The sequence below is a fragment of the Ambystoma mexicanum genome, chromosome 1p (genome assembly GCF_040938575.1).
Source record: "Ambystoma mexicanum isolate Mex_15411 chromosome 1p, UKY_AmexF1_1, whole genome shotgun sequence".
Classification (NCBI taxonomy): Eukaryota; Metazoa; Chordata; class Amphibia; order Caudata; family Ambystomatidae; genus Ambystoma; species Ambystoma mexicanum.
Genome location: NC_090921.1, coordinates 1,349,833,654 through 1,350,122,011, shown reverse-complemented (window position 1 = coordinate 1,350,122,011; position 288,358 = coordinate 1,349,833,654).

The window sequence follows — 288,358 nt, the reverse complement described above, 5'->3', positions numbered from 1 at the left end:
CTCATCCACCTGTATTGTACTGCATGTGTCTTATTGCGCATAAATGGAGCTATAGATGTTTTTAAACCCTATATTTATTTCTGAACTAGTCTAATTTAGTTGCCCTCAAGAGGGTTTGAACGTAAGGAATGTTAAAGCCTGCCCTATCTTGTCGAACCAAGCATGCCAGGGTTCTGCCAGGTCTCTCTCCTTCTCCATAACCTCGAGCCATCACATGGGTTCCTAAAAATGTACGCCCCCGATCTGCATTTACACAAAATGTATAATAATGCCTCACTAATGAGTCAATGTTTGGCAGATGTGGGAATAATAGACTAGTCCCTTTCAAGTCTCTGGAGATCTATTTCACTGTCATGTATGTCCTTTCGTAAACTTTCAGGACTCTGAATTCTCCTGTTGTGGCAGAATATCAAAATGTTATCTTAGGCATGCACTAGGCCCATCCTGTGTAGCCATGTATAATTATCTCTACCTGTTGCATGCAAAATACGCTCCAATCCAGGGCTGGCAGATTTCTGCTACAAGCCCAGCAACCCAACGTCACACCTGCTGTACTTCCCTTTTTCTATATCATTACCATATTTGGTATAAAGTGTGCTGTTATGTTATTTTCCATAGAAGTTATATACTAGCTGACCCTATATTATGACAGGGTACAAAGAAACCCCAAGGCTTACTGAGGCCCCGAGTCCAGCTGGTGCAAGAATCTGTTACTGTTATACAAACTTGTCTAGGTAGCGCCCACCTGGCGTCAGCTGCCATTTGTGAACCTGTTTACCATGTGCATAATAAGAACTTGTTTATCTATCAGCCTGGGTCATCGTGTGTTATTGTGTACCTGTTTTTCATGCACTTCCATCATTCTTTAGGACCACAACAGTTGGTGCTGCATTCTATTGGACATCCCACCTGTATACCGCCATATAGCGACCATTAGGGTCCACCAAGGATTACATTTCCATAAACGTAAGTATCCGGTGTATCAGAATCAGCACCCCCCTCACCTGAGTCGAAGAGAGTATGACGTGTAGTATTTGTTCCCTCCCAAGGAGCAGGCGAATTGAGATATGATCCTGTCTATAGCATGTGTTTCTTGTAGAACAATCACTGCATCTTTACTGGTTTGTCATGCCCTGAATTTTCCAACTCATACATATCACGTCACCTGTCATACCAGGGCAGTTCTGGTAAATCTCAGCTATACATAAAACATATTTCATCTATATACACTGAGCGTAACTTTTGCCCAATTCTAAGTAACCCCCACCCTCTCACCCTCACCACACCATACAACCATGCAGTGTAAACTCCCAAGTCAGAATGTTTACTTCAGTGGAGCCCGATTCCTCCTTTGAGGGTTAGGGATGTTATGTTCGATAAAGGTAGATGCTTCGTTTGGCAGTGTGAAGACGTACGATTTGTTTTGCAAAGTAAACCTCAGCTTCGCCGGATACAGCACTGAGTACGAGATGGACCTATCTCGTGAAGTTTTCTTCACCCCCAGGAGCGTTTTTCTTTCTTGTTGAACCGCAGTAGTGAAGTCCGAATAAAGATCCTATTGGATCCAAGATGCAGCTCGCCTTTCTCTCGAGCTGCTCACAGGTTAGTGTCCCTGTCTCTATAGTTGAGTATCCAAGCTATTATCTGCCTTGGACGGGCTCCCTGTCCAGGGGGGTGCCAAGGAACTGTTGGCACTTTCGACCAGGCAATAGAGGAGGCTGATCCAGTATTTTCTGCAGAGTTGCCTCAACAAATTGACCTATGTTGCTTCCAATGGAGCCTTCCAAAAACTCCCAGAATTTGACGTCGTTCCTTCGCAAACATGATTCCAGTTCGCCACACTTCCTCTGCTTTGTCTGAACTGCAGAGGTGAGGGTATCAACTGCAGTTTTTATGGTGGCCACATCATCTTCAATCAGACCTAACTTTGTTTCAGCTTCAGTAACGCGGTCCTGAGCCTTCTCCAAATGGGTGCTCAATGCAGAGATATTAATGGTTATGTCATCCAGCTTGGAGTTGACAGTGGAGAAGCCAGTCGCCATATTGGAAAAGATTTTTTGTAACTCAGATGGTTCATTCGTGGCCATGTGAGCATCAGCGTCCCCAGCGGGACTCAGACTGGGGGTCCCTCACTGTGGTTTTTGCTTAGCTATCCATGCTTCCCTGTTGTTTGTGATCCCTTATTCATCTTTCCACTCCAGACATGAAGCTTTGTACTGCAATATACTTACTAGCATGCACTCCGATTTCAACCAGCGTATGGGGCGGTAGTGTTGTGGTGGTGCACTGTCCACTGTGACTCCAGTAGAGTAAGCCAAGTAATACTGCAGGTGTCAAATTCAGATTGCTCACTGTGCACAAGTATAGGGCATGCTAATGTCCAGCAAAGGCTTAAAGCCAGGGCACAGGAGGCTTAGCGCATCCAATACGATATTCCTAGTGCAGTACAATATTACTTGCACTCAGGGCAAGAGCCCAAAGCACAACAAGGTGGCTCACCCCCCTCATTGTCGTGTTGTATCGTAACAGAGACCGTCAGGCCAAGCTGAGGAGGGGAATTCAGAAGGGAGCAGCATGCCATTCGGGCAGGATTCTGAGCAGGGAAACTCTGCACATCAGCGTTTCTCTGTGACTCTGTCGCCAATATTATTATTATCATTATTATTATTATTATTATCTTCCTCCTCACCACTTTCTTTCTGTTTATTGTTAGGTCTCAGGTCCAGATGGGCGCGAGTCGGATAGAGGGACTACGGCTACAGGGAGGTACCTTGGCTTCATCAGGGTTGCTCAGTGTTGCAAGTAGTCTGGGCAATCAGCGCACAGGCTTCTCCCCTGCACCGCCTTCGCATGAGGGTCGGCAGTCTGCTGCAGTCCGCCCCACCGGGGATCGGCCACTGATGTCCTCCCGGGATTCAATGGGGGTGCTTCAGTGCCTTCAGTGTCTATAGCCCATAAGCTCACCATCTTCTTCCATGTGCCGCCCCCGTAGGACCGCCAGTCAGCCGCGGCTCGCTCCACCAGGGTCGACCCAGTGATGCATCTCCCTGGCAGCGGCCAAATGGAATGCACCGCTGCAAACCCCGCTGGTTCCGGGCCAGCAGAGTAAGGCCTAGGGGTAATAGAAATTAGGGATTGCGGGTTCAATTGTAATCCAGGTGACAAAATGTTGAGAGCCTCAAAAAACAACATCCATCTTTCATGCTGTGCAACAGCACCCCCTTCTTTGGCTCTTCTAAAAGCTTTGATAATTTTTGTTCGAATCTCACCTATGTGTCTCAACCACATATCTCTCGGGTCTTCTCCTCCGTTTGTTTTGATTCACACCCACTTCTCGGGTATAGTCTTTTGTCTCCCCCCTTGGGATATTTCTCTTGTGCTCTGCTTTCTAGGGTTCCCTTTAATTTTAATGGATATTGGTTCCCCTTGCTCGGGTCTTCTCCTCTGCTCTGTTTATAACTTAAATGCACTTCTTTGGTATACCCTTCTGACTCCCCCCCCTGTGGTATTTCTCTGTTTTTCAGTTTTATAGGGGCCTTTTAGTCTTGAGGGATATTGCTTCCTCTTCTTTAGGTCTAAAGCAGGCGTCTTCACAGGGCCTATCAGGCCTCTAAATTATGGGATTGCAAAATTCCGATGGCTCACAGCATAGCTCAACCACCTTCCTCCCTCTCTGGCTCACACACAGAGCACCTGCTGTTCCGTGGTCTTCTCTGCCAGGAGAGGCGGTCGCTCCATCAGTGTCGTTCACCTCCTCAGGATGCTAGTTACCTGCTTCCACTGACAGGTGCCTGTTCTCAAGCACGCCGGCCTTCCACCTTGTCGCTAGTGGAATGGCACTTGCATAGAGAGCAAAGAGTCTTGCTACTCTGGGGCTCTAGGACTCGGCAGAAGGGGTCACTGCCTGTTGTCCTGCCTCCAGGTAGCGTGAGCTCTGAGCAGCAGGAGTGGTGCCTACTCTGAGCGTCTTTTCTCCAGCTGATTCCTCCAGCCAGCTCTTCTCTCTTTACAGCTAAGGGTATTAATCCTTACAGTTCTTATGGTGAGAGACAGTCCCATTGGTCCTGGGATTTCAGCTTCCAGGAGTTGTCAGAAGCTGAATCAAACATGTGTAAAGGCCCCATAGTATAAACATTATCATCTGTTCTCATATAGGTTGACAACATTTGGGACATTGCGGTTAAGGGGGATGTCACAACCTTTTTCAAATTGGATTCCTTGTCTCCCAAGGGGAAGTCACTCCAAATGACATCCCGCTTGCCTAAATCCCTAGGGAGGGTTTTGCGTAGCAGGCTCAGCTCCGTAGTTTCACAAGGGGCACCTGCCACTTGGGGGGAAGGGATGATTAGCATGGATTTATCTCCTACCCCCACTGTAAAATGGGAGCTCCCCTAGTTTTGGGCTGGTGGTTGTGGTAAAAGTCCCTTTCTCCCGTACTACTGACGGGTCATTGTCTCCTTCTGGGGATTTCTTCCAGACTGTTAGCAGGGAGTATATTTCACTGGTTTCACATGGGATGTCCTAGTTCACAACATGAGTAGGATTTTGGTCTTATCGTGGAAGAAATAGAGAGCCACAGTTTTACGGAACCTTACAAGACTTCCCAATCGGGTGTATAGCTAGTGAACTCTCCTTTGGGTCTATCTCATCCAACTTCTTGAGTGTATCGCACCCCTCTAAGAAAATTGTTACATTCTCTGGGTTAAGTTGTTCTTCCTATCCCCTCAACTTTAATAGACAAACTATTTATTCAGGAAAATAAAAAGGGTTCTGCTTTAGGACTTTCGTATTCTTCTCCTTGTACTGAAGGGGGTCCTTAACCGGCCCTTAAGAGGTCAGAGGGTCCTAGAGTGCCCAGACAGGTGGTAGGTCTCATTTTAATTTCACTCTGGTTAGAGCCTTGTTCAATCTCCAACCCCGGGGAAGTTGGAACAAAATTTCCAGATGTTATCATCTTCATCTTCTGGACTCCCTTCATCTTTCTCTCTCTCTGGTCTCCCTTTTCAAAGGGCTTTTGAGGAGAACCTCATGTATTAAACATCCCACCAAGTATTTACACTGGAGATTGATAGGCTGGGGCAAAAAAAGTAAGAGGCTATATATAAATTCTTCCAGACAGGGCAACATAGGTAACATCATCAAACCATTCTTCTGCCAAGGTTTTGTAGGCAGAGTCACATATATTATGGAGCAAGTGGGATATCTACCTGTATTCTAGGTTAATATTAGCCTCATCTCTCCAGGTATGCTGTAGTTCCAGGGACTGAAGAGGTGATCATTATTCTCCTTCTACCTTTTTTTCAGAAAGGGTAGGATGACTAATGTCAAGGGATGGAATGCGAGACCCAGACAACTTTTGTTTCTCCTTGGTTGACCACTGGGCTCTGGAATAGTGGTGACCTGAAGCCGAAGTCTAATGGGGAGTGGCCAGACTCTATATTGGGTCTCACAGATCCCACTTCTGACATCCCTTGTGGTGTGGCAAGGTAGGACTGGAATCACTGGACATGTTTAACAGACAAGTTGTATTAACAAAATAAAGAAAGTCCCTCAACTAGCCCTATTGCTACTCTGGGGTTCCCTATCTGAGAAAGTAAATGCCAATGGTGCTCATCAGGATGTCTCACATACGACAATACTGTCCTCTGTCCAAACCTAAACTGGCTAACTGGCCCTACCAGAAATAACAAAAGAAGTACAGCTAATTTTCTGACTTAACTGGGTGGTACTTGACACCCTCTCACTAAATTCATTTCTAAATGTCCTTCTCAGGTTCATAGGATTTTGCCTCTGATCACAGTTCCACCAAAAATCAAAACAATCTTATATAGAAGCAAAATGATTCCTACTGTCCGATTTCTCTTCAGTGTTTAAAATCGACTGAACAGTGACTGAAATCTTCCTTTTAGACTGTCGTAGACCATAGTCATGACAGTTCTGAAAAGTTGTTTAATTCGCATAGACAGAGCAGATTCCATACACTCTTGACAACCTTTACAGGTATACTGGCCCCTTTTTTAATAAGGGTTTTGTAGCATTGAAGGGAATTTCTGTAGCCCTTTTGGCTCTCCCCTTCAGACTAGTTCACCTTCTTGTCTGTGATCATTTCTGGTGGACTCTTTTGAACTTATAGATTGTGGTTCCCAGGGTTGATTAACATTCTTTGGCTTTTCTAAATAGATCTGTTTATTTGGTCAACTCAGACCTCTGGGCCTCGACCCCATATCTCTTTGTGGTTGAACTAGCCCTTTTGCCTAGACCCCTCCTATCAGGTCTTCTGCGCTGTTCGGTTTGACTCAAACTCACTTCTGGGGTATACCCTTCTGACTCCCCTCCTTGGGATATTTCTCTTGTGCTCTAATTTCTAGTGGTCCCTTTAGTCATAAGCGATACTGGCTCCCCTTCCTTGGATCTTTTCCTTTGTTCGGTTTGACTCGCAGCCACTTTTTAAGTAAACTGATTTATTCAATAAGTAGATATTGAAAGAATTCAAACCAATTTATTGGTGCTATATTTATTGCGAGAAGTCAGCTGAGACGTGTTTCGACACTCATGGGACTTTCTCAAGGCGGTGATTCATATAGTGACATAGTACCATGTGTATGTGCATAGATTCAAAATTAGTAATTCCCAGATTGTTGTGAAAATGAGAGGTGCATCATGTGCGGTGACAAGTGAGCACGGTATACAATTGACATAAAGATATTCATTAGTGGTAGATAGGCTTGGATACATGCAAGTGATGTACATACATAGGTGTTCAAATATCAGAACACATTTTATTCAAGATGTTAATAATACATACATAAACAATATTGGTTATGAGAGACAGAATGGGCAAGGGTAGGAAAAGGGAAGAAAAAGCTGTTTAGTTAGTTGCACAGAGTTAGGTCTGTTTGTTGTGTTTTTAGCAATAGCTGGTAAAATCATTGTCTTAACGAGTGGTTTGATGGTGCAGTCCTTTCTGGGGGGTGGAGGATTGAGGTCCGGGGTGCATTCTCATGTTCCTGCCCTGGTGTAGTCTGGGTACCAAATTTGTCCTGGTTCGGATGGTTGGACCAATGACCAAGCTTTCGCCCAAGAAGGCGTGCTAGTCGATTCATTGGGAGTTAGCAGTTGCTAGGGAGAAGGAGATTTAGTTGGCAGGCATCATTAGCCGGTAGTACCTCAGGCTGAATTTTAGCTGCCACTATATGAATCACAGCCTTGCAAAAGACCCATGAGGGTCGAAACATGGGTCAACTTACTTCTCGCAACAAATATAGCACCAATAAATTGGGTTGAATCCTTTCATTTCATCATTATCTACTTATTGAATAAATCATTAACCCAGTGCTGAGGTGAACAGGGGTCAATCTCTTTGTCACAAGATAGCACATGGAGAAACAAGGGCACTTTCTCATTGGAACCCCATCACCAGCAGCAGGGTATTTTATCTAGGTCGAAGATCAAGCATAGTGATCTACCAATTCTAGTGCCCCTTACCTACTTCACTTCTTAAGTATATCCTTCTGGCACTCCCCGTGGGGTATTTCTCTTGAGCCATGATCTCTCGGGGGCTCTTTAGTCTTCAGGGATTTGCTTCCCCTTCTTTATGTCTCAGGGAGGCATCTTCGCTGGGCCCATGGGTCCTCTAAATTATGGGATTCTGAATTTCATATGGCTCACTGCGAGCTCAACCACCATCCTCCCTCTCCGGCTCACACACCACATACCTGCTGTTCCACAGTCTTCTCCCCTGGGTGGTGATGTTGCTATATCAGCTGCAGCCTCCTCCTTTTCTGTACACTGGTCCTGTGCTTCCACAAGAGGGGGCCTTTTCTCGGGTACAATAGCCTTCCACCTTGTCAGCGGTAGAATGGATCTACGATAGAGAGCTGGGGGCCTTGCTCCTCCGGTGCTCATGGGCTCAACAATTTATGAGAACTCTCTGCCCACCACGTATAGGCTGTGGTCTCCGCCTCCAGGTACCATCGGCTCCACACAGCAGCTGCGGCATCTGCTCAGCGCGTCTTTCCTCCAACTGACTGATTTCATGTCAACTCTTCACTCACTAGTGGTAAGGGTATGATTCCTTAAATATGATGTCTTAAGGTGAGTGCCAAAGCCCCATTGGTTCTATGATTTCAGCTTCCAGGAGGGGTCAGCAGCAGAATCAAACATGTGTAGTATCAAGAGCATCATCTGTTCCCATATATGTTGAAAACATATGGGATACTGGGATTGAGGGAGATGTCACAACCTTGTCTCCCAAGGGGGAGTCATTCCCAGTGAAATACTGCTTGCCTAAACCCCAAGGGAGGGTTTTGCATAGTGGGCTCACCTTCCTAGTCACAGGTGGCTGTCTCCCCTTGAGGAGAACGTACGAATACCACAGATATGTCACAGCACATACAGTATTGTAGCGCTAAAGGTTTAGGTCTGCAACTCTCTGGATGTTTTGGACTACAACTGCAATGACCCCCTCACTGTTCACCTTGTTAGGCTAGGATCAATGGCAGCAGTAGCCAAAAACATCTGGAGAGTCAATGTTTGCAGAATCATGATTAATTTAGTGGTAACAAAACACCTCTTTCTAATGCCAGGCTTTGTAATTGATGATTTTACTATTCCAGTCGTTGAATGTTGTGGCCTCTCACCCCATCCACCACCCCATGATTGTCCCATATAGGCTGGGGAAATCATCTGCGAAGGTCTAGCCCCATTGCAGAATCTACAAGCGCAGTTTCACTCCTGTGTGCTGCTCAACCTTGAGCCTTTTTTTATTTCTTTTTCTTTATTTTCATTTAGTTTATACAAACTTTTGAAAAAAGATTATTAATACTTAATACTTTACTACCTACAAAATCATTAACTTCTAAAACTTCTCACAGTTCCTTGGTTACCCCTACGTGTCACCAGGATTTACTCTAGATCAAACAGCAAATCACTTTTTATAATTTCGCTGGGTTCATGTCATTCCCTTTTGCCTCCAGACGACTACACCTGCGTTTCTTGGTCTTTTTTGGCCATCATACTTTCCAACTGTTGTAGAAACAAGGCAAGTGCCAGTGATCATTTTTTGTGGGCACTACAATGCAAGCGCACCCACCAGTCTTCAGCGCTGTATGTTGGAACCAGGTTTCTTTCTTGGATCAAATATTGAGTTCGTAAGTCTTTGAGCCCAGTGCAGTACAGTACCAAGTGCTTCAGTGTTTCGTTATCGTCTTGACAGAAACGACATTTCACTTCTTTGCTCGCCAATTTCCTTCTGTGGCTGTTAACTTCTCTTGTTTCGTACATGTTCAGTCTGAATCTCAGATAGTATTGTCTTAGAATTTTGCACTGAAACATTTCCATATATTGAAATGAATGGTTCACACCCTTAGCTTCTACTGGGCTGTTTGCCATGCATTTATGGGAACTTCTTTTCTCTACTGTCCTGATCCAATCTTGTTCGAGGAGTTTCTTTTTTACAGCGTTCGGGTTGGTTATTAACAACTTAACATCTGTCCCTCCATCCTGCAGGACTTTTCTGCAATTCGATCTCCATTGTTGAAGTATCGGCTGGGTCCGCGATGCTGTAACGCTCACCTGATTCCCACGGAGGCGCTGGTCTTGGCAGGAAGGTGTCCGTAACACGAAACGTGATGTGCAGGATTCGGTTGGCTTCTGGGGTCGAACCTCTCCGCACTGTGTGTCGAACTCGAAGGGTGAGGTTTCTGCAGGTGAAATAATATGGGGATTAAAGGTCTGGGTTGTTGAATGTCCCTATCTCTCTCCTCCCAGCTTGTCTGTTGAACCCCCCTCCCAGGTCAACTTGCTCACCTTAGATAGGTGAATGCTGGGCTCTCCATCTGCGTCTAGTGCAGGGTGCCGTTGCCAGTTCCTTCACTGGTGAAACGTTAGCCTCTTGACTTCAGAGGATGAGTACAGTCGTTGTCTGCACGACCGGTAAGTTTCTGGACACCTTTAGTCTGTAAGTATGGCAAGCGCTCTTACTGTCTCTTTCTTTGTCTTTGCAGGCGACGATGCAGAAAGAAGAAATCCGGAAATCGCCACGTGCCGGTGAGTGTAACACTGCTGTTGTCTATGCAGGTGAAGATGCAGCGTGAAGAATCCGAAATGCACAGCGTGCCGGTAAGTTGAATAATGCTGTTTATCTTTGTGCTGATGCAGCGTGAAGAATCTGGAATGCACGGCGTGCCGGTAAGTAAAATAATGCTGTTTGTCTTTGTGCAGATGCAGCGGGAAGAATCCGGAATGCACGGCGTGCCGGTAAGTAAAGTAATGCTGTTTGTCTTTGTGCAGATGCAGCGTGAAGAATCCGGAATGCACAGCGTGCCGGTAAGTAAAGTAATGCTGTTTGTCTTTGCAGGCGAAGGTGCAGCGTGAGACACGGCCGCTGCCGATGGATCAGGTAAGCAAACACTGCGTGTGAAAGTTCGTTCTGCTAACCTGTTGTTTCTGATCTTTTGCAGGTGCTGATGTTGCTCGGGTACCGGAATGGTGAGTATAATTCTTGCAGGTTCAGGATCCAAAGAAGAAAAGCTGGAGCAGACTCGGTGAGCGTTCTGCTGCAGATGCAGAATAACGCGAAGCACGTTTCATCAATCGGGTGTGGTTTAAATAGCCTGGGAGTGATGAGGCGTCTCCTTCCACGGCCCCGCCTTGGTAAGAAAAGAGTTCCTGCTTCCAGAAGAGTTCCAGTGGAGTGGAGCTGCCCCACCCAGGTAAGAAAAGTAGTCCCAGTTCACCGAGGACTTTTAAGAGTCTGGCAAGTCAGCAGCATGGTCTGCCGCAGGTAAGTCCACCCAAGCATCTTCACACCTATGATGAGCCCGGCGCTTCCAGTGCCGGGACCAAGGCTTCTGATGAGCCTGGTGCCACCGGCGCCAGGACAAGGTCCAAAAGGTCCCTGTGGGGACCGGCTGGTGCCTAGGATCAGGGTTAGGGGCCTGCTTCCAAGGACGTTGGACTGATCCTGGCTCCTTGGAAGCAGTGATCATGACAGATGCTTCTTGTTCTGCCAGTATCTCAAATTGAGGTATGAAGTTTCCATTGTCTTGCAGTATAATGAAAGCATGTTCCATGTGATTCTGCCGTTCAAGGTCACCACACCTACTTCGTACAAGACACAAGCCATTGGGTAAGTTGCTGGTATTCGCAGAATCTTTTTCCAGAACATGCCCTCACAACGAGAGCAATTTTTCCCATGAGCAGCCGAACATGCTTTCCGCTCCGAAGATTAGTGCTAGAACTACTTTGCTTTTGTAAAAATTATTCACTGGGCTGTATGAGAATTTCCCATATTTGTTATGAACAACCAGCGCTTGTGCTGTTAGTTGCTTGCATTTACTTAGTGTTTAAAGTGCCATTGGTTCGTCACATAAACTTGAGTTGATGTAAACTCCTAAGTATCTGCTGCTCTTCACTTTTATCAGTTGTTCCTTACCCAGCATCCAGTGACATTTTTGTTTTTTCGGGGAAGCTCCTTTTAGATTTTCAAGGATCAGGATCTCTGATTTAGCCGTATTTACTTCTAAGCCCATCTTCTCAGTATAGGCTTTCAGGGCTGTTAGTTTCCATTGCAGACCTATCGGTGTGAGATCTAATAACACAATATCATCTGCATATAGGAACCAGCTAATTTGAGTTCCATTCAATGTGGGGGTGTACTTCTTATGCCATCAAATGCTTTCCCACTTCAGAAATGTAAAAATTAAACAGCGTTGCACCCAAATGGCACCCTTGTTTTATTCCTCGGGCAGTTGGTGTTACCTTTGAATGGTGGCCTGGGTTGTCTAGCCGGATCTTCACTGTGGTTTGTGAGTACAGCTCTCTTATCCCAAGTATGAAACTAATGGCAGATCCCCGCTTTTTCAAATTCAGCCAGAGGATTTCACGATCCATTCCATCAAAAGCGTGTGCAAGATCAATTAATGCTAGATATACCTTCTAGCATGAGCAGATCACCTCCATTTTTAATAGGTTGAGCAGGAGGAGATTCAGGCTGCACCCTACTCCCTTTACAAAGCCCGTTTGTCTAATATCAATCGCTTTGCTTGCTTTCAGCCACACAGATAGCTTCTGTAACAGCAGAGTGGCAAAGATTTTCCCCACCACATCTAGCAGGGCTATCGGCCGGTAATTAGTTGGCTCCATTCGACATCCTTTTTTAAAAATGGGTACGATTATGCCCTCTTTCCAGGTCAGTGGTATTCGGGCTTCCTGTGTGATATTTTCGAATAGCGTCTCACAGAACTCGGTCCATTCATCTATGTTTTCTTTTAGCATCTGATTTGATAGGCCGTCTGGACCCGCGGCATGTGAGGCACTACATTTTTTAATGCACTCCTTTATATCATCATGTTCGAAAGTCAGGTCCCAGGGTTGTATTTTAGGGAACTCTGGAGAGTTGGTCGAAATTTTTTTTTCAAACAAGTAACTGTAGTGGGCTTCCCACTGGATTTCTGTTACCATGTTTTTGATCACCGCCTTTTGCGGATTACCCGCTTCACTCATCAGCGACCAAAAACCTCTGGAGTTTCTTTGCACCAGCGTCTTCAACATCATTTCAGCGTCTTTTTGCTCCAGCATTGCTCTGTGGATTTTCACCCAATTCCTGTATTTGTTCTTCAATGTTCTTATTCTTAGCGACTGATCTGCCTGATTTCCACTCCTGATTTTACGGCAGTTTTTCCTTAGGTCTCTTTTTCTTTCAGCGATTTGTTCATCAAATGTATGTTTCTTGTATTGAGGCCTCCCCGGGCATTTAGATACCAGTCTGTAAATTTCCATGAATTCCCTGTACTCAATCAGATGTTTATTTGGCGAACTAGATTGAGGTTTTATCACATCGGCCAGTGTTTGTATATCTTTGGCTATCGTTCTCAGACGATTCTGTCCTGGCTCCAATTCAAAAGCTTGGTTTAGCTGTGGGTTTTTCAGGGCAATTGTTTGCTTCCAAGTAAGGGTTACTAAATTGTGATCGCTTTGACATTCAGCAATATAATTTCGGCTCCCATTACTTCCGTTAAAAAGAAATAGTCTAAAATTGACTTTTAAGGTCCTCTATAACACGTTTCAACTGGTAGGATAGCTCCCTTTATGTTCCCATTCATCATGTTCAGCTCACAGTTATTTGCCATCACACTGTCCACAGCGTCCAGAAGTTCGTCCATTAAATTTTCTTGTTTTGGATCTTGGTGGTTCCAATAGATATTGAAAATATGGACTGTTTTTTTCTGTGCTTCCATCCAGGGGTTCGACTCCAATTTTGCATATTGTATATTAGGTGACACATTTCTCGTGGATTGTATACCAAATCCACAATTGCGGTTGACTAATATGAGTTGATCTGATTTAGGGCAACCCTTCTTCTGGACTATAGCGGGATTCATTGCGACCTCAAAGCCTTCAATACATAGGCATTTGGACAGCCAAGTTTCTTGTAAACATAAGATGTCACATGTTCGTAGTACATCTGCGGAACAAACTGCTAAATGTGCAAAACCCCTGGTATTCCTTGTTGCCCATGTAACCTGGTTTCGTTCCTCGTGGCATTAGCTTCTCAGGGGCTCATTCAGGGCCTTCGCTAACCAAGCCCATTTTATTTCCTCTTCAATGCTGGATTAATTTTTTTGCAGGGTTGTAAGCTCCGATAGCCGCTAGTGTATTGGGCACTTTGATTTCAATTTTTGACACTTTCGGTTCGTCTCCCAAGGCCATCTCATCGTCCCTGGTTTGCACTTTCACAGATTCTTTTCTCTGTCTCTCGCCCCTTTCAGGGTGTTGAGTATTAGCGGTGGGGATGTTCTTGGGAGGGATCCTCTTGGTTGATAATGCATTATCGTCTTCGTAGATCTGAAATCCGGCTTCTATTCGCAGTCTTTCGCACATCATCACTTGTTGAGTTATCTTTAGGGACTCAATATGGAACAGTGCACTTGCACGGCCAAATTCGTTTATCAACTTATTTCTGCACTCTTGATTGCCCGTAATGCAGGGATGAAGTGAAAAAATTGTAGCACCAGGTTTATGTTTAATGGCTGGTCAGCCTTTTTTGGCTCAATTCTTTCAATCAGCAATCTGTAGGGCAGATTTGCCTTCTTAGATCTTTCATAATCATGAGTATCTGTCTTTAGCACTCTCTCACCAACCTGCTGGAGCTCAGCTCTTTTTGCAGCGACTGCTATTAGATTTTTATTACACATTTGCTGAGGAACTTCCTTCGTAGATTGCGCTGGTCTTGTATTTTCCTCGATGACCACCTTTTTCATGCTCTTTTCAGCCTCCAGCTTGTTTTTCATCAAGCTTCGTTTCAGTTTTTCTTCTATCGTGTAGAAGGGTTCTGCATTCGGGGAGTCTACTTCACTGCCACTAGGTTGCGCCTCATTATTTTTTTCCGGTGAGGCAATTATACGAATTACTCTTTTGGTTGTTAATTCATCCTTCGGAATCCCAATCTCTGGAGTTTTTGTCTCTGAAGGTTCGGCAAACTCGACGTTTTTTGATGGTATCAGCTCCTCATCGTTTGTCCTCTCTTCATCTTGGTCATCGTGAATACTGTATACTGACATATTCATCAGTTCCTCCCCGTTACTCTCTTGGTCACTGTCCGCAACCGTCCTCTTGTTTTGATCGCACTTCTCAATTGGAGCGGTCATCTCTGGCAAGTCGATTTTCGTTCGAACATCGGCGCCCTTCCTGTTGGCTGCCTCCCTGTTCAACTCTGTGTTATTAATTGTCACGTTCAAGGCCTTAATGTTTCTAAAAAATTTCGATGTACTTTTTGCATTTTTGTTCATCTGCGCCGCCATGTTTTTTGTTTTCTTTTTACATTTACCTTGCTTGATTTCCCATCCTTTTATCTTTTTGGTTTCCATGCCTTGGTTTGAGGTATGCGGTTTTTCAAATATCTCGAACCACTCATGTTCGGTGGACTTATCTTTTTGCAGCGACTGCTTTGACGGGGTTCCCCTTGGGGCACTGTCCCCGTTCACTGGGATTATGTTGGAGATCTCTGGTGTTACACTTGATGGAGGGGTTCGGCCCCTTTGTTGGGATCTCAAACAACTCCTCCTCACTGGAGCAACCCAGGGGCTCCAGCTGCTCGCTTATGTCACCTCTGCATGGGTTGATACCATCTATAACCCGCTGCGCATCCTTTTCCAGCAGGCTAGTCCTTTTTGAATCGCACTCCTTTCTCTCTTTATCAAGGTTTTCGGTGCTTGTGGCAGGCTTTATCCCTCCTTTGTCCAAATGTAAACTCAAATCTCGTATCTCACATGGAGTTGCATTGGAAAGAACTAGCTCATTTGTTTGTTCTGGCTGATTTTGATTCTCATGCACATCGGAGCCTGCTTTTAGCTGTTCGTGGTCTTGAGCTTTGCCTCTCAGTTCTTGTGTATTGGTGAGCACAATTCTTCTGTCTCGCTCTTTATTCAGTATTGTTAAGGCTTGTTTTGCGACCTCTGCTAACAGGCGTTTGTACTCAGCATTACTTTTTAGTGCTTCTTTCAAGGCAGAAGTCGATTGTTCATTTCCGCGACGTGTCATTTTGTTTTGCAAGGCCATTTCGAGCAGGTCGCTTTCCATTTTTATCACTTTAGCATTCAGAAGGGCAATCAAGGTGTTTTGGTCCTTGCATGTGTCATTTAGTTGCTCATATAGTTTTGTCAGTGGTGCTACTGCAATTGTTGTAGCTGACATCAGGATCGGCCGTAGTTCATTCACTACTTTTTCGATTGCTGCCTTAGAAGCCATCAACCCATCCCGTTCTTTTCTGGAGAGCAACTTAAATTTGTTATCCTTCTGCTGAACTTCAGTTGATTTTTCTGAATCGGTCTCCGTAGTTGATGATGCGGATGATTCGACCCTCTGAGTCGGGCCGCTTGTCCTGTTCTGCTGTTTGGTTATACCAGTTTTTGTCATTTTATTCTGCAAACTTAGATTTTTAGACAGTTTCTGAGAATGATGGAATTCACTCTCTGAGCTAGCTTCATTACGGGTCCTTTTTGACTGGCCTTCTTTCCTTGCCTCATTCATGTTCGTCATTTGATGGCTTGAGGCCACCCTGGGTGGAGAGGGTTTGTATCTATGTTCGTGGTTGATTTTGTTCACTTCCACCCCCCCCCCTTGCACTCTACTACTTGATGACAGCGGGATCGGTATCGCCATTTTTGCGTTCAGAAGTGCCAGATCTCTGATCACTTGATCCGCTATTGCAATAGAATTTCGTCGGGGTTGCAGATAAAGATTTGCAGAGGTCTCAAGTTGTGAACTAGATGCAGAGGCTGGGGACCAGAATTCAGCCTCTATTTGTTCATACATGGGTGCTGGGCTTATCTTTTTTTGGAGTCTAGAGTCGCCCCCTTCAAATGGGTTAATCCACTCTTGTTCGTCTGAGGATGATTGCCCTTGTGTATGCATCCACACCCACTTGTTCTATTTTCTTACAGATCTTTGAGCACTCATTTGGGTGGTCTTCCCCACTTTGACTGCATTGGTATCTTCTCTGTGCAGTCTTCGCCTCTGGCCATACTTATTTGGTCACTTGTGGCTGTATGATCAGGCAAACCCATCCTCTGTTTGAGATTCTCAGAGGCACTAAGTGGCAGGTTTTTGTTTTTATCATTTTACCATATACACTCATGGAGTTTTCTTTTTCCATTTCATTTTCATTTCCTTCCTCAACCTTCTTCCACGCCAGTATTTTCAGTGTGTGGATGTTTGGTTTAAGAGGCGCTGGTTGGATGGGGGGATCCGCAGGTTTGTTTCCTTCTTGGCTGCTCATATTGGCTTCCATATCAGCTTCCACTTCAGCGTCACTTTCGCCTGACTCTGGCAACGCGGCGATGTCTCTCTTGTTTTCAGACCCTCTCTGATGGTCCAATGCCAGGCTGGGTCTGCCACAATGTTGCGAGGCGTCTGCTCTGAAGCTTCCAGGGCTTCAAGTGCTTCCATATCGCTAATGGGTTCTGGGGATAAACAGCGAAAGTCTGCCTTCTCATATAAGCTCTTAGAAGGCCGAGGGGCTCCGCACTCCACACCCCCCGCCCTCAGTTCACCCTCATTCACTCTTGTGTATGATTGACTGCAACATTGTTTATTTACACCTGTCACTTCTCCGTGTTGGGGTGCAATGAGGGTCCCAGGCGGGGATAATGGAGGGGTGAGCAAGATTCAAGGGAACTCACTGTGTTTACATGAGGATGATGGTTCCTTCTCCCTGCGGTGATTTCGCCACGCTCCACTCGCCTTAACTGTGCACGGGTCAGCGGGATCCCCATTCTCTTCGACATGTCCACTAGCCGCTCCACCGCCCACGGCTCCCAGGGAACACAGATAACACACTCCTGCCACACTCTGCGACGCTCCGCGTCTGGTCAGGGTTTTTAGCAATACAACACCTCCCACAACAATGGAGCTGGAAAAAACAGTGTAGCTGAGCTGGGTCCACAAGCATCACACTCCTGACAAACTCTGCGACGCTCCGCGTCTGGTCAGGGGTTTTAGCAATTCAACACCTCCCACAGCAATGGAGCTGGAAAAAACACTGTAGCTGAGCTGGGTCCACAGGCAACACACTCCTGCCACACTCCGCCAAACAATGGTTTCAGAGCGGTCACCCTTGGTAAACGGGAGTTCCACCCCAATACTTCTTTAAACTGTAGCCCAAAGTGGAATGCAGAATCCTCAGTATGCTGTAGTCAGTCATGGAGCTAGGTTTCAAGGAAGGATGCCTATGAGTCATTTTTGTGCAGACACATGTGAGACCCTTTGCTTTGGCCCGTGGTTTTTCTATGTATTTCTCTGAATTTCAGTACTTCTGCTTCCATTGATTCTGCTCCCCTGTTCACCATCCTCCTAGTCTTCCCCTTCTTGGCCTCCTGTCTCTTGCCCCGCCCACGGTTCGTAATTGGCCCATGCATCCTTTTAGGACAATCTCCGAGGGCGGCTGCTGCCCAGACAGCCCCTCAGCTAAGGGCCACAAGGCAAAAGGCAGCTCCCGACCAAGCAGCTGCATACCCTGTTTGGCCATGTTCACCTGGGAGGCTTGCTGCAGTAAACCAGCAGTGACAGACAAGGTAAATGGGGTGTGGGTATGGACTACAGCCAGTACTGCACTGCAGTGGTTGCCAGACATTTGGTCGAAAAAAATTGGTCGACCAGACAAATGGTCGAACCAATTTGGTCGAAAACCAAATGGTCGAATTTTTTTTTTTTTTTTTCACTTTTTTTTTTTTTTTTTTGGGGGGGGTCCCCCCCCAACCCCCTTTTTTTTCTAAAAAAACCCTTTTTTTTTTAAAACGAAAACCCGAAAAATAAATATATAATAAAAAAAAAAATTCGTCCATTTGGTTTTTGACCAAATTGCGTCGACCAAATGTCATTCGACCAGTTTTTCCTCGACCAAATGACTGGACACCCACTGCAGTAATACCCCACACTCTTATTACCTAATGCCATATAGCCACAAAAATGTAACCCATTTGTTTAATATAGCCCTATCCTGCTCATAGCCTACCTGGGTTATCCAGCTATATCTCGCAGTTAGCCTATTTTGTGTAAATTAGCCTTATCTTGTATTGCCCCCACCTGCGTTATTCAGCCATATCTTTCAGTTAGCCCATGTGTAAGTAAGCCTTATCTTGTATTTAGCCTATTTGTTTTAGGCGAAACAAAATAGGTGATGGCTGGAAGGTTTAGAATGAATCTTATCATATGGCATTGCTCTGGGCAACCCTCCAGACCATTGTTCTTTGACTGTCAAGCCATTGCAAAAGGGAAAAGACCATATGCAAATCAGGCTTGGTCCCACCCCAATAAGGTAGTCCAGCCCAAACTGCTGTGCCATATCCCTTCTGCACAACACCACCAGCATTGCCAAAATGTTTTGGCCTCGTTGGGCCTCATCAGTGAGGAGTAGCTTGGGTCTCTATGGCCAGCAGGCACTGGACCCACTTCTGGGCATACACATCCCTCTCGCGGTGAATACAGCGAAACAAAAGAGGTGATGTCTGGAAGGTTAAGATTGAATCTTTATCTCTGGCATTGCTCAGGGCAACCCTCCAGACCATCGTTATTCGCCTGACAAGCCATTACAAAAGGGAAAAGACCATATGCAAATCATGCTTGGTGTCACCCCAAAAGTGGCAGTACAGCCCAACCTGCTTGGTCACATTCCTTCTGCACAAAACCACAAGTATTCCCAAACATATTTCGGCCTTGTTTAGCCTCATTAGATAGAAGTAGCTTGGGTCTCTAGGCCTAGCAGGCAAGGACCTACGTCTGGGCATATCCGTCCCACTCAGGGTGACTACAGAAAAACAAAAGAGGTAATGGCTGGGAGGTTTAGAATGAATCTTAACCTCTGGCACCGCTCATTTAGCCTATTTTGTGTAGGTTAGCCTTATCTCACATTTAGCACATCCTCCTCAGTCAGCCATATCTTGCAGTTAGACCTCTTGTGTGAAGTGCCCATACCTTGCTTTTAGCCGACCTGCATTAGTCAACCATATCCTGCATTTAGCCTATTTGTGTAAGTTTGTCTTATCTCGCATTTAGCCCACCTAAGTTAGTCCATCATATCTTGGAGTTAGACGTTTTTTGTAAGGCAGCCTCATCTCGCTTTTAGACTATTTGCTTAAGGTAGACGTGTTGTATTTAGTCTATTGTTGTAAGGTAGACTTACCCTGCTTTTAGCCCATCAGCGTTAGTAAGCCATATTTTACATTGAACTAATCTGTTTTAAAATAGCCCAACATTTATTTTTTCCCCTCAGTGTTAGTCAGACATATCTTGCATTTAAAGTTAACCTTATTTTGCAGTTATCCTATTTGTTTAAGGTAGACACCTACAGCATTTAACCTATCTGTGTAAGGTAGCCTTACTTTGTTTTTTGCACATTAGTGTGTCAGCCATATCTTGCAGTTAGCCTATCTTCTGAAAGTTAGCCTTATCTTGCATTTAGCCCACCAGCGTTAATCAGCCGTATTTTGGAGTTAGCCCTTTGTGTAGCTTAGCCTCATCCTGCATTTATCCCACCTGCGTTAGCCAACCACATCCTGCAGTTAACCCTTAGTAAAAGTTAGTCTTATGTTGCATTTAGCCTATCGGCCCAAGGTACATACTTGTTGTATTTAGCCCATTTGTGTAAGTTAGCCTTATGTTGCATTTAACCCATCTGCATTAGTCTGCCATATCCTGCATTTAGCCCTTTTGTGTAAGTTAGCCTTATCTTGCATTTAGCCTATCTGTTCAAGGTAGATACTTGCTGCATTTAGCCTATTTGTGTAAGGTAGCCTTACCTTGCTTTTAGCACATCAGTGTTAGTTGGCCATATTTTGCAGTTAGTCTATTTTGAATAAATGTACCTTATCTTGCATATATCCCGCTGGTTTAAGGTAGACCCTTTCTGCATTTAGTCTATTTGTGTAATGTACCTTACCTTGCGTGAGCCCACCTGTGTAAGTCAGCCATTTCCTACATTTAGCCTATTTGTGAGAATCAGCTTTATCTTGCATTAGCCAATCTGTTTAAGGTACACACTTGCTGCATTTGGCCTTTTTGTGTAAAGCAGACATATTTTGCACTCCACCTATTCGTTTGAGGTAGCCTAATCTTGCCTTTAGTCCTCATTGTCAGTCAGTCATATCTTCATTTAGCCCATTGGTCCAAAGGAGCCTTTCTCTGCAATATAGCTGTATTTCTGCATGCAGCCCATTTAACCCCGAATCTAGTCACCTCTCCTGCCCCTGACCTAGTCCTCAAACACAGCCATCAATTCCAAGGCCAGAGGAGCCCTTTGGCACATCAGGAAACAGAAGCCCACCTCTCCACCCAATTCTTTGATCCCCCCCACCAGCCCGCCCTCCCAACTCGAAACCTCAGATTGCCCTTCCTCTTCCCATACTGTGAGACCTCCTTCACTCTCCCCCTCCTTCCTTCCTCAGCCCACCCCTCCTTCTCTCAGCACCATCCCAACCCTGCCCATCCCCTCCACTCCCTGGGCATCCCCCCGGCAAACCCCTCACCCCATATGTCCGCCACTGCCACAACCCTCATTTTGCACTACACCCTAACCCCTCCTTTCCTACACCCAACCTTCCCTTCCCTTCCCTCAGTGCTGCACGCGCAGCCTTGGTCAAAGCTTCCCCTTCAGCTACGCCCCCACCCTCACCCACACACCCCTGGCACCCGTCTGCCGGTCCAGAACCACAAGACCTTTCTTCCACAGCTGCCCTCACTGTCCTCCACAATCTTCCCCCTCCCTGCCCCTCGTAACCTTCTTGACCCCTACACCTCTACCCGCAACCCAACCGCGTCCACTCTCTCTCCCTGCCCCAGTTTCACTCCCCACTCTCCTCCCCTGGCCCCTCTCCCACCCTCACCACACACCTTTGGCAGTCCCCCATCGGCCCAGGTGCAGATGTCCTGCTACCCACAGCTTCCAACAAATGCAAACCTCCCCTTCTCTGCCCCTGAAACCTCTTTAGTCCCCTCTCTGCTACACATATACCCCCTGCCCACCTTGTCCAATCCTGTCCATCCTCTCATCCTCTTCCCCTCCTTCTCCTTCCCACATTTCATGCCGCACCCATGCCCTCCAATCCCACCCACAGCATCTCCCTCCTTATCCCTACCCCTGCTTAGGACACGCCCCACTCACCCCTTCTCTTGCATCCTCATCAAAGCCAGATCGGTCACCAGATACAAACACATGTTTTTTTACCTTATCTCAGATGAAAACCCTGACATCCTTTTCATCACTGAAATCTGGATCTCTGATGACTTCCCCTGTGCACATGAGGCCACCCCAATAGGCTACTCACTAATCACCCACAACAAAGCCAGCAGAGCACGGGGTGTAGCCATCCCCCACAAACTTCACCTCACAACCTTACAGGTCACGAAGCAATCCTGCACTGATGACTATGAATCCATGTTAGTAAAATGTGCAACCTCTCCTTCTGTCTTTTTTTAAATTTATTTATTTGACTTATATTCAGGTAAAAACTTGTAATTTTATCAAAAAGTGCATTAGGTTTTCTGCTGAAAAAAAATTCAAGACTTTCATCTCAGGTTTCTCCGGAAAAAAGGCTTCCCACAGATCAAACTGGTTGTCCACAGTGTAAAAGAGAGGCGCAGAAGACACCTATCTGTTTGGGCTACATAACTCACTGCGTTGAGGTAGCATCGGTGAGGGAGGCCTCGTTGATCTGTTTGAAAGCCATTTCGATTAGGTTAGCCATAGCCACCGTCCACCGGGTGGTTTCTCCAGAAATCAGTCTATTCCACACATCTTCTTCCTCGGTTGTCCATGGGTTGGTGATCAGCGGCAAAAGGTAAATAGTTCTATTTTTTTCGGTGATGGGGCAATTGAGAACCAAATGTCTGAGGGTTTCCACCCTCTCTTGTTTTTGCATAATCGACAGATCTGATTTTCCACCACACCTCGAATTGCGAGGATTTCTTTAGTCAGAAGTACATTTAATCTCGCTTTCATGAACAAGCACCTTTTTTTTTCTCTGGAAATTTGCTGACATAATTCATTGGGACTTTTGGTTTGTTGAACGTGGGAGGAAGGTGGCATAAAAGTTTGTTATCTGCAGCTATCTGTATTGTTTTGATCCAGTCCATTTCTTCGAGTTTACGTTTGATTTTATCAGGGTTTTCTTTTAAATCTGTTTCTGTGCACAGTATATCGGACAACCTTTCTTTTCTGATTTTATCCCACTTTTTAAATGCGATGCAGTTTCCGTTTTCCATTTCTTCTTTGATTAATGAGCGGATGGGAAGGGAATCTGCCAAAATAATTTTTCTGAATAGTCTCATTACGCTGAAGTGAACAGTCGTGGCTAACGAGACTAGTCCAAGTTCTCTTCGGATAGCCGCCATTGAGGTCGATTTTGGGAGCCCCAGGACGGCTTTCCAGACCAGACCTTCTATTTTGTTCCATATCGTCTGGGGAATACAGAGTGAGGCCTACATTCCAAAAGCCAGTGTCGGCACAAGTTTCATTTTGTAAAAGTTAATAGCCGGGCTTAGTGAAAATGTGCCGAACTTCCTATCAAGGGTTCTCATTTGCGCTGTCAATCTTCTCGCTTTATCCCAGAGTACTACTTGCATTGCCTGGTCCGTTGATGAGTTGTCTAATTCAAATCCCAAGTATCTGATGTTTTTGACTTTTTCAATTTTGATGTCGTCTAAGTGCCACGACTCCATGTTTGCGGATTTTTTCGGGTTCTCAAATGTCATGATTTTTTTTTTTTTTGGTTTATCTCCAGATGATTTTCTTCAATGTATTTTGCCAAATTTGTTGATTTACGCTGAAGCCCCACTTTGGTTTGGTCGATCAGAATTACATCGTCCGCATATAAGAGACGAGGAATGATGGTTTTTCCTATTTTTGGTGGAACTGTCCTGATATTTTCTTCAGAGTACTGCAAGTCTCCCAGGAATTCAATAAAGAGAGCGGGCGCGAGAGGGCAACCCTGTTTAACTCCACTTTTCACCTGGATCTCGTCTGTTAGATTTCCCTGTTGATTTAGCTTCACTCTTAAGGTTGTGTGTGAGTGACGCGCTATGAGAGGGTCAAGCACGGGTTGGGGACACTCCCAGGATTCAAGTTTTTTCCGTAGCAAATTCCTGTCTATTTTGTCAAACGCTTTCGACAAATCTACAACAGCCAGATAGATCTTTGGTGCCCCTTCTTTTACTTTTGCTTTAAAGATGTTAATTATCAGGATGTTAATTGCTGTTGTGCCATTTTTTTGAAAGCCAGTTTGTAAGATGTCTTTGCACTTGGCCAATTTTTCCCATATTCTCAGATGGTCCAGGATGAGAGAGGAAAAAATCTGTTCTATAATGTCCAACAATGCGATTGGACTGTAATTAACAGGGTCCTCCCGACTGACCTTCTTATAAATCGGGACAATGACAGCTTTCTGCCACGTCTCTGGAATTTGATGGGATCTTTTGCATTCCTCAAAGATCATTCCAATCAATTCTGACCATTCTTTCGGGAACCGCTTAAGGATGATGTTCGATAAGCCGTCCGGTCCCGGGGCTCTAGATGATTTCAGATTTCTGATTTTTGCTTCAATATCTTCAGGGTTCGATATTGTCACCCAAACCGGATTGATGTTTCTTTCAGGCGCACCTACAGATTTCTTAGGTTCTTCAAACTCCCTCGAAAAGTACTCAATCCATTTTTCTTCTGAGACTGCGTTTGTTGGAGCTACGTTTGATGCGGGATTGCTGTTTTTAATTAGTGACCAAAAGTCACTAGATTTGGTGGTTACCAATGTTCTCATCATTTCTTCCGCATCCAGTTGGTATTGCCATGCTCTTCTTTGCTTTCGCCAACATGCATATCTTTTCGCTTCACATTTCCATGCCGACCAGTCTTGTTCATTATTGGATTTCTTTGCCCTTCTTTTTAGTTGTCACCCTAATTTCCTTTGTTCTACCAACTCTTTGTTATAAGCATGGATGGGGTGCAGTCCGTCTGCCTCCTATGGTTTCTGGTAGGGCAAAAGGAGCGGGAGGTAGTTTGGTCTCTCTTTAGCCTTACTTAGGTGATTAGCAGTTGTTTTTTCCTCCCAGGATGATTTAATTTTCAGGAGGTTTGCTTCAGTTAGGCGTAACCGAGTTTGTTGGGCAATTGTTTCAACAGTGGCCATATAGACTGCTTTTCTTGGTCTCCATCCTTGCCACATACATGTGAGTAGGTCGTGGTCACTGTTATCCGTTTTTAGCACTTTAAAACTCACTATGTTTGCTACAAGGGCGGATGAGATAAAAATATAGTCTAAGGTCGCCTTTGAGGCACCCCGTTCCCAGGTTGGAATATTCAGTTGGTTAGGGAAAAGGGAAGCTATATTTTGTAGGTTTCTTGTACTGATTACTTTCACCCATGCTCTTCCGCGTTCCAGAGTTGAGTCCGTCCACGATCCCTGGTTTTCTTTGTTACAGTTTGCATTGAAGTCACCGCATACCATCATCTCAATTTCATCAAACTCTTCATATAGCTGATCAATGGTTGAACTCATTGTTATACAAAAAGCTTTGGAGGTCGTTCGTTGAGGGTTCCAATAGCAATTTATAATTGCCAAAACGTTCCGTCGAGCACCCTTGTTCTTCTGGATTGGTGGGGACCATGTAGTCAAGATCACCAACATTTCATATGATTCCTTCCATTTCCTCAGAGCTTCGAGTCCCAGGCCATTTTTAATGGCTATTAACAGTCCCGACGATGGTCTTCCTAAGGTTCCCCTGGTTGCTGCTGAGATTTCCAAACAGAATCCATCCAATGTGGGTTTCTCTAACAGCCACGTCTCTTGAAGACATAGTATGTCAAATGCACCCAGGTTCACATCTCCCAGCGTTGTTAAATGATTATGACCTCTGGTGTTCAAGGATCCTAGGATATAATGATCCTTGTCAGGCCGTTCCTCGGTGGTCGATGCAATTCCAACATTTTCGAGGCCCAACCCTGTTCGCTGCTATTTAGTAGTTTTCTTCGACCAAGTAGAGGTAAACCAGTCCCACTGGCCTCTCAAAAGTCTGGCATCCGATGTCTTTGCTGAAGTCTTCAAGTCGGAAGCTTTTGAGATGGAAATGCTCCCTGATTGTAGTTTGTCATAATCTTTTCCTCTTGTTCTTTTCGATCTAATTTCATGGGGACTATAGTTGTAATCCGAGTCATACCTTAGTCGTGATTTTTTGCCTGTGTGGTACCTGGCCCCAACAGGGTCGCGTGTTCCGTTTCTTCGGAAGTGCTGGCTCACATCTCGAGCAACTTCTTCATCCCTCGGCCTGTTCCATCGGTTATGAGAATATAGTTCTTCTGTTTTTGAGTAATAATGTGATACATGGTTTCTAGGTTTAGTTGTTTTTGAAACTTGCTCCTCTCGTTGTGGCTTTTTTTATTTCGGTCAGGTAGAATCTCATAGATGCCAATTCCTCAAAAGCTGATTTGTCCATGTGGGTAATACCCGCTGCTTTTACGTGCAGATACGCTTTGGCTATTTTGTACTTGTGGTATGGTTCAACCAACTCGAGATCCTCCGTCTTTACACACCTAAGTGCTTTGGATCTTTTCATAATCTGAAGGATGGTCGGCCGATTAAGAATTAAGTGTTCTTTTTTGAAGTCCTGTTGCTCGAGCTTAAAGAGGCCGGTCTGGCCATTTCTTTTCATTTCCATTTTCCTCTTAACTCTTGAGGGGGACTGGTCTCCTGGGCTACTTCTGCCTCTTGGGCTCGCTCTTGGGAGTGATGGTTTGTTTTCTTTCTGGAGTCCCCTGTTTATCACGTCGAAATCCCCTTTTTTTGAGGCGTTAGCCCTTCGTTTCACGGTTTCCCATTTGACCCTATCCTCACTTGAGGATCTTGTTTCTCCTGTATTGTTTTTTACTTCCATGATTGTTTTAGTGGTGATAGCGGACTTTGGATCATATTCACTGCTGTCCGGTTGCTTTGTTTCCAAATGTTGTGATAAATTCCTAAGTGGCGAGTCTGTCAGGAAATCTTCCACTGATCTTGGAGATCTTTGGGCAATGATCTTTGGGGGAATGTGGTTGTCAAGAATTTGGATCTCATCTGTCTTCACATCTGATTTTTTTAGAATTAACACCGGTTGCCCTGTTGTTGTTTTGGTGTCCAGCAGCAAAGGTTTGCTAGATTCAGTTGCAGCTAAATCTTTTTTTTTTATTTTGAGATGGGATAGCCTGACTCTTCTCCGCAGTGCCCTCCGGGGCTTTGGTAACACTCATCCGCTCCTGTGATTGCACTTCAAATGGCTTAACCACTTTCGCGGCATGTAATGGTAAAGTGTTTCTAGTTTGTCGCTCCATACATTCGATTTTTCTTTCAAGGGCCTTGATTTTGCTTTCCCAGTTTTTTTGCTGGATGCTTTTCTGATCTTCTACAGCCGTTATATAACTTTCTATGTGGGACATTTTTGCACTCATGTTTGTGAGGATTGCTGTATTGTCCTGGATCTCTTCTTTTATTGCTTCGTACAATTTACAGAAGGGCGCTAAAACGATGGACATTGCTGACTGACATGATTGCTATCATGTCTGGCTTCTTGTTGGAGGAGTCTTTATGAATGGCCGTGGCTATGTCACTTAGCCGGCGATTTTTTGGGGAGGATTGAGTTTTCTCAGCTCTTTTAGGGGTACCTGAAATTAATGAGGCCGGGCAATCCATTGAGGAACTTAGGTCCTGTTCCATTGCTGGCTGACCTACCAAAACTCTTCGGGGTGTGCGTTGGAACTCCCCTTTCCTTACGGAAGGTAGAGGGATAGTTTGCGTCCCCGTAATCAAGTCTGGCTTCGTTCATGCAAGTCGCTGTTCTTTGTCCACTCTTGCTTCGATCGACCTTTGAATTTCCTCCAAAGGCTGGCTTGACGTCAGCTGGTCTCTACTAGCCTCTGTCACACCGTCCTTTTTGGTTTCTGGAATAGTTTGCACCTTGTTGTTAGGCACCGAGCTGGCGTCTTCTGGTGCTGAAAGGATAAGGAAACAGGAGTGTTGTGTTTGTCTGATCGCGGGCTAATCATCTCCCCTGTCCTTGGTCTGGTCAATTCCTGGATCGTCTGACTCTTTCTCTGCTGATGTGACTTTTGGGGTTGGGGTTTCATTCGTTTTTCTTAATTTCGACCCTGGCAGAATTTCTTGTGCAACTTCGAGCATCTCTGCGTCTGACACCTCGGAGTCCACTGTTAATTTCCGTTTATATTGTTGGGTAAAAAAAGCTTTTAAGGGACATGATAGTAAAGGCGAAGGTAACTGGCTGGCCGTAGGTCTTTTTCTTTTAATCACCTTTACTTCCTCTCTGCTCCTTTGCTTCGACTCTTTTATGCACCTTTTGTTTGGTTAGATTGAATTTGCCTTCTGGGGATTTTGTCCCTTCTTAGTTTTAACTTTTTTCTTTCTTTGTTGATTTGGTACCACCTTTAATAGCTCACCCTCTTGTTTCCTTGTTTGAGTCCTCCTGGTCACTCACTGTGTTCACTAATAGTAGGGCCCTCTGTGAAAACATCATCAGTCTCTCTTTCTGAGAGCGAGTCACAAGAGCTAATCTCGACGGACACCTTGTTGTCCTTCACCAGGTTTTTATCGACGAATGTAGTTTTTAACCTGTTGGTCTTGTATTTCAAATCTGGGACCTGACTTTTATATGAAGAATGTATCATCGCCTTAATGTTCAGGGTTTTCTGGACGAAATCCGTGTTATTTACGGTTCCCAAAGGCAAAGATGGGGCGTTTTCTTTCATTTCTTCCGGTTTGTTTTGACTATTGTGATTTATCAACTGTGTGGACGTTTCATCTTGACTGATGCACTTTTGGTGCCCTTGTTCCAGGAGGGATGTGCACACTTTCGCAGACTTCCCATTGTCTGCTAAACTAAAGCTATTTACGCCTTGAGGGGCCCCAGATCCTGCCCTCGGGGGATCAATGCCCACAAGAGAAAGATCTGGCTGTGGCGTCGAGTTGAGCTGACCCAACTCGTATCAGGCCCCACCTACATTGCAGGTCACACATTAGCTGCTATCTTCTTCTCAGCCCTGAGTCCTGCGACCCCTTGCCCTCCCCGCCTTCCACCCCCTGCCACCACCCCCAGCATCCAGCTCTGGAAAAGGGTAACCACTTGCCCTGATCTTTCCTCCTCCCTGCCCAATCTCCCCCTCCAAGGAGGAACCCTATCCTCAGACCTTTTCGACCAATGGCTCTCAGATGCCCTGTCCCGCTTAACCACCACAAAACTGCCCTCCAACCATACATGTCCTTTCTCCAGATGGTTCAACCCTCATCTCAAATTCCTCAAAAGCGTCATCCATCAAATGGAACAAAACTGGTGAACCAACCCTTCAACCAAATACAAGCCACTCTGACTAGACAGACAAGAGCCTGCAGATTTGAAATTAGGAAAGCCAAGCATGCTCTCATCCTCCTTGACCTTCCAGCAGCTTCAATATGATTAATCACTCCATCCTCATGAACAGATACTTTGACCTTCGCCCTGAGATAGATCTCCTCTTTCTTCTCCTACCACTCCCAAATCCTCTGCCTTGATCATTTCTCCTCTGCCCCAACCCAGTCCCTCACGGAGTCCCCCATGGGGGCATCCCTCTCCCCCCTCCTTTTTACCTTCTACCTTCCCTCCTCCCCAAGCTCATCCGTTCCTACAATCTCACCTGTTACAACTATGATGAAGACACCCAGATCATCCTCAAGATTGCCAACTCCCCCTCCTCACCCCACCCAGACCTCGTATCCTGCCTCTCAGAGATTCACCTGTGGATAACAAAGAACAATCTGCTCATCAACCCTGGAAAAAAACTAAATCCTTATGTGCAGCAAAACAGCTCTCTGTTCCCAACCTACCCCTTGGCCACATTCATTAGGACCTGGCCCACTGTGCCCCCCTCAGTCACAAACCTAGGATACACTTTTAGCTTAGACCTGACCAATTCCCGTCACATCAATGCAGTCTTCATATCGTGCACTTTCCACCTCTGCATCCTCAAGCGGATCTTTTCCTTTCTCTCCTACCCCAATAGATTTTCTGCAAACATGGCCATCAACCTCTTGCGCCTAGTCTACTCAAACTCACTCTACCTAGACGTGCCCACATACGTACTGCGAAAGCTCCAACTGGTTCAAAACTCTGCAGCAAGAATCCTTGCTCTCTCTCCAAGAGAACAAATCTCTGCCACACTCAGGACACTCCACTGAATGCCGATCAGTTGGCGGGCCTCCTTCAAGGCCATGTGCATTACCCACCGGGCAGTCCACAAGAAAGGCCTGGAATTCCTCCAAAACAAGCTCACCCACTACCGCCCCACCGAAAACCTCAGATCAGGCTCTGCACACCTCCTGGTAGTCCCTCCTTTCACGTTCTCAAGATTAGGAGTTTCCTGCTTCTCTGTCATTGCACTCACATTCTGGAAATCCCTCCCCCTTCCGCTCCTCCTCATAGAGGATCAGCTGGTCTTCAGGAAAGCCCTCAAAACCTAGCTATTCCCCTCAAAATCATGATCCCCTGCCTCCCGGCACCCACTTCCCTCCCATCACACACCCATTTCATCCAGCACCCCCCTCGCAGTCTCTGCTTGCCTGCCCATCTCAGCTAGTAGCCTCTTCTTTCTTTTATACCTCCTTGCTCTACATCCAAACTTCCTTTTGGGATGCCAGGCGCATATGGAGTACTCAGGTAGTCACTCTAGCATTGCTCCAATATGGGCATGGAGGGGGCCAATGCATCACACTTAAAATGTACCTTGTGAAATCATGCTGATCATGCCGTAGGAGGACAACCAGGCACCTCGGACGCCTCGCTCATGATTGGCAGCACAGCAGGTAACTCCAAAGCACAGGATGTTGAGCCAGGCCACCGCATGTCATCATGAAATGGTATCCAAAAAGGATCGGCCCTACGTCTGAAACTCCTCTTGCGCTTCATTCGATTGTTGTCTAGGGTTGTTCAGCTGCGTGGTCACCGGTAGATGGAGGTGCTGTCCACACCTCCTTGTCTGAAGTAGAAAACTGTTTGGTCCCAGAAACCTTGCGCTAGTTAATAAGATAGATGGATATCTACACACAAGTTTTTTCAAAACCCATTGTGGTTTTATTAGTGTTTATAGACAGATAGTCATAAGTGGTCAGCCGACACATGTTTCGACCACAACGGTCCTTTTCAATGCTGTTACATTTCCATACATATGTGAACGTGATATTTGTGACAATGAGGGGTGAATGTGACATAAGTGGATTTCAAACCGATACATTTGTTTCATAGTCATTTTAGTTATATGTATGACATTCACACAGGTAATGAGTACCTCATAGTATATCCACATGATGTCCATATACATTGATCAGTTGTTTTGTTAAAGTTTAAAAACAGTTCCATTAGAGAAAGGGAAGGAAGGAGCAGAGGGAAGGAAGAAAAAAACAATTTTGGGGGGAATTAGTGCCTTCGTGGTCTGGGGTTGGCATGATGCCTATAGTAGTGAATGTGTGTTTTGTTGTATTCTTGGTGTAATCTTACCTAAAAATAGAATTTGTGTTGCCCCATCAATTAAATCCTGGGCTAAAGTTTATCCTGCTGTCCTGTTTAGGCTGGGAGAGAAACCAAATAGTTTGGTGCTTGTATGGATCACAGGTGTCCTGTGGTTGAATAGGCACTATTCCGCGTTGCCTCCTGTTAAAAGTGCATGAAGTGCTTGTGCCTAGTTATCAAACTGTTGGGTGCTTGTGTGGGCCGCAGGTGTCCCGTGACTGGTTTAGCAGTTTGCTGCGTTGCCTCATGTTTAACATTGCATATTATGCTTGTGCTTGCTTAGTTGTGCCTGTACTGGCAGACCGGATTGGGATGGTGCTAAAGGGTGAAGATCCCTCTTGGTCTATGGTGTGGTTATGTGTAACTAACAATAATGCCATGGGGATGGTCCATCTGTTAATGCTTATGAGGGAAGAGAGGAGGAAGTGAGCCCCGACCTGTGAGTCAGTGTATTCTTATGCTCCGTATAGTTTAAGTGCTCAGTGAGGGTGAACAATATGAAAATACACCCGAGCGGCTGATCTATAAGTCTTACCCTTTTTGGCATGGTTGCCGTGGTGTGCAGTTGTCCCTCTGTTGGTTGACAACTGAGGCACACTAGCCCTAATGGTGTATTTATTGCGCATGATCGCGGTCAGGCCATTGGTCCTGGCTGTGCGCATGTGATGTTCTTATTTAAAACAGAGGTTGTGTTGATTAGTCATGCGCTGGGTAACCCTAGTCCATTTGATCCATGTAGAGTGGGCCAAAATCTCTCCTCAGCGCATGCGCTTACCTGTAGATGCACACTAGTGCTGTGTGGCCGTCTGCACGCATCCACTTCTAGTTGAAAGGACCTTGGTGGGCTAGTGCATACTTGAGAGGTGTATATTTCATATAAAATGACTCCGGGGAAATATGCACCTCTCAAATATGCACTAGCCACGAAAGGAGTCCTTGTTTTCGCACTAGAAGGAGCTAGGGATGGCAACATCACTCTCTAGAACCTCTCAGAGGGCAAGCTATGCATTCATCAAGAACTTAGATTTCCTGTAAAACAGAGCAATGCTTCTTGTACATAGATGGAACCCAGGAAATAGTAATTGTTGTTCGTGCAGCTAACCCATTTATCCCCTCCCTCACCGCACCTCCGCAACTTAGTGGAAGGCACAGCTGCACTCCACACACCCTGCACACATATCACACAAACACTATTAAACATCACCTCTGTCATAATAATGAAGTTAATTTTAATTACATATATTTGAACTGTAGCTTCCCACCTAACTCTCTATCACCTTACTTAAACACAATGCCCCCCCCCTTTAGTCCATAGTATTCCCATGCCAGGGGTGTTGCTAGGTCTGGAAAAGACCCGCCTCTACGCTAATGTCGGAACTGTTGGGACTGGGGGCTAGCTAGCCTTTTGGTTGTAGCTCCTGAGATTCTATCCGGGGCGACAAACAAAAGATCAGGGGCTATAGCCCCGTTAGCCCCCCCCCAGCAACGCCTCTGTCCCCTGCTGCACCCATGCGCACTCCATTTAGACAAGGGTGACCTCCAGGGTCTTGGCCATCCACGCATAACTTGAATGGCAGAAATACACACACACACAATAGCACCTCCCAAACGCTCCCAAATGTTTGGACTCCGGTCCCTCCGAGGGCGTTCAACCAAAAGCATGCTTGGAGCATAATTTTGGTGAAAGGCGCTATAACAAATGACAAAACGAAAAAATGAATGAATGACCCCCAACTAGCAGCTATGGACTATGCAGCGAGCATAAAACTGCAATTGGGAACCAATATTGTAATCTTGTCTGTTAAGGGAACAGCTACCGTCTCCCTGAGAGCTCATCTCCCCATTGTCAACTCAGTGGTTTTCAACTTTTAGTTTTGTATTGTTAATTACAGCAAAGTCTTGTGTCAAAATAAAATGCGTTGTTCTTTAATTGTTTAAATGCTGATGTTGTAGTGAATGTTTATGAAAATAGCTTGGCAGCCTTGGGAGAATTCGCCAAATGCACACCATCGAATTGAATGGCAATAACAGCAACTGCAACGCCTTCGAGGGCAGGAGCATTGATAGTGCTGCCAATGATTACTTACATGAAAAACCCAAGTGAGTGTGCCTGAGGAAAGTGGCTAAATGATTGGTGCATGGCCCACTCGTCAGGGTTCCGTTAATATGCCATCCCTAAAGTCGATGGCAGGGGAGCTGCTTAAAGTCGGGAGTGAAGGCACCCCCCTGATTCAAGAGCAATCACAGGTTGGGATGCAAGAGAATTCAAGTATGAGGCTTGGATGGGGCAGAATAGCAAGAGACAAAATGTGTTTTCCCTATCCTCACCGTGGTGTAAGAAAGCCTTATGGTCAAGACTATTGGTGAATGTGTTGACGGTAGAGGAATGTCAGGGTTGTATTTTATACTGTAGGATAGCATAGACTGCTAAAAAGTCAAGGTCACTTTTTAGCTGAGAGGATTGCCAGTTTGTAGCTGATTCCATTGGAAGGTATGGGGATGGGTCCAAGCTCAATTAAACCTGAAGAGACACTAGTTGTGAAGCGGTGAGAACATTCACCTCTAGGGGTAAGGAGCTGGGTTTATTTATTTATTTATTTATTACATTTGTTACACGCCCAGACCCTGAGGTATCACGGCATAGTTGCAGACAGTTTGGTTATTACAATCTATACAGTCAAAACAGTAGGTATTAAGACCAAAAAAGTACAGTACATGGTAATATAAGTACATAAAAGCATGCGGGCGGAGTAGGGGCCCTAATCCTGCTGGATCTATCTGCCGCATTCGACACGGTGGACCATTCCATCCATCTATCACGTCTCGCACAGATTGGGATCTCCGATTCTGTTCTCGCCTGGTTCACTTCCTTTCTTTCTGACCGCACTCAGACCCTCGCCATGCCTCCCTTTCTTTTCGCCCCTTGTGCAATCACCTGTGGTGTTCCCCAGGGATCTCTCTCCGATCCTGTTCAACATTTATATCTGGGCACTGGTCTGCCTTATCCGCTCTTAAGCACTTCATTGTTATTCCTATGCGGATGACACACAGATCCTGATCCGGCTTGATCAGGATCAATCTGTGGTCGCAGCTCGTCTTCATGATTGCCTCAAGTCAGTCGGTATTTGGATGGACCAAAATTGGCTCAAACTGAATGGTGATAAAACGGAAGTAATGCTTGTTGGCTCCCCTCCTAATCCGTTATTATGGACCACCGCTTTCTGGCCCACATCGTTGGGTCCTCTACCCTGTCCTGTAAACAAGGTGAAGAATCTGGGGGTTATCCTTTCTGCCTCCCTTTCTATGTGAAATCAGGTTTCGGCTGTCTGTCAGTCCGCAAACCACCAGATCAGGGTTCTAAAGAAGGTGCTACCTATGATCCCAGAAACCATGCGTCCCCCGGTGGTGGCGGCACTGGTTCTCTCACGGCTGCACTATTGTAATTCCTTGTACTTATCCCAACTGATGGGTCTGCTACAACGCCTCCAACGTATGCAAAATCTGGCTGCCAGACTGGCCACTGGGTCCCCCTATGGCGCCCACATCTCACCGGTACTTCGCCGTCTCCACTGGCTCCAGGTGGCACAGCGTGTTAAGTTTAAGTCATTATGCATTGTCCACCGGGCAGTTCATGGCTTAGGAGCGGAATTCCTTCAAGCTAAATTTTCCCGATATATCCCGGATCGTGACCTTCGCTCCTCTACAACCAACCTTCTTAAGGTCCCCAGGTTCAATCGGGAAAGACATGGCGACAGAGCCTTCTCTAGTACCGCAGCCAAGCTCTGGAACACTCTGCCACTATCACTTAAATCCTCGGCTAATCATCTGGCTTTCCGGAAAGCCCTGAAGACCACCCTGTTCTAACGCGTCTGTCCTTGTTGAGCTCGCAGCTTCCCTACCAGCGCCATGATGCCTCTGGGCGACCGTGCGCTTTACAAATATATATAACATAACATAACATAACATAACATGTATGATGACATAAATGGGTCAGGTTGGGATAGCTGGGTCTGTTAGAATTGGTTGAATAGGCAGGTTTTCAGTGATTTTTTAAATTGCTGGATGGATTCTTCATCCTTGATATTTATCGGGGGAGCATTGCAGTGTTTGGGGGCTAGAACTTTGAAGCTGCTGCCCCCAGCTCTCGAGCTTTTTGTAGCGTGGGATTTCAAGGAGTGAGTTGTTGCTGGGTCGAAGGCCAATGCATTTGTGTGTAATGCATAAGATTTTGAATATGATTCTTGCCTTAATGGGTAACCAGTGGTTATCTCTCTTAATGTTGGAAATGTGATTGGTCTTTTTTACTCCTAGTGCTGCTCGCAGGGCTTTGTTCTGCATAGGTTGGAGTTTGGTCAAGTTAGTGTTGGACATGCCTAGCAGGAGTACATTGCAGTAGTCGAACTTTGAGAGTATTAGTGTTGTCGCTAGGGTGATGCAGTTTTTGGCCGTGAGGAATTTGCGACTTAGGGAGATGAGCTTGGCGGTGCATGAGGTGGCTGAAGAGAGGGCGTTTACTTGTTTTGTCATTGTTAGATTGGTGTCTAAGTAGACATTGAGGGTTTTGACCTGTTTGAGTACTGGGATCGTGGTACCATCAATGATGAATGATGCATAAGCAGGCTGTAGAGAATTGATTCTGGATGGTGACCCGACTATAAGCAGCTCTGTTTTTTCATCATTGAGGCAGAGGCTGTTATGGGCCATCCAGTTCTGGATTAAAGCATAGATTTGATTGATAAGCAGTGTGTCCTGCTCGTGGTTCCCTGATAGGGGAATAAGGATTGGGGTATCATCTGCGAAGTTGGTGTAGATGACACCCATGGCATCTAGGGCTGCAAATAGTAACTTGGTATAGGCATTGTAGAGAGTGGGTGATAGGCAGGATCCTTGAGGAATGCCTATGGGGACTGGAATGGGGTCAGCTGACTCTTTGCCGATAGATACTCTTGATGTGCTGTCTGCTAAAAAGGATTTAACCCATTTGGTGGCATCCTTGGAGAAATTAAAGTTGTTGGATAGAGTGGCACAGAGTTTGTCGTGGTCGACTAAATCGAATGTGTCAGAACGATCTAACAGCATTAGAAGACAGAGTTTGCCTGCTTCCCTGGTGGCATCCATTTGTATTTTCAAGTCGAGAAGTGCCATTTCAGTGCTGTGGTTTGGGCGAAATCCTGATTGTCGGGCACCTATCAATTGGTGTTGTTCTAGATGGTTTTGCATTTGGGTGTATGCTATTTTATCTATTATCTTTAAAGGAATGGGACCGTTGTTATTGGTCGGTAGTTTGTGGGGATGAACAGGTCTAGTGTTGGCTTTTTCCAGAGAGGGGTCACCTATGCTTTTTTAATGCTGGAGGGGACCGTGCTGGAGTTGAAAGAGGCATTGACGAATTTGGTGACGATAGGAGTTAACGTTGGGGAGCAGATTTTTATTAGGTGTGGGGAATTGGTCTTCTTTACAGTTGGATGCTTTTAGTTTGGCTATGGTGTCTAACAGCTTTTTGTAAGACGGGGTGAAGTGGAATGTTTTGCTGAGATGGGCATTTGGTGAATCCTCTTAGATAGTGGGTAGGATGTTGACTGCAAGGATTTGTTTTTTGTTAGCAATTTTCTTTTGCAGAAGACGTATTTTGGATGCAAGAACATCTTGGATTGCGGTACACCACGTTTTACTGGCATTAACAGGTGATGTATCTTGACAAGGATTATCTAGTTCTCTGAGTATGGAGAACAGCTCCTTGGTGTTGGAGGAGGCATTGGTGATGCGCAGATAGAAGGCATCCGCTTTGTGGGTTATTATGGCTGTTTTGTAGATTTTATTGGCATCATTGAAAGCCTTCGCTGAGTCTGGAGTATTGTTTTTTTTGTAGATGTGCTCTAATGATCTTTTGGTGCATCTCGGTGAGACTAGTTCCTCGTTGAACCAGAAACGTGTGTGTTTATCTGCCCTCCGAGTTTTAGTAGTGATAGGGGCTAAGAAGTCAATGGCGGTTGAGAGGCATTTTTGGTAGCACTCTGCCAGGTGAGTAGGATTGTTGCTCTCTGGGGTGGTGGAGGCCAGTGCTTCTCTTAGAGCGGGGGAGAGGTTGTCTGTTGTGAGTTTTTTAATATTTCTGGTTTCAAAGGTATCAGGATTTTTTGTCTGTAGTTCTGTTGTATATGGAAAAGCTGATGATGTGGTGGTCAGACCAATCAATAGGTAGGACAGAGTCAATGGACACTTGTGAGTTGTATATGGAAAAGCTGATGATGTGGTGGTCAGACCAATCAATAGGTAGGACAGAGTCAATGGATACTTGTGAGTTGAGGGTGAGGACCCAGTCAAGTTTTCTACTTTTATCATGGGTCGGGCGTCGACTAATTGCACAAAGCTCATATCTTGCGTGGCTGTATAGAATGCAGTAGCTGCATGATCTTGGGGGTCATTGAAGCCTAGGGTTAAGTCTCTGAGTATGATGCATTTGGTATTTGGTTTGATGTATGGGGGTGAGTAATAGTGGGATATCTAAGTAAGGGTGGGTATCAAAATAATGTTGGCACTAAAACCGTTGTAATAGCCGACATCAGTGATGAAATTGTGCTGCAACCTGATATATATGTGAATGCTGGTTCACATATTGCCAAGAATATAGAACCTGCACCAATATAATCGACAGCTGTGTCTGAGAACACAAAAGGTGCTGATCATTCCGACAGATGTGGTGTACTGTTGGGGGGAAAAAATGATGTATCCAAACCAAATGCATTTTCCATGTTCACCAAAGAAAACACCACAAATGGGGAAACAACTGATTCTCGTGCTTAATCAAAGGGAAAAGCGAAAAGAATGTTGGCGACCCAAAAGAAATCGAAAGAAGGATCAAAGTCTAGATGATTTTTTAAAATTCGAAGCGCATCACACGAAAAGATTAAAGGTGCAATCAACGCAGAATAATTGCAAAAGCGCACCACCAACCATTGTTCCAGGGGAAGTTCCTACCCCTATGGCATACAAACAGCTAGATGATTTGGTTGCTGTCTCAATTCAAACTAGTATACAAGTGGAAACTGCACCACAGTCCACGCTAGTAACGAAGGAAGTGATAAATGCATTTAACGGGACTCCACCAACTCCATCCAATACATCTATAGATGCATTATCTGCTCAGATGCAAGGTGAAATAAACAAAGCAGTACCACGCTACATGGCAGCAGCGTCTGGGGGTCTGAGTGCAAATCCTGCTGTAACGCAGCCATCACCACCTTCTGTAATGCCTGTAGTAAAAGGGTCCAGTGTTGAAACCAATACACATGAAAGAAACATGCAGCTGTTTTCACATGTAAATCAAAGAAATGCATGGGTGACGAACCATGGACAGAAAAAGGAACTTGGTGATAACAAGGAGTCAGCTCTAAATACACAGCAGAACCATGAGTGCCATCACCAATTCATTATTGAATGTCGCCAACACCCCTTTATGAAATTTGACCTGAACAGATCCAGTATCTTAAACATCTGCAAAGAACTTCCACAATTACATAACATTAAGTCAGCCGATGTAGATAGGGTTGAATTCTTGGATGACAATGATCTCTCTAAGTCCCGTCTATATATCCACTCAACAGTGCTGGCTGAAATATTGTGGAGTGGTAAATCTGCCCTTTATGATATTGGATTTAACGTCTTTCGAGAAACTAATATGTTGAGATCAGGTGGAGACCCCAAGGCATCCAAAAAGAGTTTACGCATCTATGGTGCAAGTAGTACAAGTGCAAGCATGGGTGAACAAGGGATTAACTGTGATAGCTCTAGTCGAGCATAACAACCCGCAGGTTCAGAATCAATTTGGCTAGTTTCCTGGAATACTTGTGGATTCCATCATTTTGTCAATTCTAGTGAAAAAACACTTCATGATTTTGATATAATAGTGCTCCAGGAAACATGGCTCCTTGATCCTCCTGTTTGGGATGGCTTTGAGATTTTCCTGTTGCCTGCTATATCTCAAAAGAGAGGATGTCCCATGGCGGGATTAATGACGGCAATCAAGAAATCAAAAAATGTTGTGGCTACTTCATGTACGTCTATGAGTCCTTACATCCAGGTTGTGAAATTGATTTTAAAAAATCACTGTTTTGATGATTGTCAATATATACTGGGGGCAAGTGCATTTAAAGCCAGATTTATCTTTTAATTACATGGATGTGGTACTTGACAATTTGGCTTTGGAAGGCAATATTTATTATTTTCTCATTGTGGGTGATCTAAATCTGCATTTAATACCGGAATCAGGCAGTAGGTGTAACCGGGATGAACAGAAATGGTGTTCATTCATGGATGAACAACACTATTTCATGGCGAATGGTGCAATTGAAGGGAATATCCCGGCCAAATACACATGGGGCTGAGATCAATCACGGGTCATTATTGACTACATTTATACAAACCATGCCTTTTTTAATATAATCAAATGACTGGAGGTTAAACCTAGTGATACAAGTGATCACAGCCAGCTGTGTTTAACCTGGGAGTGGAGTTTATTACATAATTTGCCTCAGAAAGAGAGGTACAAAGGGCATGTAGAAGCAAACAATGCAAGAAATCGACTCAGGTGGCCTGATAGAACACTACCGGAATTAGACAAAGCTTTAACAAATGGGGATGGAAAGTGTTATGTTTCATGCATGCAAAAATGTGTACAAGCGAATTCAGCATCTCGGGGGTACAATTATAAACATCAGCATGTGTTTGATGTGGTAGGCAAGGCAAAGAAAACTGAACTAAGATGGCATATAAGACAAGCAAAACATCTGCCAATATGTGAAAGGGCCCTCAAACTTAAAACAGCCTATAAAAATTGGCAGAGGGGGAGGAAATCGCTTTTTTTCCAACAAGACAGGGAGCAGATGCTTCAGAAAATTGTGGCGAAAATCAACTGCTAATGTATGGGGTCTCCTGAATATAGCCACATATAAAGGACAGGCCTCAGTCCAAATAAATTCCATCTCTGAACGCAAATGGTGCGAATACTATCATAGTATGTATCAGTCCCGCTATCTGGCATGGTCTTCTCTACTAAAAGAGATTGCCCTCATATAGTACAATAGTCACACAAGGACTTGCTATATTACATCACAAAATTAAGTATGTCCCGAGCTATTGGGCCAGATGGCCTGGACAATGAAACATTAAAAGAACATCCGGAAAAATGGGCTGCAAACTTAAATAAAATCTTCACACAAGTAATGAGGCAAGGTGAGATACCACCCTCATGGAAGAAATCCATATTGATTCCATTGTTTAAAAAAGGGAGCAGAACAGACCCGGGTGCATATAGACCAATAGCTCTATTAGATTGTCCCGGGAACATTTTTGCTCGCCTGGTCCTGAGAGACTTCAATGCTTGGCTTTCCGAAAAAAACATAAGAGATCCATTTCAAACTGGGTTCTTGGCAGGTCTTGGTACTAGCATCAATCTAATCACACTAAATGCCATCATAGCTAAACATCAACATCTGAAGAAAGCACTTTACATTTAATTTGTTGATTTCCGCACCGCTTTCGTTGCTGTTTTAAGAGAACTTTTGTTTAGTAAATTTATGACTCAAGATTGCCCATGGCACATCCTAAAATGGTTGATTGAATTCCATACTGAAACATCTATACAAATCCGATTGGATAGAGAGGGCCTGTTGTCAGGTCCAATCAGGACATCAAGAGGGCTGAAGAAGGGATCATATCAGATTTAGGAATGGGTTTTTTGAATTGTATCACCGACTCACCTAAATTGGGCAATCAGGTCATAAGATGGCTGCTTTATGCGGATGACCTCCTCTTAATTTGCAAATCACCCAGGGGCCTGAATAAAATGTTCCAAGCCTTGGGAAAGTATGCCCATGATAACAAAATCACAATTAATGTTAAGAAGACCCAAATAATACAATTTGGAAAAAGGAATCATCACAAATGTACCATGGCTTGGCGGATAGACAACAATAGAGTTGAGGTAGTAAGAAGTTACATCTATCTTGGTGCAAATATTAACAAAGAAAATTGAGATCTCCCTTATGAAATGAGCTTACAAAGGAAAGTAAACACCCTTATTTCTCAAGCTCAAATTATAAATGGAAGATACTGTAAATTTACTATCCAGCCATTGCTGGTCTTCTACAAACAGAAAGTCTCACCTATTTTACTGTATGGTGCTGAGACAAAAATAGTGAGGCCACCCAAATTTTGGAATATGCTGGAAGCTAGGTATTGGTGAACTCTGCTGAAGCTGCCATCTTCTGTGCCATTGTCATTAATTAGACATGAACTTGGTTTGATCTCGTTAAATGCCGGGTGTAAATGGAAAGTTTGTGCCTTGTACAGAAAATGTTTATCAGGAAAAATGCTAGTGGGTTATTGACAATATTGTCTGATTATATGCATTCATCAACTGACACATTTATGGAAAGTTGGAGATCTAAAGCGCAGACATTTTTAAGTGCTGCTGATATAACAGAGGAATTGCTCGTACAGAATCCTGATTGTGCTAAAACTAAACTATGGCAAAATTATTGGATCTCCACCAGAGAATCATGTGGTCCATCCAAAACATTCATAGCAAATCCATTTATGATAGAAACCTCTGGATTAACAGAACAATACCTTCTGAAGTCTCCAAGTCCGCGGCATCACTTAGATCTTTTGCGCCTCAGACTCAATTTATGGAAAACCAGGGAAATCACAACAAGATGGTACCCACAAGATCAAATCACAAATATGTGTAGATTTTGTGGGAAAGCAATAGAAACATTACAACATATCATTAGTGAAAGTGTTAACCTATTATCCCTACGCATCAAGAATTTTAAGAGTTTGTTTCATTCCTCAATGTGTATGGATGCTAAGGATTTATGGCAGCATGTTTATCACATTCATTCAAAATCCACTGGCTATGCAATAGTACATTTTTTATCTGTATTGAATTTAGACACTGATGATCTTGATTAAATAAATTTGCTCAAGTTTAATGTAATTAATGGCCTGGAAGGGAATAGTTTAAATATGTGACTCATGTTTCTGTTTTCTTCTCCATTTTTTTTTTAAATTTTAATATTAATTGTAATGTTTGTAGAAATAAGTTTTAATTGTAAAATGAATTATATTATGTAGTTCTGTTGAAAGGTTGAACATTTCTGCTGAATCAATAAAACATTTATTTTTTTAAAGTAAGGGTGGTTGCTTTTGTTTGGTGATCTGCACACAACCAAGAAGTTGGTGGTGGTTTTAGGGTTGAAGGTGAATTTGGCTAGGAGGAGTTCATACCCCTTTGTTTCTTCAATGGGACAAGCCATGATTTGCAGCTTGGATTTGGACATTAAGACAACTCTGCCACCTAGGGTGTTGGCTCGATTACTCCTAAGGATATTGAATCCTGGAGGATGGCGAGTGCTAGCAGTGGGCCTGAGGCAGGGTGTAACCAGGTTTCTGTGATCACTAGGATGTCTAGTTGTTGATCAATGATGAGGTCGTGAATTTCGATGGCTCCAAGTGAACGTGCGTTGATGAGTGCACCTTTGAGATTGGGAATGGGGTCTAGGCGTGGTGTGTTACCTTGCATAGATATGGGTACTGGGGCTTTGGTGCCTCTAGGTGGTTTGGCTGGAGCTTTGGGTGATCCTTTATGTTGGTAGGTATTGGATATGGTGTCTGTTTTGGTGGGAGTGGTGATAGCTGTGGTAGGAGTGATAGCCAGGTGGAGAGATTTGGTTTGTGACCTAAGTCTGTTGTATGTAGCGTTACCCAGGACAGATGTTCCGTTATTGGTGGTCCCATCAGTGGGGGAGTGATTTGTGGTTATCTGGGTGGTGGTGGGGGTCGGCTCTGGGCTGGTGGTGGCTTTGCTAGAGACATTGGTTCTTTGTTCACGTGGGGGGGGAATGGAGAGGTGGTGGGCAGGAATGGGGTAGGGCAGGGGATGGGGTGATGGTGCTGACAACTAGGTCTGGCTAGACCTTTGTCATGCTTGATGAAGGTTCCTCCTGTGCAGGCCGTGGCATTGTGCATTATACAGAATGGGAACATGATAGTAGACAGGAGGCTTAACATAGTAGGATTGGCTTTGGTTTAAGCAGAGCTGTGGAGGGTGGGCATAAGGTCAGATAGCTATGATACTTAGGCTAAGGGACAATGGGAGTAGGTCTCAGACGATTTTTGTGGCGGGTGACCCCTGAAATCACAACATGGCCATACAGGCACAACATTAAAATAGCTACCGAGCAACCTAAGCTAAAAGGACAGAGGGAGTAGGTCTAATGCAATATTTGTGGCAGGAGACCGCTAAAATCATAACATAGGCATAAAGGCACAATATCACAATAGCTACATAGCAGCTTAAGCTAAAAGGACAGTCGGAACAGGTCTAATGCGATATTTGTGGCGGGAGACCTCTTTGTTAACAGCATGGGCATATACCATGTGTGTGTACTACTATACTCAGGCACTGTGATATATTTGCACTTGTGGTGTGTCCCTGAAAGCTGACCAAAGGGGCTGCCGTGATTGAATTAGGTTGAGACTGAAGGGTCTTCCAACATATGTGAGAAGGCTAATATAGCATGGGAGAGAAGGTTTAACTAAACAGTACGGTAAGCTGTATACAATGTGTAGTGTCACGACTAGCATAAGAGCAAGTGCATTGGAAAGCTTATCGGCAATGAATATTGGTTAAGTGGTACAGTTCATAATGCATGATAATCATAAGCTGCAGGCTAGGTGAGAGGGTTAGATACGAGGGGCATGAGACAATAAACAACGCAATGTGAATAGTCCAACAAGCAACAAGTTGGAAGTGCTGGCAAATGTCTCAATCAGTGTTCCGGGGTGAATGGCTGGGAAGGATTGTGCACAGTTCAAGGCACAGCGGGTAGGTGACACGATGTGCGTTGCGCTAAAGAGCGCTGTCAGTAAGTCGAGGGGTAGGAGCGCGCAGATAAAATTATGGGGTCGGGTTGGAGAGCATTGGTAAAGTACTTACCAGTAAGGCATAGCTCTGGTGAACTTGTAGCAGGATGCATACGCGGATGGGAAGGGGTTCTGGCTCTGGGCACTCTCTGGACAGGCTCAGGACAGGAACGAGCCTTTGCACAAGTGCCATTCGTACAGAGGGCTGGCGTACGCCTGTCGGTGGGGGATTGGAGGACAAAAAGGAACGTGAGGCCAACCCGAGGCCAGAATGGAGGACAACAAGAAAGTTAGGCTGCCGAGTTCATTTTGGTGATCGGAGCGGCCATCTTAACAGATGGTTAGTCTTGTGGTTTGAAATGGAGGCGCTGTACACTCGCATGTGAAATGTAGAAAACTGCTTAAATGCAGGTTATTGCAAGTATGGAATGACTTTAAATAGCTTTGTGGGTAAAGCAGTCATGATCATCCGCGTTACTGCTGGAGGTCGCAGCTGGTATCCGCTGTGGCTGAAGTGAAGCCTCGGGCTTACCTCTCGGTGTTTGAGTGGTCCGGCTGCTGGGGCACTGCTTCTGCAGTGCTGTGGGGAGCTGCTGCTCCTTTAGGGGATCACGCTGCTTCAATCCATGCCTTCGCCAGCACCTTTTGCAATTGGGCTGTTTTAAATGTATTTGGTGCTTTTAGTTTGATGTCTGCAAGCAATTACAATACCCAAAACACATTTAAACAAATCATCTTTTAATTAATATTTATATCAGAATGTACGCTTGGGTTTGTTCCATGGTTTTCAATCCATACCTTTCATACCCATGGGGCGGGCAGGCCTCGATGGCAGTCGCTTCAAACAGAACACCCCAACTATGCATTGCTCACTTCAATTTATGTGCGTGTCCGGGGCCATCCTCTGCATATGATGCCAGCATCCATTCCTGACCAGGAATCACACACTCATGCCAATCTATGCCACTCGTCTCAATGTCCCTACTGGAATAGGTACCGCCTCCACTCGCAGAGGGTGCCCACTGGGCTTGTTGTTTAAGAAAAAGTTGTATTTACTAGATGCCTCTGAAGGTTTAATTACGTCATCCTTGGCCCTTCCACCATTCACACCAGCTATTGCCTATACAATGTCCTAATAAATCATGCTTTCCTGCCCCACCACCGAACATTAACAAGTAACTGCGAAAACCATTGTCTGCCCCTCCCCCAACATTTCGTGTTCTTCAATCGTCCCCAAACTTTAAGTGACAGGCCACGGGGGCCCTTCCTGGCCTGTTAGGCTCTTATTCCTCTACCCCCAACCTTCTGGCCAGTTTTCCACTTTGCTGCCTTTCACTCTACTTGTTTCAGACCATCTGGTCCTCTCTGCCTCCTTATCCACTCATGGCAAGGCTCTCCCTTTTCACCAACTGTCTTCTATTGCTTGTTTGTTTCTTTATTGTGCTTCTATAGTGCTTTTTGCTATAGCAGTTTACAAAATTAATTAATTGGTACAATGATAAGAATGATCGATGTCAATAAAAACACAGGACAGAAAAAGGGAAGAAAACAAGACAAAATTCATTCCATCAAGAGTGAAATTAAATGATTTGTAAAGTTAAACTGTCCATAGTGAAGGTCTAGCAAAATCTAAAAAAAAGTTTTGCAAGAACCAAAATAGGCCATGCCAACTCCTGGGCAAATTTTGAGACGTGGGGGGTATGACCCCAATTTCTGCAACTATAACTAAAACAGTTAGGAGGGAAAGTCCAGAACAGAACATGACCTTATAAGTAATCAAAAAGACTGACTTTTTAAAATGTCTCTAGAGTTTACAAAAGATCGAGCACATGACAGGGCTGTGAAGGAGGCACACTAACAAATCCACAATCCACTATCCGTGTGCAAGTCCGCCATGCTGGGACACCACCTTGGCCGCTGCCAAACAAAGCGCTCCTCCATTGCTCAGGAACCTGCAAGCACACAGCCAAATGACATACCACTTGAATTCTTAAGTCAGGGTCTGCTGCATGATCAAGCCCAAGTCAAAAGCCAAGCACGACCAGAGCAAGGACACAGCCCTGCACTACAAGGACACTGACATAAATCCCACTGTGACAAAAGTTGTTTGGAAGCTGAAGCCACAAATAGAAAGACAATGAGCAGGTCATGTAGCTAAGGCAGCCTCACCCATCAGCCACCACCGTCAACCCGCTCCGGCAATCCCCTTCTTTGATGAGCAAAGCACCATGATCCCACTTCGTCTTCCTCTGCTCCTCCTTCACCTTTATTCCTGTTCTGATGCTCCTGTCGTTCAAAGGTCAGATGAGGTGAAAAATTAGGTTTATCCCCTCTTCTAGGAAAGTTTTGCATCGGATTGTTTTTGCATTTGTTGTTGTGTCTAAAAATTAAGCTTTTCCACTCTTCTAGGAAAGTTGTATCTGTGTGTGTTTTCATTTGAGACTGTGCTTACAAATTAGGCTTTTTCCCCTTTTCTAGGAATGTCGCATCTGTGTGTTTTGCATCTGCTTCTGTGCTTAATAATTAGGCTTTTCCTCTTTTCTAGGAAAGTCCCACTGTGTGTTTTTGCACCTGCTGTTGTGCTTAAAAAGGTGGCTTTTACCCTCTTCTAAGAAAGTTGAATCTGTTTTTCCATTCTCTGTTGTGTTTAAAAATTAGACTTTCACCTCTATCCCCCTATCTAGGATTTTCCTCTTTCCTGATAACTCACTTCTACAACAGACAGCATTTTGGAACCACTTGCAAAGTATTTGGACCAAGTCCTACAGCCACTGGATTCAAACTACCAAAACTTACATACGTGATGCAATACATTTTCTGAGCAAACTTAAAAACATCAATTTTGTGAAAGAGAGAGACATCCTCTTTACGATGGCTGTCACGTCTCTTTACACTAACATTGCCCATGAAGCAGGTTTGGAGGCAATTGAGTGGCTTTTACTACGATCACCAGACTGTCAAGGAGATAGACATTGTGTCATCACCCTCCTTAAACTTGTCCTAATGAATAACTTTTTTAAATTTGAGGACAAGTACTACCTCCAGCTGTCAGGTACAAGTATGGGAGCAGCTATGGCCCCCACTTACGCCAATGCGTACATGTACTTTTTGGAATATGAACATGTTATAAGCTCTCCCAGATGGGCTCACCATCTCCCGCTTTTCGTCCAATATATTGACGATGTCTTTGGAATCTAGTCCGGACCAGAAAGTGAACTCAACAACTTTTTTGAGATGATGAATAATATGCACCCCTGTATTAAATTCATGACCTGTACAAGTAAGACGAACATCCATTTCCTGGATCTAGAGGTATATTATGTGAACAACACCTTGGAGACAAGAATATACACTAAGACCACTCACCGCAACAGCTTACTTCTGGCTACGAGCTTCCACCCAAACGCACCATCGAAAGTGTACCGCTAAGTCAATTCCTTAGATATCGAAGAAGTATTTCAGAAAAAGATAAGTATATAAACAATGTGACAATCTCAGGACGAAATTTCACAAAAGAGGTTACGACTCCACATTGATCTCAACTATTGCATCAAAGGTGGACACCATCGACAGAGATACACTTCTGATGCCTAAACCACCTAAACAAGGAGAGACACTGGTTTACGTTACTACACACTCCACCCAAAGTCGGAAAATCAAGGGGATCATAAAAAAAACCTGGCCTATGCTGCAAATGGACCCCATGTTACAACCTCTCTTTAGAGAACCTCCCATATTTGCATTTTGTTAAAGTAAAGCTCTCCGCAACAGTTTGATAAATTCAGAGATACGCACACATGGAAGCAACAGCAAAACATTCAGAGGGACACAACCGTGTCACAATTGTCAACATTGTGGCAATATAATAACACACTCAGGAAAAGCTATCCTGTTCAAAACAGCTGTATATGTGATTCCAAGAATGTGGTCTACGCACTGAAATATCCTTGCGGATATTACTACGTTGGAATCACCACAAGGAAGGCGAAAATCCGCTGGACTGAGCACAAATCAAACATATGGACAAAAAACCTTAAATCACCAGTAGCAGCACACTTCCTAGATGCACGGCATACGATTGCCCAATTAAAATGTGTTATCTTGGAAAAAGTGACATTGGGGAACCGAGGGGGTGACCTCAATAGACAATTGCTTCAACGTGAGGTACTTTGGATAGACATCTTAGACTGCATCCAACCAAGAGGGATGAATTGTGAGTCTGACCTCATGTGTTTTGTTTAAGTAACTGACCTCTGTTTGTAGATCATCTGTCCACTACCAAGCCAATCTTGGTGACACTTAATCTCAAAAATATTGATCTGACCCCTCCGTAAAGTGTAGCCAAAGTGATTCTCTGTGGACTTTAAGGTTGACATTATACCTGCAATTAGCGACTATGCATTTGGTGTGCCAGGCACGCCCTGGTCACCTGTAGATTCCTGGGTATACACACCTGCAGATGCACATTCTATATTTACCATTCTGTTATGATGTATCTAAGTGAACTCTATTGTATAAACACTACCTGTTTTTGATGCAGGTCTTTACACAAATGCAAGTTGGACAATTTACTACCTGTATCTGTCTATGCTATTGTTTTCTACACAACAAATTGAAAACATTAACACTGTACTTTGGTTGCTCATTGTCTGCATTTAATTGTTTTCTGACATTTCCAGTAATACAACATTCTTTGGGTGCTTGATCTCACTCGATTGGATGCATATAGATGTTTTTTATATGGCAAGCCCTTCTCTTCACCTTTCATACTATAGGAGCTCTGTAAGCCCAATTTAGCATGAGCTCTTTACACTGCCTCTGACAGCCCAATTAAGCACAAGCCCGTTGTACTGCCTTTAATACATGCACCATTTTCACTCTATGACCAATAAACTTGGCCATCAGGAATATAACAGAGAAGGGGCACCCGACCGACTTACGTTCGGATCACTGCCTCTCTCCCTGTCAGCCACGACACTGCAGTTCCAAGGATGACTGTCATCCAGTCACTGAGGGACTCTCTCATTTAGACTCATTTGAGCTCTAATATGCATCCAATCAACCGCCTTTGACATGGGACGTTGCTTAGCAACGCTCCGATACAATGCTGGCCTACATTCTGAACATCCATGCATGTGCAGGAGCGTCCCTACGTTAGATTCCACCTCGCTTGATCACACGACGGAGCGTTTTTTCGCTCTGCGACAGCCGCATGGCTCCCCTACTCCATACTCTTACGAGTCTTTTGGTGCATTTACACCATCCACATTGGGCGTGGGACATTGCTACAGCAACGTTCCCACACCAAGATGGCGACTACAGGAAGCCACTGCGAACGCGCAAGTGTTTCCTAGCAACTGACCATTACACAAAAGGTTTCCTCGGCGGAGTGCCCCATGAGCGTTCTTCTGTCGTCCTACAGCCGCACTCTAATAAGGTAAGATGTGTGTCTCTGGCCAGTATGAAGGCCATTTACCTGATTATATTCGGGTATTAAGGACTCTGCTCACTTTCCGATGTTATGCCGTACCTCCATTTTAAATGCCCAGTTTTCACTTCTTCATTGTTTTACTTGCTTGAAACGCTCTAAGTGCATTAGCCACTCGGCCCGACTCTGACCATCACTGCATGTGTGCACCTTTTTTTTTTTCCATCTACATACTTGATATACCAATCATGATTCTGCTATTTTCCTGTTACACTGCTTTTTAATACTAAGTCACCACTCTTTTTCTGCTGAGTTACACAATATTGACGACCCTCCCAAGAATTATGGATGCACTGTAATTTTGGACATATAATCCATGCTAGACCAGACACGACATTCATACAGCGTTTTATGTTTCCCAGATATTTCGGTATCCTCTTTGCAGGATTCCGGGAATAACACCGAACCGGCTTTCCCCGGCACTTGACTATGTGGTCTGTTGACTACTCTACCCTGTGAAGCGCATTTACCTCCACTTGTGCCCTTGAGGTTAGTTACAATTTGGAGCCCTATCCATACTGTTTTCTTACAACTAAGTACTGATCGCCTGACATTGAGCCTCATATATTATTATTTACAGGTCCTCTCTATGGACCGCTGCATGGACACCCTAACTTTCTTGAAATAATAGGCACCCAAGCCCTGAAGACGGATCCCTGTGAATCCGAAACGCGTCGGCAATCCACACTTTTACATCTAAGGAGCCTATTAGATGTTTATTTAGTCATGTTTTTGACACAACAAGTTTGTTAATGTTGTTATAAATCTTGTCTTGGATTTACAAAGGACTTTGAAGTGTGAAATGTTAACACAACAATTAATATTGTCCTCATTATTTTACATTTGTTTCTACAACTGCATTTGTGAATGACCATGTACATATGTGAAAACATGTACCGGTCTTCTTTTTGTTGATTAAAATTGAACACTCCTTTTCTATAATTCAGTTGTATTAGTCTCATGAATTTGAAAAACATTAATGCACTGGAAGAGCCACGTTGGGCTCACTCAGTAACATTTATTTTTGGTCTATTTATGTTATTTGTTATCAAGAATTATTTGAACCTATTGTCGACATTTACTGCAGAAACTCATAGGGATACTATCCCCACAAGAGTGCATCATTGGGTCACCTGTTAGTGTCTAACAGGTTCAGTTTGGCTTTTAACTTGCGTCTAGGTGTCTTGCTTTCTCTGCTGTATGATGCAACCTAGGCTTTTTTCCCCTCTCCTGGACACTTTGATTCTTGATTGTTGCTCTGTTCGGTGGTCTAGTTCGATGTTGTGCACTGCAGTTTCACCCTCTCTCCCTCGTTCTTCCCTTCCTTGTATTCACGCTCTCCATCAGTGGTGCTCTCTATCGCCCCTATATTCTCTAACTGCTATTCTATCACCTATCCGAGTCCTATGTCAAAGTCTGGAAGGAAGACGTTGAAGAAGGATCTCCTGGTCTCCAATCCAGGCCTGCCCATCGCCAACACCTGTGTCAACACTTCTTCCAGGCAGACTTTCACCTGTCGGTCTCTCATCAGACCTTTGGACTTCTCATATGGTCGCAATGCTCTCTTCTTTTTCTTCCTCCCCATTAATGGTGGCAACCATTGGGAAGTACTCTTGGCATACTTCCTGTCCTCTAGGGCCATCATTAATGTCTACCTAAATAGCAATGTTTTGGTCCAAGGCTCTCAGCCCAACCTCCTCCTTCTTGATAGGCACCTTCTGTCTCTAATCAACTTTCTCCCTTCCCCTGCCACTCTTCCTTCTGCCACCTATCTGCCACCTCTAACGGGTGTACCACACTCATGTACCCCCTCCTTGGAAGACCTCAAAAGTGGCAACACGCTCCACTTAGCTACCCTCAACACTCGCTCTGCTAATAAACAATCCTCTGAGATCTGCTACCTTCTTGATGATGCCGACCTTGATGTCCTCGCTCTTACTGAGACGTGGTTCACTGCCAGCTCTGTCACAAGTTTTGACACTCTCCTCCCTGGGGGTTACAAGATCCTCTGTAAGCCCAGGCCTATCTGGTCCGGGGGCAGAGTGGTCCTAATTGTCCCTGAGTGGGTCCCTGCTACTATCATACCCACCCTGACCTACTCCTCTTTCAAATGCCTCATCTGTAGGCTTGGTGTCCCTCCCGTCATCTCTCTGACTCTAGCCACCCTCTACAGACACCCTGGCCAGGTCTCCGTTTTTGGCCCCAATTGGGCTGACCTCACTTCCTGTCTCCTGGCCTCCACATCCAAGCTTCTCCTCCTCGAGAAACATCAATATTCATCTTGACTCCCATGATAAATCCTCTGGACTCTTCCTCAAACTCTGTGACTCTCTTTCCCACTCCACTCTCCACTCTTCCCTCCGGTCTGACGTACTCAGCCGGACACACCTTGGATGCTCTCATCTCTGCAGATATCCCCATCCACAACCCTCTCATTACTCCTCTCTCCTGGTCTCATCATGCTCTCCTGTCATCCCACCCTGAACTCCTGGGTTCCCCAGCTAAGCCCCCGCCCGCACTGCCAGTCTCCTTCTCTGTCATTCGACCTATGAAGTGAGTGTCAGTTGCTGGTTTTGCCACCACCTTCATTCCCCCTCCTATTCCCGCCACTGACTCTCACTCTGACACAGCCCTTACTAACCTTCAACTCTCTATCTCCAACACTCTGGACATCCTTGCGCCTGTCATGAGGAGCCACATGAAACCTGCATCCAAGTGCAACTCCTGGAATGACTCTGGCCTGGCCACTCTGAAACGCAAGTGCACACAGCAGATGAGTGGAAGTGGCAGCCTACAAGCACATCCTCTGACAAACTGGCCTGCCGCCTGCTCCAAAGGCAATACAGACTTTCCATCCGCTTCAAGAAGAGGGACTATATGCAAGCATAAATCTCTGGGGCCACTAACAACATAGTTGAACTTTTCAAAATCTGCAAGGAACTCGCCTATCCTACTGCAGTCTCAATTTCTGCTCTGCTTTCCTTGCCCCTCTGTGCTTCTCTGGCCTCTCACTTCATCACTAAAACTCAGGACATCCTGTCGCCTCTCTCCTCTATGCCACCCCCTTCTCCCTCTCCTTCTCTCAGACCTCCCTTGGCCCTCCTCCCCTGTTTCCTCCTACTCTCCTCTTTCTCTCCCAAATCACCTGATGAGGTTTTTAGACAAGTATGCTCCATGAAAGCCTCATCCAAACAGCTGCTCCCCTGCTCCTCCAGAACTATCAAGGACAACATCATCTCTCTTGCTCCAGCCTTTGATGATTTCCGCAATGACTGCTTTGCCACTGGATCCTTCCCATCACTGCTCAAGCACTCCCTTGTGCACCCTCTCCTCAAAAAGCCTTCTGCCGTCCCTTCCTGTACGGCTAACTACTGCCCTATCTTGCTGGGCAAACTCTTGGAGAAGCTGTCTATCGCCCAGCTTATCCACCGCACTGAATCTGATGGTCATCTCAACGACCACCAGTCTGGCTTCATAGCTGCCAGAGGCACGGAAACTGCACTTGTGAACACCCATGACAACTTGCTCTCTAATCTCGATTCCAACTCCCCTTCCATTCGCATCCTTCTTGACCTTTCCTCTGCCTTTGATATGGTCAATCATGCCATCCTTATTAATCGTCTCTGTAATATCATTGGCATCACAGAACTGGCTCTGGACTGGCTGACCTCTTTCATCTCTGAACGACCTTCCCAGGTTCAACTGGGCCCTTTTCTCTCCTCCATCTCACTCTCCACATGCGGTGTCCCTCAGGGCTCTATGCTCTCACCTTGGCTTTTCAACATCTACCTTGCCACCCTAGCCCATTTCTCTCCTAACTGCCAGTGTTATGCTGGTGACACACAACTCTTCTTCAAACTTCCGTCCTCTGCTTCCTGATCCTCCTCTCTCATTCCCTACTTTCTGCCTCATATTCAGGCTTGGGGCACTGCTAATAATCTCTGCCTTAATGTCAGTAAGAGTGAGATCCTTCTTATTGGGACTCCAGCTCCCACCTTCCCTCCTTCACTCTGGCGGCCCTCCAGGGGCCCCCTTCCCTCACCCTCCTGTGAGGCAAAAAACCTTGGTGTAATCTTCAACTCCTCTCTCATTCCAGGCACGGAAAACCCAACTTCTTGTACCAATGTCTTATTTTCCTGTCCACTTTCTTTCATGCTCTAGTTTGCGTCTTTGCACCTCTCCATATCATCCTTGGCAACAACAATGAACAAAATATTAAAGCTCCATGTCACCTCCCCTACAACATCTTTAAATCCTTCTTTGCCCTCCAAGCCCATTGCTCTTGACTAGGTAGTTGTCTCCAAAACGCAATGTTAACAAGTCTAGGGTGCCATTCTTACCCTAAAACTCGGGAACCATGAGCATCGACTGAACCCAATGCCTTCCTCAACTCAACAACAAGGTTATCTCACATTGTCCATAGTGTCCTATAATATTGGGTTTCTGAGTGCATGCGAGCCAACTTTAAAACTGAATGGCCGCAGATCCAGATCTTCCTATTTGTTTCTATGCCATAATATTGTGATTCTGTGAGAAAGACAAAAGGCCATTAGTCACCTATGCAATTAAACCCTGAATGTCCCCTCACATCCTCCCCCTATTCCTTTACAGCCTAATATGACCCCTGAAGTGGTTTGATCACCAACTCCCCAATCTACGTAATTTATTACTCAGACAATCCAAGGTGAGATCCCTCTGTTGAGTTAGCCATCGAGGCAGCCATCCCAAAAGAGTGGGTGCCAAATTCTTTTCATGAAAGAAACAGAAGCCCCACATCCTTCCCTAAAACTGCTAGAATCTTCCCATTCTTGAATGTCTTTCCACTCTCATTTTTCAAAACACGTACTTGGGAGTAATCTCATACCCCTTTCCCTGGACACAAAATTCCTTCCTCTGTTTTTTCCCCAATTACTCAGGTCTGCCTTTTGCTGTTTGGTGAGTCTTGTAATGTATGACCTGTACGGTTAGTTCTATTGCCTTAACCACATCTTCCATCTGCAATCCCACCACAGCCCTTTTATCACCAGTTTTAAAAGCAGAAATGGTCCAGTAAATAACAAACAGAAAGCTGCAGCAAAAGGAGTTGCTTGAAACTGAGTAGCAACTGTACGCTAAAAGCACTGCTAAATTCGTCAAAAATTAAAAAGTGATTGATTTCTTACCGGCTTTACTTACTTTCCTCATTCTTGCCAAATCCTCTAACATCCTCTTTCCAATCTCCCCGCCTGATGACTCGTAGCTCCAGAACCACTTTCCATATAATGCCACACTAGCCAACTTGGCATTAACAGATGGGCGGCCTATCCTCTGTCAGTTAGTGTTAATTGTCCAGCCAATCCTCCCCCATTATTCTTCCTGAAATTCTCTTTGCCACTGATCCCTTGAAAACCGCCTCACAGATCTACCAATATGTCCATCTTGTAGATTGTTCCAGTGAATTTTAATTAACTGTAGAGCTCTTAAGCTACCAGCATCCTCAACTCCTCAAACATGCCTATTGGCTCCTGATCTGTTTCCGGAACCTACTCACAGTAACTCGACTAATGTGACTGAGAGAGGGCATCAGCCACACAATTCTCCACCAATAAGCCATGATTAGCCATGAACAATACGTTCCACTGTGGAACGAAACAACCTAAGCAATCTCAAACTCATTCCCCTTTTGCTGACTGCTTGTTCACAATTGCCACCATGCTTTAATTGGCCACACTGAAAGTCACTGGGGCTATTTTTTAAACTTCTCCCCTATAATACAATCGCCACTAAAACCAGGACAAATTGTGGAAAGGTAACACTGGTTCTTGACTTCTCGTTGCTCCATTCCTCCTGCCAATTTGGTGCCCACAATTTGCCTTCCCAAAACACACCAAAAATAGCTGCCCAAGAAATGTATGAAATAACATGCATGAGCCACAGTTCTTGTTCCTTGGGCAACCACACTGAGTCACCATTGTGCCCACTTACGAATTTCTCCATTAATAAAAGATCTAACCTCACTCTGGCCATGATCCTGCGCCAATTATGTGGCCTCACTGCCCCTTTCAATGAAAAAGCCAAGTTGCTTGAAAATGCCCTCACTGAAGCCACCACTTTGCAAGCACAAGCGAAATTGAGTTGTTTTGGAAAAAATGAAACTACATCCACCAAATGCTTACAATAGATCAAATAGTGTCACTCATGCTCATGCTGTATATAGCGGATCCGATTCTATTGCATCATATTAGATGCTATAAAAGTAAGATCATGGCAGCCAATAAAATCATTCCGTAATAAGAGAGGTTTGAAGATCGGACCCAAAAAATGACTTTTTTAAAATTCTGATGGGGCCACAAAGCCACTTTGTAATTAGTAACTAGGTGATGTCTGGTGCCTCTTTCAGGATCTCGGCATACCGTTGAAAGATTTCCAGCCCTACAACGAGCTAAGCTCTCTTTACCAGACCCACCCTATGAGAGGGATCCTAAGTCAGGAACTGTGAGAGGGAGACCTCAACACGCTCCGCACTAATAAGTGAAGATGCAATGTGTGGATGAACTTCTGCAATTTAGATTTAAGACAGCTACCCGTGAGACCCAGTGATTCGACTAAACACCAGAAATGGATGTAAAATTCACAATACTAGGATTCTGTGGAAACCCCGCTAACCCTCACTATAAAGATCTAAGACAATATGATTTTGGAATCAAACGATAATCCTGAATACTATAGTGAAATCTAGGAACTTAGGTATAAAGGATATTTTTGAGCTATTAAAAATGTAAAAAATATTTTTTTTCTGAATATAACACAGGAAATCAGTGATTTATTTCTGAATGGATCATAAAGTACAAATAAGAAAACTATAACAAAAAAAATGTAAAGCCAAACATATCAAACACAGTATTGGCTCAGCGCTGAATTGGGAATACCCGCTTAAACTTTAACTCATTGCATGAAGGACGGGGTACAACTTCAAGGTGTTCCCATCAGCAACGGGCGAATCCTAACATTTCTACTCACCAAGAGCGCAGTGTTAATACTCCATAATAGCCCCATTCTACCACAAATATAGTGAAAACAGTTTCTCAAACTTTGAAATCTAGTTGCTCAAACCAGGATATAGAACTTTGTATGGAAACGTGTATGCATGAAATAGCATGAAAGGAACATTTGTTATACATTGGACGAATGCATTTTGTGTTAGAATTATGAAGAATTAAAATAATTGAATCATACTCATGATATCATACAATTGATATTACTGAAGCTGTGCCTTGAGAATGCCGTGGAAGGGCGCAACAATTGCACATGCCTCCATACGGAGTATGCTGGCACCTTGTAAAGAACTGTAAACAGCAACTTGTAAAGAACTGTAAACTGGCCTCACTTTAGTTTAGAACCAATGACACTTTGTGAAGAACTGTAAAATCACTTTGGTTCAGAACCATTAAAAACATTGCTATATTTAAATTTCATTCATGGGATGTCCTACTTAACAGTCATTGCTGGGTCCTGCTGCCAGGCTAGTCCGTCTAATCACAATGATCAAATACCAAGGGTTAGGCACACTGAATATTATCTACTCCCTTATTTCCCGTTACATCTTTTGTTCAGCTCTCATTCACTAGAACTCTGTGCCATCAACAGTGCAAACAATGAACTTCAAGTTCTTCTTGTACAAAGATATGGAGCCCTGGTTAGTGTGCCCCAGAAATACCCATAAACATAGACTTAAGCATTCTGTGATCAGTCTATCCAGGAACTATGCTAGAAACGCATCTGGTATTCCCATCCCATTTGTCTCACTCAGTGTCGGTGCCTTTGCACCTTCCTCGCTCAGTACAAGATCACCCTCAGAGACTCCTAATATAACCACCACAAAGAGGTCAGATAAACCCTTCCTGTGGTTTTCCTTTTCCTGGAGCACATCTAAGTCTCACTAAATCCTAGCCACAATGGGCCTCATTACGACCCAGGCGGTAAGTTACCGCCTGGGCCGTGACTTTACCACCATGGCGTAAACTACGTTTACGCCATGGTGGTTGGCGGACTTACCGCCCCATTCCGAGTTTGGCGGGGCGGTAAGTCCCCAATCCCCATTTACCCTTCCCCATTCCCATTTTTGCCCCATAGGGCATAATGGGAGTGGGGAAGGCGTTAATTACGCCACCGTAAATTACGGTGGCGTAATTAACTCCATGGTCCCTTAGCGCCATGGATTTTAACACCTGCTAAAAGCAGGTGTTAAATCCGCCATGGCGCTAAGGGACCTCGTACTCAGGCGGTAAGGGTCGGCGCTGTTTACGCCGTCGTAAAACCCCTTACCGCCTGAGTCTTAATGAGGCCCAATGTAGTCTTGTTAGTTTTATATCAGTTCGAGGTTGTTTCGTCTGCACACATCTTATCTAAACTTTACTGAGTTAAGTGCTTATAGAATTCTTATCACACAATAGTATAGAGTGAGGCTGAATCAAGCAACACTCTTATACTTAATCAATTTTTTCAGCCTTTTTCCACAACCGTAATCCCCATCACGGGTTGTACAATCACCTGGGCACATGTCTTTATCCACCTTTACTACCAGATTATGGTCTTCTTTTTAACCTTTTTTTGCCCTTTGCTGGTGCTGGTACAGGTACATTGTGAAAATTCAATTTTTCTCTTCTGACGATTAGTAAGAAGCTCTGGGAATCCCTGGGCACTCTCGCGGCCCTGGACGGCGGGCACTCAAAGGGATTTCAAGCCACGGATCTAGGCAAAATAATCTGTTCTCGAAGGGATTTCAACCCACAGATCTAGGCAAAATAATTTGTTCTCGAAAGGATTTCAACCCACGGATCTAAGCAAAATAATGACTTCAACATTCCGCATTTTTGTTGTAGCACAAATAGTGTTTTCATAAGTGTCATCAGCAATAACTTTTAGCCAAGGCAATGAGTGGCCTACGGTGGAACTCACTCAGTCACAGGGCATCATTACGAGTTTGGAGGTAGCCATGGTGCTGCCTCCAAACTCGGGTCCGGGTTCCTTGAATGAGGAATTACCGGCCATTCCAACCTTGGAGGACCCAGTAATTCCTCATTCAAAATCCCCATCCCCATCCCCATTCGAGCCACCATAGGGCTCAATGGGAATGGGGAGGGAGCTAATAACGGACCCATTTATTAGCTCCCTGGTCCTTTAAAATCAGCTGCCCCTAGCGGGACCCAATAAGGGACCTTGTAATGCGGAGGTAAGGGGTTAAAGGCACCGGCATCCTTACCGGCGCCGTTAACCCCTTACCGCCGCACTCATAATGAGGCCCACAATCTTTTCTGAATGTTCCTATTATTTGGCCTGATCGTTAATTGATTTTGAAGTACCATATTCAAGAATTGTCGGAAATCACATGTCATTGATTAGATACATACTAAACAACAGTCTTGCAAAATGACTGATATAGCCTCATAACCTCTCCACGTGTCCCCATGAAAATATTATTTTCAGCATACAATAGCGCTCTACTTTTGTAACACCTTTTCAAATACAGTGAGCACATTTGTTCCTGTCCGGGTTTTTGTGAAAAGCAAAGCTCTCGCTGTATCGAATGAAGGCTTTGACAAAGAGCTCGTGTAACTCACCCAGCGGAGAACAGGCCTCTATTCACGAAGCTGAACATTCTGTGCCTGCAGTAAATTGCTCCGTTAAGAGCCAAGCTAGCATTGCAGTGTCCTTTGTGAGACCCGCTAGCACAGTTGAAGGCACCTGAACTTTGTGAACAAGGCCACAACACTAATTGCCTATCTGTTATGTTTTAAAGGTAGCCTGGACAGAGGGGACACAGCTCCTCTCCCTCCCTTTGGACTTCTGAACATGTCAGCAGGTGTCTGATGCCTACACGGACTGCTTGGCCAGTGATTAAGAGCTTGAATGGGACGTGGTTACGTCACAAAGGGGAAGCCGTCGCACCTTCTTCAATGAGAAGGGCTGCAGCAGTCATTATTTGTTGTCAATGGCCTGTGCACCCTGTGGGCGATGGAAATAGGATGACCACCTGACACTGATGTAAATCCTGGTCAGTCACTGCAAGAATACTGAACAATGGGTCAAATGTGTGGAGACACATTATTGACGAAGCACACCAGCTAAAAATGCATCTAATCATAAAATGACACAATAAAAGGCGCGCCTACATTTCAGAACTGTACACGGAGACAGCGTATGGTTCAAACAGTCAAGACTTGCAGTGGCAGCTACTGAACCTAACCGGATGGGCGTGGATATTTCACATGAAGGCACGCGCAGCAGAGCATAGCGAAGTTGCTCGAACCAAGGAGGCAGGATTCGGGGAAGTTTCCCCCTGCACACGAGAACATTTTTAAAATCATTGTTTAAAATGATTCATATGGTGCATTTGACAGCAAACCTTATGTGAACAATTGTGTGAAAAGCCACACAGTTTGCAATCAGTTTTGTAGGTTATACAATAATTCATTAAATGCCTTTTTGTCAACAGTGCACAGGAGTATTTTCCAGATGCATTTTCATGATGCCTTTGACCACTATATATAGCAGTATTCTGACAATATAAAACACTTTTATGCTGACTGTGCCCATGCATGTCCATTCTGTCTACACCAATAAATACCAGGATTCCCCCAAAAGGACATGTACATTGCCCATTATGCCAGTAATGATGCTAGAAGAAAATATGTCCTAGCTGAATATGCCAATGTATGCCAGTATCCCAATGTAAGAACATGCTCCTGTTGGCTTCGCCCTTAATGTCAATACAAAATGATATGTCACCGACCGTAAGAATACATGTCCTTGTTGGCTGCTCAGATGGTTTTGCCTTTAGCACCAGCAAACATGCATGCCACGGTAAGAAAACATCCATGTTGCATGCCCCAATGCATTACCCTGCACCCACCTCATCCCATCCTCTATGTAACAACACTCATCAAGTTGGTTGTGCCCAAAAATGCCAGTACTGCCCTCAACAGTGCCCTCCAGCCTTGCACGCACACCCATTCCTACTTGTGCACACAGGCAATAAGACAAACATACAACTACTCTCTCAATCATTCACACACGCAACCCGAATATTCACACTTAATTTTCACATGACAACGACCTGTCTGTCTGTCGCCTATTATGGGCGAGACATCCATGGTTTCAAGTCTTTCAAAATTAGCATTCATGTTTGTGTGAAAGGAGCCAATGGGGACCTTTGCATCTGACAGCCACAATACAGCTCCATTAGGTTATTGAACTATGTTTATTTTCTCAAGAAAATTGAACAGTGTCACACAATGACCCCTTGCCATTCCACAAGTTACTCGTTTGCTACAATATATACTAACAGCCTTCAGGATGCAGAGGGTCAGTTTCTTCGGTCTACCGACAATCCCAAAAAAGCAGAATGTATTGCCTGTAGTAAAGCCCAGGTCTGGGAGCAGCTTAGCTTGGGCGCTGCTTTTTCTGATAATCAATCGGACCAAACTGGTGCTCCTCTGCTCTGTCCCGTGAACTTGTGTCATGGGGTAATCCAGCTACACATTCTTAATAGAGCACACATTTCCCATTTTTTGTCCTTCACTCCCCTCAAAAAATAACTATTTCCAGTGCCATAAAGCAGAAGCAGTGTTCATAAATTCATCACTGGGAACTCATTACTTTTTTGAAAAGCACTGTCAATAGGGTAAAACCTCGGAATGAGCAAATACCGCATTTCCTGTGTCTTCTGTGGCGTGGGACCCGTAGTCCTGTGTTTAAGGGAAAGGGCCATAAAGCAACGACAATAGCAAGCCGGGAAAGCTGGTCAGCAGCTAAATACTGTCTGATTTTCATAATACTGACATAGACGCCTCTCAGTTCATGGCCCTTGCTTATAGAACAAGCTTCCCCCTGAACCTCGCTCGGTGACTTCCTTGTTTAAATTCCGGAAACAATTGAACACGTATCTATTTTGCTAAACTTGCCTTACTGGCCTACAGGGGTGTTGCTGGCTCTGGTAAAGATGAGGGGCTAAGCTAATGTCGGTCTGGCGGGATTCGGGGCTAGCTATAGCCTTTTGGTTGTAGTCCCTGAGCTTCTATCCCATGCTACAACCAAAAGACCAGGGGCTATAGCCCCCTCAGGATCCCCCCCACCCCCAGCAACGCCTCTGCTGGCCTAACTTTGAGCAGTAGATACGTGTTCTTCCTGGTCTATGCTTCCAATTGCGCCCAGATGCTGGTTTCTCTGCTCGCCACCTACTGGTTATATGCTATATAAATGAATAAACATAAACATTATAATTAACCGTAACACTGCATGGTTTTTTGCTTGTATGTGTAAAATAATCTGTAATGATTCTTTCTTTTAAAATTCAGTTTTGAATGATTTTATGATGTCTTATTTTGTATATTCAATGAATATTCAATGCTTAACAGCCAGATGTATATTAATCAAAATAAATAAATAATTACCCGTAACACTGTATCAATTGTTAAGCGTATGAGTAATTTACTGGTCCATACTATGAATCCTTGGCAGGCCGGTGTCCAGAAATACACTCGTGACCCAGTGCATTTCGTTTCAAAATGAATTCTCCCCCGGAGACATCATTCTCAAACGAAGTTTCTGGCAAGTAATACTCTATGGCCCCATCTGAAATAAAGCCACCTCATTGTTTGCTGGATATACATGATATTATTAAACCTACTAACATTAGAACACATGAAACAGCCTGCTGGATTCGAACCTATGAACTAGGCTGCTTTTTCACTAAAGGTTGAAGCTTAGCTCAGAGAGGTCATTTCACCAAAATGCCAGGGGTAGTGGAAGTGACATCACAAGACCCTTGACCTCTTATAACATCAAAGGAAGTGATGTCATTTGACCCCACCCCGAAGTGATTCACCCCATGGCAAAACAGGAAGTGGCATCACAAACCCATGTTTCCGAGTACACTATGAAAAATATGGTTATGATATCACTGTAAAGTGATATACATTTCATACAAGAATGGATCACCATATGTATCGTTAATATCAGTGCGTATAGGCCCATATTACCAAATCACTGTGAATGCAAGCAGATGTCCAAGGCCAAACGAAAATGACGTGTAATTATATAGCACTTACGCTTAAGCGCTTCATATAGAACAAATATACATACAATATCACCCAACCTGAGTTGGTACTCATTTATTAACCTCAGCAGGATGAAAGGCTGAATTGACTTTGCTGGGAGTCGAACCTGCAATCTGCAGATCACACACACATTGCAGCTGTCAGCGCTCAAACCACTCGGCTATTTTACCGGCTATAGCCATCTGAAAACCAGCCCCTCCAGAAACTAAGAGCCACATGCTGCTGGCCACAGTCCAGGAGCCTTAATGTAAAAAAAAAAAAAACATTCTTTTTTTAAAAATATTTATTTTTGGGGTAGCAAAGGAGACCACATAGCAAGGGAGACCCCTGGTGACCCCTAAATGACGTCCAGGGCTCTTCTCATAGAGCTACAAGAAGTGAGTGGGGGGAATGAAGCCATGACAACCATGGTTTGACATATTTGCAGCAAACACGCCGCTATTTACATCATCAGAACTGTGTATTTTACTGCAACATGGCAGGGGTACATATCTCAACCAGTTTAGAATTCACCAAATATTAACAGTTAGAGCCCGAATGTGTCAATTTGTATTTGGACTGTACATAATGGGCAGCCTGGCTCTACATTAGGGTTACCTGGCATGCAGTGCATCAGCTATCAATGAGGCATTACCAGAGCTTTGGCAAATACGTTCTGGAGCTCTGGTAATGGCATATAAAAAATGTCCCATTACAGAAGAAGCACTGAGCAAATGCAGCCACAGATGTATTCCCCCAGCACAGCAAATACTGCCCATTACATTTGCTCCCCTTCTTTAGATCGAACTCTCTCTTTCTCTCTCACCCTCACTCACTCTTGCTTTTTCCATCTCACTATGCGTGTGACAAAAACTAGAGTGCTTTATTAGCCTCACACTACTACTAGCCCAGCACTGATCCCAATCATAAAGGTTAGCAAGGCATAACAAACGGGCGTGGCCAGAAGCTGGAGCATGTAGACGTATGGCGCTGAACTCCCGCGGTGTTGTTATATATATCCTGTTTTTATATCCTGATTCTGCTTGAAAATGGAATAATCGATGCCCTACTGATCTACGCAGCTGGCAGACTTGGTGGGGTGCTGAGGTGAGATAAGAACGGACCCTGGTGACGACAGGTTGCAGAGGCAACAACATGCCAGTGGCCGAGTTGGGCTGCAGAGAGTGTACGCAGTGGTCAGAGTCGGAGCCATGAACACAGACGGATGGTGAGGATTTGGTGTGGCTGGCTCCTCTAATCGAGTCTCCATTGACACTGGGCAGGTCGAGGCCTGCTCGTCGGCAGGACGTGCAGGGCCTCATGCTGACATCTAAAGCGAGGTGGATGCTGCTCCCCGATATTCCCCCCCGTCCACAAACGAACAGAGCCCCATCAGGGTAAAAGTAGGTTTAGTAGCCACAACAGAGTGGGTGAATGGGACACTGTGATGCTGGAAATGCATTGGAGGGACAGGGCCTCCATATCCTTGTTCTTTATTGCTTTATCATGTATGCTCTGTCTTGTTTTCCGCTCGGGAGTTCATGTGGGACTCCTGGTGTTGTGGCTCTTCCTCTTTTTGGTTTGTTGTACAGACCCTTGGGATACCCTTATGTCACCCATGGGTGGGGGTACAACCCTGTACCCCTAGTGTATGTTTTCGGGCACCTGTATGTGGCGCACAGAGCAGGGTATCGGCTGGTGGCAGCTCCAGGCTGAATTTGACAGAGGCTCTGAGTAGCCTCCATTTTGGGATACCCAGGCCCTGCCATTGGAATCAGTTGATTCCTGATAGGAGACAAGATGGCCCCTGGCGGCCTCTTGCTTTCTATTGCCTGTTACCTTGTTACCTTGTATTCCTGAAGTCCCGGGAAGACCTGACTCTGTCTCTTACCCCTGACTGGCTGTTGGGTGGAAATTCCATATATGGTATTGTGGGGAAGTCCAGGCCAGACCGGCTGGAGCCTTCCCAATGACTGTATGTTGTGGGTACGCCCATGGGGTGTGACCTGGGTGAATGGAGTGTGTGACGAATATGCATTTCATGTTATGGGTGTCTAGTATCTGGTGTTTGAACAATGACTGAGACAGCCCTGCCCGAAACTGGGATGAATGCAGTGTGGAATGCTGAATGGCAGAGTGCTTGTCCGAATCCACATTCCGTGTTGTGAGTGTCTGGATGGAGAATAATGGCCTGACTGCACCGTGAGCCTGATTGGCTGCCTGACTGCCTGACTGCCTGAATGCCCTTCTGAATGACTGGTTGCCTGAGTGTGACCCAGCAGAGTGAATGAGAGATCAACAGTATATCTGGGGGCCTCTCACTGATGGAAATTTTTCAGAAGCTGAAGTTGATACTTGATGCTTAACCTTGAAGCCCACTGGAAGAAGAAGAATTGCTGCTGCTGTCCTTCGCTAATCTGAAAGCTGTGTGACTGTCAAGGAAATGATCCAAGAGAGGACCCGGCTAGGAGACCTCTTCCCGAGCTACGAGGGACCACTGTGCACCAGCTGATCTTTGCCAAAGCTCCCTGGACATCAGAACCTCGAAAGTCTGCTGACCAGTGAAGAGGATCACTGCGGAATCACGAAGTGAAGCGCCCAGACATTGAAGTCCATCACCGCTGATGACAGTCGTTGCCGACCAGATCCGCAGTGCTCCTTTGCCTAAGACATTTGATCCAAGGACTCCCTTGCTCATCACCTTCAAGCACTTTCATCCTGCCAGAGAAAGTCAAGGCCGCAGACGACTGAGGAGAATCCGTCGGTGGGTTTCCCACCACCCAAAGACCACGTAGACGCTGGCAACCCAACGCCCTTGATGGACCAAAGTTCTTCATTACCTCCCTCCCACATTAAACGCTCGTAGTCGAGGTGCACTGCACGCCTCAGCTTGCAGGACGTTTATTGACCGATCGCCAACGAGCACAGCAAGAACCGAAGCAGCTGCCACAAAGACAGTGTTCACCCTTTATTTACCGACTCTCGGCGACCCGTGGCTCCTGCCTTAAAGGGAGTGCACTCAAGAAGGACCCATCGACGACTCCCCGAAGAACTGAATGAAACCAGGTACTTTGGGGTCATGGAACCTTCTAGAAGGAATCGAGACTATATTAAGTATAATTGGACTGGGCTTTTCAATATGCTTCATTTACAGGTTGCCGAGGTGGGGGATCCACCCACAGAACTGTGTCTAGTTGGTAGGGACCCAGTATTCTGCCATTGCTTGATTTAGCTTGCTTTCTTTCTTCGTCTATCATTGATTTGTATGCCATTTTGAACTGTTAGCATTTGATGCATTTCAAAGGAATCAATAGTTAAGAGTGGTACCACATAGACCTGTATATTATTGCCATTATAATATTGCCAGAGTACAAAGTGTGTTATTGTGATTGTGTATATAACCTTGAACCTTATTTATATTAAGACTGTGTTTTCACTAACATAGTGTGTGGACATTCCTTTGTGGGTGCTTGGGGACTACACTGTTCTTAAGAATCAGCCCGCCTCACCTCCTGAGAGCTTAAGCCCTGGTTGCTCGACCATGATACCAATATGGTGAACCTTGGCTGGGGTGCTCTGTGTCTCTACTCTGCCATATAGAAAGCATGAGTACAGATAACCCCCCTCCAGTCTTTACAGACACCAGGGAAAAACCCTGTAGTAGAGACTGGGAATTGCCAGGATCTGGTGAGGCCTGGCTGCAATATGGATACCACCTAACTAGAACCGGCTGTGAGAAACAGCCATTTCAGGCTCTGAGCCACAACATGCCAGGGGGGTCGAGCCCAGACAGCCTTAAATAGTCAGGGATCTGGATCATAGGTGCTTGGTAGTGGGGAAAACAACAAAGTGAGCGATGCTAAGAGAATATCTTTCAACGGCCCATCCCCCCACCGTGGACACCCAAAAATACTGCCAGGAGGGGTACCAAGTAACCTGGGAAGGGACTTGGAGATTAACATACAGGAGAACTACACAAGAATACAGTGGGGCGCATATTACCCAAAATGGCAGTTGCTCTTCAAAAGCATCATAACAGTCAGCAGAGCATGCAAAAATTGACAATATATAATCAGTGGCAGGGGGTTATAAGATCTATCCAGTACAAATGCCATAGAAGGCCAAATAACAGAGGTACTAAATGCTGTGCAAGAGTCCAGGTCAGTGCTTGAAAGCAAAATGGGCGAAATGGCTATGGATTTTAATCTACTTAGGGACGACAGTCTTACAATGGTTGAGAAGCAAACCCACAGGAACTCTAAACATCCACTATGGAATGAGTATTGGCTACGGCTACTCTCAAGAAACAGGTGACACATGACCTGGAACTGTGTGTGGAAGATGCATAAAGTAATTCCAGGAGATGCAATCTTCAGATCGTGGTGATACCTGAGGGAACCGAAGAAGAGGCAACAGAGCTTTTCTTAGAAAAATGGCTACAAGGGACATACAGCTCCAAGGGACTTTCCAAATGGTTTGCTATTAAGAGATCCCACAGGTCCCAGGAAAAGCAGCCCCATCTGAAACTAGACCCAGAACGATATTAGCGAAGATTCTTAACTTTAGAGACTGGGATGCGAAATGATGGCAAGTCCCTTTTTACGCACACTCCAGAATGTAGACAACCCACTAGGGAAATATGCCAGGAGATAGCGTTGCAAGGATAACAAGACTTAATAATACAGAATACAAATATCAGCAAAGGACTCTGCTGCTCGAGAGTGCTCTGACCCGTCCTGTTACAAACAAGGACTAAAAAGCCCCAAAAACGTAATTCCATAGAGTACTAATTGGTGCCACTGATTGGAGGCACCCTATACATGGGCCTGCTCCATAGGGGATGCCAGGCTGTAATTGTTTGGTTCTTTCCCGTCGATCAGGATCCACGTGGATCAGCTGGGTTCATCCTCGCGGTGATGGTCAGGGCACAAATTACTACATTGTTTCACTCTAAACTACACATGCTAAACCTGGTTACTATATCATTGTGGCAGGCACCTGGGTGGCAAGGGAAATGGTGCCACGTGGAAGGGAGGATAAAATACAGTCACACTGACCCACACATTTAGGGTTTCGTTGATACCGCAGTTCCCACACTCAAGATATCCACCCAGGGTTTTGATCTTTAATGTATCCCTCCCTGTACCTTGTGTTACAAGAGATGTGTTTTCATGCTTGAAGAAATACGGTTGTGCATGCTTAGATCTTCTGGGGGCACTTGATATGTGTTGGGACATGGGTGTAGCTTACTTATCAGGGAATGCAAAGGTGTGGGGGTCAGGTCAGTGGTGTGGGGCTGGCTCTGGCTCTGGACTCTCGGTTTGAGGGTGAGAGGCCTGCTGGCAGTTTAGTGGAGATGAATGGACACAGCGCAGAGCTTAGTGTTGTCTAACGCTCTTGCAGGGCACATTCCTTTGGCTGATACTAAATATTCGCAACATTGGAGGGACGAGGGGCAAGTGAACTTCTGTGGGAACGGTGCTCTGTGAATTTGTTCTGTTTTCATGAGACTGGGCCTAGAGAACTGGGTTTGTGAACAGTGCGATCATACAAGCCTTTGCTTTTGAACCTAATACAAATTGGAGTTGTGTACTATTTGTTTTCTTAGTGTCGCGCATCTACTGTGGACACTACAGTGCCCCTACATGGTGCCTATTAGGGCAAATTACTCCCCCCTTATACACTACATCACCTCATATGGTGTTCGCCCCACCTGAAAGCGCCCAGGGCGGGTGGGACATGATAATTTCCATCCCAACAGATACTTCAAATGTCAAGACAAAAGGGTCCCTTGCATACCTATGGAAATGCAAAAATGATATTTCCGGATTACACCAAAAAGGTACAACAACAAAGACAAAGCTTGGAAAAGATAAAGCAAACTTTGAGAATGCACAACATGAGGTATATACAAATGTATCTGGCCAAACTGAAAATTATCTAGGCCTCGAGACAAAGTCTTTGTCAGACCCTGCAGAGGCATGGGAATGGTGGGAATCTAAAAGCTCCTGGACAACACCAAATGCAAATAACGGAAAGGGCACATAACTATAAAAGGAAGAGATGGCGAGGCTGAATGCTTACGGTTAACAAAAACGAGTGCATGTTGTTGATGCATCAGGGAAGGAAGTCTCTCAGTTCTTGAGCAGGAGGTGCACGAAGAGCCAGAGGACCAATTTCAAGCGCTGGTAAATCATCCACTGGAAAACAATGACCCAGACTCTATGAACACGGATCCATACTCCAATCAAGAATAAGTAACATTAAGATCATCTGGATACCAGTTATTTAAGACACTGCAAAAGGCAGTGTCATCTAGGAGGAACAGGATAAAGGAACAGAGAATCGCGCACTGGAGCTTGGCCTCTGCCCCTGAGCTGAAACAGACTTCTGATGCCTTCTGATATGTCAGGAAAGGTTGGCCAGGTCTTTGGCAGACATAGATTAAAGGTATCAGGCTTTCACTCTGTGTTTAGGGAGTGGACCGAGTTTCTAGCTGTGTTTGTTATCTTAGTGCAAAAGGTAGTAGAGAAATGTAGGAGGGGAATTGTGAAAATGCAGTTAAGAGTTATACTAATGGTGTATGCTGTTGGTGTAACCAGGAAGGTGCACAGGAGTTTAGCACAGCTGACCTGTCATTTCTCCCCGTCTCGCCCTGTGCCTATAGAAATCCTTATGTGGTGGTTGGAAATAACTAACCAATGGTGGAAGTAAGACTGATAAGTTTGATTGTTAGGGGGTAGGCAAATGGTCTAAGAGAAGGAAAATCAGAGCATTTCCGAAAAAATGGGGCATACATATAGCACTCCTGCAAGAGACCCACCCGGTGCCACCTGTATTGGGTAAATTACGTGCTCAATGGGGCGACAAAATATATGGAACCAGTTACTCTGTATGGCAGGAGAGGTGTTAATATGGGAGTCCTGTTACGGATTTGCGAACAAATCAGGGATACAGCAGGTAGGACGATAGCTCCGGTGAGTTCAGTAGATGGTAAGGCTATTTGTTTGGTCAATTCATATGTGCTGAATGTGGATAACAAAACATATTTTCCTGGGGTGGTGAACCTGACAGAGGAATATAGAGGAAACATGTATATATGGGGGAGATATCAATTGCTTATTGAACCCAGAACTAGATACAACAAGCACCAGATGAACTATAAACACCAGGCTATGTCCTCAATGAATCAGGCTATATCAGACATGGACCTGGTAGAGATAGAGAGAGAAAGCAAAGGCGATTGCCCAAGATTCGCATTTTACTCCCACCCGAATGACTCCCATTCACAAACTGATAACATTTTTAAGAGAAGAGATCCTTTTCACTCATTTACAGATAGAAAATACCTGGGGGAAATAATATAAGATCATGCACCCCACTCAACCACATTGGCATAGACTGTTGATTCTAACATGGAGACTTCGGGCAGAATCACTAAGGGATATTGTCCGCAGGTCCAGGATCAGGGATGCTATTACAACCTTGTTCGACCAAAATGAAGGATCAGTAGATAATGTATGCACCAGTTGGGACACCTTCAAAGTAACTATTCTAGGTACCTGAATTGTAAGTACATTTGCGGTAAGATAAATTCTATCTAAAACAGTAATGTCAATGGAGGACACAACACAAAATATAGACAGATCCCCAGGAGGCAGGACTCATTAGGGAGTTGAAAATACAAAATGAAACAGAAGAAATGTTATGAAAATTCGAATTTAGACAATACACACATCAGATACATGGAGAAGGAGACAAGGTGGGCCGTGTAAGGCCTAGCTACTCAAGCGGGAAAAACCCCCAATTTATCGTCGCACAGATTTATAGAGGACGGATCATTAGCAACCATGCAGAAAGAGTTTAATGAGGTCTTCCACACATATTATAAAAAACTATATTCCAGTAACAATACCTTTACTGAGCAAGACGCCAAAGAGGTCCTGCAACAGGTAGAACTACCCACATTGGATTGGGCAATATAAAAAGGTGCTAAACATACCTAAGGGGTGGAAGACATTTAGAAAGCTATTAAATCACTTAGCGGGGTTAAAACACCAGGGGCAGATGGCCTTCCGACTGAATTTTAAGATTCACAAAGTCTTTATTTCAACATAGAGGTGCCTTAAAAGTTGGTCAACAGATGTACAATAACATATAAGAACATTAATACAGCACTCATTCAGCCATGCAAGCTAAAATGGCTAAAATCTAAAAATTCTTTAGATTTAAAAAGCATACACATGAGAAATAGCAAAAAGAGCTTAACTATGATAAACAATCGAAAAGCAAAGACAAACACACAAAGTGCAAGTGCAGGTGTTTTAGGGATTTTAGGAGTCTATTCTTCAATGACCAAGGTTGCTCCACATATCTTGATACAGCAAATACAACATCCAGGTTATTTGGCTTTTTACATATTTCTTTGGCTGATGTCCAGGTAAGCACCCTATAGTTAACCAGGCATTGTTTAAGGTTTTTAATAAAAAATCAATTGCAGGGAAATTAAAAAGAAAGTACTGAAGAGATTCAATGTTCCCAGGGCAATATAGGCAGAACTATGTACAGTGCGTCGTCAGCTGGATTTAAAAGAAGCAAGAGGGAGTGTCCCCAATCTCATTCTCACAAACAGAGATCTATTAAATGGTTTAATGATGAATGACAGATCATTTTCCTGGATGAAGGCTGCCTTAACAGACAGATAAGACAAACCTGTTGACAAACAGACGCATCTTGACACCTTTGTATTAAATACCCAATCCATGTGGGCATCCAATACAAGCTGTTTACATTCTTTATTTATCGCATGGGGATTAACCCACAACGTCTTGAGCATTTTCAGGGTGTCACTGATGTATCTAAAGCAGGGAATAGAAAGATCTCCTTCGCAGTTCTGGAGGTCCATCACAACTTCTTTATATTTAGTCAGGGCACCACTAGACCATAAAGGTATCCAATACATTAAAGGTTTTTAGAGATGCCTGGTCTTCCACTGCTGAAATGCTGAGCTCTAATCTTAGATTGGCATTTGGTGTAGTTGCAGGTAGCAACAAGAGTCTCTTTAGAAATTGATTTTCGTTGGCTACTAATTTCGCTACAGCGCTAATGCACTATAGATTTGCACGATAAAACGCTGCAGTAATAGCCTGTGCCGTATCCACTTCAAGTGCTGGGGCTGGGGTGTTAGTTCCAAATTTCTTTGAAAAGCAGAGAATTGCATTACATTTCCTATCCAGTGTCAGGTTGGCCTGATCAAAGTGATTTAGCCATTTGTTGTTCTGGCTAAACCAAATGCCCAAGTATTCAAATGTGGGCAACTTATCCACTTTTTCCCCTCCAATTTTTAGAGGAATGCATTTTCTAATTCTGGAAGTTTTCCCACATGACATTGCTTTACTTATTTTGAAATCAATTATCAGGTCATTCTTCTCGCAGTATTTAAAGAAATTGTCACTTAATTTCTTAATGCCCATTGGGATCCGTGAAATTAAAACAACAATCATCTGCAAACATTAATAATACCAATTTCTCGCCACTGGCATTGGGGCATCTGCATTCAGTATTGGATGCTCCTATATAACATCATCAAAAATAAGTTAGAAAGTGTTGGAGCTAAAATACACCCCTGCCTTAACCCCTTTTCAACCTTAAAGGGATTGCTGCTCTCACCTCTAATCACAGCAGAACTCCCATGGTATAGCTCAATGAAAACCTCTCATAAATAGGTATACATCACGTTTGCCTAATGGCAACTTTGACAAATACATTTTTGCTGCACATTTGTGCAGTTTCGTTTTACCACGAACAGGTAGATGGTAAGTTGGGGTAGGGTATATGTTGAGGTGGAGTGGGAGGTAGAACGGGAGGGGGGGTACAGGAGGTCTCCCCCTGTTTGTAGTAAAAAAAACAGCATATTTGGGAAAACTAAATTCGGCGAAGTAGCCATTCGGGAAAAAAACACGGCAAATCTTCATACACCTAAGAAAGATAGGGGACATTTTTATTCTTAAGGGTATTCCTCAATACTTCAAATCCATAGAAAGGAGGTATAGTGCGCAACCCTGGAGAGTTACATATTTATTCATCAGAAACAAGAGTCTGAGCGCCTGATCTATTGTGCTAATATCTTCAGAAACTCCTGCTTGTAGATGTCTACTTGCATTAGTTTGGCCAATCCACGATTCTAGTTTTAGCGAGAGGACGTTCCCATCGACTTTGCTACTAGCATCCAATAAAGATATTGGACTGTGATTTTCGGGATCGTCATGTCCCCCCTTTTTTTTATAGATAAGTACTATTTCTGTGACTTTCTTAGATGCTGGGACCTTACACAGATTTATAACCACATTGAATAGTTGCAAAAGATAGGGTTCATTCTTATAAGTATCAGCTAGGATCCTGTTTACACAACTGGGGCCTTACCGAATTTTTGGTTCAAAATTGGTATGAGACTTCAATGCATTTCAAGTAATTTCTAGGATGTCAGGGATGAGGCTATCATTCAACAAGTCTCGCTGCAAGGCCCAATTGATATTTTGTGGTGCCCTTCCCTCCTTCTATAAAGTTGAGAAATGATTAAAGCATCTGTCTTCATTAATAGCAAATTCAAACAGATTACTGTCACATTCGATACATCCCTTGACAATTTTGCAGAAGGCCTCAGATTTGTTTAGTTTGGAGGCAAACAAAAGTGCCTCCAAGCGTTGTTCCACTTTGTTTGCTTTTTTCTTCTCAATGGTGCATTTATATGCTTTCTCATCCTTTTCACAGTTTCATATTTGTCAGGCACATTTGATTTTAGAGCTTCCACTAGTTTCCTCTTCAACATTTGTTGTCAAACCAGCTCTCTTTCTTGGTTTGTTTCCTAGCTACACTTTTCATAGGTTTAATTAAAACGGGTAATAAGTCTTTAATAATTCTCTGTGGTTCCAAATAGTAGTTGGATCAACAAGGGCAGCACCTAGTATCACTTCAAAAACATGCAATAGATCACCATATACTTTCGGCAGTATAACACCAAGATTGCAGTCCTCCCACTTCAACCAAAGTCTACTTGTCGTGCAATTAAGGGCTTGTCCTCTGGCTACAGAGTCAAGGCACTTTACACTCTCACCAAGGTTGTTGAGATACAGGCATATAGATACAACCTTCCACCTCTTAACTACAAATACTTTTTCCCAACTCTGTGCATTGCTTGTAGGGTAACTAGGATAGAGTTAATGCGGCTAGATCTAGTACCAATGCGGTAGGTTACATCTGAGAGTATATCGTCTGGAATTCTGCCATTGCAGACCTTGACACCTAATTTATGAAACAATTGTACAGTTTGAGGTGCATACTTGTAACTGTGTTTGCACATTTGTGTGGAGTAAGGAGGGATATCCCAAATATTGTCCTCCTCATTCACGAGGTCCATCATTTCCTCAATAGGTTCAAATTGTAGATTTCGATCTCCCATTAGAAGAATAATAGGATTTTGCCACAGGCTCAGAAAACCACAGTTGAATATACTGTCTAATTCATGTAGGGTTTCCATGGCTCTTAGGCCATATGGTCTGTTACATATATTAAATATGTGCATTACAATACCATCTGGGAAATTCTATATGAACCCCCTGTAAATCCAATAAATTAATATTATGGGTGATATCTTTAGATTAAGATTGATACTAATCCAGATGCTAAGGCCCCCACTTGGTCTGCCCCTGCACCTCTTGTTCAATACAACACATTCATCATAATGTGAAAACCTCTTAACTGATGGTGTTGTGCTCATCCATGTTTCTTGCAAACATATTTTATTGAAGCTTCCCATATAATTCAACTAATCTGTATCAAGTACATTTTTCCCCAGTCCACTATGTTCCAAGTACCTAGGCGGATATCAGTGGCAATGGAGTTTCATGTGGTGGTAACTTTGAGCCTTTGACCAGTGGAAGCGTATGGCTAATAACCATGTCACGTCACATTTTACCAATGCAATGCTTATATACTAGCCCCAAAATTGAATCAAGTCTACGATTATGCCCGCCAGGCTGGCATTCTCCCTCTCAAACCTTGAGCAATAATAATACTGTACGTAAAAACCGAACAAAAACTCCAGAAAGTGCAGATCCTACCATCCCAACTCACTTATCACCCAGTGCAACATGCAACCCAGGTTAGTGTTTGAGCCCTGTGGACCCTCCAGCGCCGTGTAATTTTGCATTAAATAATTGTTTGAGCCCCTACGTACAGTCTGCTCTTGCAGGCCCCCTTCGTTGCTCCAATCTCCCTCCCCACCCTTCTCCCACCTCACAGCCCTCCCACCTCCACTGATTGGATAAGTGTACATCCGTGTTTGGTGCACCCCACGGGCACTGCTTGCGTGTGCCCTCCTTCACCCAGGCAACCCAGGTTAGTGTTTGAGTCCTCTGGACCCTCTTGGGCCATGTAATTTTGTGTAAAATAATTGTTTGAGGCCCTGCGTGCAGCCCGGTCCTTGAAGGCCCTCTCTTTGCTCCAATCTCCCTCCTCACCCTTCTCCTGCCTCACAGCCCTCCCACGTCCCTGACTGGCTAAGTGTCTTTCCATGTTTGGTGTACCCCACCGGCCCTGCTTGCGTGTGCCCTCTTTCACCCAGGTTACTGTTTGAGCACTCTGGACCTCCTGGGCCATGTAATTTTGTGTAAAAAATTTAGTTTGAGCCCCCGCGTGCAACCAGCTCTTTGCAGGCCCTCTCAGTTGCTCCAATCTCCCTAACCCTACCCTCCTCCCACCTCCCAACCCTCCCAACAGCCCTGATTGGCTAAGTGTTCTTCTGTGTTTGGTGTACCCCACAGGCACTGCTTGCGTGTGCCCTTTTTCATGCAACCCAGGTTAGTGTTTGAGCTCTCGGAACCCTCCTGGGCAGTGTCATTTTGCGTAAAATAATTGTTTGAGCCCCTGTGTGCAGCCCGCTCCTTGCAGTCCCTCTCTGTTGCTCCAATCTCCCTCCCCACCCCTCCTCCTGCCTCCCAGACCTCCCACCTCCCCTGATTGGCTAAGTATCCTTCGTGTTTGGTTTAACCCACCAGTACTGCCTGCGTGTGCCCTCTTTCACCCAGGCAACCCAGGTTATTGTATGAGTCCTCTGGACCCTCCTGGGCCATGTCATTTTGCGTAAAATAATTGTTTGAGCCCCCGCGTGCAGCCTGATCCTTGCAGGCCCTCTCCATTGCTCCAATCTTCCTACCCCATCCTCTAAGCTCCCAGCCCTACCACCTCCCCTGACTGGTTAATGCACTGGTCATAACTGACCTTCCCAGGGCAGCCCTCTGCCCGTGCTGTCCCTGCAGCTAAGGACCAAGGGCAAAGGGCAGCTCCTACTGAGGCGGTTCCAGATTGTGTCTGCAGGTGTCAGCAGGGGAAGCCAGTCACCAGCCATCAACCTGCAGCTGCAGCCAAGGTAGAAGGTGTTGGGGTGGGGAATAATACTAGTGAGATAGCTTCATCATTTGCTTGTACCACAGTCACTGAAATGTGTTCTTCTTCCATTGGTTCACATCTAGAAAAGGCCCACTGTGACCGATTCTTGATATTGTACATTCTATCCTCCTTCCCATCTAGAAGTACCCTGAGATATTACTGTTTTTGTTCTACTTGTCCGACATACCTAGAAATTATTCTAAAGGGATGATAACACTGTGATTTATTTGTTTCAAACACTTAGAATCGCCCTTGCTACATCGGTTGGCACTTTGAAAGTACCCTCTGTGACTCAGTGTTCCTACTACCTTGATTGGCATTATAGATAGTACTATAAACTATTTGCCTACACTACTCACTTGTAAGTACTGTGACTATCTTGTCTTTGCTACTCCCCTAGAATTTCTCCCTATCTCATTGACTCACATCTAGTAAGTGCCTCCCAAGACAGTAGTGTAATTTATTCTGCCTGTCCCACACACGTGCAGCATTGTTCTTGTTGCACTGTTTTGCATATAGAGGATGCCCACTGAGACTTGTGCTGTACTGTGAATTTACTTTGCATGTCCCCCACAATCTAAAAAAGCACACTGGGATAACACTATGATTTATTGTTGTCACTCACTTGGAAAATTGCTCTTGTTGCACTGTATCACATCTAGAGGGTGCACACTGAGTTTTGTACTGTGATTTCACTTTGCCGGTCCCACACACTCAGAAACAGCATACAGTGATAACACTGTGATTTATTCGACCACACACCTAGATAATTTGTTCCTGTTTCACTGTTTCGCATCTAGAGTGCTTAATGATATCTATAGTCTTTTACCCTCTCCCACTGCCCTGGTGTCCTGAACCTAGACACTGGTTTACACCGAGAGCCTCCACATCTACTACTACTAGTCCATCAATCTCCAGGTACCGCCCTGACCCCCGGAATGGAAACCCCAGCTCACAAGAACCCCCCACCCCAACCCATCCCGAACCCAGCCTCCCCCCACCATCCTCCCACCTCCAACATCGCTCACGCCTCGCAGGGGTTTTATGGTCTTGTCATAAAAAAAAATGCATCAAAAGACAAATGCATCGATGCAAATCCATCGAATGAAAATCCATCGAAATGCTATCTTTTACATGTAAACCTGCATTTCCATCAAAACTTGTCCATCGAATATAGGGACGGACAAGTTTTGATGGATATGTGCTTTTAAATGTAAAAGATAGCATTTCAATGCTTTGATTTCCCACGTTAAAACTTTAATGTTTATTGTATATTGGGGGGCTTACCCTGCCCAACCCCCAAATCCCCATGCCCACCTCCCCTTAACCCTAACCCTAACCCATTCCTAACCTTAACTCTAACCCTAACACTAACACTAACCCTAACCCTAGTCCTAGCCCTAGCCCTAATCCAACCGTAACCCTAATTCTAATCCTTGCCCTAACACTAACCCTATTTCTAACCTTTGCCCTAACCCTAACCCTTGCCCTAACCCCAACCCTAATTCTAACCCATGTCCTAACCCTAACCCTAATTCTAACCCTTGCCCTAACCCCAACCCTAATTCTAACCCGTGCCCTAACCCTAATTCTAACCCTTGCCCTAACCCTAATTCTAAACCCTTGCCCTAACCTTAACACTATTTCTAACCCACGCCCTAACCTTAGCCTTAACCCTAAAATCCATCAAAATCCATTGAATTTTATTCAATCAATATTCAATTTGATGGAAAGTATTTTCGATGAATAATATTCGATAGAAACGACTAAGATTAATTGGATTTTGATGTAAAGTCTAGCTAACCCCTATCCGACTCTTGCAGGAGTGGTCTTGAAACACGAAGGGTTCACCATCTATAACCCTTTGCCAATGCTTGGTTTTGACCTTTGGACACACTGGCTCGTGGTGCTTCACCCCTCTACTCTCATGCTTGACCTCCCCCTGGATCCCACACTCAGGTTGGCCCTGCATGATGCTAAACCAATCAGCACCGTAAATCCTCGCCTACATTCTCTGTTCCATGACAACATTATGTGTTCAACTAACCGCTGCAACTATATACAATCTCCCCTCAGCTTCTCTGCTCCTTCCACTGTTTTGTTTTCTGTTCTCGTCTCCTCTCCCTCCCCCTTTTCTCTCTCTCCTCCTCTCTCCCTTACCTTTTCTCTGCACTTGCTCTATCGGAATTTCCCCTAGTCCTAGTATGTTGATTAAAGTTGTCTGTCTCCTCCCCACCCTTACTGGTTATCTCCCCAGCCGCCCCCCCCAAATCTGGCACTGCCTGAGATCTCATAGTGTGATGGTCACCTGTTTTGTTCCTCTCCCTCCTTTCTCCTCCCCTCTCCCTCACATTGTGTGATTTTCCGGAGATGTCGTCAGGCCTAGTGCCATAATCGCCTGTCTATTCTCGTTTCCCTACTGTCTGTGTCTTGGCACCTGCACTGTCTGGGGTGTCACTAGGCCGAGTGCAATGGCTAATATTTGCATTCTTGTTGTTTGTGGACTGTAGTAAAAATGTTTCCCTTGTTCCCTCCCTTGTGGTGGGGAGCTTTGAAGCGCACTGTGTGTGGGCGCTGCATATATAAACTATCTTATCATATCACTATGCATACTCTCTACTCTACAACATCACATAATTAGAGTTAAGCTACAACCCTTGATCAATTTCGGCCTAGCTGTTCACATACAAACACTATCCCATGAACACCTCATCATTCTAATAAAACGCAGCTATATCCCACGACAAAGCGGCCTAGCTGCACACATAACCGTCCCACAGGCCTAACGCAGCCAGAACCCAGTCTTGGTGTCCAACCGCCAGACTGCACACATTGAACCGATATCAATACCACCACACCTAATGCTAGGATGCAGCTACCATCAGGCAATTACATCAGCTGCACACATAACTGGTGCACCCAAGCACCCTACAACACCCTACTCTCTCAAATTTCCTGGACTACGGTCCCTGAGAGCTTTCAACCTACCAACACTTTGCGGTCATACCAATGATATATAGAGCACTATATAAATGCCAAATAACACATAGCTCTCAACTCACCCGCTTTTGGCGGGTGACACCCGTCTTGAAAGCAGTGGAATCACCCGCCAAGTCCCTCATACGCCCATTCACTTCTATGGGCCTCTCAATGCAGTGATATCCCTTGACTCGATTAAAGCGTTTGATTTGTTGGGATGGCAATGGCTGTTTCAGGTGCTCCAAGCGTATGAACTGTGAAGTTATATAAAAAGTTGCATTTGTCTACTGTATACTACGCATATCATAAGGGCTAAAATGGGAGCAATGTTCTCACCCAGTTGGGGGGGGGGGTTAGTAGAAGTACGAGACAGGAATGCTCATTGTCTCCGGTTCAGTTTGCCCTGGCACTAGAACCCTTCACTGCAGTACTCAGATGATACTTCACAGAAGTGTGATTAATGCCCAATGGGCACCGCCATACAATCTCACTGTATGCCGATGACATAATAGTCTAAATGGGAAACCCAGTCCACAATGTACCATTATTATTGGAAGTACCAGAAACTTCTGTACACTATCAGGATTCAGAATTAATCACTAAAAATCACATATTTTCCCACTAGCAGGTCTTCGAATTAAGCTTAGAGATATCGAAGATAGGTATAACATGGGAATCGGACTCATTTAGAAAGGCATTAAGATGCTATACGAAAAAATCACTGAACTCTTATGGTTGGGAGGTAGGTGGCCTTATCAACACTCAGACAGACACATAGAGAAGGAGGCTTGACCCTCCCAGACAATGAGGCACACTGTGGAGATATCTCCCATCAGACAGATGGCAGGTTACTGACGTGACTCCAGAGAAATAGTGAAGGCTCTGAACTACTATGGGATGATGTGGATGGGGTAGATAATACCTGCATCATGCAAGGTGCATGATGCAGGGGTTAACGGCTCCGGCGCCAGTAAAAGTGCCGGAGCTGTTAACCCCTTACTGCCCTATTAAGAGGGCCGCTTGCGGGATCCGCTCTGGATGTCTGGTTTTACCATGGGGGCTCAAATGGGAATGGGGATGGTCCGGGTCCGGGTTCTCTGAATGGGGAAATACCGGGCCCTCCAAAGTCGGAATGGCCTGGTATTTCCCCATTCAGGGACCACGGACTCGGACCCGAGTTTGGAGGCAGCCACGCCCTTATTAAGTGCATGGCTGCCTCCAAACTCGTAATGAGGCCCATAGTGCCGAGATACCACTCTCAGCGGATGGACACATAAGGTCAATTCTTAAAGGTATGGGTGGTCGACAATTGCGGAAAACAGGATGTGTGAAAATGGGAGACTTATACAGGGATGGAAAACTTTTGAAATTTGAACAGTAAAAGGAGGTATATAACATGTCGAGGGGTCAGTTTTAAACTACACCAGGCTAGTGAAGAGGCTAGGAAGCAAATGGGCAAGCACACCGCATGAACTGGAAATAAACAGAATGTTGTATTAAATACTCTTACAATGCCAAGAGAAAGGATTAATTTCTGCCAGGGGAATTGCTAGGCCTAGAAAAGATCTGGGGCTATGCTAATTTCGGGACTGTTGGGACTCAGGGCTAGCTAGCCTTTTGGTTGTAGCCCCTGAACTTCTATCTGGGACTACAGCCAAAAGATGCAGGGCTATAGCCCGCAACCCCCTTTAGCAATGCCTCTGATTTCCACCCTATACAGCGAGCTTGTCAGTGAGTAGAAAGGGTACAACTAAAAGTTAGGGATAAATGGGAATGAGATTTGGGAAGTTGAGTGGAAGATCAGGAATGGGAAAAATATGCATGCAAGTGCATATTGTCTTGTGGAATGCAAGATTTAAACTGGTACAATTTAACATTAGACACATGGCATATTGTTAAGATGGTCTGCAAACCCCCAGTTTCAGCAGAAATGGGAGGCCAGGAAATCCTGCACTCAATGACGGAAATAGTCAAAGTGAATGGCAAATCTTGCTTTATTAACTATCCAAAATAAAGCAGGGACCGCATACAAGCATTGAATTCTCGTCTCTTTCTCAGAGCTCTCATGCAAACAATGGTTTATGAATCAAAAACACATCACTACTGACGTCATACTACACTCTTGGTTACAAAAACCTACAGATTGTAGGGATTGGTTAGGGGAATTGACTATACATCTATTATATGGTGGTTAGTCTTCTAATTGGATGTTACATATCTGATAGCACCACATGAGACTCCCGTAAAATTGATAATGGTGAATATATGTCATCTCAACAATACGTGATTGTTTAGTGCAACAAGTACTGGGCAGCCTAGCATTGAGGGTTTTCATTGGTTGGCATCTTAATGACCAACCTTGGGCAATTGACAGGTCATCAACACATGAGCCAGAAGGGATACGGGAGAGAGGCCCTTTCAATTGAAAAGATACTATCCCCTACCCCTAGGCCATAAACCAGAGTAATCTCTTTGTAGTTAACCTTGCAAGGAGCCTCATCTCAGAGAATATGTGGGGAGTCGAGGCAGGGGCCTATCTTTGTCTGGGTTAATGAATAGACAGTGGGCCTCATTACAAGTTTGCCAGTCTGGCAACAACGGTACCGGTAAGCTTGCCGGTACCGTTGTTACCGGATTGGCAAACTACGAGTTCTGCTTGTGGGTGCCTTCCTGCCCACCAGGTCTGACCTGGTAGGCACCTGCGAGCAGACACTGCCGGTAGCACCGGTGCCATTCTGAATGGTGCCAGTGCTACCGGCCTCCCCATTCCCATTGAGTCCTATGGGGCTCAAGTGAGAATGGGGAGAAAAAGTTTCCAGCCCTTGGCAATGGGGAAATACAGGGTCTGCCAAGGTTGTAATGACCCTGTATTCCCCATTGCCAGGGGCCGGAAAAATGTGCACGTTTGGTGGCAGCCTGCCGGTTTTACCGGCAAGGCTACTGCAAAACTTGTAATGAGGCCCAGTGTTCTTGAGTTATGAGTCACGTGTGAGAGGACCACATTCTGAATGATGTCACCCTGCATTTATTGAGATTTTAGCTAATATATGTGTGTGTCCTATTACTTTCTCATTGACTAGGGACTTGGTTAATCCGTTCCCTATGAGGGTTTTAGCTTATAATTATTCTGCCCCTGGCGTTTAAAGGCTGGTTGGTCTTCAATTAATCTTAGAAAAATATATCTTGTACCTTGGGAATTATTTTCTTGTGTTCTCTCCGAGCCATCCAAACCCTCCCTAATATTTCAGTTACCTTGGCTGGGTCTGCATAGTTACTGTCATTGCCATGCATGGGACTGTATTTCAGTAGATTCAGCAGTTTGAGTTTTCATACGGCCTCAAGGCCTTTCATTCATTTCAATGCGTGCTGCTGCTTCCATTTTGGAAAAGATGATTGCTCAGCTTTGGTCGCGCTTCTATGTTAGTGAGCTATATATGTGTGTCATTTGTGTTGTAATCAGCTTGTACTTTGCTTATGTTATATTTGTCATGTCTTTATGGTTGCAAGCAATATTCTTTGTATATAAATGCCTATTTAGCCTAGTGTTTCTTCATGGAGAGTACATATTTGCTTTGTATCTATTGCATGCATTTATGTTATCTCACTGTAAACTCGTTCGTTCTCGCCATCTTTAGTTATATTAAGTATATTTCCTGCTGCACCTGACTGGGATAAGGGCCGTACGTTCGCCTTAATGAGTACCATTTCTCACCCGTGCAATACTGGGGTGGGGCAGAGGCAGTAGCTATGAATTACATATTCATCTGCCTGTCAACTTCCCACTCTGGTCAAGTCCTCGACCAAATCCCCTTCAGTACCCTCGCCCAGAAAAGGTACCTTGGGAGTCCATATATTAGTCACTCCTCTCAGGTTGCCTGCATGTCTTATGCATTTTTCCACACTCCAGGCCCCATAGCAGCACTCCCCATAGAAATTGCAGAATACCCATCATCCAATGTAATTGAGAGGGTCCTGGGGATGAATACATTTCATTTTGATCCTGTAGGTGTAATAGGGCTTTCCTTCACCTGAGCACGAAGTAGGTCATCTGTTTAGATATGCTCATGTGCAGGAGCATTCAGGTCTATTACTATTTCCATTCCAACTGCTCCTTTGGTGACCTTTTTGCAACCACATAGTTCTATTCTTAGAATGTAGAAAGCAAGTAGTATCAACTGTATTATTGCTATTAATATTTTGAATGAATTAGCCAGACAGGTGGGTATCAATGAAAAAATGTAGCTGAACCAATCATAATTTTCATGCTCATCTACTACCTCTACCATCCTTGTGTGTAATTCCATCAAGGCGGTTATGACCTCTGTGAGGGTTCCATTCTCTTCAACATGGAAGGGTATGTACTTGCAGCAAGATGGAACAATTTTTGTGCATACACCACCCTACATGGCCATTATATATCGATTATATATACTACATTATTAAATCGAGGACATACCTATTTTGGAGTGTCATACGTCTCAGTGCTCTCAACTCTTCCTTCATGGCAATAAAGACCTTGATAGTTGCATTTCTCACCTGCAACAGCTCCCACCTGGCATCCATTTGGCATTTGTGCTGGTTTCAACCCAGGAACAAAGAGAGACACAAAGAATGTATTTGCTCTATTGAACAATTTGTGTTGATCAGGTACTTCATTAAAGGCCGCTTCTGATTTAATGGAGAAATAGTTCTCTCCTTTGCTGCTTGTAAGGGCAATGGACCTTTTCTTTCTTAGGTGTGTGTCCATTCGGGGGAAGTCGACAAATTGTACTTCGCTCTGGGGTAATACTAGAGCTGGTGTTCCTACTGTTGCTATAATTATAAATTTGTTTATGATGTGCTTAATACCAGCGAGTGGTTTCTGAGTGCAGGGTCGGGAGTCAAACCTATGTTGTGCTGCGTTGGCTTGCTTTCGAGGCAAACAAATTGCCCCTGAGCTATCCTTCCTCCCCCAATGGAACACAGACCTCCCCAATTCAGAGGGAGCTTCATATAGGCCCTTGAACCACAGGCCCAATAGTGTTCCATTAATACCGCTTTGCCTACCTTCATCCCAGCGAAATCATAATCCTTTATTTTCTCCTACTTTATTGCCCCTGTATTTCTTATGCATAGGAAGGCATTAATCAATGGGGTATGTGTAGCGGGCCTTCTTCATTCTCTCCTCATGTTAGCAGTCTAGTGTATTTAGTCCATGTTTGGAGACACTCTTTGTTTACCTTGTTGACAATCACTGATGGTAGCTCTGTAAGTATCTCTTCCTAACAGCCGATTAATCCGCCGGTCCAGGCTTCTGGGGTGAGCATCTGTCCTTCTGTTTGCAACTGGCCCCTTTCCCAACAACCAGCAATTTATTTTCTGTGTTTGTCGGTACAATTCAAAAATGTGTGATCTTCTCTTATCATTTCTTCTCTTCTCAGGCCTGATAACATATAACTTATTAGCTCCTGTTGTGTTTTAGCATTTCTCATCCTTGACACCTCCTTTATAAATATATCTATGCGTGGGAAATCTTCTTCTGTTACCCATTGCACGGAGGCCCTTGAACCCTGAAATTGGCCTATTGCCACTCATGTTACAAGATTTGCCAGGCAGTGCGCCGTGTCTGCGGGTAATCCTGTTGCAATCAATACTGTGGAAGTGCTCATGAAGTAAGGGACAAGGGAGCATACATAACAGCTCTCTTCAGACATCTTCCTCCCCACTCGGCTCATGTGCTGGTACAACAAATTATTAGTGATTTGAGCAGAATTGGTCATATACGAGTTCATGTGTTTGAAGTCATCCATCACACTTCATTTAAGTCTTTTTCTCTGTGTGGGGACTACAGGAAATTCTTTGGTTACCATTTCATCTGTCATGCTGATAGGAGTTATATTGCTGCATATTGGTCTGGATACAGTAGAAAGGACCAACTCTCTTAATGCGATGAGAATAATAAAATAGAGGATGCAAAATGTGAAAAACATTTCTACGAGCATTAATGCCAATGTATCAACTCTTTGCAAATGACCTCATAATTATTACGTCTACCTGCCAAAAGTTATTATCTAACAAAATTGAAAAGTCCCATTTCTCCTCTCCCAGGAAGTCTCTTTATGTTTTTTCAAAACGTCAGTATTCACAGAAAATGGCATCAATAAAGCAAGAAAAATTCTTTCAAAAATAAAATAGGCCTTAAGACTCCAAGAGCAGAATAACTGTTTACTAAATAAGATAAATCCATAAGAAATATAATTGTTACAGGGAGCATTTAGTGGATATATTTTTCTTTTGTTAAAGTGCTACTCCTTGTCTCGTGTAGGTATGGTTGGAAAAAATATCCACCAAGTCTCCTCGGTTGCTGGATATAATCAAAAGGAATACTGACTCTTTATACTTCTGGTTGCTCGTTTGCTCTGGTTACTGATGTCGTCTGTAGTCATCTCATTTCTTCATCTTCAGATTCAAGGCTTTGCAGCAGGGGGGTCTCTCCTTTGTAGGGTTTGACGTTACCAAGGTGCAGCCACGCCATCTCCATTGCACCTTTACAGCTGTTTGTGTCACTTCGTCCACAACAAAAGGTCATTCAACCCTCGGCTTGTGCCAGTTCCCAGTGAAACTCCTGTACATTATTTTATCCACTGGGTATAGAGCAAGCAGTTTCAGAACTGTTGTAGTATCAATTTATTTGTTGTCTTGATCAGTCTTCATCGACATCCCCTGCAATGCCCGAAGTTGTCGAGACATAAATGTAACACACACCATCATAGAAGTCAAATAATCATGCATTTCAGTTCCCAATACATTTGAAACACTATGGGCATCAATTTGCGCTCGAGTGGGGGGAGCAAGAGGTAGATGCATACAGTGTCCTGTCAGCAGCACATGAGGAGTCGGTTGATGGTCTGAACTGGGTTGATTAGCTAATGTAAATCGGGCTAAGCATAGGCACTGGAGCCATCCTTTTATCTGGGTCACTTTTAGTTCGGCAATGCGCTCCTTGAGGAGGCCATTGAGGTGCTTGCAGATACTGTTTGCTTGTGGGTGGAAAGCAGAAGATAATTTATGCTCAACACCCACCAGAATTCTCATATGCTCAAACACCACATTTACAATATGTGGTCCATTGTCAGACCTGAGCACTTCACACACTCCCCATCTTGGAAAGACCTTACATACGAGGAACTTCATAGCACATGTGGTATCAGGATGTGTGCATGGGCCTGCTTCAATCTATCAGGAAAAGGAACATACAATTACAACATATACCTTTAGCTGTTACAAACCTGGTGCATATCTACATAGTCTATATGCAAATACTGAAAAGATTCAGTAGGACAAGGTATTGCTCCACACACTGTTCTCAGCATGTGCCCAGCAGTAAACTGCTGGCAAGTTAGAAAGATCACAATGAATTCAGCAACATTCTCTGCCAGGTTGGATACAAACCAGTCGTCAGAGACCAACACTACAATAGACTCTTGTGCTGTGTGTGCTGGGTAATGTAGTTGGTTTAATGCTACTTTCAGTAATCCCAAGGGCATAAGTGGTTTCCAGTGCTGCCCTGCCACCACATTGCATCTCTGGGGGACCACAAACACGCCCTTCATTTCCATAATTGTTATTCTTTTGGTGGTGGTCTTGCCCGCAACTCAGTAATTTGGTCTATGGGTAGTGTAGTTAAAGCCTTCCTTCATTATCATGTTCCGTGCATGTATGTACTTATTTGGTGCAGTGTCAAATTCAGATATTTGTACCTCTAAATCGGTGGACTGGTTGCTGTGGGAAACTAAATCTGTACCTTTAGTGTGTGCTGCACACTTCACCACAGCGATGGCTGATGGGAGTAGAAGTCTGTCTTTGCGCCTGTCCAATAGTGGGGCAGGCTGCACTGGTGTGCTGTTTGCACATAAGAAGCTACCACTCTTCAAATGTAACAGAACTTCCTGTACTGTTGTTGTCACTTAGGCGGAGTCGGAATACACCTTTATGACCTCGTCATGATGTGTTTCAGGTGCTAAAATGAGCACTACCAATTCTGCAGCTTGCGCCGAGAAATTCAGTGGCAATCTTGCACTTACAACTGCCTCAAAGCTGTCATTCAGTCTTGCTTTTAGCTCTGCAGTCCCAATGTGCCTTTCTCCCATGCTCTGATCAAGTGACGAGGAACCATCAATGAAGAGGACTATCCCCCTTTGAAGGGCATTTTCTTTAATCTGTGGTATCTCATCATGAAATTCAGTGTACTTGGTGCAATCATGCATTGTTTCCTTCTTCTACTAGCACTGCTATGAATCTAGCTGTATTCACTACTCTGCATCTGACAATTTTAATCACTATGTTTGATATGGGCCTCATTACGAGCTTGCAGTAAAATTCCAAAAAATATCAGCATGCCGTAGCCACCGATACCGGCATGCACTGTGTGCGGATACAACGGCTGATTACGAGCATGCAATGCCATAATAATCGGCATGCCGGTAACGGTAGCACCGGCATACCGGTAAAGCTGCAACAAACCCACATAACCGTCAACACCAGAACCGGAAGTAACATCATCACGTCGGAACGGGAAACTCACCAGCGGCCATCTTGAAAAGCACAATCCATTGCAATCCTCCACACACAGGAGTTGGCCAGTGAAGGAGCATTAAGGTACATGTCTGCAGCACGTGGAAACATCTGACAGCGCAAACCAAGGTTCAGTGAGCCTGAACTAAACATGCTCGCTGACACCCTTGTGGAAAATGTGGAGGAAGTCTTTGGAGAGGACATGCGCAGGCCTGCACTACTGCGCAAGTAAGAAATATGGACTGAAGTGGCCAACAAACTCTCAGCAGTGGGAACGACAATGAGGACTGTAAGGGACTGTCGGAAACGATGGGATGAACTGCACCTCAGAGTCTGCAACCTATTATCAGCTGAGCGCAGCCAGGCGCAGGCCACTGGAGGTGGACGATGTTCACCACTTAAACTGCACACATGGGAGGAAAAATGTGCCTCCATCATGAACATGGACAGCATAGAGGGAGTCGGAGATGCAGAGCATGGTGCTACAACATCTGGAGAAGCAGGTGAGTGATCATGGCTAGAATCCCATGTACTTCATTTGTCCCCTCAATACCAATAGTGCTTCATGCATGACTGTCCCCAGACACCTGCCGCCCTGCAAGACACCAACCAGACCCATCAACGGAAACCAATTCCTACCATGAAGAATGCCAACAAGCACCAAAGGCACACACCACATATCCCATGCAATGCAGACAGACACACTGTCAGCATGCGCCAACACATATCACTGAGCCCTACATGTCACCTGTGCATGGTACATTCAACCCCAGTCCAAGATCCATACACCATTGCCACCATCCACAAAGGCCCCCCTTACCCCTTCCCGCTGACAACACACCAATGACCACACCTACACAAGCATACCACTTCCCCCTCACAGGCAGCCCACACACGTCTACAATCCAAGGTAGCATATACATGACATCCGTTGCGGATCCCACCAGCAACCCAACTGACTTGCACATCCCACAATGTGCACACACATCAGGATGTACCAACCCTGTGTGCCCCAGGATAGGGGCCCCACCATGAGCATGAAGATGTACATGACAGAAAATTGTACAAAATGTGATGGCTGTCACATAGATGATGTCACAACAATAATGTACCCCTGCATTGTCGCCCACAGGCACCACATTAGACAGCGAGGGCGAGCTTGCCACTACACCAACCACCACAGCACATCGCAACACTCAGAAGAAGACTCCCAGCATCCAGGAACCTGGACGCAGCAACAGCACACATGGGTCCACGGCCTCCACTTCACATCTCCCCAGCCACCCCCGCACACCTGCCATCCTCAAGAAGAAGGCAACAACACCTGCAGGCAAGTGCCTGCAGCAGCACGGCTAAACATCAGTGGCAGACCTGCCTTGCCGGGCAGTACACCATGCATGAGGCAAGCGCCACAAGAAGCTGAAGCGGCATCACTGCAAATGGACATTGTGGTTCAGCCACAATCACCATCAGTGAGCATGTCCCACAAGCCCCTTTCTCCAATACGTAGCATACCTGAGCTGGAGGAATCGGGTACACCCACATATACTCCAGACATGCGGAATACAGGGTATGCAACAGATGCACGTGGCACTGCAGAGGCCACTGCTTCCATAGATGATGCAAATGACCACCAGGAACCTGACCCTGTATTCACCCCACCTGGCCCCTGCAGCCTACCACCCATGCCCCTTTCCGGAATGCACCACATCTGTGACATTGAGGCCCACCTCACCCGCACCGAGCAGCGCCAGGAGGCGACACATGCCCTACTAGAGCGATACATCACTGTGGCAGAACAAACGAGGCAGACCATGCAGGACAGCACCAGGAACACATCACGGATGCTAGGGCGGGCAACTGAGGCAGTCTATCAACTGGCTAGGAGGGTGCGTCAGGGCAACGAGGCCATGTCCTCCATGGCTGAATCAATAAACCTCCTTGTGACTGCTATCGCAGAACAAAGGCACATCATCCTGCCTCCGGTAGATTCTGCCAGTGCCCCACCTAGCCCATCCACACATGGGAACCCCGTACGGTGCTCAGTTAGGTTGACATGTCAGATGGGGGCCCATCCACCTGCAGAAAAGAGGGGGTGGAAGTAGGCCTTGGTCTACAGTGCCTGGTGGGGGAAATCTGTTGGGGAAGGGATGTTGGGGGAATTTTTGTTTTTGAGTTGGACTTTGGGGTGATGTCTGTGGGGTGGGTGGGTGCAAATGTGTTACACAGGGAAAGGGTGTGTTGGAGAATATTTAGAGGACCTTTTGGTTTTGGTAGTTCACCTGGTCATGATTGGACAGATGTGCATGTTCAACCTGTTTCATAATGTACATAGTTCACTTTACATTAATACACTTGTGTTACAAAAAAAACAGTTGTCTGGCCATTCTTTTCTGGAGTGTTTAAGTATTTAATGTTACACAGTGCACATCACCCAGTGTGACCACCTCCATTCCCATGTGTGATGAATTCATCAGAAATAATTTGCAACCAATGCTTGTCGTGTAGCCTGTCCATCATGGCCATGGTGATGTTGAGGGATCCCAGCATCCTCATCCTCATCATCATCATCATCATCATCATCCTGTGGCATCATGTCCATGTCTAGGGGGCAAGGGTACATTGCGACGGATGCACATGTTGTCCAGCATTGCACAGATCATCACGATATGGCCCACCCTCTCGGGACCATAGATGAGTTCACCCCCAGACCTGCTCAAGGAAACGACTCTTCAGTAGTCCAAATGTCTGTTCTATAGTCACGCGAGTCTTTGCATGGGTTTGATTGTACGCCTCTTCATGTCGATTACGTGGATGCCTGATTGGGGTCAGAGGCCAGCCATTAGTGGATACCCATTATCACCTGCATGTTGGCATGAGAAAGGGTAGCTGTGATGTTTTTCATCTTTTGACCAACATGGTTGTAACAATTGTGTCTTGCCAGGATGCACAGGGTTTCCAATCGTGCAGTGTGCACCTGTACCAAGGATGGTGCAATGATGCGATATGTAGTCATGCCCAACATGCCCACCCAGCAGGCAAGTTCCCAGCACTGGCAACATACCTCCACCCCCAATCATTAGCCCACATGGCCCACCCAGCAGGCAGGTTCCCAGCACTGGCAACATACTGCCCCCAATCATTACCCCATATGGCCCAACCAGCAGGCAGGTTCCCAGCACTGGCAACATACCCCCCAATCATTACCCCACATGGCCCACCCAGCAGGCAGGTTCCCAGCACTGGCAACATACTCCCCCCAATCATTACCCCACATGGCCAACCCAGCAGACAGGTTCCCAGCACTGGCAACATACCCCACTCATCAATGCTTGTGGCACTGTGGTCAGACTCACCCAACAGCCAGGTATGGGGTCAAGCATGTCATTCCATGTAGCTGGGCAGTGTCGGGTTCCGCAGGACCATTGCGTTGTGTGTGGAGCCTGGGTACCTGGCACAGCAGTGTGTTATTATTTGGCTGGCATCACACACCATCTGAATGTTTACCGAATGGTACTGCTTCCTATTGCGGTATACCACCTCAACGGCATGCTGCACAACTAGCTCCACAAGTGTGCAGTCTATCACACCATTACGTTTGACATGCCTGCTATCGCATGGAATGCAACTTTGGTAGCATTTACCTCTGCTGCAGTCCGTGGCATGCTGATGTGGTCATGTACATGTTTGAGGAGTGCCTGAAGTACCTGCATCAGCACACGGGAGAAGCAGGGTTGTGATATCCCGTGCAGTTGGCCCACTGTATGCTGATAGCTTCCTGTCGCCAAAAAGTGGAGCACACCCACTACCTTCAGCAAGGGTGGGATGGCTGTGCGTATGTTGATGACACTCACGAAGTTGTTGTGTATGAGGTCCACTATTGCCATGATGATGTCGCTGTCCAGCCGGTAGAGGATGTGGATTTGTGCTGGGATTAGAGTAATTGGGCTCACATGTTGCCGGGGTATTGTTGGGTGCCTACAGGGCACAGTGGCCTGCACATTGGGCATGTGCTCTGCCCTTCTCGCCATCCTTCTCCTCCTGCGCATTTGTTGCATGACCTACCCCACTGTCTCCTCGTAGAGTAGCTGTTCCTGCATGTACTCCTGCTCCAGCAGTGCTGCTTCTAGTGGTAGCATTTTTCCTTTGGGAGGGGTGTGGTGTGTGGGTGTGCTGCCTTTATGCTGTGCCTGGGTTTCAATGCTGTCCACCTGTGCCAATTTTGCACTCCTGTGGCTAGTTTCTGCTCATCTGATCCCTGTTAACGCCAGTGCCGTGATGCCGGTATTTAAGGCATCATTTATGGCCTTATTACCGGTATGTTCATACCAGTATTTGAATGTCCGTCCACCTCCGAATGTGCACTGCTCTGTGGCATGCCGGTGTCGAGGGCACGGCAGGCGTCTGTCAGGGCCCTGACGGTATCAGGGATGCCGCTCACGTAGGGGCCAGTGCCGGTAACCCCTCCCTAAAGGGTCGTAATTATCCGGTCCGGTAAACAATGCTGGTATTCCCTTATCGGTATCGTTATTATCAGACCGCCAACCTTGTAATGAGGCCTATCTTCATAACGAGAGGCTCTCTGTGTGGTCAATGTGCTCAACATGCTCAACATGTAATGTTACTGCACAGCCCATTATGATGCTAGCAGATTTATCAATTGCAAAGTCTGCTGCTGCCAATGCTTGTTCACATGGATAACGACCTCTCATCACTGGATCTAAAATCCAACTGTAGAATGCTAAGGGTTTGTGTCCCATGGTGTTCTTTTGTGCGAAGACTGCTGCCAATACTAATCGGTTCGAATGAGAGAATAAGAATTCTGCACTGTAATCAGAGATCACTAACACTGGTGCTGTGCTTATTGCCATTTTTAATTCATCAGAGAAATCTATTGTTTCACCTGTCCAGGCTATGTCACTGTTGTCCTTCTGTGCTTCCTTGAGTTCTCTTAAAATTGGTCTGACATACGTACTGGAGACAAAGACCCATGCCCTGCAGTAATTGCTGCAATTCCCTCACCATTTTTGGTCTGGCTGTTTTCATAATCGCTTTTTCTCTCTCAGGGGTCACTTTTGTTCCTTCTTGGGATATTAGCTGACCTATATTTAGTGCTTCTTCCTGACAATATTGCATTTTTTCCTTGTCTATACCGAGTCTCTCCTGCACAGTTCATCTGTCTCGCTGCACACCACAATGTCGTCTACATATTGTGCCACTGTGCTGACAAGGTGTTAGTTTCCTTGGTCCATCTGGAGTACCCGGTTAAAGATTGAGGGGGACTCACAGAGCCCCTGAGGTAAACAAGTATGTTTCAGCTTGGTCTCATGATTGGAAAACAAGGTCAAGTCTTGTGACCCTTCATGAAGGGGGATCGAAAAGAAGGCATTCTTTAAATCACTCACTGTGAAATATTTCGCTTTTTTATTTAATTGTTTTTTTATAGCATGCTTAATACCCCAGTTTGGTTTCTAAGCGTGCATCCGGGATTCAAACCTCTGCTGCACTACATGCTCTTGCTTTCAAGACCAGCAGTATGGACAGAATATTGCACAATATTACACAATAATGTAGCTGGTTCCAGAACCAATGGAAATTCTATTTCAACAATATTGTTCAGGGGGCGTAGGTCCGGAATAAATCTCCACAACCCCTCGCTGTCTTTTTTACTGGGTACACAGCCGTGTTGCATGGGGATTCTTTAACACCCAAAACCTTTGTCACATTAGAGCGACAATGGTGTCCTAAATACCTTCACCTGTTTCTTTTGACATGGGGTACTGTCTTACCCATTGTACAATAGCCACTGTCTTCAATTTATTTTTGACTGCCCCTATTCCTTTTAATAGACCAACATCATATGGACTTCTGGTCCACAATATTCTTGGTACTTGTGTCAAATCTTCTTGGAGAAAACACTATCTTTTTTACCAAAGCCATTCTCTGAAGCACTTCTCTGCTTTCAATTTTTAACTGATAAGTAAGGCTTATGTGAAACATTACTTCATCATCTGAGTCATCATCTGTAAACAAGTCTTTGTCTGTCAAATCAGTCAGTTGCGTTCCTCATCACAAGCTATCAATGTCCTCCAGTTCATTCCCTCATCATCAATTCCATGCAAAATCACTCTGTCTTCCCTCACTATTGCTGCTTCTAGCTCTGTTGTAAACACTTGCCCTTTTTCCTCATCCATGGGTTCTTCTGGTTTGAACAAGAATTTTGTGGGTAATCACACCAGCCTGCCCTTTATTCTTGGAAGCCATGCTAGCAGTATGCATACTCCGTAAAGGAATACTTCCGGCTCTAATGGCACACCCCTTTTTTGGGCTTGCTGTGTTTGCATTGGTGCTTGTTGCATTTGCATTCGCCTTTTGTGCTGTGTAGGTTGTAGGTTGTATTGATGCCGCTTGTGTCTGATACTGCGTGTGATCTTGGGTATAATATTCAGGTGGTTCTAAACTACAGGGTCAGGGATATTCTGTCCCCACTCTTTGAGCTGACCAATTCTGTTGCATTTCTCCCCTGCTTCCACACACCTGGGAAATATGCCCCATGTTTCCACATGTCAAACATTGCTGGATATGTCCTCCAAACCCGGGTTGTCCTCCATTAAATCCTTCTCCCTGTGGAGCCTGAAATCCGAATCCTCTGCCTCTGGGCGCACCCCCTCTTCCTCCTGGGAAATAATTATACTCTCCTACAGATGAGGGTCCAAATCTGACCCTCATGCCGCATGCATGACTCTCGACACGAAGACAGAGAAACAATAGATGTGCCTCACTCTTAGGCCCAACCCCGCTAATATTGATATATCATAGGTGTGAAAAACGATATTCCCTTTAATAATGGTTCAGAACATATTTAATTGATGATTTGGACAACATGGAGTTGACATCGATCGATCAAGCCGACTGACTGGAGAACCAGATGCCAATGACATCATCACTGACATCACGACATAGCCGCGCTTATACATGATGTACATATTCATCCATTCATGTAGCTATACAAACCTGCACTCATTTTTTGCATATAGGCACGAAGCACATGCTTATGACCCACGTAGGCAGAGGTCGAACACACATACATATTTCTATATTCATATCAGTTGCCAAAGCTAAAACTACAAGATGCAGAATAATTTGTATAAATAGCTTGCATATGTTTAAACTGCTACTAACATGGAGAAGCCATAAGTAATACTATAGTGGTTATAGGTATCTGAAATGAACAAGAAAGGAGAGACAGATTCTGACTACACAGACAAGTTTACATCATCGCCACAGCTCGAGGCAAGCAGAAACAGGCACCCAGCAAAGGACGAAGGGGAAGCAGGAAAATTCCAGCTGCCACATAGTGAGCCACCTGCAGAAAATCAGGCTACAATCTTCATAATTGTAGCTGAGAAGGATTCATTTTATAGTCTCAACACACTTCACCCGGACAGAGAAAACCGTACCAGAGAAAAGAAGATACACGTGTTGCCCACTTTTTGTTAACTGACTGCACTCTAACAGGCTTGGGAGATCAGAGATTAGCAATATTAGAGAATGCTGCGCTCCTCCATGTTCTTTCTAATTACCTTGAAGTGGTACATTCAGTCTGAGAACTGTCTGGGCTCACAGGGTTGGGGGGACACAATCTGTATAATATAAATTCATCTTTAGCATGGGGATATCATTTGTTGCAAGTGCCAATGGTCTTTCAATGACCCTGCAACATTGTAGATGGGTGCTCGTAGAGGCAGTCCTAGGAGGGGCCACTGCACATGGCCACCCAATCCCGAAACTAACCTATATATTTTTTATATATATCTTGCCCAAACTGACTAAAACAATTGTCCAATAGGTTTCCAGGAGGGAAACTGTATTTGGGACGTCACACCGGAAATAAAACCGGGTGACACATGCCTAGAAGCTGAGAGCTCTGGATGAACTTTGTTTTCTGGTGTAATCCCTTTTTGTTTGTTTGCCAATGAATGACAGCAACTTTGCTCTATGACTGAGTCCTCCCTTCTTGTGGCTGGGAGTTTCTGATGAGCCCAAGTGTACTCTGCTTTTATCTTGGGTGACTGCTAGGGATGCCTGACCACACTATACACTCCCCTTACTGCCACTATACACTCCCCTTACTGCAGCATTTCTGTTAGCTATTGGCTGTAACTGCTGTGATTCCTGTATAATCACCCCTCTCTCCCTCCACTGAAAACCTTGATCATTTTTTTGAACTAGTTTTGCTTCTTCTCATTTTCTTGCTTCAATTTTCTATCTATGTTTCTCTTGTTTTAGCCGACAGTGGTGGACTATAGTCAACTGAATCACTGGCCATGGCTTTGCTTCTGTTCCCACTATCCTTTTCAATTGTCTCTACACTGCCTCAGGCAGTCCCTGGCACAAAATGTAATAGAAAATAGATATAGTTTTGTCCCACGGCTCTCTTGTTTTGAGCCGCCATTTTTACTGAATCTCCTGAATATAAGTACCGGGTCTTCGTCATCACGCATCTTACATGTCATGATTGTGCTCATTTTCTGACAAATCGGCCTATTGCACCGTAAGTGCTCTCCATACATCAGCCCTAGAATTGTTGAAATGTGCTCCATCATGAGTGGTGTTCTTGGCTGTAACTCCGGAATAGCACGCTTATTTCCAAGTGTCATCTGCCCTCTTGCCTAATATGGCAGCAAGCAAGCTTTTTATGTCATCCATCGCTATGGTCATTCCCGCTGTCATTCTTTAAACAAACAAAAAAAAATGTTTTTTTATTGATATAGTTGAAATTTAACAACTTGTCAATATAAATAAACTAGAATTTACAATTTATAAAAAGGATATGCAGAAATAAGCAGAAAGCAAGACTGTACAAACAAAGAAAGAGAAGTAAAAAACAAAAAAACAACAAAAATAACAACAACACTAAACTCATCACATCTTTCTACTTGCATTAAAGCTTGTAGTTTGTAATTTGCAGTGTCGAACTAATCATTAACCCATAAGGCGATTATTATTGTATAAGTGCTGCTACTTTACTTTAGGTTCATCAAGCTTTAGCTCATATAAAAAAGCTAAGGCCCCTAGCGACACTGCCGTTGAAATACCAGAATAGATAGTTCTCCAGAGCATGTCCGATGTTGTGACTCCAAATGGTTCGGTTAGATGTTTAAAGAATTTAACACGAATATTTAAAAGTGACTCACATTCAGTGAGTAAATGTCTCAGTGATTCAATTGTGTCTTGCTGTTCACAAAATCTGCAGATCGCTTGGTCTTTGTTAATGAACTTACGTCGGGCCATCACCTGCCTTGTTGGCCATAGATTGAATCTTAGCCGCAGAAAATCATTTCGATATTTGGTAGAATGAGATTTAATCAAATAGCGTTCAGGAAGTGAGTGCTTCTTTAATGTGAAAGTTGTTGAATCATAATTACAATAGTTGGCACATTTTATTTGGGTATTATCCCAATCCATTGCGAAAATTCTTGTTTTAATGTGAACTGGATTCTGAAGAAAACTTGAAAGAGAAGCAACAACCAACGCCAACATATCAATGACTTGGTTAGGCAATTTTGTTATAAAGCTGTCTTTGGAATCAAAAATGTAGTTAGCCAAAGTTACCAAGACCGTCGTTGAATTCCGTGCCAGTATGCATTTTCGAAAATAGAGCTATTACTAGCCACATGTATCTGATGTAAAGAGAAATTAGTCCCAACTCGTGTCGTATGATGGCTAATGGGGTTGATGTTGGCAGATGTAAAACGCTACGCCAATACTTTGCTTCCCAGTTGTTCCAGAATTTTTCCGGTATTATGGGTCTTGATTCCGAAGAGTATAGCAGAATAGGTGAAACTTTTTGATTGTAAAACGAAAGAGCCGGAACCAGAGTGAACTTTCCATACTTCCTTAAAATTATTTCAGTTTGTTGTATAAAGGTTGTCACCTTGTCTTGTTGTTGTTGTTTATAGGCCACAATTTGATCTTTTGTAAATATTTGGGCACCCAAGTAGGTATAGTGACTTACTATTTGGAGGTTCTCCCCCTTGATGTTCCAGGTAAACATAGCTCTAGATGTTCTACAGTTGACATTAAAGGTCATGACTTTCGTTTTCTCACGGTTGATGCTTAAATGATTTGCATTTGTATAATTGATGATCACATTCAAAGATTTTTGCAAGCCCTTCGGTGTTTTAGACATGATTACAAGATCATCTGCATACATTAAGAATGGAAATGGCTTGTTGTTTAGTTTTGGTGGATCTGTGAAGATGTATTTAAAGGACTCTCCCACATCAGAGATGAAAAAGTTGAATAGTGCTGATGCAAGAGTACATCCTTGCCTCAACCCTCTGAATGTTTTAATCGGTTGAGATAATTTACCATCATGTGTAAGACTGATTTGTATTGTATTATCTGTATGTAGGTCTTCAATCATATGAATGATATAGTTCGGACACCCTAAACGAGTTAATTTTTTTGGAATGAATAACTCGCGTGAAACAGAGTCGAAGGCAGCCCGCAGGTCTATATAAATGAAGTATAATGGCTGTTTGATTATTTTGTGGTGCTCAATGATCGCTGTAATTGTGAATAGTTTGATGCATGTTCCCATTCCGGGTACGAATCAAGTCTGAAATGGATCTCTAGCGTCTGAATGGAGTGTCCATTTGTTAAAGTCTCTCAGGATAAATTTTGAAAATAGCTTACCCGACGCATCTAGTAAGGAAATGGGTCTGTAGTTCTTTGGTAAAGATTGGTCTCCTTTTTTGAAGATCGGTATAATGATTGCTGATTTCCACGAAGCTGGTATGGTGTTAGTGTTTATTATTTGATTAAATATTAACATCAGAATCTTAGACCATTGAGTCGGAGCTTGTTTAAACATGAAGTTACTCATGCCATCTGGTCCAGGTGCTTGTGAATTTGCGAGTTTATTTATGTAAAGGAGCACATCTTCTTCTTCAATTTCAAGACCTGCATTTTTAGAGTGCTGTCTTGTTTCACTACTTGTGAGCCAAGACTCTTTCTGATACATAATGGTAAAGTATTTAATCCATTGGACTTCACACACTCCATTTAATTGAGCTGCCTTTTGGGTGGCGTTTGTGGTGTTATTGATTAGAGCCCATATTTGTCCCGTGTTTTTGTTGATGCTATTACACAACATAGATTCCCCATCTTTTTGATACATGAGTATTCGGTGGCCTCTCAGTCAGTTTGTATATTGACAGTTAAGTGATTTTAATTTTTGATGTTTGTCAAGGCAACTTGAAAGCAGGATTAATTTTCTGTTTTTCCTTAGAGTTGTTTTTTTTTGTTGCACGAGAGCATCGAATTCATGCCTTGGTTTCAAAAAGTCAAGTTTACGCTCTTTGTAAACTACTTTAAAGAGATGGAGAAATGATGTATAATCAATATGAGGAAGATGATTGTTCATTTCGATTCTTGTACAATACTCCACCAAGTTCTGCCTATTCCATATTGATCTTGAACGAGCATTATTAGTTGACAATATGTGACCAATTTTTTTGTTGTTTTGTTGGAAATCCATTTCCACATTCCATTTTAAGTTCAAAGCGTTATGATCACTATGATTCTGTGGGAGAATTTGAAAGCTGACTGCTTTATTGAAGGTAGATAAATCCAGAAAGACGTAATCAATTATTGAGGTAACTGCTCCTCTGCCCCATGTTGTGTTTGGGTTAATATCACCAGGAATGGATCCGTTACACATGACTAGTTTACGGATTTTCATAAGGCTCTTCCATCTCACACAAGTTAGATTACATTTCTGATTGTGTTTAGGTAAAAGCTGCAAATTTAGGTCTCCAGCTATAATCACTGAAGTAATATCTGGTGAATCTGATATGATGTTCAAGAGGAGTTCCAATTCAAGAAAAAAAGTGTTCGTCCTCAATGCCTTTCGGATTTCTGTAGACGTTCAATATTGCCATTATACTACCTCCAATGTCCACTCTGACCAATTGTAAATATGGATTTGGGGAAGCCCAGGCAGAGAGACTCCAATTTCTATGGTTCTTAATAATAATCATCATCCCTGAAGAGGGCCTTCCAGACAGCCTGCTTATCGCTGGATTTAATAGAATAGTATGATCTTCCCACATTGGGCTCTTAGTTAGCCATGTTTCTTGTAACAATATTATGTCATGAGGCAGTAAAACATCTGGATAGGGCCTAATAGATGGGCATGGCTGCATGTGTTCCAGCCGATTAGAGATAAAGTTTGTAAGTCTCTTCTTAGTTATGATTTTGATTTCACCTCATTTTCTAGTACTTGTGAATTTCTGAATGGAATTATAGTAGTGCTATTATTAGTGTGGCTATAGTCTCCCTGGTCGTGTTCCTCCATGTAGTTATCTTTTCTTTCTATGCATATGTTTCCTTGCGCATCTAAGCACATGGGATCTCTGGCCAACACAAAACCCAGGGCAAATAACTCCATTCGGGCTTGCCATAACGTGTTTCTTGTTAAGTTCGAAGGTAGCCAAAGTCTCACCATGGAATGATCATAATCTTTGATGAATTCGACCTGTGCAATGTCAATTGACATCAGTTGTGCAGCGCGTCAACATCCTCACATATCGCTAAAATGCTTGTTCGATTGAGCACATACTCTCGATATGGAGCAGGGCGACATTTAAGAATTAGCCTATGGCGAGTATTCCACCTCTTTTTATTTTTAGCATAATTTCTTTTCTCAATCATAGGATTATTCTCTTTTTGCTTTACATGTTCCTGGGATTTTTTTAAGTTCTTGGTTCCTAATTAGTGTTTGGTCCTGGTTCACTTCTGTTGTAACTTTGTTTGCCTGATTCAGTTTATTCATATTCATAAGAAAATCATTTTCAATTGCTTTAGCAATTTGGGCATCTATTTCAACAGTTTTAAGTTGTTGTTCTCCTCGGGTGTCATTTTGTTGACTTTCACGCACATTATTGACGTGAGGAATATTATGGGTGGGAATCATCTCTTGTTGGTTAGTAATCTCTTGAGAGGTGATGGCTTTTGGCGATAACTCTAATTTCAGACCTTTGAGTGTGATATTTGTTAGAACCTGAACAACTTGGTTGCAGCTGTTGGACTGCTTGATGATACAAGGCAAGTTGCGTGTGTTGAGGAAATCGTTCTTGAACTGAAGGTTGTATATTTGCTTCCTTGTGAGAACTTGAGACAAGATCTATGGTGCGCGACGGATTCTCTTGTGAGTTCTCAATCTGGGCTCTAATATCAGCTAATATTGAGAAGCCCTCACCATCTTTATTTAAGGTACCAACCTGAGTTTGACCATTCTCAACCTGTGTTTTGTTATTTAAAGTACTGGAATTCATCGCTTGACTTTGTCCTGCTTGATGAATTACTTGAGTTTGGATGTCTACTTGGTGTCTTTCAGGTTGAACCACCATTGAATCGCTAACAATGGGTGCAGGAATATTCAGTTTTTCAGCGGTCGTTTCATTACCTTCTATCGCAGCAATCAATCGGTTCAAGGGCAGATAGTCTTTAATAATGGGTTCTGCAACTTGAGTTGATGAACCAGCATTTTTTTTCACTTTTTTGGCGGTCTTACTGTTGGTCATCTTTGAGTTCCCTTTCAATTTCGGAATTAACCATTTAATTAGATGTTTAATGTTAGCTCTTGAATGTAATGCTAAACCTTCCTGGTTTTTGGTCTTTTTTCTATTGATGCCAGGTTCTTTACTGTTATCTTTCAATTGTTTTGCATTTTGAAACAAATTATACAACATTGGTCCGGGAGTTTCCAGGCACCTCATTTCCTTTGTGACATGTTGTGGCTTAGAATTGCTCTCTTCGATATTTGCATTGGTTGTTAAATCGACCTTTTGAGGTGGTGAAATAAAGATGACATCACAGTTGTTACCTAGTGCTTCTTCTGCCAAATTTTCGATATTATGAACTGATTTGTTTGGCTCATCTTGTGGAAGGACTTCCACTATAACATGATTTATTTCCGGCAGAGTGGAAAAAAACTTTTCTTTGGTCTCTTTATTAGTTGACATCCTTCCAGGACACCCAGTAAGGAGACATGATTTATCTGTCAAACGGTTCATCCAGATTACTAGTTGATCAAGTTGATTTGCTTGTAATGATAATTTGGAATCCAAGGTTTCAAAAAGATTCATTAATGTGACTATTGTCATATGCATTGAGTTGAGCGTAATTTCCAGCAAGTTAGTTTGTAGTTGGTAATCCGGGCCTGGCCCAGCTAATGATGCCTTATTGGCATCGTGGTGGGAGTCAATTTTCCTTCAATCAATATTCCTTCAGTCACTAGACCAGCCAGTGACATATGTAAGGTATTCGCAGTGTTGTCATATAGGCTTGGAGATTTATACAGACTGTTATCCTGGTCCGGGATCATGGACGGTGATGCTATTACTGACAGTTCTTCCAAGTTTAAACTCAAACCTTCTTGTCTGTATTCTAATTCAATATCAGCAGATACTGATGGCATGTTTTTTTCCTCGTCTCGAAGACAATCAGTATCTTTTAGAGATTTCGCGGTAGGTTCGTTGGGTGTATTTGACTTTTTCTTTAGAGCCTCTGATACTACCTGATCTTCATCAAGATTACTGACGATTGTAAAGTATTCAAATTTGGATGAACTTCTGGTGCCGGTGTTTGGGTGTCTTCAGGGATATCAGTCTGAAGGTGGTGATTTCGTGCCGCCACCTGATTTGCTGGCACGGTTTCTATGGATTTGGATAATTGATCAACCACTGACCTTAGTTGCATATCTGTTATGGAGATGTCATGTATGATATTAGATTTCATACTGGTACACTTCGCTAACGAAGTAACATTAGGGGCAATCTCTGACGTCATAGTATCAGCCCTAGCGGTCAGAACATTGCCGCTTATCTTTAGTTGACAAAAGTCGTAAATGTCTCCTTTGCAAGGTTTCTTCACAGCAATGTCCAATGATTGATTCCGTACTTTTCTCTTAAGACTGTTAACTGACGACATCTCATTAGGTGTAGATTTTAAAGTTAATGACGTGCTTGATATTTTCATATTTTTTGCCAGTTTTGATCGCAAAAAATAACCTCCGTGTTGCATCAATCAACCGCTCTTCAGATGAGCCTTTCACCGAAAAGAACCCAACGAACACAGCGTCGCCTCGTATGAATATATTTTCAAATCGTATCACAACCGTTCAAAGGGCCGAGCCCAACAGTCACGGCTGAGTCCCGAGTGAATAGCCGTTGTGTTTGTGACCATGCCGTTCAAAGGGTCTAGCCCCGCAGTACGGCTGGTATGTCAAGACGGTTAATATAATGCACTGGAATTGTTTTACTCAGTTTGAGGCTACAAGCGAATACTCACGCCTGCATAATAGTAAGGGTGTTAAATAATAGCATTTCTGCAGTCCTAAATAGTTCTTACGTACAAGAGGTTGTAGACGGACCCTCGGCAATACCCAAAGCCAGGAGTTAACGGACTGGCCTTGGCCTTGCATCGTCCCGCCGCTCCCCAAGCAACACAAATAACACACTCGCCGCACTCCGCGACGCTCCGCGTGTGTTCGAGGTTTTTATGTTCAGAGGTCCGCCTCCTGAGTAATAGAGAGCGTGGAAAGACTGGTCGCTGCAGCTCCTCAATGGGACAAACACAAATAACACACTCGCCGCACTCCGCCGCCGAAAATTCTTTCTAATTTACAAATCCACTTGCCTGTTCCGGATGTCAGTGTTGGTAGTTTACATACTAAATTGTTCTTGTCCATCTGTGGCTATGGAATATATTGTGGCTGTCCTCTCCCCTTATCCAACAATGGGAACTGTGTCAATTTTGCCCCTTGTCCAAGTGCAGATGCACCCTTCATCTTTATAATGGCATCTGTCATACTAACCTTCTTTCACCTTGGTAAAATTCTCAACCTATTCACATATAGGGTTATCTCTTCAAAACTGCTTGCTCACACTCTTGTACGTCTGGGATATTCTACAGGTTCTGGATTCCTCCATTCTGGGTATTCCAAATCTGACCACGCTGTCTCCTTCCTTGTTCTCTCTCTTGTAGAGGAGGCTCATGCAGCCCTTTCCTCTTTATCATACTCCTCATCTATGAACATTGTATCATCACTTTCACTTCCTTCATTGTTTTCCCTGTCTTCAAAATCTAGTCTCGTAAGGGGACATGTTACACATTGTAACGCTTACCTGGTGTCTTGCAGGGGTGGATGAGGACCCAACTGGTTGCACTGTGGTTATGTCTACACCCCTCCTTGATGCAACTGTGTGTAGTGCTCTGGAGGTGCTCCCATGTGTTTGTGGCAAAAGAGGTAGTATATTTGGTGAGTTGTCGGATGGCACCTTGGGTTGCGGGATGGCTCCTTGGATTGCTGATTGTGGGAGGATATCCTGGGTTGTTCATGATTTATGAAAGTCAGAGTTGCAATTAGAGACTATACCACGAGCGACTAAGCAACCCCCCTCTATGCCACTCCCCAGATACCCATAACTTACTATGTTCCCCAATGTGTGCACACCATGTAAACAGCTGTAATGGTACTTCTGATACTGATTCCTCCAATTACTTCACTGGGGGGGACATAGACCAGCTGTGTTCTTTTATGCTTATACTCACAATCCTTAGTCTCTTCAGAGTGTCTTGTAGTGGGGCCTGCCTGCTGTTAGTCTTGCTGTCTGTTCTAATGTTTGTTTTTCTCCATCTTGCAGGATTGAGCAGGGACTGCTGTTAGACGTGATGGCATCAAATTATCCTCAAAGGTTGCGGTGCTGCTTCAGGTAAGTTATTCTCAGACATGCCACAGAGTTTATTGGGAAGTGAATGTATCTTAAAAGGAAGCCATGTTAGCTTCACAGGCTTTTAATGGTGTGCGCATGTCTTCTGAAAACTGCATTATCCGAGGCTGCATTAGTTGCACGAGTTGCTGCTCTGACGTGTGCTGCTTCTGCCAGAGTGTGCGTTGAATGTTAAGTCTTTGTCTATAACTTTACTGGCGAGTGCTTTACTAACTCTGTTGCATTTCTTCTTTGTTTTTCAGGTTACTGGGAAATCAGGACAGCGGCTGCTATTTCCAAACCAGGATTAGGGTGGTGAGTACTCCTTAGTGGTAATAATTCAGCAAGCGAAAGTGCTCGCAAAGTAACGGGAAGCACAGCACGACCGAGGGTGGAGTTATTTAGCCTGGGTTCCAAAATGAACTGAACTGCTTCCTGCATTCAGGCTATAGTGGCCTCCTCAATGGCCATATTGGTCATATTGGTGGTGTATCATTTCTGAGAGTCATTGACCATTTTGGAATTGTCTGGTTCTGTAAGAATGCATCACGATGGACCACAGGGGAGGCATTTGCGTTGCTTTCTGCTTAGGCTGCTGGTTTGATTTTGAACCCTGATGGGAGAGTGGACTCTGGGAAATTGACCCTGGTTGGATGGTGCACCGGGGCATGATCATGACACATATGTCTTACTCCTTACCTCTTGCAATACATTCCTTCCCTCGCCTTGTGGAAGACCCTCCTCTTGTCTTTCTCTCAATTCCTGTGATTTGTCTCTCTCTTTATGGGGGACTATACGTCCCATGATGATCTTGGCTCTCTTTTCATCTCCTTTCCTTGCTTCTTTCTATTTCTAACTGTCTTTCCCTATCTCTTTCTTCCACTCTTTTCCCTTCCTTTTCCCTTTCCACATCTCTTTGCCTTTCTTTTTCCTTGTTTCTCACCTTTTCTCTGCCTATTCTTTCTTGTCCTTCTCTTCTTCACACCTTCTTTCTCATTATCTTTCTCTCTTCTCCTGTTCTTTGTCCTCTTTTCTCTTCATCATCCTTCTCATGTCATTCTCTAACTTCCCTTTCTCTTTCTTTAAAGTCATCCATATTCTTTCTATGTAATTTAAGAATTATTTGTCCTCCCAACCATTCATTTGGGGCAATTGCCATCTCCTCCCTATTTCCATTCCTGCTTCTGTCTCTGGATCTCCTCCTCAGCCTATGTCAGTTTTGCCTGTAACTCGGAATGTTCATCATATTCATCGCGTGTGGACACTGAATTTTGTTTATTTATTTTTACTCCATTTATAACATCATCACTGCTGTAGACAGGGAGCGCATTTGTGGGGTTAGTGTATCTTGCTACTGCTTTTAATTCTTGTAATGAGTATAGTCCCTGTATTTTGGGAAACAGATCGGTGCTTTGCGGAGAAGGAGCCGAGGGCACCGTGCCCTCCCCCCCCTTCTTGCTGATTAAGCATCCACTGGAAAATCGTGTGTCTAACTTCTTCCTTTTGTGTGCTACATGCAAATATGTTGTCATGTGTTGCAGTACTGATCTCGAAAGAGTCCCCTCCTGTGGCCAAGGCATAACCATCGTGCCTGCAGTGTCTTTCATCCACTGGGCATGGTACTTGACAATTTTGTCCTTGAACCAGGGTAATGCCTTATATAAATAGATAAGGGGAGTATCTCCCATGATGAAACCTCACAATTTAATCTGCCGATACTTACCAAATCTCTATTTTGATTCCCCTTAGTACCTATTCACCCCTCCTTCCCATTCTTTCCCCACCAATATTTCCCTGTACTCCAACACTTCTGCATCTTCCCCCAACACCACACCTTCTATGTAACAAGAACCTACCGTGGCAACACGACAAATGCCACCCACATCCCATAACACACGCTTTGGTCCAAACCACAGCTTCACACCCTCCACAATATACACCAATATAGACAAAACTTCTCTTTTCACAAAGTTAAACCAACCTACATCTGGTGGCAGCAATCACTACACAAATGAATACACCTGAATTACAATAGAGCTGTCTTCTCCATTCCTGGTGAGGTATCCACCTCATCAATATTACCTCAAAACGAAGTGTACTACGCAATCTTCAATGACCTTGTTCCGGGATATCTTATCACCTTTACTACCTCATCACACGGTGTATTGCGTAGTCTTCTGCGACCTTGCCGCAGGCTATCCACCTCCATCAATCCCTTATTTTACCACAATTCCCCCAACATACTGAACCGGTTTACCCAACACTTGGCTCTTTCAGATGAGGTACCAGCACTTTGTACTCAAATATCAATAATCAGACTGACTCAGGAAGTTGGCAAAGTCCGTCTGCTTCAATATCAATTGTCTAAAACAACGAGTATAACAAACATCAACGAACATCCGCTCAATGATCTCACTCAGCGAGTTTCATAAAAAACAGCTTATATAGTAAAAACTCGTCATCATTGATGTCAATCTACGTGGAAAACTACAAAAACCTACTTGGGAAAGTGATAGGCTTAGAGGGAACATCTAGGTATATGCTTCAACTTGTCGGGGAAAGTGATGGGGTTTCTAACATCAGGTGAGCAACTAAGCCCTCCTCTAGTGCAAGTCACTATGAACGTCAAATACACAACGTCCTATTGGTTATAGAAACTATATAGAGTATAGAGCACTCTATTACATGGCCCTCTATAATTGGTTGGCACCCTTGTACCCCTCTGCAATATTTCACACACACTAGCAGCACGCAGGCTGGCACCAAGGTTCTGGTGGGCTGGTCATGACTATAGCGTCCCATCTAATTAGCATACCATCTATCATCACTCGTGTCATCTGCCAGTTAATTAGTCTTTGAACATGGCCTTGGAAATGTTCCTTCATGCCTGAGAATAAAAGGGAGTATAGGCATAATTTGTCTCTTGGTTTCGATGTAGCTCAACTGAGTATCTATTTTCATCCGACCATGCGACTAGAGATCATGTTTCAGAGCTTTTCTGTATTTGAAATACTATTAAGTGATGAACCTCTGACATCTTCGATGTTCTTGTACTTCGCCTCGGACAAGAGTCTGTTCTTTTCACATGTTTTGTAGCTACTGCATGGACATTCGGGCTCACGGTGGCCTTGACACCCTGGTGCTGGGCCAGCCAAGCCTTTCTTGAACTTAACCCCATCATTAAGTTGTTTTTCCAACTGCGCCACACTGAAAAAGCCTTTCTATTCGCTGGGTCCAAACTCTGCTAAAATGCGTTGTTGAACATCCATATTTCATACATTCCTATGCATATACATTGGTGCATTGCTGCAATCTATTCACTACCTAGCCAGCCTTAAGAATTCGTTGACTGCTTGTGTTACTGCATCTGTACAATTGTAAAATGACTTGACATTTTCATCATCATTTCTGTAGCATGAGCATCTTTATCTCAAGCTTGAAATGTTTTTCATTTTAAACACCTCCTCCCTAAATCCTATAGAATGTTTATGGTCTTCAGCCTCTTTTCTGGATGTGTCAGCTCTGTTTCGCATGACGTCGCCAATATTCTCTCTTGCTCATTTTCACACTTCCTCCAGGATTTCATTCAAATGGCCATCATATTGTTGTGAGTGCATATATGGTTTCCTCAATGGGTACCTTACTTCCAGGATTCTTCTCGGTATAGATATTTTCACTGGTACTGCACATGTCTCACACTCTGGCTCCCAACGTTTAGGCAGCATGGGGGCAGAGCTTTGAGTGGGGGTACTTGGCACTCCACCTCTGGCCGATTCATCGACCACTCTCCCATCACTGATTACATCTAGACATCCTCATTTGAAGAAATGCCTCTTAGGCACCCATATCTTTACCCATATCTTTATGACTCCTTTCAGGCATCCTGCTGATTGCACATGCTCATCTTTATTCCAGGACATAAGCTGTAGATCCACTTCCCCACATGTTTATTGTGGTTCTTTGGGTACAGGAACTTTGTTTCTTCAGGTGCATGGATGCTGGCCTTCACGTAGTGTTTGATCTCCTCATCTGTCAGCTCTTTAGTTTTACATGCTAATTCGGCATCAATCATACTGTTCATTCCTACTGCCTTCTTCGCAGTCTTCTTGCATTGTGAGATTATTATCCTGATCACACAAAATCCAAGCAAAACCATCACTATCAGAGATCCAAGGAACTTGAAAATGTCTGCCATCCATTGTGGAACCCATGAGAAGATTGATCCAAACCAACTGTCATCAGCAATGTCTTCCACTTTGTCTATCATCTGGACGTGTAGTTTTGTCTGCAACAATATAGCACCTGTCAAGGAGCCATTCTCATCATCATGAGAAGGTATGAACGTGCAACATGATTCTTCCTAATTTGTCACAAACACCTCCATCTATAGCTGTGATCATGTCCAGGACATATCTATTCGGAAGAGTCTCTCAGCTCGTCCTTGATTGCATTGAATCCCTTTATGGTAGCATTATCGTCTGCAACAATTCCCACCTGGTTATCTGTATCATGAGGTCTGACTAAACAATCTGTTGATATGGAATGGAATCAAAAGCTTCCATTGACTTAGCTGAGAAATAGTTCTCTCTCTTCATTTGATTCAATAGCTCAGCAGATCTCTTCTTCCTTAGGTGAGCATCTGCTTTTGGGAATTCACCAATGTACAATTCACTTTTAGAAATCACCAACGCTGGAACATGGACATTCACTATAGAACACTGTCCTCCTCAATCTCTGGGCAGCTTCATGTAAGCTCTGGATCCACAGGCCAGAAGTGATCCAGTATCAATGCTGTCCCAATGTTCATTGCTGGCATGTCAAAGACTCGACCACAATTTAGATTCTCTCCAACTTTTCTCGTACCATAGTTTCTGAAACATAGCTTTGCACTGTCCAGAGGTACTATCTGTAAAGTCCCTCCTTTGTCTTCGAACCATGTCTGTAGTTTAGCAAGTCTTGGCCATAAAGGTTTGCATCCATTTTCCGCAAAGTCAATAGTTGCTTTGCGGTAACCAATTACTACCCACGCTATGCAGATAACCACACCTTCCTCCCAGCCGTCTGGAGAAAGTACTGATCCCCAGATCTGCATTTGTCGTCTGCCCTTCCATCTTTGAATTTCTTCTGCAGATTTTCCTGGGCTCTTAAGTCTTCTGTTCACTTCCCATCTGATTCCAGCTCCTTTTACTCCAGGCTGTTCATATCTTATCACATGATTTCTGGTGTGTGCTCTTGCTCTTGTCTTTGTGTCTTGAACAAAATCATCTTCATCTGGAGCTGACCATTCTGTTGCCCATACCAAAGATGCTGTTCGGCCCATGAACTGACCTCTTGCTCGGCAGAGTGCTGTGTAAGATAGGCAATGTGCTGTCTGAACATCTATTTCAATCGCTATGAATATCTGAGACTTTCCCATAGTATAAGTCAGGAGTGCACATACATAGCATTCCTCCTCTGAGGTTCCCTTTCCTACCTCTTTGATGTGCTGATACCACATGCTGTTCCCCAAATATGGTGTACTATCCAGGTAATCATTCAAATCATGATCATCCTCCCTTGCACTTCTCTTGGGTCTCGTTCTTGCCACACAAGCTTTTGTGATCATCTCATGAATTATATCAGCATAAATCCTTCTTACTGTGGGAATCATAGGGACATTTGACAGTGAAATCGGTGTCTTCACATGTGCTATTGGTGTAGGGACAATCACATATGGCCTTGGCTGTCATACAGTTGCTATATCTGTACCTTCCTTCTGCATAGGGAGATACACGGGTACCACTGCTCTCTTTGGACAAACTCAATAAACAGTGTGTATCATGAGAAACAGAGAATGATGCTGAATATAATACATGTATATACTATATACCAATACATACAACTCCAGCAACAGTGACTTCTTGCACGTCGCTGTGTCCTCTTGTTGTTTGCCACATTATTATTATTGCTATCAGTATTTCCCATCTTGCCTGTGATTACTTTTAAGGAAGGAAAAAATAAGCTTAATCAGGCAAGTTTGTCAGATGCTCAGATAGTAGTGGAATCTGCTTGATGATCTCGTCTTGATGATCTCGTCTATCAGCCCATTTATGGCAGGTCGATTCCTGGGATCCCTCAGAAATACATAAGTATTGGTGTGTCACCCAACAAGATAAGGATGTTTGTGGAGAAGAAAATAAAAGATGATTCCAAGCAGTTTGTGAGCATCTTAATCAGATAGGACCATATGTACTTCCTGTACAGTAATCAGGTAACTGTAGGATCTGTTCAATGATGGCTATGAGCAGACTCCTCACAATGGGACCATATTTAGGATCTTGCCAGAATAAATTAATGTCACAAGTTCTCCGTACCAGCGCAGGATATGCATGAAGAATGAAGAGGAAAACAGCAAGAACGATCCGATAAGTGTTGCCATCAGACACCAGCGTGGGTGCCTCCAAAGAGAACCTCAGTAAGAAAGAAGTCTGGAAACTGCTCCCTCTTCCATTCGTTGAAAAGGAACTCGAGATTTGGCGTTTTTCTTCTTCAGGATCTCAATGCTTCACAGCCCAATGTTAGCAAACTCATATGGCTCAAGAACAATAGCTTTTTCACCCCTTTCTTAGCAGCTAGAAAGAGTGTCTCGGACGAACCACAGTCCATGTGCACACTTTCCCTCTGTCTGCTTGACAGGCTCTGTCTCCTTCTTCCTCGTCATTGATCTAGTCTGCACGTACTGAACTTCTTCTCTGTGGCTTGCTTCTGAATGGGGTGGGGGTGCGCTGGCCTCTCCAGTGTAGACTTTTACGTCCCCCAGGTGTATCCATGTGCATCTCCTTATGACCTTCCCTACCAATGGGGTAATGTCCTCCACTACAAAAGGGCCATTAAATCTAGGCTTGTGCCACTTTCGCATGAAATTTTTGATTAGGATTTTGTCACATGGAAAATGTTTTGGAAGACATAATTCTTCAAGTCTGGTTGCTGTATGGTCTTCATCTGTATTCTGAGACCCACACCCCATCCGTCTGACTTGATCTGAAATGACTGAGATAATTGTGGTCATACATGTAAAATAAGTATGAAGCTCATCTCCTAACAATTCTGGGATTGTCTGGGCATCACTTCTAGTCCTTATTCGTCTCCCCGTAACTAGTTCATGGGGTGTGAGGTGATGGTCAGAGCCCAGTTGATTCCTCACTGCATATAATGCAAGGGGCAGGCAATGCAGCCATCTCCTTTTCAATGTTAACTTTAGTTTGGCTTTCCTCTCTTTGAGCAGACTATTGAGTCTCTCACTTATCCCGTTCACTTGTGGATGATAAGCAGAAGAGAACCTGTGCTTAATGCTCAACAATAAACCTATTTGCTCAAAAACCTCATTCACAAAATGTGGGCCATTATCTGATCTTATCACCTCACATATTCCCCATATAGGAAAAACTTCTCAGACTAAAGACTTTGCAGCAGAAGTGGTGTCAGGGTGTGTGCATGGACTAGCCTAAATCCACCTAGAAAACGGGAACACCAACACTATCATATACCTATATCCATTACACACCTGCAGCATATCATCATAGTCGATATGTGAATGCTGAAAAGGACCATTTGGTTGTGGAATAACTCCTCTAACTGTTTGCAATGTGTGCCCAGCAGTAAACTTTTGATATACTATGCAATTTACTACATAAAAAGCAACGTGTTCTAACAGGTTCGGTTCAAACCAGTCCTCTGCAATGGTTGCTACAAGGCTCTCTCTAGTGACATGCAGGGGTAGTGTAGCTGTTCCAACGCCACCCTTAATAAGACTACAACCATCACTGGTTTACCAGTGCTGTCCTGTCACCACAATGCCTTGGAAGGGAATAAAGAACACCCCCTCCGTGTCCACAGATCTTTCTCATCCTGTGGGGCTCCACCTTGAACTTCCATCAATTGTGTTTTCGACAAATGGTTAAAGCTTTCATTCACACTCATCATCACCACAATTTTCTCTTTCACATCAGGCATATCAAAACTCATCATATCAGATGAATATGCAACTCTTTGTACCTCTTTGTCTGCGGCTTGGTTTCCGAGTGAAATAAAGTCTACTCTCTTAGTTTGCGGTGCGCATTTAATGACCACAATGGCTACTGGGAGTTGTAGTGCGTTAATAAGTCGGTCCAATAAGGTGGCGTGCTGTACTGTAGTGCTGTCCGCTCAGAGATAGCCCCTCCTTTTCCAACGTGCTAGCCCTGCATGCACTGTTGATGTCACATAGGCGGAGTCACTGTACACCGTTATTTCCTGGTCTGCGTGTTTCTCGAACGCAACAATTAGTGCCACTAATTCTGCAGCCTGTGCTGAAAAGTGAGACGTAGTCGTACACTTGTCATTACTTCAAATTCTCTGTTAGCCCTGTGTTTTACCAAAGCAGCACCTGAATACCTTTGTCCATCAGTTTGATCGATCTTCGAGGAACCATCAATAAAGAAAATCTCCCCCACTGCTAGAGCATTTTCCTTCACCCTTGGTATCTCATCATAAAATTCCTCATAATTCGAGCAGTCTTGTACTTGCTCGTCATCTGCCAGTGGTTCAGCTACAATCGTGGCAGGGTTCACCATTTTACATATGACTATTTTAATTGCTGGGTTTGATATAAACACCTCATAAGCAGAAGCTCTTTGAGATGTCAGTGTATCTTTAGGTTTCTACAAAACAGCAAACAAAGCATGTTCCACAAATAATATCATGGAATGACCTATTACTATGCTGGCAGATTTCTCAATGGTGAACCCTGCGGCAGCCAAAGATTGATCACAAGGGAAGCGACCCCTCATTACTGTGTCCAAAATCCCACTGTTACATGCTAGAGGTTTGTACCCCTACGTAATTTTCTGTGTGAGCACTACTGTCATGACAGTTCTATATTTGTGTGAAAATAAAAATAATTCCTCAGAATAATTGGGAATCCTTTAAACTGGAGCTGGGAAATTGACTTTTTTAACTCATCAAACCCTTCCTACATTTCCTCACTCCATACAATCTTTTCCTGATTCACCTGTGCTTTTTTCAGGGCCTGCAGTAAGGGTCTTGTATATGAACTATAATCAAATACCCATGTGGTGACATAATTGCACAATCCTAAAAATTGTTGGATTTGCTTTACCGTGTGCGGTTTTGAGGTTTTCAGAATCACCTCGGCCCTTTCAGGTGTAACTCTCTTTCCTTCATGCAAGCTTAACTGAGCTATGTACAACACTTCTTCTTGGCAATACTGCAATTTCTCTTTGTCTACTTTATATCCCTTCTCTACTAGGATGATCATTAGTTGAACTGAGTCACATCTGCACTCTTCTTCTAATGTGCTGCAGACCAAAACATCATCAGCGTATTGCAGCACGGCAATTGGCAAATCAACATTTCTTAAGTCCATCTGCAGGACTCTATTGAAAATCGATGGAGACTCACAATACCCTTGGGGCAATCTTGTGCTCTTCTGCTTAGTCTGACGAAACGTAAATGACATCAGATCTTTATGCAACGGGATTGAGAAAAATGCATTTTTCACGTCAATCACAGTGAAATACTGTGCCTCATAAGGGACACTCTATAGGATCATCGCCAGGTTAGGAACTAGAAGAAACTCAGCCTCTACAAACTGGTTAATCAGCCATGTCATGAATTAAACGCCACAAACCTCCTTAGATTTTGTGATAGGTACACAGCGGTATTGCGGGGTGACTCTGACATCACTAAAATGCCCTGATCCACCATGGCAGATAATGGGCCTGATCACGACTTTGGCAGTAACGCCGGCGGTATTACCGCCGGCGGTATTAGCCCTATCGCCGAACTCCGCGGCGCTAATAGCGCCGGATCACGAGTTCGGCGGTAATGTAATTCCCCATTCCCCATTGAGCCCATTCGGGAATGCCCCATTCCCCATTGGGCTCAATGGGGAAAATTTGCGCTCTTACCGCCAGCGGATTTCCCGCCAGCGGTAATAGCGCACATTTTTGGCGGATTTCTCCCCAGCTCAGAGCTGGGGCGAAATCCGCCAAAGGCCTGATTTGGCGGACTCTTAAATCCGGCTGTAATAGCACTACCGCCGGATTTAAGCGTTACCGCCAAAGTCGTGATCAGGCCCATTGTCTTAAAAATGCCCTTGTCTTCCTCTCGAAACATGGGATACTGCCTTGCTTGAGGTAAAATTGTACCTGGCTTCAGTTTAATCTTAACTTCTCCAACCACCTATAATAGGCCTACGTCATAGGCGCCCGTAGTCCACAAAGAAACTGGCACTTTTGCCATATCTTCATAAAAAAATGTGGGACGCTTTTGTACTATCATAATTTTCTGTGGAACCTTGCACCTTTCTACCCTAACCCAATTTTTAATCCTCATCTCAAACACTACTTCCTCATCAGATGGGTCATCTCAAAATATGTCCTCATCAGTAACATCAGTCAATCTGTACTCTTCTCCAATAGCAATCTCTGTGCTCCATGAGCTGACGTCATCGTCAAATCCTATGAGCATAGCCAATTCTCCTCGCACTACAGCTGCTTGCAACTCTAAGGGAAAAACCTGTCCCCCCTCTTCGTCCATGGGAATCTCTGGTCTAAAGAGAAATTCATCAGGTAGTCTCAAAGTCTTTCCCACAATATCAGGCAGCCATGTTAATAAAATGCGTACGCCATAGTAAAACACTCATGGTTCTAGTGGTGCTCCTCGTATGGCTATTTGCCCTGTAAATGCCATGATAAATTCACCCACGTTTAAATAATGTATTCCTGGCATTGAACACACAATGCCTTCATCAGTGAAAGAAATTGTTATGTTTAGTTTTGTCATTAAATCTCGGCCCAGTATATTAGCTGGTGTCTATCTTGAATACAACAATGGGACAGACATATCACATTCTCCTATAGAGACTGGCAATTTCTCAGTAAAAGTAACTCTACTTGTAGCTCATAAGAACGCTTGAGCATTCATGGCATTACCCAATAATTAACATTTTCCCTCTCGTATACATGAGCGAGTTGCACCGTATCTACTAAAAAAAGAAAAGGAATTGCCTGCTATAGGGACGTCAACCCTCGGTTGCTCTTGAGGATTGGGAGTCACAGATAGTACAGAACCAATCAAGTCACCCAGTGAGCTGTCCTGTTGTGGGTACATACTTATTACCATGCACGTTAAAAGATTCCCTCCCTCGAAAGTGACACCCCCTATTCTAGGAGTCAATAACTTTCCTGTGTTTGTGCTCTGATGTATCTGCATGGGTGTGTGCTGTGACTGCGCTTGTGGTGGATTCAATGGTGCTTGCTTTGGTTGAAAAGCCTGTTGCATTATCGGCGCTTGTGCTTGATACACTGTCTGATCTTGGGCAAACCCGTCTCTACCTTGTAGGCTACATGAAGGCGGATAAGCGGCCCCCCCCTCTTGACAACTTCCCATTCTGTACATACCCTCGGATCCCTCATGTTTGCGCTATGTGCCTTGTCATTCCAAATGTCCAACATACAAGAGGGAGTCTTCTGATTTGCCCTCCCTGCATGCCTTGATTATCATTCTGCATAGTCTGAAACCCACCTTGGTTTCTTTGAAAATTCCCTTGATTATTCGGAAAGCCTCCTCTGCCACGGAAAATTCCCCTGCCTCTTTGTATAAATCCATTCCCTCCTTGATAGAACTGCAGTTGGTTATTCACCTGCGGCATGCTTACTGTTTGTTGTGATTCTGGCCTTTCTCCACTAGTTAACATTACCCCTTCTATAGCATACTTCAATAGTGTCTTCTGTACTAGCTCAGCTGCCTCGAGCTACCTACCATCGTCTCTCTTTTCATTTTCCTCCTGCAACAATCGGCAATGATGTGCAACGGTCAGCTGTATTTCTGGCCATGGTTTTGCCTCCATACCCACCAGTTTCTTGAGCTGTCTCTGTACCTTGTCTGGTAGTCCCTGACATAATATATCATAAAATACAGGTATAGATTTTCCCCACGGCTCCCCCGTTTCCAAAGACCCCTTCTTTTAAAAATTCTGAATGTAAATAAGTGGATCCTCATCTTTCATGCCATTATAGCGCCCATATCAGACCTATCAGGCTACTGTACTCGAACCTCTTTCCAGACTGCTGCTCTACAATTATTAAACAGCGCTCCATCTTGCGCTGTGTTCTGTGCAGTGACACTTGCGTATCCTGCTCTTGACCAAATGTCATGAGCCCTCTACCCAAGGATAGCTGATAGAAGACCGTTAATGTCCTGGTGGCGAGCGCATTTCCTCCTGTTATTTTCTCTAATTCATAGATCCATTTTACACCTTAAATTATCCTTATCTATCTGGGCCCACGGTATATACTGTGGTCTGGCCCCTCCTTTTTATAACAAGGCAAACTGCGAAATCTCAAAATCACACTTGTATCCCATCGTCTGCCCGTCCATAGCAGGGACAATGGTTCTGCACCGTCTTCTTCCTGGTAATGACCTTAACCTGCTCGCATAGGGTGGCAAGTCCCCCCCTCTCACTAAGAGGTCAACTTTAAGGGTGATCTGGCCATGCCAGGGGCTCGGGCATCCTCGATTTAGGTAGGTCCTTCCTTTTCTATCGGAGAACACCCCTCTGGACCACATGCACTAGCTCCCTCCTCCCCACGGAAGATTTCTCTATCTTCATCAGACATATCTTGTCCCCAACTTGTGTGGCTTCCCTCTTTCTCGTCTCTGTTTAACGTTAGTTTGTCCAAAGACAAAGCTCTATGCTCGAGGCTGAACAGACCCCCTTCTTTGCCTCATGACTGTGCACCTACAGATCTATCATTTTTTCCTTTATTTTTTTATTCACTTTTTTGTCCTATCTCTTGATAGGCCTGCTCAATTCTGTCTCCAATAGCTCCTATATCAAAAGTATTTTTTCTAGTTCTACTCTAGAGGGTCCTGCCATTGGTTCTTTTGTCTGGAAGATCAACTCTATGTCCTCCCATGCCACTACTGGATTAGGTTCCATTATCTCTTTCTCCATGCGATAAATGTTGCATGCCCTTTGCCTTCTCTTTCATTCCATTTCCTCATCAAACTCTTTGTGTCTTTGCTTCCTCCCTAACCCATTCCTCTTCCTGTCTTTTCACCCCTCTTCTCTCATTTGCTCTACGCACTTCTTGATCTCTGCATCTTTGCATTCTTTTATCTCTTAATTTCTGTTCTTCCTCTTCTTCTCTTCTCTAACCGGTCTTCTTCGATTGCTTTTTGCCTGTTGTCATACTTTCTCTGTTCCTCTGCCTTCCGCTTTTTCAACTGTTCATCTTGATACAGCTGTTCCCGTCTTTGTCTACTCTTTCTGTTAGCCTCGTCTTCTTTCAATCATTTCTCTCGTTCTCTGTCTTTTTTATCTTTTGCTCGTCCTGATCTTGATTTCGTCTTACTTCCTCAATGCTCTTTCAATCAAGTTTGAGCAATATCTGATCTATCAATTCGTTCTGTATGAACGCTACCTCGTCAGCTTTGTCTTTCTCTCCTTTCCATCTTTTTATGTCTCTCTCTATATCTGGAGACATATCTTGTCGTTCACTTCTCCCTTTGTCCCGTGGGACTTTAGAGATCACATTCCTTTCTGGAGGCTTTTCTGGACTCTTGTCGCTGCTACATGCAGGCGGCTCATATGTCGGATTACTGTACCCTGTTGCTGCTTAAAGTTCTCTTAAAGGATATAAATCTTCATCTTTCGCACTATCGCCATTTACTTCAGGCACGGCAGGGGGAGCAGAAGGCTCAACACCCTCCTCTTTACACTGGTTAAGCATCAAGTCTTCAGAAGGCGGGTCTTCCATTTCCTCCTGGTATGATATATGATATGATATGGCATTTATAACACGCCTATACACAAGTTTTTCAAGGCGCGACGAGGCATAGGAGGGGGGACAGAGGGAGGACAGACAACGATCCTACTAGGCCAGGTGTCATTCAGATCGCGCAAGTGCATGGGAAGGGAGAAAGGGGGAATTGCGGGGGGAAGGGGACAGTGCAGTACATGGAATAAAAGAATAAATAAAAATAAGTAAGTACGGCCAGTAGGTGGCAAGTGCAATGGTAAGCGCAGACATCAGTTTAAGTGCTGGTAGTGGGACTGTAGGGATGCAGAAAAACAGTCCCCAAGAGAGGGGTTTGCCAGGACGGCAGTGCTGGTGTGTGACTAGAGGGGGAGGGGACCTGGGTCTGAGATCAGAGGGTGGCCAGGTAACCAGTCCAGTTTAAGTTTCAGCCAGGAAGTCAAGAGGAGAGAGGAGAAAAAGCTGATGCAAAGAGAAAGGTTTTGAGGTGTTTCCAGAACCAGAGATGGTTCTCCTCAAGTTTCAGGGACACAGGGATGCTGTTCCAGAGAGAGGCACCAGCCAAAGAAAGATCTACCACCAACTTGTTGCTTGGAGAAGCGACTGACCCTAAGGGAGTTGGAGGTGAATGAGCGAAGAGCTCGAGAAGGAAGATATTTGGGTAGAGAAAGTTGCAGGTATTGAGGCCCTAGGCCCCAGAATGCCTTGTGGACAATGCAGAGGGTATTGAACTTAACCATTGCAGCCAATGGGAGCCAGTGCAGAGATTTCAGTCCTGGAGGGATAAGATCCCTTGGCTTGAGGCCAAGGACAAGTCTTGCAGTCCTATTCTGGATGAGTTGCAGAGGGCAGAGAGTAGAATCAGACAGATTTAGAAAGAGGCTGTTGCAGCAGTCTGGCCTAGAAAGAACCAGAGCTCTGGAGACAGTGAGCTTCTGGGGGAAGGAGAGGAAAGGAAGAATACCTATGAGGAGGTGCAGCTGGTAGTGTCATTTGTTAGAGACCTCAGAGATGTGAGAAGAGAAGGAGAGTGTGGAGTCGAAGATGACCCCGAGGGTTTTAGCCTCACAGGTGGGAGCAGGGAGAGGGCCAAGAGAGGCCGGACAGAGTTTGACAGGAAAGGAGGGAGTGGGTGTGCCGATGAGGAGAATCTCAGTCTTACTGGCATTAAGACAAAGATCATTGGCGGCACACCACTCCTGGATGGCAGACAGACAGTCGGAGATGAGAGAGGGAGAGGAGGTGGCTGAGGGTAGCCTGAAAATGAGTTGAGTGTCATCCGCATAGCACTGGAAGTTGGGGCAGAGCGCGGCAATGCGGTGGGTGAGAAGTGCCAGGTATTGGTTGAACAGCCATGTTGAGTGGTCAGACCCCTGGGGAACACCAGAGGTAGAGATAAAAATAGAGGAGAGGAAGGACCCAAGTTGAACCTGGGAGGGTCGATCAGAGAGGAAAGAAGACAGCCACACCAGTGGTGGCTGAGGAAGGGCCAGAGGAAGAGCAGGGATTAGAGGGAGAAAGGGGAGAGGAGAAGAGAGAGGACAGGATGTCCTGCATTTTAGAGATGAAATATGAATCCAGTGCTGTGCAGAGGGCCTGGGAAGGGATAGGAGAGCTAGAGACTGCAGCAGGATTGGCCAGTTCCTTGCAAATTTTAAAGAGTTTGGCCGATTTGTGAGATGCCGAAGAGGCACGGGCTTGGATGTGAGCTCTCTTCTTGGTGAGGACAGAGAGCCGGTATTGCCTTTGGACAGGCAGCAGGCAAGTTTATCAGAGGATGTACATGAAGCACGCCATTTCCTCTCAGCCACCCTACACTTGCGTTTAAGGGTGATGAGGTCTGAGTCATACCAGGAGTTGCACTTAGCTTTGGGCTTCAGGCGGATCCTCATGACAGGGGCAAGAACATCGAGAGTATCAGAGATAGAAGAGTGTAGCATGGAGAGGGCTGTGTCAGGGTGTGAGTCAGCCCAAGCAGTAGGGGGACAAGAGAAGGTGGCAGTAAAAGCCACAGCTGACACGCGCTTAATGGGTCGGATGACCAAGAAGGTGGAAGGCAGTGATGGAGTTGGCTTGGCCTGAGGAGTAGAGAGGGTGAGCTGGGAGGAAAGGAGAAAGTGATCACTCCAGGAGAGAGGAGTGGTGAGAGGGATGGAAATGGAAGGTCTGAGGAGATCAAAACGTCCAGATTGTGCCCTGCAGAGTGCATCGGGCCAGAGGGGAGAATAGAGAGTGATAGAGATTCATAAAGATCGTGAAAGAGTCCAGCGGGAGGACAGGAAGCATCCAGGTGGATGTTGAAGTCCCCAAGAAGGAGGAATTGAGTGGGCGACACTAGGAGGGAATAGGAGAGTTCCGCCCACTCAGAGGAAAGAGGAGGTCTGACCAGGTGGACGGTAGATAGTAGCCATTGTAAGGGAATGACTAGGATAGAGAGAAAGCCTGCAGACAAGGCATTCGAAAGAGGAGTAGGCCTGTGTAGGAATGACAGAGGCAGGAATCCACTCAGGGAAGATCAGGGCTACACCCCTTCCGGAACGGTTGGACCTGGGTGCAGAGAGGATCTTGTAGCCATCAGGGAGAAGAGTGTCAAAGTTTGTGACAGAGCTGGCCATGAACCATGTCTCGGTGAGACCGAGCACATTGAGGTCAAGTTCCTCAAGAAGGCGGCAGATGTCAGAGGAGTGTTTGACAGCTGAGCGAGAGTTAAGAGTGGCAATATGGAGAAGGTTGCCTTCCTTGAAAGACTTCCGGGGAGGGGTACACATCAGAGGTACGCCCTGCGGAGGTGTAGAAGAATCCCGAGGGGGGGATGAAAGGGGAGGAGGAGAGGTCAAGGTAGCCAAGGAGGAGGCAGTGGAGGGGGGGCGTGGAAGCTGTGGAAGGGGGGAGGGGACAGCAGGAGAGGAAAGGAAATGTATGAGGTGCAGGAAGCGTCTAAGAGGAGAAGGTTAGCCTGAGGGCCTTGGACCAAGACGGTGCCATTTACATAAACATTAATGATGACTTTAGAGGAGTGGAACGAGGTCAGTAGGGCATCCCACCGGGTGCCACCATTGATGGGAGGGGAGGAGAAGGGAGAGAGCACAGAGACCATATGTATGGTCCATAGGTCTGGTGAGGGAACGACAAAGAGGAGGTCAGTGAATGTTTACCTGGAAGAGGCAATGGTATAGGTATCGGCAATAGGGAGGCCTTGGTTCGAGACCAGGATGTCCTTTTTAAACTTCTTCCTACCAGATTTAGTGAGGAGGGCAGGATAGTCAATAGAGAAGCAATTAGAGAAAATAGGAGAGACAGAGAGCACCATAGAGTAGGTAGGGAGAGGAGAGAAAAGGAAGGGAGAGGGAAGAACACTAAGGAAGGACATAGGGCAGGGTGCTTGCAAACGAGACAGAGAGAGGCGCGATAAGTTAGAACAATTAGACAAGACGACATACACTCAGGTTAACACTATCACACTGCCTTTTAAGAACAGGAGGAAAAACACACCTAAGTTTGAGAGTCCTATAATGGGGGAAAAAGGCCTAGGTTTCACAATGCACATTTTATGAATACTTTCACAATGCAATTTAGTTTGGAGACACCTAGAAAAACACATCTAAGTTTGAGAGTCCTATAATGGGGGAAAAAGGCCCAAGTACATCTTCCAAAGCTCTAAGCTAGCTAACCTCTTTTCTAGCTTCTTTCCTGTGTATGCTGCGTGCAAGTATGTCGTGATGTGTTGCAAAACTGTTTTGGACAGTGATCTCCTTTGTGGTCATGTCATGAACATTTTATCTGCCGTGCCCTTAACCCATTCTGCACTGTACTGCTTAAGCTTGGGTGCGTGTTTTGGCAGCTGTTTGCACAAGTGTATAAGCGGAGTAATATCATCCATAGTGACTAGTCACAATCAACTTTCAATACCGTTATTTTACACAGATATATACTTTTCTGAAAAAATAATACAACATGAGTGTGCACCAATCGTCGCAGCTCCAAACCTCTATGTTTCATTTTACTTTGATCTACCTATTCAATGAACACCATCAGTTAACTAAATAATCAGATTTCAGCCTTTTACCACAATCTATTACTTTTCATTTTTCATTATTTCATAATTTCTTTACCATATACAATACTCACAATATACAGGCAGACAGACAAACTGACAGACTGGCCGGCCCACATTCACTTCCATCAATGCTCCTCGTGACTACTCTAGCCTCTAATAAGGACTCTGATCGGAGGGTAAATTGTTCTCTTTAATGATCCTTGAGCGCTCGTAGCCTAGGTATGTCCACTTGGACTTTAGAACAACTTCTTCTTAAAACGTCACTTGACGAAGGATTCTGGGCTTATCATATGGATCGCTCCTCATCCATATACCTTTAAACTATGATGTTCTTCATCGTTAAACTAAACATGCCCCAACCAAGCCTCTTTTGCTCTTTCCCCGTTATCCCGTTATCACTTTCCCCACTCAGTGCTTCTTCATCGTTTTCCCTCTCAATCTACTCACCATTCGCTTTTTCAGCTTCTGACCCTCGAGATTACCTCCTCCTCAAACAGCCGCTTCAGCCTTCAGTCCGCTCAGCTGCCTGTAGGAATCAGGAGGGGATTCCGTGAAACGAGGGACCCATCCCACCTGTCTTCAGTGACTAGCAGATTTATACTAATGGCCGCTATCTACAGGGAGCTTCACATTTCTTCAGTTAAATGGCGGAGGACACTGGATATTTTGATACCCTTAAAGCCTACTTGAACGATGGATCTTTAACCATCCTCTTCTACCACATGACCCCATGTCCCTAACACTAGGCCCTTTGAGACGAGGTAGCAGTATTTTGAGGTAGATGGGGATGCAGAATATACTCAAACATCAATAAACAGACTGACTCAGGAAGTTGGCAAAGTAAGTCTGTTTTAATATCAATTGTTTAAAACAGGGAGTATAACGAACATCAACGAACATCCACACGATCTTCTCCCTCAGCAAGTTTCATAAAAAAACATAGCTTATATAGTAAAAACTTGTCATCATTGATGTTAATCTAGTGGCAAACTACAAAAATCTACTTGGGAAAGTGATATGCTTACAGGGAAAATCTAGGTATACGTTCCATACTTGTCTGGGAAAGTAATTGGGTCTCTAACATCAGGTGAGCAGCAAAGCCCTCCTCTAGTGCAAGTCATCGTGAACGTCATCAAATGCACAACGTCCTATTGGTTATACAAAGTACAGGGCTCTCTATTACGTGGCCCTCTATAATTGGTTGGCACCCTTATAACCCTCTGTAATTTTCCACACACGCTAGCAGCACGCAAGCTGGCACCCAGGTGCTGGTAGGCTGGTCAGGACCATAGCTTTCCACCTAATTAGCCTTCCATCTATCATTAGCCTTCCATCTATCATCACTCTTGCCGTCTGTCAGTCAATTAGCCTTTGAACATGGCTTTGGAAATGACATTCATGCCTGAGAATTAAAGGGAGTATAGGCATACTTTGTCTCTTGGTTTTGATGTAGCTCAATTCAGTATCTATTTTCATCCGACCATGTGACTAGACACCATGTTTCAGAGCTTTTCTGTATTTCAAATACTATTAAATGATGAACCCCTGACGTCTTCAATGTTCTTGTACCTCACCTCGGACAGGAGTTTCATTCTTTTCACCAATTTTGTAGCTACTTCATGAACATTATGGCTCACGGTGACCTTGACTTCCTATTTATATTTCAAACAAGAATGCAAACTCCTGACAGAGAGATTTCAGAAGAGGGGGAACTCAGGTAAAAAGATTAGCATGTCACAGGACGAAATCAAAACCATTGACAGATTGATAGCCTGTACACCAAAGGCACGTGAAAGAATAAATCGCATTGATATATTTACTCAATATTCCAGAAACTGACACACACTATAGAAAATAATGCTGAAACACTGGCATTTAATACAAATGGATAAGGACATAATGCCATTTATTGACAGCAAGTCCAAGGGCTATGACTACCTCCATTCTGGAGAAAATTAAATACTTATTTTGGAACATCATTACAATTATCTAACTGTCTTTGTATTTACATGAAATGACTCAAGTTACAATTAGCATGTAGCTAAGCGCAAAGTGCTAGTAACATTTCTCTACTGTTCATGTCTTGTGGTTTGGGGATATCCACAATTTCTAGCCTCGCAGCTGGCCTCAGTATTTTATAGTTTTGTGTCTCAGCGCACCTGTAAACGGGTGTACCCCAATCTTGATTCTACTGTTTACTACATATCTGTGCAGTGCTTGCTTACGAGACACCACCTTATACAATGGCAGAGTATCTGTTCAATAGAGAAGAGGACAGAGCTACCCTTTGTGTACCCAAAGGGAATATGAGTAATGCCTTTAACAGTAACTACAGCACCACAGTAACTCTACCGCAGAAATATGTACAACTAGAAAGATTATCTAAGAAAGAAATCAACAAATATTGTGAACAGGCCTCAATGGCTAACTACATAGAGAACGCTTAGATTCCCAGGGGCCTGAGGATTCTCATTTTTCCAACTATCGAAGATAAGGAGGATCAAGGTTTGGCTGACCAATGGGAAGTAAATCTTAACCAGAGCTCCAAAGTCATAATACAATGATTGATTGCACATGCCACTAGTCAGCATGTTACAATTCAGGATCAAATTGAGAAAATGAAGAAGGATATTGAAGAGATGAGTAATGAAGTGAGTACTAAACAAAAGAACCCCAGTAAAATGTACACAATACTTAAAGCCTATCATGATGAAATCAAGATTTGGAAATATAACCGGGATGATCGCGATTACCGTGACGATCGAGTTAATACTTTTCAGCATAAGTTTGATGGTACTCAGAGAACTAAGTCTAGTGAGAGTACCCCTAATACGACACCAGGCAGCTCTGATGTTATATCAGATTGAGATGCTAATCAAGACAGAGTAACCAACACTACTTCCACAATACCTGAACACAACATTACTAAGAGTTTCTTTTAGACCAAATAAGAAGGTACAGGAGGGGCAAACAAAGGAACACCATAAAACAAGTCAGATTCCAAGATCCTGAAGTGCAAAACACACTTATTCAGAACACACCGCCAAGGGTAGGTGGGGAGGCAGAAGGAGGTTCAGATGAGGGCCAAGGACAAATAGGAAGACTAACAAGATCCGGTACCAGGAAACAAGTGGGTAAGCACTTAGACAATTTGGTCACTAACTTGTCGAACAGAGAAGTTTCCAAAGTAGAAACATCAGTATTGAATAGAGGTTTGTCCTTTTACCCAACCACGGGTACCAACTTCATCAATTTTCAGATAGATGTTTTTAAATTTGTTAGGAGACTGAAATTAAAGAAATTCTTTGCCACTCAGGTAAAAAGATATTCACCGCGAACGGATGAACAACCGACAAGTGAATATTCCATCACAGATATTGAAAATACCCCTCTTCTTATGTCTCTCGAACAGGACAGCATTATTGACCAACATGAAATCTGTACAGAATTGGGGGTACATTCAAGTAATTTAAAAACCCAGGAATTAAAGCCTAAAACAAAATTTACACCACAGCTGGCATCTGAAAATGTCATAGAAACATTCCATAAAGGTTTTTTAACAGACCAGGAAAACCCCTTTTTGAGTATTAAAGACCCAATTATGCCAACGATATATATTTCTTGCCCAAAATAAATAAAAGCTTTGACACATTACCGCAAGTACGTCCGATCATGAGCGGCATCGGCTGGGCCACGGAATGACTTTCCCAATACATAGACAACACCATCAGACAACATGTCTATATGATGCCATCTTACATTAGAGACAGACAGGTTCTACTATTTTTGCAAAATGTGGTTTGGAAGCAGGGTTACCTACTAGTCACATTAGATGTTACTGCACTTTATACTTCCATTGACCATAAGTTAGCTATTAGAGTGATTGAGCCTACTTACCGAGATTTTTCAGCATCCAATCTACAGCATGTACAAATGGTTAAGGAATTCCTACAATTCACTTTGAAAAATAATGTTTCCCTATTTGATGGCACCTATTACCTTCAGACGAAGGGGATTGCCATGAGGGCGAAATTCACCTCTTCTTTGGCAAACTTGTTTATATCTCACTATGATCCCACTCATGGCCTGAATAACAATGGATTTGTTAATAATATTGTAATTTGGAGGAGATTCATTGATGATATTGTGATCATATGGAATGGGACTCAAGTCAGATTTCTAGATTTCACTCAATATTTGATCAATAACATGATGCTAACAGTATACATTTTTGGGATTTACACATATATATTGCAAATAAGAAAATTGAGGCATCGACATACCATAAGTACAGAAGTCAACTGAACACTACATTCAAATAATTGCCACGGCTGATCTACTGTTAACAACATTCCTGCTGGGGAATTCTATCAGGCACGCAGGAATTGTAGTGAAGATATATATTTCGAACACAAATGCAAACTCCCGGCAGTGAGATTTCAGAAGAGGGGGTACTCAGGTAAAACAATGAGTATCTCACAGGACAAAATCAAAACCATTGACAGATCCAGTATGATAGCCTGTATAACAGAGGCACGTGAAAGAGTAAATCGCATTGATTTCAGTACTCAATATTCCAGAGACTCGCACACAATATATAAAAAAAATGCTGAAACATTGGCATTTACTACAAATGGATAAGGACCTAATGCCATTTATTGACAGCAAGCCCAAGGGCTGTGACTACCTCCATTCCGGAGAAAATTAAATACTTATTTTGGAACATCATGGCAATTATCTAACTGTCTTTGTACTTACACAAATGAACGCAAGTTACAATTAGCATGTGGCTAAGTGAGAAGAGCTAGTAACATTTCTATACGGTTGGTGTCTTGTGGTTTGGGTTATCCACAGTTTACTAGACACATGGCTGTCCACACTATTTTATATTTTTGTGTATCAACGCACCTAAAAATGTGTGTACCCCAATCTCTATTCTATTGTATAGGGTGTTCTCTTCAAATTGAATGTTATATATCTGATGACTCCACCTGAGACCACCTCTAAATTGATAATGGTGAATACATGTCATCTCTACAAGATGTGATTGTTATTTCAGCATGTACTGAGTGGCCTAGCATGGAGGGTTGGCATCTTACTGACCAATCTTGGCCAATTGACAGGTCGTCAACAAAAGAGCCAGACAGGGGCATGGGGAGAGATGCCCTGGAACTGCTTTCCTTTCAATTAAAAAATATACTATCCTTTATTCCTAGGCCATGAGCAAGAGCGACCTCTTTGTGGTTAACCTTGCAAGGCACCTCATCTCTAAGAAAATGAGACCATTGTTCTCGGAAAAATAATTTGGGAAACACTGGATAGGGCTACAATTCTCTTGAGAATGGATTATTGTAATGCCCTGCTGGGGAGGAGCATCTAAAGAATTTGCACACCCTACAAGTCGGTCACAATAAGCTATGTGCATTATAAAACAAGTTCCTTGTGGTGAACATATCCCTTCACATCAAAGGCATCTTCATTGGCTTCCTGTAAAAGCAAGAATCCAATTTAAAATAGTGATCTTTACCCATAAAGCCGTTTATGGCACTGCAGCAGAATACTAAAAGAAGAGCATTATCATCTATCAGCCTCAAAATTACTGCGTTCAAGTAACACTATGTTGCTAAACGGATGAAAGCTAAAGGATAATCGTTTCTGTACGTAGCTTCCTTTGTTTGGAACACCCTTCCAATGAATCTACGTCTGTATCGCAACTTATCCACATTTTCGAAAGGGCCTGAAAACGCAGCTGCTGCAGTCATCATGACACCTAATTGACAAATGAGCTTGATCCTTGTGTAAATTGTGTTTACCTTTTCTGTATTATCGTGTGCGCATCTGTGTGCCCACGCTCTGATGCCTGTCAGGCTTTCCGCGTGTAATAAAACCACATAAAAAAAACAAAATAAATAAAGAATATGTGGGGAGTCCAGACAGGTCCTAATCTGTGTCCGGAGCTAATGAATAGACAGTGTCCTTGATTTATGGGTCAAGTGTGAGAGAACCGCATTCTGAATTATTTCAACCTGCATTTATTAGATTTGAACTTATATAAGTGTGAGTGTTATTACTTTTTCACCCAATAGGGACTTGGTTGATCTGTTCCTGATGAGGGTTTTAGCTTATAATAATTTTGAACTTGGCGTTCAAAGGCTGGTTTTTCTTTAATTAATCTTAGAAAAATATGTCTTGTGCCTTGGGAATTATTCTCTTGTGATCTCCCCGAGCCGTCCACAGCGAACCTAATTTCTCAGTAGCCTTGGCTGAGTCTGCGCAGCTACTGTCTGTGCCCAGCACGGGTCTGTATCTCAGTATATTCAGCAGTTTAAGTTTTCATGCAGCCTCGTGGCCTTTCATTCATTTCAATGTGTGCTGCTGCTTTCATTTTGGAAAAGATGGCTGCTCAGCACTCATCGTGTTTCTATGTTAGTGAGCTATGTACATGTGTCATTTGTGTTGCATTCAGCTTATACATTGCTTATTTATGTTCTTCATGTCTTTATGGTGGTGTGCAGTCATTTTTTCGAAAACAAAAATTTCGAAAGTCAACTTTTCGAGAAAAAAAATATCGAAAAAAAAGTCGAATTCTTTTTTTTAAAATTATATATTTATTTTGGGGTCCGGGAATTAAAAAAAAGGGGTAAAATAAAAAAAAAATAGAAAAAAGGGGGGTTGGGTGGGAACCCCCCATTTGGAAAAAAACGTATTGAAAAAGAAATTAGACTTTTTTTTTCCACATTTTTTTTCCTCGAAAAAATGACTTTCGACATTTTTGTTTTCGAAAAAATGACTATGAACCCTTTATGGTTGCAAGCGATATGCTTTGTGTATAAATGCATATTTGAACTAATGTCTAGGTTTCTTCATGGTGAGTGCATATTTGCCTTGTGTCTATTGCATGCATGTATGTTATCTCACTGTAAGTTTTTTTGTTCTCGCCTCTTTAGTTATATTAAGTCCATTCCCTGCTGCACCTGCCTGGGATAAGGGTGGTATGGTCGCCTTAATGAATACCATTTCTCACCTGTGCGATATTGGGATGGGGGGGGCAGTAGCTATGAATGACATATTCATATGCCCATCATTAATATATTACACAATTGAAGCTCCACACAATGGATATAAACAGACCCCATGTATGCGCCTGATGCCATCAGAGTAGGGCAGGGTATTTACATGTGGTTTTGGAATGCTCTGTGATACAGGTATATTGGCATAAGGTTATTTACCAGAGTTAACACTGTAATAAATGAGAGGTATGAGTGTAACCTGTACACATGTCTAGTGGGGATTTTTCCAGGTACAAGAGGAAAGCAAAAGTACTGGGCATATAGTGAGCAAGGGTGCGGGGCACACCCCTGCAGCCCCCAATACCAAATGCATGATTTGGTCGAACTTTTCGGTCGCTCTAATTTTCGAACGGCTGAAATTCAGCCAAATCACGCATTCTGGCTTTTGAACTCAGTCATTTTGTTGATTCTGTTTGAGGCAGTAAAACATGGTTCCAGCTGCTTCTGAAGTACTGGGTTAATGACTCCCAAGTGCCAAGATATGTCCTTTGCTCGAGACTCCACACTTCCACTTCAGGAATCTTGACTGGCAACTACATGGAATACTTCACCTCCAGTGGGCATTATGTTACTTTTGGTGCACAGGTAGCAGCAAGATCTTTGTCCTGCAGCAGGTCCACCCCAATGTTCCCTGGGGATGGTTAGGGAGCAGAGGTTTCCCCCACCGTGAAGCTCTCTGTCTTCATCTCTATGGCAGAGGACTTTTGGATAGACTGTTAACGCAACAGAATACAAGGTGAATTATTTATGTTCTTCTTAGAGTCTAGAGATGAATCAACTAAGGACAGGATTTCCTGCCCTTTAAAGATTGGTCAAAAGTAAGCCTGGTATCAGAGATCCAATGGAGGTTCTGTAACAAGTACCCTTTGTCTGCTGGCATCGTATCCAAGGTGTTTTGTCTACAGGAAATGAAGAGGAACACAAAGTTTTAGAGAGCCCTAGCAGAATCAAAAATGGTGAAACGCATCTCCTGGCCCTCCCTTTTCTCTGGACTTCTCTAAATCTACCCCTTCCATGTCTGCTGACTTCAAAAGGACTCCGGTGATCAGCACCCGGGTCTGAGAGTGGCTTAATGCTGCCTTTGAAACACCAGGTTTTGGGGAACCTCTGAGTAAGGGTTCCTGTGCCCAGGGAGGGATGTGCTGGCCTTTCTCTGGGAGATCATTCCTGGCCATTGTCTCACAGGGCTGTGGTGGTGACAACTAATAAACATCAGCCCTGCCAAGGCCCTGTAGAGAAAGCTGGCCATATAATTGTGTGATCCCAGAAGCCACCATAAAAAGCAAGAAGTGGGGATGAGGGGCATGACTATGTCAATAAAGAGTAGAGGAAGTATTGTGTATTTAAAGAGCAGAAGCTCTGTTTCACTAGTATTAAACAATATTTCAGGTGCAGAAGGGTAAAGTCTCAAGGCCACCCGGGACTTGGAAGAAAAGCATTTCGACAAGACCATTTGTTGCCAACAGGTAACCCTTATGTGCACTCCTAGGGGAAAAAAACGTCCCAAAGAGATTTAAGAGTGTTTGTACATGATATCCCCAACTCAGGGAATCACGTGACACTCCGCTACAGTAGCAAGTTCAAGACAATTCTTTATAATGGTATCTGCATGTTTAGTATAAGTTACCTTTTAAAGGCTTACACCTCTGCTCATGGGTGAAAACTTCAAATATAGGACCACAATGAATGATAAGACGTCATCCTATAAAGAATACTATCAGCCATCGCTGTGCTCCAAAGTTATAATCATGATAAAGTAATAGATACATACTCATGTAAAACAAAGTTTTCAAATCCAATGGTGATTGTACATATATACCTCTAAAATAAGAGGTATAGAAATTCATACAATATGGTTTTGGTGCAGGTCAGACAAACCGTGCAATAGTTAAAAAACAGATCAAGTGGATTGTGTTAAATCTCCACACAATTCAGTCATGAATCAAAATAACCAAATAGACAATTATAAACATCCAATATGCTCCACTTAAAGTCACAATTGCAAGCAAGTTTAGGATTTTAATTATCCATCTTCAGGGCTTGGGAGCTCATAGTTCTGTAAATTTCAATAGACACCGAATAGGTAATTGGTAAACTCACTTAGTCTAATTGCATATGCTGGGCGTGTTCCATATAAAGCTCCAATGATAATAAGTGACAAGGTACTAACCTCAATTCCCTCAATGAAAGGGGAAGGTGCTGCTGCTATTCCCTGTGTGTCAAGGATATATGTGTTAGAAATGTATGCGTTAAAAAACCACAACAGACAACAAATTAAAGTCAGACAAGGAATAGATCCTTAGGTAAAATAATCACTCAGCCGGCTAACATACAAGCTGTACTGGCGAGGGGAGGCGCATGTAGGTTGACTGTTTCGTGAGCGTGAAAGCTCCCCACTGTATTCATGGAGAAAGAGTACATAGCGAAGGTAAGGGGAGGCTCTGACAGCATCCACGATACAGTGTTGAAGATGCACTCTTGATTATCATTCCTCACCCGTTGTCCACTCATGGTGGATGACTTGATATACGTTGCGACTGACATTACATGTAAACATTATTCTCCAGGAGTTGTTCTTCTTAAACACTGTATCGCAGACGCTGTCACATCCTCCCCTTACCTTTGCCAAGAATACAGTGGGGCGCTCACACATTGAGAAAGGTATAGTGGTAGATGCTTCAATGAGGTTACCTATCATGAGTTGGTGAGGCAGTTGACTCTATGAAGATTGTATACCATGATTTGTGAGGTCACCTATCACAACCTGGTGAGGCAGGTAGTTGGTTTTTAAGGTGACTATGATTTTTTGGAGAGGATTAATCAGTCTTGGGGCCTCATTACGAGCTTGGAGGTAGCCATGGTGCTATTGGCGCTATGGCTGCCTCCAAAATCGTGTCCGGGTCAGTGGTCTGTGAATGAGAAATTACCAGGTCATTCCAACCTTGGAGGACCCGGTAATTCCTCATTCACAATACCATTCCCCATTCCCATTTGAACCCCCATAGGGCTCCATGGGAATGGGGATGGGGATCGGGATGGAGCTAATAACGTGCCCTTTATTAGTTTCTTGGTCCCCTCGCGGGACCCGGAAAGGGCATCTGGTTTTACCAGACGTCTGTTCCGGGTCCCGCAAGGGAACCTCGTAATAGGGCGGAATGGGTTTACCGGCCCTGGCACCATTACCGGTGCCGGTAAACCCATTCTGCAAGGGTCGTAATGAGGCCCTTAATATTGATTAGAAGTAGAGGCAATGACAATGATTTCAGCATTTTCATTAATTACTTTTTTCATTTTCAACAGAAATTGTTCTTTATTACTTATTTCTCATAATTAAAAGATTTACTTTTTTACATGAGATGGTAAGAAACATTCCTTGAGTGTTCATTACTGAGTGTTCTATGAGAAGTATTTGAACATGAACTTAAAGAATGGGGCATCTATTTAAATGTATTGGCCCTCATTACGACCCTTGCGGAAATCGGAAAACGATGGCGGAAATGCAATACCGCCATCGAATAGCGCTCGGTGCGACTATGACCCGTCACCGCAAAGTACGAAGCCATTAGCGACACCGTAGTGAACGCCAACGCTAACTGCACCAAGCACGCGCGCGCGCGCCATGCGAAACCGCAAACACCACCATGGCGCAACGGTACGCCAATTCCGACCCTAGCGGACATGTACCTAACGCCATCAGGCATGGCGTAATGTACCATTCCGCCATGGTGAGAAGTACGGCATCGCGAATCAACCGTAAACGGCCCCACTGAGTGCCTGTACACCGCTCCCTGCCCACAAAGTACAACTCCCCGTAGGTGCAATGAAGCCACAATGCAACCATTGAAATGTACAAGTCACCCATGCATGGCAACGAACAAAAGAAACACAAGAGGGGCCAATGGGAGCTGCAGGGCACAGATGGCACGAATACAGAAGCCATCCCAATGGACATGACCACAGTCCCCCACCAAGAAACGCACGCAAACACAGGCACCTGTGACCAGCCATATTCCGAGAATCACATCATTCCACCAGTCCACCTGGCTGACCGGCATCTGTTACACAAAACCCAATCCCCCGCCCCTGAGCATGACAACATTCAAACTGTCATATTGGCAGCCCCCATCCCTGACCTCACGGGCTTAGTAGGCAAACGCGCCCAGTACAGTACCACGCAACTAAACTCCGAAGCTGGAACCCAATGCAGATCTCCTCACAATACATCGCCCCCCAAATAGGCATATGCCACATCACTTGCAATGAAAAACGCTACACGGGCCAAATCAGAATAGAAATTTAATGCACATCAAAGTCACCAAGCCCATACAGCCATCAGGCCATGAACTCCTAAACACCAATCACCATTGTGGGCTGCATCCGCAAGAAATGACCAGCCACTACTTGTGTGTCGTCCTGTTCCCTCATGGTACACAGAGCCACATTCACGTACGAAAAGGCAACATGGAAGCGCACAGAACCGCAGGGCCGTCCCAATGGGGAGGCACTAGTCCAGCTGAAAGGCCGAAATGTTGCTCCGAGCCACCAGTACTGCGTAAGGGCATGTGGGCCATTGGCGATCGTCCCATAAGATCGTAATGCTGCTCCACTGATTAACACGAAGCAGCAGGTGTCGGGAGTAAAACCCATCTGCAGGAGTGGCATACAGATGGCAGTGGCAAAAGGGGAGGAGATACCTGTCAACCAAAAGAAAAGAAAAAGAACAGAATGGCCATCAGAACTACATTCCAACAACTCACTTCAATGATCACACGAAATCCACAGCCATATGCATGCTAGCCCACTCCAAAGGATCATCACCACCCCAAAACCACTTGCGACTCCTAACCATCTATATCGAGGTGCAAACAGCATCACAAACGAGTGTACCTGTGCATGCGTCTGTCAAAACAGAATCCATCAGATGGGAATGTTAATGTGCATGGACACAAGTGTCTGAGGGCGTGTCGAGACAGGGAGGGCTCAACAAGGCCAGATAGACGATGGTCCCACCATGGCAGCCCTGCATCACATAGCGTAGGGGAGGCGGATAGATCCCAAGAAGCCCTGTACATGGCAAACTCTGTATCAAATCACCTGCCCATGCATCCATTCATCATTCCCTCATCCCGGAATCAAAACGCATGAATAATTACTCACATAACATTAGAAACATCCATTGAGTCTGTGCGTTATGCAGCCTGCAAAATCCACAGTGCCCCAGCCCGTAATTCCAGTGTTGTGAATTAACATGTATTTGGGAACGGCCGGCCTCATCGCCCACGTAGCAATTGCGCATCCCAAACTATTCATATCAATCATTGCTTCCTCGCCATGGGCCCTGTCTCAAGGACATTGAACAACAGAACGTTATATTTGCAGTCAGACCTGTGGGCATCTCCTCGCCGCTAGCTGGAAACCGAAAGCGCCGCCCTTCGAATTCCACATTTGCAACATCACGCCGAAAAGGCATCTGTGGCCGTTTGAAATCACTAATTATTCCATCGAGTGCGGCTGTGTGTGAAAATGGCAACTGCCTTCACCCACAAATGGGACGCCCCGCCCGTCATTGCAACTCGGTACAGTGATGCATGAGGGCCCACCGTTACTCGAGTACTACGTTCCACTGACCCTTCACAAGTCTGTTCGCGACTGCACAGATAGTATGTGCAACAATGGGACCACAGCAGAATGAACATGTCAACCAATGTTACACGGCCATTGGGTACAAATACATGATTGCAATAGCAAGATGCCATTCCCCGATTTGCAGCGTTGTGCGCGGGACGTGCTCGGCCAAAGGGGAGAGCAGTTTGCACAGGTGGAATTAATCACCACAGGTGGAGGCCATACAGCCTGAAAACACATAAATTGCACAGCCAGTCTCCTCCCACAACCACACCGAAATGCTACCGGCAGGACTCGCGATGTTGGCCCTGGGGGACCTGATAGCACTGCAACTACTCCAACTCCAAGAAGAAGACGAACACCAACTGCAACCGGCCGCACGAAGGAGACGCAGGAGGAGGAGGAGGCCAAGGCAGGGCCAGCAAGGGCCGCCAGCACAGCCACTACCACCACGCAGGCAGCCCGCAATCCCACGCCTCCGAGCACATCCGTTCAACCTCACTGATGAGCAGATCCACACCCTCTACCGTCTGGACCGGGACACCATAGCCGCCATTGTGGACATGACACAGGCTGACCTTGTCAGCATGATAGATAGCCCAACCGCCATCCCACCCCTACTGAAGGTGGTGTCTGTACTCCACTTCCTGGCCACAGGCACCTACCAGCACACAGTCGGACAGTTGCATGGCATTTCTCAGCCACTGTTCTCACGGACACTATTGCAAGTGCTCGATGCCCTCCTGCAGCACGCAGACGACTACATCTCTCTACCACGCTCGGAGCAGGAAATTACCAACACAAAAGTGGGATTCCATGCACTTGCCGGCATACCGGGTTGCATTGGTGCCATCGACTGCACCCATGTGGAATTGGTCGTCCCACATGCCATGGAGGCCCAGTACCGCAACAGAAAACAATTTCATTCCCTGAATGTACAAATGGTGTGTGACTCCAACAGGATCATTACACATTGTTGTGCCCGATTCCCTGGATCAACCCATGATTCTATGGTCTTGAGGAACTCTACAATACCACGCTACATGGAGCGACACGCAGGGAACAGATCCTGGCTACTCGGTGAGTCTCATTACATGCATGATTATGTGGGGAATGTGATTTGGCAATGACCTGGCAGGAAGGGGGGGGGTGTGCGTACGTAGCAATGGCATTCCACATCATACGTTTCTCGTCCACATACAGGTGATGCTGGATATCCACTGAAGAGATGGCTCCTCACACCAGTCCGGAACCCACGGGACCAGCATGAGGAGGACTACAACCATGCCCACTCACGTACCCGTGTAGTCATTGAACAGGCATTCGGCCTACTGAAGACTCGTTTCCGCTGCCTCAGCAGGTCTGGTGGGGCACTCCTGTACCGCCATGAGAAGGTTGCAAAGATGGTCATGGCATGTGTCATGCTCCACAACATGTGCGTACGTAGAAATGTGCCCATGCCCCCTGACGCAGAACTGCAAGCACCTGATGATGGTCATGATGAGGGTGGGGATGTGGCAGCACCTCATGGAGTCTGCGAGGCACCGGAGGCCCGTGACATTCGTCAGCATCTCATTGATGTATGCTTCTAGCACTCACGCCTGGTGGCTGATACATGGACACGGGACTCGTGGCACTGTGCGTGTCTGGGACATGCACAATATGGACTGTACACCTATGATGGCCTAGTACACAAAAATCAATGTCCACACATCTCATTGGTTGATCGTGCACTTTTTATGGCATATGTGATGTCATGTTGAACACCCTATCGACCCGCCACCCAAGTGAGCCCAACACACCCCCTCCACCCTCCTACCTCCCCCCCGAACCCCAGTGTCCAAAGATGCTCATTGTCAGTGGGCTGTCGCTATTGCAAGCCCCCTCTGCGGGTATCAGGGGCACCCCTGCCTGTGGAGCGCAGGTTCCTTCCAGATCTACGTTGGGGGCTGCCCTGGACGGAACTTGCAACGGATGATGTGTCTGCCTGCTCACGTCCATGCATGTCCCTAAGGGTTTGCGAGAGCTCAGTGAGCACACGGCGCACTGCGGCAAGTTCGGCACATACGTCTTTGGACGTCGCATGCAGTTCCCCCCTCAGGCTCTCGGTGCTTCTCTCCATTTGGACTCTCAGGCTCTCGGTGCTACTCTCCATTTGGACTCTCAGGCTCTCGGTGCTACTCTCCATTTGTGCCCTTAGCGTCTCTGTGCCTCTCTCCATTTCTGCCCTAAGTGTCTCAGTTGATGTTTCTATGTCTGCCTTAGTGCCCCCACATTCATCGGCATGGTCCTTGAGGAGAGTGGCCATTTGCTGCTGTTGCACGATTAACTGGTCGAGGGACTGTTGCCTCTGCTGGGCCATGCCCATTTGCGGGGGTGTCACAGAGGGGCTGTTGTCCTCATGTTGCCTTGCCACAGGGCTTGTGGGGGATGGCCAGTCGTTGTCTTGTGGGTGCCCCTGCGTGGTATCCTCATGTTGTACGGGATGGGACAGACAGGGGGATTGGGGACAGGTCATGGATGGATCTGACTTCGACATCCCCGTTTTCTGTGTCGGAGCATGCTGCCATCAATGGGGTGTCACCTATGGTGCTGCTGCCACCAGAGGCAGTGCCTTCTGTGGCATCCATTGGGGGGACCTGTGGTGGTGGTGTTGTGGGCATGCTGGCTGCTGGGGTGCCTGTTGATGTTCCCTCCTCTGTGCTGCCACCTGATTTGTGCTGCTGCCGTGTCTTGATGCGTGCAGCTGAGGTGGAGGGTCTCTGGCCGTTGGTCTTGGCCCTCTTTGCAGGTGTGCTGGTAGGGGTGTCCTGTAGCTCGTCGTTTGGATCGGACCCTGTGGTGGAGTAAAGGAGGGCGAGGGTTAATGATGGGTCTGTGGGAATTGGAATGGCATTGTATCACATGCTCTGGGGTGGTACCTGAGGGTGATTTGGGTCGGGTCCTTGGAGGTGCTTTGATTTGTGTGTGGAGTGAGGGTGCAGTTGTTTGGCAGCCTGCAGTTAGGGTGTGCCTGCTGCACGTGTAGTGCGTGTATTAGGGGTTTTTAATTATTTATGTATTTATTGTGGGTTTTTACGTGCGCTATCAGGCCGATGTGTGTGGCCGTTCTCCTGGACATGTGTTTCTGTTGCACTATGTGGACGCATGGTACTTCACATGGATGGACTGTGTGGATTTGGCATTGTTTTATCTGGTACACCTACCTGAATCTTCGGATGTCTGCACTCCTTTCTCCATCCCTCCGACTCCCTCTATGCTCTCCATTCCGATGGTGGAGGCACAGATTTCTTCCCAGGGGGTCAACTTGATGGGTGATTCAGGACCTCCCCCGGTGGCTGTGGCAATGTTGCGGTTGGCAGAGAGTATGCTGCGGACGCGTATCCGCAGGTCGTCCCATCGCTTGCGGCATTGCTGTGGGGTGCGGGGTGCGGTCCCCACCGCACTTACCCGCTGTGCCACCAGAGCCCATATGGTCTTCTTGTTTGCAAGTGCCGTTCTGGTCATTTGCGTGGAGAAGACGACGGCAGCATTCTCCTGGAGGGTCTCGGTTAGCACGGTGAGTTCCTCGCGGGAGAAGTGGACCTGCCGCTTGCGGTCGCACGCTTTCTTCGCTACTTTTCCCATTTGTCTTGGTTTCGCTAGGGTGGGTGACGGGTTGGGGTGTGTTTCAGGGTAGTGATTTTAGTGGTTGTGTGGTTTTAGTGGTTTTATAGGTGTACGCCGGGATGTTTCCCGTTCCGGGCCCATGTTTTTACTTCAGTTTCCGTATATTTCCGGTCACCGTACTTTCCGGTAGGCGCACACTGCGGTGACCGCTAAGAGGGGTGGCGGTATTGCACCTAGGGCGCCGTACGGCGGCGGTGTGGGCCGTTTTGGGGTCATTTCCGCCATCGCGGACTTTGCACTTCCGCCGTGGCGTGGTGCTCGTGCCCGATGGGTCGGAATGGGCCGCACTTTGCTCCTTCGTGCAATGGCGGAAACGCTATTTACGCTGTGGCGCTCCGGTCAGTCACTTTCCGCCAGGGTCGTAATGAGGGCCATTGTGTTTTAATGTGTTATATATGGTACATGTCTTTTAATACACACCAGGGGTTAATGGATGATGTGAGCAGTGGACTATCAATACAAATATAAGTGACATTGATAAACCCCTCTTGGGCAGATGAAAGAGATTAGCCGCCTACTGAACTCTCTTTACTGATGCACAGTGATGGGTATATGTTTTCCCTACCTATACTCCTACCACAGCCCCTGCTGGCAGGTTTTGGACACTCCCCTGTGGTGGAGGGAAGGGTCTGGACGTAGGGGTGATACAAATCATGTCAAAGTGACACCCCAAATGGCACATTAGTCACCTTCTCCTAGACCCTAACAATATTCTCCCCACATAGGTACTTAAGAGGGGCTAAATGGGTTGCTACAGGCCTGGCGTTACAAAGAATAATATACACTCTAGTGAAGAGCAGGGTGTAGAACAAAGCTTAAAGCACACTCTATTTAAGAACATGATTTCTTATTAGGCAAGTATTCTTCAAAGCTATCTAGCTAAAATGAATGGCTAACCCATACATTGATCTGTAGGTGTTCGGAATGTCAACACCAACTTTACAGTGGCAGTGCCTGGAGGATTGCCTGGGGAAACACGGATCACATTTATGAAGACAACTGGTACCAAGCCAGGAGGCGTGTTTGAGACCCTATACATTAGGAAGGATCTAGACCAAGTACAGTACACATCCTATGGGTACCCTGAAGTAGCCTTGCAGCAGGTAGACCACCGGAACTGGTTTCAAGGAGGCTTGACATACCCCACCACAAGGGCTAGATATGGTTCTTTTTCTATGGAAGGGTTAACCTTAGAACACATCCCGAGGTTCCATCCACACAGGGAGGCACATGACCCATATAGCAGGGAGCACTGTAAAATTCTGGTGAGACATTTTGACACTGTCTGTGCTCAAGCTGTAGAATATAGAGCCTTGGGAGCTGCACCCATACCAGTAATAGAACGGGCAAACAAGCACGTCCCTTCCAGTCCCTCAAAGCCTTTTTGTGAACCTGCTCCTCAAGGCAGGAGGACATTCCTATATGGTACTCCACCAAGCCTAGCCAGCTAGAGGCAGCCTACCCTCAAATCACTCCTCAGCAGAAGCAGAGGGTGCTAGTATTTATAATGCCACCAGGTTGTAAACCACCTATGCAACGTTGTGATAGTTGGGTTTCAGTTGGTTGTACCTTCATTTAATTGGGACTCCTTCCACTGCAGCACTTAACTCTATTCTGGGAGAGATATTTAACTCCAAGGCAACAGTAGCAGCAATGAGTTTAGGGCTGGCAATAGCTGGGACAATTGTTCCGTGATAGATAAAGTACTTTTGCCACTGATAAAAGGTGAGTCAGTGAGACTAGAAATCTTTCGACGTCTAGCAGTATTGCCAGTGACCAAGAAAGGAAACTCCAATTTGGTCACATTGTAACAGCTACTTACAGGTCCCTAGAAAGAGATCACCTGGGTAGATCCCCTGGGGAAGGGCAAAGGAAGGACTCGGGTAAGAGTAAGCACTCTAAAAGAGCACCACCTACTAGTACCACTGGACCTGACAGGAAGCAGACAGAAATACCTTCTCAGCTAGGGGCAGAAAGGGAAGGACAAAGACTTCCAGTATGCCCCCTGCCAAAGAAGGAAGGGAGAAAGTTTGTAGCAGAACACTATCAGTAGAAAGTGATATTACCATTCCCAGGAAAGAAGCTGGTTGGGAATGAATACCCTTAAGGGCAAAAGTGGTGAAAAGAGTATCTATCAGTTAAGGGGTAGGGCACAGCTTAGACATCTGCAACAGTACAGAGATGAAGACTATCCTTCTTCTCCTTCACAGAAAGAGGAGAAAACGGGCTTGGCACCAAAAGGACAGCAGCAGCCATCCTAGAGGGAGGCGTAGAAAGGAAAGGCAACAATGGTGAAAACGCTAAACCAAACTCACAGAATAATACCAGTGACTAAAGATTCAAGGGATTGGCCAGCGGTACAGTTGGACTCTCGCACACAAGTCTCCATATTCAAAGAAAGACACAAGAAGCTTTTACATCACATTCCTACTAAACAAAAAGTAGAGATGTTTACTCCCACAGGAGGTATGGTTGAGGACAATTATATGTATATAGTTACAATGGAACATCCAAAGAAGATAGAGGAACTATTTTGGTTTAATTTGCATGTAATACAAGATGGTCTTTTATAAGAACATAATTGCCCCAGGCTGTATGTCACCCACATTTCTGAACTGCCAGACTCGTACTGAGGCCCAAGGACTTAGAAGCAACACTATTTCCTGGTCCAAATGCTTTTACATATGCAGTATGTAACCACAGAGAGACAAAACCAATGGCATACCATTTACATGTCTATACAATTCTAGAGCTAAAATTGGCTCCAGAAGAAAAGATTCTGGTCCCTGTACAGATGATAGTACAGAAGGAATGCACATTAGCTACAAACACAATTATGCACATTAACACACCATTAGTGCAGTTAGAGGCAGCTACACAATCTAGTATTCTGAATACGAATGCAATACACTCCCGGTGGGTTCAGTGGGCCACAACGCAGACAGTGCAAGACATAAAATATCACTTTAAACCAGAACTGTTACAAATGTATGAACTGAAATGATCTCTACAATCAGAAGCAGGTGCAGCAGTACCAGACATCACACGTTGGATGTTTGCAAATGTACTATACTGTGATGGGATGGCTGTTCCAGCAGTTGATACACACTCTTTGTATTCTGCTGCCTTTGCCGCTGTAAAAGGGTGATTCAACCAGAATAATGAGTTTGAACAACAGGATACGCAAACAAAATATTTTGGGGATACATCAACCCAGATTGGTGAGTTACAAGGCCTCCTCAATGCACTAAAGCAAATTGATCCACATAAGCACATTCTAATTGTGTCTGATTCAGACTATGTAGTACAAGGTTATAATTCTGACCTTCAATCGTGGCAAGCCAACTCATTCAGAGATTCTAAACACAAGCCAATATTGTCAAAACAAATTTGGGAAAAAAATATGGGACATCAAAAAGGCTAGTCCTCTCACTTGGATTATGCATACAAAAGCACACAGAAACGTTTCTGTGCACAGTGCAGGCAATGCGCTTGCTGATAATTCTGCAAGACAGTGGACTATAGAAAAGGTAGTAGCGGCATGAACACGCTCAACTGCATACATTGATGAGGACATAAAAGCATATGTGGATGCAAACAGTCCTAATCCACAAGGTTTCCCCACTTCTAAATATGCTGGAAAAGAGAATACAGTGATAGAGGCTCATCACAAGTCCGGCGGTAACCGTGCAGGTAACACCGGCAGGTTGCCGCCAGACTTGCAAATGTTACCGGCGCCAGGCTTGCCGAACACACCGGGGGATTAAAACACCAGCGTTCTGGGAAGTCAGGCGCCGGTAATTGTAAATCCCCATTCCCATTTGGGGCCCGTAGGACTCAATGGGCATGGGCACTACAGAAGCACTGGCACCGTTAAGAATAGTGCCGGTGCTTCCATGAAACTCTGCTGGCGGGTGGCGTTCCGCCCACCAGGTCAGACCCTGGCAGGTGGGATGGCACCCGCCCCCAGAGTCGTACTGTGCCGGTCTGGTAACAACGGTGCCAGTAGGCTAATCAGCACCATTGTTACCGGACCGGCATAGTTATCATGAGGCCCATAGTCACTATATCTATGTCAAAAGTAGGCCCTGTTGATGGAGTACTACCAAACAGGATTGACAAAAATGAATTTCTGCAGTGCATGCAAGTGTAGTCACAACCCACTTTGAGGATTCAGCTACTACACGGCTCATGCAGGATAAATACTGGTGGCCAGGGCTTAGCAAAGAGGTACAAAAGTAAATAGCAAATTAACCAAGGCATAGCAAATAGGTACGACAGTACATGGTAAATTGCCCCATATGTTCACAGACAGCAATCGACATTTCCCTAAAACCATATGGACCACATAGGTCCACTGACACTTGTCAATAAGTACAAATATTTGTTAGTCCTGGTGGACTTGTGCACAAGATTCACTTGGCTGATACTCCAGAAGAAAGCTGATTGTAAGCAGTCCATGAAGGGTTAGCTGTCCTTAGTAGCTATGACAGCACTGAAATGGCTCAATGCTGACAAACGGCCCTCCTTTTCAGGCAAAGCCTTGAGAGAGGCCCTGTCAAGCTGAGGGTGTACTCTGCAGTTCTCAAACCCATTTGCCCACAAGCTAATGGCATTTTAGAGAGAGCCAATGGGATAGTAAAGCAAGCCTTGACTAAATGCATCCTTTTTTCTGGTGATAACTGGGTGAACAATATACCTGTAGTACAGCATAGCATAAATAATCTACTTTGCCTTTCTCAATGTGAGGGTAAAACACCTTATGAGTTGCTGTTTGATGCTCCTATGTATATGCCTGACTTACACAATTATTGTGGTTCACTCAGCAGGCCAGACTAGCTGCTTCTCATAAATCTTCAATGAGACTTCATCCATGGTGAAAACGCACCACAGTAGCAAGCAAAGACCAGTCACAGACTACCTTAAAGTCTGTGGGCTACGACCTAGAGGAAATCCATGAGAACGAAGCACTTGGACCATGTTACAGACCACCTGTGAAGGTACTGAAATGTATTTGCTCAAGAACAGCAGTCCTACCAGCCCTGCCTCCTTAGAAAGATACTCGACAAGTGACCGTCAACCACCTTAAGCCAGCTCCAGATACACCCATGTTCCCCAGGGAGGAAACTCTCTATCTTCCCAAGGGAGGAATCTCTCTATCTTGAACAACCTGACAAGCAGGCAAGAATAGATGAGAATGTGAAGTTAACAATAGCTCCAGAAACCTCAGAAACCTATGACAAAATGCCTAATTCTCTGGGAATTGAAGAGCTAGAAACAAGGCTAGAAACAAAGCGAAGAGCAAGAACCATTAGAAGTATTTTTGACTGGCTGAGGCATAATAGAAACTGATAATTATTTGTTGGAGCAATGATCCTGTTCTACACTTTGCTGTGGATAAGTCTTCTCACTTTTTTTGTCTTATTGACCTCGGAACATTTTTTAATCCCACTGGAGAGCCCAATGATCAGCCGATAGTTGAACATTTCAACTTTAGATGTAGCACATACACCAGACCCAATACACAAGAGGGAGGTGTGGGTGGCTGATGTGGGAGGAGTATCTACACAATTAACATTTACCCACTAGAGTTAGGCCAATTCTAGACACGCCGGTATAAAACCTACAGTGGGCCTAGTATGCAACTCCAGGTACATGCACTATTGGTGATGGATGAATCTAGGCTAGTGCCCCCTACGATGCACATCAAAGAAACCTATACGGACCTGTTGAGATCCACAATAGAAGCTTTCACTCAAGGAACACTGTTAGATCCCGAAGATGATCTAGAAAAGCTAGATGTATGTTTTGTGGAATATTTTGACACCTTCCATTTTTATAAGCAAAAACCAGTGCAGTGGTTCCACAAAGCCCTATGGGAGCATTGTCCCGTTACTCTTCTGAACTCACCAGCAGAGTTTAAGGCACAATTCCCTTATATACTAAAGCCCCAAGTGAAGGGAGAGCATATAGCGCAAAATTGATATATATTCCCTCCCTCCTACACTTGGACAGTATATGTGTTCTACACATTCTGTGGTCTATGAAAAAACATTTTATGCCACATTGACAGAGAAAACATGACAAAAAACAGTCCCTCTTAATACCTAATGGGCAGGAGTGAATAATGGCAAGCACATAGAACGGACACTCTAGCTGTAGTACGCAGAAAACCACATTTGATGTTTTTCCTCAATCACACTAATTTTTCAGTAATGTGTAGTTCAGACTATTTATCTACATATATCCAGATTGGGACGTCAAGGAGGGTACATTTTGGTGGACAACTGCACATTTAAATAAATTAAAACAAATATGAACATATTACAAATGCTTCAGGTATTCCAGAAAACTGGAATCTAGGATGTCATAAAAAGCACAAAGGATTAAGTGTAGGGCCTTACACAGCTTGGGCTTTGCAAAACACTTTACAAACCTATGCTGTTTCCATAGGCAAAGCATGTCAAGTAATGATAAAGCAAGCACCTTTACATGATGTATGATATGATATGACATTTATAACACACCTGTACACAAGTGTTTTAGAAGCGACAAGACAGGGACAGAGAATCAAAGTGAGGACAAAATAACGATTTTACTAGGCCTTGTGTCATTCAGATTGTGCAAGTGCGGGGAAGAGGGAAGGGGAGAAGTGCCAGGGGGGCAAGGGCGGATGGGAAGTGCAGTTAACTCATAAGTGCATCCAGCGGGTGGCTCATAAGTGCAGAGAGAAGGGACTGTAGGGTTTCAGATACAGACCCTTAAGTGCTGGGGAGCCCAGATGCAGTGTGAGGGCAACTGAACATACAGGAGCCTGGGCCCAAGTTCGGTTGGTAACCAGTGCGTGGAGCAGTCAGGTGCATCAGCAGGGGAGAGGAAGAGAGAAAATGGAAGTGAAAAGGAAGGTCTTGAGTTGCTTCTGTAACCAGAGATGGTTCTGCTCAAATTTGAGAGAGGCAGGGAGGCTATTCCAGAGGGAGGACCCAGCCGAGGAGATAGATCTACCCCAACTCTCTGCTTGGAGAAGCGTCTGACCCTCAGAGAGTAGGAGGTGGATGAGCAGAGAGCTCGATAAGTAAGATCTTTTGGAAGAGAAAGTTGGAGGTAGAGTAGTCCCAGGCCCTAGAAAGCCTTGTGGACAATGCAGACGGTCTTGAAGTTGATCCTTGGAGCCACAGGAGCCATTGAAGAGATTTCAGAGCTGGAGAGATTCAATCCCTGGGCTTGAGGCCAAGGACAAATCTTGCAGTCCTGTTCTGGATAAGTTATAAAGGTCAAAACGTAGAGGCAGGAAGTTTTAGAAAGAGGCTGTTGCAATAGTCCAGCCTCAAGATTACCAGTGCTCTGGAGACAGTGAGCTTCTGGGGGAAAGTGAGAAAAGGAAGAATATCTCTGAAGAGGTGCAGCTGATAGTTTAACTTATTAGAGACGTCAGAGATGTGAGGAGAGACCGAGAGGGTGCAGTCAAATATGACACCCAGGTTATTAGCCTCAACGGAAGATGCAGGAAGAGGGCCTAGATTGGGCGGCCAGAGAGAGAGAGAGAGAGGAAAGGAGGGAGCGGGTGTCCCATTGAGGAGGGTCTCAGTCTTACTGACATTAAGGCAGAGATCATTGGTGGCACATCATTCCTGAATTGCAGCCAGACAGTCTGGTATGAGAGAAGAAACAGAGGTGGCTGAGAGTGAAATAGCTACGTCAGACACAAAGCACAGTGTAATCCGCACATTCAGGACACTCACACACCCAACTACATGAAGAACATGTGTGTACAGCTCTATGAGTTAGAGGACAGACACATATACATACCGTTGGCACATTTATTATTTTTCTATTAGGCTGATCGCAGCAACGTAGGAACGCAAGAAGCAAGAAGAGCTTGTGTATATGCATGCAGACAATTACACATGCAAATAACCCCATGGTATGGCAGGAGCACTCCAGGGACCTGGTAGCCATGACAAACTAACCTATGGACTCTCTGGAAGGCACGTATTAGAAGCCAGACTATAGTTTAGGAAATATAGCAGGCCATGATCATCTCAGAGAAATCTCAAGCCTCTCAAAATGCTGTGCCAGCAGAACTACCGCGGCAAGAACAAGGGTACTGCCAAGGCCATAATGTTGCAAGTGACATTCCACACACTGAACCAAGGTGATACCAGATGCAGCACAGGATATTCCCTACAAATACAAATTAATTCGAAGCAATTGAGCTCGCAAGCGTGGTCTCCAAACACGTGACCCAGCCAGACTGATACTGAGCCAGGACTCAGAGGCTGGGAAGGAACAGCCGTCCCATGACCAGACATCATCTGCAACAAAATCGCTACTCTCCAGCTACTCTTGTATGATGGGAATGGAATGCTCTCATGGCATTAGTCTTCTACACACCATTGTAAGCACTGACACATAGTTGCACCTTGCTGATACATAGTATACATGAATTTCAACGAGGTGTCTCGTGGGCTGGAAACAGAGTTTGTCCCAGGCTTGGGGGGCCCGCAACATGACCAATCAGAACCCTTGGGTCTAGGAACAGATAGCCGTGGCTACTGACCAACCACAGGGCTTCATCACTGTAACATTTTCAGAGTAGAAACTTTCGGGGAAGATCCAAGCACACCACCTGACACAGCATTGTCCAATAACCTCATTCTTCTATAGGTTCCCATATGTGGACTACTACTCAGTGACCTATCCTGAGCGGCAATAGGTTATTGAAAAGAGCCTAGCGAGTGACACAAAATGTGACGTCACAAGGTATGACAGAGTTCGACGAGACGTGCATAGACTTCCCTCCATGCATATTATCCCTGTGTGTTTGTTGGCTGTAATAAACCGCAGTGACACCTTGCTACTAGTGTGGACCCCGAGTTCTTTGGGACAAGGGAAGGAGCCTTCCGTTAGCTGGGTGTCCGCGGACTGCTAGCACAGCTCCGCCTGCCTGGGGGTCCCCCTAATACAGGCCAGACATGATGAAGGCAGGAAAGTCAGGAAATTGCTATTGCTGCCAAAAAGGCAGTTTAAAGTATCAATGATTGCGGGTCTACGAAGGAAAAGAAAGGCCAAAAATGCCCATGCCTATACTTAAAGAACCCATGACACCAGGAGATGCTGGGGCATCAGAACAAGTGGACCCCTTGGTCGCCATAAAGAACATACGATGGATTAAAGGATGGATCCTCACAATGGCCCTTTTTCTGGTAATCTATGCTTGCTATATCCATTTGGGGGACATTGAAAATTTGTACACACCCTCACTTCCTGTGCAATGTATAGCGTTGTGTACTTTTATATAAATTGTTTCTGATGTAATTGATGATGTTTCAAATGGTTATGCATATATTTGTATGGATGGTGTAATTTCAATACATTGGGCAGTTTATATTACTCCATTGGGTGTTATGAATATGTTTTTGTATATATAAATTTGATTGGATTCAATGTATTTTTTTCTGGTTAAGAGACTTTACAAATTGGTCCGTGTGTAGCATTTGTAAGCGTGTAAGAGAAGGAGACTGACACAAAGGTGGCATAATTTTGGTTATAGGGCCTCATTAAGAGTGCGAGGTAAGGGGTTAACCGGTTAGGATACCGGTGCCGTTAACCCCCTACCGCTGCATTCCAAGGTCCCTTAGCGGGTCCCACTAAGGCCGGCTGGTTTTACCAGCCGCCCTTAGCGGGAGCCGCTTAGGGACCAGGGAGCTAATAACGGGGCCGCTATTTGCGGGCCCGTTATTAGCTCCTTCCCCATTCCCCATATGGGGGCTCGAATGGGAATGGGGAATGGTTTTCAGAATGGGGACTTACCGAGTCCTCCAAGGTTGGAATGACCCGGTAAATCCCCATTCCGACTACCCGGCATGGCTGCCTCCAAACTTGTAATGACCCCCATAAACTTTTATTTTGGAAATGAAAAGGATCCTTACTCTCCCTTCTAAGAGGGGTTTCCCTACCTCAAAATTAATTCTAAAACGAATACTAAAAGAGTCTGTCATGATGTCTATCAAAGGATTTTCCACCGTCCTGTGTCATAACCTACTTCTATCCCTCACACTACAACTAAAAAGGCAACTAACAGAAAGTTCCTTCTTTAGGTAGAGTGGCTCCCTTCTCCTGCTTCTTTACTCCTTCAAAACAAAAATACCAGAGGGAATTACTCCCTTCCCATGGTTTACAGGTTTCCGACAGTCTTAATACTATGTTCTCTCCAGGTGAATGGCTCCCTTCTCCTGGTGTGGTTCTGCACATGTTCCAATAAAACCAGGGGGAATGACTCCCTTCCCCTGACTGCTTCACATTAGCTTTTAGTTCAGGACCAAGAGAATGTCTCCCTTTTCTAGGTATGTTTTAGCACAGTTCAACCCATTGCCACAGGGAATGACTCCCTTCCGCTGGCATCTCTATCACAACTTGTGCTTTGGTACCAGGAGAATGACTCCCTTCTCCTGGTATTGTTTGATATAATCATTTCTCAGTGCTTCCAGTTTGATACACACTTAATTGCCATTGTGACTGGCTTTCAACAATGCCCCAAATCTTGTTACGATTGCAGATCCTTTGCTTATAACTAGCAGACTTATCTCTGCCCCTATAGTGTGCAAGACTTCCTCTATGCTTTCATGTTTTTTCTGTTGGGGTCCAGACCCTTCTTGTATGTCCAGTGGTTTCCTCTCCCCCACAGTTACGGTGGACTGCGCTCCAGAACCCTCCCAGGTGGCCAGTGGGCTTCTCTTCCCCACTGAGATTATGTACAGGGTCCCAAACCCTTCACTGGTGGCCAGTGGGCTTCTATTCCCCACTGCAACTGTGGACTGGGTCCCAGACCCTTCCCAGGTTCCCAGTGGGTTTCCCCTCTCCACTGCATTTGTCAGCAGTGTCTCAGACCCTTCCCTGGTTGCCAGTGGACTTATCTCTGCCACTGTCTGGAGGGCGACTCCCTTCGGTACTTGCTTGGTGCTGGTTCGGGTCCCAGGCCCTTATCTTGCTTGGGTTCCAAACCCTTGCCTCATGTGCTAGGCCCACTTGATTCACTCTCCAGCCAAGCACTGCCATGAAGTTGATTATTTGTATTTTTATTTACAGTTAACTTGTATTCATTCGCCAACTTTACACCCCTAACAGTTCCCACGTTATACCCATTGCCTTCACTGGCTCTGGGACTCTCTGCCAGTTCTTCCTGTGGTAGTACTTCGTTTGGGAGCGTTGCATAGGCATTCTCGGTCTCTGCTGCTCTTGCTCAGTGTGTCTCGTTCCCATAATCTGGGCCGGCAGTGTAGGCGCTGTAGCAGGACCGCACAGTCCACTTTTCAGAGGTTGCTGCGCCACCTCTCAGCCTCCATCCACATTTTCAACCAGTTCCACATCAAAGGATAGAGGATTCTTGCTGCCTGCTTCACGTCGCCAGCCAATGATGGCCTTCAGCTTCTCTAGAGCATTCTCTGTGTCTCCTTTGCTCCTTTGCTTTTCCCTTGCTGGGCTGTCCTCATCCCCAGTAGGGGAGTCCCTCCCCATGAGGTCTTCCTGCATTAAACAACCTCTAGGGGAAATATTGGGTAGTGGCCTCACCTCCCTAACCTCATGAGAAGGGGTTCCCCCCAGGGGAGAAGTGACAACCACTAGTGAATTAGCACACATTACAATAGACAAGTTAAGATGAATCAACTCTCCGAAAGAGCAGTTTTCCTACTTTGGACAACCTTTAGAAACCCTTGCAAATGTTCTCTCCCTGCACAGTCATTAGTAAGGCCTCAGAGATTCATTGTGCGCTTTCATCTCATAGTACTTGTTTTAAGTACAAGTTCTGTTCCCTGCAGAACTACAAAAAGAACAATTTGTGACTGGAAATTGGAAGAGTAGCACCACTACAAAACAGATCCTTTCATGTGAATCCTTCTGCTTCCCGCCAAAACCACATTCACAGGAAAAAGGGATTATGTACTTATCAGCCTAGATTGAACATGCCCAAGATACTGTACCGTAGATACTGTTCGAAAATGTTATGTTTTTCCTATGGCCGCTGAGCATGCAGCTTGTTCCGAACAGGACAGTACCAGTGCCATAATTGCTGATATGAACACCTCTGGGCTGTGGGAGAGCACAATGTAACACCTTACCTTGCCTCCGGTTATGGCAGGTTCCATACAGGGGACAGAGCAAGACATCTGGTACTTTGGTTCAGTACCCAACCCTTTAGTCGAGTTACACCAGAGGCGTGATATGTCACCAGGCCAGCTCTGCAAAAGAGTGGGGCTAAAAGCACCTTTTCCTCAATTCTCCTAGTCGGGATTCATAGAAGGTAACAGTTAGCATCATGGTCGCCTTTAAGATCTACCCATTATTGCCTTAACCTTATAGCCTCCACTCTGTGCCTTGAGGAAGTGTCCTTTGAACAAATTCTAAGCCCCAGAAGTTATTTCACTGCTGGTGATTGCAGCTGTGCAAAGGTGCTCATGGGAAAGTCTTATCATGCACTGCAGTGGCCAGCAGCATTGATATTAGGGAATATTTTAGCAGATTAGTAGAGTTTTTTGCATTAGTGTTATTGTGTGCATGAAAATGTTCTGTAATAGTCCAAGTGTATTTCTCCTCCTTTCCTAGGTCTGGTAAAACCGTGAAGTAAGGACTAATGAGGAGAGCAGAGCAGATTAGTACATGCATCAGCTTCATTCCCGCTAGAGCTGCGGTAGGTAGCAACTCACTGTTTTGCTATTTCTTTCTTCTTTCACAGGTGGCAAACGTTGAAGGAATCTAGGCTATCCGAATGCAGCAGCACAGTGGTGTCGCAGGAAGACCGAAAATGCCAGCATGGCTGCGAATGACCAAGCAGGTGGGTGTCCAGTAGGTGGGTATCAGGTATTAATATCCCCAACAAAAATATTGCCGTAAATATGGCCGTTTGGTTCGCCATAGGTGATATTTCTATTGTGGATATTATGTGGGAGCGGGGATTGCGGGGGTGCCCCCCGCATCATTTTTTAATGTGCAGGGGTGTCCCCAGCAGGGTGCATTGTGAATTTTGCTGCAAAAATATGGCAATATTTTTGTATTGAGATATTTTTGTGGCGGAATTATCACATGGAACCAGTAGGTGTTAATTCTTCACAACAGCCATGCATGGAGGACTTTCTTTCTTCTTCTTGCTGACAGAATTTATCCATCAGCTGTGACTTTTGGATACCAAGGCTTGAACCTCATTACATCATCTTCTCAGGTTGAGTATGTAGTCGTGGGTTGGGTTTCTTCATGGTCTATGTGGACTTGTCACAGTAGGGCTGGTTTCACAGAGTCTTTGCCATGATGGTCCATGGGTAGCGGTCAAAAGGGTTTGCGGTGATGGCAGTGAGTCTTATGATTAGGGGGTTTGGATTCTGATCCAGTTCTTGGCAGAATTTCTTGCTCAGCTTCACTAGATGTTCGTCCAACATTTGGATGTCCAGTTCTCTGTGAAGTTCAGCTATCCTTGTGAAGAGTGGAGCTCCAGAGGCTATCCACAAGGCCTTGTTCTGGACTATCTGAAGACTCTTCCGGTGTCGCTCATAGCACGTCATCCATGCTGGGGAGGCATACATCAGGGTCGGTGTGATGATCGCCTTGTAGCCGTTGATATTTGTCCGGAGAGGCATGGACTTGGTCTTCAGGACTGGATACAGCGCTGCCATCTTTCCTGATGCCTTCTGCTGAGTATTCTCGAAATGGATTCTCTATTTAAGTTTGCTGTCCAGGTTAGTGGCTTCTGCTCTCCCACTTGATTGTCTCCCCATTGAGGCTGATGTGTGGTTGCCCCTTTCTCTTCTTTCTGGTGAACAGCGTGAGAGTTGTCTTGCTGGTGCTGAGTTCTATCCTCAAATCTCTGTACCACGTCGAGATGGCGTCCAATGAAGTTTGCAGGTTCTTCGCCACTTCCTTTTCTCTGAACTACTGGGAAATGACTGCACATCATCTGCATACAGTGCCAGGTCGGTCTTGTGGAGATCTGTCGGAATGTCGTTGGTGAAGATGTTGAACAGGAAGGGTACGAGGTTCGATCCCTCTGGCATGCCTGCTCGGATGGGATGTGATGAGGACATCTCAAACCGCATAGGGACATGGAAGATGCAGTCTGCCGGGTAGTTTGCAATTGTCTTCACCAGGTAGTTTGGAAATCCCAGGCCGATCATCTTGTGTAGCAGTCTCTTGTGCCAGACTCAGTTGAATGCTTTGGCAACATCCAAGAAGACAATTCCCGTGGACTTGTTGATGCTGAATCCCTGGCTGATGGTGTCCACCACTCTCAGCAGCTGGTGGGTCTTTGCTTGCTTCTTTCAAAATCCAAACCAATCCTTTGCTAGTAGATTTCTTTCGGATGCAATGTCACTGAGGCGGGTGAGGAGGACCTTCTCGAGGAGCTTCAATAATCCAGAGAGTAGGCTGATGGGTCAGTAGTTCGCAGGATCCCTCAGTGGTTTGAAGGCATTTGGGAATACAATGACCCTTGCTTCCTTCCAGGATCTCAGGAAGTGCTGAAGTCTCATGCATGCATTGAGGATCTCAGTGAGATATTCCATTGAGATCGGCGGGAGGTTCTTGATTGTCAGGTTTGTTATTCTGTCACTCCCTGGTGCCTTGCTGTTCGCCAGCTTCTCTGCAAGTCCTGCTACCTTAGAACTTCTGCAAACCTTGATCTGTTCTGCTCCAATCGCAGTTTGGTCTTCAGCAAGATGCTTGTCAACTTCTTCCTAACTATGTCTGAAAGCCTACTTGCCTTGTTCGGGGTGAACGAAGACTCAGGTGTGACGGGGAGGACCTCTGCCTTGTCCTTGTTGCTGCATTCAATGTGGGTACGTCTGTGGATTGGTGGGCTTCGCTCCTTCTTCCCAGTAAGGCAACGAGTCATTCTACACACTGACTTTTCTGCCTCCTTCAGCTTGGCTGTTGCGGCCTCCCACTTCTCTTCACGATGTTGCCTGATTTGATCCCGCAGAAGCATGAGCATGTTGTACTTCTGCAGGTGATCAGGTGTGCAGAACCTCTGCCACTGACGTCGGGCCCAGTTCTGGTCAATGGTTGACTGCTGGATGCCTCTCGGTAGGTCGTAATTTGAACATTGGTTTGTCTTCTGCTTCGGAAGGCTGCTGTTGACTGTCTGCTGGACCGTTTTCATTAAGCCTTCGACAGCCTTGCTGATGTCTTCCTTGGTGCTCAGGGGGCTACGTATCACCACCCTGTTCAGCTCTTTCTTGTAGCAGCCCCAGTCAGTTGTTCTGAAGTTGTACCTCTCAGCCTGCTGGTAGAGTTCGATCTTGTCTCCCATAGTGATTGCTACTGGGTTGTGGTCTGAGGTCAGCTCTGCCTGTGTTCCCAGCTCCACAAAGTGTTGCAGGTTCTTCAGTGGGACGATGTCCAGCACATCTGGGTTGTGACTTGCTGCACCTGGATAGTGTGTGGGCTCAGTCGAACCTGCTACCACACAGGTGTTCTTCCAGGAGTACACCAGCATTGTCCGTCCCCTATGGTTGGTGGTCCTGGAATTCCAGCATCAATGTTTGGCATTCAGGTCTCCTCCGATGATTATCAGAATAGTCGAATCCAGCAAATCATCCAGGTCTCCAAGATCCAGCTTTGCTTTTAGAAGGCAGTAATTTGCAGTCAGCTGCAGTAGTCCTGTCACAGTCTTGACTTACAGTCCAGTGGCTTTGAGGCTTCTGAGGGGACGAGTGTGGGCCATGGCTCTTTATACTGGTGCAAACAAGATGTAGTCTAGGATTTGCCAATTCTTGCCAGATGCCGAGTGAACTACTTGGACGTCTGGGAAATGTCATTTTGGGCTTCATTACCCCTATCTGCTTTGAACTTCCTGTGAAGCATCCATGCCTACAGTTTCACTGCCTACCTGTTCTTATATGAAAGTGTGCCCTATGCAGTGTGTGCCCTGCACTTTCGTGTGGTTGTCATGGGGGTGCCAAACTCACTGTGCTCTCTTCGTTGAGTTTGCTGGGTGTGGCCTGCCTGTCCCATCATCGTGCCTGAGCACTGCCAATGGGTGTGGCCTGGGATGTATTCTCCTCACTGGCTGCAGTCTTCTGTGCCTGCTCCGATTCAGGCCCAAAGGCTGTGTCACCTGGTCCGGGCCACCCCATTCATGTGGCCTGGGTGGGTGATCCTGTTCTTCCCTGGACCGTGAGCTCCAGGACTCAATTTTCCTATGGTCTGTCCCATCTGGCCATGTGGGACAGCACAAGCGGCCAAGTTTGGGATATCCTGGGCCCCCCTGACTACCTGCTGGGTCGGCCAACATTCCCTGAGACCTCATAAGTACCTAGGCGGCACCAGGCACATGGCCCAGGGCTCAAAGTGCATGTTGGGCCTCTCCTGCCTCTTTAAGTTAATAGAGTAATGGGGCTGCTTGAGGCCAGCCCCCCCACCACAGAGAGAGCTTTCTCTTGCCTACTGCTTTCTCTTTCCCTCCCTCTTCAAGCGACTGTTATGACCAACATTTTGTCTTGAAATCCACAGTTCTCTCCCCTGCCCACTCTATTCCTGAGGCAGTGTAAGACGTATATACATTGTTCACCAGTCATCAAAGTTAAATAGAGCCACAGGGTGGGGCTGGATGGGGCAGTCCACAGTAGAAAGACAAAAGTTAAGTCTGAAGTAAAATGTATCACATATATACACCCTAAATAAAGTAGTCTTACTTTCCAGATTCACCTAGTTTTCCCTTGGGGGGTGTGGGGTGACTAGTGCAACCCTCCTAGCTGGGCCATAATTGGACCATGGTCTAGATAATGATATGTCATGTTATATGCCATGATTTATGTCATGCCATGATGTCATGACATGATATTTCATAACATCATGATATAAGGCATGATACACCAGGTCATGTTATGTCATGCCATGATATGGCATATTTCATGTCACAATATGACATGATATGTCTTGACATATGTCCTGATATATGCCATGTCAGTCTGTGATTATGCATATGCAAAGAAGCTTCTGTGCTTTGTCAAATTACCACCATGGTCGTCTCACATTATTGAGGCTTGCCGGGAAAGTGCATATCTTACCCCCCCTCTGGGGTACCCAGACCATGGTCTTTGAAGGAAAAGAAAAGGGTAGGGTGATGGAGGGGAATGTCAGCAAAGATGTCACAGGGAGATTCTAGTAAAGGAGGATAGTGTGTGTAATAGATTGGATCCATGCAGACTTTCGAATTTGCCCCTACATGGGTCGACCAACATTGATCTTCCTCAATGTCCTTATCCGGGCCACAACGTTTAAGTAATGTACCTCACATGTCTGCACCAGTTCAGGATATTGTGTCAGTAAATGTCTAGTATGCTCAAAGAATTGTCCCATATCCTGCATACCCTTTGCTCAACTGGTATGGCCTCCGAAGCCCCTGTTATCATGTATGAGGGAATCAAATTAAACCAAAGTAACATTGTGAAGCGTTGCGACCCTTGGTCAGCAGTGTGTTTCCTATAGCCTGCTGGTTCCAATTAGGAAAATGCTTGTTTTGAATTTTCATTCAGTGAAAGCTTACCATGGGAGATAATCGATATTCTTTGCCATGTCCGATCTGTATGTCTTGTCTATATATTCATTCATGGTCCAGCCTATCTAATCCTGAAATTCAGCACAAGTTCCATGTAACTGTTTCATTGTATATGTATCTTGTATTTTTATGGTGCCTCAGCTCATAAACCAGCTGAGTATCATTTTTCCTTTATCCACCAACATTTTCAGGAGATGTAAAGATCTTTCCACTTTACCTTGCGTTGTTAGTGATACCAAAACAAGTTCCAAGCGTATTGCCACAATTGGTAAGGAACTAGGTAATACCAGGTTGTGGTGTCAAAGTTTCCCTTCCAGTAACTTAAGCCATTGCACTTGTTTATCCATGCATGTCTCAGGGGCATAGAACATTGCAGGCACAATGCTGATTTTATATATATATTGATCATGCCTTCCAGTGAGTATCCACCTTTAGTTTGTATGAATGATTTAAATATACCAAATCTACTTAAAGATTTAGGGGCAATGTGTAACTAACAATCTATATGCCCCTGTAGAGGAGCACAGGATGCCCAGGTATTCGTAGACCATCACCTCCTCTATATTAGCATTGTCTTTAACTGCATCCCTATATTTGGTTAATGCTGGTGTGCTCCAAATCCTACCACAGTAGAACAATGGTGTGATCACTATTAAGCGGCTTATACTGTTTAGATTTAGCTCCGTTAACTGTGGAATTGTTAGGGTTGGAAATAGGAACCCCTGAGATGTTCTTTAAGAAGCCGTTCTCCATCACAAGTAGTTGGTTAATATCCATTTGACCTCATAATTCACCTCCCTAAAGAGCTTTGTGTAGAGTGTGTAGCTGGTAGGCTTCAATTAACACGTTCATGGCACCCCCACAATAGCCTCTAGAGAATTTGGCAATTTCCCCGATGTATGTTTTTTTAGTTAAATTCACTTTTTCTACATGATCACACCAGGAAAAATTTGAGGTCTCAACCCCATATAAACATAATTGACTTGTTCAATTGTTTCCCGATTAAGAAGGGCATTGGCACAAGGTTTGTGCTTCTTTTTCCTAGTCATTGCCGTGAACTTGGTTTTAGATATGTTAACCTGTAGTCCATTTTCTTTTCAGAACTCTTGGAAGACAATTAGCTGGTTTTCTTACTTATTTAAGCAGTTTGCATCTTTCTGTTATAGTGCAGTGTAATTTTGAATGAAATTATTTTCTTTGTGTTGCACTTCCAGTATTTTTCTTACTGTGGGAAAACTGAAAGTGAAGGGCTTCTGTATTGGAAGGCGGGCCTTATTCGCTTTAATTGAAAATGTTACTTGGCTTTAACTATCACAAGCGATACCCGGTTTCCCTTACTTTTCAGTGTGCAGAGCATTTCAATGTATGTCAGTTTCAGAGAAAATACTGCCTTCATCTCTCAGCCAGCAATGTGATGTGCCTTTCAAATCTGCACTCTGATTATACTTTTCAGCATTCTCTTAGTTTCAACTACAGAAAGACGCACACACTTTCCTTAATTCTCTGTTCCTTGTGTCATCTTTAGAAAGACACATGTTCATTCACCAGGCCTTTTCGCTGTACTATGTTTTTTAGGTCTTTCATTTTCTTTAGGGTGCCTTGCTAGTAGATGCAATGCCTCTCGCAGCAGAAAGCTACTTGGCCTTTCAGTTCCTGTCATTTGAGGTTGTCATTTAACCCCACAATACCTGCTGTCAGTTGTACAGTGGAAGCTCTACCGGACGCATGACAGAGACTACACCACAAGGACTATTGGTGTGAAGGTGAAACCCAGAGAAAGGTTATACAATAGAGGACAGCAGAAGGAAAGGCTGAGGCCTGGGTTCCTCCCGAAGAAGCTTAGGGAGAAGAACCCATGGCAGGAGGGACAGACAATTGTGTGCCAGAAAAGAACCCTGATTGGGAAAGGGTTGAGAATGAAGAAATACTAATTGCTGTGAAGAAGTATAAGAAAATGATATTAATAACACAGAACAGGATAGGCCTGAAAGAACTGGACTGAGAGCCAATTGTCCGTAGAGAGGCCTAAATGAATGGTCTAAATGATTTGTGGGATGGTACTAAGAAGCTGCAGAGAGGCCTGGTAGAAAAAGGTGCTGGGGAGAAAAAGAAGAAGAGGCTGAGGAGAGGTCCAAATCTTGTGTTAGTTTATAGAAAAGGTTTGGACATTGAAAGCTTTGGTTTGTGAAAACTTGTGTTGGCCAAGTTAGAGAGAAAATTCCTTTTTGTAGCACAGGGTTAGCCAGGATGCTGAAGCACTTGTTTAGAATAGTTTGAACTTTCATGAGAGCCATCCCTTTTGCACGTTGTTTAATAAATTAGGGCATCCTTGGAGGGACAGAGATTTGTAAACTTATGTTAGGATTTTATGTTTCATGAAGTTGGGGCGCAGGGAGCACCTCGAAAACCTTATTTTGTATTGCCCCATCACTGACACTGTGCCACAGATTAATTCCTTATTATCTATGGATCATTTCCCTCATTCCTATAGATGTTTGTCAAATGCCCAACCACAAAACTTCATATCAGCAATAAAAGCAGCTCAACCTCAAACTCATACCTTAAGGGACCTCATTTCTTGGCATCACCAAAGCATGTTAGGAAGTAGACGTTGATAATATATATCTTGCAGACAAAGGCCAATTAAGGATATCAGTAGGATGTCTTACTAACTCTAGGGTGGTTGCTGAGAACCACATTATCCAGGATCCTAAGGAAGTGCTGGCAAGCAGAAGTGACAGATGCCGCAGTGAAGTGTGATCATTGCGTACACCAATGTGCTCCAACAAAATGGCCTGATGTTAAGAGTCTGAATCAACGCTAAAAAGGGGTAACAGCGGGTTTTCTTTCACACCTAAACATGGAGAGTAGTGAGTCCTGCTCTGCCCGCATGCGCCGAACACTAGTAGAAAAGTTAAAATGTGATACACGAGAGGTGTGTTATGGAAATTCAATGTTATTAGAAAATAATGTGCATAAGGTTGTATACCCTGTAATAATAAGGAAAGATATAGCAATACAAAAAAGGTGAATGCAGGGGATTTTACACTTATCCAACAAGCATTCCACTGCAAGGGATATTGTTTACACTAGATGAATTGAGTCCCTAATGGGCAGTGTCATAAGAATTAAAAGTCATGCAAATAAATCCTTTAAAGCACTCATTAGTAATAAACAATAATAGCAAATCTTATAAACGAAGAATCCTGGTCTAATCATTTTAGACATCTCTACACTGCAGTTTTAGATCCATGTCCGAGAGATAATGATTTGAGCAGTCTGACCCCGTGGGTAACCACAGAGAGCGTCGGCAAAATGGTAAAATGAATCAAAAAGCTGAAGAGCTCGAGGGCACATGGACCCCATGGGTTGCCAAATTGCATACTTCAAGAACATGCCAACGAGTGGGCCATTGTTATCTTCTCACAGTTCAAACACATAGCGTGCTCCCATTATATCCTGAGTTCATGGAAGAGGGCAATAGTGGTACCAATTTTTAAAAAGGGTGATTGTTGTAACCCTAAGAACTATCGCCCTATATCTCTCGTAGACATGATTGGTAAGCTATACAGCACTGTCATCTTGGACCACTTCCACAGTTGGTGCCGACAAATCGACTGCCTCGATCCATTCCAAGTAGGATTTGTCATGGGGCTGGGGACCTCTATAAACATCTTAATCCTTCAAGTATTGAAGAGAGAGCTAGGTCGCTCCCCTGCAAAGATCTTTATGGCATTTGTGGACTTGGTCCAAGCCTTTCACCAAATTGACAGAGATACATTGTGGATAAAGCTTGAGAAGAAAAATTGTCTGAAATCTATCATTAACCCAATTGTGGAGTTTCACTCTAATACATCCTTAAGAGTGAGATTAAACAAAGCTGGCCTTCTTTCAAGAGAAATTACAACTTGGAGAGGGGTTAAACAGGGCTGTCCAATGGCTGCAGCCGTCTTCATATGTCTTCTTAGAAGATATGAAAGAGGGATTTTCGATCATTCCCGCCTAAACTTGGAGGAGTCCTCTTACCCCGATTATTGTACGCGGATGACGTAGTACTAATCGATCAGACCCCAGTGGGTCTCCAAAGACAACTGGACTCCTTTTAGCAGTATATTACATCGAATGGCCTAGAAATGAATAAAGAAAAAATGAAAATACTAACCTTTGTCAACTCCAATACAAGAAAAAAACGTCCCTCCTGGTTTCTCGAAGGTAACAAAATAAATCAAACATGTCCAATCCTTTAAATATCTAGGCGTTTGGCTGAGTGATTTAAGATCAGGAGCCCCCATGCTAATACATCTTCACGCAAGGATGAAAGCCCTCACCAGCCAAGGGTGCGCACTGAATTGAAAGTTTGTTCATTTCTCGATCATACCAGTTCTCAAATAGTACAGATCTAATGTCATCCCAGTAGTTACCTACGGCGCAGATGCTATGTTTAACATTCCCAAGACTCTTTGGCCGTGCCTCGAAGGGCAATTTTCGAAAAAGTTTTTGGGTGTTTCCATTGTCCACCCCTATTGCTATTATCCGCAGAGAACTGGGCCTCAACTCATTGCAATACACAGTCGACTGGAGTGGACTCGCCTTGTTCCGGAAGTGTTATGTTTCTCCACGTCCACAAAATCTCCAAATGGTCTACAAGGAAAACATTTCCAACTGAAACCCCACCTTGACGAAGCAGAAAGAAAAAAACATGATTTATTTAACAGAAATTGGGAGCTCCTTGGAACAACTTGTGTCCAATCCAGAACGCGTGAAGCAAAAAGCTAAAGAACATGACTGGATCTCTATTATAGGAGGTGCATGTAGCTATCGATCTGTCGCCCATCTACCGGCTGAAAGTCGGAAATTAGACAGTTTGTGATTACCTAAAGCAGTTCCCTGACAAAAAAATCTGAGACCAATTTTTATGAGTCTGTATGAATCTCCATCCGACAAATGAGATCAGATCAAACCGGGGTTTAACAAAGAGTTAGCATTGCCGTTATTGCAATTACAAATCGTCTATTGAAACTTTGACTCGTCAAATAATGACTTGCCCTGCACATAAAATGGTTTGAATGAAGCATTTTAGACCTCTTTTCTCTGATTTCCTAAATTCTGATCCTGACGCATGGTGGAGATCTCTCATTGATGGTCGAAAAGTGAAACATCTAATCGCCATAGTTAACTTTGTGGCTGAAGTATTGCCTGACGGAGATAAATCATGATAGAGACATTCAAACACCTGTGCTTCTTCATCTGTTTTATTTTATTTTTATTTTCTCTGTTATTTCTTTAAATCTTTCCTGTTTTTTTGCATTTTGTTTTACTCACTGTTAAAAAAAAGTAAGATGGCAATAAGAATATAATACACTTGATTTTGTAGTGCTGTACTGCTTTTTTGCTAAAAAAAATTCAATTTAAATGCAAACAAATAAAAATTTAAAAAGTTGTAGGAATAAATCTTTTAAAGCACTCATTAATAATAAACAATAATAGCAAAGACTAGAGATACATTGATAATTAGTTTTCTGCTAAATTTTTGTTTTCTTTCGTTGTAGATATTGAATAATGATTGGGATTAATAAAAAGAACTTTCAAAAGACTGACTTTAAGTAATTTAACAATACAAAAAATTAGGGGAATTAAATGATAAAGTCATCTGCTTTCTGAGGTAATATGTCTTATGTATTAACAGACTTTTGGCCTGATTCACAGAAGCGGTTTATAATGGTGCAATCCCACCGAAAAATGCTCTGTGAATCAGGCCCTTTATCTTAATACAGTGATATCCCCCCTAGTAAAACCTTTGTAGAGAGGGCATCAAGTACCCAAAACAACAGACAAGGGAGAGAGAGAAATACACATGGAGTCATATGAAAGGGGCCATAAAGCAAGAGGGGATGGGCGTGCATCATTGAGTATAGCTTCTCTTTACCGCTATTCTTGCAGCAGCTGTCAAACATTAGCCATATCTCCTTTTATTTGGTCATTCTGCCTTTCACTTGTTTGGAAATCTTTTCTAATTTATACAGGTTTATCGGGTCGCTCAACCCTGAGTTAACCTTTGGCGCCATTGTGTCCTTGCATCCATGTAACTAGTCCCTTTTTTACACATTTGACACCTTGTATTTTCAGTAAAGACTGCCATTGCATCCGTGAGTCTATGGTATCCTAGACCTTCCCTCACATTTTTTTGTAATGGTTTTCCATTCTCCATTCGATAATTCCATCTATAGGTCTTTGGGACGTTTCCCCTTTACATCGTTCAGCAGCATGTCTCCTGAGGTGTTAAGCACATTGTAGACCCAGCCAGGTTTTAGAAAGAAGGAATATATTTAAAAGAGAAACAATATTGCTCTGAACTGAACCTGATCCTAGATCATTAAAGAGGACTGAAATAAACAGGTGAAGATACCACATCGATGGTGACAGACCAATTAGTATTAAAAGGTATCTATGTAGCATCAGTAGAGGTGTAACCCAAAGAATAGTGAATTGCATTGTGCAAGTATGACAATAAGATTATATTTTCTTAGCTATTTGTGACCAATAACGACAGAGAGTTAATATGATATGGTGTTTTCTGTTTTGTAGCTGCAAGAATTGAATGTCCATTGAACAATTGAATTAATGTGATACTGTCCATTTGTAAGTTTTATTTATGAAATAATTGACTTTGTGATATTGTTGAATTAACTATGTTGTAAATCAAGTGACTAAGATAAGATACCAAACAGTAGGGGTATGTACAAAAGTGAACCTTCGTAGTGTTTTAGTAGATTCTCTATGGAGTCACTTTTCCTTGAAGATTCATGGTTCCCTCCATCTTTCCGTAGATTATTGTCTGGTGAAATCGTCTACTGAGTTCATAGACAAAGACAAACTTAAGGAGATGGGGGGGGGTGTTGAGGCAGAAGCAGTCAGAGGGTAGGGAGAGGGAGCAAGAGGAGTGGATGGATAACTATGAATGAAAAATACACAAGAGCATGGGAGGTTTGAATGATTGTGAGGATAGGCACACTTTTAAGGGTATGGTTCCTGGGAGGTGAATGAAAGCCTTTGAAGATGGGTGAATACATGGAAGTTTGAGGGTATACAATAGTGTGAAGATGTATCAATGGATAAAAACATACGTGTGATCTGGTTGAATTGATCATTGAGTAAGCATGGAGGAATAAATAAGTGTGTATATGTGCATATCCATGAGAGTATGAAGATGGGTGAACGAATGTGTGTTAGGGCAGCAGTGTGAAGCCCATAGAAAGATGGCATCACATGAGCCCACAGTTCACTGTGTAGCAGGCAGGCCGTTTGATCATGCGTGACACAGCTTGCACTGGTATGAGTGTGACGCTATATGCGCTGACTTCTAGAGATCACAGAGAACTGCAGAATGCATAAGGTCTTTCAGCAGCAACTCGCCATCCTTGCTTCCAAGGTATGATATTTGCACGGAGAGTGGCGGGTGCGCTTCAGCTGATTATTCTACTAGTAATCATGGACTATAATGTATGAACTTGACACTGCTGTGTCCTCCCAACACAGTGGCAGAGGCAACGTGTGGTGCCAGAGGGTCTGAGAGATTTATCCATAGATGATTCAAGGTCAGTGGTGACGGATGAATAGTTTTTAGTTGGTGCATTAATGTTACCCCCAAAACGGCGTAAACGACCAAGCATTGCGAGGAAGCCCTTTGCAGGAAGTGTCAGGGTGGTTCCCCACTAAGAATTATTTGAAACTAATGTTATCAAAATGCATACCATACAGCAAAATCTTTTATAAAAATTTAGATAAAAAGCAACTCAATTTACAATGGGTTCAGTATAATAAGGCATTAACAAATCCAGTAGATGCAAGCTTACCAATATTACACAGGAACATTTCACACATTTTCCATGATGCCTGCACCCAAAACATATGGCAGAATTCCCAATGCATAACTCATACATACACATTCACTCACTCAAACATACACACACGCACAACACACAAACGCTGTGCAAAGTTTAAAACATGCATGCATGCACACATTTGTTTGATAAATAAAATAACTTTTCCCATGTGATGGCGAGTCTAATCTGTCCTAGGAAGAAGGATTCATCGAACCTGGTGCTAGCAGGATGGCAGTATAACTAATTAAGCATGTTCAGGCCCGATTGGAATCTTACCTTGGTTGCCTAGCAACCCGTAAGCTTCAGCATCGGAGCCTGCATGGCACCGCTCAGCTCACAGAAGGGACCCAAACAACAAGTTAATTATATTTACGTATATTTTTTAAACCAGACTCAGACGCTTGGAAGGCTACACTAGGGCATTAAGGAGGGGCCAATTGGCAGCAGGACGGGGGAAAATGGAACTGTCGGGGCCAGCAAGGAGAACACTGGGTACCGGAGATTACAGATGCAAACAATTAAATCAAGGATTGTTATAAATCACATCAGATTAATGATTGTGTTGCCTACCATCACCGCCACTTTTTATAGCACAGCACAATTACTTACACGTTTTCCAAAAATAGAACCCATACAGAGCCCAAGCAGATCCAACCCCTAGCCTAAGAGTGCCCTACCCGCATGCAGCAGAGGAATGAGAATCAATGTTAAGGGTATACAAATGTTTTCCAGGATAATCATATCCTGTAGTAAATGGTGCACATGTAATATGGCATTTATTGTATGAAGCATGCATGAAATAAGTTTTTCCCTTAAGCCAAAGTAAATAAGTAGCATATTTATTTTAAAAAATACATTAAGCTCGATTGAATTAATTAAGCAATCACTTAGGAATGTCATGTGCAGCTCTCAAGATACCCCGCATAAGGTGAACGTACCCTCGGTACATATATGCAACTCTCTTTACTTCCTGGTACAATTGCAAATACAGCACAACAAGTCCCCGAATGCAAAGCAGAAACCAGGACTGCATGAGACAATCCTTTTGATATGGAACAATTTTAAAACTATGCATCTGCTCAATACCCTCTGAAAGTAACCATCTAATGCACAAAGTGTTTGCATGTTCACAAAACTGTGTTCCCACTTTGTAAACAAGAGCACATACTAGCTTCATCAGTACTTTTATTTATAAATGAATTCCCACCCACGCACACACAAACACACGCCCCAGCGTGACTGCCTCTCCTCTGAGAAGCCCAGCCCAAGAAAAAACAAAGCTTCCAAGCCCACTGCTGATATGGCTGTGACATGAGGTAATGATCCCTTGAATCAGGGTAGTCCTAAACTAGCAGGAATTCAGCCCTGTAACCTTCTATGGTTCAGAACTACCTGCTCCGATTACTGGCCAATTGTCGTTCTGAACCTCTCTAAACCCAAATCCCTGCTGCGCGCCTTTACTCTTTTACCACATCACAAGCAAGAGTATTTGAGAATAACTTCTTATAATTCTTAAGAGCTGGCTCAAACCTGCCTTGCTCTGCATCGTCCTGCTTCCAGGCCGAGCGTGTTCCCACAGAGATATACTACCCATGTTCTCCAAGGGTAAAAGTAGCCCAAATGCCCAACAGCTAAAATGTGAAAAAAATCGCGGGTTGCGGCCAACCTGATTGCTTGAGAAAGACGCACACTTGCCTTTCCAGGTATCGGGCTGGGAGAAGGAGAACGAATCAGAGGTAGCGTTATGAAGGGAGTGACAGTAGCATTCAACCAATCAGGGCGTGTCTGACACTGCCATCTAAGGGGCAGGAAAAACCTTGATTCAATGAATGCTTACAGAAAGGAAACAGAAAACTGATGAAATATACAGTTTCCAAAAACACACACTTTATAGGAATATTTAATTTTGCGAACTTTCAGCCAAAACTAAAAAAAGAACAAGGAGATCATAGGGAAAAGAAGGCAAAAAGGCTTTAACCAGCCTGTGAGGTCGGACGTACAAACAAAAACAATCTCTGGGCTGGATGGGGAATGGCGGTGATGTCTCCTGCCGTGAGGTGGCGCAGCAGAAAAGAGCAGCGCGATCTCTCCGGTAGCTGGCGTGAGCCTCCTACATGCCCATGAGTGCAACAGCAATGAAATGCAGGCAGAGAGAAAGAACAAGAGGGAGAGAATAAAACGGGGAACATCTTTTGGGGGTTACAAAGAAGCAAGGTTCATTAAAATGAAGGTGGTGGGGGGAAATGTGGTACCGATTCGTTAAACTGGGCAGCATGGCCTGAGCTTTGAGAAGAAAGGTAAGCATTGGAAAGACATATAGGGGGATGGTGACCTTGTAATGTGAGTGATGAAAGGTTCAAATGGTGATTTGGACAAAATGTCAAAAGGTGTGGGCTTGAGTTTCTTCCACACCTGCTCCACCATGGCCTGACGTTTAGCCTGAGTCTTGGAGCATGCCAGCAGCAGTGCCAGATTAACCATTAAGCCAAGTTGGCACCAGCCGCTGCCCCAATAATTTTACGGGCCCGAAGATAATGGATCAAAATAAAGCAGTGCTGAAAATTAAAAAACGCATTAGGAGATCATTTGCGAGGGGGGCCCTGACATTTCATCTGCCTGAGGGCCTCCACAGGGTTTAATCCGGCACTGCTGGTTCTTTCCTTCGTCAACAGCCCTCGCCTCCATCTCTGTGGGAAAAAAACAGCAGAAGATTGACAGCTTCGTATGCAATGTGTGCACTTTGTTACACAGTAAAACCCCCTGAACATCACAATCCCGATACTGGAGTGGTTACAAAATAGTACGTGTAGGCATCCTGGCAATAACCCTGTTTAAGCCCGAAATTACCAGTTCCACGAAGACAGTCACATGTGAAACGATGCCAGCTTGTCCAAGGAGCACAACACTAAATACTCTAGGATCGACCAAACAAACAACATTACGAACCACCATAGGTGTCTCCCAACAAGGAAAAGGTTTCTGCTGGAACTTCCACCATGTGTTTACCCTAAGCATAGGAAAGTGGTGAAATCTAGGAAAACACTGCATGTCTAACAGTTGCCAGGAGCCATCAAATTTGACAAAGTTGGGTTTCCTTGCACACACCAGCCAACAAAGCCTGTCCAACCAGGAATCAGAAGTATATATGCATGGGGCTTCCCTCCACCTGTGATCGGTCAAGTCGTGGCTGCATCGCAAGGCACGGTTTCCCAAGGGAAACATATTCCATCACCCCCCTCATAACATAGCCACCACAAAGGAGACCCTATGATGAAACCTAGTGGAGGATCCGTGAAGTATACCACAGTGCAGGAAAGCACGGCACCTATTTACTTTCAATGCATTGCGATGCTGAAATATATCTTACTTTCAACACCTCACAAACATACATTTACATTTCCATGAGGATTTGATTAGGTTTTTCCTAAATAAAGTAGTAGACATCTATGGACCCGTCGGCAGTTGTAGATGTCTATGGACCCTTTGGTAGGAGACAGAAGGTTTAGGGTGATTTGCCCAAATACATTTCCTCGGAGGAGAATTCATTGAATGTGTTTTTTTTAGACAGGTTGATTTTGCTGCCTACATATGTGGGGGGAGAACCCTGCAGTCTCCCTTTTTATTCCCTACATTCATTATTTCACTAAACCCACCGCCCACATATATATGCAGCAAATTCCATTGCGGAACATGCCACAAATTCTGCTTCTACTAAATGTATTGCGGCAAAACCTGCCATTTCCAGACAGACACTAGACGCCCTTTAGTTTACATCCTCAGGCTATGCAATTTCTACTTCCTGCCTCAATACTGGTGCACACTAGAATTATTCTAAGGCCTGCCTTTGTGCATGAAAACGGAGCAAATGAGCAGACCATCAATTCTGGTGTTTGTAAGCAGGGAATGGAGCACACAGGTTCCACCCCAATCCGTATTATCTAAAAACGTCTTCAATTGGCCCAAAATGATGCCGTCTGCTTTTTGCTCTTTTTTCTGTTTAACATAAAGCACATTTCTTTTTAAGTTATGAAGCAAATACTGCAAAAAACACTCTAATTCATTTTTGCTCTTGTACAAATGTTTTTAGATGGCCTCGATTATGAGAACACCTGTTTGCTCCATTCCGTATTACCTAAGCAGTGCTGAATGCATTTGCTCAATTTTTAACACCGGAGAAATGCTAGATAATCTGCCCCCTGGTGGCGGTGTCCCTCATGTTTACAAAATGTGTTAAAAAACGCGGGAGATTTGAAATAATGTAGGCACTTTCATCTCACAGCATTTCGAAAAAAAGCCATGATGGGCATCAGAAAAATGGCGCTGAGAAATAATGAGGTTGTCCATCTGCTTGTCAGCTGCAATTATCCTAATGCTTGGCATACCCAGAGCACTGGGAATACACTTGGAGGGCTTTCTGCTGGTGGGTTTCTGAATTTGCCCAGACTTTGGCATGGCACCAAAGGAAATGGAATTTGAAAGGATCATGAACCAACAAAATATTTCCAGAAGAGGAGAATGGGTACGGGGTGCAGCTGTCTTAGTCGATTTCGCGCTGCCTATGTCTGAAATCTCGGTGGATGGAGAGGACAGAGGTTCAGTTGGCATAATCCGCCGGCAGGTGCCAGTATCTGCAGAAGCATCAAATGCCTTTTGTCAAAATATGGGCATTTGATTGAATGCCCTGCTTGAATTGCCCACACCGCCTTCCACTGGTCCTCGTTGACTTTGACGAGATACTCAGTAGTAGGCTTTGCAGGTGGGAGGACAATTGCAATGAACCTTATTTTGCGTAGCTCTGTTTACGTTATTTCGCTCGTCTTTTAGACAGAAGAACTGAAGTCGATGCTGTAAGAAAGGGTCCTTTTTCAGAAACACTTTCTACTTCTATTAATGGGCGTGACTTCTGTTAGTGGGTGTGCTTACACCAAAGGCCCCTTAGACTGCCACCTCCCAACTACTCCCACCCCCAGGTACACTTACCCCTGTGCCCTCGCTGTCATTTTGTAATTGATTACGAAATTCCTTTGATAAGTCAAAAGAGCAGGTTTCCCCATTGTTTGTATATAAAAATACCGTCTCGTAAAAAAGTGGACACATATCCCCTAGGGTGTTAATAAAATGGTGGGGGCGTGGCCGTTAAAGGACCTGGTACCCATTGCAGTAAATCATATTTTCTGAAAGGGGAACCTAATCAGTACACAAGGGGAAAAAAAACAACACCCCCACATGTTGTCTGTGGGAGGGCCATATTCAGATTGTCCTAGGTTCAAAAAAATGATAAACCACTACATATTTCTTTCAGTTCATTGCGGTTATATGTCATGTGGGTGTCTGATGAACGAACATTGATGCACAACAGACCTTCCTCCCAAATCCATCTTCCAGTTACGAACCTGAAGAGACATTTTAATGTTTCTAGGAAGAAAGGGGCGGTTGGCTATAAAAATGTGCAGTTCTGCCCTTAAAGTAATTTAGGTGGACCTGTACTTGAACCCAGCGTGCAAAAAAGTACTTCCCAGCTAATCAACACCAAGTATAGACACAACATGTGTTTGTGCCTGAAGGAGCTCACTGTTAGGACACGTACCTGGAAGGCTGCGGGTGGCTACTTTCCTTGACAGCTCTATTCCAGGTATCGGATCAGTGGGAGGGAGATTCTCCGATGCCCGAATCAGCTGTTTGGTCCAGGCTACGGGTGCACGCGTGTGCCGCGGACCAAGGCGATCGAAGGCTTGCGCTTCAAGCCTCGTTCTCGCCCCGGAAGGACCGCGGCGCATGCGCGGTTCTCTTCGCGCTCCAAGCCTCGGTTTCGTACCGCGCCTGTAAATAGCGGTCTGGTGCAGGAGCGAATCGCGTCTTAACGCGGTTCATTCCTGACTCACTGCTGTTTCGCCGCCGGCTCCAGTTGGACTCTGCAGCTTCGCTCTCCTTCTCCGCCTGGATTCCAGCCCTCCCTTTTGTCTGGTCCCCTTGTTTCTACTGCCAGACTCTCCAGTTTTGCCCGCCTGGGTTCCTGCTTACCTGCCAGGCCGTTCTGCCTTTTAGCCTGGTTCTCCAGTATTTTCCCACCGGACCCTCTGCCTTCTGTTGCTTGGTTTCCCTGTCTGGTTCCCTCCATTTGCCTGGAATCCCCGCTTCCCAGATTGGCTCCCTACTCCTTGCCTGGCCTCCCTGTTGTTCCCTTGCTGCTCTTCCCTTGGTTCAATCCTTTGAGGTTCCCTGAGGTCTATCTGCCCGCCTACTTGGTGTCCCTATTTTTGTTGCCTTGCTGGGGTACCAGTCTTCTTGCCTACTCCAATTTAACCTCAACATCTTCCGAATTCGCCTGGGCCTGGACTCTCTCCGACAACTCGGCTACCCATCATTCCGCAGCCTGCAAATTGACTGTTGCTTGGATTTCCATTGAACTGAGTGTGTCTGGCTCAACCGGCGATCTACTGAGCTCTCCCCCTGGGCCATTCTACTGAGCTCTCACCTCCCAGGACTTCTCGACCTCCTTGTTGCCCGTCTCGCCTGTGCCAGCTACAGCAACCAAGGTCACTACAAGAAGAAGATCTTTGGTACTGGGGGGTGGCCCCTGTCCATTCCTGTACCATCAGGACAGGACTGAGGCCGCTTCCTTGTGCCATAATCTCTACTGGTTTATCCGAATTTCAGACTGGCTTCCCCAACGCGGACATCATCCGGAAACAGAGGTACGTCCAAGTTGCGTGACGTACACCTTAACAGATTAAGACGCCTTACCACCAGTTCAGATTCTGAGATGGATGAAACCGAAGAGTTAAGAAACGAAATCAGAGCCCTACGTGCTGAGATGTCTGCCCTATGTCAAGAGAATCTTACCCTGCAGCAAGTAGTGGCACATGGGGCTAGTTCTGTCATCTCTGCGGAGTCTGTAATGGCTCAGACTAGTCCGGTTAAGTTTGATGGTGATCCTCGCCGAGTGGCCGAATTTTGTAACCATTGCAGGATCCATTTTTTGTGTCGCCCAACGTATTTCAATCAAGACAAGGCCAAGATTGGATATATCTTGGGAAATTTAGTTGGAAATGCATTGGCCTGGGCAACCCCACTGGTGGTATCCAAGAGTCCCATTCTCGAAGATTTTGTGGCTTTTGAGAAAGCATTCTTGGAAGTATTTCAATCACCAAACCTTGCGGCTACCGCTCAGAACCAACTTATGGACTTAATCAGGGGTCAACCGATATTATTTCCTACATCAGTCGTTTCCGGCAATTGGCCACCGATTCTCAATGGCCTGAGGTTACCCAGAAGACACTCTTTCGAAGGGGTTTAAGAGAAGAGTACAAGGATGAGCTACTTCATATTCCTGAACCAGATACCTTACAGTCTCTCCAAGAACAGGTCTTACGAATCGATCACAGGCTGGCCGAGAGAAGAAATGAGAGACGACATTCGGAGAAAACACTTCCTCGATTCCTGAATCTTCCATCCAAAGCATCGGGTTCCACCGAATCGGCGCCAGAACCGATGCAACTCAGAGCCGTCAAAGGCCCCTTATCGGAGGCGGAGAAGAAGAGAAGAAGAGATCTCAGGTTGTGTCTGTATTGTGGGGCCTCAGGACATTACCTCAGTACCTGCCCGCTTCGACCACTCCTAAAGTCGGAAAACTAAATGGCCTGTCGTATGTAGGGAAGGCTACGTCAGGCCCCTCTTCTTTTCCAGTCCTTCCAGAGAAGACACAGGAGAGACAGCCCATGCAGCCTGTGGTCCTCATGGCTCTGCCTATTAAAGTTTCTTGGTTGGGTAACAAACCAGTTGAAGTGTTAGGCTTGTTGGATTGCAGAGCTTCTGGTAATTATATTGATGTCGATTTTGTGGCCAGAAATGGAATCACCTTGCTTGAAAAGAAGCGCATCTCAATGGTGGAGGTAATCGATGGGACTCCTCTGTCTTCAGGCCCTGTTCACCAACATACTGAAACCTTGCATCTACAGATTGAAGGGCATAGTGAACAGATTTCACTTGATGTAGTTAAGACACCTACGTACCCCATAATTTTGGGATTACCTTGGTTGTTGCATCACAATCCTAACATTGATTGGGAGACTAGAACGTTGGTATTCTGTTCCGATCGTTGCTCTAAGGAATGATATATTTGTGATCCCATTCAAACAACTGCCTCCGCTTCAACACAGACCGATGGGGAGAACAGAACCAGTCTATATTCTGTCGTCTCAATTCCATCTGAGTACACCGAATTTCAAGAAGTTTTCTCTGAACCTAGTGATATTCCTTTACCTCCTCACAGATCATTGGACTGCACCACAGACCTGTTACCAGATTCAGAAATTCCGCATGGTAAAGTATATTCCTTGACGTCCCAAGAGAGGGCGGTACTACGAGAATATCTGCAGGAATGTCTTCAGAAGGGTTATATCGCACCTTCAAATTCTCCCGCCGGGTTTCCATTATTCTTTGTCAAGAAGAAGGAGGGGACCTTATGGCCTTGCGTCGACTACAGACAGCTGAATGATATCACCAGAAAGGATAGATACCCGCTTCCTTTGATTCGCACCATTATGGAATCCTTGCACAAAGCCCGAGTGTTTACCAAGCTCGATCTACGAGGGGCTTACCATTTGGTGCGCATAAAGCCTGGAGACGAATGGAAGACAGCATTCAAGACACCATTGGGTCATTATGAATATCGGGTGATGCCTTTTGGCCTATGTAATGCCCCCTCTGTCTTCCAGCGTCTGATGGATCATATATTCGCTGATTTAATCAGAGTTTCTGTGTGGGTGTACTTGGATGACATCCTGGTTTTCTCTGAAGACTTGAAGGGACACACTGCTCAAGTGAGGGAGGTCCTTAAGCGACTACAACAGAATCATCTATATGCAAAACCGGAAAAGGGTCTGTTTCATCAGGATCACATCGAATTTCTTGGATACGTGATCAGTGCCTCCGGGATAAATATGGATCCGGCAAAGGTCCGTGCTATCTTGGAATGGAAGACTCCCAAGGACCGACGTTCTCTCCAACGCTTTCTCGGTTTCGCCAATTTCTATCGCCGTTTTATACCGGCGTTTTCTAAGGTGACTGGCTCCACTGTCCAGTTTGACCAGTACCAAGAAGAGTTTTGAGTGGAGATCGGAAGCCTCGATTTCTTTTCAACAGTTAAAGGAGGCCTTCAGCACTTCCCCGATACTCTGTCATCCTCGGGAGGATAGACCGTTCATAGTAGAGACTGATGCCTCCGACTTTGCGATTGGGGCTGTTTTGCTACAACATGATCCCAGATTGAACATGGAATTCCCATTAGCATATTATTCCAGGAAACTCTCGGCCAGTGAACAGAATTATCCGGTTATTGAAAAGGAACTCCTGGCCATCAAGACCGCTTTTGAAGAATGGCGTCACCACCTCCTAGGGGGCCGGTTTCCGGTGGAGGTACGCACTGACCACCGCAATCTACAATTTTTACGATCTCTTCAATGTAGGACTTCTCGGCAGGCCCGTTGGGCTTTCTTTTTTTCACATTTTGATTTCAACATCACCTATGTACCGAACTCTCAGAATGTGAAAGCAGATGCATTGTCTCGATCCCTTGAGGATGACATCAAACATGAAGGCAGAGATCAGCCAGTGCTGGCCCCGAAACATTTCCTTCTGGCCTTGGTACCATTCTTACAGAGAGTAGCCCAAGAGACGTCAGAGGATTCCAAATGGTCTGCTTTGCTAACACATCCACAAGTGCATGAGAAAGATGGCTTGCTGCTCTTCCAAAATAGATTATACTTACCTACCGAAGCTCTACGTAAAGCTATATTGCATGGTTTACATGATTCCAAGGTTGGGGGACACCAAGGAGTTCGATCTACACAAGAAGTGATAGTGCGCCAATTCTGGTGGCCTGGTTGGGCGACTCAGGTCAAGCAGTACGTAGAATCCTGTCCCACCTGTGCCCAAGTCAAGACTCCCCGCAGGAAACCTTTGGGCTTATTACATCCTACTGAAAGGCCGCCTTATCCGTGGCATACACTTGCCACGGATTTTATTGTGGACCTACCAAGTTCCGAAGGCAACACATGTATCATGGTGGTGGTGGACTGTTTCACCAAGACGGCTCATTTTATTCCCTTTGAGAAGATACCAACAGCAACTCAGATGACTAACTCTTTCTTACAAAACATCTTTCGCCTGCATGGGTTGCCAGAGAAGATTATTTCGGATCGGGGCTCTCAGTTTATCTCAGCTTTTTGGGGCCAGCTGTGTCGACATCTGGGAATTCATCGAGCCCTTAGTTCTGGTCATCACCCTCAAACTAATGGGCAGACTGAGAGGACGAATCAGACTTTGGAACAGTATCTGCGATGTTTCACAAACGCATCTCAATCTAATTGGGCCTCCCACCTTGTGTTGGCCGAAGTGGCCTATAACAATTCTGTCCATTCAGCAACCGGATTCAGTCCCTTTTACTGTTCTTCTGGGCTTCACCCCAAGCTGCTGCCTCTCTCTCCTGTTCAACCCAGTCCAGTCCCGTCCGCGGATCAGTTGGTTGCCGAGATTCAGTCCCTCCACCTTCGGGCAGCTGGTACCCTAGCTCAGGCACAAGAATACATGAGAAGGACTGCCGATAAACATCGGAGTCCTGCGCCTCAATTTCTAGTGGGAGATTGGGTGTGGCTATCTTCTAAGAACTTACCGGCCCGTAACTTACCATTGAAATTGGCTCCTAGATTTCTTGGTCCCTTCCAAATAATCAGACGGGTTTCCCCGGTGGCCTTCAAGTTGGCCCTACCTGCGTCCTGGCGTGTTCATCCAGTATTCCACGTTTCCTTGTTGAAGGCCTATCGCCCCGACCCTTATGGTCGTTCCCCTTCACGTCCAGGACCCATTGAGGTTGAGGGTACGCCTGAATTCGAAGTTCAAGAAATATGTGATTCCCGTTACCTTAGGGGGAGGTTGCAATTTTTGGGCGATTGGAAGGGTTACCCTGTCTGTGATCGCACTTGGGAACCTGTGGGTAATGTCCATGCTCCTCGTTTAATGAGAGAGTTTTATCGCCGTCATCCCTGGAAACCTGGTGCTCCTGGCCTTTCTGGAGGGGGTTATGGTATTAGGACACGTACCTGGAAGGCTGCGGGTCGGTACTTTCCTTGGCAGCTCTATTCCAGGTATCGGATCAGTGTGAGGGAGATTCTCCGCCGCCCAAATCAGCTGTTTGGTCCAGGCTACGGGCGCACGCGTGTGCCACGGACCAAGGCGATCGAAGGCTTGCGCTTCAAGCATCGTTCGCGCCCCGGAAGGACCACGGCGCATGCGCGGTTCTCTTCGCGCTCCAAGCCTTGGTTTCGTACCGCGGCTGTAAATAGCGGTCTGGTGCAGGAGCGAATCGCGTCTTAACGCGGTTCGTTCCTGGCTCACCGTTGTTTCGCCGCCGGCTCCAGTTGGACTCTGCAGCTTCGCTCTCCTTCCCCGCCTGGATTCCAGCCCTCCCTTTTGTCTGGTCCCCTTGTTTCTACTGCCAGACTCTCCAGTTTTGCCCGCCTGGGTCCCTGCTTACCTGCCAGGCCGTTCTGCCTTTTAGCCTGGTTCTCCAGTATTTTCCCACCGGACCCTCTGTCTTCTGTTGCTTGGTTTCCCTGTCTGGTTCCCTCCATTTGCCTGGAATCCCCGCTTCCCAGATTGGCTCCCTACACCTTGCCTGGCCTCCCTGTTGTTCCCTTGCTGCTCTTCCCTTGGTTCAATCCTTTGAGGTTCCCTGAGGTCTATCTGCCCGCCTACTTGGTGTCCCTATTTTTGTTGCCTTGCTGGGGTACCAGTCTTCTTGCCTGCTCCAATTTAACCTCAACATCTTCCGGATTCGCCTGGGCCTGGACTCTCTCCGACAACTCGGCTACCCATCATTCCGCAGCCTGCAAATTGACTGTTGCTTGGATTTCCATTGAACTGAGTGTGTCTGGCTCTCCCGGCGATCTACTGAGCTCTCCCTCTGGGCCATTCTACTGAGCTCTCACTTCCCAGGACTTCTCGACCTCCTTGTTGCCCGTCTCGCCTGTGCCAGCTACAGCAACCAAGGTCACTACAAGAAGAAGATCTTTGGTACTGGGGGGTGGCCCCCGTCCATTCCTGTACCATCAGGACAGGACTGAGGCCGCTTCCTTGTGCCATAACCTCTACTGGTTTATCCGAATTTCAGACTGGCTTCCCCAACGCGGACATCATCCGGAAACAGAGGTACGTCCAAGTTGCGTGACGTACACCTTAACACTCACAGGTTAACAAAAACCTAGCAGAGCTAATATCAGTCAATTCTGATTCTTTGTAATACAGACATATCAAAATAAATAGGCTAATAGCTGCATTTATAATATTATTTTTTTATTTTATTGGTCTTATAGTTAAACAATGAACATTTGGCCACAGTTTATACATCACGACTAAAAACAGAATTATCAACATATTCAAATGAATGTATACACAATACACTATAATATCACATCACAATGCAAAATATAATAATAACTATGCAATCTATTTTCACAACTGAGAAAGAATAGAAAACAACCAATCCTTTATTTTCATCCACATTGTACACACATTAAACAATTCAGCCCAAAAAGACTAATCAATTTTGGTAAAAACTATAAATTCATCTGAAGAAGAAAAGTGCAAGTGCTAATCATACTGTAAGGGAAATACTTTGTTATTACGATTCATCAAGGTTCTGGTGACATTAATGGACCAATTCATGGAACAAACGTGCGCTGAAAATTCCAGCCCAAGCAGGCGCAAGGAGGCGCAAGCGTGAGAAAGCAAGCGCACGCGCACGCGTACGCGTGTGATTCAAGGAAGGCGCTGTGCTACTTTCCCACTGGTTGTGCGCCAAATCCGTGCATGGCGCACGCTGGCGCACACGTCTCCAAACAGCGTGCGCTAAGCGCACAGCGAAAGCACACATAGCGCGGCGCACACAACAAAAGTAGGCGGAACAGGGGGCATAACACGCGGAATGGGGAATAACGCGTGAAAATGAAGGCGTTACTGGGGAAGTACTGCAGGGAACTACACGGAACGCCCACACGCACGCGAACAACCCATATTCATGGATTCGAATACGGGAAACCTGCGCACGGCAAAAGACGCGCACAGGCGTCAACGCGTCCGCCACACGAAGGCAGATGGAAGCGTCCCCGCGCACAGTATAAAAGTGCACGCAAACAACAAACACGTATATACAACTACGATGAATGCCCCATTTGTTGCAGCATTGATCGTGGGATACCGCAGGAGGAGGAGATTAGCCAGGACACGCATGTTTTCACCACGGACAAGCCTTTTTGGGATGCCTGACGACCAGGTCTATGGCAGGTATAGGTTTCCACCCCGTATCATCCTAGACCTGGTCAGCGAGTGGGAAGATGACCTAACATCCCCCACCCTCTGCTCCCAAGCATTGAACCCCTTGGAGAAGGTGCTCAATGTCCTGCATTTTTTGACCACTGGGTCTTTTCAGTGGATTACTGCCATAGTGGGGGGGGGTCTCACAGGCCACGCAGTCACGCTGCCTACACCAGGTCTTGGCAATCATGACTCCACGCCCCTCAGTCCAAAGGCACATATACATGCCCAGAACACCCGCAGAAAGGCAGGCCATTGTCCAGGACTTTTACAGGGTGGCACACTTCCCCCAAGTGCTCAGTGCCATAGATTGCACCCATGTGGCCCTACGTCCACCTAGTGCCACTGAGCACATCTACTGAAACCGCAAGCACTGGCATTCCATCAATGTACAGGTGGTATGCGATGCAAAGGGAATCATCACCTCTGTCTATGCAAACTACCCTGGTTCCACCCATGACAGTTTCATATACAGAATCTCCGCCCTGAGCCGGGCCCTGGAAGCTGGCCAGCATGGCGACACATGGTTCCTAGGCGAGTACAAATGCCCGTGCACATGCATGCATGTCACACACACACACAAATACACAAACCCCAATAATCACAACCATTATCACCTCTACAGGGGACAGTGCCTACCCTCTGAGCAACCACATGATGACGCCAATCCGGAACCCCACCACACCACCCCAGGTAACAACGCGGCCCATATTGCAACTAGGGCCACAGTGGAGTGCACATTCGGAGTGCTCAAGTCACGCTTTCACTCCCTTGACGGCTATGGCGGGCAGCTACTCTATGCACCCCCAGTAGTGTGCAGGATCATTGTGGCAGCATGTGTCCTGCACAATGTTGCAACACGGCAGGGCATACCGGTGGACATGGTGGTGCCCCCACATCCCCAACCACAGGCACAGGCGCTGCCCATGGGAGAGGATAGGGCACATGGCGAGGAAGCACGGACCCAGCTTGTGGACAGATTTTTCACCTAAACTCCCCCCCCTGCGGAGTCCACACAGGCCTGGCACATACCAGGTGACAATCAATGATGACAAAGAGACAGTCAACTGTCACAACCTTACCACCCTGAGATTGTTGCCATGGAATTGCCACATTGTGTGCATCCCTAGCTATTTAAACACAAGCAATCCTGTGTGACCAAAAGGCACACATGCAAGGTGTAAATCACACAGACCTTCCAAACAGGCCATGACTATCACTGGTATGTCACTCAAACCCTCCAAAACCACAACATGACATGGCAAACAATAGCCATACACCAACGCAGTAACAATAAAGTACACATTGCCATGTGAAAAATGTAAATTGGCATCAGACAATGGTGCCTGACATGGAATCAGATGAAATGACTGACCAACAACCTCCCACCCAAAATAAGTCATACCCAAATGCATTCCAAAAGTTGTAGTTGAAACATAACAATGAATGCCTGTCTACATGCACAATGTGCATTGCAAAATCATCACTGCAGCTACTGTGTGCCGTGTCCACCTCCTGCAACACACTGCTCAGCGCACAGCACAGTGAACAGCCATTGTGTGTGATGCACACACTGAGCATGACATCTAAGCAACAAACTACATAAAAAACCAAATTAGGCATGTACAGGATCCACAAATGGTCAGAGAACATGTGCTGCAGGGACACAGTGGGCACCAGAAGGCAAACAGAGTGTACACGTGGACATGGAAGGGTGGTTGCACATGTAGCGGATCATAGTGCGAGCGTGTTGGTCAGTAAGGACATGCACTCAACATATGTATGTGAAATCAAGTGACCATCAGTGTCGTCTACACATCACATGTGAACATTCACCATGTGTATACCCCAGCATGTCAAACCACAACTATCCCCTCACACCTGAAAGGTAAACACAACACATGAACAGGCATTGATCAGCAGAATACATCATGTACATAGGAAAGCACAATTACAATTTCAGGGTGCCCATCACACTGCAGGGCAAAGCAACTATCAACAACAAAACACTCCCCCTCCATCACAAATCACCACAACCCACTGAACAACTGAATCTGGGTCATTCATCGTACATCCTTGAATTCCACCTGGCCACAGGATCACCCTTCCCCTTTGTCACCATCTCCCACCTTGTGTGTAAAAAGTTGCCAGCACCCTCAGTGTCCACCTAGATTTGCAAAAGCACAAAATCCAAGAGAACTCAAAGCAGGACAACACAGAAGCCAAGCAAATACCCTGCAGGCAGTAAAACAAACCAGAACAGCCTCCAGTAGATGACTTCAAGTAGCAGTACGCCACAAAGGCCAAGTACGACCACAATGATGTCAACAACCAAGGTAGCACAGTAAAACAATGTCACTACAGGATCTGAACCATGTGTGGTACATAACATAGAATGATGCAACACGAACGGATGTCTACTGTCACAGCTCCCGTGTACAGGCGCAGGAGTGACACAAAACAACCACCCCCACCGTGGTCTGGGTGCCTGCATGGTCTAACTCACACAGGCCTCTGAGACCCTGGAGGGGAAGGAGGGTCAGGGATATGCAGTCGGCACAGGCATTGGCATACTGGATAACAGGAATGAGGGGCAGGAGAGGGGAGTAGGATTGACACGGGAAAGTAGGGAATGCACCAAAATGTAGTACACACATTAACACATACACAAATCGACAAAACTTGTTCACATGCACATAGCAGCAAATTACTCAAATGGAAGTCAAAGAGAAACTTATCTTTGGGGTGAGTGCTGGCCTCCTGCCTGCACACTCTCCGGTCCGGTAACAGGAGCAGTTCAATGCTGCAAAGAGAGCCACAGTTAATAATCTGTGCATGACCAAAACACACAAACACACTACCAAATATGCCCCAAAGTAACAAAATACACTACAAACAGACAAACTTGTGTTGATGCTTCATACCCATATGTAACATTACCCCTCTGATAGTTCATACACAGTCAATGCAGCAAGTCAGGCACCGGTGGGTGCGTGGCAAATGGAACACCAATGTGTCACGATTCACACAACATGCAATGTTCCCTGTGTAAGCAGACAGATGCATATAGCAAGGTCTGACTTCAGAACAAGTCCTGTACCACCATGACCAAAATAAAGTAGCCAGTGCATGTATCAATTTCTACTTGGAAATGAAATGCACTGCAGCCGAGTCTGTCCCTTGCTGTCTGTCCCTGTGAGCTGCTTCATTCCATGTCTCGGAATGCTACATGGCTAATACAAGTACCTGAATGGACCATGGTGGACCAGAGGGTATGTGCCACTGCCCCTGCAGGTGCCCCAGACAACTTTCACATCAACTAGCCATCAGTCCATTAACACATCTGAGCTGTATTGTGCGCTTCTACACCAATATTTGTCCAAGTTCACCATCAGTGCTGCTACTAAGCATGCATGTTCAACTGGCCAGGTGGAAGGTTTGCTGTGTTGTGACCCCCCTGTGCTGCTCACCTTGCCTGGAGTCCCTTGAAACACGTCATCGATTTTCGGATGTATGATCGCAATCTCTGTGCCTCTGCCTGCGCACACATGCGCATGTCGGCAGCACCAAACGTGTCCGGATTCCAGACTTCCAATGGCCCATGTCTGCTGGCAAAGGTGGTCTTGAGGCTCATCCCCCTGCAGAAAGTGCATGAAACACATGATTAATGCTTAATTTTCATCTCTGTGTGTCTCTTCAGGGATTATATGACTGGACCATGTCAGAGACGTACATCAGAAATCACACCATCAGTCTGTCTTTCACAGCAACAGTGTGGAACACACTATCTACGGCATGATTTGCAACAAGCACATGTTCATTAAAGATAAGAAACATACTACACAATGCATAGCAATGAATATACACATGAATCGTTAAACACCGCATCTAGCAAAAGAAGAGCAGTGGACAATTACACCCCAATCATCCCCACTAGGGGTGTTAACACAAGTTCCACAGCAGCAGACATGCCACAGATATGACAGTCCATTGCCCTTGTGTACTAGGCTGTTACACCGAACCATCCTTGCGAGCCCATGGATATGGAAAGCAGGAGTGGCATATGTGAGTCAAGGACCCCAAGCAGCAAACACATACACAAGACAAGCTTGAAGGGCCCAGCTGAAACAGACAGTGGATGCTTTCAAAAGCCACAAAGCACCACACCGTCACATGAATGCACAATAGACCAGCAATTTTAAACTATATTAACTAATTACACTAACTATGAAAAACCTACTCTACCTATTTAAACTAACTATCAAACAGAAACTTAACTAACTAAACTAAAAGAAAAATCAAAAATGGCCACGTAAGATCCAGGGAGGGGGTATCCAGGAGGGTGGAGGTACAGGGTGCAGCTCAACACACACATGCGATGATGCTGAGGAAAAAAAAACCCTCCATGGGCTCAACGCCTGCACAGGCCGACCTATGTGGGAGATAGATTGTCGTCCGAGTCTGGCTCTTCCGGAAAGAGGACGTGGCACAGGAGCATGACCACGCCTAGCCGCAGCTTGCCCCTCATCGGCAGCAGGTCTGCCGGACGGGTGAGCCTGGTTCTGTGTGGTGATGACATGTAGGTCTGCATGCAGAACCTCCCGTGATACACGTGCTTCCTCTTGCAAGGTAGCACGTGTAACACGGAGTTCCTCCTGCAAGGCCTGGCTTGACAACTGCTGCACCTCCCGGCAAGCATGTCGCTCAGCCGAGATGGTACGCTCAAGCTGTGCAAACCTCTCCTCAGCCCGCTCCCTGTGGGACATCAGAAGGACACCCAGAGTGGATCTGAGGGAAGCATGCTCCTCCCTCAGGGCCTTCATGTGTGCCTCTGCGTGATCAGCAATTGCTTGACACAGAGACGACATTGCAGCCTGGCGTGCCCTGTCTGAGGCCGCCATGCCCAGCCTGAGCGAGCGGGCCGTGGACCGTGCCGCCTGCTGCTGGAGAAGCACCTGCCTAGCAGGGGGGAGCACAGGTCGGGCCAAACCCTCCATGCTCTCAGCGATGTTTTCCATTGCTGCCTCCTGCCGTTCAGAATGGGCAGTTATGTCTTGCTCCCACTCAGTATACTGTGGTTGCGCGCGGCGACCACGTTGCTGGGCTTGACCCCTGCAGGACCCAAGGACCGTGTGTCCTCATTGTGTTGGCACCGCCCGCGGCTGCACGACTACATGCCCCCACCGACGTGATGTCCCAGGCACATCAGTGACTGGTGTGGTGGGTGACCCTGCGTCCCGATCCACCACGGGCGGAGGTACCAAGACTGTATGACCCCTCAGTGCTGGTGTCGCGGACAAAGGAGCGTCCACATCAGAATCACTCACCCCTGACATATGGACCTGATGCTCACCCAACTCGACATGGTCGTCAGAGTGTTCTTCAGGGCTGGACTCATAGGCAGCCAGAGACAAGATGGACTGTAGCACTTGGGGGTTTTCGTGGCCTACCACCCCATGACCCCCACTTGTGCCGGGTTGTTGTAGTGAGAACAACCCTGTGCCTGGCATGACAACGCCATCCTCCCGCTCCATTGCGTCATCATCTGAAAAATTGAGAGAAAAAAGGTCACTACACATGTTAGAAGCACACAACACACACACACACCGACAACAAAGACATCAGGCAGACATGTGACACACAAAATAGAACCTGGCATGCATGCTGGGTCAACTTGAATTTGCTTCTGTGATTAGACCTGTTGAAAGGTGGCAGTTTGCACTGAAGTGGGTCTATGCAGTGCAGCGAATATGTATGTTACTCACTACCTACATGTACAAGGACTCCATGGTGTGTGTCAGAAAATTTGAAGGCAGTGCAAGGTCAACTTCAGGCATCACGTGCAATGTGCATTCAATGGGTTGCATATCTACAAGCAAAGTACCCCTCCACCCAAGTGCAAAAGCAGGGATGCCTAGCATGGTCTCAAAAGACTGAGCATAGACCTGTGTATTGACAGACAGTGTTGACTAGCATCAACAGCTTCATGTGAGTCAAGTGACAACACTGCAAATGATGATGGGTCAGTAAGCAGGACACATGATGAAACCTCTGGAGTCCACCCACGTGTGTAGAAGACACTACACCAGTTGGACAGAGTCATTGGCCTTTAAACAGGCTGAAGCCTGTGACCCTCACAGATTGTCAGACCCTAAACATGTGTGCAACGCAGTACTGAGCCACAGTTGACAGGGGAAGGCAGATGAAATGCCATGCAATTTAGGTAATCCGGGACTTGTATTACAGTCATCATCCAGTCATGGGCACATATGGGCATGCGTGGAATGCACATGGAGTATGAATGGGCACTTATGACCCTGCGGGGCATCTGACCTCTGCACAGTCCAAGTGAGACACCCTGCATCAAGTACTAAGGATGTACCACAATGGATATGTCTGGCAGATTGGCTGCTGGATGTTCGCATGTACACAGGAGGCATGAACAGGGAAGAACCCAGCGGCAATATTGAAGCAGACCAGTGCTAAGGTGGAATTGGGGTGCAGAGCAGGGGGTTGAGGGGCATGGGAGCATACCTACATTGGGTATTCCCTTGCAGGCAGAGTACACATGCACGTCAGTCATGCTATGCATAGTTCCTGGGCTGAGAGGAAGCTCACCCCACTCTACATGCAGAAGTGCCAGCGAGCTTGAATATGGACCGGAGGGGCAAACTGGTATCCAACATGTGAGTAGGATGCAAAAGTGGTGATGTGGACAGTCCCCGTCTGCTTCACATGTCCACCATCCAGCAGAGTAGACATGCATCAGGGAAGCATTGCATTACTCACACATAATAACCATGTACACGTGACATGTAGTGGCAGTCATGCTCATCACATCACACAAGTAAAATACACACGTCCTCCACAAACACGCATCAACACTCACTGGACTGTGCATCAAAGTCCGGCATCTCTCCCACTCCTTCGACCGATTCTGATAGTATGAACCCCGCAACGAGTGACTCATGCGCAGTGAGGTCTTCCTCCTCCGGTGCAGGCCCACCGCCAGTCACCAGAGTCAAGTTGTAATTTGAGGCACGCTTAGCCTTAGCGCTGCGTTTGAGGTCATTCCAACGCTTTGTGCACTCTTGCGCCGTGCGCACCTCATGGCCGAATGTACTCACATGTTCTGCAACTTGCTTCCAGTGGGTATCACGGTGGGCAGCCGTAGTCTGACAATTAGCACCCACTAGCATGTCACGGCTGTGGTCCCGCACGTGGTCCATGAGGTAGTCCAGTTCCTGGTTGCAGAAAGGCTTGTTCCTCGACATGCAGGAGGTTGTGGCTGTGTGTGGGGTCCCAGTCTCTGCTGCAGGGGCAACCTTCCTCCTCTTGGATTGTGGCGCAGACCCTAGCTGGCTGATGCCGCCCTGATCAGCATGGCCAGTGGGACCGGTGGATTGAGCCAAGGGAGTGGCAGGTGGAGGGACGACCAAAGGCCTGACTTGCGTCAGTGGCTGCGGGGTGCCCTCTAATGGACCCTGCGCAGCTACATCCGCTGTCGCAGGGTCATTGACCGCGACTGTCCTGGTTGGCAGACTCACAACCGGGGTGTTGTTGGGTGCATCTGCCCATGCACTTGCCAACACCTGGCTGTTCGGGGCAGCAGATGACATTACTGCCCCAGGGACACGTGTCTTGGTCAGGGCAGCCCTGCGTGCCCCTACGGTTTCCCTCCGGGCCTGTTGGAAATCTTCCAAGGGCTCTTCAATTGCCAACGCAGCCTGCGCTGGCAGACCCTGAGCCTGGGTGGTGGTGTCCACAGCTGCACCTGCAGCTACCACTACCCTTGGGCCCGTGGCATGCGACGAAATGGACTGCCGGGTCACACGGGCGCCAGTGACAGATGCAGAAGCTGCATCTCCCAGAACCACAGGGGTGGTGGCATGACTGCACCGACACATGGCACAACATCGTGCTCAAGTGGCGCACCCCTGCCTCTTCCCCCTCTGCGGCCACCCTGGACACCCTGGAGTCCCCCTACTCCCTGGCCACCCCGGCCACGTCCCTGACCACGCCCACCACAAGGAGTACGCCCAGCTGAGGCGCCCCTCACCTTTGGTGGCCTCCCAACCATGGCACAGATGGAGTAGTGCCGGCACAGATGGAGTAGTGCCAATGGGAAGTGTACACCACAATTGACCTGGGCAATTGGGGTGAAGGGGGTCGGATGCAAGATGTTAACCGCCCCCCTGCACCTGCAAGGCTGTATGTGACCCCGGTGATGTAGTGACGGGTCACGCTACGCTCAGGCACCCCAAAACTGCATTAAAACCGTGCACGCAACCCTGCAGCCTACGCGCTTGGAATCAACCTCCCGCAGTACGCGGTGGCACCCAGTAACACGAAAAACGCGTACGCGTGGGACACGCAGGCTACTATGACCTCGAAAATGGGTGCGATACACAGGGGCACCCGCAGTGGGAAAAATAGCGTGCGCGACACCGTCTGACTAGCGCGATGCAGAAAAACACGTGTAGCCAATACCCCCACCAAAAGAAGAGATACGTCCTCGATCGCTGTGAAGATGTGATGGCGCACGAAACAACACGAAGCAGCTACACACGTCGGTCTCCACAAAAGGCACGTACAGCGAACTTCTGGCCCCGCTCACCTTTAACCCGTGCTGAGGGAAACACCCGCGCGTGTCATGTCACTTACGCGCCTAGGCCCTTTCCTCGGATTACACACATTCACACGCGGACGTGCAGTTTTTTCACGCGTGCTGAAACACTGTGCCCACGTCACGAGGGAAACGCCCATGCGCGCATGCGCTTACGCGCTAAGGGCCTTTGGTCCAATGCAAACACGTACGTGTGCTGACGCGCTTACGCGCTAAAGGCCTTTCCTCCAATTACACGCTGATGTGCAGTTTTTTCACGTGCCAAATCACTCCGTATCAAGCTGGCCACGCAAAAACACAAGGAAGACCACGCTCCTGCCCAGAAGGCTGAATTACTGCCCCCCAGAACCCCGAGCACGCTCCCACCTGCAATCTGCTGCTGCCTGACTGCCTGCTGCCCACGTGCCCTGCCATTTTCTGCCTGCACGTCAGCCAGGGGTGCAGTTGCTGTGACCACCCCTGCTGGAACTGAAGACTCCCGACGGGGATTCCATCGCTCCACAGCCCAGCCCCAGGACCCAGTTGCCCACCCACTCCTGCGTCTGGGGTTGCCATGTCCAGCAGAACACCATCGGGCAGCACTGGCAACCCCCAGCCAGAGAGGCAGAGGGCCACCAGCGTCAGTGCCAGGGAAGTTGGTGTCCTGGTGGAGCAAGTCCTGGGGCAGTATGATGCCCTCTTTGGAAGTTTGCGTGCCGACAATGAAGGACGGACGAGGATCTGGATGGACATCGTGACTGCCATCAAAGCGGAGGGGGTGGCAGTCGCAACTTACATCATGTCAAGAAGCGCTGGGAGGACTTCAGGTCCAGGACCCTCAACAAGGCCCGGCGCCTCGCAAAGGCAGCGGATGCCGAGTGGTGCCGGGGCCAACTGTCGGACCACCAAATGAGGGTCCTGGAACGCATATGCCCAGCGTTCTACATCCAGATCCTTGAGAGGCAGACCCGTCTGGAGTCGAGCGGTAAGTGTACATGCAGAGTGATTGGACGCTGTGCGTGTCGTGGTGTGCCAGTAGTGTGCAGGTTGCACATGTGTTTTTGTAGGTCCATGTAGGGATGTGTATGAACATGGGCGTTGGGCTGCCACATGTGTGTCCTCTCATGTGTGAGGCACATTGATGGTGTATGTGTTGGTAAGCATGCTGGACAAATGCAGGTGTGGGAGCACACATGTTTGAATTTCTGTGTATGTACATCAGCATGGTTGTGGCATGGATGGTGGTTCCTAATGCATGTATCTGCACTGTGTACATGTGCATGTGTGTGTACTTGACAAGTGTGCAACTGTGATGCAACATGGATGCATGTGACACTGATATGTAGAAGGCTGAATGGCAGATCTGACATGTATGGCGATCTCATCACTGCAACAGTTGGAGGAGATGTAGACATGCATGTAAGTGTGGTGGCGTGTGTACATGTCTACTGCACTCCCTGTGTTTCATGTGATGTCTGGCTCACCTTTGAATGCTCATGCTGTTGTATGTGTATGGATGGTGCTGGCTGTTGTGATATGGCTGTGGAATTGCTCATGTGTGTGAGTTAAAATGACATGTGTGTTGGGGATTGTGATGCCATGTCTGAAGTTTGACACTGCCACTCATGTGCAACTGTCATGTGTGTATCAGTCCATTGTACAGTGCTCTGATGCCTGTGTCCTATCTCTCCCTGTCTGCAGCATCAACTGATGAAGAGGGCGGAGAGGGTGCTGTGGAGCACAGTGGCAGGGATCGCACCGCCAGCCGGAGACGTAAGGCCCGGCTCCCCTCCCAGGTTGTCATCTCGTCAGGGAGTGAGGAGTCTGGTGCCGCATCCCAGGCCGCAGCTGCCGAGGGTAGGTCCAAGAGGCGGAGGTCGGAGTTGGACTCCTCGGCAGCAGAAGGGGCAGCTGAGACCCCACAGGGTCTGACAGAGGAAGATGGCACGGAGTCATCCAGGTTGGTGGGGGGTTTGGTGGAGGAGGAGGCCGTGCAAGGGACAGACACAGGGTCTGGAGGTGGGGATTCCACTGGTGCTAGTGGTGCGTGCAGGGGCAGGGACAGGAGGCAGCACAGGCCACCGCGGAGGATGCCTACGTCCAGACCCGTTTTCAGGGAGGGGATCCGATTACAACAACTGGCCTTCCTCTCCCTGCGGACGTGGCTATCCGGGACCGGGTTGAGCCTATCATGAATGGGATGGCGTTGCGTCAACGGGGCATGCGAGGTGACCTGCAGTGTTTTCATGAGGACACTGCACGTCATCTCGAATGCCTCGTTGACTGCGCTGACCTGCTGGGACAGCTCACCAGGGCCGGACTCCTCTGTTTGCTGGACCTTGTTCTGACCCCCTCCTCACCTGAACGCCTATGCGCCAGTCGTCCTCCATGCCATCTTCCCACCCATGTATCACCTGGGTACCCTGTGGAGCTGCCTATGACCCTGCGGCCAGGCTGGTGGAGGACACATCCCTGCCACAGTCGGGAGTCGGACGTCCAGCAGGGGTGACCACATCAACAACTGCACCCCAGCCGGAGGAGGATGTGCAGGCAGCAAGAGCCAGGGCACAGGCACAGCAGCAGCAGCAGCAACAAGGTGGGAGCCATGATGGCTCCGAGCCTTCAACATCCGAGGAGCAGGCATCGGCCAGAGGGCAGGAGGAACCAGGACTGGAAGTGTCTTCCGTGTGGCAGCGGTTAGGCCATGCTATAGATGCGGAGCGGCGGGGGGCGGAAGAGGCGCGGCTCACCATGGTCAGGGCGGAGTTCTCCATGCGTCGGGCGTTGAGGCGGGCAGAGTGCCTCGAGGCAACTTGCAGGGAGTTGGAACAGGCCATGAGTGCCTCCCTGTGAGACCTTGGGGCCAGAGCAGAGCCCCGCCTCCGGGACATCGACATGGAGTTCGATGATACCCTGGCCCGGGACACTATAGAGTGAGCCGCAGGACTTGCCCCCCACCATTGTACATAGTTAGATAGTGTTAGGTTTCCTTTCCTTTTCTTTTTTATTTTGGTTGCGGTTGGAAAATGCACCACGTTTTTTTTATATAGTTTTTTATTAGGTAGTATTTTTGGTAGGTTTAATTTCATCAGTTGGGCTCATGGACCCTGGATTGTTCATTTGTACATAGTTCACCATTGGATTTTTCACATTTTTTTTATTTTCACCATGGAGCAATGGATTTCACTTTCTTTTTTCCCTTGGATTTGCTTTGTTGGACTGTGACCTTGGACACCATTTCTTTTGGATTTCTTTGGATTATGATTTCTTGTTTTTTATTCTTTTACGGACATGCAGCATTTCTTTAATTATTCCCATTGGTTGTTTTTTTTTTATTACATTCATGTTGTGTTTAATACATTTTTTTCTTCATACTTCGATGTGTGGTATTATTTCATTGGTTTCATGCATGTCATGATATGGGTTTTCACATTCACTTGCACCCATTGTGTGTGTGTGACGGACATGTGTTCATTTACATACTTGCCTTTGGGGTTGTATCATGTAATTGCCTTTTCCATGTGGGTGGATGCAATACTTGGTTGGGTCTTTGGGCTGGGGAGGCTGGCCATAAGGGCCATGATTGAGGATTGTCATGACGTGGGGGCAGGGGGACATGAGTGGGGGCCTGCTGGCAGGTGCCCCGCACTGCTGGGGGGTGGGGGTGTGTCAAGGCGAGTTCCGTTCCACGCAGAAGCAGCACAAACTCCTACCTCCCCTTGTTGGTCTTGGTGCCTGGATTAGGCAAACGCAGGTCACCGCGACCCCCACGGGGAAAGAGGGTTGGGGTCCTTGGATTGGATGGATAGAGGGTTGTTAGGTACACCGGGTAGAGGTTTTAGGGAGCGGTTATGGATAGGCAGGGGATTTCTAGGAAAGGCATGCTTCTTGGCTCTGTCCTTGGCCAATCTGTTTCAATAGGCAGTGGTAACAAAGTCTTCACAGTTATTACCACATCACATGCATTCCCTCATACATGCGTTACCCTTCTTGAGGTCAAAACATACATTCAACATTCATGCATGCGTTACCCCCTGAGTTGAGCTCCACACTCCGGTATAATCAGCACAGAGGTGGAATTTGAATTGCAGGTTAGAGAAAATGTATAACGTTAACAGTATTCTATTCACGTTCTTATCTGTTCTCTAAGGTGTGTCAAGTTGTTCAGAAAAAGATACCGGATTGGAACGAGCACTCCAGCGAGTGCCCCGCAGTGCTCAAACTAGACAGACAGTTGTCATGCATAGACAAATAACTTATAGGCACTTAGCTCTGGCTTCGCCAAACGTCTTGTTCCCTTGCGGTTTGGGCGGGTTCCGTAGGCTGCAAGGGCCGAGGCGTTTTCGTTCCTGACAAAAAATAAAACTGTTAGTGCATGATCCTTAGAGGTGCATAGATCCTGTTTTCTCCCAATCAACCCAAACAATGCCCGCAACTGGCGAGCATAACGTAGCATGCAGTTAGGAGTTAGCATGTTGAAGCGTTCCGCAATACTCTCGTGGTCGCTTCCCAGAAGTTAGTATTTCGAAACATATCAGCAACACGCTCCAGAAACATCGGCAGCATTAACACTAGAGCGGCACTTATCTTATGAAGCGCGGGACCAAAGAAGGTGTTTTCCAGCGAGGACAGGCCCCGCGAGAGGTTTTGCCGGAGCTCTGCTGAATGCGTCCTGTCTGATGCAATCTCAAGCGCGAACAAGTGTTCGTGGGTTACGCATGCGCGGTAGTGCTTTCGCGCATGCGCGATGCCTTGGGCGTGGGCTTGGGCGTTTCCTGGGCCATTCGCAGGCCTTGTGTGCCTGACTTGTTCCAGAGAGTCGTCTGGGCAGCTGGGGCTGTAGTCCTATGCCCGGAGGCTGCTGGGATTTGAAGTCCTGCAAGCCTCTTCTTGCTTCTGGAAGTCCTGCTGTCACACAAAGCACATCTGCAACCTGGACACAAATGACATCTGCTTAATGGCTTTCCCATACTTGTTCCAGCAGCAACCTTATGCTTTCCTTCATTAGTGCCTGACTTTACGACAGGGTGAGGGGGACATGAGTGGGACATGAATGGGGGCCTGCTGGCAGGTGCCCCGGACTGCTGGGGGGTGGGAGTGCAGGGGGACATGAGTGGGGGCCTGCTGGCAGGTGTCCCGCACTTCTGGGGGTTGGGGGTGCAGGGGGACATGAGTGGGACATGAGTGGGGGCCTGCTGGCAGGTGCCCCGCACTGCTGCGGGGTTGGGGTGCAGGGGAACATGAGTGGGACATGAGTGGGGGCCTGCTGGCAGGTGCCCCGCACTGCTGGGGGGTGGGGGTGCAGGGGGACATGAGTGGGGGCCTGCTGGCAGGTGCCCCGCACTGCTGAAGGTGGGGGTGCAGGGGGACATGAGTGGGACATGAGTGGGTGCTGCTGCCAGGTGCCCCGCACTGCTGGGGGGTGGGGCTGCAGGGGGACATGAGTGGGACATGAGTGGGGGCCTGCTGGCAGGTGCCCCGCACTGCTGAGGGGTGGGGGTGCAGGGCGACATGAGTGGGACATGAGTGGGGGCCTGCTGGCAGGTGCCCCACACTGCTGGGGGTGCAGGGGGACATGAGTGGGGCATGAGTGGGGGCCTGCTGGCAGGTGCCCCGCACTGCCGGGGGGTAGGGGTGCAGGGGGACATGCGTGGGGGCCTGCTGGCAGGTGCCCGGCACTGCTGGGGGGTGGGGGTGCAGGGGGACATGAGTGGGGGCCTGCTGGCAGGTGCCCTGCACTGCTGGGGGTGGGGGTGCAGGGGGACCTGAGTGGGGGCCTGCTGGAAGGTGCCCTGCACTGCTGGGGGGTGGGGGTGCAGGGGGACATGAGTGGGACATGAGTGGGAGCCTGCTGGCAGGTGCCCCGCACTGCTGGGGTGTGGAGGTGCAGGGGGTCATGAGTGGGACATGAGTGGGGGCCTTCTGGCAGGCGCGCCGCACTACTAGGGGGTGGGGTGCAGGGGGACATGAGTGGGGGCCTGCTGGCAGGTGTCCCGCACTGCTGGGGGGTGGGGGTACAGTGGGACATGAGTGGGGACCTGCTGGCAGGTGCCCTGAACTGCTGGGGGCTTGGGGTGCAGGGGGACACGAGTGGGGGCCTGCTGGCAGGTGCCCTGCACTGCTGGGGGGTTGGGGTGTAGGGGGACATGAGTGGGACATGAGTGGGGGTCTGCTGGCAGGTGCCCTGCACTGCTGGGGGGGGTGGAGGTGCAGGGGGACATGAGTGGGGGCCTGCTGGCAGATGCACCGCACTGCTGGGGGGTGGGGGTGCAGGGGGACATGAGTGGGACATGAGTGGGGGCCTGCTGGCAGGTGCCCCGCACTGCTGGGGGGTGGGGGTGCAGGGGGAGATGAGTGGGGGCCTGCTTGCAGGTGCCCCGCACTGCTGGGGGTTGGGGGTGCACGGGGACATGAGTTGGGCCCTGCTGGCAGGTGCCCTGCAATGCTGGGGGGGGGTGCAGGGGGACATGAGTGGGGGCCTGCTGGCAGGTGCCCCGCACTGCTGGGGGGTGGGAGTGCAGGGGGACATGAGTTGGTGATCAGTAGTGCAAGATGACATGTGGCTTGGCTGGGGGGCATGCCCATGGTGGATGGGCTGCCTGCGGGACATGACCAGGGGTGCAGGGTAGTCCCCTGTGGTGTGGGCTGCCTGCAGGGGCCGGTGAGGGTGTAGAGGGAACACCTGGGAGGACCCCCACTGCCAATTCACGTGTAGGACTCCCCGCGCACCCCCGAAATACATATACCCTGCTCATATTGCGTGTGAGACTTCACACGAACCCCAGTAATACACGTACCCCACTCGCACAGGGCCAATCGCGTGTGAAACTTCCTGCGAACCCCAGGAGTACACGTACCCCACTTGCACAGGGCCAATCGCGTGTGAAACTTCCTGCGAACCCCAGTAATAGACGTACCCCACTCGCACAGGCCCTTTTGCGTGTGAAACTTCCCGCGAACCCCAGTAATTCAGGTACCCCACTCGCACAGGCCCTTTCGCGTGTGAAACTTCCCGCGAACCCCAGTAATACACGTACCCCACTCGCACAGGGCCAATCGCATGTGAAACTTCCCACGAACCCCAGTAATACACGTACCCCACTCGCACAGGGCCAATCGCATGTGAAACTTCTCGCGAACCCCAGTAATTCACGTACCCCACTTGCACAGGGCCAATCGCGTATGAAACTTCCCGCAAACCCCAGTAATACACGTACCCCACTCGCACAGGACCTTTCGCGTGTGAAAATTTCCACAAACCCCAGTAATACACGTACCCCACTCGCACAGGGCCAATCGCGTGTGAAACTTCCTGCGAACCCCAGTAATAGACGTACCCCACTTGCACAGACCCTTTTGCGTGTGAAACTTCCCGCGAATCCCAGTAATACACATACCCCACTCGCACAGGCCCTTTCGCGTGTGAAACTTCCCACGAACCCCAGTAATACACGTACCCCACTCGCACAGGGCCAATCGCATGTGAAACTTCCTGTGAACCCCAGTAATACACGTACCCCACTCGCACAGGGCCAATCGCATGTGAAACTTCTCGCGAACCCCAGTAATTCATGTACCCCACTCGCACAGGCCCTTTCGCGTGTGAAACTTCCTGCAAACCCAAGTAATACACGTACCCCACTCGCACAGGGCCAATCGCGTGTGAAACTTCCCGCAAACCCCAGTAACACACGTACCCCACTCGCACAGGGCCAATCGCGTGTGGAACTTCTCGCGAACCCCAGTAATTCATGTACCCCACTCGCACAGGCCCTTTCGCGTGTGAAACTTCCTGCAAACCCAAGTAATACACGTACCCCACTCGCACAGGGCCAATCGCGTGTGAAACTTCCCGCAAACCCCAGTAATACACGTACCCCACTCGCACAGGACCTTTCGCGTGTGAAACTTCCTGCAAACCCAAGTAATACACGTACCCCACTCGCACAGGGCCAATCGCGTGTGAAACTTCCCGCAAACCCCAGTAATACACGTACCCCACTCGCACAGGACCTTTCGCGTGTGACAATTTCCACAAACCCCAGTAATACACGTACCCCACTCGCACAGGGCCAATCGCGTGTGAAACTTCCTGTGAACCCCAGTAATAGACGTACCCCACTTGCACAGACCCTTTTGCGTGTGAAACTTCCCGCGAATCCCAGTAATACACATACCCCACTCGCACAGGCCCTTTCGCGTGTGAAACTTCCCACGAACCCCAGTAATACACGTACCCCACTCGCACAGGGCCAATCGCATGTGAAACTTCCTGTGAACCCCAGTAATACACGTACCCCACTCGCACAGGGCCAATCGCATGTGAAACTTCTCGCGAACCCCAGTAATTCATGTACCCCACTCGCACAGGCCCTTTCGCGTGTGAAACTTCCTGCAAACCCAAGTAATACACGTACCCCACTCGCACAGGGCCAATCGCGTGTGAAACTTCCCACGAACCCCAGTAATACACGTACCCCACTCGCACAGGGCCAATCGCATGTGAAACTTCCTGTGAACCCCAGTAATACACGTACCCCACTCGCACAGGGCCAATCGCATGTGAAACTTCTCGCGAACCCCAGTAATTCATGTACCCCACTCGCACAGGCCCTTTCGCGTGTGAAACTTCCTGCAAACCCAAGTAATACACGTACCCCACTCGCACAGGGCCAATCGCGTGTGAAACTTCCCGCAAACCCCAGTAACACACGTACCCCACTCGCACAGGGCCAATCGCGTGTGGAACTTCTCGCGAACCCCAGTAATTCATGTACCCCACTCGCACAGGCCCTTTCGCGTGTGAAACTTCCTGCAAACCCAAGTAATACACGTACCCCACTCGCACAGGGCCAATCGCGTGTGAAACTTCCCGCAAACCCCAGTAATACACGTACCCCACTCGCACAGGACCTTTCGCGTGTGAAACTTCCTGCAAACCCAAGTAATACACGTACCCCACTCGCACAGGGCCAATCGCGTGTGAAACTTCCCGCAAACCCCAGTAATACACGTACCCCACTCGCACAGGACCTTTCGCGTGTGACAATTTCCACAAACCCCAGTAATACACGTACCCCACTCGCACAGGGCCAATCGCGTGTGAAACTTCCTGTGAACCCCAGTAATAGACGTACCCCACTTGCACAGACCCTTTTGCGTGTGAAACTTCCCGCGAATCCCAGTAATACACATACCCCACTCGCACAGGCCCTTTCGCGTGTGAAACTTCCCACGAACCCCAGTAATACACGTACCCCACTCGCACAGGGCCAATCGCATGTGAAACTTCCTGTGAACCCCAGTAATACACGTACCCCACTCGCACAGGGCCAATCGCATGTGAAACTTCTCGCGAACCCCAGTAATTCATGTACCCCACTCGCACAGGCCCTTTCGCGTGTGAAACTTCCTGCAAACCCAAGTAATACACGTACCCCACTCGCACAGGGCCAATCGCGTGTGAAACTTCCCGCAAACCCCAGTAACACACGTACCCCACTCGCACAGGGCCAATCGCGTGTGGAACTTCTCTTGAACCCCAGTAATTCATGTACTCCACTCGCACAGGCCCTTTCGCGTGTGAAACTTCCTGCAAACCCAAGTAATACACGTACCCCACTCGCACAGGGCCAATCGCGTGTGAAACTTCCCGCAAACCCCAGTAATACACGTACCCCACTCGCACAGGACCTTTCGCGTGTGAAACTTCCCGCAAACCCCAGTAATACACGTACCCCACTCTCACAGGGCCAATCGTGTGTGAAACTTCCCGTGAACCTCTGTAATACATGTACCCCACTCGCAAAGGGCCAATTGCGTGTGACACTTCCCACGAACCCCAGTAATTCACGTACCCCACTCGCACAGGCCCTTTCACGTGTGAAACTTCCCGCGAACCCCAGTAATACACGTATACCCCACTCACACAGGGCCAATCGCGTGTGAAATGTCCCGTGAACCCCAGTAATACACATACCCCACTTACACAGGCCCTTTCGCTTGTGAAACTTCCCGCGAGCCCCAGTAATACACGTACCCCACTCGCACAGGGCCAATCGCGTGTGTAACTTCCCGCGAACCCCAGTAATACACGTTACCCGCTTGCCGTGCTGGTACAGGGTTAGCGCAGCCCTTTGCGCTGGATTGGGGATTTTGATGGCTTTTCCCTGCGCGAGGGGCGTTCCTGGGGGCGTAACTGGCGCTTCTGCAGGGTCGTTGCACCACTGTGCGCCACAGCTGGTTTTGGTAGCTAAAATCCATGAATAAGCTGTGCGCGAAAATGGATTTTAGTGCACGCGGCTGGCGCAGACAATCGCACGCGCACACGGTGCGCCAGCCGCGTGCGCCACTTGGGCGCTAAACTCTATGAATTACCCCCTAAGCTCTCAAGATGTAAACTGTACAGCAATCCTACAATGGCTACAAACAACAATGTTGCGGGGCACCTGCCACCCGAAACGCATACCGTCCAAAATTCATCATCTTGACCCTCATATGATCAGCTCCAATCTATATGCTTTCTAAAAAAAAAATTGTTGTTTTCCCTTGAAGAGCTGGACAATCCATCATCAAGTGGAAAAGAGATTCAATCTGCAAGACATTCCCACAAAATCTGCATAATGTGTCATCCCCAGAGATTCTACCATATTTGCACAGAATTTCTCTGGTATTATACATATTAAATTTAAATTTCAGAAACAACATTCTAGCATCTAGCTTGTCTATTTGGATGTCTCTGTAAATAAGGAGCAATATTACCTAGTTTTTTTATGCTCATAATTTAGCTTTAAATGACTAAGAGATTGATATGCATGCAATTCATCAACCGTCTACATCCAGTCATTTCAAAATAGTTTTTTTTGACATCACATGGATTTTCAAGTAAATCTTTTTCCATCAATCCCAGCTTACGCAACACTGTTGTAGACTGCATTACACAACCTCAAAAATAACCGCTCACTGTTTCACGCTTGTATGTATGAAAATCATAAAACAGCGACTCATTTGCAGGATCAAGAATATTTCTAGGAAAACCTAGGAGTCTCCATTGTGCTTTACTTTCCAGAGAACAGAGACCCAGCTTGTAACAAATTGCTGGAGGGGGTGCGGTTTTCTGGGTGTTGATGGCTCTTCTCCATAGCAATCCCTCAAAATTCTTTAAAGTTTTTAAAATCCAAATAAAAAACATCTCAATACTGTATGAAAGTATTGGAATCCATTTTTCCTCATAAAATGTTATCATAGGAAACAGAGAGAATTTCTCTAATTTAGCATCCACACAATTTATTTCATTCATCATTGAAAGTGCTCGCATTTTACCCAATCCTTAATTCTCACAGCGTGTGGTTTGCTAAAAACTGGAAAACACAAATACAAGAAGTTGTCAACTTTTTCAAGTCGCTCAGCTCCAATACGCCAAATAAACAGAGATTCTCTTTTGCTAGCCCTGCACTACATAATCTTAGTCTTTTTGGTATTAGTGGCCAGGCTGTTTGCTTGAACAGAACTTTCAAAAGTGTTTACAAGTTACTGCTGGCCTCTCTCAGTGCAGTCAAACAAGGGAAAGTCGTCCGCATAGCTGACCCAAATTACAGGGAGTTTCGATATTTTAGGCGATGCAAAAGCTGCGGAGCAAATCAGCTCCCCCACATCTGACATGCATACATTGAAAACGGTTGCAGCAAATGTGCATCCCTCTCGGACCCCCTATAAACTGGAATCCTGTGACACAAGAACCTCTGAAATTTAACTTCACCTACATTACAGAATGCTCATGTAGGGCAACTATTAATTTCAGGAGACCAGAAGGGATTCCCCATCGTTGCACCTTGTTCCACAATAATTCCCTAGTACATCTGTGGAAGGCAGAGGAAAGATCAATCATTGCAAGGAACACAGAATTATATGGTTTATCCATGCAGGTGATTGAATGCACTTTAGCGGAAATCCATTTAATGTTCTTCTCATGCCTTTCCTGAACCCCTTTTGCCATTTTTGGAGTCGCCCCGTCTCTTTTGCCCAGATCTCCAAGCATTCAAAATAGAGATTGGGCGGTAGTTTTTTGGATCAGATCTGGCCCGCTTTTTGTATATTGACACTACACGTGGCACTTGCCTAGAATCTTGGAGATGACGACTCTCCGCCACATTGCTGAACAAGGAGGTGAGCATGAAGGACCAAAGATTGGGATTGCTTTGAGTAACAAGGTTGAAAGTTTGTTAGGACCTGGTACCCTTATAATGTTATTTCAATCTTGCTTGTTGGGGCTCTCCAGAAGTGTTTTGGATTTAGCGCTTCATCTGGGCCTGTACATTGTTAACTACATACTGAAATGACTAAAAACGAAACTTAATGTATTTGTCAAACACAACAAACGTGTAGACTGTAAACAAAAGTTTAGGGTATTAATGCCTGGTGATATTGAAATACAATGTTATGTTGCCAATCAAGCAATATCCATAGAACATTTATCCAAAGCGCTGCACAACATTCACATTGGTACAGAATCGTAGATACAATGAAACAATGCAGGATGACTCCAATGAAATGAAAAGAAGGACATAACAAACTCACACAACCTGTACATTGTGAAAAACATGAAAAACACGATGAAGCCTAAGACGTTCCTCAAACTCTTTTAAATGATAACGGATATCAAGAAGAAGAACGTTCCATAATTTAGGCACCAAAAGTTGAAATGAGCGAATATGGGGGGATGCACAAGGAGTCTGAGAAACTGAAAGAAGGAGATGCAGGAACAAAAGGCCTGGGTGGGAGGTATAAAGGAACCAAATGACAAAGACAGCCCGGGGACAGTGCATGAACAGTTTTAAAAACAGTACATAGAAAATGAAAATCAAACGTGGCAGAAATGTGAAGCTAACGCAATTGAGTCAAACATGGAGAATAGACAAAGAAATAAGACTCGGCAAAATCCTATCAGAGGAGTGCAAAATGCAATGGAGCGGAAGAAGGGCATAACATAGCAGGGCCTAGGGGAAAGAGACCAGGATGTGCAGAAGAACCTTACTAGGAAACCAAGAGTTAGGCCTCTGTGGTCTGAACAATGGAAAAAACATAGGAGGGGTGGTGGGAGATGGAAAAAGATGTATACAGAAGGAGCAGAACTTGTGAAGCAAATGTTATTGTCGGAATAATGAGGGCTTTCGGGCAGATGGGGTCACATTCAAATAGATAGGTTCTGACACTTCAAAGTGTATAGGCCAGTCCACCCCTGGGCAGCTGGTTGCCAGAGCAAACAACAGGCTCATTTACCTATGTAGAAGCCCCTGCCATACCTCTACCCCTCCCTCACCGATAGGTTTAATGAGGCAAAGCTGTTTTTCATATTGACCTTGTTGCCTTTCTCCATATGTGTCAACAGCTGCCTTTTTATGTGGCTCTTTATGGAACTGCCCTGTCTGCCATCATCTTCGTTTAGTACCCTTCCATCGCCAGCTATTAATTGCGAGACAGCCGTGGCAGCAGTGCCAAGAAGAGGCAAGATTAATTTCACACTTTCATAAAATTCACATTTTCATACACACGCACACACAAAAGGTAGCGAGTAGTCCCAGGTCACCCTTAAAATATTTACCGAAAATAGGAAGACTTATACTACCAACACTTCCATAACACACATTCGAATTGGTATGTCATTAGCAAAACCATTCATCTGTCTAGCACCTGTAATCTCGGGTAGGAGTGGTGAGTAGTAAAACCAAAGGGCGCCTTCCTAGGTCTCGTTATATTCGTTTTTAGTAAAGTATGGGAAATAAAGTTGTAATCAACACAGGAATAGTTACTGTGCCCGCAGACATCTACAAAGTGAATTATTTATTAATGCGGTCCGCACCCCATTAGTATCCGATTTTTGGGTGCCACGCAATCCTGATGTATGACAGAAAGGAACCATTGCAAGTTTACAGTGCCACAAATCAGGAAAGTAGGAGATCGTACTGAAACTTCTTCATGTTTGACATGGAGCAACTTTGAAACAAGTGTTAAAGCAAAGTTGGACCAGTTTATGTCAACAATAGCTAGGGTTGGACTGGGACATGAAATTGGCTCAGTCACAAATGAAAATGTAGACCACAGTCGCATATGGAAATGTGCTCCTTTTGTGACATTTTGTTTGAGTAATACCCCACGGGTAGTTATTTCGTCACATTTGTTGCAAATTGTGAAATGTAAATAATATTTGTAAATAATATTTGTTATTCGCACCTGAGGAAGGGTGCTCAGCTAATCAGGCGCTGGAACACTTGGCGAGAATACACATTCTCCGCCTGCTGTTCCTGCTACCCGAGGCCGTTCCCAGCGCCATCTTTTTTTTCTTTTTTCACTGTGGGGAGCAAACCTATTGTCAAACCTTACAGCTATTACAAAAAGGGGTGTGGGATAGTTTTCAAGAAAAGAAAGAAGTGTTCTAAAAAAATAGGTAAGGATGTGGTGGCTTGGGTCTCCCTTGCCCACGTTTTTAGCACGGGGTAGGATGGGAGCTTGGAGCACAGTACAATCTCCGGTTTCTCCAGCATGATATGACGGTTCCAATGGCAGTTCTCATTACCGTCGATGGCAAAGTCACATTTCCTCTGAAAGTCTCTTGCCTTCGGGTATGATGCGTTTCAATCACAAAAACAAAATTTCCTTTAACAAATGAAAGTTCGCTAGGGTGATAACGAGTCACCCCTACGTCCCCCTCTTCTGGGTTGACACTTATGAATTGTACTCCTCAGTTCAAATAGGGTGATGGCCTCAACCCTGTTTCCCCCTCTTCTGGGCTGACCCATCTCAATTGTAATCCACAAATCGTTGTGTCTTTTTAAACTGTTCAAAAACACACTGTTTCTTGAGACTCTAGACTAGGCCCCTCCCTGGGATTCGCTTCCCGGATTTCCTCACATTGTGGGATTAACTTCCCTTTCTCTCAGACAACTTTTTGATCAAAGTCTTTAGATTGTACGCGGATTTTGCTCGACCCTCACATATGACAACTTTGAGTTCCTTTGGCAGCCTTCCTATGGCCCTCTGGTTTCTGTAGTTTCTCAATATGGACCTCGACCAGAGTCTCTCGAGTTAGAACCCACCTGGTGCTGTTTTCCCTCTTCAGCTGGTTTCGCCCGCACACTTCTAACAAATCTTTAAAGTTCCTCAGCCTTGGTTCAAAACTTGCCACCTTAGGATTCTCACTCAACACAGCCTGGTGTTCATCGATTCTGCCCTCGACTCATTGTCTATGATGAACCGCTTGGCTTCTGCTTATTTGGAGCCAAGGCTGGTACCATGGGCGCGTTAGTGTCTTCTGCTCTGCCTTATCTGCTCAGGCTTTCCCCGTGTACCGTTGACATCTGCAGCAGGACAATTGCTCTATTGTTCAAGGTCTTAAATTCTCCTCTACGAAGGTGCAGTGGGTCTGAGATGAAAAGGGCCAGGTCACTTCTCTCCTCGCCACCCTCTCGCTTCCCGCCATCTTTCTCCTCCTCTTGAACTGCCGCGTTGTAGCCGTCTCAGTGTGCTGTCTGCCGTGTTTACCTTTCCTGTGCTTTGCTCTCTGGCTCCACCTTTTATCCCTGAGGGGAAGGGAAAGGGCCATCAGGGATTGTGATTCTGATCAATTGCCTGACTGTGCCTGGGACATGTCAGGTAAATGGCTCTTGTGTTAGCCCACTGTCCATTGTGTTGTGCGAAAGTGTTTGCAGTGGAAAGGGGGGGCAGTGGTTTGGAATGTCCTACGTGAGAGGATGGGTAAAAATGGTTAAATGAAGGGGGGGTAATGTGTCTCACCCATCGGTGTCCCACTCCCTGAGGACCCCTGCATCAGGTGATCCTCCATCACTGGTCCACCCCAAGGAACAGCGATGGCTGTGTCCTGGCCACCTGGATGACAGATCCCCGGGGATTAGCTAGGGAGATACCTTTAGGTTTCCCACACTGGCAAGCCATTAACTCCCATTGTGTGGTTGTTTCAGCCCCAAGACAAAAGGAAACTGTGTCTGGCTGACTGGGGCCTAAAGATGCAGAACTACTTTCCTGTGATTTGAAAGCACACTGTTGACTGGCAGACCGAAAGACCAGCATGGACCTTTCAACACTGCCAAATACCCTAACAGTGTTGTCAGAAAAAGGAATAATAAAATGAGTGTGTCCCATGTGTGCATGACAAGGCTGAAAATAAATTAGGCATACTTTCCATTACAGGCTATTGAGAGATGGAAATGCATTTTTCCCACAGAGAAAACTTCCATAGAAATTAATTAATTTTGCAGTTTGGGTTTCAAGGAACTATTTACAGAAAAAAACTCCCTGGGCTACACCATTCAAAATGTATATCATAATGGGAAGTTGGACATTCATGGCGTGATGCGAGATATTAAAGCAGGTCTCGTGTATAAAGGAATTGCAATATTCAAAAATACCATGTTTCTGTGCATGAAGAAAAGCTGTGCTTAGGCCAAAAGACATTTTTCTCATGAGATTCGAAGGCCCAGAACTGTTCACCTTTCCCCATAAGGTTCAAGGATCAAGCACTGCTCTTCTCTTTATCTAAGAATCTCTTTAAGTTCACAGAGCCAGGAAAGGGACAGAGCTTGTGCCAGCCTATAGTGTTATGATGTGAACAGATGACCACTGTGAAACATGAAGCCCAGCTAATAGGAGTTAACTCTTAAAAATACAGAGAATTAAAATGTGATTCCTGATGAAGTCCAGGGTCTGACTGGCAACTGTCATGTTACAGAGACTGCCACATGAGTAAGGGGCAGAGTTATACCCTCTGCTCAAGGAACGTAAGGATCCAAATGGGCAATATCCCTGGGAAAAGAATGTAAATGACTTTAGGGCTTGCAGAATAAACAAAGAAGCAGATTGCACAGACTGATGTCTAAGTTTGAAGAAAAGAAATGTAATATTCCAGTTAATTGAAGGAAAAAATATGCATGTAATTATTTTTACGTACGATTGAATGAAGGATAATACTTTGGCCAATTTCTCGGGCACTACAACTCTCACAGAAATTATTCTAATATCTATGAAAGTATAATGAAAAGCTCCATCCAATGATTCAACTCTCGTAAAAATGTGACTTTGGGAACCAGACTTAAAAGCTAAAATATATTAATGGCTTCCCAGAAAATGTCATGAAGCAGAGATTCAGGAAGATGATAGCTTATTGAATTAGATAGCTGTATAGAAAATCTTATTTTGATAACTGTTATATTTGGTGAATAAATAAAAAAAAAGAAAATCTGCCCTTCGAACGTGCAACCTTTTGCCCACGGAAGAACACATTTCATTAAGGCCGGCATTGTCAGACAAATTCACATAGCTATATTTATTTATGATGCTTCTTTGTAAATTAAAACCAATTGGCATGTTGAAGTTTTTAAGTTCATAACTGAAGTGGTCAGAAATGCAATTTAAGGGGGTGGAGCCATAACTCTGAAGGATTGAGGCTTAGTAACTAAAGGAACCAATCCTAAGAGAAGCGGCTAGGCCTTGTTTAAGGAGAGGAAAATAGACGTCCTATCAGAATTAATAGCCAATGAGCCGTTCTCTCGTAATTTGGATATTTTGTGGTAGTGGTTAAAAATTAATAAGGAGACACACAATGGGAAAAGGGGAGAGCTGTCTGAAACCATCAGAGGCCTTTAAGAAGTTGGTGTCGCTTAACCTTTCCTTTCGTAGGGTCTCTAATATATATACAAACCTTTGGATACAGTAGAAGAGATGGGGGCATATATGAGGAGCAGGGAGAAGGATTTGAGTTGTGTGATCCCACTCACATCATGGGAGATTATATGAAGATGGGCTTCTAGGGCATCCACATGTACCACCATATTGGAGAACTCTCAGAAGATTCTTTATCATTGGCATCTCATGCCCGACTGTTTGCATGCTGTATATCCGTTTGTCACTGCTGGAGGGTGTGTGCGGAGGTCAGCACCATGGCTCATATATGGTGGCATTGCCCCGTCCCTTATGTACCATTGAGCTGCAGTTATTACTTTAATACAACTAATTGTGGGTATTCAGCATCCCTTGGATCCCCCAGTGGTTTTGTTGGGAGACAGACAATCAGGGTGTTCACCATTGGGCCCACCCCCCCACTCAGTATCTACCCACATGCGTAAAGCAGCTAAGCTAACCATTGCTCAATATTGGAGAAAGGCGGATCCTCCCTCGCTAACACATGGTGGGCAAAAGTTTGGCATATCTGCGCCATGGAGAAGTTACTGCCACCCGATCTGATTAATTAATTAAATGTAGGCGCATACGGGGTCCTTTGGTAACCTTTGTGACTACAAATTACCTATAGCCTACAGATCCCCCACCAGTGGAAATCATTTTCGTTTCTGTAAATAAGAGACATTACAGGTGGAAAGGATGGCCGCTATCCTGAGGTTTTGTTTTATGGTTTTCTGTGGGCGTGCGCTGGACCCCTGTGGGAACTACTGGAGAACCAACATTGCCTGGTAGGTCGATTAGACAAGGAGAAAGACTAAAATATGGAGGGAAATCGGAGAGGTAAAGTAAATAAAGTAATGGATTCTGGAGGTCTCCATGATGGAACCTGGAGAGGCGTCTAACCAAGCCCCCAGGTTTCCCGTGAGTATCCTGAAGCCTTGATGACTTTTCCTGGGCACAAAACCCGGAGATATTCTATGTAAGTAAACGTGTCCAACCAAACCAAGTCTTGTGGGAATATGTTTGATTTAATATCTTCCCCTTATTAGATGGCTGGGCAGACCCAGTAGATCCTTAGCATTTGTACTAAATCATTTAATTAGCTCCGATATAGTCAAAGAATGTGGGGTGATCTCGGGGGAGTTTAAAACCTCTGATCTCTCTCCTGGCTCTAATTAAAGTTATAGTCAGGTAAAATAAGTGGTTTTCCCTTCCCTTATTTTGGCCAACTCCAAAAAACACTAAGTTAAATTACATCGTAGGCACTGACATTTGGCATGAAGGTGGAATGTATCATCAAGGTGTTGGCAAGTTTTACTTGGCTCAAAAGGTGCGTGAGGAACAGAATGGCCCAACTGACGGCTCAGTTATATTTCCATTTGAAAATAATTCAAGAGGTATTCCAAAATAAAGAGGCCAGTCTGCTGAATCAGACTGGAGGCCTAGAAAAGGCCCAGCAATCGTTCATGCAATTGGAAGATAAATTACAACACATATTTTAGAGCTCAAGTAGAAAACCCTCATTGGGCAACTCAAGAATAAGGTAAAAACAAATCAACAAGAGAGTGTGGAGCGAGAAATACAGTTCCCTACACTCCAGGACACACATAAAGAGTGTTTAGAAACCCTGAGCAAACTGCAACACAAGTTGAATGATCAAACTACATACAGTAGTGCATTGCTGGAAGAAACTATGCCCTCCAAACAGTCCATGAAGGAGCTTAAATATGAAATATTCTGAACCAAAGGAAAATGCAACTGATTAAGGAAAAACACATTTTACAGAAGAATAACAGTGTCCTGTTACAAACGGTGAATCAGAATAAAATGGACATAGAAAAGGTTCAGCCTGGTTTTCAAGAGCTGACCAAAATCAGGGAAGAAAATATAGATTTCTTGGAGCATTTGAGACAAGCAAAAGCTGACCTAGTGGAGGCAGCACATAGTAGAGATGCTCAAGATAGAGAGCTTGTTATTTTAAAAGAAAAGCACCGCGAACATGCGTATATAACGCAAGACTTTGATGGAATACAAAATCCTTCAAAATTAAGTACAGAAATAAGGGATCGATTGGCGGCTTAGAGCAGTGTGCTTGAAGCCAGCCAAACCTCTGTATCAGAGTTAAAATCTCAACTCTCTGAATGTAAGCAGGAAATCCTGGCAGAGAGAAACAAGTGTTAGAAATTAAATAATGAAATCTGAAAATATAAACAATCATTGAGACACCCTGACCAATCAGGGTATGGAATAGGGCCCTAGGAGAGATGCCCTTCCCATCAAAGATCTCATGCCAGTTACCTACAAACTCCCAGGTGCAGACTGGAGCTGACCTCATGCATACCACTTATAGAGAACAGGGAAACACGAGGCAGGTGGGCTTGTCTATTCCTAGCTAACCTGAACAAGAAGGCTAGTCCTTATCTGACATTGATGAATATTCACTTCTAACAAAAAGAAGGGAAGGTGGCAGGACCAGTATATCATGGGAGAACAGAAATAGTCCTATGAGTACTTCTGACCCTGAAAACTCACATGATGAGAGTTAGATTTACAGAAAAAGATTTTGCAAAGAGACCACCTAGCCCACTTCGCTGAAACAGAAAAGCAAAAGCTTCAGCCAAGGAAGGTAATTTTAAATACCTCCACATATTCAGGTGAATAGGAGGATTCCCCCAGACTACCTGAAAGGAGGGATAGTACACATTAGCAACAGTCTGAATTAGAGACTGTGTTCTATTCAGTGCCTAAAAGTGATGACAGGGTAAGTGACCCTGGGAGCTCACAGTGGCACAGGTGAAAGGAGGAGTCTAGATCCCATGATTCTGTAAGACATTCCCAATCTCAGAGAGATAGAGAGTGCCTACAAGAGTTCTAATAGGAGCTCTGATTATGAAGGTGCGTGGACGCAGGTTCAGAGGTGACAAAGAACAGAGAAAAGGTTTTGTTAAGGAACCTATTAGACAAACTAAAGCCATAAAAAGGTTCATGACCACAAACCACAAGAATGCTAAGTACTAAGGGTGGGAGCACCTGCAATTGTACAAACAAATGATGTCATTATTTGAAATAAAAAATGATGTCAATTGCATGGAGTTTGCAAAATGTAAATTTTCTCCATAGTACTCCAGTTTCTTTGTGGGACTGGAAGACCAGAATCATTACAAAAGGTCCCCCTTTTAGGCATCCATTTTAAAACACTTCTCCACTCACAGGAGCCCACAAGAGGCACGCCAGGCTGCGTATAACTTACAATGCGGGGAAGATCAGGCACCTAGGGTATTTGTACAAGAATTAAAATGTGCATTTGCGCAGACTTCCGTGAGGCTGAAAATGAAAATCAGGGAATTTGTGACCACATACTTCCAGGCACTCCCCAAATATATAATTACCTAACAAGTTCACTTTTTGGATTGGGTAATAGAGCAAGCCACCAGGATCTATGAAGTCCAGAAACACACTGAAAATAAAAACAACCCAAAAACCACAAAGCCAACTACCACACCTGCCACTGCAAAGGTGGCAGAGGTGAAAACTACCCCTCCTTTGGACCTGGAGATGGGTGGGGCCTAAAAATACTCCTGCAGTTGATAATCAGAATGGCAGTCAGAGGAGGCCCTCTGCTCAGAGCCAATCGAATGGTAGTCAATCAGGGTATCAGAACAATGACCCCTCTGACCCTGCAACTACATAGGTTCTTGATACAAGGGTACAAAGCCGATTCCAGAGTATGTGCAGACACACCCAGCACAAAGTGGGCAAGGGGGCAAATCAAGTAGGTACTTCCCCAGGAAGCTTCCCTCCAAACTTCCTGCAGAAGAGAAGTACCACTCCACATCCCAACCTGAATTTTTTCAACAGGTACCCTCCAAATCCTAATTTTCAAAGCAATCCTCCTACTTCTCCCCGGTTCCAGGACAATAGATCCCTGAATCAAGGAGACGGGAGAACCAGGACTGAAAATGATGGTGGAAATTTTTAATACCCGAGCTACTTCGCTAGATTGGACAGCTACCCTTTTAGGGAGCAGCAGGGGTATGAAGAGAGACCTCCATTCAAGTCAGAAACCAAAGAAAAAGTTGCAAAACTGGAGTGACAAATCCAACAGTTGACCGAAGACCTGGGGCGCATGCCGAGGGCTCAGTCTAACCCTCAACCTGACCATGATTCCCAGAGTGCCCCAACACCTAGGTCTGATCCCCCGTGGAGAATGACTAATGGAAATACCTGACAAGAAACAGGTTCCTGAGGATAGGGCCCTGGTTGAGGGGAGATGCCAAGTTCTTGAGGCTGCTTCTTCTCTTACCAGAACAGAACCCCTGGAAACCTCTCAGCCTGATAGTGACTCTTGTACCCCTGGGAATTTATAACCCAAAGAGCAGAGGGTAAGTGGAAGAGTTCAAAGAAAAACCCACTTTGTGGAGAAGGAAAGTAAGATCATCCCCTTTGAAAGAGAAGAAAACCTGGAGGACTCAGGTAAGGAAATCTTCTCTTTCAGGAATGGGGGGGGTACCTTCCAAAGAAAAATGGATCCCAAGAGACCCGCACTATGACAGGGTAGGTATGGAGACTGACCCAGATCGAGAGATTACTAGAACCCAATCATGTGAGACAGAACATACAGAGACTCTAGAGGTATTCTCCCCACAAACAGATTCTGAGGACTGTGGTCAGACACAGAGGGACAGCAAATAATCTGGGGAGAAAGAGGATCCCCAGCTACACAAATTACAAAATGCAAAATCCTTCCTACAGGTTCCCGAACTCTGACATGGAAAATCACCCAGATCACACAGTGATAGGGTTCAATATTAAGAACATTGACCGCCGAGCTGGCAAATAACTCACACTTTCTTTGTACACTTGAGGAAAAAGAGGGCATATTGTATGCCCCGGTCAAGGTATGGGGTCAGTGTGAATTATCGGCTCTGGTGGATACTGGATCCCAAGCTACTCTCCTATTCAAAAAGACTTTCGACCAACTGAATTTAGGAAGGGGGAGAGTCACCAGATTCTCCTTGTACCTCTTCCTGGCCAACACCAAAACTTTGAAGGAAATTATATTCCTGTCGAAGGGACTGTGGATCTAGAAATAAAAATTGGTCAACATCATTTAAGATACCTGGTGATAGTCATGTCTCCAGAGAGCACTACTTTTTCACTGGGGACCAATTTCCTTCAGAGCTTATCATCTCTGATCGACTTTGTGAACCAGGTCCCCTGGACCCAGACTAACCGGACCATCAAACTAAAGAGAAGTACACATTATGTGAGACTGAATGGCACCTGCCATCTGATTGAGCGGCGTACTGATCAATTGGAATTTCATTTCCGTAACAACCAAGTCCCAGAAATCACCATCATCTCTGTAGGAGAAGAAACTGGGGATGGGAATTCTTCTCAGCTATTGAAAATCAACCTTCCACCCAGTTGCAAGTGGTATTCCACACTGGAAGGGAACACTTTGATGAAATTGTATACCAGTCAAAAGTAAGAAGAAACACTGAATCCCTTGAAAGAGGAAGGTTAAAAACCAGCTCAAAGTTTGACCGACATTCAGTAAAAGGGTGAACACTTATTTTTCCCATTGAGATACATGAGGGGGAGGAGCAGTACTCACCAGAGTGAGTCTGAATAATAGAAAAATCTTCATCAGCGAAGGATTATTCAGGCGACTGCAAAAAAAACAGACCATCCCCACATTTAAGTTGACTAATAAGTGGGAAGTGGGTCTAGAAACACCAAATTCGAAACATTTCCTGCCTACCAGGTGTGTGCTAAAAATATGAATGGGTCATAACACTATAGAACACAATTGCTGGGTCATTAGAGATGTCCCTTCTGATGTTTATTTGGGTAGTGACATTTTCAATCGATTCACAATTAGTCTAGATTTGATCAACAACAATAAATGGTCACAACTGGGGGGTAACCCCATGGGCTTTGACAAGGCTGAAATAACATTTGAGTCAGCTCAATTGCTGCTTTATGCGCTTGAAGGTCAAGTGGGAAAAGAGGTTACCATCCCAGGGCAGGGTGACAATTCACCATTCCCCTCAGCATTAAGCGACTACAGACCCCCAAACATAAGGACACATACATAAATTTGAACTACCATCTCCAACAACAAGGTTTATATTTAGATCATCTAACACCTTTGGTGGATCTAGAAAACAACACCATTCGAATTTTGGTGGATAACAGCGACCCTCAAAATATCACTTTGGGTGCAGACACCTCTGCTGGAATGGCAGTTGGTGGCCACCAATATTCTATGGATTTAGGGAATTAAATGATCGGACCAATACCGAAAACTGTTTTGACGTTAGTGATGGTATTCCTCTAGAAAAACTTTGTACCCGTCATGGAGGGAATTTCTACGTGTGCTCTTCATGCCCTTATAGGGTGGAAGAGGTATCCTGTGACATCAGAAAGGATGAGGTGGTATTTCGAATCAACAACTACCATGAATCCAAGTAAACTCATGTCCAGGTAAACACCATCAAAAGAGATTTCGCCACACAACTGGAGGATACTGCTGACATTTCCAAGCCAAAGGTCTTTGGAGGTTTCAGGCAGACGGTGGAGGAATGGATCAATCTCACAGATGCCTGTGAGACTGAGGAGCAATGACAAAAGCTGAAACAGGTGTTCCTAGACTCGCAGGATATCTATTCAATACATTCATATGACTGTGGACGTACATCTATTCATTCAACCACCATACCCATGGACCCAGAGTGTCATGATCTCTGCTTCCAAAAGATCAGTACTTGCCCGACTCCCTTGGAAGCAGACCCATAACCCCGGTTCCGAGTGCCAGCCAGTCCCAATTGGGACCTTTTGGACCCTGTCCTGGCGCCAGTGGCACCAGGCTCATAAAGATGCCCAGTCCCAGCGCTGGAAGCGCCGGGCTCATAATGCTTGGGTGGACTTACCTGCAGCAGACCATGCTGCTTACTTACCTGCCAGTTGAACCCCTGATCCTCTTCTGTTTGGGACTACTTTTCCTGTTGGGTGGGGCAGGAGCCACTCCCTAGGTTCAGAACACTGGAACTCTTCTGGAAAGCAGGAACTCTTTTCTTACCTAGGCGTGGCTGTGGAAGGAGACACCTAAGCACTACAGGAGGCTATTTAAACCACACCCGATGGATGAATCTTGCTTTGCGTTATTCTGCATTCTCTGCAGCAGAACGCTCATCGTGTCTTCTGCTTCTGATCCTGGGCCTAAGGGAACAAAGGCTTACCATCCTGGAATCCAGTCTTCAGCAGCACCTGTAAAGACAAAGAAAGAACAGGTTAGCACTACGGTCTTCAGTGGCAGCGCATCTCTTACCTGGTCCATCGGCTGTCACCAACGCCTCGCGCTGCATTCCGGCATCTGAAAGACAAAGGCTTACCTACTCTTTGCATGCTCCGGAGGTCTTCGCACTGCATTCCGGCATCTGAAAGACAAAAGCTTACCAGCTCTTCGCACGCTCCGGAGGCCTTCGGCGCTGCATCCCGCATCTGAAAGACAAAAGAAGGTGCGTTTAAAGACATTGGGCAACTTTATTACTCACGTGCCATTACTCCTTCCCACGCCGAATCCAGTGGGTATTCCAGCACCCTTCAGCTTCTCTAAAGCTCCGAACTTGTACCTGCAAGATAAAAGGGACAGTTAGTGCGCATCGTGAAGCAGGCTACAAGCGCTTACTTACGTGCTTCCAGGCGCTTCTATCCCTCACGCGGGTTCGATCCTCAACTCTCATCAGCCCGCCATCCGCCATCGCTGGAACCCTGCAAAACAAGAGATATCATTACAAAAGACTTTTAAGACATTTGAAGTGCCCAGAACTTACCGTTCGTGCAGTTAACGACGGACAGCAGTCCTCTGAGGTCAAGAGGCCTGCACCCTTATCCAGTGAAGAAACTGGTTACGGCACCCTGCCCCGAGGCAGATGGAGAGCTCGGCGTTCACTTACCTAAGGTGAGGGTGTTAACCTTTGGGTTTCTACAGGAGAAGAGAAAGGGAAGAGGAGAGAGGCACCCAATAACCCCAGTTCATTAATCCCATATTTTCTCTCTGCAGACATATTACTCTTCGAGTCAGACATACAGTGCACAGAGGTCCAGCCCAAAGAGCCAACCGTGTGTTACACATCACCTTTGAAGATACGGCATTCACCCAGTCAAGACCGGCGCCTCTGCGGGAATCAGGTGAGCGTCACAGAACGCAAAGCCTATCGCAAAACTCCCACCCAGGCGCTATGGAAATCTCGGATACCGACCAGCTAGCCCAGTTACTTGGGGAACTAAGAGCAGAAGTGCATGCAGCCCGTCAGGAAACGAATGCTCTAAGAAGGGAACTGATTATTTCCAAGGAGCGAACAGACGATCTCGCTAGACAATTGCTACAGTCACAAGCCGGACAAACTCCGTTACCCGCATCAGGGGCAAATCTTCCTTCAACATCCTCTACGAACCCAGTGCAGATCAACCTACCTGGGAATGTACCTCTGGCTCCGCCCGAACGATTTTCTGGTGACCCAAAGAGGTTTGCAGTATTTATTAATCAGTGCCGGTTGCACTTCTTATGCCGGCCAGCAGCCTTTCCAACTGATCAAGCTAAGGTAGCTTTTGTGCTTTCGTACCTTAGTGGCAATGCGGCAGACTGGTCGATCCCTCTAGTTAATCAAGATGATCCGGTTCTCCATGATTTTCAAGCTTTTCAGCTCAGTATGGAAAAACTGTTTGCAAGACATTCACAGGGGCAGGCCTTGGACAATGAGCTCCTTTCATTGCGACAGGGTAATCAAGACCTTTTGGCTTATATTGCGTCTTTCAACAGACTGATAGTGGAAACTCGATGGCCTGAGGACAAAAGGATTACGCTGTTTTATAGAGGTCTACGTGGAGAGCTCAAAGATGTGTTAGCCCAAGTAGTGAATCCCCCGCAAGACTGTTCGGACTATATTGACTTAGTCGTTCAAATTGACCACAGACTGCAGAACAGGAAGGCCGATCTTTCCAAGTTTGATGCTCGAGTATTTTCCAAACCACCAACTCCTACCAAAGGAGTAGACTCCGGGGAACCCATGCAAATAGGGGGCCTGAAAGGACCACTAACACAAAAGGAGCGGGAAAGGTGAAAACAGCTGCAATTATGCCTCTATTGCGGAAACTCGGGGCACTTTCTTCGAGACTGTCCGGTGAAACCAGCCAAAAAGGCAGTAGGAGCTGCAGTTACCAGGGTCACAAACTCTGAGCAGGGAAACGACCTCACCCGACAAGAATAGAGGTCCTCTTGCCGAGCGTTAAAACCAGTTCCGTGACCTCGCATTTCGTGATACCTATGGTCCTCATTAGCCCTGAACATCCGGATCGATTACATGCGATTGAAGCTTACGTCGACAGCGGTGCCATCAGCAATTATGTGGATCATGAAATGGTTTTGAGGATGAATCTGACTCTTTGTCCAAAGGCTGTAAAGGACGTCATTACTACGGTGGATGGTACGGAGATAGCCTCCGGACCAGTAACGCATACCACCCAAGAAGTGACGCTAGTAAGTCAAGATGGACACCATGAGAAGATCGTGTTCGATGTGAGCAAGGCCCCTCAGTTCCAGATTATTCTAGGAATTCCTTGGTTAGAGAAGCACAATCCTCAGATCGATTTGGGAGCAAGAACGGTTCAGTTTCCAGAATGTGTCTCTACTTGTCACCCTCGACCTGGTGTTGCACTGGCAGCAATTTCCTCGGAGGCTCCCCAGTTACCTCCTGAATACCTAGAATTCCAAGATGTTTTCCGGAAGGATCAGGCTAACTCTCTACCTCCTCATAGGTCTTATGACTGCCAGATAGACCTGATACCTGGATCTACTCCTCCTTGTAGTAGAATTTATGCCCTCTCCGAGCCTGAGAATCTTCACCTCCGACAATACATGGATCAATACCTAGCGAATGGGTTTATTCGTCCTTCCAAGTCCCCTGCTTCCTCAGCTTTGTTCTTCGTTCCAAAAAAAGAAGGGGACCTTAGAACTTGTATAGATTATTGCACCCTGAACCAGATCACCGTTAAGAATAGATATCCGTTACCTTTGATCCCTGAACTCCTGGACCAAGTCAGAAAAGCATGCATATATACAAAGCTGGATCTTAGAGGAGCCTACCACTTGGTACGAGTAAAAGAGGGCGATGAATGGAAGACAGCCTTCCGCACCAAGTATGGGCTATTTGAATATCAGGTCATGCCCTTCAGACTTTGCAATGCCCGGCCGCCTTTCAATATTTTATGAACGATGTCCTCAGAGAGCTCATAGATGTGTGTGTTGTTGTTTACATTGACGACATCCTCGTTTATTCTTCATCGGAAACTGAACATTGGAAACACTTGAAAATGGTCCTCGAGAGATTGCGTCAACACAAACTTTTCGCTAAATTGGAAAAATGTGTTTTCAACGTGACTGAAGTTGAATTCTTGGGATTCATATTATCACCTAGCGGAGTGCGTATGGATTCAAAGAAGGTCGATGCAATTCTCAAATGGCCATCGCCATCATCCGTAAAAGGTGTTCAAAGCATGTTAGGCTTTGCTAACTTTTACCGCAGGTTTATCCCCGAATTCTCTCGAATAGTCCAGCCCATCACCGCCTTGTTAAAGAAAAACAAACGTTTTGAATGGTCTACCGAGGCGGAACAAGCTTTCCAGAATTTGAAGACTAGATTTATCTCTGCACCGATCTTAAAACATCCTCGCCCAGAACTCCCCTACATCGTTGAAACTGATGCTTCGAGCCTTGCCATGGGGGCAGTTCTATCACAAAAGGACCCAGTAACCAATCAGTTGCATCCCGTGGCATTTTGGTCCCGCAAATTCTCGCCTCCTGAAATCAATTACACTATTACTGATAAGGAACTTCTAGCTATCAAGTCCGCATTTAAGGCTTGGCGGCATTATCTTCTGGAGGCCCGACACACCGTTACTGTGATTACAGATCACCGAAACCTGCAATATTTGAAAACCGCAAAAGCTCAATCCTCGAGGCAACTCCGTTGGGCACTATTCTTTGCCGAGTTTGACTTCATAATTACCTATCGACCTGGTACAAAAAACGGTAAAGCAGATGCCCTTTCTCGGATGGGAGTGAAAGAACATTTGATCAATCCTAAACCTGTACCTATCATTCCCGAACAAAGAATTCTAGGTGTAATCGCCATACAATCCATAGAGGAAGTTAAGGATAAAGCCAGGCTACTGGTAACTCCAGCAGACATACAGAATTGGCATCTGCAGGGAAAGGACTTTATGGTGAAGGACAACCTATTATATTTCCAAGAACAGTTATACCTGCCCAGCACAGATTTACAGAAAAAGGTAATCTCTTGTTATCACGATTCTTTAATGGAAGGACATCCCGGTATGACCAAGACCTCGGAAAAGATCAAGCGCTACTTCTGGTGGCCGTCTTGGAAAAAAGTTATCAGAGACTTTATAATGTCCTGTGGCGTATGCGCCCAAAACAAGAGTCAAAAGGAAAAACCAGCCGGCCTCTTACGCCCTATTGACATCCCGCCTCGCCCTTGGCATACGCTTTCTATGGACTTCATCACCGATCTACCTCCATGCTCCGGATACAATACGATCCTAGTAATCGTGGACCTATTCTCCAAGATGGCGCATTTCATTCCACTCAAAGGCTTACCAACAGCAGCAACTCTGGCCCGAGAATTTCTCGAAAACATCGTCCGACTGCACGGTTTTCCTTCAGTTCTAATTTCGGATCGAGGTAGTCAATTTATTTCTCATTTTTGGCAAAGTTGCTGTCGGTCGGCTCAAATTGATATGATACTTTCGACCAGCCACCACCCTCAAACCGACGGACAAACCGAGAGGACCAATCAAACTCTGGAACAGTATTTGCGCTGCATGCTACAACAAACTGAAAAAACTTGGAAAGATATCCTTTGGATAGCCGAATATGCCTACAATAACTCTGTCCACTCGGGAACTGGGAAGACCCCGTTTTTTCTTTTATACGGTAGTCACCCTCGAACCTCGGAGTTGGATCCACTCCAAGATCTTGGAACACCAGCAGTAGACCACCTGCATTCTACAATCACCCAAGCCTTTAAGGAAGCCGTTTCTCACCTTTAAAGGGCTAAAGAACAATACAAGAAAGGAGCAGACCAACATCGGAAGGAAGCCCCCCAATATCAAGTAGGAGATCAAGTCTGGTTATCCACCAAATATCTACCTCTAAAAGGACCACGCACATTCAACCCAAGATACCTTGGTCCCTATTCCATCACTACCATAGTAAATCCAGTAGCGGTCAAGTTGGACTTGCCCCCTCACATGAAGATACATCCGGTCTTCCACGTCTCTCTATTAAAACCTGTGCAACCTCAAACCCGACTAGCTACATCTCCAAAACCTATTCTAGTTGATGGAGAACTCGAGTTTGAAGTCAAAAGCATCCTGGATTCCAAGATCTCCAAATCTAAACTATTTTACCTGATTGACTGGAAAGGCTACGGTCCCCAAGAAAGATCCTGGGAACCTGCAGAATATGTCCACGCGCCTCGTCTAATCAAAAGATTTCATTGAACATTTCCTAACAAGCCCAAACCCCCGGAGAAGCCCGGTTTGGGAGGGGCCTTGAGGGGGGGTGCTGTCATGATCTCTGCTTCCAAAAGATCAGGACTTGCCCAACTCCCTTGGAAGCAGACCCATAACCCCGGTTCCGAGTGCCAGCCAGTCCCAATTGGGACCTTTTGGACCCTGTCCTGGCGCCAGTGGCACCAGGCTCATAAAGATGCCCAGTCCCAGCGCTGGAAGCGCCGGGCTCATAATGCTTGGGTGGACTTACCTGCAGCAGACCATGCTGCTTACTTACCTGCCAGTTGAACCCCTGATCCTCTTCTGTTTGGGACTACTTTTCCTGTTGGGTGGGGCAGGAGCCACTCCCTAGGTTCAGAACACTGGAACTCTTCTGGAAAGCAGGAACTCTTTTCTTACCTAGGCGTGGCTGTGGAAGGAGACACCTAAGCACTACAGGAGGCTATTTAAACCACACCCGATGGATGAATCTTGCTTTGCGTTATTCTGCATTCTCTGCAGCAGAACGCTCATCGTGTCTTCTGCTTCTGATCCTGGGCCTAAGGGAACAAAGGCTTACCATCCTGGAATCCAGTCTTCAGCAGCACCTGTAAAGACAAAGAAAGAACAGGTTGGCACTACGCTCTTCAGTGGCAGCGCATCTCTTACCTGGTCCATCGGCTGTCACCAACGCCTCGCGCTGCATTCCGGCATCTGAAAGACAAAGCCTTACCTACTCTTTGCATGCTCCGGAGGTCTTCGCACTGCATTCCGGCATCTGAAAGACAAAAGCTTACCAGCTCTTCGCACGCTCCGGAGGCCTTCGGCGCTGCATCCCGCATCTGAAAGACAAAAGAAGGTGCGTTTAAAGACATTGGGCAACTTTATTACTCACGTGCCATTACTCCTTCCCACGCCGAATCCAGTGGGTATTCCAGCACCCTTCAGCTTCTCTAAAGCTCCGAACTTGTACCTGCAAGATAAAAGGGACAGTTAGTGCGCATCGTGAAGCAGGCTACAAGCGCTTACTTACGTGCTTCCAGGCGCTTCTATCCCTCACGCGGGTTCGATCCTCAACTCTCATCAGCCCGCCATCCGCCATCGCCGGAACCCTGCAAAACAAGAGATATCATTACAAAAGACTTTTAAGACATTTGAAGTGCCCAGAACTTACCGTTCGTGCAGTTAACGACAGACAGCAGTCCTCTGAGGTCAAGAGGCCTGCACCCTTATCCAGTGAAGAAACTGGTTACGGCACCCTGCCCCGAGGCAGATGGAGAGCTCGGGGTTCACTTACCTAAGGTGAGGGTGTTAACCTTTGGGGTTCTACAGGAGAAGAGAAAGGGAAGAGGAGAGAGGCACCCAATAACCCCAGTTCATTAATCCCATATTTTCTATCTGCAGACATATTACTCTTCGAGTCAGACATACAGTGCACAGAGGTCCAGCCCAAAGAGCCAACCGTGTGTTACACATCACCTTTGAAGATACGGCATTCACCCAGTCAAGACCGGCGCCTCTGCGGGAATCAGGTGAGCGTTACACAGAGATTGTGCCAGTATTCGTTAAACAATACTGGTTACCTTTCGCCTCCATGGGGTCACTCATGTATATTATAATGAATCTGAAATTCTGTGGGATAATTAGTCTGATCCACTGTACCTTTAACAACACAGTACTGGGGATACCAAAAAGCTAATGGGCAATGGAGACTATATGCAGACCTAAGGAGTTGAATAAACATGTCCACATTTCAAGATGGACTATGTAGATCATGTATTTGATCAAGAGCTCAACCGTGGAAAAACATAGCGCAGAAAATCCCAATGTTCTGGCACAGTTGCAGAAAGCCGGAGCAAAATGGTGTACGACCAGAGTGAACTTTTTAGGCCATGAAATCACCCCGGATGGTCTAAACCCCCAGTCAAAGAGAGTGGAAGCCTTATTGAAATGAAAACCCTACTACTCTGCAAGAATTGAGAAAAGTTCATTGACGACTACGCAGAGGTCATTTGACCCTTTGTCCATTCATTAAAGGCCGGAGTCAAGTGGGAGTGGGGTCCGAAGCAATTTGAGGCAGTTAAACAACTGAAAAGAAGCCTTTCTCAAGCTCCTTGTTTGGCTTACTCCATTAAGAGTAAGGAGTTCTTCTTGGAGACAGGGTTTTCAGATACTTGCCTGACATAGGTATTTTACCATAAGCATGACAAGGACAACAAAGTTATCTTATGAGAGCAAAACATTGTCCTCTGTGGAGTGAAAATTCAATGGGCCTCATTACATGTAGTGTGGTAAGGGTTTACCGGTACCGGTAAGGGCACCGGTACCGGTAAACCCTTACCGGCTTACTATGAGGTCCCTTTGCGGGTTGGAGACTTTAACGCCTGCTTTTTGCAGGCGTTAAAAACCAACCCGCAAAGGGACCAAGGTGCTAATTACGGTACCGCAATTTGCGGTACCGTAATTAGCGCCTTCCCCATTCCCATAGAGCCCTATGGGGCAAAAATGGGAATGGGGAAGGGCAATGGAAGAAGGCGGAATTACTGCCTTCCCAACCTCGGAATTAGGTGGTAATTCCCCTTTCTTCAAAGGCGGTGCCGGTAATTTACCGGCATGGACCAAGGTGCTATTAGCACCTTGGTCCTCCGCCTAACGTGTAATGAGGCCCAATGACTGCAAAATGGCACTCCTGGCAACGTTAAAGACATTGAAAAATCACTGCCCGTTTATCCAGGGGAAGCACATCATTATAGAGACTCGTCACCAACCCTTGCAGGACTAACAAAGTCACAGAATCCGGGCTGGGAATGTAAGTAATTTGTTAATTACTTCCTGGATTTTGTCCTTGCAAGGCTTTCCTGTCAATGTCGAATATGAACAAATATGGGAAAAGCAAGTAGAGTCCTCTAGCACAAAGATTTGTGGACTTGCATGATTGTGCTCAAGAAAACTGTGTTGAGGATGACATTCTAATAACCAAAAACAATATGGAGCCATACTTAGCATCCCCACACAAGATCCATGAAGAAGACATTTGCCAGTGGATACCCACAGTTTATGTGGACTGGTACTCCTACCAAAAAAAGAAAGAGCTTGTGGGTGGCATTGAGAATTCCTGGGTTAATGATACACCTGAACCCTATGCTGGTTATAGAATAGGAACCCAAAGTAGTCAGGTGGCAGAGTTGATGACCGCACATCAACCCATTCTCACTGCAGTACACCAGCAAGTAGAAAAACTGTTGATAATCACTGACTCTTACTGTGTCAGGAATGGGTCCGTGTAGCACCTGATAAACTGGAAGAATAGAGGCATGCTTTCAACATAAGAGCCATTTTGCCCTCCCCATATGGCGATATCTGCCCCAACAAAGTGTGAATTGTATACCATTGCTTAGGAAAAGGAACAACCACCAACTTTTCCTCAATTATAATTTAAACAATAGAATTGAGAAACAATTCCAATTCTTTATCTTCTAGCTTGCCGGTGAGCCCTGCAATGTTCCATGATTAGTCAATCAATCAAGTGATCTGCTTTATTGCTTTCCTCCCTCAACATCCAATTCTGCATCTCTTATTAGCTACCCCACTAAGTTGGCACAAGCCACCCTTGGTGGTTGGCGGATTAGTTAGTCACGCCTTACATAGGCTACCAGAATTAACACTTAAGGGAAAGCACACACTGGCTCCAGAGTCCAAAGCTTCTTTCGATCCCCCTTAACCTGGTATTTACAAAGTTCCTACTCCTCCCGGTTCCACAGCATTATAAAGGGTCTTCTGCCATATACCATAAACCGTAGCAGCTGATCGTAAGTGTCCACATTTGAATTGAGAATCACTCAGACTATCTGTGCTACTGGCGGGTTGCCTCTGTCCTCGTAACACAGAATCTGCCGCCGATATCCCGGTGCCAACGGGACATTACAAGTCCCGGCAGCCAGGAATATCATGAGGCGGATTCGGGAAGTCCCCATTCCTGTGGTGTCCCGTTTGACTCCACGGAAATGGGTTTACGGAAGCACCAGTGGCGTTGTTAACCAGTGCTTCTCTGAAAACTCTGCAGCCTATGGCTGTTGCGGCTGGCATGTCAGACCTGCCGGACGTAACGGCCCCCACCCACAGAGTCGGAGAGTGGCGGTCCAGAAAGCGTGCTGTACGATGCTACGGCACCCTTATTTCCAGACCGCCACACTCATAATGAGGCCCTACGTTTGGGAGTTTGACTTTTTTCTTTTTGCCACATTCTGCTTCCCTCTGCCCCAACCCTTTACACACTACATATAGGTATATGCACATAATAGGTTGTAAAAATTGAACTATAAAACATAGATCGACCAAACTTAGCACCTGGAGTCGATAAAACCACCATTTGTCAAATATATCTATGATAGGCCAATATGTGTTTATATCATACAGAACAACACACACAAATTGTTTAAATATATTCTTGCATTCCGATTGCTTTTCTTAATTATCACAAAGCCAAGTTCCCAATTTTGAATTTGTAAATTATAATATATTATATGGAATATGAATTTTTTAATAAGCGCACACGTTTGCTCTTATTTTTCCTTACTAAAGCGAAGTTAAATTTGACATTTCGAATTTTCCTATTATGGCAAGCCCGTTCCTCATGATTCAGAATTATTTTCATTTCTATTTTATTTTAGATTTCACTCAGAGCGGAACACGTGTTTCCAAAGAACTATAGGCTTAAGTTAGAAGAATAATGAGCAGTATACCATGGCATTAAAAGAAGAACAACTGCAAACAGCTTGATAATACAATCTAAATAGTCATCTGTAAAGACAAACTATATCAGAGTGACTGTCTTTATTAGCCACGCATAAACCAAATCCAGATTGGTTCTGAAACCTCATAAACTAAAGGAAATTGCCCCCATATGACAAGAAAATACTTGTCCCCTCTGATTCTTGATTAAAAGGCCTTTTCTAAGCTCATTATATGTTGCAATGCCCTTTTTCACGGATTAGTATTTCACTTAGCTGCAAAAATGCTCTTAGCCACTAAAGACCGTACACAAATGGTGGACTTTCCTCCAAAAAACTAACCTTTCCATGGGAAAAAAATGCCCTAAAGTCCTGAAAAGTATGAAACGTAACACAATTAAGGTAATAGAAAGCCCGAACTGGGTCAAAAGCCCAATCTGGAGCGATTGCCAAAATGTATGTAATCAAGTCCCCACCGTCCTCTGGCGTTGCCAACATGCGACTCTCCACCAGGATACATCCTGATGGGTCTATAAGGACTTCAATATCATTTTTACATGGATCAAGCGGACCATCATTTTTCCCACTGATAGATTCATCGTGGATACCAGCTTCATTATACCACAGGTAAATGATATTGGGCCTCATCACAAGTTGGGCGGTAAACCCTAAAGTGGTGGTAACGGAATTCGTGCCACCAATACCGCTCCGCTGGATCACGAGCCGTCGCAAATACCGCTGACTGTAAAATCAGCCAGCGCTATTACAGCCAGAAACTCGAAGCACAATTACAGCCACATCACAAGTCCATGTATGGCAGTATTATTGCCAAAAACCAGTACAAATATTATGAAAACAAGGCACAATTACCTCCTGTCTCCTGCTGGAGGTAAATGAACACAGGTGTCAGACGTGAAGCCACAGGTGATACCAATCCACTCCAGAGGGTTACATAAGGCACACCCCTACCCCAAATACTGTTTCCAACTCCATGCTGCCACTAGCCACTAGCCACTGTGAGCTGGGATAGGCAGCTGCTCATGCTGTGCTTGGAAGTAGAGAGGCAGGACAACCAGGCCAGGGCACAGGGAGTACAGGGTGGGGGAGGAGAGCCCAAGCAAGGCATGCACCGATCCCCATGGTTAAGCCCTCACCCTGGACCCTCACTGACAGCCAGATGGTCACCCTGTACCGCTTCAAAAGGGACACCATAACCGAGCTGCCCACTACAATACAGAACGACATAGGGAGCAGGATCAACATCAAGACAGCTATGCCCTCACTGCTGAAGCAGGTGTCCATCCTGCAATTCCTTGGAACTGCCACCTTCCAGCACTCTGTGGCCATAATGCACAGAATGGCACAGCCCACATTCTGTGCAGTGTTGGTCCAGGTTCTTGAAGCCCTCCTGCAGTGTGATGTAGCATTGCACTTGCTTCAGGAGGGCTTCAAAAACCTGGACCAACACTGCACAGAATGTGGGCTGTGCCATGCAAGTGCAATGCTACATCTCACTGCCTACCACCCCAACCCAGGTCGATGCCATGAAGGCACAGTTCCATGCCGTTGCCCAAATGCCAAATTTGATAGCAGCCCAGGACTGTATCCATGTTGCGTTGGTGGCTAACCAGGCCCATGAAGCCGTGTACCATAACCTTAAGCAGTACCACTCCATGAATGTGTAGGTGACCTGCGACCCCAACCTGTACATCACCCACTGCTGTGCCTGCTACCCTGGTTTCACCCACAATTCCATGGTCCGAAGGAACAGCACACTGCTCGGATACATGAAGAGGCACAAAGGACAGCAGACGTAGAGAGTGGGTGAGTAAAATTGCAGCGAAGCACATGGTCAAATGGTGGGGTGGGGATGCCAATGATTACACAACGTTTGGCATGACAAGTGAATGCAATAGCCATACCTCCCACACCAACGTCACAGTACAGCCCAGGGAGCGTTCACATGGCGGACATACCTGGATGGCGAAGCTGATTTACGCATAGAGTAGCAACTCCTAACAAAAAAATGACTTCAGGTACCACAATGGAACACGTACAATCCAAAGCAATGCTGGCAAATGGCCACATCGCATCACACAACAGCAACCCTGCCAGTAGCACAGCCATGCACCCATGTGTGCCCAGCCATCAATACCGACCGGTGGCCCCAGAAGCTGTGTGATGGAAGATGGGAAACCCAGCATGCCACATGCAAGTGAGAAATACACTGCCACAAGACAGCCACAATGTCAGCTGCACATGTCACCAACAGACACCTTACGTAACAACTGCTGCAGGGGAACAGGGTGCATGTGAAGTGAAAGCAATACATGATACGAGTGACACAGCATGCACAGACATTGCACAAACACATGCCACTAAATGAAGCCCCACATGCATGCACATGATGTCTATTGCCGTGATACTGTGTAAGGCCACCCTCACACATTGCACCATGACTAATGCCTGTGCCTCCTCACATGCAGGTGACTCTGGATACCCACAACTGCCCTGGCTTATGTCCGCTGTGCGTGATCGGCCACCTGTCGCCAAGTTTCTGCTGCCTCGACTGTACCAGTGGAGCCCTGATGTACGCTGCAGAACTCCCCAACACACTATGCCCCCTCCCACCACCCACCACCAACTCCACAGCATGTCCACAAGCTCCCGGTGATCTTGAGTCCAAATGATGATGGGACTGGCATACCCTGCTGCGACTCCTCAGTGGGAGTCATATAACTGGAAGCTATCGAGCCTTGCCCACGGATATGCTGGAGTGTGACCTCTCTGCTCTGGTAGATGGCCTCCCCTTCCTGCTGCTGCAACACTCAGGGGTGCCCTGCCCCATGGGTGCTCTGGTGGGTGGCTGATGCGTCACCCTGTCACTTCACTCTTTTGGCATGCCCAGCTTCTGGGTCTGCTAATATGCGTCCCTGGCCAGTGGGGTGTCTTGTGCTACACTGATACGTGTGCATGGACTTGTGCTGGGGGTGGTTGACTCACCTCCTGCCTTCTGGCTGTTGGCACCCGCCACTGCACCTCCGACTTCCTCTATGCCCTCAATGTCCAGCACCGTGCTGCACTTTTCCCCCCAGTCAGTGAGAACTAATGGTTCGACGGTGCCTCCTCCAGTCGCCAGGGACTTCTGGCGGTGTTAGGACAGGTGTCCACACACCCTGTCTCTTAGATCATTCCACCGACAGTAGCGCTATTAGCGCTGATATTGAAGCGGTAACCCTTATTTTGGTGCTGTTTTCACTAGGCTGTAACAGTGTTACTGTCAGAGTGGGGTGCGCATTCATGCCAGATTGTGATGTGCCGCTAATACTGCTGCACGATCCGGCGGTAATGCTATTTCCGCTCAGCGGTCATTGCACCGGAATACTGCACAACTTGTGATGAGGCCCATTGCCATTTGAAGAATCATAACACTGTGTGAATGTAACAGACATATAGGACCCTTATATGACTCTTAGATATGTGCATCCTGCGCATTTTGTTATATTTTCTACTTGGCCCATATTTGCTAAGCACATCAAAGACAAAGCTTTGCAGCTGGAAATATCTAAAGAAGGTCACAATGCCAACTGGCCCGACTCACTCTGTATTTCTTAGAAGGATTTCATTACTCAGTCCTGCCTAAAGTGGCCTTTAGCTTATTCTGCAGCACCCCACCCAGAGTCTATCTGCACATGGACTTCTGCAGTTTCGTGATTTTGCATGGTGCAAGTAAAAAATGCATTTCTGAAACCAAGAATTTCTACAAAGCAGTATGCAACATTGAGCACCTTTCATGTATCATTTTGAATTTCATTTTTTACGAATTGTGTGTGGTGACACCACAGACGAAACCCTTGTGTTTTCCCAGCGTGACCATTCTCGCTCGAATTAGGGCCAACTAAGCGATCATATTTTGATAACCAGCTGCTGCTGAAAAATAGTAGCTCTCTAAATCAAAGAGGGCCACCCACCTTTTCACAGGTACCTCATTAGCGTACTGCGGCTGATCCCTACCCCGACCAGCTTACAGGAATGATACCATAGTGCAGTTTAGCCTAGTACAGAATTCCTTTTTAAATCTGGAGGAATACCCTGGAGAAGGTGCAGATACTGGAGAAGCACTGCCAATTTGATCAAGTTGCAGTGCCCCTCCAAAATGAGTGTCATCAACTTCCAAATATTGTATGTTTCTGAAATAGCAAAGTATATTCAGATCTGTAAAGGGTGCTGTGAAAATTAGCGTTCGTTGAACTTTTCCCAAAATTCCCAGATTTTAACCAAAAATAAAGAAATAATGTTTTTTCCATGTCTTCCAAGTTTTGGGAAACGTAACATCCCCAGACATGACACATCAGCATCTGTTTCTTCTGATACATCATTTTTTTGAAAAATCTTCATGAACCTCTCTAAACGAAAGTTATGCTCCGAGTGAGACACATTTCTCCACTCTTTCACATAATACGTTATTCTTTCATTTGCTGTGAGCTTTTATAAACGTAGACCAGGAGGAGATAGGCGTAGTGCAACTCTGAAAGCCTTAGGTGTGTTCTGTGTTTTCTCCGGAGGCTTTTGAGCATGCAGGCTATCATACTCCTGGTGTCCAATTCTCAAAGAACTACGTGCTTGAAAATGTGCCAGATGCTTGGATAAAATGCTCAGATCGCCAGATTCAAGATGGTTATCTGGCCATCACCCAGGGCTGCAAACCAGCGCAAATTATGCCCATGCCAGCCGCCTTGCATATGTGTCTGAGACTGGTGCATACACAAGGATGCTTGGAGAGCTATTTTACCCAATAGCGTTTCATGAGCTCGTCATTGTGAAATGAGTAGAAAAGCAAAAAGCATTTCTACCATGTTCGAGGGGTAGAACCACTCGTTGTTGATGGATTATCAATCTGTTTTCCTTCTTGGGTGTAGCACTGAGATGCTACCTTTTAGGTAGTGAATGGTGCCAGGTGCCTGCTGTCTACTCATTCTCCTTGATCTCTCAACTGTTTTCCAAACCGTCAGCTAGGATATTCTGATTACAATCTTATATTAAATGATGCATTCCTGGATTGGCTTGGATCGTTCTGTCCTTGCTTGGTTCTACCTAATTGCGCGCAGTTTGTTCAGATAGGACCTCTTGCATATGGGGTTGGAGTTTCTCATGGTTCAATCCTATGCTCCATGTTATTTAATGTACACATAGAACCCTCGACATCTGGTGTACAGGATAGGGCTTGAGATAAACCAGGCCCTGGTAGATATCCTCAATACTAGGGACTGTGTCGTTGCCATGGAAAACTCGATGCCTCAACTCACTCAATCTAAATCCTTCTAAAAGTGAGTTTTCGATGGGTTCCTCTTCCTATTCACTCCCTGAGATTTTCCAAGAACTTCTTGCTCCACTCTATTCTCTTTGAATAACTCCAACCATTGTGTCCTCTTTAAAGTTTCTTGGTTTCACACTTGATTTGAATCTGAACTTTAAAATAACACCTTCAGCCCTTTGCACAAGCTTTCTTTTTTATTTGTGTCTTCTTCAAAATGTAAACTTTTTATTCATCTCTCTGAGTTTCATACTTTCATCAAGCCTTTAGTTTATTCTCTTTTAGACCTCAGTAATACCATTTTCATTGGCCTTCCTTCTAACACTCTGGCCTCCCCTGAAGACTGTTTTGCGATCCGCTGCTTGTTTGATCTCAGCTGCATGAAAGTTTGACCCCCACATTAATTTCTCTGAATTTGCTCGCAATTCACACTGGGCCACTTTTCAGGATGGGCGGAATCACTTATAAACTCTTGGTAGTAGGCCAGGTGGCTTGTCTGGAAGTTCAAGGCTGACCAGCAGTGCTGATATGTGTAGTTAGTTATTCCCATTTTATGGATTCTCGTTTCCATATAGAAGCCTTTTTGGTGGCAGCTGCCTGAGCTTGGAACGCCCTATTTCCATGCACTCATTTACCTCTCACTTCTTTCAAATCTTGAGTCATATCCAAGAGTCTATAAAAAGGCCTCAAAAACGTATTTATTTCTGCTTGCTAATCCTTCATTGTTGTTGGTCTATTAACTTGTGTTGCATATTGTGATTGTTTTACTCATTTGCTTTTATGAAAGAAAATTACAATGGGCCTCATTCCGACTTTGGAGGTAACCACGATGCTATTTGCGGCATGGCTGCCTCCAAAATCGTTCCGACTCCGCCCTGGGGAATGGAGTCATTACCAGTCCATTCCAAGGTTGGAGGGACCGGTAATTCCCCATTCACCAGGGCCCTTCCCCATTCCCATTTGAGCCCCCATAGGGTAAATTACGGTACCGTTATTAGCACTAAAGTCCCTTTGCGGGTCCCTGCTAAAAGCAGGCGTTAAGGAAGGACCCGCATAGTAGGGCGGTAAGGGTTTAAGGGCACCGGTCTTGTTATCGGTGACCACTAACCCTTACCGCCCTACTCGGAATGAGGCCCAATGTTTTGTATTTATAATTGAATCTATGTAAATATATTTGTCGTACAGCGGCCTGGTGCTCTGGCGCAGGGTTGTGCTATATAGTATTTTAAAATAAATAACAAAAATAATAATGCATGTAGGACTGAAGCATTTCTTCCCTGTGCGGTCAAGCTTAAAATAAAGAAATTTGTGGACGTTTGTGCAAAGACCCTGTAATGCATTGCACATCCAAATGCACCTGTTCAAAACAAGTGCAGGGAGATGTTTTCATTTTTCACATACAGGATTTCACTGTGCATCCCTGTTGTGAATCCGGACGTGCTTTTGAAATGCACGCAATTGTGACAAAGGGCATTTGAAAGTGCATAATTATCCTTTGTAAATAGGGTGGAACTTTCTTTCATGTGAGTGAAGGTGATGCAGGAGCCCATCGTATCACTTGCACTAAAAGCGTTTTTTGATTTCGAGCAACTTGTTTCTAATGTCTGGCCAGTATTGTCAGGCGTCAACAATAGAGGAAGCCAGTCCACAAAGCAACCAGTCTCTAAATGCTTCTCCCATCTGTTGTGAGAAATGGAGTTCCTCCGTGGCGCAGAAACACATTGTCCAACGTGTCCTTAAACGTCTATTGCATAGAAAAAAGAAGGTATAGATTAAAAGTTAGCAACATGTGAACACCTTATCTTGAACATTTTATGTTGTCACTTCATGGGATCGTAGTTATTCATTTTGTCCCAAGGATTTTTAAAGCCTCGTCTTAGTGTGATGAGTTCCGAGCCTCATCACATTACCTGCCATTACGTTATAAGGGGCAAGGGATACAATTGCCCAATTCTTGGAAAAGTGTGCAGAGATCCCGCAAATCCTGCGCACCTAGAATGACTCGCGTGAGCCAGTGTGCAGAATGAAATCTGCGTGCTCCGCATATTCATTGGAATTGTTTCCGCAACATAGTCCTATCCGCAAGTCACAGCCGGAACGCCCGTGACACGCCCCCATGGAAAGTCAAAACAGACACATTGACCTACCTTTGGGGGCTAATCGGGGGCAAACACACATGTCCTGTGAAAACTGTGTGGGATCCCTCACGACCAAGCCATCACCTCGGCGAAACTGCGCCGGGTCCCCGTAACTGTAACCGGCGTTAACTGTAGTAGACTTTTCAAAAAGATGTGTGTTACAAATAGATGCCACTCTCACAGGGTAAGGGGCAATTCTATCGCAAATGTATGATGGATTCGAACATCCCTTCCTCTTCACCAGTTGTACACTCTTCCCACGTGAGAAGAATTACTCTGTGTTGGAATTAGAGGCCCTTGCCATCAATTGTGCAATCATCCATCTAAGGTGCTATCTTCTTGAGAGAAGGTTCACACTTGTGACTGGCCACTCACCTTTAGTCTGGAAAAGTCAACAGAAAGACTCTAACCCTCGAGTTATGCGATGGTTCTTAGACCTGCAACCCTACTGTTTCACTGTGACACCAAAAAGGTAAAGAACAGGGGAACACCAATTTCCTTTCCCGGTTCCCCTGTGAAACAGATGCGGTTACATTGCATAGGGGAAGGGTAGGTGAGAAACCAGAAGGTGTCTCACCTACTAGTCCCCAGGGATCTCCTTCTCAGGTGGGCAGGGCACAGCCATCGCCTTTGGATGCAGAACCTGGGGGTGGACCAGTGCAGGAGCATCACCTGGGTGAGGGGTCTTCTGGGAGTGGAGGTGAGATAGCTGATGGTGAGACGCGGTATTTCCCCTATATTGTTAATCTACCCCATCCGATTTTAGGGGATTTTCTGAAGTCCCAACTCGCCCCCCTTTTTTTACACAAACACTGGACCGAGAAAAAGGGTGACTGAGAGTAACCAGACTAACTTTCTCTCACATCATACTGGACATGTCCCATTAATTGGGTCAGGCAAAGTCAGTTACCAGTTAGCTCTCCTCACATGAATCCGCAACACCTAAAAATACACTCTAAGCAAGGCAGAACACGAGTACGAGCAGAACTTCCAGGATGAAGGCACACCTACTGGAATAGAGCAACGGACCAATGGACAAAAGCAGCGTGTCGAAAATCCCAAGGCTTCCCTACTGGAGGTCATTGCCTCTGACAGACCGCGAATGACACGTAGAGAAGGCCAGATCCCACAAGTGAAGATTGCATTGTGTTTCAAGGATGCCAGCGTCCCTCCCGGGTGAATGGCAGAGTTGGGGAGGCGAGGCCAAGCCTGTGGTACTAATCTTGACTCAAAAATCGGAAAACACGAAACAAGAAAGAAGTGCACAAGCCGGTGAGTTGGCAAGCAACCAGAGAGACCGGTGTGTGTTAAAGTGAATGAAGTAGCAACATCATGTCACAAGTGAAGACTGCACGCTTGTGGATGAGATGTGAAAAAAAGGTAGACCTGTGAATGAACTTTAAAGTAAAATGCAGCTGCGAGATCAGGAACACTAAGTAACGGAGTGTTTAGGTGAAATGAAGTAGCCTATTCGAAAGTCTCTGTGAAAGGTACAATATTTTTAATGTCAAAACCAGAAGGGAAGAGAGCATCGACACTCTCCCCGAACCACAGAAGCCAAATTGATTCGACCCTCCACTGTGGTTGGCACGGGCGCCTGATGTGAAGACCACAGGTAACCACATCGCAGCCAATGGGGGGAAGAGGGATTAGGGAGAGGTTGTGGATCGGGAGGGAGAAGTTAGGAAAACTGGAAAGAGGTGAAGTGAAAACATGTTTTGGATAGGTATGGGGGAGTACGAGGAAAAAGACAAATGCATAATAAACCTGAGACAGTGCTCTTAAACCTGCTCCTACCTGCCACCTCCCTAGATTTCTAGCCTCCTGTAGCTAAAACAGTATGCAGTAATCATACACCTTCTCCCTGTGACCACATGTGTTGAACCCAGACATATGACGTGAAACAAGATGGGGCATGGAAACATGGACAACACTTAGCAAGCAATATGAAACAAACAGGGAATCTTTCCCACATGAATACACAAACACATGGCCTCAAGGGCAAGCAAAGCAAACATGACATGGACATGAATCAGCTTACTGGCCTGTAGCATGGATGGCCTTTAATAATGTCCTGTGAAACTGGTGCGTGTTATCTAAGCACACACACACATATATAACTCAAATGAGAACCTGCTTACAGCAGCTGACCCAGAGACCTTTTCAGTCCCTCCTTGGCTCAGAGCGTGTAAAAATAAGCAAACATTTCCCAGTTTAGCAGCTTAATTGCAACAGTTCAAGGGGAAAGCCTTGGTATTCAGAAATAATCATATTGTCAGAGTAAAAGAGCATGCCACTTAGCTTTTGGTGCGGGAGCCCCACGGGACTACTCGAACTGCAAGAAGTAGAGCATAGTTAAGGGAAAAGCATTCAGTCACTGCCACATTTCCTGGGTTGTTCCTTTCCAGGGCAGACCTCCGGCGTCCCGCTTCTCCCTCCGTGCCTCTCCTCAACCGCTGCAACCGCCCGTGCCGATTCACAATAATCCGCACCTGGCACGGCGGCCGGCGGCCGGCGTTCTTATAAGCCTGATGCAATTACCCACAGCTACTGCCGCGTGTGCACCGAACTACAGCGCTTCCCAGTCCTACTGGAAACTGTAGTCTGTTCCTCCCGATCTGGCTTCTTTAGCATCTCCCTCGCCTGAAGTGTCCCAGCATGCCTCAGCCTTAACCCTGACATTTAATTCTAAAAGGCAAACAAACAGCAAGAGTGAACGCAAAACCCCTTAATAGTGCCAAATGAAGATGAATTTCCCCAAACCCCAAGGGTATGTATTGCCCTGTCAACCCAGTCACTGAGTGATGAACAATTTCACATGCAGAGATTCCCCAGGTTTGCCAGTGTGGTCACAAATGTAGCTCAACACCCACCACAGGACCCTATCAATCCCTCCATGTACCCACTGTACATTTTGACATTGTTTCCATTTCAGATAGCGCCAATCAGGAATACCATGATACTGCTGGGACCACCATTGCAGCAGCAGCATGTTTTACAGAGTGGGCTCGTGTTTATAGTTATATAAGCTCATAATCAGAGAACGCAGGAGACCTGGGGTTCATGGGAGGCAACCAAGCCCCATACTTACACTTAGTATAGCTAAAGCGGACCTCAGAGCCTCTAGTGCTGCACTTGCCATAATATGGTTGCCAGATGGTGGCCACACCATATGCATGCTCATTCAACCCTCAAACTCAGATGTGCAACAGATTATCTACCAATCACAAGTCCCATTAATTTGTAAGGACCAGATGCAAACACTCACCCAAAAGACAGCCCTGGAGGAGGGAATATCACCCTATAAACATACTCCACTCCAGTCATTCTGTCTTGGAGTTTTGAGGTGAAGGTGGAAGAGGCAGTGGTGTGAAAGACTGCCAAAGGCGTTATGTCAAGCTTGAAGAGTTGTCTGGTGGAACGAAGGGGAGAAGTAAGTGGAAGCGAGGAGAATTGGGATGGAGGTGGAAATTAAATTAGGTAGACGGACAGAGAAGCAAAAACGTGCTGGGAATCATAAAAGGGGTGAAAGAAGAGACAAATGAGAAGGTAGTGATTAAACCAATAGCGATGGACAGAGGAGGATTATGGAAGCCTGGAGGGTGGGGAATGCCAGAGGCACCAGAATAAGGTAAGGTCTGGGTTCGCAAAAGCTAGCATGCACAGATGGTTCAAGTCGGCCAATCGGGTGCATGGCAGACATTAGCGGCAGGAGGCGGAACGGGCATGGGCCATGAAGGGCAAGAGTCAGCCATAAAGGCCTCCTGATGAGGAGGGGCACATTGTGATGCCCCCTGAAGAAGGTGGCCTGACCCCAGATGAACATGTAAATGAAGGGAGCTCAGGAGAAGCATCCTGGCACTATTTAAGCCTGGCTGAGAAGCTGCTCCTATACCTGCAACTCTTCATCGAAGTTGTTACAAGGATCAAGGAAATGCCTAGAGGATATCCTCCAATGTCGTGTACGAGAACTCTGGAAAAAGTGACAATGGACTGGTCGATGAAGGGCTCAAGAACCCTTACAAAACCTGCAACAAACTACAGAATGGAGGGTTCAGGAACTCCTAGGATACCCACACAACTGGTTAAGGATTACTTGTGGAGACTTTTCCTCTTAAGTTGTGTTTCCTTCTTCCGTCAAGGCAGTTTTATTTAGTCATTTGTATAATACAATTCTGGTTTTACATCACTCTTGTGTCCAGCCTCATTGTGAGTCCCATCTATGTCACATGACAGTTTCATAAAGAGCATCCCAGTGAAAACTTCTGTTAGAGCAGTGAACTTACCTAGAATGTTCTGCCTGCCTTCTGACCGGGGAAGGCTGGGCCTGGCAGTGTATCCACACCTGCCAGTCTGGAAACTAAAAGCAGATGCTACCTAAGGGACAGAGCCTTTAATGCTGTTTATGGCACGGATAGCTGAGGTTCATATAAGTGCACATACAAGTATGGACACAATTATTTGTATCCATCAGACTTTTTGGGGACCAAAATTACCATTTTGATTTCAGTTTTTCCCAAAATGTCTTATTTTTTCAACCTTTTCAGAATGTTTGCATATCTATGCAAGCCTCTTCTGTGAGTCCCGATGTGTTAAGAACTGGCTTTAGGCCTCCCAACTGGCTCTGCCACTTGGTGGATTTGCCGATGAGAGGTTACTGGGCCCTTGATAAAGAGAAAAAAGAATCTGGGAATCAGTGCAGCCAGTCTGAGCAAAAGCCCAGTCCTCACATGAAGCAGAAGCAATTAACTCCAATGTAAGGCACTGTCACTGGGAAAGTTAATATCAAATGTATTACAAGATGAGGTTGAAAAGGGGTTTAAAGTCAGCAAAACACTTTTGAATATCTTACTTGAGAGAAAAAACGTGATTGTTAATTTGAAAAGTAGATTTGTTTCAGTCATTTTCTCAGCCTAAGGGCCTCATCGAGCTGGGCGGTGTCCCGACAGTGATACCGCCCAACTTTATCTGCGTTAGCGCCCACCCGTCCAGCGGTATTACTGCCAGATCACAGGTTGGGCACCAACCGTTACTCCCCATAACTCCCCATTCTCCATTGGTCCATTTGACCCAATGGGACATTATTGGCGAAATTACTATGCAGTAATACCACCGGCAGTAATAGCACCGAAAAATTGGCATTTTTCCAGCGTGTTTATCCCCAGTTCTGAGTTGGGGTAAACACGACAGATTTGAGATTGGGCAGGGTGTTACATGAAGCGGTAACAACATTACAACTGCATTTAAGGGCTACTGCCAATTTGTGATGAGTCTCTAAGAGCTTTGTTCTTGTTTTTCTACATACCTGCCTGTTACTCGACATGGTAAACGGGCAAAACCATTTACTTGCCATATTAAGATAATGTTTATTACGAAGTATGGGGAAAATGAAAGTATTTGCTTCAGAGTAGAAAAAATGTAGCGACAAAAGGGAGTATGGGCCTCATTACGAGTTTGGAGGTAGCCATGCCCTTAAAAAGGGCATGGCTAGCCCCAAACTAGGGTCTGAGTTCCCTGAATGGGGAAATACCGGGCCATTCCGACTTTGGAGGGCCCGGTATTTCCCCATTCAGGGAACCCGGATCCGGTCCATCCCCATTTCCATTTCAGCCATCATAGGGCTCAATGGGAATGCGGAACATGCTAACAATGGGCCCATTAATGACGGGCCCGTTGTTAGCATGCTGGGCCGCTCTCGGGACCCGCTAAGGATGTCTGGTAAAACCAGGCGTCCTGAGTGGGTCCTGTGAGCAGACCTTGTAATAGGGCGGTAAGGTGTTAACGGCTCCTGCACCTTTACCGCGCCGTTAACCCCTTACCACCCTCCTCGTAATGAGGCCCTATGTTTGAAGGGAAGCTATGTGTCTGATTAATAATTGATACATTGTAACTACTGGTTTTAGGGGCATTGATATATATCAATGCAACCCGGAGATGTAAATATCATGAGACAAACTTAAAGCTATTGTTCACTTTATCATCTTTTTATTCCCTTTACTTATCGTACTTCTTGTCCTGTATTTTATTGCTGTGTATGAGGTTTATATTTAACCAATAAGTACAATAGAAACAAATAAAAAAAGGGAGTATCACAACCACTATGAATTTACATCAACTAAATGCAAGAACTCCAAAAACCAAAGAAAATCCCACATAAGTGAAAGATACCATACTTGTTTTTTAAAATTCAGTGTCAAGTCAAGGACCACCAAGAAGAAGACATGTTCTTCATGAAAGATGTGTCAAGGTTCTATACCACGATCCACAACTAATACAGTGACCACATTTTAAAAATAAAAAGCGAGACATGCCACAACATAAAAGCAGAACTACAATTTGACAGTGACTCCCATGACTATACTTCAGTAGTGCCATCACAGCTTTAATTCTGCAGGTGTCGCCCTCTCTTACCCCAAATCTGGGACAGGTTTTTAGATAAAATAACCTTTTGGGACAGCTGGATAGATTCCGGGACAATCCCGACAAAACCAGGATGACTGCCCATTGGTTAAGCCATGGATGGAACTAAGTTCAGAAGACCCTCGCCACAGTTTGCAATTATTCTCTGCTGTTTTATGTTACAACATTGCAAACCCAGAGCCAATGTTGTAGATATAAAGAACCAACTTCAAACTTTCTGATCTCGAGACCTGATTTCTTGAAGCCAGATGAGACTGTAAGCAGCTTGCACACAGGTGCTACCAGGATCACAGCTCACATCAAGCAACAGAAGTCCCAAACACACCATCAACAAGCAAACAACTGCATCCAGGAGAGAACCTCTGGAAAAGAAAACCCCAACAAACACCACCCCAACTAAGACACAGGAAAGGATAGGCAACAATAAACAAGGAAAAACGCACACTCTAAGCTGCATCCTACTCAACGTAAGATCCATGACGAAACACAAAACAGAAATGTATGACCTTTTAAGCAAGGGCTGCAACAACACACTCTTTCTCTTGGAAACATGGCTATTGGACAGTTACAAAACAATTGCCTACGAAGCCATACCAGACAACTTCAAACTAATACATGCCAACAGAGAAAACCGAATAGGAGGTGAAATGGCAAGGGTGCATTAAGACCGCATTTGTGCCAGTCCACTCCCCTCTACTGGCATAGAAGACTGCAAATCTCTCCTAATTAACATCAAGCTCAGTGACCAAGCCAACTTACTGCTCCTCCTGATCTACAGACCGCCTTGATACAACCCGAATTTTGCAACAAAGCTCACTGATTCCATCACCAACCTTTCCACTTATCATGACAAAATAATTATCCTGGGGGATTTCAACATCTCGTTCGAAAGAGAAAACTAAACCACTGCAAACTCTCTCAGTCCCTACTACAAACACTCCATTTCAAGCAAATAGTGAACTGACCTACCCACGGTTCTGGGTTCCTCCTGGATGCAATATTCTTCAGAGACAGACTCTCGACCATCGTCGATAAGTCATCGGAAGGACTCTAACCCTCGAGTTAAGCGATGGTTCCTAGATCTGCAACCCTACTGTTTCACTGTGGAACACCATAAAGGTAAAGAACAGGAGAACTTAATTTTCCTTTCCCGGTTCCCCTGTGAAACAGATGCGGCTACATAGTATAGGGGAAGGGTATGTGAGAAACCAGAGGGTGTCTCACCCGCTAGTCCCCAGGGATCTCTCACTCAGGTCGCCAGGGCATGGCCATCGCCTTTGGATCCAGAACCTGGGGGTGGACCAGTGCGGGAGGATCACCTGGGTGAGGGGTCTTCAGGAAGTGGGGTGAGATAGCCAATTGCGAGATGCTGTATTCCCCCCTTTTTTGTTAATCCACCCCATCCTATTTTTTAAGATTTTCCCAAAGTCCCAACTCCTCTCCCCTTTTTTTACACAAGCAATGGGCTGTGGAAGAGGGTGACTGAGAGTAACCAGACTAATTCTCTCACATCGTACTGTATATGTCCCATTAATTGGGTCACACAAAGTTAGGGACTTTACCCTAAGTGCATACACCTGATACCAGTTAGCTCTTCTCACACAAATCTAAGGCAATACATGAAGACACACTCTAAGCAAGGTAGAACACGAGTACGAGCAGAACTTCCAGAACAAAGGCACACATACTGGAGCAGAGTAACAGACCAAGGGAGGAGAGCAGCAGGCCGAAAATCCCAACGCTTCCCTACTGGAGGTTGTTGCCTCCGACACTGACATACTGTGAAAGACACGTGGAGAAGGCCAGATCCCACAAGTGAGGATTGCATTGCATGTCAAGGATGCCAGTGACCATCCCGGGTGAACAGTGGAATTGGGGAGGCGAGGCCAAGCCTGTGGTACTAACCTTGACTCAAAAATAAGAAAACGCAAAACAAGAAAGAAGCGCACACAGCCGGTGAGTTGGCAAGTGACCTGAGAGACCCTTGTGTGTTAGAGTGAATGAAGTAGCAACATCATATCACAAGTGAAGGCTGCACGTGTGTGGATGAGATGCGAGGAAAGGCAGAGCCGTCAATGAACTTTAAAGTATAATGCAGCTGCGAGATCAGCAATACTAAGTAACAGAGTGGTCTGGTAAAAGGAAGTAGCCTATTCCGAATGCCTCTGTGAAAGATACATTGTTTAAAGCTAAAAGGCCAACTAACAGCAAGAGTGAAAGTAATATAGTGAACGTTGAGTCAAAGTGGTCCTGTGGTGGTCTGTAAACAAAGCCACCACATTCGAAAGACTTAAACATCTAAAAGTGGTCTGAGCCCGAGTGAGGGAGACCCGAGGTATAATTAGCTTGTGGAAGTAAGCCCCCTTGCAACTTTTGTGTTGAACTTGTTTTGAGAGGTCTGAGTCCAGAAGAGGGGGACCTTTCCAAATGTTTTGGTTGAAACATTATTTTGGAAGTCAGAGAAAGAGACTTTAACGTGGAAGGCCAAGCAGGCCTCGCTCCACGGATTTGAACTGCGTATTGTCTTGCAAACTGATCCAGAGTGTGTCATCCTGCATACAAGGATCGCCATACTTTGTGAGGCCTAACATGGGGAGGAGAGCTGGTTCAGTCGCATTATCATTTGAACACTGATTTTTCCTTTTGTATACATTTCTCGTTTTTACACTTTTTGTACAAAAGATAGGGTAGGCATTAGGTTTTGTTAGCATAGGGCATTTTGATTTTACGTATACCACCAGGACTGTTTTGTTTGTTGTTTGATTTTGGAGACTACTCCCATCTTAATTATAGGACAACATAGGAGTTTCTCCAACCCCAACATTTTCAATAAAGGTATTACAAATTGGGCCTCATTACAAGGTTGCCGGTCCGGAAACAACAGTGGCGGTAAACCCGCTGCCACTGTTGTTTCCGGACCGGCAAACTATGAGTTCTGCAGGTCTGACCTGGCGGGAGTAACGCCACCTGCCTGCAGATGGAAATGGAAACACTAGCACTGTTAATTACGGTGCCAGTGTTTCCATGGTCTCCATTCCCATTGAGTCCTTTTGGACTCTATGGGAATGGGGAGTAATGGAATGCCGGCTCCGGAATTACCAGATTACCAGGGTTGTAATGCCCCAGTGATTCCGGCAAGTCTGGAGCTGGTAATTCACTACGTGTCTGGAGGCAGCCTGCTGATTTTACCGTCAGGCCAACCGCTGGACTCGTAATGAGGCCCAAATTGTATCCATTGTGTCAGTGTCAATACCTGTGATACCATGCCTTCCCTACAAACCCTAGAAGAGTGGTGTTCTCCAGTGAGGGGGAGAAGAGCTTCTTTAACACCAGATGTGGGGGGGCTCCTGTGAGAGGGGAAAGAGCCTATAGAACCCCAGAAGAGGGTTGTGCTTCAGTGAAGGGGGATAGAGCACACTGAAACCCAGAACAGGGTTGTGCTCCAATGAGGGGCGAAAGAGCCCATTGAACCTCAGTAGAGTGGAGTGCTCCAGTGATGGCATGAAGATCTCCTTTAACCCGAGAGGTGGGGTATGCTCCAGTAAACGCGGGAAGAGGTAATTGAACCCTAGAAGAGGGGTGTGATCCAGTGAGGTTGTGAAGAGCCACTTAAACCTAAGAAGAGGGGTATACTCCAGTAAGAGGTACAAGAGTCCACTCAATCCTAGAAGAGGGGTGTACTCCTTTGAGGAAGGGGTGAACCCCTGGCACCCCAGTAGAGGGGTATTCCTCAGTGAGGGGAAGGAGAACCCATTGAGACCAGAGGAAACAAACCCCTGACTAAAGGCGAAGGCAGCGTTTGAAGTTGCAAGAGAGAGAGCGACCATGATCCCCAGAAGAGGGTATGTGTAACAGAAGGGGAGAGTCCAGATAAAGGGTATGCTCCAGTGAGGGGGGGGAGAACCCCTTACTCCCAGAAGAGAGGTTTGCTACAGTGAAGAGAGAGAAAGAAAGAGAGAGTGAATTGCATTCCTATGAGAGGGAATGTGTAACAGATGGAGAGAGTCTCTTGACCCCAGAAAAGGGAGAAAACAGTGGAGAAAAGGAGAGAAGCAAAAAGAGGAGGTCTTTTGGGACACTTGGCATAATGTAACGCTCACCTGATTCCCGTAGAGGCGCCGGTCTTGACTGGGCGTATACCGTATCTTCAAAGGTGATGTGTAACACACGGCTGGCTCTTTGGGCTGGACTTCTGTGCACTGTATGTCTGGCTCGAAGGGTAAGTTGTCTGCAGATAGAAAATGTGGGATTAATGAACTGGGTTATTGAATGTCTCTCTCTTCTTCCCTTTCTCTTCTCCTGTAGAACCCCAAAGGTTAACGCTCTCACCTTAGGTAAGTGAACGCCGTGCTCTCCATCTGCCTCGAGGCAGGGTGCTGTAACCAGTTTCTTCACTGGATAAGGGGAGCAGGCCTCTTGACTTCAGAGGACTGCTGTCCGTCGTTTACTGCACGAACGGTAAGTTTCGAGTAATTCTTATGTCTTTAAAGTCTTTAGTAATGATGTCTCTTGTTTTGCAGGGTTCCGGCGATGGCGGATGGCGGGCTGAAGTGAGTTGAAGATGGAGCCCGTGTGATGAATAGAAGCGCCTGGAAGCATGTAAGTAAGCGCTTGTTGCCTGCTTCACGATGCGCTCTAACTGTCTTTTTGTTTTGCAGGTACAAGTTCGGGGCGGCTGCAGGGTGCCGGAATACCCACTGGGTTAGATGTGAAAAGGAGTAATGGCACGTGAGTATTAAAGTTCCCCAATGTCTTTAAACGCACCTTGTTTTGTCTTTCAGATGCGGGATGCAGCGCCGAAGGTCTCCGGAGCGTGCGAAGAGTTGGTAAGCTTTTGTCTTTCAGATGCCGGAATGTAGTGTGAAGACCTCCGGAGCGCACGAAGAGTAGGTAAGCCTTTGTCTTTCAGATGCCGGAATGCAGCGCGAGGCGTTGGTGACAGCCGATGGACCAGGTAAGTGAAGAGCTGTCACTGAAGACTGTAATGCTAGCCTGTTCTTTCTTGTCTTTATAGGTGTTGCTGAAGACTGGATTCAGGATGGTAAGCCTTTTCCCTTAGGCCCAGGATCAGATGCAGAAGACACGATGAGCGTTCTGCTGCTGAGGATGCAGAATAACGCAAAGCAAGATTCATCCATCGGGTGTGGTTTAAATAGCCTCCTGTAGTGCTTAGGTGTCTCCTTCCACAGCCACGCCTAGGTAAGTAAAGAGTTCCTGCTTTCCAGAAGAGTTCCAGTGTTCTGAATCTAGGGAGTGGCTCCTGCCCCACCCAACAGGAAAAGTAGTTCCAAACAGAAGAGGATCAGAGACTCAACTGGCAGGCAAGTAAGCAGCATGGTCTGCTGCAGGTAAGTCCACCCAAGCATTATGAGCCCGGCGCTTCCAGCGCTGGGACTGGGCATATTTATGAGCCTGGTGCCACTGGCGCCAGGACTGGGTCCAAAAGGTCCCAATTGGGACTGGTTGGCACTCGGAACCTGGGTTATGGATCTGCTTCCAAGGGAGTTGGGAAAACCCTGACGTTTTGGAAGCAGAGATCATGACAGTACCCCCCCTCAAGGCCCCTCCCAAACCGGGCTTCTCCGGGGGTTTTGGCTTGTCAGGAAATGTTCGGTGAAATCTTTTGATTAGGCGAGGAGCGTGGACATATTCAGCAGGTTCCCAGGATCTCTCTTGGGGGCCGTAGCCTTTCCAGTCAATTAGGTAGAATAGTTTAGATTTGGAGATCTTGGAGTCCAGAATGCTTTTGACTTCAAACTCGAGTTCTCCATCAACTAGGATAGGTTTTGGAGATTTGGTTAGTCGGGTTTGAGGTTGCACGGGTTTTAATAGAGAGACGTGGAAGACCGGATGTATTTTCATGTGCGGGGGCGAGTCCAACTTGACCGCTACTGAGTTTACTATGGTAGTGATGGAATAGGGACCAAGGTATCTTGGGTTGAATGTGCGTGGCCCTTTTAGAGGTAGATATTTGGTGGATAACCAGACTTGATCCCCTACTTGATATTGAGGGGCTTCCTTCCGATGTTGATCTGCTCCTTTCTTGTATTGTTCTTTAGCCCTTTGAAGGTGAGAAACAGCTTCCTTAAAGGCTTGGGTGATTGTAGAATGCAGGTAGTCTACTGCTGGTGTTTCAAGATCTTGGAGGGGATGCAACTTCGAGGTTCGAGGGTGACTGCCGTACAAAAGAAAAAACGGGGTTTTCCCAGTTCCCGAATGGACAGAGTTATTGTAGGCATATTCGGCTATCCAAAGGATGTCTTTCCAAGTTTTTTCAGTTTGTTGCAGCATGCAGCGTAAATACTGCTCCAGAGTTTGATTGGTCCTCTCGGTTTGTCCGTCGGTCTGAGGGTGGTGACTGGTCGGTAGTCTCACATCAATTTGAGCCGACCGACAGCAACTTCGCCAAAAATGAGAAATAAATTGACTACCTTGATCCGAAATTAGAACCGAAGGAAAACCGTGCAGTCGGACGATGTTTTCGAGAAATTCTCGGGCCAGAGTTGCTGCTGTTGGCAAGCCTTTGAGCGGAATGAAATGCACCATCTTGGAGAATAAGTCCACGATTACTAGAATCGTATTGTATCCGGAGCATGGAGGTAGATCGGTGATGAAGTCCATAGAAAGCGTATGCCAAGGGCGGGGTGGGATGTCAATAGGGCGTAAGAGGCCTGCTGGTCTTTCCTTTTGACTCTTGTTTTGGGCGCATACTCCACAGGACATTATAAAGTCTCTGATATCTTTTTTCCAAGACGGCCACCAGAAGTAGCGCTTGATCTTTTCTGAGGTCTTGGCCATACCGGGATGTCCTTCCATTAAAGAATCGTGATAACAAGAGATTACTTTTTTCTGTAAATCTGTGCTGGGTAGGTATAATCGTTCTTGGAAATACAATAAGTTGTCCTTTACTGCAAAGTCCTTTCCCTGCAGATACCAATTCTGTATGTCTGCTGGAGTTACAAGTTGCCTGGCTTTATCCTTAACTTCCTCTATGGATTCTGTGGCGATTACACCCAGAATTCTTTGTTCGGGAATGATTGGTACAGGTTTAGGGTTGATCAAGTGTTCTTCCACTCCCATCCGAGAAAGGGCATCAGCTTTACCGTTTTTTGTACCAGGTCGATAGGTAATTATGAAGTCAAACTCAGCAAAGAATAATGCCCAACGGAGTTGTCTAGAGGATTGGGCTTTTGCGGTTTTCAAATATTGTAGGTTTCGGTGATCCGTAATCACAGTAACGGTGGGTCGGGCCCCCAGCAGATAATGCCGCCAAGCCTTAAAGGCAGACTTGATAGCCAGAAGTTCCTTGTCAGTAATCGTGTAATTGATTTCAGGAGGCGAGAATTTGCGGGACCAAAATGCCACGGGATGCAACTGATTGGTTACCGGGTCCTTTTGTGATAGAACTGCCCCCATGGCAAGGCTTGAAGCATCACTTTCCACGATGTTGGGGAGTTCGGGGCGAGGGTGTTTTAAGATTGGTGCAGAGATAAATTTAGTCTTCAAATACTGGAAAGCTTGTTCCGCCTCGGTAGACCATTCAAAACGTTTGTTTTTCTTTAACAAGGCAGTGATGGGCTGGACTATTCGAGAGAATTCGGGGATAAACCTGCGGTAAAAGTTAGCGAAGCCTAACATGCTTTGCACACCTTTTACGGAGGATGGTGATGGCCATTTGAGAACTGCATCGACCTTCTTTGAATCCATACGCACTCCGCCAGGTGATAATATGAATCCCAAGAATTCAACTTCAGTCACGTTGAAAACACATTTTTCCAACTTAGCGAAAAGTTTGTGTTGACGCAATCTTTCGAGGACCATTTTCACGTGTTTCCGATGTTCAGATTCCGATGAAGAATAAACGAGGATGTTGTCAATGTAAACAACAACACACACATCTATGAGCTCTCTGAGGACATCGTTCATAAAATATTGAAAGGCGGCCGGGGCATTACAAAGTCCGAAGGGCATGACCTGATATTCAAATAGCCCATACTTGGTGCGGAAGGCCGTCTTCCATTCATCGCCCTCTTTTATTCGTACCAAGTGGTAAGCTCCTCTAAGATCCAGCTTTGTATATATGCATGCTTTTCTGACTTGGTCCAGGAGTTCAGGGATCAAAGGTAACGGATATCTATTCTTAACGGTGATCTGGTTCAGGGAGCGATAATCTATACAAGTTCTAAGGTCTCCTTCCTTTTTTGGAACGAAGAACAAAGCTGAAGAAGCAGGGGACTTGGAAGGACGAATAAACCCATTTGCCAGGTATTGATCCAGGTATTGTCGAAGGTGAAGGTTCTCAGGCTCGGTGAGGGCATACATTCTACTACAAGGAGGAGTAGATCCAGGTATCAGGTCGATCTGGCAGTCATAAGACCTATGAGGAGGTAGAGAGTTAGCCTGATCCTTCCGGAAAACATCTTGGTATTCTAGGTATTCGGGAGGTAACTGGGGAGTCTCTGAAGAAATTGCTGCCAGTGCAACACCAGGTGGAGGGTGACAAGTAGAGACACATTCTGGAAACTGGACCGTTCTTGCTCGCCAATCGATCAGAGGATTGTGTTTCTCTAACCAAGGTATTCCTAGAATAATCTGAAACTGAGGGGCCTTGATCACATCGAACACAATCTTCTCATGGTGTCCATCTTGACTTACTAGCGTCACTTCTTGAGTGGTATGCGTTACTGGCCCGGAGGCTATCTCCGTACCATCCACCGTAGTAATGACGTCCTTTACAGCCTTGGGACAAAGAGTTAGATTCATCCTCAAAACCATTTCATGATCCACATAATTGCCGATGGCACCGCTGTCGACGTAAGCTTCAATTGCATGTAATCGATCCGGATTATCAGGGCTAATGAGGACCATAGGTATCACGAAATGCGAGGTCACGGAACTGGTTTTCACGCTCGGCAAGAGGACCTCTATTCTTGTCGGGCGAGGTCGTTTCCCTGCTCAGAGTTTGTAACTTTGGTAACTGCAGCTCCTACTGCCTTCTTGGCAGGTTTCACCGGACAGTCTCGAAGAAAGTGCCCTGAGTTTCCGCAATAGAGGCATAATTGCAACTGTTTTCTCCTTTCCCGCTCCTTTTGTGTTAGAGGACCTTTCAGACCCCCTATTTGCATGGGTTCCCCGGAGTCTACTCCTTTGGAAGGAGTTGGCGGTTTGGAAAATACTCGAGCATCAAACTTGGAACGATCGGCCTTCCTGTTCTGCAGTCTGGGATCTATTTGAACGACTAAGTCTATATAGTCCGAACAATCTTGTGGGGGATTCACTACTTGGGCTAACACATCTTTGAGCTCTCCGCGTAGACCTCTATAAAACAGCGTAATCCTTTTGTCCTCAGGCCAGTGAGTTTCCACTATCAGTCTGTTGAAAGACGTAATATAAGCCAAAAGGTCTTGATTACCTTGTCGCAACGAAAGAAGCTCATTGTCCAAGGCCTGCTCCTGTGAATGTCTTGCGAACAGTTTTTCCATACTGAGCTGAAAAGATTGAAAATCATGGAGGACCGGATCATCTTGATTTACTAGAGGGATCGACCAATCTGCCGCATTGCCACTAAGGTACGAAAGCACGAAAGCTACTTTAGCTTGATCAGTTGGAAAGGCTGCTGGCCGGCATAAGAAATGCAACCGGCACTGATTGATAAATACTGCAAACCTCTTTGGGTCACCAGAAAATCGTTCGGGCGGAGCCAGAGGTACATTCCCAGGTAGGTTGATCTGCACTGGATTCATAGAGGATGTAGAAGGAAGATTTCCCCCAGATGCGGGTAACGGGGTCTGTCCGGCTTGTGACTGTAGCAATTGTCTAGCGAGATCATCTGTTCGCTCCTTGGAAATAATCAGTTCCCTTCTGAGAGCGTTCGTTTCCTGAGGGGCTGCATGCACTTCTGCCCTTAGTTCCCCAAGTAACTGGGCTAGCTGGTCGGTATCCGAGGTTTCCATAGCGCCTGGACGGGAGTTTTGTGGTGGGCTTTGCGTTCTGTAACGCTCACCTGATTCCCGTAGAGGCGCCAGTCTTGACTGGGCGTATACCGTATCTTCAAAGGTGATGTGTAACACACGGCTGGCTCTTTGGGCTGGACCTCTGTGCACTGTATGTCTGGCTCGAAGGGTAAGTTGTCTGCAGATAGAAAATGTGGGATTAATGAACTGGGTTATTGAATGTCTCTCTCTTCTTCCCTTTCTCTTCTCCTGTAGAACCCCAAAGGTTAACGCTCTCACCTTAGGTATGTGAACGCCGTGCTCTCCATCTGCCTCGAGGCAGGGTGCTGTAACCAGTTTCTTCACTGGATAAGGGGAGCAGGGAGCTTGACTTCAGAGGACTGCTGTCCGTCGTTTACTGCACGAACGGTAAGTTTCGAGTAATTCTTATGTCTTTAAAGTCTTTAGTAATGATGTCTCTTGTTTTGCAGGGTTCCGGCGATGGCGGATGGCGGGCTGAAGTGAGTTGAAGATGGAGCCCGTGTGATGAATAGAAGCGCCTGGAAGCACGTAAGTAAGCGCTTGTTGCCTGCTTCACGATGCGCTCTAACTGTCTTTTTATTTTGCAGGTACAAGTTCGGGGCGGCTGCAGGGTGCCGGAATACCCACTGTGTTAGATGTGGAAAGGAGTAATGGCACGTGAGTATTAAAGTTCCCCAATGTCTTTAAACGCACCTTGTTTTGTCTTTCAGATGCGGGATGCAGCGCCGAAGGCCTCCGGAGCGTGCGAAGAGTTGGTAAGCTTTTGTCTTTCAGATGCCGGAATGCAGTGTGAAGACCTCCGGAGCGCACGAAGAGTAGGTAAGCCTTTGTCTTTCAGATGCCGGAATGCAGCGCGAGGCGTTGATGACAGCCGATGGACCAGGTAAGTGAAGAGCTGTCACTGAAGACTGTAATGCTAACCTGTTCTTTCTTTTCTTTATAGGTGTTGCTGAAGACTGGATTCAGGATGGTAAGCCTTTTTCCTTAGGCCCAGGATCAGATGCAGAAGACACGATGAGCGTTCTGCTGCTGAGGATGCAGAATAACGCAAAGCAAGATTCATCCATCGGGTGTGGTTTAAATAGCCTCCTGTAGTGCTTAGGTGTCTCCTTCCACAGCCACGCCTAGGTAAGAAAAGAGTTCCTGCTTTCCAGAAGAGTTCCAGTGTTCTGAATCTAGGGAGTGGCTCCTGCCCCACCCAACAGGAAAAGTAGTTCCAAACAGAAGAGGATCAGAGACTCAACTGGCAGGCAAGTAAGCAGCATGGTCTGCTGCAGGTAAGTCCACCCAAGCATTATGAGCCCGGCGCTTCCAGCGCTGGGACTGGGCATATTTATGAGCCTGGTGCCACTGGCGCCAGGACTGGGTCCAAAAGGTCCCAATTGGGACTGGTTGGCACTCGGAACCTGGGTTATGGATCTGCTTCCAAGGGAGTTGGGAAAACCCTGACGTTTTGGAAGCAGAGATCATGACAGTACCCCCCCTCAAGGCCCCTCCCAAACCGGGCTTCTCCGGGGGTTTTGGCTTGTCAGGAAATGTTCGGTGAAATCTTTTGATTAGGCGAGGAGCGTGGACATATTCAGCAGGTTCCCAGGATCTCTCTTGGGGGCCGTAGCCTTTCCAGTCAATTAGGTAGAATAGTTTAGATTTGGAGATCTTGGAGTCCAGAATGCTTTTGACTTCAAACTCGAGTTCTCCATCAACTAGGATAGGTTTTGGAGATTTGGTTAGTCGGGTTTGAGGTTGCACGGGTTTTAATAGAGAGACGTGGAAGACCGGATGTATGTTATGGATCTGCTTCCAAGGGAGTTGGGAAAACCCTGACCTTTTGGAAGCAGAGATCATGACACATAATGAGGAAACCCTAAAATCTGGAGAGAGGGCGAGAATCCTTGTTGTCCCCAGAAGAAAGGGTAACATCTGAGATCTAGAAATCACTAAGCTGGAAGCCTTCCTGTGTGGACATTTTTGTATGCCTTTCAATTTGCCCGTACTTCATATATAAATCTGCTTTCAATCACTACATTTCGCAAGAATGTTTGTGTTACAGCCTTTCTGAAACCATGTCCATGCAGTAGTCTGTTTTATTTTTGCTTAATGAAACCCTTTAACTGTATTCCTTTGTCAGTAGTTGTGTGTTCCCTCAGCCACGTGAAAACATTCACCTGAAAGTAAGCCACTCCACAAACTCCTTAATGGGGCCCAATAAAGATTAATTTTCCCCCAAACCATAGGATAGTTATTGCCCTGTCAACCCAGTCACTGAGTGATGAACAATTTCACATGCAGAGATTCCCCAGGTTTGCCAGTGTGGTCACAAATGTAGCTCAACACCAACCACAGGACCCTATCAATCCCTCCATGTACCCACTGTACATTTTGACGTTGTTTTCCATTTCAGATAGCGCCAATCAGGAATACCATGATACTGCTGGGACCACCATTGCAGCAGCAGCATGTTTTACAGAGTGGGCTCGGGGTTATAGTTATATAAGCTCATGATCTGAGAACCCAGGTGACCTGGGGTTCATGGGAGGCAACCAAGCCCCATACTTACACTTTCTACAGCCAAAGAGGACCTCAGAGCCTCTAGTGCTGCACTCACCACACTATGGTTACCAGAAGATGCAAACCCAAGATGGTGGCCACACCACATGCATGCTCATACAACCCGCATACTCAGGTGTACAACAAATGATCCACCAATCACAAGTTCCATTCATTTGTAAGGACCAGATGCAAACCCTCCCCCAAAAGACAGCCCTAGAGGAGGGATCATCACCCTATAAACATGCTCCACTCCAGTCATTCTGTCTTGGAGTTGTGAGGTAAAGGTGGAAGAGGCAGTGGTGTGAAAGACTGCCGAAGGCACAATGCCAAGCATGAATAGTTGTCTGGTGGAAAAAGGGAAGAAGTAAGTGGAAGGAGGGAGACGTGGTATGGAGGTGGAAATTTAATTAGGTAGATGGACAGAGAAGCAAAAAGATGCTGGGAATCATAAAAGGGGTGGAAGAAGAGACAAGTGAGAAGGTAGTGATTAAACCAATAGCGATGGACAGAGGAGGATTATGGAAGCCTGGAGGGTCGGGAATGCAAGAGGCACTATAATAAGGTAAGTTCTGGGTTCGCCAAAGCTAGCCTGCACAGAATGTTCAAGTGGGCCAATCTGGAGCTTGGCAGACATTAGCGGCAGGAGGACGAACGAGCGTGGGTAAAGAAGGGCAAGAGTCAGCCATAAAGGCCTCCTGATGAGGAGTGGCCCATTGTGATGCCCACTGAAGAAGGTGGACTGACCCCGGGTGAAGATGTAAATGAAGGGAGCTCAGGAGAAGCGTCCTGGCACCATTTAAGCCTGGCTGAGAAGCTGCTCTTATACCTGCAACTCGTCAGCGAATTTGTTACAAGGATCAAGGAAATGCCTAGAGGATATCCTCCAATGCAGTGTACGGGAACTCTGGCGAAAGTGACAATGGACTGGTCGATGAAGTGCTCATGAACCCCTACAAAACCTGCAACAAACTACAGAATGGAGGGTTCAGGAAGTCCTAAGATACCCACACAACTGGTTAAGTAATACTTGTGGAGACATTTCCTCTTACGTTGTGTTTCCTTTCCCTGTCCAAGCAATTTTTTGATTTTGTGATCTGTATAATAAAATTCGGGTTTTGCATCACTCTTGTGTCCAGCCTCGTTGTGAGTCCCATCTATGTCACATGACAGTTTCATAAAGAAGATCCCAGTGAAAACGTCTGTCAGAGCAGTGAACCTACCTAGAATGTTCTGCCTGCCTGCTGGCCGGGGAAAGCTGGGCCTGGCAGTGTATCCCACACCTGCCAGTCTGGAAACTAAAAGCAGATGCCACCTAAGGAACAGACCCTTTAATGTTGTTTCTGGTATAGATATCTGAGGTTCATATAAGTGTTATTTTTATCCATCAGACCTTTTGGTGACCAGAATTACCATTTTTATTTCAGGTTTTCCCAAAATGTCTTATTTTTTCAACATTTTTAGAATGTTTACATATCTATGCAAGTCTCTTCTGTGAGTAGCCTTAGCTTTAGCCCTCCCAAGTAGCTCTGCCACTAGGTGGATTTGCCGATGAGGGGTTACTGGGCCTTTAGCAAAGAGAAAAAATAACCCAGGAATCAGTGCAGCCAGTCCGAGCAAAAGCCCAGTCCTCACATGAAGCAGGAGCAATTAACTCCAATGTAAGGCACTGTCACTGGAAGAGTTAATATCAAATTTATTACAAGATGAGGTTGAGAAGGGGTTTAGCAGTCAGCAAAACATGCACACTTTTGAATGTCACACTTGAGATAAAAAACGTGATTGTTAATTTGAAAAGTAGATTTGTTTCAGTCATTTTCTTAGTCGAAGGGCCTCATCACGAGTTGGGCGGTGTCCTGTCTGGGATACCGCCCAACTTTATTTGCGTTCGCGCCCACCCGTCCGTTGGTATTACTGCCAGATCACGGGTTGGGCGCTAACCATTACTCCCCTTTCCTCATTGGGTCCATTGGACCCAATGAGGAATCTTTGGCGCAATTACTCTGCGGTAATACAGCCGGCGGTAATTGCACTGAAAATGGGAATTTTTTCCAGCTTGTTTACCCCCAGCTCGGACTTGGGGGTAAACACGCCAGACTCGAGATTGGGCAGAGCAGTAAATATTTAAGGGCTACCACCCAACTTGAGATGAAGCTCTAAGTGATTTGTTTTTGTTTGTATACATACATGCCGGTTACTGGACATGTTAAACCGGCAAAACCTTTTACTTACATTGTAACTACTGGTTTTAGAGACATTGATCTATATAAATGCAACCTGTAGATGTAAATATCATGAGAAAACTTTTAGCTTATGTTCACTTTATCATCTTTTTATTCATAAATTTAAGTGGTACCTAAATAACAAAAACATTGAATTCCCCTTACAAGTAACATACTTAGGCTTTACTTTTTATAATAATCCAGCTATGTGCTTGAATACTGCTAGGCTCTGTGCAAAAGTGATCATGTTTGCCACTCAACTATGGAAAATAAACAGTTCTCACTGATACCATTCATCACTTATTATAAGGCCACATTCATCCTGTGTTTGACATATCAAGTGGTTCTTTTTCATAGTGACGATGTCTGTTTTTGGTAAAGGCTAGAGGGGATGATTTGGAGGAAATGTTTATCTCTTCCCAGATGTGTTCTTATCTCCATTTTAAGATTAAAATTAGGTCTAATTTTATTGGGATGTTTTAGCAACTAGAAAAAAATTGCAATTTTTAGGAAAATAATTGTTCCTCCAGAAATCTCGCTGTTTGAAGACGTAGCGTCTGTGGAGTCTAATCAGACTAGCAACAAACCAAATCATTGGGTACAAAGTTGTAGGCACATTTTGAGTGCAATAAATCTATTAAATATTTAGTGCTTTCACCCCATTTAGTTAAAAGTAATTTATGGAACACAGACTGGTGCTCCACTAAGGAGTCCATGTCCCGGTACTCACCCATTGTGTACTGGGAAGAAAAAAGATGCAATTCAGTCAGCGAGTACTTAACAAAATGTCCTACTTGGGAAAACGAGAAATCTATTTATGTGGATACAGTTTAACAATCTTACCAATGAAGTGAAAGGAGCAAGACTAAAAATCCCAATGTCTAAACGAATTGTAGATTTTGTAGTAATATACATCGTATTAAGACTCTGGAACATCTCATTATATTATGTTCTAATTTCCACCCAGAAAGAGACAAATATTTTTAAAATATTAGGGTTAACTCAACCTTTATTTATTTGTATTACTTTGGTTGTAGATTTTATCAGGAAAGCAAACTTTCTTAGCTTGGGCTACAATCGATTTTATTAATGAAATTAATTTATTTGGGGGGTAGCGATATTAATGACAGTTTGTGGCTGGGTTTGTGGCGAAGCGTTGTTCCTTACAAAATTTCACACTGTTTCACCAATCTGCACCACATTTTGCATAGTTAACCACTAGGACCCTCTGGACAACACTGGATACATGCCATTTTGAAACCCTACCCCGTTCCCTGGATTTCAGCACACGTCAAAATGTGTTTGTGGGTTTGTGGCTTGACAGAGCATCGGTTCTTATACAATTCCATACCGTTTCACCAATCTGCACCAAAATTTGCATAGCTACCTGAGGGGACCCTCTGGACTTTAATGGCTACATGACATTTGGACACTCCTCCCCTTTCCCTGGATTTCAGCACACATCAATATTTGTGGGTTTGTGGATTGGCAAAGCATTGTTCCTTATACAATTCCACATTGTTTCACCAATCTGCACCAAATTGTGCATAGTTGCCTGTTAGGATCCTCTGGATATTACGGGCTACATGACATGTGGACACCCCACTCCTTTCCCTGGATTTCCGCACAAGTCAAAATGTGTTTGTGCGTTTGTGGCTCAGCGAAGCGTTGTTCCTTATACAATTCCTTCCACACCATTTCACAAATCTGCACCAAATTGTGCATAGTTGCCTTTTAGGAACCTCCAGACATGACTGCTCTATACCATTGGACACCCCACCCCTTTTTGCAGATTTCAGCACCTTTACACAAGAAACGGTTGCCTGAAATCGGGGAAACATCAATGTGGTCGTGGAAGGACCTTTCCTCAACCCTAAAATGTACACTTTCTGGGTCATTTGCACCACACCGAACTGCACCAAATCACGGTCAGGCAGCAGTTGGGGAGAGAGCAAAGTAGGTCCCAGTATGCAGCAGCACACCAACTGTTGCCTCCCCCAACGTTTGCTCCTGAGTATGTCAGCCAGCCAAACACGCCCATTCTCAGTGCAGTTTACTTCAGAGTGCAAGTCACATCAAACGATAAGCAATTCAAAACAGCAACCTACAAGATCATTGATTTTCAACAATTGATGAGAGTGTTGCCATGTCTGTCCACAGAACCTGTTCGAAGAATGGGTACTTTTTGGCTGGGTTTGTGGTGAAGCATTGTTCCTTGTACAATTCCACAGATTTCACCAATCTGCACCAGCTGTTGCATAGTTACCTGTTAGGACCCACTTGACAATACTGGCTACATGGAATTTGGACACCCCAGCCTGTTTCCCAGATTTCAAGTCAAGTCACAATTTCTTTGTGGGTTGTGGCTTGGCAAAGCCTTGTTCCTTATGCAATTCCACAATGTTTCACCAATCTGCACCAAATGTTGCATAGCTACCTGTTAGGACCCTCTGGATATGACTGGCTACATAAAATTTGGACACCCCACACCTTTCCCTGGATTTCAGCACCTTTACACATGGGACGGACGGTTGCCTGAAATCAGAGAAACATCAATATGGTTGTAGAAGGACCGGTTATCAACCATACAATGCACAGTTTCTGGGATATTTGCACTGCAATATACTGTCATGAACTGCACAACGCCAGGGTGAGGCAACAGGTGGGGTGGGCGCACAGTAGGTCCCACTATGCAGCAGCTCACCAACTCTCGCCTCCCTCCAACGTCTGCTCTGGGGTATGTCAGCCAACCGCACACGCACATTCTCAGTGCAGTTTACTTCAGAGTGCAAGGCACATTAAACGATAAGCGAATCGGAACAGCGACCGTCAGGATCATTCATTTTCAACAATTGATGAGAGTGTCGTCATGTCTGTCCACAGAACGGGTACTTTTTGCTAGTGTTTAATAAACAAACCATATCATGAAAAAGCATGCACTTTCTTCGAAGCAGGCAGCAAATGTTTCCATTCTATGCACATGCTTGTGATGCACAGAACAATTCAGTGCACTTGAGCGGCAAAAGGAGCAGGTGTATTACAGCTATGTCAAATATTGTTTACATTATGTTGCAGCATATGTGTGCTGCGAAGACCTTTATTGGCAAGCACAGAGCATGTGACTTGGAACAACTGTGATACCTGCCTACAAAGGATGTTCTCTGCCACGTTCACTCCCTGGCTGGCCATATACCAGATGTAATTATTTACCTGCCTCTATCACATGGAGTTCTTCTGCCTCAAATTCCTCCTCGCTATGGCAGTCTTGTTGAATGCTCCTCTTCCCCAATATCTTACTTGTAGTTCCATCTATTTCTACCCTAGGAGCTAAGGTTTGGTTTTCCAGTTAGTCTATACAGATAATTTAGGAAGATAGTTGATAGACACCTAACAAAGCCACAAACAGAGGCTACACCTTATCTATGCTTTGTCTTCCACTCGTGAACTGCCTGCCCCCAAACATCAAAATCTCCCTACTCAAGTATTCCTCACTAGACCACACACTCCCTCCAAGCACAGCAATGCCTTCCAGAATTGACATGATATCACCACCGTTTGTCAAGGTATGATGCCACTCTCCTTGTTTAGGTTCCATGTGAGAATCTCGCCGGCAAAAAGTCACTTTTTACAAAATATTGCGTCAAAAAGGCAGTGATGTGGTAACTGCAATCCATCTCCAGGATCCATTATACCGTTCAAGGGGACCGGGCAAAACCCCCGCATTCCCTGCTCCCGCTGTGCGGTATAATGAAGACACTTCTACCGGGTCACATCACGTCCTTTCTGCCGCTTTTTTTGTAAAAACTGCCATATTTCTGCGACTTTTGTACTGGATACCCTTTTTTTCTGGGTCCATATCTGAATACTTTGAGCCATAATCCAGCACACCCATGAATACATACACAGATATAGCTAATAATAATTATAACAAGACCATGTCCTTTAGCACATGCCCAATTCTTCCAGCTTCTAAATGCTGCAATAGTAGCTATTATTTTTAACCAGTTTAATGAAGGATTAATGGTGGCGGCGGGGAGGGGACTACAGCCAGTAACTTCCTGCTAGCATTATTTGATAAGCAACGGAGCAAGGCTTTTCACCAAAGGCTTAGATATATTACCGCCTGGCAAAGTCCCCTGCCAAGGCCAATATGGCCATTAGCACACAGCACGAGCCTAGAACGGACAGCGATTTCAGAAGGGAGAGCACTGGGTGTTGAAACAGGTTCTACGCTGCAGCCAGTGGCGTGTCCAGGGAGTGGTCTGGGAATCGCCAGTGCTACCCCTGGAATCTGATTGGCCACCAAAGGTGCCACCTCATTATCCTAAACTATGATTATTATGGGTGTGTGCGCTAATACCTCATGCCACCCCTGCACAAGCTTGGGCCACCCCAGTCAAAAGAGTCAAAAGAGTCTGGACACAGCACTAGCTGTGGCAGCGATAAAAAAAGAAACAGTGCAGACTGGAGCTGCGTGTGGTGAAGAATTGAAGCAAGGTCTGTCATCTGGAGAGGTGCCCTGTGATAATCCAGAGATGGTCTTGAAGGCATCAGTGAAGATAGAAAAGGCGGGAGATGGTGTTAAGCATAGCAGTCAGAGATAGGGGAATGCAGTGGTATACCACCAGTGGCCACCCATGTGTTCCTTGCTGGCAGATTGGCTGAGCAATATTCTGTGATGCAAATGGCACTCATTATGTCAACCTTGTAGGGACAAAAGGCTGAGTCAGACCTGCTGGAAGTTAAACTTCTAGATTTGACTATTTGCCTCCTTGCCCTGCCTCTCCCTACCCACTCTAACTTTCTCAAGCCCTCATAACAGGCTCAGCTTCTCTGCTATCACTTTCATATCACTCCAGTCGTCTGCAACCACCCCAGATGATGGCATTTCTGCCAAGCCTGACATGTTTATGGCAAACCTTTCAGTGCGAGATAATTGCAGTAGAGATGGTACAGGTGTCCACCATGTCTGCAAATGAAACAATGCATTGCAATGTATAAAGCAAGCACGTGGCTGGCACTTTGATTTTCAAATGATAGGTGGAGATCCTATCGGCATAGTCCTACATCCACCCTCAACTGTTTTACATTCTCATATACTCTCTGCCATTTACATATCCTTTTCTCCTACCCTTTGGGGGCACTCCTTCTGCATCTCAAGAAACAATAGCACTTCCTCTGCTCCCTCCCCAGTTGGAGTTCCCAAAGGATCAGTCCTTGGTGACTTCCTCTTTACTCTTTACACCGCATTCCTGGTCAACCTGATTTCCTCCTTTGGGCTCCCGTAGCACCTATTTCCAGATGATCCTGAAATCATGTCCTCCTTTTCCTTCTTTGCCATGTAGCTACCCATCTGCTTCACCTAACTATCTCGCCACCACGTGCCACTGGATGGCATTCCACTCTCAGATGTTCAACTTTTCCAACCCCGAAGTTGCCTTCCTCTGATCTCCTAATGTCCAAAACGTCTCTTCCGACCCATTTTCACCTGACACTCTGACACCCCATCCCATCAACCAACCTCTGGGTTCTTTTTGATGGTGACCTGAAACTTTATCAGTGTCAGGGTGAACCTTTTAAACATTTGCAAAATCCATCCCCACCTCACTTTTCACTCTGCTTATCTCCACTCTGGTCTTCAGAAAGCTCAACGACTTTCCCTGCCTTTTAGTGGCACTTCCGCCTACTGCTTTAATCCCTTAACAAACTACTGAAGTTTGCCACCCGTATAACACTCTTCAACCTCCATTGCTCCTCTCCCACCCACGCTCATCACTTCAGCACAGGCTGCATTTCTATTCACACAAGTGTCTTTTTAAGATCCTTTCTCTGTCCTTTAAATATATCTATGTGAGGTCTTTCACCCCACCTCGATAACTCGTTATCCAACCAAACCCCTGAACGCTGATTGCAAACACTCCTCAAACATTGTTAATCACCAACACAGTGCTGCATCCCACTTATGTATTAAATCTCCTAATCCCTGTTGGCTCCTTAATACTGGAAGTCATTCACTACAGAAATTAAAAAGGTGACCACTATTGAAGGCATCAAGATCACCCTAAAAGATCACCTCCTGTCTCTAGAAGCAGCCCCCTACAGTAGCGTAATTGCACTCCTGCAATCTTATTTCCTGTTCCCAACTGTACCACTGTAAACCATGGTATTTCAACATACACTGAGTGCATTCATGTATATGCTGTAAATATCAGTGCTGTTATAGTGTCTCGTGTAGAGAAGCCCCTCAATGCTCACAGGAGCTCTTGGCTCCCTCACATGCTGTTAGTATGAGACAATGAGAGGTTTATGAATCCCCTGGATTTGGCCTTCCCCAGTGCTGCTCAAGCTGCAAGCAGCTCCTGCATTCACACATATAGTTCGATGTGTCTTGCCTGGGACTACTGCCCTGGCTGCAAGGCAAGCCAGGCCTCGATTTAAAGATGGCTGCTGTTTTCTAAGATGGTGTATCATTGTCTCGTGAAATCTACACCAAGTCACGTAATAATCCACACGTAGGCCCTCATTACAAGTCAGGCGTTAAGTGTTTAACAGCGCCGTCGGCGGCGTTAAACGCTTAACGCCTGATTAAGAGGTCCCGGGTTTTAACGCCTGCTTTTTGCAGGCGTTAAAACCCATGCCGCAAAGTGACCTTGGTGCTAAGAACGGTGCCGCAGTTTGCTGCACCGTACTTAGCGACTTTCCCCATTCCCATTATGCCCTATGGGGCAAAAATGGGAATGGAGAAGGGCAAATGGTGAATGGGGAATTACCGCCCCACTCACCTTGGAATGGGGCAGTAATTCCGCCATCCACCATGCCGGAGTCCGGCATGGACCATGGTGCTAATAGCACCATGGTCCACCGCCTGACTCGTAATGAGGGCCATATAATGTAGCTTCTATTGACACCCCCCTAACCCTTACAACCTTTCCGAACACCCACAACACACTGTTAGGCCTCTGACACATTAAAAACCTCTTTGAGCCTGGGATGATCACCCCCACATCCCAGCACTCGTCTCCCTTTACTTGTCCCCTTCTCTGGTTGGTGTGTCACCCATAGGTCTCTAGCCTGCTATTGTAATCCCATGGAAACAGGATCTCTCTGCTTACTGATTGTCCATTGGTACAGCGTTTCTTGGTCAAAGCACTATTTTACCCAGAGCAAATAAAATTCAAATGAAAAAGTATTCTTGCCTGCTTATATACTCTTTCTGCAATCAAGCCCACCTTGGCTGTCTCTTTCACATTCATGAGCTTTGCCCCCTCATCTCCCTCTCCCTCGTTTGATCCCATCACTTTCATCCAGCACTGTCTCTGCCCTCATTCCTTCTTCCAAGCTTCTGCTATTTCCGTCATCACTGATACTCCCATAGGTTCACAGTTTCTGACTCATCCTTTCGTTAATATGGGAATGATGAATTTCAAGATGTATAAGACGTTATTCAGACTCCCCATAACCTCACAAGCTATCAAAATACAATTTGCACTTGAACCACCCGCAGTTCCGGTTATGTGATGTCACACACTGACACCTCCCTCCCCTATTAGGTAAAACAAAATAAAACAACTGTGGTATCAATGAGGGAGGTTTTCTGAAAACTTAAAAGTGTATCATGTACCTAGTGATATCATTAGCTACAACAGCTTCTATAGGCTCACTGCCATGAGTAGCTAGGTAAGTAGAAGAGTGGGATACCTTTTATCAAGAATTTCAAGTGACAGGTGGTCATGCCCCTTTAGCACACCCCGATACATCAATACATTTAATTAAACCCTTATACATTAATGCCCCTAAAATGTTATATACATTTTATATAAACACGATAAGAGCCCCACTGTAGTGTATGTAACATTTGATAGAGATCTGTTTGAACCCTGATACATTTAATTCAACCACAATACATTGGATGGCTTCCCACTACATTGTATGTTCATTTTATATGAAGTGTATATATATTTTATAAGACTTCCAATTAATTTGAGATAGATTTATCTGAACCCCTATGAATTTAATTCAACAGCAATACATTGAATGAACCTAAAAATGATATATACATTTGTTATAAATTTGATAAGTTCCCCAATGCGCTTGATATAAAAACACTACTTTGATAGCACCTCTACAGTTTGATTGGGTCTGTGTGCTAAATAGGCATATGTCTATGGGCTGCTCTAAGACTTTGACACTATTAGGGCTGGGGTCTAAATGGCTGTTATTGTAGGCTTCAAAAATGCATGTGCTTGTCAGACTGCTCAGGGATATCCAGTGTGGAGTCAAGAAAACTGTAACTATAAAAAGCTACAGTTACAATGAGGAGAAAATAGCCCCGGGCAGCCCCATCAATCCCGATTATAGTTATTTACCTTATTGCCTTCGGAGAAGATGCAACAGTCTTAATGCAATGGATGAGTCACAGGCTTTGATGGAGGACAGAGAAGATCGGGAGCTCAGTGAGAACATGTTTACACTTTTTGTGGGAAGTATGAGAAACCAGAGGGTGCCTCACCCGCTAGTCCCTGGAGATCTCTCTCTCAGGTGGCCAGGGCATAGCCATCACCTTTAGATCTAGACCCTCAGGATGGACCAGCGCTGGAGGATCACCTGGGTGAGGGGTCTTTGGGGAGTGGGACACCTGATGGTGAGACGTCGTATCCCCCCTCAAAACCCATTTACTCCATCCTACCAGGGAGGATACCTGGGAACTGTATCCCCCCCCCCCACTTCCCTACATGAACACTTTCACACATACAGCGCACTCTGGGAGAAAACATACTCATTCCTGAGCATTGTACCTGACATGTCCCACTACTATGGTCAGGCAAAGTCAGGCAATTACTGTTAACAACTCACATCCATTAAGCTTCCCCACACAGATAAAAGGCAGGGCGCAAGAGCACACTCTGAGTGAGGCAAAGTAAACGAAGGAACAGCGTTTTCGAGATGGCAACTGAACAAGGGGAGAAAGGCAGCAAACAAGAAGGGAGAGCAAGTAGGGAGATACCCTTGACCTTTCCGGCAAGAAACTGTTACTTTCAAGAAACCTTCAGATTAAAAAGTGTAAGGCCAGGAAACTGGAATGGAAAATCCTGCAGTGTCTGTTGGAGATACATGGGGCCCACGTCCATGTTGGGGACTGGCCAAGTTGGGGAGGAGCAGTAGCCGCAGTGGTACCACCTTGGCTCCAGGATCAAAGCAGTGGCAGAGAAATCAACACAGCCAGTGAGTTGGGGAGACTGATGCAAGATCGTTCTGTATTGAAGTCAAGCAGCAACATTGTATGAACAGTGCAAGAGCAAAGAATATTAATGCAGGTGATGACAGATGCCACTAAAGCTCAATTGCGGATGAATGTTTGAACTTTAACATGAATCAGAGCAGGTATGAGACAAAGTAACGGAGTGATCCAGCACCGCGGGTGTGCTCACTCGAAGGTCTCTGTGTGATGTATCCAGCGAAGAAGTGGCAGAATCAAAAGCAATAAAGTGAAACTTATGGATGAAATGAATCAAAGTAGTCCTGTGATGGTTTAAGAAAAATCCATCGCACAGTCAAAAGTCTTTGAATTTTGATAACAAAATCAAAGCACAAAGAGTGAGATCATAAGGTCTGAGCCCGATTGACGGAGACCTGTGGTCTAAGCCTAATCGAGGGAGACCAATTGTGAACTTGTGTTTAAGGGGGTCGAAGCCCATCTGAGGGAGACCCATGGTGAACAATAAACCAGACAACCTGTGAATGTGAAAATCCTGATGAGAAAGGAACTTTGGTACTTGTTTGTTAACACCAGGCACTCTGCAATAAGAGACTTTTAATGGGAAAGAGCCTTTGACACAGAAGGCCCAGATACCTATGTTTTTAACTACAACCTTGTGGCAGAGAAGCCAGAGGGTTTGCGAACCTCGAATGTGCCACCTTGTCCTGAAGCCAAATGCTCAACTGTCCTGGCATATTGTTTCTTGAACACTTTTCATTTGCATACATCATTTTCCTACACCATTTATACTTAGAAGTAAGGATGGGCAATAGGTGTATTAGTGTAGGCCTGTGGTCTTCAAACTTTTTTGGCCAGGGCTCCCCTGAGCAAAATGTGGGCAGGTCGGGACCCCCCAGAAATGCTAAATGGACAGTATATATTGCACACCGTCACCTGCTCCCATCACAGTGGCTGGGCTCCCTCATCCCACTCCTACCCAGTCCCTGGTCCCTCCCCACCCCATCACACACCCTGGGCTCTCCACACACTGCTCCCACCACTATCCCATGGTTCCCGCCCATTGTGCTCCCACCATAGTCCCTGGTTCCCCCCATCCCGTTCCCAACACAGTCTGAGGGCCAGTGGCGGCTGGTGATTTTTTCCCCCAAAAATGCTATAGTGACCGAGCATAGTGGGGGACCCCGAACCAATAAAAGGGGGGTTTGGGAGGGGGGTTCCCCTTGATAATTTTTTTATTAAATAATGGGTTAAAATGTTGCATTGTAGAGCATACTTTAACAAAAAAATGGTAAATAGCCAAACAGTTTGCAATTGGTGTTGGGGGGCCCAGGGGGAAGGCATGACTTTTTTTACTGGACATATATGATAGATGTCCAGTAAAAAGATACCATCCCTGTCCCCTGGGCCCCACTGGGCCTAACACAATCAACATGATTATGTGTGTATGCAAGGCGCTGCACATTCATACAGCAATCCCTATCATTCACACGAGCATCCATCACCATACACTCACTCATAACATAAGCATACACGCATCCATAGACATGTTTAAATAAAAACAATGAACATAAACGTACCTTCTGCATTGGCCTGCGTGTGGGTGCTGAAACGTGCTGCTCCATGCTGCTCTGTCTGTATGTGCGAGGAGGTGCAGGAGCTCCCCCTCGGACATACAGACATGCAGTGCCCCAGCCAGAATTTCCAATGAGCTATGCAATGCTGGGGAAGCATAACGCCCCAGCACTTGCATGGCTCATTGAGCATGTGCGGCTGGGGAACTAAACTGAACTGTCAAAGGGAAACACTGTTTCCCTTTGACAGTTCAGCCATCCCAGGAGCACTCCATCTACTGGAAAAAGCAGCTGAGGGAGTGCTCACTGTTTCACTGGGCTGGCTCCTTAGCTTCTCCATAATGGGTGAGGGGCCACTGGGTGGGCGCCCCCTCGCATTATGGATGAGCCGCCAGGCTCGGACTGGCCTATAGGGCAATGCCTGTATCAAAAATGTAAAATGCTAGTGTGGGCCAATCAAAATGGGCCACCATTTTGGCCAATGTGGACCAGTTTGATGAGTTACTTAACTATGCAGTTAGTAATTTTGACCATTGTTGCTGAATATATCACAATTTACTTACATTTTAACACAAAGCACCCTCCCCCCTTCGGTACTATTGAAATAGTGGGCCTCATTACAACCCTGGTGGTAACTGTGCCGGTAGAAAATTGCATCTTGGTCCGGCACCCGTAAATGGGCAATTACCGGGTCATGCCGAGTTAGGTGGACCTGATAATTGCCCTTTCGCGGGTGCTGGTACCGGTAGATCCCCATTCCCATTGAGCCCTGTAGGGCTCAATGGGAATGGGGAGCTCGGATGCACCGGCACCGTTAATAGTGGTGCCAGTGCATCCGACGAGCTGTGCTTGTGAGTGCCGCACGGTTTGCCAGGTCAGACCTTGCGGGCTGTCAGGCACCCGCAAGCACAGCTCTTACTATGGCGGTACGGTAGCAATGGTGCCGGTACCCTACCGGCACCGTTGTTACCGTACCGCCATAGTTGTAATGAGGCCCAGTCTGTGACCAAAGGAATGAATATCCATTTACAACTGCGGGCCACTTTTTCATTTTTGTCTGAGACAGTTTCATGCTTCAGCCTGACCATGTGAGCCACCCCTGGCCATTTTTGCCAATCTAAAAAAAGAAAAATGTTTTTTTTTAAAAAAAAAAAAATATTTCATGCTGTGCTCTCAGGGCCCCCCCAGAGAAGCAGCCACAGACCCCTGGGTGGTCGCGCCCCACAGTTTGCATAGGGCTGGTATAGGCCCTTTTATTTTGACAGACTCCACTAGGACAGCGTTATTGTTATTTGATGGTCATAGCTTGCCCCCATCCTTAGATTTAGGGTTAGATAGGTAACTGGATCACTTGTGTCTGTCTTCACTGTTTGACACCATGCCTTCCTCACAGCAGTCAGCCACCTCTCATTGCCACTGTCATGGTGCGGTTTGTTAGAGATGTCATTCAAAACCCTCAGGTGAGTGCGGCCAAAAATATTACTCATTTGCAAATGGCTAACCATGCTGAAGCTTGTTTAAACCAACACTTTCTCAAATGGTGCGACAGGCATAACATTGACTATTCACAGCAAGAGGTTCATGAATGTTTTCAAATATCCTATACAGATAAAATCGTTACGTAAAATATGCTACATGTTGAACCCTAAATGTATTGTGAAAATCATGTGTCTAATACAGCCGTCAACCCAACTAAGGGATGGAAAAGAGGCGGAATAATGTGTGTCTAAAGCATTGTCGGCTATATAAGTTGCGTATTGAAAATGAAGCAGTTTAGACTGGGATTTCCACTGTGTGTTAGAAGTATATTTGAGAAAACTGTTCGCAAGTGGGGAAATAAAGTTTATTTAAGCCATTACAACAGAGAAATGTACATGGTGCCTCGTAAACGGACCAGTAAACATTGAGAATGTACTTAATTTACATGTATTCACTCTTATTTGCTTGAAACAAAAAATGAAAACCTGTTGAGAAGCTGCCAATGTAATGGGAAACCCACCAGTGGATGTGCACAACAATTAATGCTGGCTTTACTTAAAAAGCATTTATGCAGTGTATCCCCATTTGTGTTGTGTTATCTGCAAACATCACTGCTGGCATGCAAATCTGAATGTAACAATGTTCGATGTATTGCAAACATATGTTTCAACAGATGCCACCCTATAATGGACACGTACTGATGAAATTGTTACAAAGGGGGTTTTGATAATTTAAGGATGCCTGTGGAACTTTCATGCAAGCTGGCGGCATACGACATGCAACATAATTTCCTGGCAGTTAAAGGATATTGTCTGTTTCATAGGGAGCATTAAGGATTTCTATCAGCCACTGCTATACTGGGTATGTTTGCTTATCGACGCAGTGAACGGTAGAGTGTTTATGAAGTAATTGAGCATACTGCAGAATGTGTAGCCTGATTGATAACTATGCAGCAGCAAACAAACGCAGATATTAAATGTGAATACAAATCTGATGGTGTAAATCTGTATAAAAATATGGTTTTGTAAATTTGAATAATAATCTGTTGTTTGTAAAATTTAGTTGTGTCTTTATGTCCAACGACTATGGGGTGAATATGTCCTGCATAACGTTATCCATAAAATATTACGATGAAGGGTCATAACTGCCCAATGCAACACGGGTGGCCTGGCCTTGGTAAATATTGGGTTTGTGGTTGCAGCTACCGGATTGAAGCTGAAGGGCAGGACATTGGGAAATTGGATTGAGAGTTAGAATCTGTTATCTTTGGTCAGGTTTAAAATAGGGTAACAAGGCTACTCTGCCATTCTAAGGTGTCTGATGATTTGTAACCTTGACTTTCTTTACAGGTTGGATGATTGTGAGTTTCACAAAGCAAGTTGTCAGCACACTTCTTTTCTGCCATGTGGTTTGTCAGCAGTGCATCCTGAATACTTGCTAGAAGGAAGTTTCTTTCTTCCATGTGTGCTGTTATTCTCCTCTTAACCTTCTCTTCGCTGGAGAGAATCCAAAGACTAATCCAAAAGAGTTTTTTTTTCGATCTAGTATTTCTCACACATCCTAACAATGGGCCTTGCCGCAGGGCAGCTCCACTCATTTCTGTATCCTTTAAATTAGCAGTGCAGTGCATAAGTGATGGATGACTCAGAACACTGCATCTAGAAGAAGTCCAGAGGTGTGGATGACGTACCTGACAGTTGTTGCCTGCACAACTTTGACGACCTCAGAGAAATTTAAACTATGGCCTGCAAGATCCATCTGGATTCAGTTCTGAAAACATTACTAAGTGCCCCATTAGAGTGTTCTCCCTTCTGCAGTTATCTCCCTCTGGAATGGCCTCCCTCACCCTCTCAAACTTGAGCCGGAACACCTGAAGTTCTGGAAAATGCTCAAGACCTTCCCTTTGTCCTCCACTTGCCCTCTCCCTCTCCCCCTCTGACCTTCCTGTCTTCGGCGCTGACTGGTTGCTTGGCTACCCTCAGAATCTCACTGGGTACCAGGCTCCCCCATGTTCAGTCTCCCCTGCACTGCCTCTGGGCCTACCGCTCACTAAGGGGCTGTTACTGTAACCCTACAATCCCCTGCCTCTTGGCACTTATTCAGAGCTATGCTTTCCTGGCTGCACTTACTCAGAGCATTGCTGCTCTTGTTGCACTTCCTTCTGCCCTCTCCCTGGCACTTCACCTCTCCCTTCCCCCTGCACTTTTGTTGTCGCACTTGCCCGATCTGAATGGCACAATGCCTAGTAATATTGTTTGTCTTGTCCAACCTCTGTCTTCCCTCCCTTGTCTTGTCGCACCTAGAAACACTTGTGTACAGGTGCGTTATTAATAACCTATCATATAATATCATAATAATTGAACTTTGGCCGTAATAAGTTACAGAAAACGGGGGCGATATAAGTAGTTAAAACTAAGTTATGAGTCAATGATTCGACCTTTGGGTTTTACAAGAAGAAAGAATCCACTGAGATCTCATGGCCAACTAAAGACTTTTCTGACTATGGCTCTCTTAGTAAACTGCGTATTCAGGTTACACTAAACATGTACTCGTACAATCTGCACACCTAAGACTTTTCATGGGGGAAACAGGTGATATCCTGTGGATTTAAGGATATGTTGACCCTGTTGGACATTTTTCTTTTTCTTCCAAGAACTCATCATCACGTCCTCCTTGTTTCATTCAATGCTCATCAATCAAAATGGTGCCTTTTGACAAGGAAATACCTGTTGATACTGCTCATAGAATCAATGTCAGATCTTCATGGCATTGCTGCTCCAAGTATTCCCAGGACATATCTTACATGGGCTGAAAAACTGAGGAATAAATCTGTCTATCCCTGCCTGAAACATCAGCAGAATATTTTCCAGAGGCCATATTAGGAGATGAACATTAAATAACAATGATATAGGCACATAATCTGAGGGACTAGATATGGCACAGCACCACTTAATGATGCACTGGAACCCTTAGTTCTCCCACCTGCAGCAAGGGGGAAGCCCATCTTGAGATGCACAAGAAAGACATTGCAATATCAAGCCTTTGAAAGTAGGGCAAGCCAGTTCTTTTACAAACAGATACATCTGTGACCCCATCGAATGTAATATTTTAAAAACACATTATTTATAGAATAAAAACAAATCGATTCACTAAAAAACAATTTGCTATTTTGAATTCAAGAAACAATTATACCAATTCACGTTGTGACAATATAATACATGCATATAATTGTTACCCTTATAAGCTATTAATGTGAAAAGTGTCACCTAAATTTAGCCTTAAGCACCATCAGTCAAATGAAACTCCAATCAGCCATGGGGGTATGAACCCCAAATAACCCCAAATAACTAAATGCCTGACCCTGAGATCTGTCTCTTATGTTGGTATCATGTAATTTCCCTGGATTATAAAGGCGTCACCAAAACTTGTGGCCACTCTACAAAACACAATAAAATAATAATTACTGTATGTTTTTTTCTCATCATTTTATTTCTCGTACAACATTAAGGGGAACGGGTTGCCTCCCTGCTACTACATGTCTCGGGAGGATAGCTCAGGGGCAACGCGCTAACATCGGTTCGATACCCGGGTCTGCACTTAGAAACCTCTGGGTATTAAGCATGTTATAAATAACCAAACAATTAATCAAAGCATAACGCATGCATGCTCCATTGCCAAGACCATAAAGAGGGACAGCATCTTTCAGATTGCTGAATGTCTTTGAGAGCTGTCTGTCTTACAGTAAACAGAAATGTGGATTCGCAACTAGATATCTGCGCGCTAGTGATCACTGATTATATTGAAATCAAGTGTTACTTATCAAGCGGTGCACGCAGCAGTCCTACCCACGCCGACCAGTCCACCCTGGCCGGTACTGGAAACTGCTCATTAGGAGATGGGGTGGAAAAGCGCTTAACACCATTACATTAAGGCACAAAAATGATAGTTTGATGCTTTAATTGAATCACGAACAGCCGACACGTGTTTCGACACACAGGTCGTCCTCAAGGCTGAGTGGTTAGAGTAAAATAATGAACAGAAACCGAAACATGGGTTATTGGAGTTACAAAAGCAAACAAATTATAGTGTTAAAGTACATATCATAAATTATAAAGCAAGACAATTTTGAAATTGGAAAAATACCAAAAGAAAATTAAGACGAAATTGTCCACATTAAGCATAAAGAATGAAGTGTATCACATAAATACATATTGGCCAGAAATTGTTAAGGGATAAAAATAACAAAATACAAATATAAAGATATATTGCATACCACGTGTCAGGTTGGGAGGGAAGAGCAGAAGTTGCGAAGACGGTTGAAATAATGTAAGACAAATAAACAGAAAACATAATGAATAATGGTGGAATGAGTGGTATGTAATATAAATTCCAAAGTAAAAGGGAATGGTAATTGTTATACTTCATGCAAGTAAACTACACTGGTGAACTGGGTACCCTATATGGGCCTCTACCACCAAAGTCACCACAAATTCCATCCAAGCACCAGCTACCTTTAGAGAATAATGGTGAGCAAAACCTCCAGGTTAAATAGTCTGAAGCACCAGGGAGCTGAATAGAAAATATATCAATGCTAGAGTGGCACTGCAACCAATTGATGGGACAAGTAGAACAAAGTAACTGACCAAAAGGGGAGAAAAAACACCCAGAGCCAGTGGAGGTCAAGGAGGTAAAAGTAACGTACTGGAGGAACCTTACAGCGCACCACTTTAGTTGTGAAAATCTAGTAGACCCTCTAATTAAAGAACCAATACCGTCAGATATCACATAAACTAAGATAACAATAAATCAAATGAAAATCGGAAAAGCACATACCTAATGGGAGGTCGTATGATTACAAAAGTCAATTTATGATATGTACTTTAACACTATAATTTGTTTGCTTTTGTAACTCCAATAACCCATGTTTGGGTTTGTGTTCATTATTTTACTCTAACCACTCAGCCTTGGGGACGACCTGTGTGTCGAAACACGTGTCGGCTGTTCGTGATTCAATTAAAGCATCAAACTATCATTGTTGTGCCTTAATGTAATGGTGTTAAGCGCATTTCCACCCCATCTCCTAATTACGTAGCTGTCTGTCTTAGTTTCATAAAGTTTCAGTGAAAAGGACCCTGCCTAATATGCACCTTTTTGTTGTGTGGAAGAAACATAGCCCACACCATAGATTAAAGAAGAGTAGCAAGGAACAGAGACAGTTTATTATACTGCAATGCAATAAAAAATATAAGGCAGCATGTCCCCTTCTGAACTTTAACTTCTAACCTCTTCTCCACAAATCACTCACTTTTAGAGAATGATTTGAGCTTATGAATTAACTTCTCATCACAATGAGGTCAAGTGGTCTTGAAGGGTCTTCAAATCATCATTCTCCGGCTCCAATAGCAAGTTCCTCTTAGTCCATCCGGGCTTTGCTACATAGTCCATCTCTTTTTTCCGCTACAACCGCTCTATGTGGCCATGTGACAAAACCCATCTCCAAAAAGTCCAGACTCTGCAGTTATCTTGTGCACTACCTGTCACTTTCTACCCATGATTCTGCCTTGTTCTTTTACACCAATGCAGTGTTTTATACAAACCTACCTTTGTTACTGGTCCATACCAGTTTGCTAACTCCAAAGCTCCAATGCAAAGTCATCAGATGCATCTGTGCCAGCAGTCCTACATGGCTGATGCCTAACATTATCATAAAAGCAGCCCTTAAGCCTCCGGTCTGATATTAATGTGTTAGTGTCTTAATACATTTCTAGTGAATGTATACAACAAGAAGGGAGAAAGATGAAACATAAGATGAAGGAATGTATTTTTTAAATTTTTTTTAATTGACATGGCTGAATCAAAATCGACCTTTTCATTTTGTTTTTTTAAATGTACAAATGATAAAGGAGACAATTTACAGAATTAAAATCTGAATAAACAGACATCTACAATTATTCTCTTCTAATCGCTAACATGTATTGCAATGTAACATATTTACAGTCACAAGGAAATTAAGAAAAGTTAAAAAGATTACAAGATTACATGTATCTCCTTAAATTATATGCAGAGCAAGAAGAAATTTGATAATGGCAATTCTCACTGATGTTTGATTGGAACAAAATATTGGATGCCAGAGTGCTTCAGAGCTTAAAACACTTAAAACTTCTATTCAGATAAACATTTCGCTTATCAGTGAGCTTAAAACATTCCGTTATAATGTGTTTCAGTGACTCTGCCTGAGTTGGTACCTTCTAATATCAACATATATTTTCAGACTTCAAAATTATTTTTCTTCTGGCTAGTATCTCAAGAATGTGTTTCTAAAAGACAACAAAGGAAATTTTGCTAAGTAAGCCTCTAAAACATGGTACTTTTTATGACTGAAGGGATTGTTCTTGAAATCTTTGTACATTAAGCATGCTTGTCGTGTTTTAATCCAATCATTTTGACAGATTTTTTCTTTGGCGCGTGTTGGATTGCCTATCAAAAGTTCAATAGATAGGTCTGCGGTTACCAAGATATTTGTGGTCTCGCTCTTCCAGGCTTTTACAAACTCATGGTTCTAAGATCCTAGGTAGGTGGCTACTATATATAGTAAGGTGTCTGGTTTGGCTGCCATCTGTCATTTCCTATACAAGGAACACAACTTCCATGCGTATGTGATTCATGGAAGGAATGTATTTGGGTTACCACAATCCCCTCTCAGCCCCTATCCAATTGATGCAGAACTATTTGCGCTAGTCAGAATTGCATTTATGCCTTGTAAATGATAAATGACCTCATTTGAACAGGGTCAAAACGGACTGGCCTTTATTGATCCCTTTATACATTGAATAGTCATTTATATTTATCTGGGTGTCATATTCAAGTTGCAGTAAACAGTCATTTTCAACATTCATATCATGAGATTTGAAAACCCGATTTTATGAGACTATTTCAGGCTGTCTAGCAGTAGAAAAATGGATAAACCTCTTGCAACAAAAACACTTTTATCACTAATAATTCACCAATAATACAAGCAGCGTGTTTATGCTAGCTCCTCAGGGGTGAAGGGGTTTATTTATTGCACAAGGTGGGATATCTGGATGGTATTTTTAAGGTTCTTTTTTAGCATGTTGTATTTCTATGAGATGTGTCTGCATGGTTACATCAGAAATCTGTTGGACCGGAGTTTCAAGACATGGTGGGCCGAGGGGTTGACCAATTAAGTGGGATTTCATAAGCAAGAGTTAACAACCTTTTCCTTGAGGAAATAGAGAAACTGCACTATGCTGGATTCCCTTTTTCCTCACCGGCAGAGCAGAAACCCCCATCATTGGTCCCTACAAAACCCAGCTTCGATCACTATTGAGGAGTACCCCAGCTATCTCACCTCTTGTAATCAACAGCTATATGACACTGCACCTTGGCCACTTCAATGGACCTGGCATCGCGTATTACAACTATGTGGAAGACAGATAAATAATCTACAAACTTGAAAACAATCCATCAGCAAACTCTCCTGATATTAGAACACGCCTTACACTCATGGTTGCTTGGATGACAGCAAACAGACAAACACTCAACTCCACCAAAATGGTACTGGTGCTCTGCAAGTCATCTACTTACACTTCCACCACAATCCTTTGGGCTGACATGATGGGTCCATGCCCAGTTCCATTCACCATGGTAAGGAATTTTGTAACCACTTTGGACAGCACACCCAGACTTCAACCGCAAGTTAGAGTCATTGTAAGAAGCTTCTTTTCCCAACCCTATGCTCTACGTCACACCTTAGTTAACTTTCACCCACAGAACGATGGCTGTGAATATTCTAGTATTACCCTGGCTAGACTATGCTGACACCTTCTAAATCTGATTCCTGGAATACCAGGATTCTTCAAACAGTCCAATATGCAGCAGCAACATCAAAGATACTCCTCAAAATGAAGAGATGTGCACACATCACACCAGCACTATGTTCTCTCGACCGATTGACAGTAAAGAAAAGCCTTGATTTGTGCATCTCTCCTACCATGGAAGAGGCCCCTTCTCATTCAGAAGGAAGTCAGAGCACTACACTCCTTCACAAAGACTGAGGTTCAGCAGCTCTGCACTAGCCTCAGTCCCAAAATATAAAAGAAATGACAAGGGGATCCTCGTTCTCCTTTCTGGCTATGAAGCTATGAAACACCATATCTAAACATTTCCACCTGCAAGCAACCCCCCCCCCCAAACCCCCGATGTTCAAGAAACAGCAAAAGGCTGGGCTCTTCAACCAACCAACATGAAAGACAGGAGTGAAAACAGCAAAATCTAAAAACTATGCAACAGACATTGTAAACTAGACAAGGGGAGCAGTGCATTGTGCCAACATGTCAGCTTGTAAGAACTACACACTCCCCTTAGTAAGGAGTATTCACACCCAGCTCTTTATTTCTTACTATGAGTAGTTGCTAAATGGAATTATGGTGCAATGAAGTTTTCCCTTGGGCTTCCAAATCAGAATCCTCCATGAATCCTGACTAACTCTCTGGACTGCCATTCATAGGAGTCTAGTTCATTTGCGGAGCCGGCTGCAGTACATTTAACCAGACTAGAATCTCTCGAAGAAATCTAAGAACCAGGAAGCAACTATATCCCAAACCCTCCACCAACCACCCCACTCATCCGTCACTGGACCTCTCTCTTTACTACAAATCTTGCAAAATTACAGGTCATTCACTTCCTTAAGGTGAACCACCAAGTCTAGTATACTTGATGGACTCCTACCCTACTCATCTTCCATGAAGAACCACTCACTCAATTGATGCTTCACAAGCTGTGGGCAGCACTTTACAGCTAACCTGCTCCTGTCCATACCGATCACAAAGAACATAGCATTTTCATATCAGCACACAGGTAACAGGTACATCCAACCTGCACCCATCCACATCACAGATGTTTCTGTATGTGCATTTCCTGCTATCCAACTAACACATACAACATTATACTTACGCAGCCATGTGCAGAAATGTCAACATTTTTGGCAGAAGGACACTATATAAGACCACCTACCTTACCTAACCCTAACTTTCCACTGGCCAATGAACATTATGGGTCCAAGTGCATGTCTGCAGTGTAAAGAGCATGTCCCTCTAACTCAAAAACAACTATCATTAGCACTAACTAATTACATTAAAATACTGACCCACAGATCTCTTCTGTGTAAATCCTAACGAGAAAGGTCACTGTCTCTTAGTAAATCTTCAAATAATAATCATTAATATTGATCCAGAATTTCAAAAATTATCAAAAAGGCATCAAATATAATAATTAAGTCTCAAATTCATATTCCCCATCAGAGGACAGAACAGAATAGCAGTGTTCAATGCATTTCAGATCCAACATCCTCCATATGGGAAAGACGTGTCCTTTTGTGGGACTCATTACAATGAACAAAGACATTCAGGGGCCAATTCATAGAATTCGGCGCACAAGTGGCGCACGCGGCTGGCGCACAGTGTGCGCGTGCGGTAGTCTGCGCCAGCCGCGTGCGCCGAAACACATTTCCGTGCACAGCGTATTCATGGATTCCAGCCACCAAAACCAGCTGTGGCGCACAGTGGCGCAGCGACCTTGCAGCAGCGCCAGTTACGCCCCCAAGAACGCCTTCCGCGCAGGGAAAAGCCATCAAAATCCCCAATCCAGCGCAAAGGGCAGCAGCAAACGCAGAGCGGGGAGCGTGTATTTCAGGGGTGTGCGAGAAATTCTACACGCGATTGGCCTGGGTACGTGTATTACAGGGGTGCGCGAGAAAATCTACACGCGATTGGGCTGGGTACGTGGATTTCAGGGGTGCGCGAGAAATTCTACACGCGATTGGGCTGGGTACGTGGATTTCAGGGGTGCGCGAGAAATTCTACACGCGATTGGCCTGGGTACGTGGATTTCAGGGGTGCGCGAGAAATTCTACACGCGATTGGGCTGGGTACGTGGATTTCAGGGGTGCGCGAGAAATTCTACACGCGATTGGCCTGGGTACGTGGATTTCAGGGGTGCGCGAGAAAATCTACACGCGATTGGGCTGGGTACGTGGATTTCAGGGGTGCGCGAGAAATTCTACACGCGATTGGCCTGGGTATGTGGATTTCAGGGGTGCGCGAGAAAATCTACACGCGATTGGCCTGGGTACGTGGATTTCAGGGGTGCGCGAGAAATTCTACACGCGATTGGCCTGGGTACGTGTATTACAGGGGTGCGCGAGAAATTCTACACGCGATTGGGCTGGGTACATGGATTTCAGGGGTGCGCGAGAAATTCTACACGCGATTGGCCTGGGTACGTGGATTTCAGGGGTGCGCGAGAAAATCTACACGCGATTGGGCTGGGTACATGGATTTCAGGGGTGCGCGAGAAATTCTACACGCGATTGGCCTGGGTACGTGGATTTCAGGGGTGCGCGAGAAAATCTACACGCGATTGGCCTGGGTACGTGTATTACAGGGGTGCGCGAGAAATTCTACACGCGATTGGGCTGGGTACGTGGATTTCAGGGGTGCGCGAGAAATTCTACACGCGATTGGCCTGGGTACGTGGCTTTCAGGGGTGCGCGAGAAAATCTACACGCGATTGGGCTGGGTACGTGGATTTCAGGGGTGCGTGAGAAATTCTACACGCGATTGGCCTGGGTACGTGGATTTCAGGGGTGCGCGAGAAAATCTACACGCGATTGGCCTGGGTACGTGGATTTCAGGGGTGCGCGAGAAATCCTACACGCGATTGGGCCTGTGCGAGTGGGGCAGTGTATTACGTAGGTGTGCGGGAAGTTGAAGAGGTGAATTGCCAGTGTGGGTCCTCCCAGGTCTCCCCTCTACCCCCTCCACGACCTCTGCAGGCAGCCCACACCACAGGGGACTACCCTGCACCCCTGGTCATGTCCCGCAGGCAGCCCATCCACCATGGGCATGCCCCCCAGCCAAGCCACATGTCCCCTTGCACCCCCACCCCCCAGCAGGCCCCCACCCATGTCTCCCAGCACCCCCACCCCTCCAGTCACCAGGGGCAGCCTCCACAAGGCCCCCACCCATGTCTCCCACCACCCCCACCCCTCCAGTCACCAGGGGCAGCCTCCACCAGGCCCCCAACCATGTCCCACTCATGTCCCCTTGCACCCCCACCCCCCAGCAGGCCCCCACTCATGTCCCCCTGCACCCCCACCCCCCAGCAGGCCCCCACTCATGTCCCCCTGCACCCCCACCCCCCAGCACTGTGGGGCACCTGCCAGCAGGCCCCCAACCATGTCCCCTTGCACCCCCACCCCCCAGCAGGCCCCCACTCATGTCCCCTTGCACCCCCACCCCCCAGCAGTGCAGGGGCAGCCTCCACCAGGCCCCCACCCATGTCCAACTCATGTTCCCCACCCAACATGTCATCACAATCCAGAACCCTGGTCTCTATGGTCAGCCCCCAAATGCAAAACACCCACCCGAGTATTGCATCCACCCACTCATAATTTGCAATCACATCACAGAACACCAATTGGAAGTTCCGAAACAAACACATGTCCCTCACATACACCCAATGGGTGTCAGTGAATCTCAAAACACATAACATGAAATGCATGAAAACAATGAGATACCACACATTGAAGTTCAACAAAAAAATAATGTATTAAAGGAAACATGAATAGAATCAAAAATGAAGAAACAGAAATGTGAATGTAAAAAAATGAAAAGAAGCATGTCCGTTCAAAATAAAAAAAATAAAAACATATTGAAATCCAAAGTAATGTTGTACAAAGTCAATGTCCACAAAACAAAATCCAATGGGAAATAAAAATAAAAGCCATTGATCCATGGAGAATGTTAAAAAAGAAAGTATGTACAAGTCTACAACTATGTACAATGCAAGAAGCCAGGGTCCATTATCCCAACAAAATAAAGGAAACCTATCTAACTACACTAACTAATAAAAAAAATATATACAAAAATGTGGCCAATGTCCAAAAGGTCCAAATGAAACAAAAACAAAAATGAAACCTAACACTACCTACATAACTATGTACAAGGGCAGCGGGCTAGTTCCACGGCTCACTTCTGGATGTGCCGGGCCAGGGCATCATCGAACTCCTCCTCAATGTCCCGGAGGCGGTCCTCCTCCATGGCCCCGAGGGTCCGCAGGGCCGTCGACGTGTCCACCTCCAAACCCCTGCGGATTGCCTCGAGGCACTCGGCCCGCCTCAGGGCCCTCTGCATGGAGTTCTCCACCCTGACCATTGAGAGCCGTGCCTCTTCCGCCCGCTGCCGCTCCGCATATATGGCGTGGCCCAACCGCTGCCACACGGAAGACACTTTTTGTCCTGGGTCCTCCTGCCCTCCGGCCGATGCCTGCCCCTCCGATGTCGAAGGCCCCGAGCCTTCATGGCTCCCACCATGGTGCTGCTGCTGCTGTGCCTCTGCCCCTGCACTGCCTCCTGCTGCCTGCACATCCTCCGCCGGCTGGGGTGCAGTCGTTGACGTGGCCACCCCTGCTGGACGTCCGACTCCCGACTGTGGCAGGGATGCCTCCTCCACCAGCCTGGCCGCACCGTCAGAGGCAGCTCCACAGGGCACCCAGGTGACTGATGGGTGGGAAGATGGCACAGAGGACGACTGGCGCGTAGGGGGTCCAGCTGAGGAGGGGGTCGTGGCAAGCCCCATCAGACGGAGGAATCCGGCCTGGGTGACCTGTCCCAGCAGGCTGACGTGGTCAACGAGCCATTCGAGATGACGTGCAGTAACTTCATGAAAAGACTGCAGGTCACCTCGCATGGCCCGTTGACGCAACGCCACACCAGCCAGGACAGGCTCAACCCGGGCCTGGATAGCCACGTCCGCAGGCAGAGGAAGGCCAGTTGACGTCAGCTCATCCCCTGCCTGAAAACTGGTCTGGACATAGGCATCCCTGCTGGTGCAAGATGATGCAGGGACAAGATCAGGGACAGGATTGCACACAGGCACCTCCGCGGCGGCCTGTGCTGCCTCCTGTCCCTGGTCCTGCACTGCACCACTAGCACCAGTGGGATCCCCACCCCCAGACCCCGTCTCTGGTGCTTGCATGGCCCCCTCCTCCACCAAACCCCCCACCAACCTGGATGACTCTGTGCCATCTTCCCCCGTTGGGCCCTGTGGGGTCCCAGCTGCCCCTTCTGCTGCCGAGGAGTCCAACTGCAACCTCCGCCTCTTGGACCTCCCCCCGGCAGCTGCGGCCTGGGACGCGGCACCGGACTCCTCACTCCCCGACGAGATGACAACATGGGAGGGGAGCCGGGCCTTGCGTCTCCGGCTGGCGGTGGGATCCCCGCTGCTGTGCTCCACAGCACCTTCTCCGCCCTCTTCATCAGTTGACGCTGCAGACAGGGAGAAACAACACACACGCATCAGGGCAATGTACAATGGACACATACACACATGACAGTTGTACATGAGTGGCATTGGCAAACCTCAGACATGTCATCACGATCCCCAACACACATGTCATTACAACTCGCACACACGAGCCATACCACAGCCATATCGCAACTGCCAACACCATCCATACACATACAACAGCATGAGCAGCCAAAGGTGAGCCAGACATCACATGCAACACAGGAAGTGCACCACACATGTACACACACCACCACACTTGCATGCATGTGTACACCTCTGCCAAGTGTTGCAGTGTTCAGACGGGCATCCATGTCACATCTGCCCATCAGGCTTCCACATACCGCTGTCACATGCATCCATGTTGCATCACTGTTGCACCCTTGTCAAATACACACACATGCACATGTACACAGCGCTGATACATGCAGCTGAAAACAACATACATGCGTGACATCACGGACATGTCTACTCACATACACATTCATACAAACTTGTGTGCCCACACAACTGCATTTGGCATGCAAGCCCACACACACAGGCACCATCCATGTCTCACACATTACAGCCCTCGCATGTGTCAGCCCCACGGACCTGTACACCCGCACCCATACTCGACCCCATACAAACAGATGTGCAACCTGCACACTACTGAACAATCACCACACGCACTGCTCACAATCAGGATGCATGTACACTCACCGCTCGACTCCAGACGGGTCTGCCTCTCAAGGACCTGGACGTGGAGCGCTGGGGATATGTGTTCCAGGACCCCCATCTGTTCTTCCGACAAGTGGCCCCGGCGCCCCTTGGCATCCGCTGCCTTCAAGAGGCGCCGGGCCTTGTTCAGGGTCCTGGACCTGAAGTCCTCCCAGCGCTTCTTGACATGTTGGAAGTCGCGGACTGCCACCCCCTCCGCGTTGATGGCAGTCACGATGTCAGTCCAGATCCGAGTCCGTCCTTCCTTGTCGGCGCGGGAACTTCCGAAGAGGGCATCATACTGCCCCAGGACTTGCTCCACCAGGACACCAACTTCGGTGGCACTGAAGCTGGTGCCCCTCTGCCTCTCTGGCCGGGGGTTGTCAGTGGTCACAGATGGAGTTTGCCCCGACATGACAACCCCAGAGGCAGGAGTGGGTGGGCAACTGGGTCCTGGGGCTGGGCTGTGGAGCGATGGAATCCCAGTCGGGAGTCTTTGGTTCCAGCAGGGGTGGTCACACCAACAGCACCCCTGGCTGATGTGCAGGCAGCAAATGGCAGGGCACGTGGGCAGCAGGCAGTCAGGCAGCAGCAGATGGCAGGTGGGAGCGTGCTCGGGGCTCTGGGGGGCAGTAGTTCGGCCTTCTGGGCAGGAGCGTGGTCTTCCGTGTGCTTACGCGTGGCCAGCTTGATACGGAGTGATTTGGCACGTGAAAATTCTGCACGTCAGCGTGTAATTCGAGGAAAGGCCCTTAGCGCGTAAGCGCGTCTGCACGCATACGCATTTTCATTGGACCAAAGGCCCTCAGCGCGTGAGCGCGTCTGTGACGTGACGTGCGAGGGAGTATCCCTCATTGCACGTGATGACAGAACACACGTGGATTTCAGCCAATCGCGTGTGAAAGTTCACGCGAACCCCTGAAATACACGTAGCCCGCTCCCCCAGGCCCGATCGCGTGAGAAAGTTCACGCGAACCCCTGAAATACACGTAGCCCGCTCCCCCAGGCCCGATCGCGTGAAGAAGTTCACGCGAACCCCTGAAATACACGTAGCCCGCTCCCCCAGGCCCGATCGCGTGAGAAAGTTCACGCGAACGCCTGAAATACACGTAGCCCGCTCCCCCAGGCCCGATCGCGTGAAGAAGTTCACGCGCACCCCTGAAATACACGTAGCCCGCTCCCCCAGGCCCGATCGCGTGAGAAAGTTCACGCGAAACCCTGAAATACACGTAGCCCGCTCCCCCAGGCCCGATCGCGTGAGAAAGTTCACGCGAACCCCTGAAATACACGTAGCCCGCTCCCCCAGGCCCGATCGCGTGAGAAAGTTCACGCGAACCCCTGAAATACACGTAGCCCGCTCCCCCAGGCCCGATCGCGTGAGAAAGTTCACGCGAACCCCTGAAATACACGTAGCCCGCTCCCCCAGGCCCGATCGCGTGAAGAAGTTCACGCGCACCCCTGAAATACACGTAGCCCGCTCCCCCAGGCCCGATCGCGTGAGAAAGTTCACGCGAACCCCTGAAATACACGTAGCCCGCTCCCCCAGGCCCGATCGCGTGAAGAAGTTCACGCGAACCCCTGAAATACACGTAGCCCGCTCCCCCAGGCCCGATCGCGTGAGAAAGTTCACGCGAACCCCTGAAATACACGTAGCCCGCTCCCCCAGGCCCGATCGCGTGAGAAAGTTCACGCGAACCCCTGAAATACACGTAGCCCGCTCCCCCAGGCCCGATCGCGTGAGAAAGTTCACGCGAACCCCTGAAATACACGTAGCCCGCTCCCCCAGGCCCGATCGCGTGAGAAAGTTCACGCGAACCCCTGAAATACACGTAGCCCGCTCCCCCAGGCCCGATCGCGTGAGGAAGTTCACGCGAACCCCTGAAATACACGTATCCCGCTCAATCGCGTGTGTAACTTCCCGCGCAACCCCGAAATACACGTGCCCCGCTCGCACAATTGCTGTATGTTGCCACTTTTGTAATGCGCAGGGACGCTACCGCCTGCCTTCGTGTGGCGGATGTGTATCGGCTTGTGCGTGTCTTTCACTGTGCGTGGCTTTGCCCTATTCGGTTCCATGAATACGTGTGGTTCGGGTGCGTGTGGGCGTTCCCTCTGCTTCCCTGCAGTACATCCCCAGTTACGCCCTTGTTTTCGCAAGTTGTTCCCCATTCCGAGCGTTACGCCCCGTGTTCCGCCCACTTTCTAGTGTATGCGCAGAGGTTGTGCGCTTTCACTGTGCGCGTCGCGCACGTCTTTCGGGATGTTGCAGTGACGTGTGCGCCATGCACGGGTTTGGCGCACATCCCGAGGAAGACACGCGCAGGGACTTCCATGTATCGCACGCGTGCGCCTCTTTTTTTCCGCTTGCGCCTCCTTGCGCCTGCTTGCGCGTAGATTTTCGGCGCACGTTTGTTCCATGAATCGGCCCCTCAATGTGCTGTCAAAACAGATTCCCTATCCGTTGGGTCCAGCATTACTTGTGCAGTTGGGAATCCCTGCAAGCATTTCTTAGGCAAGCATTGATTTTTAGATAAAGTACTAGCATCTCATCAGAGACTTTGGCTTTGAGCAGCTCCGTAAGCAAAAATTGTTTATTGTGTCTAGAGGAACTGTCTCAATCAGAGACTATTTCTCTGATTTCGTAAAAATGCAACACCAAGATATTCTGGTGAGTAAGGTATCAACACCTCTTACACTTTCATTCATGATGTTGGATTGTAAAACACTCATAGCAAAAGCCTCTGATTGAGACATGATTCCTAAACACAAGCAGAATTCTTTAATTGTCATCCTTCTCATGGCAATACAGAGATATATTTTTGCTGTGATCGGGCAGCCGTGGGCAGGTGTATTAGCTAGTGCACGTTGTATTGCAGTGAAAGCCTGTTCAGTCTCTCCTGGCCACAGTAACAGTTCTAGTTGTTCCATTTTGTTATTTCTTTTAATGGTGTTACAAGTGCTGTATCCTGCCAACCCTAGATACATACATATCTGTGCTATTGTGGTGAATTTGAGTACCTTTAAAATAACATATGTGCAAGTGTTTTTTAAAAATCGGTATCCTGCAATGAGCTCTTGTCCTAGATACTGTACTCTTTCTTGCCGTAATTACAATTTCTGTTCGGATGCCTTTTGACCCTTGTGAACGAAAGCAGTTATTAATGCCAGTGTATATTGCTTGATTACATTGTAGGCGGGTGAAGATAAAAAAAATAAAGTTTGTCTACTTACTCAACCAATACAGACATCACTGGGAGTGTACTGCCTTTTAAATCCCTCTTTAAAAGTTGATAAGCATGGTAGGGGACTCTGTGTAGCCCTGTGGAAGGTGAGTCCAAGAATATTGTAATCTATAGTAGTAAAACACAAACAGGTGCCGACTAGCTGGGTGTACAAGGATAGAGAGAAGAAGAGCAGAGATTGACAACAGTGAAGCAGATAGCTGAGGATGAAATGCATTAAAATATTTGTGCAGGATTTGGAACTACAGGGAATGATGGCAACACTACTGCATTGACTGCACGCGGGTGTGTTCTTCCTATGCTTCTTTATGTCGAGGATATGAGTGTTATGGGGACTACTGTTGGGATTATTATTCCTTGATTTAACAACAACTGTGTAACAGGGGCAATACCTTCCTCTTCTTCAGGGTGTAACTGATATTGGTAAATCCTAGGCAGACGATTGAAGATGAATTTGTCAGTTTTCCGCAAGATGCTAAAAACTCAACTCTTCCACTAACCAGCTACCACAGACACACCGGCCAAAAACTGTGTACCTTACCCCTCTGCACCTTACCTTGTGGGGATATGTATGCAAGCTGCAAAAATGCCTTAAACTGTACCTGAACTGTATGTAAAATGTACAATTAATGTTGTTTGTCTAAGCAAGTATACTGATACAGCACCACGATGCACAAGGGCCGATGTGCGCTCTATAAATGCAAATAAACACATTTTTTTTTAAAAAAGTAAGGTTCCAGCCATATTTGAACAGGTTTTGCATTGTGAACATACTCCACTTCATTGTCAGGACCAAGGACAATCAGGGTACTGGGACACTTGCTTATTTAGCTCTGAGACCATCTGGATGTCTTTGAGGTCTGGGTGAAGCAGGATATCCTACATTGTCGGTAATGGTACTTCAGTATTCCTTTCAGGAATATCAGGGAATACTCCATCAGATGTGCAATATATGGTGAAATTCAGTTTACATAAAAATTAAACAGAGATGAGGGATTAAATAAGAATGTTTGTTGGTTATGGGCCCCAATGTGACAGATATAGGTTTAGTAACGATAAGAGGGATGGGTGTATTAGACATGCCAACCGATAGGACATGATATGGCATTTATAACGTGCCTATACACAAGTGTTACAAGAGTAGGGAATGCATATTTGAAGGGTCTTCCAGTCCTGAGAAGCAGCTGTCACTTGCCTCTGAGGCGAGTTCCACTGAGTCTATTCTAGCTTTTCCACATAGTCCGTCTTCTACTTCACATAAACCTGCTGTACAACCGGGCAAATACCATCTCCAAATATCCAAACTGAGCAGTAACCCTGAAGCAGTGCCATATTAAACCCTTTGGAGGCTGCTAGGCAGTCAACATATCACACCCCCGCAAATTATGTCCTTAATTTTTTGGACCACTTTATGTTGATCTGCTGTCACAGGGCTCCTAAAAGCAGTGGGGCACATGGGCCGGTGCCGACCTGGCCTAATGGTTATGATATGATATGGCATTTATAGCGCGCCTGTACACAAGTGTTTCTAGGCGTGACAAGACAAGGGGGAGAGGGGACAGAGGGAGGATAAAACAACAATCTTACTAGGCCTTATATCATTTAGATCGTGCAAGTGCAGGGAAGTGGAAGGGGAGAAGCGAAGGGAGTGGGGGGCAGGAGGTTGAAGGCTGCATGCTAACTTTTTTCCATGCTTAGTACCCTTTGTTAAAGTCACATGGGAGTTTCCCAACTCAGTTTCTAATGCAAAGTCATCACATGAACTGAGCTTCAGTAAGCAGTTTAGTAGCAAGGTCGGTGGGCAGTAAGAACATATATTTAGTCCACTATCTTCCTGTGGCAAAATGGATCTACTTATTGGAAAAGAAGATGTCACAACCATCAATGGTTGAGTCAAGATACATACTCATGATACAATTCAACAGTAGGCTTTCAGCAAAAAGTGACTTACAACTTACTCAAGGGTGCCCTGAATGACTACACATGTCTTTATTTTTCTATACAGAAGTATTGTGGTGCTTTTGAAGTACTATTCACCTGGTGTGGGAGGTTTTAATAAGTGACTCTGTATTGGTTATGGTCTATGTTTCTGAGTTTGCATTTGAATTGGTATGTATGTGAAATGTTGGGAGCCAGAGGTCACAAGCCTCGATCGGTTAGAACCTCTCGATTTTGCGAGGAGGACTCTGGAATCCTGGGAGCACTTGATTTTATTCTGCGATGCGCTGCAGAAGTCAAGGGAACAGTAGTGTGTGTTCGCACTTGGCGCATGATTCTTTTTCCCTATGCTCTCGGGTTTTCTGAACGCGAGTTTTAAGTGGACAACAGATTCCCATGATAATTGCTGCAGGGGGTTATCTTTTCAGGGGTTCTTGTCCCTATTTAAATTCACTTTTTGGGCCTGTCGAGGGTTTCTTATTGTTTTTATGTGTGAAGTGCGTCTTTGTAAACTATATCGCACAATAAAAATAAATAAATTAATATTACATCTCGGAGTGTGTGAGCCCAAACATGGCATATGAGGACAGCTTGTACGCCTGTGGGAATTCTACCGTCCCATATGGTGACTATGCCTGGCATATGGCAGAATTATTGGGGCCTTTAAAAAAGCTGCTGTTGACATTTGACATTCAAAACGTACTGTCTTTGGCAAGGCTTGTTTTAACGCACTTCTACAAGAAATCCTTTTTGGCATATTTCCCAAATCTGGTGAATACTCAACATACATCATTTTGGAAGTGAACTTAACTTTGTAAAGCTGTGTGGCCATCTTGTGGAATAAGCGGAGAAGACAACCAATATGTGTTTTTTTGCGCACGAAATGATGAGCAGTTAGTTATAGTTATTGAAGGGTGTTTGTTCACTTGAGCCTTCTTTATTTTCTAACACGTTGTGGACTGCACATTTTAAGTCATTTGGTTTAATTATTTGCATTTTGCAGGCCAAGACGCACACAAAGCATCAATATCACGATAGCAGAATCTGCCCCTGTAGGTCAAACACCATCCAAAGTTTCACCAGCAAGAGATTCCATCCAACACGTTTCTTCTCCACACCTTCTGCGGGATGGGGTTATCCACCGGCAGGGTGCATCACCTGGAGCTCTGGGAATGGCATTGAACAGTCTAGTACTATAGTGACTGCAGCCACCTCGATCAACGGGCTAAGTGAGACGATTGTCAAAACCTCCCAACACTCGCCCGATTCCCTGAACTACAAGACCCAGAATCCAACCTGCTTCGTGCACCCGATGTGCGGAGGAATTGGTTGGGCGGTAAAGAAAACATTGTTGGTGTTTAGGAGTGAAAGGGGAATAACAGAGTGTAAAAACCTGATATAAATGTTGAGTGTATTTATTATAAAGTTATAGAGGTTAATTGTATCTTACGGCTATGCTTCCATTAGGGCCACAAACTCTTCCCCTGTGTGATATTGCACGCTTGTATGGCGCGAGGTTCCACACTCTTAGGAGGCACGCCGAATGTAGGCTAAGAAGGGGTAAATTGTTCTTGGAAGATTGCGCTGGCGGAACCCCCAAAGCTCAGACAGGTTCGGTGCCCACCTTTATCACTCTCCTCCTCCCTAGCTCAGGCATGTTCCACGAGGGATGGTGTCAGGGCCTTTCAATTTTTTTCAATTAAATGTGCCAGGGGACCTGAGAGGGACCCAAGGAGCTGCCCCATGTTGGCATGTTGGCAGTGTCATGCAGGGCTTTAAGTGGGGTAAGAAATCGAGGGGGTGGGGTTCATTTGGGGGCGTGGCTTGTGGGATGGACGTGGCCTAAAAAAGTACACAAACCATAGTAAGGTACGCAAACAAATATATAAATACATGTTAGCAGAGGTCGAAGTGGGCGGGAGCGATCGGCAGCAGTGCTCCTATACTTTTTATTTTTAAGTTTCACTGTTCCTATACTTTTATTTTAAAAAGAAACCGTTCTGGAATGGTTTCATTTTAAAATTAAAATGTGGGAAGAAGTTGAAGCTTGCACTTCAGTACACTGACAGAACATTCCCTTAAATAGCAGGTGTGTTTGTTTAGGTGTTTGGATTGTGTGTGTGGGGGGGTGCATCAATGAGGTTTGTGGAAAGCGGGGGAAAGCCAGCAGGGATCATAGTTCCACTACTTCTTTTCGTACACTTCGATCACTGCATGTTAGCATATATTTGTATACCTGCCTTACTATGGTTTGTGTAGTATGCAAGCCATCTTTTATAAACATAGAAATATGTATAAAAGATGGTTTGAAAAGTACACAAACCAAAAGAAGATAGTTTACGGTTTGCATACTTTTCAAGCCATCTTTTATTCATATTAGTATGTTTGTAAAAGATGGCTTGAAAAGTACACAATTCAATCCATCTTTTATAAAGCTTTTAATGATGGACAAAGCCTAAGGCGTTGGCAAAGCTTTATAAAAGATAGCATGAATTGTGTACTTTTCAAGCCATCTTTTGTAAACAACAAAATATGTCAAGGAGTCCCCAGGTTCGCTGAGGTTTAAAGACGTCTCAGCGACCTGGGCAGGGGGTTGGGGAAACAAAGGGACAGTAACTTCCGCTGATGACACCTGGCGTGAGAGGTCAACAGAGGAATGTACAGTTACTGACAGAAGTGCCAGCCAGCTGCAGTGGTGCTGGGGCTGGCTCGCACTTCTGTCAGTCACACTGCCTGACTTAATGGTGGGCACATCTCCTGTCACTGCTGTGGCCACAGAGGGATGATGTGTGCTGCCAATGCTGTGGTGGGACCGGGGGTCCCGGCAGGACCCCGGCATAGCCCAACTTTTTGGAGACTGGCAGGGCCCAGCCCGGTTCACTTAAAGCACTGGTTCATGAAACTGAAACATAGTAATTTTACTCCGGACATAAATGTGCGTGGTACACATGCTACATGCTGCCTTGACTGACGTTCTCGTGCAGCCACCTACCCCTCAGAGAATATAGCAACGTTTTTATCACCTCTATGCCTTTTTACTCGGGACTCCCCGTTATTAGAACCATGCTGTCAAACAGCGATTAGTTGCTTTTCGGCAGACATTAGGTGTTTCGTCTCATTGCTGGCACCCTGTCCAGCGATAATTTGACACAATTAGCCACCTAGTTGCTTTCTTTTCACTGTTTTTCACCCCTTTAAGGCAAGGTGGGGGCACAAACATCTTTTTGCAATGTGCCCCCAACAGCCCTGACAGACCTTCAGCCAGCCTGCATGAGTTCCAAGCAGACCTTTGAAATGGGCCAGCTAACCTTCAGCCAGCCCTGTGTTCCACCATGATAGGGTGACGAGATTTTGAAAATAAGACCAGGTTAGAAACATAAAACTAGGACTAGCATTCTAAGCACATTCAACCCCTCCCCCCCACCTCTGTCCCCCCCCCCACTCTCCCACCTCCTTCCATGGCACCCCCTCCACGTGGGATCATGCATTAAAATAAATATGGCCATATATATATATATATATATATTTATTGATATATACATATATATATACATATATATATATACAGTGAAAAAACGTTGTCAAAGGGACGTTATGGTTCCAAGTAAAACCGAAAAACCCTTGAAATTCGCCAGTTATGGTAAACTAAGCAACCATAACTCGCGCCACCACCGTGCACGGGCGCGAGTTATGGTTGCTTAGCTTACTATAACTGGCGAATTTCAAGGGTTTTTCGGTTTTACTTGGAACCATAACGTCCCTTTGACAAAGTTTTTTCACTGAATTTCATAGGTTTTTAGTAGCGCAACTTAACCATAACGTCCCTTTAACAACGTTTTTTCACTGAATTTCATAGGTTTTTAGTAGCGCAACTTAACCATAACATCCCTTTAACAAAGTTTTTTCATTGAATTTCATAGGTTTTTATTAGTGCAACTTAACCAAAACGTCCCTGTAACACAATTTTTCTTTACTGCATTTCATAGGTTTTTATTAGTGCAACGTCACCATAACATCCTTTTCAATAGATGAAGACCACTAGCATCTTAGGTCCTCAAAGTGGGAACCCCAGGTGGTAAAAAAAAGATTTTTCTTCCCATACTGGGACGCCTGCGGCTCCCCGGTGCAGGAAGGAAAATCTTTTACCAAGATGGCCACCATGGAAAGGGAAGGCAGGGTGTATAAAGAGAACACAACAGGGCATGAGCAGGGGGTGGGCGGGAGGGCATAGACACACACAGGGCATGAGCGGGGGGTGGGCGGGAGGGGCTAGACACACATGGGGCATGAGCGGGGGTGGGCGGGAGGGGATAGACATACGGGGCTTGAGCGGGGGGTGGGCGGGAGGGATAGAGACACACGGGGCATGAGCGGGGGGTGGGACGGGAGGGATAGAGACACACGGGGCATGAGCAGGGGGGGCGGGAGGGTTAGAGACACACGGGGCATGACCGGGGGGTGGGCGGGAGGGATAGAGACACACGGGGCATGAGCGGGGGGGGGCGGGAGGGGATCGAGACACACGGGGCATGAGCGGGGGGTGGGGGAGAGGGATAGAGACACACGGGGCTCAGCGGGGGGTGGGTGGGAGGGATAGAGACACACGGGGCGTGAGCGGGGGTCGGGTGGGAGGGATAGAGAAACACGGGGCATGAGCAGGGAGTGGGTGGGAGGGATAGAGACGCAGGGGGCATGAGCGGGGGTGGGTGGGAGGGATAGAGACACACGGGGCATGAGCGGGGGGTGGGTGGAGGGATAGAGACATATGGGGCATGAGCGGAGGGGGCGGGAGGGATAGAGACACACGGGGCATGAGCGGGGGGTGTGCGGGAGGGATAGAGACACACGGGGCATGAGCGGTAGGTGGGTGGAGGGATAGAGACACACGGGGCATGAGCGGGGGGTGGGTGGGAGGGATAGAGACACACGGGGCATGAGCGGGGGGTGGGTGGGAGGGATAGAGACACACGGGGCATGAGCGGGGGGGCGGGAGGGGTAGAGACATATGGGGCATGAGCGGAGGGGGCGGGAGGGATAGAGACACATGGGGCATGACCGGGGGGTGGGCGGGAGGGATAGAGACACACAGGGCATGAGCGGGGGGTGGGCGGGAGGGGATAGAGACACACGGGGCATGAGCGGGGGGTGGGTGGGAATGATAGAGACACACGGGGCATGAGTGGGGGCTGGGTGGGAGTTATAGAGACACAGGGGGCATGAGCGGGGGGTGGATGGGAGGTATAGAGACACATGGGGCATGAGCGGGGGTGGGTGGGAGGGATAGAGACACACGGGGCCTGAGCGGGGGGTGGGTGGGAGGGATAGAGACAAACGGGCATGAGCGGGGGTTGGGTGGGAGGGATAGAGACACACGGGGCATGAGCAGGGGGTGGGGGGAGGGGAGAGACACACGGGGCATGAGCGGGGGGTCGGTGGGAGGGATATAGAGACACACGGGGCATGAGCGGGGGGTGGGTGGGAGGGATAGAGACACACGGGGCATGAGCGGGGGGTGGGTGGGAGGGAAAGGGGCATGAGTGGGGGGTGGGCAGGAGGGATAGAGACACACGGGGCATGAGCGGGGGGTGGATGGGAGGGATATAGAGACACACGGGGCATGAGCGGGGGGTGGGTGGGAGGGATAGAGACACACGGGGCATGATCGGGGGGGTGGGGCGGGAGGGATAGAGACATATGGGGCATGAGCGGAGGGGGCGGGAGGGATAGAGACACACGGGGCATGACCGGGGGGTGGGCGGGAGGGATAGAGACACACGGGGCATGAGCGGGGGGTGGGTCGAGGGATAGAGACACACGGGGCATGAGCGGGGGGTGGGTGGGAGGGTTAGAGACACACGGGGCATGATCGGGGGGTGGGGCGGGAGGGATAGAGACATATGGGGCATGAGCAGAGGGGGCGGGAGGGATAGAGACACACGGGGCATGACCGGGGGGTGGGCGGGAGGGATAGAGACACACAGGGCATGAGCAGGGGGTGGGCGGGAGGGGATAGAGACACACGGGGCATGAGCGGGGGGTGGGTGGGAGGGATAGAGACACACGGGGCATGAGCGGGGGGTGGGTGGGAGGGATAGAGACACAGGGGGCATGAGCGGGGGGTGGATGGGAGGTATAGAGACACATGGGGCATGAGCGGGGGGTGGGTGGGAGGGATAGAGACACACGGGGCGTGAGCGGGGGGTGGGTGGGAGGGATAGAGACACACGGGCATGAGCGGGGGGTGGGTGGGAGGGATAGAGACACACAGGGCATGAGCAGGGGGTGGGGGGAGGGGAGAGACACACGGGGCATGAGCGGGGGGTGGGTGGGAGGGATATAGAGACACACGGGGCATGAGCGGGGGGTGGGTGGGAGGGATAGAGACACACGGGGCATGAGCGGGGGTTGGGTGGGAGGGAAAGGGGCATGTGTGGGGGGTGGGCAGGAGGGATAGAGACACACGGGGCATGAGTGGGGGTGGGGGGGAGGGGAGAGACACACGGGGCATGAGCGGGGTGTGGCTGGGAGGGGAGAGACAAACGGGGCATGAGCGGTGGGTGGGTGGGATGGCTAGAGACACACGGGCCATGAGCGGGGGGTGGGTGGGAGGGATAGAGACACACGTGGCATGAGCGGGGGGTAGGTGGTAGGGCTAGGGGCATGAGCGGGGGGTGAGTGGGAGAGATAGAGACACACAGGGCATGAGCGGGGGGTGGGTGGGAGGGCTAGAGACACAGGGGGCATGAGCGGGGGGTGGATGGGAGGTATAGAGACACATGGGGCAGCATGAGCGGGGGGTGGGTGGGAGGGATAGAGACACACGGGGCATGAGCGGGGGGTGGGTGGGAGGGATAGAGACACACGGGCATGAGCGGGGAGTGGGTGGGAGTTATAGAGACACACGGGGCATGAGCAGGGGGTGGGGGGAGGGGAGAGACACACGGGGCATGAGCGGGGGGTGGGTGGGAGGGATATAGAGACACACGGGGCATGAGCGGGGGGTGGGTGGGAGGGATAGAGACACACGGGGCATGAGCGGGGGTTGGGTGTGTAACGCTCACCTGATTCTCGCAGAGGCGCCGGTCTTGACTGGGCGACTACCGTATCTTCAAAGGTGATGTGCAGCACCCGGTTGGCTCTTTGGGCTGGACCTCTGTGCACTGTATGCCTGACGTGAAGAGTAAGATGTCTGCAGATAGAAAATACGGGGTTAATGGACTGGGGTTATTGGGGTGTCCCTATCTCTTTCCTCTTCTCCTCTCCTGTAGACCCCCACAGGTTAACGCTCTCACCTTAG